The 279,352-nt window shown below is 39.8% G+C and overlaps 6 protein-coding genes across 10 annotated transcripts; 3 read left to right on the forward strand and 3 right to left on the reverse strand.

The window, feature by feature from the left end:
- The first annotated feature begins 10,364 nt into the window (after nucleotides 1-10,364).
- On the forward strand, nucleotides 10,365-36,679 carry slc8b1 (solute carrier family 8 member B1). Its single transcript, XM_072587357.1, has 16 exons — nucleotides 10,365-10,382; nucleotides 10,690-10,915; nucleotides 15,868-16,020; nucleotides 17,731-17,783; nucleotides 18,638-18,695; nucleotides 21,111-21,216; nucleotides 22,048-22,215; nucleotides 22,356-22,466; nucleotides 23,346-23,402; nucleotides 23,722-23,858; nucleotides 24,409-24,550; nucleotides 26,756-26,877; nucleotides 31,125-31,278; nucleotides 33,013-33,093; nucleotides 33,190-33,254; nucleotides 35,764-36,679. The coding sequence occupies exons 2-16, from the start codon at nucleotides 10,706-10,708 to the stop codon at nucleotides 35,950-35,952; spliced, it is 1,806 nt and encodes a 601-aa protein (XP_072443458.1). The 5' UTR covers nucleotides 10,365-10,382; nucleotides 10,690-10,705; the 3' UTR covers nucleotides 35,953-36,679.
- Nucleotides 36,680-39,100: 2,421 nt separating this feature from the next.
- tpcn1 (two pore segment channel 1) lies at nucleotides 39,101-150,257 on the reverse strand. Of its 2 annotated transcripts, none has more exons than XM_072587359.1 (27): nucleotides 150,122-150,257; nucleotides 107,437-107,567; nucleotides 105,124-105,300; nucleotides 98,286-98,399; nucleotides 96,729-96,859; nucleotides 94,821-94,909; nucleotides 92,344-92,378; nucleotides 90,349-90,407; nucleotides 89,249-89,348; nucleotides 88,989-89,105; nucleotides 87,524-87,648; nucleotides 87,315-87,363; nucleotides 86,319-86,382; nucleotides 85,507-85,551; nucleotides 77,086-77,142; nucleotides 76,212-76,265; nucleotides 74,800-74,872; nucleotides 68,590-68,697; nucleotides 65,335-65,406; nucleotides 65,168-65,257; nucleotides 60,018-60,130; nucleotides 59,888-59,934; nucleotides 59,707-59,775; nucleotides 54,180-54,264; nucleotides 53,820-53,959; nucleotides 48,389-48,466; nucleotides 39,101-47,955 (listed from the first exon to the last, which is right to left on the reverse strand). In XM_072587359.1, the coding sequence occupies exons 1-27, from the start codon at nucleotides 150,225-150,227 to the stop codon at nucleotides 47,830-47,832; spliced, it is 2,454 nt and encodes an 817-aa protein (XP_072443460.1). In that variant the 5' UTR covers nucleotides 150,228-150,257; the 3' UTR covers nucleotides 39,101-47,829. The 2 variants fall into 2 exon arrangements, with proteins under 2 accessions (XP_072443460.1, XP_072443459.1); XM_072587358.1 differs by having other exon boundaries at nucleotides 48,389-48,469.
- A 126-nt stretch (nucleotides 150,258-150,383) lies between these two features.
- iqcd (IQ motif containing D) lies at nucleotides 150,384-166,953 on the forward strand. 2 transcript variants are annotated; one of them, XM_072587360.1, is made up of 5 exons: nucleotides 150,384-150,518; nucleotides 155,148-155,932; nucleotides 163,561-163,794; nucleotides 165,589-165,660; nucleotides 166,467-166,953. In XM_072587360.1, exons 2-5 carry the CDS (start codon nucleotides 155,204-155,206, stop codon nucleotides 166,737-166,739), a joined length of 1,308 nt encoding a protein of 435 aa, XP_072443461.1. In that variant the 5' UTR covers nucleotides 150,384-150,518; nucleotides 155,148-155,203; the 3' UTR covers nucleotides 166,740-166,953. The 2 variants fall into 2 exon arrangements, with proteins under 2 accessions (XP_072443461.1, XP_072443462.1); XM_072587361.1 differs by lacking the exon at nucleotides 163,561-163,794.
- Nucleotides 166,954-167,579: 626 nt separating this feature from the next.
- Nucleotides 167,580-190,012, reverse strand: LOC140487927 (RBPJ-interacting and tubulin-associated protein 1-like). 2 transcript variants are annotated; one of them, XM_072587363.1, is made up of 3 exons: nucleotides 189,954-190,012; nucleotides 179,152-179,516; nucleotides 167,580-174,441 (listed from the first exon to the last, which is right to left on the reverse strand). In XM_072587363.1, exons 2-3 carry the CDS (start codon nucleotides 179,454-179,456, stop codon nucleotides 173,862-173,864), a joined length of 885 nt encoding a protein of 294 aa, XP_072443464.1. In that variant the 5' UTR covers nucleotides 179,457-179,516; nucleotides 189,954-190,012; the 3' UTR covers nucleotides 167,580-173,861. The 2 variants fall into 2 exon arrangements, with proteins under 2 accessions (XP_072443464.1, XP_072443463.1); XM_072587362.1 differs by lacking the exon at nucleotides 189,954-190,012 and adding an exon at nucleotides 183,815-183,892.
- Nucleotides 190,013-190,255: 243 nt separating this feature from the next.
- On the forward strand, nucleotides 190,256-241,418 carry ddx54 (DEAD (Asp-Glu-Ala-Asp) box polypeptide 54). Of its 2 annotated transcripts, none has more exons than XM_072587364.1 (20): nucleotides 190,256-190,461; nucleotides 200,545-200,668; nucleotides 203,054-203,124; nucleotides 206,203-206,391; nucleotides 207,269-207,318; nucleotides 207,422-207,463; nucleotides 208,775-208,870; nucleotides 214,825-214,946; nucleotides 215,533-215,594; nucleotides 219,244-219,375; nucleotides 220,855-221,065; nucleotides 225,312-225,446; nucleotides 226,165-226,386; nucleotides 226,818-226,891; nucleotides 226,984-227,166; nucleotides 228,220-228,359; nucleotides 233,567-233,680; nucleotides 236,413-236,514; nucleotides 239,102-239,199; nucleotides 240,901-241,418. In XM_072587364.1, the coding sequence occupies exons 1-20, from the start codon at nucleotides 190,318-190,320 to the stop codon at nucleotides 241,131-241,133; spliced, it is 2,544 nt and encodes an 847-aa protein (XP_072443465.1). In that variant the 5' UTR covers nucleotides 190,256-190,317; the 3' UTR covers nucleotides 241,134-241,418. The 2 variants fall into 2 exon arrangements, with proteins under 2 accessions (XP_072443465.1, XP_072443466.1); XM_072587365.1 differs by having other exon boundaries at nucleotides 226,168-226,386.
- Nucleotides 241,419-244,256: 2,838 nt separating this feature from the next.
- Nucleotides 244,257-272,762, reverse strand: cfap73 (cilia and flagella associated protein 73). Its single transcript, XM_072587366.1, has 7 exons — nucleotides 272,589-272,762; nucleotides 263,315-263,420; nucleotides 259,257-259,361; nucleotides 253,595-253,795; nucleotides 250,501-250,722; nucleotides 249,397-249,552; nucleotides 244,257-247,226 (listed from the first exon to the last, which is right to left on the reverse strand). Exons 1-7 carry the CDS (start codon nucleotides 272,639-272,641, stop codon nucleotides 247,158-247,160), a joined length of 912 nt encoding a protein of 303 aa, XP_072443467.1. The 5' UTR covers nucleotides 272,642-272,762; the 3' UTR covers nucleotides 244,257-247,157.
- Nucleotides 272,763-279,352: the final 6,590 nt, after the last annotated feature.

Consider the following 279,352-nt stretch of genomic DNA (forward strand, 5'->3'; position numbering starts at 1 on the left):
CCCCATCCACTTCCCCGAACCCCCAACATCCCCCTCCACTTGCCCTAACCCCAATATCCCCTCCACTTCCCCTACCTCCCGACATGCCCCTCCACTTCCCCCAACCCCCAACATCCCTGTCCACTTCCCCTAAACCCCAACATCTCCCTCCACTTCCCCTACCCACAATGTCCTCCTCCACTTTCCCTAACCCCCAATGTACTCCTCCACTTCCCCTAACCCCCAACATCCCCTTCCACTTCCCAAACCCCCCAGCATCCCCCTCCACTGCCCCTCACCCCCAACATCTACCTCCACTTCCCAGACCCCCCAACATCCCCCTCCAATTTCCCTAACCCCCAACTACCTCCTCCACTTCCCCTACCCCCCCAACATGCTCCTTCCCCTAACCCCCAATATCCTCCTTCACTTCCCCTCCCATCCAACATCCCCCTCCACTTCCCTTAACCCCCAACATCTCCCTCCACTTCCCCTACCCCCCAAAATACTCCTCCATTTCCCCTACCCCCCAAAATACTCCTCCATTTCCCAAACCTCCCAACATCTGCCTCCACCACCCCCAAAATACCACTCAACTTCCCCTACCCCCCAACATCCCCCTCCACTTCCCCTACCCCCCAACATTCCCCTCCACCTCCCCAACCCCCAACATCCCCCTCCACTTCCCCAAACCCCAACATCCCTCTCCACTTCCCATACCTCCCAACGTCCTCCACCACTTCCCCTACCCCCCCAATATCCCCTCCACTTCCCCTACCCCCCAACATTCCCCTCCACCTCCCCAACCCCCAACATCCCCCTCCACTTCCCCAAACCCCAACATCCCTCTCCACTTCCCATACCTCCCAACATCCCCCTCCACTTCCCCTACCCCGCAATGCCCTCCTCCACTTCCTGTAACCCCCCAACAACCCCCTCCACTTCCCCTACCCCCAATGCCCTCCTCCACTTCCCGTAACCCCCCAACATCCCCCTCCACTTCCTCAACGCCCCAACATTCCCCTCCACTTCCCGTACCCCCCAACATCCCCTCCCCCTAACCTGCAACATCCTCCTTCACTTCCCGTACCCCCCAACATCCCCCTCCCCTTCCCTACCGCCCAACTTCCCCTTCCACTTCTCGTACCCCCCAAAATCCCCCTCCACTTCCCCAGTGCCCCAACATCCCCCTCCACTTCCCCTAACCCACATCGTCCCTCCCCACTTCCCCTAACCCCCTAACATCCCCCTCCACTTCCCCTAACCCACATCATCCCTCCCCACTTCCGCTAACCCCCCAACATCCCCCTCCACTTCCCCAATGCCCAAACCTCCCAACATTCTCCTAACCCCCAACATCCCCCTCCACTTCCCCTAACCCCCAACATCGCCCTCCACTTACCCTACCCCACAACATCCTCCTCCACTTCCCCTCAATCCCAACATCCCTCTCCACTCCCCTAATCCCCACCATCCATCTCCAGATCCCCTAGCCCCCACAACATCCTCCCTCACTTCCCCTAACCCCCCAACATCACCCTCCACTTCCTCTACCCCCCAAAGACCTGCTCCACTTTCCCTACCCCCAACATCCCCCACCTCTTCCACGAACATCCCAACATCCCCCTCCACTTTTCCTACCCCCAACATCCCCCTCCACTTGCCCTAACCCCCAACATACCCTCCACATCCCATACCCCCCAACATCCCCCTCCACTTCCCCAACCCAACATCCTCCTCCACTTCCCCTAACATCCAACTTCCCCTCCACTTCCCCTAACCCCAACATCCCCCTACACTTCCCCTAACCCCCAACATCACCCTCCACTTCCCCTCAACCCCAACATCCCCCCCACATTCCCTACCCCCCAACGTCACCCTCCACTTGCCCTATCCCCCAACGTTCTGCTCCACTTCCCTACCCCCTAACATCCCCCTCCACTTGCTCTACCCCCAACATATGCTCCACTTCCCTTACCACCCCAACATCCCCCTGCACCTCCCCTAACCCCCCAACATCACCCTCCACTTCCCCTAACCCCCAACATCCTCCTCCACTTCCCCAAACCCCCAAAATCCCTCTCCACTTCCCCTAACCCCCCAACATCCCCCTCCACTTCCCCAATGCCCCAACATTCTCCCTCACTTCCCCTATCCCCAACAACACCCTCCACTTCCCATAACCCCCAAAATCCCTCTCCACTTCCACTACCACCCAACATCCCCATCCACTTCCCGTACCCCTCAACGTCCCTCTCCACTTCCCCTTCCTCCCAACATCCCCCTCCACTTCCCCTAGCCCCAATGTCCTCCTCCATGTCCCCTACTCCCAACATCCCCTACCCCCAACGTCCCCCTCCGCTCCCCTAATTCCCAACATCCCCCTCCAATTCCCCTAACCCCCCCAACATCCTCTCCCACTTCCCCATACCCCCCAACATCCTCCTCCACTTCCCCTACCCCACGACATCCCTCCCCACTTCCCCAACGCCCCAACACCCCCCCACTTCCCCTACCGCCCAACATTCTCCTAACACCCCAACATCCTCCTCCACTTCCCCTACCCCCAACATCCCCCTCCACTTCCCCTATCTTCACAACGTCCTCCACCACTTCCCCTAACGCCCAACATCCCCTCCACTTCCCCTAAACCCCAACATCGCATTCCACCTCCCCTAACCCCCCAACATTCCCCTCCATTGTGCCTAAACCCCAACATCTCCCTCCACTTCCCCTACCCGACATCATCCCACTCCATATCCCCGAACCCCCAACATCCCCCTCCAGTTCCCCTAACCCCTCAAAATCCTCCCCCACTTCCCCAAACCCCCAACATACTCCTCCATTTCCCCTAATCCACAACATCCCCCTCCACTTCCCCTACCCACCAACATCCTCCTCCACTTCCCCTAACGCCCAACTACCCCCTCCACTTTCCCTAAATGCCAACATCCCCCTCACTTCCCCTACCCCTGAAAATCCTACCCCACTTCCCCTAACCCCCCAGCATCCCCCTCCACTGCCCCTCACCCCCAACATCCACCTCCACTTCCCCTATCCCCCAACATCCTCCTCCACTTTGGCTATCCCCCAACATTCCCCTTCCCTTCCCCTAACCACCAATATCCTCCTCCACTTCCCCTACCACCAACATCCCCCTCCACCTCCCCTAACCCCCAACATCCTCCTACCCCCCAGCATCTCCCTCCACTTCCCCTAACCCCCCAACATTCCCCTTTACTTACACTAACTCCCCAATATCCCCCTTCACTTCCCCTACACCTCAACATCCCCCTCCACTTCCCCAACCCCATCAACGTCCTGCTCCATCTCCCTACCCCACAACATCCCCCTCCACTTCCTCTACCCCCCAACGTCCGCCTCCACTTCCTCTACCCCCTAACATCCCCCTCGACCTCCCCTACCCCCAACATCCCCCTCCAGTTCCCCAACCCCCAACATACTCCCCCACTTCCCCAACTCCCCAACATACTCCTCCATTTCCCCTAATCCACAACATACCCCTCCACTTCACGTACCCCCAAAATCCCCCTCCACTTCCCATATCCCCCAACATTCCTCTCCATTAACCCAAACCCCTCAACATCCCCCTCCACTTCCCCTACCTCCCCAATGTCCTCCTCCACTTCCCCTACCCCCCAACATCCCCCTCCACTTCCCCGAGCCCCCAACATCCCCCTCCACTTCCCTTACCCCCCAAAATACTCCTCCATTTCCCCTAATCCACAACATCCTTCTCCTCTTCCCGTACCCCCCAAAATCCCCCTCCACTTCCCCAAACCTCCCAACATCTGCCTCCACTACCCCCAAAATACCCCTCAACTTCCCCTACCCCCCAATATCCCCCTCCACTTCCCCTAACCCCCAGCATCGCCCTACACTCCCCTATTCCCCAACATCCCCTCCACTTCCCCTAACCCCCAACATCCCCTCCACTTCCCCTACCCCACAACATCCCCTTCACTTCCCCAAACCCCAACATCCCTCTCCACTTCCCATACCTCCCAACATCCCCCTCCACTTCCCATAACCCCTAACATCCCCATCCACTTCCCCTACCCCGCAATGCCCTCCTCCACTTCCCATAACCCCCCAACATCCCCCTCCACTTCCCCAACGCCCCAACATCCCCCTCAATTTCCCTTACCCCACAACATCCTCCTACACTTCTCCTACTCCCCAACATCCCCCCCACTTTCCCTAACCCCCAACATTCCCCTCCGCTTCCCCTACCCCAAACATCCCCTCCCCCAACTCGCAACATCCTCCTCCACTTCCCCAAACCCCCCCCAACATCCCCCTCCCCTTTCCCTACCGCCCAACATCCTCCTCCACTTCCCCAAACCCCCAACATCCCCGTCCCCTTTCCCTACCGCCCAACATCCACCTCCACTTCCCTTGCCCCATCATCCCCCTCCACTTCCCCTAACCCACATCGTCACTCCCCACTTCCCCTAACCCCCCAACATCCCCCTCCACTTCCCCTAACCCACATCATCCCTCCCCATTTCCCCTAACCCCCCGACATCCCCCTTCACTTCCCCAATGCCCCAACATCCCCCTCTACTTACCCAGATCTCCCAACATTCTCCTAACCCCCAACATCCCCATCCACTTCCCCTACCCACCAACATCCTCCTCCACTTCCCCCAACGCCCAACTACCCCCTCCACTTCCCCTAACCTCCAACATCCCCCTTACTTCCCCACCCCCGAAAATCTTCCCCTAACCCCCCAGCATCCCCCTCCACTGCCCCTCACCCCCAACATCCCCCTCCACCTCCCCTAACCCCCAACATCCTCCACCACCTCCCCTAACCCCCAACATCCCCCACCACTTCCCCAACACCCCAACATCCCCCTCCACTTCCCCTACCCCCCAACACCCTCCCTCACTTCCCCTACCCCCCAACAACACCCTCCACTTCCCCTAACCCCCAACATCCACCTCCACTTCCCCTACCCCACAACATCCTCCTACTCTTCCCCTAACCCCCAACATCCCCCTCCACTCCCCTAGTCCCCAACATTCCCCTCCAGTTCCCCTAACCCCCCCAACATCCTTCCCCACTTTCCCATAGCCCCCAATATCCTCTTCCACTTCCCCAACCCACAACATCCCTCCCCACTTCCCCTAACCCCCCAACATCCGCCTCCACTTCCCCAATGCCCCAACATTCTCCCTCACTTTCCCTACCCACAACAACAACCTCCACTTCCCATAACCCCCAAAATCCCTCTCCACTTCCCCTAACCCTCCAACATCCCCCTCTACTTCCCTAACGCCCCAACATTCTCCCTCACTTCCCCTACCCCCCAACAACACCCTCCAATTCCCATAACCCCCAAAATCCCTCTCCACTTCCACTACCCCCCAACATCCCCATCCACCGTCCCCTACCCCCCAACATCCTCGTCCACTTCCCATACCTCCCAACATCCCCCTCCACTTCCCCTACCTCCAATGTCCTCCTCCACTTCCCCTACTCCCAACATCCGCCTCCACTCCCCTAATCCCAACATCCCCCTCCAGTTCCCCTAACCACCCAACATTCTCCCCCACTTCCCCATACCTCCCAACATCCTCCCCCACTTCCCCTACCCCACGACATCCCTCCCCACTTCCCCTAACCCCCCAACATACCCCTCCACTTCCCCTACCGCCCAACATTCTCCTAACACCCCAACATCCTCCTCCACTTCCTCTAACCCCCAAAGTCATCCTCCACTTCCACAACCCGCCAACATTCCCCTCCACTTCCCCTACCCCCAACATCGCCCTCCACTTCCCCTATCTTCACAACGTCCTCCACCACTTCCCCTAACGCTCAATATCCCCTCCACTTCCCCTAAGCCCCAACATCCCATTCCACTTCCCCTAACCCCCCAACATTCCCCTCCACTTCCCCGAACCCCCAACATACTCCTCCATTTCCCCTAATCCACAACATCCCCCTCCACTTCCCGTAACCCCCCAAATCCCCCTCCACTTCCCCTACCCCTAACGTCCTCCTCCACTTCCCATACCCCCAACTTCCCCTTCCACTTCCCCTACCCCCCCAAGACCCCCTCCACTTCCCCTATCCGCCAACGTTCTGCTCCACCTCCCTACCCCCTAACATCCCCCTCCACTTCCCCTTCCCGCAACGTCCTCCTCCACTTCCCATACACCCCCAACATCCCCCTTCACTTCCCCTACCCACCAACATCCTCCTCCACTTCCCCTAATGCCCAACTACCCCCTCCACTTTCCCTAACCCCCAACATCCCCCTCACTTCCCCTACCCCTGAAAATCCTCCCCCACTTCCCCTACCCCCCAACATCCTCCTCCCCCTACCCCCCAACATCCTCCCTCACTTCCCCTACCCCCCAACAACACCCTCCACTTCCCCTAACCCCCAACATCCCCCTCCACTTCCCCTAACCCCCAACATCCCCCTCCACTTCCCCTCCCATCCAACATCCCCCTCCACTTCCCCTACCATCCAATATCCCCCTCCACTTCCCTTAACCCCCAACATCCCCCTCCACTTCCCCTAGCCCCAACATCCCCTTCCATTTCCCCTACCCCCAACACCCTCCTCCACTTCCCCTAACACCACAACATCCCTCTCCACTTCCCCTAATGCCCAACATCCCCCTCCACTTCCCCTAACCCCAACATCCCCCTCCACTTCCCCTACCCACCAACATCCTCCTCCATTTCCCTAATCCACAACATCCCCCTCCACTTCCCGTACCCCCCAAAATCCCCCTCCACTTCCCCTATCCCTCAACATTCCTCTCCATTTACCCAAACCCCTCAACATCCCCCTCCACTTCACCTACCCCCCAACGTCCCCCTCCACTTCACCTACCCCCCAACATCCCCCTCCACTTCCCCGAGCCCCCGACATTCCCCTCCACTTCCCCTACCCCCCAAAATACTCCTCTATTTCCCCTAATCCACAACATCCTTCTCCACTTCCCGTACCCCCCAAAATCCCCCTCCACTTCCCCAAACCTCTCAACATCTGCCTCCACTACCCCCAAAATACCCCTCTACTTCCCCTACCCCCAACATCCCCCTCTACTTCCCCTACCCCCCAACATCCCTCTCCACTTCCCCTACTCCCCAACATCCCCCTCCACTTCCCCTAACCCACAACAACCCCCTCCACTTCCCCAACCCACACCATCCCTCTCCACTTCCCCAACCCACAACATCCCCCTCCACTACCCCTACCCCCCAACAATCCTCTTCACTTCCCCTACCCCCCAAATCCCCCTCCAGTTCCCCTACCCCCCAACATCCCCCTCCAGTTCCCCTACCACCCAAAATACTCCTCCAGTTCCCCTAATCCACAACATCCTTCTCCACTTCCCATACCCCCCAAAATCCCCCTCCACTTCCCCAAACCTCCCAACATCTGCCTCCACTACCCCTAACATCCCCCTCCACTTCCCCTACCCCCCAACATCCCCCTCCACTTCCCCTATCCCCCAACATCCCTCTCCACTTCGCCTAACCAAAAACATCCCCCTCCACTTCCCCTACCCCCCCAACATCCCCCTCCAGTTCCCCTAACCCACAACATCCCCCCTCCACTTCCCCAACCCTCAACATCCCTCTCCACTTCCCCTAACCCACAACATCCCCCTCCACTTCCCCAACCCCCCAATATCCCCCTCCACTTCCCCAACCCCCCAATATCCCCCTCCACTTCCCCAACCCCCCAATATCCCCCTCCACTTCCCCAACCCCCCAATATCCCCCTCCACTTCCCCAAACCCCCAATATCCCCCTCCACTTCCCCACCACCTAACGTCCCCCTCCATGTCCCCTACCCCCAACATCCTCCTCCACTTCCCCTATCCCCCAACATCCCCCTCCACTTCCCCAACCCCCAACATCCTCCCCCAGTTCCCCTACCCCCAACATCATCTCCCACTTCCCCTACCCTCCACAACATCCTCCCTCACTTCCTCTGCCCTCCTACATCCTCCCCCACTTCCCATTCCTGACCAGTCCCCCTTCCCCCATTCATCTCCCCATTGCTGAACAGATTCTCTCCCTCCCCACAGTGTGGCCAGCTATTGGCCTCTTCCCCCATACTGCCCATACTGGAAGAGCGCCTCATCTTCCGCCTGGGAACCCTCCAACCACAAGGGATGAACTCAGATTTCTCCAGTTTCCTCATTTCCCCTCCCCCCACCTTGTCTCAGTCAAATCCCTCGAACTCAGCACCGCCTTCCTAACCTGCAATCTTCTTCCTGACCTCTCCGCCCCCACCCCCACTCCGGCCTATCACCCTCACCTTGACCTCCCTCCACCTATCGCATTTCCAACGCCCTTCCCCCAAGTCCCTCCTCCCTACCATTTATCTTAGCCTGCTGGACACACTTTCCTCATTCCTGAAGAAGGGCTGATGCCCGAAACGTCGATTCTCCTGCTCCTTGGATGCTGCCTGACCTGCTACGCTTTTCCAGCAACACATTTTCAATACTGTACTGCCCACAACCCTCCCAGACACTGACTGGCCCGTCCCCAAATTGTGGCTGAATACTGACCTTCCTTGTCTTCCTGGACACTGACTACTCAATGAGATTGTGGCTGATGTGAAAATCTTCAACTCCACTTTCCTGTCTTTTTCCCATAACCCTTGACTTTGTTAATGGTTAAAAATATCTATCTTAGCCTTGAATATACTTCACAAGCCAGTCTCCACAGCTCTCTGGGGGAAAGAAGTCCACAGATCACTGCCCTCTGTAAGAAAAAAAATCCTACTCGACTCTGTCTTAAATCAGCAATCCCTCACTCTGAGACTATGCCCTCTGGATCTAGATTTTTCAACAACAGGAAACAACCTTTCTGCATCTACCCTAAGAATTTTGTGTGATTCAATAAATGTCACCTCTCATTTTTCTAAAATCCAACGAGGAAAGATACAACCTACTGAACTCGCCTGATGTGAAACTTCCCCCACACCTGTGATCAACCTGTGATCAACCTCGTGCCTATTCTCTGGACTGCCTCCAATACCAGTATGAACAGTTTTGGTCCCTTTATTTAATAACTTTCCTTTAACAAAGGGACCAAACCTGTTCATGGTTCTAAGTGTCGTCTGACCATAGAACATTGGTTTAGGAAACTGTCCCATATACTTTCTAAGATATCTTTCTCATGTCTCCAGTTTGATTTCCCAACTTATATTAAAAGTCACCTAAGGTTAATACACTGTCGTTTTGTATGCCCTCATTATCTGCTAATTTATTCTCTGCCCTAGAGTGTGGTCACTATTAGAGGACTTACAGACTTCTTTCCCATGTTATTACTCAAGTCCACCCATATGGATTCTACATTTTCCAATCCAACATCATTTTTGCGAGCATACTTATTCCACCTTGTATTAATAAAACTACCCCACAACCATTTCCTTCCTGTCTGTCCTCCCAAAATGTCATATACTCCTGCATGCTTAGATCCTCGCTTTGATGTCCTTGTAACCGTGTCTCTGTAATGACTACAAGATCATGCTTTTATTCATGCAATTATTTTGTAACAAATACTGCATGTATTTAAGCAAAGAGCCATTAACTTTGCTTCTTTTCTTTACCATTTTCTGCCTTTGACCTATTTGTACACTGTTCCTCCCTGTCACATTTTGAGTATCATCTAAGTAGCTGGCCTGTATTGTTGCCATATCCTTTAGCTTTGTAAGCCTACGTACTCCTTCACTGGAATGCTCCCCCACAGCTCTATTTAGTTTAAAGCCCATAGGTCCTTGGACACTGAGCACTGACCATCATCCCTGAGGACACTGAGCACACAGTATCGGTCACCTGAACACAGAAAACTGGTCATTATCATCACCACATCCTGGACACTGAGGTCTGACCATTCTCCTTCCAAGCACCATCCTCCCAGACTCTGAGCACTGATGATCAGCATCCTGGGAACTAACCATCAGATCCTGGCCAGCTGGACACTGACCACTTGACCATTAGTCCCCCATTGCCTTGACACTGCATGACCATCCAGTCTCAGTGTAATTAAATCAACTTGCTGGTTTGCACTATTTTGTATTTATATTTTGAACGTGATGTCTGAAGCATGTGTTTTCATTGCCCCAAAAGTAACGAGAAAATCCAGTGAATTGGGAATTAGCTGGCAGACTACCTCTAAGTCTGAGTCTGTTCAGTGATTGCAAGTTGATAAAATGACACCTTAATGTGTATATATATTTTTCTCCATGTTTAGCACGGCTCTAAACATAGATAAGAGAGATTGAACCGGTCCCTGCCCCGAGTTGGGTATGATAATTGGTGCACGACGTCTTTAAATAGGGGGAGGGAGCAGAAGCGATGATGTAGTTTGGAGCTGAGCTGGAAGCAGATAGGCGGTCAGTTTTGTATGAGGTTCAAGCCTGTATCGCTGACGGCTCTTGTCGGCGTTTTTCATAAGGAGGACGATTAGATTTACACGTTTTGCAAATGCACTAGGAATGGGAAGTGGTTCTGATTTTTGAAATGCGCCTCAGCTTGTTTATGGAGTAATATTATGAGGTGGATTTCCCCAGGACTTTTAGCAGCGTATATGCTTCCTGGTGTGCTCACCTGAGATTTGAACGAGAGTGTGGACGCCGGGATTGTATTTTGTGGTTTCGTTCTCTACCTGAATTCGAGTTATTTTGAACCCCCCTTCTCTAGATATCGATCTCCAGTAATGACAGCCGGCAATGCGGCCGTGGCTTGTTGCTCCCCCTTGGTCTGGGCCATCGCGTGTATTGTAGCTGCGCCCCAGCTGACGGCTGAATCATATTATGTTGGAACCGCTGGAGGAAAAAGTGAACCTCGCTCTTCCAAGAGCGGTCTTAACGGCAATGAAAGTGCATTTAATCTCCTGCTTATAGGAGGGACCAGTGCTGCTGTGGAGGTACTTTGTAACATATAATACAGAAAACCTAATACAATATACAGAATGTGAAGCTACTTTTTTTGATTCTGAACATACAGAAAAAAGCTTTTTGTGCTTAAGTTTATTGCAACTAAGTAGGGTATTTTTATGATATATGGGTATCTCTAATTAGCTTTTTGTCACAATTGCTGCTGAAGTGAACCTAATTCAAGTTGCACAGGACTTCCGTTGTGGTTAGTGTGATGTATGCAGTTTGCCAAGTCCAGGGAACCACTGATCCCTTGTTTCGATCTTGGCCAAGGATCTCCCGCGGTATTTAAAAAATTTCTTGGAGTGTCTGTTCGTACTTCAGTGGAGTCGCATGTAGACAGGATGGTGAAGGTGTTTGGTATTCTTGCCTTTTTATTGGTCAGTGCATTGAGTAAAGGAACTGGCAGGTGATGTTGGGGCTGTGCAGGATATTTGGTTAGGCCGCTTTTGGAATACTGCGTGCAGTTCTGGTCCCTTTCTGCTATAGGCAAGATGTTCTGAAACTTGAAAGGGTTAAAAAAAATAAGGATGTTGCTGGGGTTTGAGTGATAGAGAGGCTGAATATGCTGGGGCTATTTTTCCTGGAGTGTTGTAGGCTGAGGGGTGACTTTTTAAAAATAAAATCATGAGGGGTAAGGTAAATAGATACCAAAAGTGTTTACCCTGGGGTGGGGGTGTCCAAAACTAAAGGTATATATTTAAAAGGGACCTAAAGAGCAGCAACTCCTGAGGGTGGTGCATGTGTGAAATGAGCTGCTGTGGAAGTGGGTACAACTACAACATTAGAAGGCATCTAGATGGGTACATGAATATGAAGGATTAGTGGGAGACGGGACTGGAGTAATCTTAAAATATCTGGTCGGCATGGATGAGTTGGACCAGACGGTCTGTTTCTGTGCTGTACAAATCTGACTATCCTGATTTCCCCTTTCCCTTGGCTTCCCTTCTCTCTTTCCTCCTTCCCCACCCCCTGTAAAATAGATCCTTGGCTTGACATCTATATGTTGCCTCATGAGAATGTGATTGGAAGAAGTATTATGGTTTCTGACTTGGTGCAGAAATAATTTGGTTAAATTTTTATTTTCATCCAGTCCATAACTGGTTTGAGGCATTTTGCAGTAATTGCATAATACCTGCAATTAAACCTAGGTTTAAAAAGTTCAGTACTTGGGGCCACTGCCAAAGAATTAGTGAAAGCAAACTTGTATTATTTAGATGGTGGCTCATCAGACTTTTAAACTGTTTCCTAACTTGCATGATTTTTTTTTGGCTCCAGCTTAATCTAATGTTCACATTATAATACAGTTTATTGAATATAAATTGATTTGCTTTTTATATTCAATAAGCAAATGAATAATGACTTATTCTAAGTTGACTGATTTCAGTTTTAGGTAGGAATACTACATTTGAATCTCTAGTTGATTGGTATTTGCAAATGGTTTAATTATATCTTGGTTCTCTCCATCCTCATTTAAGGGTAGCAATTTTTTTTTTGAGCCCCAGATTGCTGAGTGCTAAAGGTGTTTCAGTTATACAACTTTCGTAACCTTCAGGATGACTTAAAGTGTTTTAGTTAAAAGTCACACAACGCCAGGTTATAGTCCAACAGGTTTATTTGAAAGTACAAGCTTTGAGTGCTGCTCCTTCAGGTAGTTAGCAGCACCCTGAAAGCTTGTACTTTCAAAAACCTGTTGAACTATAACCTGGTGTTGTGATTTTTATTTTAAACTTCATCCACCCCAGTCCAACACTGGTGCTTCCATATCATTAACACTTTTAGGCTGACATGGTGGTACGGTGATTAGCACTGCCTCTTCACAGCACCAGGGACTTGGGTTTGATTCCAGTCTTCTATACAGTTCACACAGTTGTTATTCTCCCCTGCATGGGATTCTTCCTGCCTGCACAGAGGTGGGCAGGCTAAGAGGATTGGCCATGTATTGCTCTAGTGTCTAAGGATGTGTAGGCTGTGGATTAGCCATGGTTTTATTTTAAAACAGGATAGGGTTAGGGGATGGATCCAGGTGGGATTCTTTTCAGAGGGTCGGACCAGATTGAGTGAGCTGAATGGCCTCTTTCCAAGCTGTAGGGATTCTGAGCCAAAGTACTTTCATAATTGAAATGTATGACCACTCATGTAAAGCAGGAAGTGCAGCCACAAATAGCCTGCATGTAGCAGTCGGTCATGTGGTTTCAAGCTAGTCCTTGGCTTATTAGCATATTCTGCTCCTGAAGCAACACTGTTCTTGAAGGAATAAAACAATTAGAATTGCTCCTATTTGGCCAAAATGCTGTTTTAATAGTGTTGCCTTAATTGCCATCTGGATTATGTACATATTGCTTTTGGAGTGGAACATGAAACAATGTTCGGACTTGGATGAGAAAGTTATTACTGAGCTAAGACTGACCGTTTTAAGGTTTTACAAACCTCCAACCTTAGTAGAACACTGCAAGTACTTGCCCTTAATGTCACTTTTTAAAAATGCATAATTGTTTTAATGGCTTTGCCACTAGATGTTTGTCCTATCATTTTTTAGGAATGAATCTTTTGCTGACATCCAAGCAGGATGTCAATTAAAAATCATGTGAATTAAAGCATGAATGGAAAATACAGCCAATACTAAAATGCTGGGCAATATAAGGAAAGTTAACTTAACTTGTTACTCTGTCCCCTTTTCAGAATAACAAGAGAATTAGAAATTTTAAGTGGAAGGGGTGGGGAAGTGTGAATTTTTTTTTCACAAAAAGCAGAAGTGATTGGATAGAAGATGGGAGATTACATGACTGGTTGCTGGCTAAGGGAGTAGTACTGAGATGAGAAAAGAACCCAGAGTTAAGGATGTGAGAATGGCAAATGATGAACAGCTATTACCCAGAGCAAAAGAGTATCGAGACAGGGGTTACAAGGAGTCTGGAAGTTTGTGAAGTGTCTCACCGATAAAGGATTGTGGTTCCTCGAGCTTACACTTTAGTCTTTGGAACAATGTAAGAGGCCGGCAGTAGGATCTCTGCATCAGATCAAAGTGAAACATCAAAATAACCAGCTTAGGCAATGAAATGTATAACCACTAGGTTCTGCTATTTAACAATTGTGGCTGATTGTCCAACTCAGTACCCTGTTCTCACTTTCTCTGTGCTAAAAAGCTCAAAGGATTATGTTTAACTTTTTTTGAGTAATCATTATTTTGACTTTTAACAGCTTTCCCATTCAGCTGGGAGAAGAAATGAAATGTCTCCCCATTTGTTCTCAAATGACCTACCTACCACCACCCCCCCACCCCCCCCCAAACCAGTTCTAGACTCCATGGTCATGAATATTCTTCCTGTGAATTTCATAGGTTTCTGAATTTCTCCAACCACATACTTTCACCCTTCTTTTCCACCCCCCCCACCACTCCAGTGAATATAATCTTAACCAAGCTGTTCATTCTTTTTTTTTCAAAAAAAAAATCCCTGCCATACCATGAATCTTTCTGGTAAATGATTGTTGTACTATGAGAAAGTGAGGACTGCAGATGCTGGAGTACCATAGTTGAAAAATGTGGTGCTGGAAAAACACAGCAGGCCAGGCAGCATCTGAGGAGCAGGAGAATCGACGTTTCGGGCATAAGCCCTTCAGGATTGTTGTACTATCTCAACCTGAACATCTGTCGTCAGAAAATGAAACTCTCTGCGTGATACTCCCAGATATGGTTTCATTAAGGCCCTGTACAGTTGCAGCGTAACATCCCTCTGCAGACAGCAGATGATATGTTCCATTGGAAATGGAGCAAGTATGGTGTGGGCAATCTTTTTTTTTTAAACAGTGATTGATCAGAAACACTAGTATATTAAACATTCAGATGTTCTCAACAGAAAGTAAGGGTTGAGGAGTGCAATGAAGGAAGATGTGGGAAGCACTAAGCTTCTATTGAATATATGGTTGTTTGACCAATCCCCAGAAATGAATATTTTGAAGGCAGTCAGTTATGACATGAAGGGTAGAGATTGAAGGAAAGGTAATCTACACTTTCGGGCAAGTGTAGAGAATGACACTGAACCATCAACTGGAAAGTGAGTTATGGGAGGGGTCATCTCTTCCAAATGTACCCTGCCTGCTTTTGTGGTAGATTATTATAATAACATTTATTGAACTTCTTTTAATGAGAACTATTCAATTTCCACTTAATGAAGCAATGACCAGCGATGGTGGAATTAGTGTAGAAACTGGAGACCATCCAAGTAATGGGGAACATTGCAAAAGTCAAGTACTTAAAGCAACTGATGGGTGTGCTGTTTAAACTGGAAGTGACTAGTTGCTCCTAGCAGAACTCTAAAGCTGTAAATTGTCATTACTCTGCTTCTTGCTCTAAAGTCCTGTTTCAAAATGTTTGTAATCAAAAATCAGTTTTAAATAAGTTGATCAAATGTTAACTGGCTATTTTCCAGAAGTTGTATAGTCTGAATCAGTAGTGATTGCTATTTAAGATGGAGCTGACTTCTTTAGTGGCTGAAACTGACCAGCAACATTTTCTTAAAGAACTGCAGATGCTGGAAGTCTGAAACACAAGCAGAAGTTGCTAGAGAGACTCTACTGGGCTGGCAGCATCTGTGGAGTGAAAGCAGAATGTGTTTTTGATCCAGGGGTCAAAACATTAATTCTGCTTTCTCTCCACAGTTGCTGTTAGACCTAAAGATTTATTGGCAACATTTTAAAACTACCTTTTTTTGCCATTGATCTATTATAACCTGCAAAAATCTTAACTGAAATCTGCTTTCTTACCTTGGCCATTAATGTTACGACTAACATCTAATTGCTTTATTGACACTAACAGTAATCAGACCTGAAAGATTACTATGGGGGGAAAACAAATACTGGAATGGGTCTTGTTATATTGTAAACCAAGTGAATGTGAACCAAGCAATTTTTTTTTTCTTTCCTTTCCTTTCTCACTTTCTAGTGTCACAGTGTGGTGCAGCTGAATGGATCCCAGTGGTGTTCGTTTGTGAAAACAACAGAAGACTGCAAACTGGACAGTGGCTTTATTGACTACCTCCAGGGGGCCATCTGTGGGTTTTGCCACAACCTGCTACCATTTGCTGTTTTTTTGTATGTAAGTTTTCTTAAACCACTAAAAAATTCTGCATCTATCGTCATGCTAAATCTAAAGCCAGAAAAGGGCACCAAGAGCTGTGTATTTACAACAAACATAATGCAGCTGAAAACCAGGTGAACTATTACTGCCTGCTTTAAAGTCATGTGGTTCTGACCATTTGATCATCAGGAAACTAAATCAGTAACTTAGTCTGACAGTTGCTAATATCTGGTACATTGGCCTTCACATTTAAAAGTGAATTTTATATTAAATATTAAAGTCTGTTAGAGATTTGATTTTCTGGCAACTTGAGTTACAATCCTGTTTATCATCTTGCCCTGTTTTGAGAACCAGTAGTGCATAATTTAATGACCTAATTATTGCTACCACTTTGGTTAGATCAGAGACAGCCAAGTAGCTTGAAGAAATGTTGTAATTGCCTCTAGATGTTTCATCTGATCTCAGTGTAACCATCACTACTTTTTTTTTTCTCTGGAGCGTAAGGGACTCCACCACTGATAGACTCCCTTCTTCTCTTTCTTTCCCCTTCCCCTCCCCTCCCTCTTTCCTTCTCCCCCCCCCCCCCCCCCCAAAAAGTGTTTTCCACTAGATTCAGATTCATTGTTTTCCTGCATATAATATTATCGATTTATTCAAAGCTGAGTCAGAGATATATAGCATGGAAGCAGACCCATCAGTCCAACCTATCCACGCTGACCAGATATCCCAACCCAATCTAGTCCCACCTGGCCCATATACCTCAACCTTTCCAGGTGAGAACGAACCCTGGATGAAAGTTAGATACAAAAGTGAGTTTAGATGGAATAAAGCAGTAGGAATTTGTTTTTTTTTCTGCAGATGCCACTTCATATTAGGTGAATTGTGTACAACAGACTTTCCTCTGGTGCCATTACACTCTGTAGATAAGCTGGCGCTATTCAGTATATTTTCAAGTACGTCTTTGTAAGGAGTGTTTGCTGCTGATTGAATTTCTATGTACAGTCCATTAAAATCTACATTTTGTTCCAGTTTTCTTGAGCTTACGGTGGAAGAAGTGCTTTTGTAGGAATTGTACCTCTCTGGCTGTGTTATTGCTCAGTACAACTCCATTCTCTGACTTAGCCTCAGTAGTCTCTCTCTTTTTTTTGTTTTTTTTTATTTCCTTTTTTTTTTTGAGACAAGAATGTATCTACTTTGAGCTCTTAAATGTTTAATGAACCTCCTTTCCTCCACTCTGAGGAAGTGCAAAGACATTTGACGCTTCATTCTCCTCATTTCCATCGTTCATTCATTCAAAGACCTTTTGTTTGTTTTTTTTATTTTGAAAGTTTGACGCTCAATTTTAGTCTTTTCCACAATTGGAAATGTCCCTTCAACATTCACCCTGTTCAGTCACTCAGCATCTTGTTTCAATGATATTATCTCTCATTCTTAACTCCTAGATACAGCTCTGAAATTTCTGATTCCAAAGATGACCTCTTTTGGAATCAATAAAGTGTTTAATCAAATTTGTTGATCTACTATAAAGTGAGGGAAGAGATGATAATGGGGGAGAGGAAAAATGTAAGAAATCTGTAGAATGAATTGTTTTGGGGCATGGATTTAAGTTTCTGGAAAACTGACGTCAGATTATCAGCTTTTAAATGGTGAATGCGTTTCATCGGAGGGAGGGGAAAAATTACTCAATTGAAGTATTGTACCAATTGACCAAAAATGTTGCTTTTACAGGCTATTTGGTTGTTCTACCTATTTGCATTTCTTGGGACAACAGCTGAATTATTGTAAGTATATTTTTGCTTTCATGTTCCAATTGTAACTCTCAATAGTTATAAAGTCTTTACTCTTGTCGCTGGGGTTTTCAAAACAACGAAGGATTAGTTTTGTCATGATTTGCAGAAAGTGTAAAAATCTAACTGGATCTTAGTGCAACAGCATTCCTCCACATGTTTATGAGAAATACAGCATTTCAAATTCTCTTAGTAATTGTGTACTCAGAAGTTGGTAAATATTGCTGCCTCAAGTGTGAATATTTGGTCTGCCACCCTGGACCTGGGGTGAAGTTAGTGTTGGACAATAATTTCTTGTGCTCCATTGTTAAACTGTAGGATAGAAACCTCTGCTGCAATGATATCTTCTAAGGATACAGCAAGTGTTCATGTTTACCTTCAAAATTCTCTTCCTCACTTTGGTACATTTCTGTGACAGTGTGCCATGCTGTTATGATTGTCTACATGGTGTCTGGTACTTCTATTTTCCACAAACCATTTTATCTCCCCTCTGTTTTTGGAATGTCATGTATGTCAGTCAAACCTGTGAAGGACTGCACTTGTAGCAATCTCATTGTACTGTTCGAGAACCGGCACGTGGACCAATCACCTGCTTCTCTTCCATACCCTTGTTTAAGTCTTTACAATGAAAAATAACACCAAAAAGTATTTAAACAATTGGGAGTCTGTCCATATACAGTCAACTTCACTCAAGGTGTTCTTTAAGTAATCAATCTGTATTTCAGATGGTGGTAAATGTGAATTAATACAATAGATGGTTACTGATTTTTGAATTAGTGTGAACTAACTTTCAATATTCTCAAAATATTACTGCTGTTAATTAATTAAATGTTGTCTTAAATTTTTAGTTTTTGTCCTAATCTGGCAGCCATTGCTGCAAGTTTAAAACTATCGCATAATGTGGCAGTATCCTTTTTCTAACATCTGTAAGTACTTGGATACATTCACCAATTTAACTAAATGGTAACTTCTGAACACTGCTATTTTATTAATGTTTTGTCCTAGTATGTTCAAATGATCACATTTGGCAAACTTCAAAGAATTTATTCAAAGTTGTCCTTGCACTTTAGAATTGTGGCTCTAAAGATGAAGTAATTTTAATATTTGCTATTGAGGATAGCAAATGTGCTTTACTTAAAAAGCATTCTTGTAAAATCATCTGTTTTGTTTTTCTATGTTGAAAAAGATTGTGCTTGCAAGGCCATTTAGAGTTGAGATGTATCTGTCCTTGTATGCTGCTAGTTCACTTCTGATTTTAGATTTGAAGCAGCTATTTCCTAATGGGTGTCTCACTCTCTTAGCTTCTAGTAATTATATTGTAAGTTTTTAATGAAACTTGCATAATTGAATATTAGAATGCATTGACCAGTTTAGTCTCATGTCACAGTAACTGTCGAGTTCAAGCTCTGGATTAATGTTGTCGTCTTGAACCCCTGTACCACTCTACAGGAAGATCATCTTGTTTTATTAACATTAAGCATATTTTGTGTTTGAACACTTGCTGATCAGCTTTTGAACATCTGTGTTCATGATCAAGGGTTTATAATGCTAACTTGTATCCAACATGGTTATTTAGAAACTGAAAGAACTGCCGATGCTGTAAACCTGTGACAAAAATGTAAGTTGTCTGAAAAATTGCACAGTTCTGGTGGCATCTGTGAAGAGCAATCAAAGATAATGCTTCTGGTCCAGTGGCACTGAGCATAGCGATGTTTCTGGTCTCGTCACCAAAGTAAAACGTAAATTAGCAGTTTCCTGCACACCAATAAAACTTAGGTCTATTGTTTATTTACTTAAAGCTGTGGCTAAGTGGGAGTTTTTCCTTTCAATCTACAATAATGAGGAAATCAAAATGTTCGTTCAGTAGCAAACTGCATCACTAGCCCCTGCCATGACTGCTTGACTGAAATGAACCACTAACTTGCTGACTCTGTTCGGCTCCAGAATGTGTGCATTCCATATATGACCAAGTTTATTTTTTTCTATTTTTATTTTAGTTTTCCATCTGCATGATCAACTTATTTGCTTTACATTCTAGTTGCTACCATTATCTGATATTTGCTTGTACAGTAGCACCTCCACATGCAAACAACCCCATTCACGAACAAATCCGTTTACCAACAGGATTGTATGTAAAATTTTGCTTCAACATGCGTATTAAATTCAAGGTATGAATGAAGTTACAAATGTAAAAAGCCCATATGCGACCATCTGGTTTCGTTGTTCTGCTTTGCTACGCGTTTGTTGAACGCAAAAGCTCTTGGGCCGGGGGGGAGCATGGCGCGTGATCTCATTCAGTTCGTCCTCGGCATGTGCACTGTGAACAGCCGTCCAAGCATTCTTATGCTATCCGAACAATGGGAAAAATTGATTCAGTTCGTGAACCAAGTCCCAGAATGGATTAAGTTCATAAGTCAAAGTGCTACTGTATTAGTCCTTTTGAGGTGATCTTACTTTTGACCAGTGAAAGCTTCATTCTATTCTAGGCCTTTTTTTTTCATTTTCCTTAAAAAAAAAAAACACATCTACTGTAGCTAAAAACATTTGAACTTGCCATTTAAGCATCAAATATCTGGGATTGTTTTTTGAAATTTTCCTTCTCAACAGATTTGAGGAAAGCTAATGGAACAATGGATGTTCTTTGCTTCATGGCAATCCCATTTCTGTGTGTTGGCCTGGATACAGAATGCAACACAGAATAGGGAAGATTTATCTTTTGGCTGAATTGCTACCAGTTTTTTGTACCTGACCTCTTTGAAACATATGTGAATTGGGAGCACATGTTCCTCTTAAATTCACTAGGATGTGAGTGTCCCTGGATGGAATATCATTTGTCAGTCCAGTTGTCCTTGGTGGTGAGCTGCCACTTTCCACACTGCAATCCATCTCCTGTAGGTAGACCCCTTGCACGATAAGGGAGTGTGTTCCAGGAGTTTGATACAAGTAAACCAATGGCACGTCAAGCTTGCTTCACCATTCAGTGAACTCATTTGTTCTATTTTATATTGAGTTCCACATTCCCATCTATCCTTTTTTAAGTCTTGGTTCCTTTTTTAGGAAAAGAAACCAAAGTGTGCCTATAAATGGTCAATTTTCTCATCCATCCCAACTTCTGAAGCACTCTCTCATTTTTTTTTTTCTGTTGCATTTGCATTTTTTTTTGTACATACAGAACAAAGTTCTTATTTTTGCATTTTGAGTTCTGTATTAAATGACCATATAAATGTCTTTTTAAAATTGTGTACATAGTGTGGGGACGTGGGGGATTGTCTATTGCAATTGATTCTGTTTCACTTCTTTCCTTGATTGGATTTTATTCATGGTGTGACTTTTCTTGCTCTGGGTAATGGAGCCCCTGATGTATTCAGTGCAATAGCAGCCTTCTCTGATCCAAGAACAGCAAACATGGCAATTGGAGCTTTGTTTGGTAAGTTGTTTTTAAATAATCTTGTAGTAATTTTAATTTAGTGCTGAATCGTTTAAGTCCTAAAGGTGATGGTGCTTGATAACTGACTTATGTAGTGGTATAATTGGTTTGGCTTCCCTTTTTTTATTTTAAAAGTGCGCCACATGGGCACCTGGCACACTTGCATGTAACCCTCCGACTGGCAGTATTTAAAGCTTGAGCCTCTACTAAAAGTTTGGAAACACCAATTTAATGGCCCTGCTAGATTCTTCAATTTCTTGCTGTAGACTTCAAGATTCCATTATTTGTGCTAATGGGTTTTAATACTAATGGTTTTGCATCATGATCAACGGTGATCATGTAGCCACCCTCTCAAACCTATGAGGTTCACTAATGTCCCTTGGGGAAGGAACTCTGCCTGGTCTGGTTGACTTGATTCTAGATCAAACAATATGCTTGACTCATGTCCTCTAGACTAGATATGCTGTCCTAGTCAATTTAGTCAAATGTAATGACCCTTGCCTGTGGTTTTGATCTCATGTTCTTGAATCTCCATGATTACATGAAATGCAATGGTACAGCAGCAGCATGTTATTGGCATCTTGAGCCCAATTTAAGATTTTTATTAGTCCAATTTTATTACCTGATTGGTCAGGGAAATGGAATAGGAACTATTTCTATGTAATAGATATTGATTGATTGGAGATTAAATCATCACCTGGTTACCATTGAACTCCAGTTTCTTTTTGAAGTACCTGGAGATAGTTTAAACTATGTTCTTGCTTTTCAGATTGAGTTAAGGTGGCCCAGGTCACCTAAAATGAAGTTCTGTAAATCTACTTTTTTTTTCAGGTGCTGGCATTTTTGTGACCACTATTGTTGCTGGTGGTGTTGCCCTTGCAAGTCCATTTATAGTTGCATCAAGGCCCTTTCTTCGAGATGTGATATTCTACATGGCTGCAGTCTTCTGGACCTTTCTAATCCTCTATTTTGGGAGCATTGATTTGGGACAAGCACTTGGTGAGGAAGATTTTGGTGGAGGGTAAATTCTACCAAATTTAGTTTGACTACTTGATTGATCAAATTATTGCAAGACCTGTTTTGAATTGAATGTAAACTTGCTGGACTGTCATGAAACTAATTTCTAACTTTTTCTCTAGGTTACTTGGCACTGTATGCAGTATATGTATTAACAGTAATCATAAGCAGCCTAATTTATCGAAAGTGCAAAAACCAGGAACATGCTTCCCTTTATACATGTCAGTCTGAATGTAAGTGAACTGAATTGTTTAACCAGCTAATTGATAACATTGTTCAAAGATTTGAATCATTGCAGTTGATGGTCCAATGCAACAGTTTATGTTGCATCATTGAAATGAGCCTTTTTTTTCCCTTCCCACATTAAGTTTAGAGTATTCGTATTCCCTCTTCTGATGAACACTACATTGCGCTCTCTCACTCGACCCCACTGGTGTACTATAGGCAGATTTGGGCACTACACCTTTTTATGACTTGTATGTTGGCCTTTGCAGGGATAGTGTAAGTTTGTAAGAATGATACTGGGCTTCAAAGGTTAAGTTTGAGGTGAGATTCAACAAACTAGGCATGTTGAGGTTAAGCAGTGATCTGATTTGAAATATTCGGGGTAATAACAGGAAAACACCTGGGAGCTATAGTTATTGTTTCTACTAGCTGGGGATTGTAGAACTAAAAGGCCTACCCTAAGAATTTAGGCCAGATTCAACATGTGATGTTAGGAAGCCTTTCTATACAAAGTAGTAGATATTTGGAACTCACTCCAAATGACTGGATGCAGGATCAGTTTCTAAACTGGTCTATCTCTGCTTTTAATTTTTAGGCAATAGTATTATGGATATGGGCCAAAGGCAGATAATTGGCATCAGGCCGCAGATCAGTCATGCTTATCCCATCATTCGGTGATATCTTGCTCAATGTTGTTGTTCACTTAACTGCTGACATTTTTGGGGTTTGGTTTTGTAACTTCATGCCATGCATTTTTAAAAAAGTTTAAATTTTCTGCTTTACTAATTGCATTTTTGAGGCCATCACAACACCCCTATTTTGAGGTAGGGTGAAGGGAATTTGACCTTCGTAACTCTGTTTAATCACTCTGTATGATTTTATTTTAGACTGTGACGTAGAGGATACAAATCCATCCTGCATCAGGACACGTTACTATGAAGATGGTAAACATTTCTTTTATTGTAACAATGTAATGTTCATGATGTGTGGAAGTACTTCACAGCTTCTAACTGTCCATCCTGTTGGAAATTTGCTTTCAAGTTGGCAATTAATTTACCACTAGGTTGAGGATTCTCATTACTAATCCACTAACTTAAACCCTTCACCTAATGCACTTCAAGGTTAGTTGTTCATTGATTAAAATTACAGTAGTTATATCCAAACTTGTGATATTTCATGCAACCTGTTTTTAGAGGTTTAAAATTCATGTTAATTCCTCAATTGATCTCCTTGAAGTGTAAGACTTTATCTTTTTTTTTAAAGCAAGTGAGTATCAACCTTTGATTAGAACGGAAGAATCAAAATCTACAAAATCCATTTTGTTGGACTCTCTCAACCCCATTGACTTTCAAGAATGGAGAAGAAAACGCTTGCCCTGGAAGATCTTCAAATGTTTGCTGGTGATTCTAATTTTTTTATTTAAAAACTCCATATAGGAAGAAATGGCAGGTTAATGCATTTTTTTTTTTCTTTGGCCAGTCCCAAGAAAATAATTGGAAGTGGACTTGTTCATAACTCATTTTAGATGCAGGTGAAATTCTTTTGGCGTTTAACCCTCTAAATGTTTGTTTTTTTTTCTCTGCGGTACTTGTGGTGTCATGTTAAGAGTTGTCTTATTGTACACTGCCTGGAAGACTAGTAAAATGTTCAGGTCCTGCATTAGAAACTGCCTGGTTATTTTCACTTCTTTCCACTCACACACTCATTCATGTGCACATAATGATGAATCTTCCAGAACTGGTCTGAGTCATCCTGTTTTCCATTAGTGGCGTGTTTCAAAATTTTGACTCTATTTTTCCATTTTTGTCTACTTTTTTTTAGGATTCATGTGGTTAAGCTTTTTGTCTTTATCCAGGCAGATTGCCAAGTTTAAGTAAATGCAAAAATTAAGCAACTAATCAGCACTTAATTATGCTTTCACTGAACCACTTTGTTTTTGCTCTTTTTTAGCTGCCAATTGAGTTTTTCCTTCTCATTTGCATACCTGTGGTGGATTTCGACCAGGAAGGCCATAACTGGAAACGACCTTTGAACTGTTTACAAGTTGTTACTGGCTCACTTGTCTGCATCCTGGCATTTAAATCTGGCTATTGTAAGAATTTTTTTCTTTGATTCTGTTTTTCATCTGAAATGTCCAGCTTTCTAAGTAGTCCTAGATGGGATTTGCCTTTTGGAATGAGGATTATTTTCAGGCTATCTGATCAACAGCAATTGGGCTGTTTTAACCCACTGCATATCCAAGAAACAAAGTCGCATCTCGCTGAAATGACGGTATGTTTAATCAGGCAGAGGGCACTAGCCTGAGCTAGCACTAAAGTGGTTGGGTTGCTGGTGAGATGATCTCAAAGACCAGGACAACTGGGACATTTCCTTGTGGGGTAAAGATTTAGTTCAGCTTTCGTGTTGGAAAGCTTTTCTACTTGTTCTAGTAGAGCTTTCCTACCTGCTGACTTGCTTCAGCTTGGCAGAGTATAATGCAGGTGACCTTTTTTTTTTCTTATTGCTTTAAGTAACTTTCCATTTCTACCCTTTTTTTTTTTTTTTGAAAAAGACAAGATGCCAAATTGCACGAATGTGAATTTTTTTTTGTGCAATGTATCTTTCATCAGCCTGAGAAAAACCTTTGCCAAGTTAATAAAATGTCTAGAAAGTTAAACTCTCACTCAATGTCCTAGCTCTCCCTTGGCCTATTTCTTGTAGTGTAATCATCCTGCCTGGCCATTTAGAATTCTCCCTAAATTTGAATTACAAGTCACTTTTTAAAAAAAAATCTAAAATCTACCCTATTGATCAATTGGATAACATTGGGTTTTTGCTACCTGTAGACTTAACCTTTTGGAATAAAAATGATCTATCGCTTCAGATGAGAAGCCAGGAATAATCTGCAATGAACATCCATGGAGATTGCCTAACTTTAATTTGACCATGGGCTTAACTGTTTTATGAACAAATCTTGTCATGAGATTTGGGCAAATGAAGAAAACTGACAAATTGGCTACTTTTTTGTTTAGTGTTCCATATGGTTGGTTTTTAAGGTAAAGGAAAATATTCTTGATGTACAAAGTCAATTTAAAACAGATGTGCCCATCATGAAACTTTGTTCCTTGCCAGTAAAGGTTTTTTGTTTTAGCAATGCATTAGAGGTCAGCCATCCAATCGTGCATCAAGCTATATACTTAGAATTGTAATTACTAGAGTCTAGTCAATGTACTTTAACAGTCTTTGTAAACAACAGCAGCTGTGGTACAATTGCAGCTCTAAACTGCCAGTTTGTGATTAGAGGTCTGTAGCACCAACAAATTCAAGATGCCCTGTGATTCTTGAATCTGTAAATGGTAACGACTTAAATAGAGGGACATAGAGAAAAGATGGTTAGTAGGAAAAGGCTGGAATTGGCTTCAAAAGCCGTTGATAGTGATTTAAGTTTGAATACTTTTGTCTGCTTGAGGCTTTTTAAGGTAGGATCAGTTAGTGTTTGAAGTAAAACATTGCATTATTTGGAAGAAGTCCTGGAAAGAATGCAAACTGATAATGGACTAAGTTTATTTTTACTGTTCAGATTTGCTTAAAATTAACCTATTTATATACGGAGATAAATTTAACTTTTAAAGTGGAAAATGAAGTCTCTTGATCAGGAAAGGAGTAGCTAATCTTAATTTTCCCCTTGGTCTAACTTAAGCCAAAATTATTTGTTTGTTTTTGGGCACATTACTGAAGGCTCAGTTTCCAAGCAAACAGTGGTGGGGCTCACATTTTTGGATTATCCTTGAGAATTAGCCAAAGCTTGGCAGATCATTCAAAACTTATGAATGTACAGTCCTCTTCAATGGACTTGGTCACTGAACTAGACTTCATTTTGCATCGGTCCAATTTCTGTTGGGTGTGTAAATTTTTTTTTTCTTTCCAGGTCAATGCCACCATTGACCTTGACCCTCCAATCTGTACTCTTGTTCCCCCTCCCTCCTCTGGTATTCATGTCTTCAGCTGCTGTGGCCCAAAACCCCTAATTATATTTTTATCATGTGGCTTTGTTCCCTTTTTATTCCTGTAATGGGATTTTAAAAAAAATCGATTAAAGCAATGTTTCTAAACCTCCTGCCAGGAAAGTTGTCAGTTTTTTTTCTAAGCCCCCAGCTATATGCAGGGCTGCAGTTAGTGTGGACTAAATTTTGTATCTCTGGCAATTTCATGGCTGTTCTAATCTTGAACATCTCGTTTTGAATTGGTGTATGCATTTAAAGCTGTTTTTAGTCTTGTGACTTAACTGAAGCATTTATTGTTTGTTTTTTTTTTGCAGATGGTTTACTGTGCATCGGTGATCAATTTCCTGTCTGGGTTCTTGTTTTGCTGATTTCGTTAATTATAGCTGCATTGATTTTCTTCACCACAAAGAATGAGGAACCACCAAAATATCACTGCGTAAGTGATTTCCTTTTTTCTTTTTCCTCAACTTTTTTTAAACCTGGAGTTGTATTACTCACTTGATAGGTCAGTCCTTCATTTTAAATTTTTCTTCTATTCAAAACCAAGAACGGATGCTAGACATCAGAAACATAAACAATTAGTAAACTTCAGCAGGTCCGGCAGCCTCTGGACAGAAAGTAGAGTTAATGTGACCAGATTCAACTTTAACTATGCTTTCTTCCTGTAGATGCTACCAGACTTGCTGAATTTCAATTTTTTTTTTTTTTTTTTTTGTTTGAGATGTCCTGAATAGTTCGTTAGTTTCTGAAAGAGCCCCTGCAATTTGACTTATCCAACTTGTTACAACATGGTGGTAAATCCTTTTTTGCAGCGGGAGCTGGGTGGAAGTTCAGGCCGAGTGCAAAGCCAGTCGGGAAGGTAAGTGATTAGAAGACACAAGCAATCTCCCTGAGGTAATAGTGGCTGAAGGACCTGAACTTAAGGGAATTTATATTTGCCAGGATTTGGTGTTGGAGAGACTGTTAGGTCTGAAGGTTGATAAGCCCCTGGGGCCTGATGGTCCATATCCCAGGGTACTGAAGGAGGTGGCTCGGGAAATCGTGGACGCGTTGGTGATTATTTTCCAGAGTTCGATAGATTCGGGGTCGGTTCCTGAGGATTGGAGGGTGGCTAATGTTGTACCACTTTTTAAGAAAGGTGGGAGAGAGAAAGCAGGAAATTATAGACCAGCTGGTCTGACCTCCGTGGTGGGAAAGATGCTGGAGTCTATTATAAAGGATGAAATTACGGCACATCTGGATAGCAGTAACAGGATAGGACAGAGTCAGCTTGGATTATGAAGGGTAAATCATGCTTGACTAATCTTCTGGAATTTTTTTGAGGATGTAACTCTGAAGATGGACAAGGGAGATCCAGTAGATGTAGTGTACCTGGACTTTCAGAAAGCTTTTGATAAAGTCCCACACAGGAGGTTAGTGAGTAAAATTAGGGCGCATGGTATTGGGGGCAAAGTACTAAATTGGATTGAAAATTGGTTGGCTGATAAGAAACCAAGGGTAGTGATAAACGGCTCCATTTCGGAATGGCAGGCAGTGACCAGTGGGGTACCGCAGGGATCCGTGCTGGGACCGCAGCTTTTTACAATATATTTAATGATCTAGAAGATGGTATCAGCAATAACATTAGCAAATTTGCTGATGATACAAAGCTAGGTGGCAGGGTGAAATGTGAGGAGGATGTTAGGAGATTACAGGGTGACCTGGACAAGTTAGGTGAGTGGGCAGATGCATGGCAGATGCAGTTTAATGTGGATAAATGTATGGTTATCCACTTTGGCAAGAACAGGAAGGCAGATTACTACCTAAATGGAATCAATTTAAATAAAGGGGCGGTACAAAGAGATCTGGGTGTTCTTGTACACCAGTCAATGAAGGCAAGCATGCAGGTACAGCAGGTAGTGAAGAAGGCTAATAGCATGCTGGCCTTCATAACAAGAGGAATTGAGTATAGAAGCAAAGATGTTCTTCTGCAGCTGTACAGGGCCCTGGTGAGACCACACCTGGAGTACTGTGTGCAGTTCTGGTCTCCAAATTTGAGGAAAGACATTCTGGCTATTGAGGGAGTGCAGCATAGGTTCATGAGGTCAATTCCTGGAATGGCGGGATTACCTTACACTGAGAGACTGGAGCGACTGGGCTTGTATACCCTTGAGTTTAGAAGACTGAGGGGATCTGATTGAGACTTATAAGATTATGAAAGGATTGGACACTCTCTCTGGCAGCAGGAAACATGTTTCCACTGATGGGGGAGTGCCGAACCAGAGGACACAGCTTAAAAATACGGGGTAGACCATTTAGGACAGATGAGGAGAAACTTCTTCACCCAGCGAGTGGTGGCTGTGTGGAATGCTCTGCCCCAGAGGGCAGTGGAGGCCCAGTCTCTGGATTCATTTAAGAAAGAGTTGGATAGAGCTCTCAAGGGTTATGGAGATAAGGCAGGAAGAGGATACTGATTAGGAATTATCAGCCATGATCATATTGAATGGCGGTGCAAGCTAGAAGGGCTGAATGGCCTACTCCTGCATCTATTGTCTATTGCTAATTTGAACCAAACGCACACAAGCTCACCTCACTTTGTAATCTGCTAAAGTACTGAACTACCCAAATTCCACTATTTAACAAAAGTATCCACTTTATTCTTTAATGCTAAAAGTGAACATAAACAACAATTTACAACTCTAAGCCTCTTCCTAAGATTTGCCTCCCACTCTATAACAATATACTGATCCAATAAAGCTCCTATAAATTTACAACAATTTAACTTTCAAAGCCAGACAGTGGCTGTCTCTGGTGTATATCTTCCTCTGTAGATCTCCCTGGTTTGTCTTCAGCCTTCTGCTGCAAAGATGTTTCATGTGGAAAAAGGTACTTTTTTGACAGAGGTGTAAAGCAGTCTTTTAGTGGCAGTTGGTGGTCTTTCTGGCTAGCTGTCCAAAATGCCTGTTTGTTTTTGTATATATTGCAAACATTGGATTGTTTTGTTGGTTTGATGCTCAAATTCTATTGGGTTGTAGTATCTTGGGACATAATTTAAACCTGGTTAAATTTGAACTGCTCTGAAAACAACTGAGGTATCGAGGTTACAGCCAAATGTTACAAATTTCAATTTTCCAGCACACTGCTAGTCAGTCACATGACAGGTGCGTGCCAGCTTTCAGCTTTCGGCTTTGAAGGTACAGTATATGCCTTCAATGTAAACTCAACAATACAGCATTTAACTGGGCAAACTGGTCACTGGATGAGTTGTACTTCTCCACAGGAGACTGGCAGAACCCCAGCTGGAAGAAAACTAACTTAAGTATAAACCAATAAAGAGCCTCATCATTCAATTGGAGGACACTTTGTGGAATGGTCTGCACAGTGCACTATGGGGTCTAGATGTTTAATCTTGTTTGCCAACTTGAAGCTAATGGGTCAAGACTAGCATGAATACCAATTGCCTAAAAGGATAAAGATTTGTAGCAAGTAACTGGCTGTCTCCTTGCTAGAGGAAGTAGTATATTTTCTCGGTTCAGAGCTGGAACCATTGCTTCTGAGAGATGTATTAATTTGGACCAGAGGTCACAAATTTGCAAATTAAACTGATTTTTGGATGTTTACTATAACACCTGAGGAAGCTGGTGAAACTGGCTGAATCCCTTGACATTGTATATGCTTCAAATGTTTTAGTGAGAAAATTTATAATGGTATGTTCCTCAAGATGAGGTAAGAACAGAGACTGCATATCCACATCTCTGAATAAGCTAATAAAATAGATGAATGTTGGATTTCAAATAGAAGTCCAGGAAGTTGGACTCATTTTTAATTCTTAGCAACCTAGCTAAAAGACTTCCTTCTTAGAATTGCACTTTGATGTAACTGTACTGGAGAGGGTTCATTTTATTCCCTCATGCTCTGACCAAAGGTGGGTTCTTGGCATGTCATCTGCTTTATTCTGCACTTTTTTTTTCTTGACCATTTTCCATCAAGACTATATTAATCCCATTTTTAAGCTCGCCCAAATAACCATTTTAACTGAAATTGTTGGAGAAATTCAGCATGTAGAAAGAGAGCTGACATTTGAGTCCAATGTCCTTTCTTCACAAATGCTGCCAGACTTAATTTCTCCAGCAATTTTTCTGTTAATCATTTTTTTTAAACTGTTCTAAACATCAGTTAAATCTTGAGCTTGCTTGTTGAAGACTTGACTGCTAACCTGGAGTTTCTTTTTCATTTAAAAAAAAAAAAATCTTTTGTGGCCACAATAATTTAAAATCTTTGATTTTATTTCTGTTAAACTTTTTAATGGCTAGAATTTTGTATCCAGTATTGTATCTATAGCTCAAATTAGCAATTTCCATTGAGTAGACCAGATACCTCCTTTTTGATGCTTGTATTACTACTAAAATAGTAAAACCCTATTTACTCTTGGTTTGCTTCTGAGCAGCTGTTTTACTGGGATATTGCAATACTGTTAATCTGCATTAAGCTGTTTGTTTCTTAGTCTCTCTTTGTTTCCAGTGAAACAATTTGTTTTTGCTAGTTTCTTTGACACTGACTTCGCTTGGTCTTTATTGGGTTAGTTCTGCAAGACTTAAATGTATCTGGAGGTGTAAATTGCAACTTGGATGATAATACACTGATATTAAATTTAATTGCTTGAAACTTGTAATCTAAGTGTCTGATATTTGCTTTCTTTTTCAGGTATTTTCTTTTATTGGGTTTCTCTTCAGTACCATCCTGATTAACACTGTAGCCACAGAGGTTGTGAATCTTTTGCGTGCCATTGGAATAATTTTTAACCTGAGTAATACTGTTCTGGGACTGACACTGTTAGCCTGGGGAAACAGTGTTGGAGGTACAGTATTTCCTTTTTAGCTTCTGATAGGATCACTTTTTTGAAAGTCAGTTGAGCAGCGTGTCAAGAGCATTGATTAGCTTACTGGTTGCAATAAAGATTCTTTGCACTCGGAATGGATTTATTTTAACAAATTAAAAATGTCAGTGGATTAGTTGGAAGTGTCACAACAGGCATTGGAATATGTAGTCTCATTCAGGCTTGTAAGCATCTCGTGATTTGAGAGATATAGACTAGTTCTCAATAGCACTGCATCTTTCCAGCATAATATAAAAATATAACTGAGCTAACAACTCATTGGAAGCAGCAAATGGGAAAACTAAGTTTGTACCAGAGTTAAATAAAGCTCCAATGTAACAGTCTTTAATTCAGACATACTACCTTGACCACCTTTTTTTTGATTTAATTGCTCTCTGATATTAAATATCTAACCCTGTCATGGTCCGTGTTCCATATAACTTTTTTTCTTTCTGGTGTGCAGAGTTCCATGCATGGCAGTGACTTCTGGAACCTTTTGAGCTGCTGTGTGGCTTGGAGGGAATATTGGTCACAGCCATCAGAGAATTTATCCTTTCCTGTCCTTGCACAGCACCTAATTTGCACAAAATCAAATAAGCTACCTGAACCTTTTTAAGGATAAATATACTTCATAGGGGAAGAACATTACTTCAAAAGATTCTAAGTGCTGGGTAAAGAATTTACAGTACTGCATTTTTTTTCCTGATGAGACTTGAGCACATAATCTGCATTGTGTTTCAGTGCAGTAACATGGGAGTGCTGTTTTGTTGGATGGCATCTTTGAGGTAATCCCAAGAACATATTTTGCATTTTGGGTGTTCTCCTAAAAAAAACACAAAACTAACTAACTGAATAAATGTGATTCTGGTGTACAGTATAATATTTTTATTCAAATTATACCTTGTCATTTGAATATTTTAGTCAATAAATGAGATTTTTCTATCTTTGCTTCACAGCCAAGGTAAGAATTCACTTTGGAACACTGACATCATGGAAAGCTTGTATTAAGGCATGTTTGATTTTCTGCCTGGATGGATAGAAATATGAATTGGGAGAAAGCCACTTAATCCCTTGAGCTGGCTTTACCACACAACATACCTGCTCAATTGCACATTCCTGCCTGCCCAATTATCTTTGACCTTGTTTGTTTTTACTTATGAAATACCCATCTACTTATAGCTTTTTAAAGACATTCCGACTGCACATCACCTACACTTTTTTGAGTTTCAAAGATGTCACTCCATTTGTCTTCAAATGGGCACTTTTTTTTTGTTTGAAACACTGACCTTTAGTGCCAGGAATGAGCAAGAGGCTGTCTATGTTGGAAATGTGGCACTTTCTTTTGATGCCACTAACTTTTTTTGGGTGTTACTGTTCTGGGACTGACACTGTTAGTGTGCTGACATTTTGTTATTGATCATTGACATGACATGTTACTCTTTGGGCTTTACTATAGACATGCAGACTATGCCATTTAAAGCAAACAAAAGCTTTAATGCTGAATTAAAACTTTTTAATAGATAATGGCTTTATTTTAATTTCTTTAGTCTAACAAATTTTGGTGTACGAAACTTCAGGTGTTTCAAGTAGACCCCCAAAATTGCACTTGATGGAGTGTTTAAATCTTGAATTTAGTTAATGGATTTCTAATTGTGCTGTATTTGACACTTTTTGATGCTAAAAGAAACTTGTTCCTTTCACATTTTGAACTTTCAGATTTATTCTCTGACATCACACTAGCTCGACAGGGGTACCAACGTATGGCTATTGCTGCATGTTTTGGTGGAATAATATTTAGTATCCTTTGCATTTGTTTTAAAGTTTCTGCTGATATTCAAATACAATTTGCAGTTGCCATTTAGAATTTGTATCCTTCCTTAACTTTTATTGTAGATATGCTATTTGGCATCGGCCTAAGTTCCTTAATTCAAATGCCCTACAATAATTATGTCCTTGAGGTATGTGCCAATTCTTTTCACTTGAACTCCCTTTTTTTTTTGACTATTTTTCAGTGTATAAATAAAGATCCATATAGTCTACCTCTGATTTTTTTTAAAAAAAATCATTCATCTGAAGTGATGTGCCATATGGCAAACTAGTGTTTTATCAAATCCGATTTGTAAAAACAAATGTGGAAGTGAAAATTTGCCTTTAATCTTTCAAGATGCATAGTTTCTTTGGAAGCCCCTCCCAAAAACCCAGTTGAAGGGAACCCTGGTGGGAGGGTTGAGGTGCATGAGACCTCCCAAACTTTGAATACAATGTTGAAGCACTGGACTGATTCCAGACTGAGGATGAATATTTGGGAATTTGGCACTCTGACCACTTGAACAGTGCTGACAAGTGAAACCAATCTTTGGGTGGAGGAAATTTTTCAAATGGAAATGAAGGATTCAGGTGGACAGACACTAGTCCTTCAAATCTAGATGTAACAAAATGATTTCGGGACAATCGAACAGATGTTCACTATTGCCTTTTTTCTTTGGGATACTCCAGTATCCAGAACAACACATTTTGATTTTTTTTTTAATATCAGTAAAGAGGAATCCTTGTTTTAAGTTAGCTTTTTTCTTGGTGAACATATGTAAGAGATTAAGGTAATTTTGTGGTGTGAAATTGACTGGAAAATGTATTTTGTGGTGGAGACAACTTTTTTCAAATGTTAAGGTTGGACTTTGTACAAGCGGTTTGACAATAGATGGTAGACCTTGGTGTTAACTATACCTAGAAAGCTGGTCTTCAACTTTTCTTCCTTTGGCTTTGTCAATGATAAATTACCAACTTTGTATCCATCCCATGAATAATGTAGAATTAAAGGCTATTGCTAAAAGTTTGCAAATGACACCAAAATTGGAGATGTAGTGGACAGCAAAGAGTTACCTCCAGATTACAACAGGATCTGGACCAGATGGGCCAATGGGCTGAGAAATGGCAGATGGCGTTTATTTCAGATAAATGCAAGGTGCTGCATTGTGGGAAAGCAAATCTTAGCAGGACGTATACACTTAATGGTAAGGTCCTAGGGAGTGTTGCTGAACAAAGAGACCTTGGAGTGCAGGTTCATAGCTCCTTGAAAGTGGAGTCGCAGGTAGATAGGATAGTGAAGAAGGCGTTTGGTATGCTTCCTTTTATTGGTCAGAGTATTGAGCACAGGAGTTGGGAGATCATATTGTGGCTATACAGGACATTGGTTAGGCCACTGTTGGAATATTGCGTGCAATTCTGGTCTCCTTCTTATTGGAAAGATGTTGTGAAACTTGAAAGGGTTCAGAAAAGATTTACAAGGATGTTGCCAGGGTCGGAGGATCTGAGCTACAGGGAGAGGCTGAACAAGCTGGGGCTGTTTCCCTGGAGTGTCAGAGGTTGAGGGGTGACCTTAGAGGTTTTCAAAATTGAGGGGCATGGATAGGATAAATAAGCAAGGTCTTTTCCCTGGGGTCGGGGAGTCTAGAACTAGAGAGCATAGGTTTAGGGTGAGAGGGGAAAGATATAAGAGACCCAAGGGGCAACTTTCTTGTGCAGAGGGTACATGTATGGAATGAGCTGCCAGAGGATGTGGTAGAGGCTGGTACAGTGGCAACATTTAAGAGGCATTTGGATGGGTATATGAACAGGAAGGGTTTGGAGGGATATGGGTTGGGTGCTTGCAGGTGGGACTAGATTGGGTTGGGATATCTGGTTGGCATGGATGGGTTGGACCGAAGGGTCTGTTTCCATGCTGTACATCTGATGCTAAAAGAACACATGATCATGGAGGGGGTTCGAGGAGGAGAGAAACCAGAGGTATGGAGGGATATGACTGAAGACTATGCAGGTAATGCAATACATTTATCAACCTGTGGCCTTCCTGGGTGTAATGTATCACTTATTCCTGTCTCTCTTGTTGAATTAGCAGATTGATATGCCTGTATTCTTTCAGACTATATAAATGTACACCATCTGATTTTCATTTTACAATACAAAATGCACAACACATTTTCAATCATATGTAGATCATTACACATGCATCAAACTAGTTTGTATAAATTTGTAGGGCCACCTGATGGTTTGTTTTAAGCAGTTCAAGATACCAATAAGTGTATGAAATCTGTTTGTTTGACTAGCTCTGTTTGTGGTTTAAATTGTCCTTGTGCATAACAGCTCACTGCTGGAAGAAATGACTTTCATCTGTCATTTCAGAAGCCAACATTATGACTCATATAGATTAAACATCTGGTAGAGTTCTCTTGCATAAGATGACCTTTTGATTCGTTAATCATTCATTCCACTCTGAACTCTAAGCTCGAGTTCCACTTCAAAAATTATCTAGCTGTTTTAATTGCTATAATCCAACTCATTACATAGAATTGGTACATCTAAAGCCAGGTAACTTTAAGATTGTTAAATGATTATCAAACCTCTTACTAAACCACACTGGCTTTAATACAACTGTACTTTAGTTATTAATTCAGATTTACTTTCTCCCAGATAAAGTGCGATGGCCTCTTGGATTGGATTCTGGTCGGATCATTAGGCTTGAGTCTTGTCATGTCATTTATATTGATCCCAGTTCAACGGTTTAAACTTGGAAAAGTATATGGTGGTATTCTGGTCTCTTTCTATGTCTTATTTATTGTAGTAGCATTACTAACTGAAGCTGGCATTATACATGTTTAAAATACAGCATCTCTGTTATATGGATTTGAAAACTTAACTTCATGCACTCCATCTAAGAATGTGTTCTTAACTACAGGTTGTTAGGTGCTGGAAACCAACTTTTTGTTATACTGAATATACTATGCACATTGATTTTTGATTTCACAAGTATATTATTAAACTCCTATTTAATTCTTCTCTTCCTAATATCCACTTCTGAAGATGGGAATAAAGAGGATGAATGGAAAAATATGAACAGTCCAGTATATAAACTTGATTTATGGCTTTTTTTAACAAAGTGGAAGGTGGACTGAGTATGAAACCATTTTGTTGTAACAAACTTCAGGAATTCAAAATTCCTGTCTTTGTATCACTGAGCGCACATGCCATGGCTTCAGTCCACAATGCTTCACTTATGAACCTGATCTCTGATTTTCAAAAGGTGGGGTTCACTTTTTTTTTCTTTTTCCTCCATCCCTCCATCTTGACATACTACTGATCTAAGCTTTGTATAGTACCTTTTAAAGTTTAGTATTGTTTGGATAAGCAGACACATTGCACTGTTGTATAAGACTGATCTCTCTCTTTTTTTTTATTTAAATAAGTTACCTCATCTGGCAGTCTATACACTATTAATGAAGGGATATTTTGTCAGTGTAAACAGCATGTGCAGGCCATTTATGACTCGAGATGCATACTGTATTCAGCATTCAGTGACTATTGTACAGCAAATATTTTATTTGTGCAATAAATTTTAACTTTTAAAAATTTGCTTTGTGTTCACTTATCTATTGTCTCCAAATGTTTAGGATATGTGAACTTTTTTCATCAAATTAAACCATAGCAACTTTGATTTTGGTATCACCTTTGAACACTAAATGGTGCCAGACTTGGGACAATGTTGTCTTTTTACACTTTCAACTGTAACTGAATTTTCAGAGGTTTGTGCAAAATGCAGATTTTTAACTGTACAATTCATTTTTTTCCCTCCAGCTTGAGTCAAATGCTGTTGTCTTTCATGTATCCAAACCCCTGTCTGAAATGAGTCCATGACCATCCATAAACAGACAGCCAAAACTAACATTGTACCTTTTTTTCTAAGAGCTGCATCATTTAAAAAAATCTTAATTTAAATCAAATGTCAGAGTATAGTAGGCTATGAACCATGTAATGGGATTAGTGTAGTTTAGTGTTTGGTCAGCATAGACATGGTGGGCTGATGGGCCTGGCTGTGTGGCTCTTATTCACTGTGTACCTGACACATTAGATATTTTCTTTACAAACTTTTTCCAGTGTACATTTTCTCCCCCCCCCCCCCCCACCACCCCAATCAACCTGTTTGTGGTGTTGTTACTCCTCTCAGACAAGTGAGACTTAAACCTGGGTCTCCTGTCTCCGAGGCAGGGGTGTTACTACTCTACAGTACCAAACACTTCTACACTCACTTTTCATGGGATTATATTGCAACTAGATTGAGATGTGAACTCTTTAACAATAGTCAGGAAAAGTGTAAATCTGTTGACCAAGTTTTAATCTGTTCTGTTTTATGCCTAAACACATTGTGGGTGATGCTGTTCGTGTTTTATTTTAAAAAGTTATTTTCCCTTTTTTCACTGGTCCACAAAAGTTCACGGAACAGAATTATTCCCATTTGAATTCCACTGCTTAAAATAGTGCCTTTCTGTAATTGGATCGTCCATTTAAAATCTTTGCTGGGTCCTCTTGATTCATTTGAGGTAATTTGTCAAGGCACTCCTTTTTTTTAAAAAAAAAAGGAACAAAACACTACATTTTTATGATCCATAAACTGACACTTGGAGCCAAATTTTGCAAAATGACAATTGATGGTTCTTTTAAACTTTTGGTTTTAGATTCCGAAGGAATCACTGCTGTCATTTTATTCTCACAACATGTCTGCTTCTAAAGTTTTCCATCTCTTGCAGTATATTATCACCAGATAAGTGCCACTGGCTAGGTTTGCATTTATTACTTATCCCTAATTTCAGAGTGTAGTTGAGTCAACTGCCTTTAAGAGTCTGGTGTCTTATCTAGACCAGAGCAGGTAAGGGTGCCATTTCCATGAGTGAACCAGGTAGGGTTTTACTGACCACTAATTTCTAGTTATCAGCAGACTAATTCCAAATTTTTAGTTGATTCAACAACCCACCATCTGTGATGGGAGAATTCAAACTGTGTCCCCAGGACATCACCTGGGTTAAGCTATAAATCTCCAATCTACTGCAGCAAAGATCTAGGAAATTTTTAACCTGATGAGTCAACTGGTCACAACAGTGTGACATAGATAACCAGTGAAAGTATGAAATGAACAAGAGTTTTTTTTAAAAAACTAACATGCACTCTTGCTTTATTGAGTCTTCACACCATTTCAGATTGGACTTCAGAATCTCTACAATGCAGAAGCAGGCCATTCATCCCATTGAATCTGCACTGACCCTCTGAGCATCCTGCCTTGACCCATCTACCCCCTAACCTTAATTCCTGTTAGACAGTGTTTCCTATGATTAATCCATCTAACTTATACATTACTGGGCACTAAGGGCAATTTAGAATGGCTAATTCAGCAAACTTGCACATCTTTGGACTGTGGGAGGAAACTAAAGCACCCAGAGGGGAAACGGGCAAACATGATGTGCAAACTTCAGAGGCAGTTGCCAGAGGATGAAATTGAACTGGGTCTCTGGTACTGAGGCAGCATTGCTAGCCACTGTGCTGCCCTAAATCCAGTCGTATGATCAGTTAGGAAAATAAACCTGAGAGCCTTGCCAGTGCTTGCTTTAGTCCACAAACATAGCACATTCTATATTGGAGATGGCCACACCTCAGATCAGCATGAGGTGGCATTATTCAATGTATCTCACATGTTGGGTCGGTAAAATAAGTAATCTTACCACAGATGGGGCTAACTTCAAGACTGACTGCATAGCTCATGATCTTGTAACTAAGTTGAATAGAATACACACCCACCCAGGGAAACCATCTCACATTGACTCCAACTCTTCAATCTGGATGAAAGTGTGAAGATCCAATAAACCTAGATGGATTGTTCACAAATGCAGGCAAGGCATAGATTTCAAATACATTTTTGAAGCATTTTTTTATTTCTAATTAGTTTGCCAACTAAATTACAAATTTTTAAAACTGCAGCAAAATACAGTATATTCAAATTTTATTTCAACAAAGTGACAATAGTATATAAATAAATGGAAAAATAGGCAGCATATTTTAACTACTCTCCTTTAGAATCCTAAAATAAAACCAAAGGTAATGTTAAAAGGTATATTTTCAATAAGGTTCACAACAAATGCAGTACCTTTTTATAAAGGAACAAATATTTTGTGCACCCAATGGGAACAGAAGCTTCTATAGCTGCACCTATCAGTTGACTGACTTTTCCACTTGTGCAGTGCTATTTAAAATTATTATAAATGCATACACAAAGTATGCTTACATTTCACTATGACTACTGCTGGCGCTAGAAAATCTGGTTTTGCGACACAAATACGCTTAAACTTTATGTTTATCCAAGAAGCAGAAGTTTATTGCAGTAAAGCCCAATTAACAGCCAAACTGGATGCCACTACAGAGTTGCAAATGAACCTGGGATCTGACAGCACTAGAGTACAGTAGTAAGAGTTTGTATTTATATAGCACCTGTAACCTCAAGGCGCTTCATTCAGGAGTTGATAGTGTCACAAAAGATGATATTAGGACAGATGACCAAATAAGTAAACTTTAACAAGCCTCCTAAAGAAGGAAAGGAAAATACAGTCAGAGAGGTTGAGGAAAGAAAGATACAGTCAGAGGTTAAGGAAAGGAATTGCAGAGCTGAGAGCCAAGCAGAAGAAGAACGACAGGATCTGTAAAATCAGGATGTCTAAGGGGCTAAAATTAGAGTGCAGATATTTCAGAGAATTTTGGGACTGGAAGAGATTACAAAGGAAGGGAGAGGCTAGGTCATAAATTGATTTGAAAATGAGAATTAATATTTTAAAAATAGGTATTTCTTAACATGGAATCAATTGCAAGGGGATGATGGGTGAACAAGATTTGGTAAGAGTTGCGATATGGCTATAATTCTTAAATTAGCTTCAATTTAATAGTGGGTAACATATGCCAGGACAGCCAAAAGTGAGTCTGAGTTTACAGATACCAAAAGCATGGATAAAGTTTTCAGCCACAAATGAACTGAGGTAGAAGTAGATTTGGGCAATGTTTTAAAGCTAGAAGTTAAGGGGTGTCAGTGATGAAGCTAGTTTTTTTTGAAGGAGTGGCCAAGAAAGTAGATTAGGGCAGTGCAGTAGACATTGTCTACATGGACTTTAGAAAGGGCTTTCACAAGGTACCATATGGTAGGTTGTTGAGTAAGGTTAAATCTCACAGGATCCAGGGACAGCTAGCCAATTAGATACAAAATTGCCTTGACGGTAGAAGACCATGGTAGAGGGTTGTTTCTCAGAATGGAGGCCTGTGACCAGTGGTGTACTACAGGTATCAGAGGGCTCAGCATCGATATTCATCATTTATATAAATGATGTGGATGTGAACATAAGAAGTATGGTTTGGAAGTTTGCGGATGACACTAAAATTGGTGGTTATCTGGGATTGCAGTGAGATCTTGATCAACTGGGTAAGTGGGCTGAGAATTGGCAGATTGGGTTTAATTTAGATAGCTGCATTTTGGTAAGGCAAACCGTAACAGGACTTACACAGTAATGCTAGGGCCCTGGGGAGTGTTATAGAAACGAAGAGATTTAGGGGTACAGGTTCATATCTCCTTGAAAATGGAGTCACAGGTAGACAGGATGGTGAAGTAGCATACTTGCTTTCATTGGTCAGAGCACTGAGTATAGGAATTGGGATGTCTTGCTGTAGCTGTACAAGACACTGGTGAGGCAACATGTATAGTGCTGTGTGCAGTTCTGGTCAGCCTACTATAGAAAGAATATCATTAAACTAAAAAGAGTGCAGAAAAGATAGATTAGAATGCTACCTGGACTGGAAGGTTTGAGTTATAAGGAGAGGTAAAATAAGTTGGGACTTCTTTCGCTGGAGCATAAGAAACTGAGGGGTGACCTTATAGAGATCTATAAAACACAAGAGGCGTAGATAAAATAGATAACCAATAGCATTTCCCATGGAAAAGTCTAAAACTAGAGAGGGTAAACGTTTAAGATGAGAGGAGAGAGATACAAATGGGTCCAGAGGAGCAATTGTTTTCACACAGAAGATAGTGAGTGTCCAGAATGGGCTGCCAGAGGTAGTGGTGGAAGTGAGGACTTTTATTTCAGTTAAGAAACAGACAGGTATGTGGATGGGATAGGTGCGGAGGGAATGAACCAAATGCAGGCAAATTGGACTAGTTTAAATTGTGAAAACTGAGTGGAATGAGCAAATTGGGCTGAAGGGATCCATGCCGTGGATCTTTATGACTTAGATATATGAGTAAAAACTCACCTGATATTTAAATATTACACTATAGTTGAAAACTGTCTGGACTTGTAGGCTAACATTTGGTGATCTTTTTTTGAAAGGTTAGTGAACTCGTCAAATAATTTGGCATTGTCACTGCCTTAGAAGCAATCTCTGTCTACATTGGTGAAAACAATTGTTGCAGTGTTACTTGGAAAATTATGCCCAAAATGAGAACAAAATACTGAAGCAAGGTCAGTTGTTTTATGCAGGGTTTACAAAACTCAGATTAGGATGACTGTACCAGAGGACATAGAGAACAAGGATGAACAGAGTGAAATGGTACATAGAAAACAATTTAAGTCAGATTCTCCTTTTACCACTACAACTGAACAATTCCTTGCTGCCCTTGCAGGTGTTAATGTTGAGAAGTCAGAATATAATTACATATGGCCCACTAATAAGATGTTAAATCTATACAATCATATATGAATTGACTTGGAATCCAATTTGACAGCTTATATAGATTAGAGAAGCTGGACCTTACAAAAATAAACTATTTCAAAATGCTCTATGCACATACAATTGGTACATTCAATCCCTCTATTTTACTATAATTTACCTAATCTATTAGATAGTCTAAACAGATTATTTCTTGTATTTAAATAATGCCCAAAACGACATAGTTCTCAAAGGTAGATGCTACTTTCACTATACCTGCTGAAACACTACATTCAAAGTGATTTCCTCACACTGCTGTGCACGAAGTGCAATAACATTACTTAAAGCAACGTGCTTACAATTCAACATACATTTATTTTAAATTTTATGTGGAAGACAAAGTAAATTATTGCTCAGTTATCCAGATAAAATAGCGGAATCTTATGACCCAAACACTAAATACAATATGCTTAAGCCAAGCTTTAAAACAAAAATTTAGGAATGTGTTTAGATATGGTGATTTTTGATGGAGGGTTATTTTTATTTTATAATTGCCCGTGTAATGGCAAGTTTATAGAGTTATAAATTCAAACAAAGGAATTAACTCCTCAAATGAGAAATGCTTTCAGTACAATTAAATTATACAATCAAAGACACAAGTATTTAACTGCTTGATACTAGCATACATATGAACTAAGCAATGCTAAAAATCAAAATACTATACCTGCAAGGAAAATATAGCAAAATATTTTTAGTTTTATGCAGGGTTAATCATACACTTCAAATACAACTGTACATGTAAATCTGATCTTGAGGGGGCATACTTCCTTGCAAGACATACAGAGAGAGGAAGCCATTTTTAGCATTATGTAGACTCTGGAAGAGTTCCAATAGACTGGACAGCAGCTAATACAACCCGACTCTTTAAAAACAAAGATGGGAGAGAGAAAATGGGGAACTCTCGGCAAGTTAGCCTGACACTGGTGGTGGAGAAAATGCTGGGATCAATTATTAAGGATGTAATAACTGAGCATTTGGAAAGTGACAGAATCGGTCTTAGTCAGCCTGGATTCACTAAAGGGAAATGGCTCTTGACCAATCTTGTGGAATTTTGTTTTGAAGGATGTGACCAGTAGAGTGGACAGGGGTGACTCAGTAAATGTTGTGGGTCTAGATTTTCATGAGGCTTTTGACAAGTTTCCACACGAAAGATTAGTAATGAAAATTAAAACTCGTGTTATCAGAGGCATTGTATTGATGTGAATAGAGAACTGGTTGGCAGACAGGAAGCAGAGGGTTGGAATAAATGGGTCCTTTGCAGAGTGGCAAGCAGTGATGAGTGAGGTGCTAGGACCCTGGCTGTTCACAATATACATTAATGGTTTGGACGAAGGAATTGAATACAATATTTCCAAATGTGTAGATGACACTTAGCTGGGTGGCAGTGTATACTGTGAGGAGAATGCTAAGGGGCTGCAGAGTGACTTGGACAGATTGGCTGAGTGGGCAAATATTTGACATATGCAATATAGTGTGGATAAATGTGAGGTTATCCACTTTGGTCACAAAAACAGGAAGGCAGATTATTACCTAAATGGTGGCTGTTTAGGAAAAAAGTGAGGTACAATGAGACCCGGGTTAGTGGTGGAACAATCATTGGAATGTAGGTGCAGCAGGCATTGAGGAAAACTAATGGCGTGCTGGCTTCATAGCAAGAGGATTTGAGTACTGGAGTAAGGAAGTCTTGCTGCAGTTATGCAGGGCCTTGGTGAGGCCACACCTTGAGTACTGTATGCAGTTTTGGTCTCCTAGTCTGAGGAAGGACATTCTAGCTATTGAGGAAACCAGACTGATTCCTGGGATGGCAGGACTGACATATGAAGAAAGACTGGATCGACTGGGCTTGTATTCATTGGAAGTTAGCAGAATGAGGGGAAATCTCAGAGAAACATAAATTCCTAATGGGACTGGACAGGTTAGATGTGGGAAGAATTTTTCTGGTGTTGGGAAAGCCCAGAACTAGGGAGTCACAGTCTACGAACAAGGGGTAAACCATATAGGATTGAGATGAAGAAGAATTTCTTCACTCAGAGTTGTGAACCTATGGAATTGTCTCCCACAAGAAGCTGTTGGGGCCAGTTCATTAGATATATTCAAGAGGGAGATGGGTGTGGTCCTTGCAGCTAAAGGGATCAAGAGATATGGGGATAGAGTAGGAATGGGATTCTGAGATTGCATGATCGGTCATGATTGTATTGAATGGTGCTGCCGGCTCGAAGGGCTGAATGGCCTACTCTTATACCCATTTTCTAAGTTTACTTAAACAACTTGCAAATTTGAGACAGGATTTTTCTTGATATGCATGAAAATCCCCTTCAAATGAGAATGAGATGACAATTTAAAAAAAAACTTATTCATTCATGGGATGAGAACATTGCTGCCCAACCCATCATTTATTGCCCATCCCTAACCGCCTACAGGGCAGTTAAGAGTCAACCCAATTGCTGTGGGTCTGGAGTCACTTGTAGGCCAGGTAAACATGGCAGTTTCTTGCCCTGAAGGACATTCGTGAACTAGATGAGTTTTTTCCAACAATCAGCAATTGATTCATGGTCATCATTAGATCCTTAATTCCAGATTTTTATTGAACTCATCTGCCGTGGCAGGATTAAATTATTAATAAAAATGATAAAACATAGAATATTCACACCTAAACTGTGTATGCTATTCTTGGAAGACAACAATCTGTCTTAGTTAATGTATGGCATCAATGTAATTGGAAAGAGCAGTAATGCATTTGTCCACTATTAGACAAGATATAGTTTATTTGTAGGAAATTAAAAAACTTGAAAAAAATTCTGCAATTCTAATTTAGCCTTATTGTTAAATATTTTTCATTTGAAAGCTCTCATCTAAAACATCAAAAAGGTTTAACTTAACAGACTGACAAATAGGGGTGAATTAAAATTCCAGAGATGAAAGCAGCATTCTAAAGCACCAGTGAACGGCACTAGTTTTTATAACTGTGAAATTAGCATTACTTTGTTTCAGTTAGTTTGTATCCTGGTAAATAATTCCAAATCAGAATAAGTGGCAGCATATATTCAATTTCTTATCTTATGTTTTAGTATCTATATTTTGCATTAAATATTATGTTGATCCTCATCACACATAATTCTCTTTGTTGACAGCTTCCAAGTACGTCAAATTGAGTTAAAATATTCTTGTTTATTCTATTAGCTTTCCAATAACTTTTCAACAAGCAAATCTTCAATTTCGTAACCAACACAATTACTACAGTAAAACTGCTTGAGCATGATCACTATGCAAAAACCATTTCTTTATCATGTCTTATTAATTCAAAGCAAAGTAGTTACTAAATCCCAAGATTACAAGAAGGGAATGGGAAATTACATTACGTTTAGTCTGTAGAGTGACCAGGCTTAATCTGTAAAGTCAAGAACATCCAGAAACTGGGGTGAAAATTCCATGCACAAACATTTTTAATCCCTAAATCAAATCAAAACTTCAAAATGTTATTCCATTTCCAAAAAGGCACTATTAGCCTACTTTTGACCAAAAGATACATTCTATCACTCAGATGCTGCTGGATTGGACTGAGGAGGATTTGATCTTAGTTTATAATTTTGATGTCTATATAACGTACAAAACATTTACAATAGTAGTAAGAAATGCCTTGGGCAGGATTTTCATGATTTTATCAGTATAGTCATTGAGGTGGGTGAGCCTTCAAAATGGTGGGCAGGACCCAATTCCAGGATTCCTATCCACTTATCCATTGCCAATAATTTTACTGGCATGTGATGACAGTATGGGTAGCAATCTGGTGGCTTCAAGTTGGGCATTTTGGACTATTCATAACTCGTATAGATTTCTAAAGGCAACATGGTTCACAACAGTTTAGAAGAGTCATGAACCATGAGAAATCCACAGCCTGGAGTCAGGAACCTCTTGACAGATAAGTTCAAAATGTTGTGGCAACTTCACATGGCATAATGCAATACTAGAAGTTTAATATATTTTAAAAGCTAAGTGACCATTAAATTGTCCAATGCTGTGAAAGTAGAAAAGTCCTCAGATGCATTAGAGTCCATTATGTTGTGGATACAGTGGTGTTTTTTATTTAGTAATACTGACAATCAGATCTGACTGTGCCAATGGTCTATTGTGATTCAATTATTTAACCAACTAAAAGTAGAGACATCTGTCCCCATGCTTTTAAGGTTGAGCAAATGCTTGGGCACTTTGATCATTAGTATATCAGCTCCTCTGCTTTAAGCATGCACGGAAGCACAAGCTTTCTGGTTGAAAGCTTGGACATCTGTTCCTCAGCTTCAAAGGTCAAACAGATGATTGAGCTCTTTCAATAACTTTAACATGTTCAACTTTAGAATTTTTTTAAATAGCAGATTTCAATGGCATCTCATAATGAATACTTGGCTGAGCTCCAAACCACTTTAATAGTTTCAGCTCAGTAGGGTTGTTGTCACAGCTGTCAAGCAGACTGAGATTTTTATAAGCACTACAAATACTTCCCAAAGTTATTAAAGGGCTCAAGAGTTCTGTATATAGTGAATACTGGGTGAGTGGGTTTGGAGATTATGAACAGGGCAGAGATGGTGGGGGTATACAGGGGTGGATGCATGGACATAGAGGGTATGGAAGGGAGGTAGGAAGTGAGTACGAGGGACCTCACATCTACTGAATTGGACTGATGTCCTCAAGAAACTGCAAGTGAGTCTTCTAAACTTCTTGCCTCAGCATCTGTTTGTTTTTAAGGTGGCAATCGGTAACTTAGGAAACAAGTGGAATAGGGAAGTTAGGGAATGATCTGACTTATGATTTACATCTTGAAGGTGAAGATTCAGGTCCTTGTGTCAGAGCACTCAAATACTAGGTAACTAATACAGATTTACAAGTTATCGCTCACTCACTTTGAAAACTGGAAATGGCACTCTGTTCATAAAAACATTACATCAGTAGCACCTACAGTTTCACTAGCAAACAACATGTTTAAGAAAAACACAACTTCTGATTTTTGCAAAATAAGAATCTTGGGGTGATAGATATGTAAAAGGTAAAGTCGGCAAAGTCCCAGAGGATAATAGGGCTGCTCTCTCTTTAGAAAGAGATGACTGGTAATGGCTCACCCCAAGGATCACTTTGCCTCAGTCTCAACTTATGTCAAACCTCTATGAAGAAACAAATATTAAGTTTTGTACTGCTCAGAATTCAGCAAATAACATGGTCTACTCCAAATCAGTGAAGCATCATAATTTGAGGACATATTTTAAATGTGTACATACCCTAAGCAAGGCATGGATTTTGGAGATGCCTGCAGTAGTCAAAAGTAAACTTAACATTAATACCATTAAGTTTCCAGTTTAAATACAGGAATTGAATTATAAGTTGAATTTCCCAAGTGTCGTGGCAACTATATCTGAAATCATTACATTACTATGCTAATGTCCCATTAATACTGTCACTTGTCTCCCTGCATTTAACACTATGGCTTACAAATGGAAATAACCTTGGGAATTAGATTTTGTAAAGTGGGAGACAGTACTTCTTACAAGAACATTACATTTTATGAACAAACTTGAACAATGAGAACTGACTTACCACAAATAATTAAAGTGACAATTGGACAGATATTAAATTAAAATTTTGAGAGTAGCTATCCAGACAGCACTTGTGCAAGTCAGGTACCAAATGAAAGTGCTGTAAAAGGGCTAAGAACAAAATAATTCTAAAATAATTGACATATTTCGCAAATACAATTAAAAGACTTACTACGTTACAGATAACTTACCACAGATAAAAGTTATCAGATAAAATTTCTCAATAAAATGGCCACTATTTCTCACTATTCCAGCTCTTGCCAGGATTCTGCCGACACAGTAGCTTTTACAACTGGTGAAACATCCCCCAAGTGCATATGTGCAAATCACAATATATATAGTAATACTGAGTAATTATTGCATAGTGGAACTTTAGGTTATATTCCTAAATTACAGTCTGAGATCGCTGTCGTAATTCTGAAGAAGGCTGGTGAGTGCTTGAGTTCAAGATACATTCAAGTGGTTGATCATGCTGCATTTGGTTTACCCGGGCATGCTCTGCAAACCATTCCTGTTGGAAGGGGAGACATTTTTATTGCTGAACAATATGAGAAACAGTTATTAGTAAACAAAAAGAAAAATCAGCGTCCAACCAAAGTACTAATATTTTGTTAATGTTTTCAGATGTACAGCATAATTAATAATTCACACCCTTTAACATCTACAAACAAATCCTAAGAACTTAACTCACCTAAGTCTCTTTTGTTGATAATATACCTAGTGACATTTGTCCAACTGCTCCTCCGAACAGTAGTTTCCATTTATAAAAGGATTGGTATTGCTATCCTTGACCTGGCCACCATGATATTTTACCTTCCCTTTATAAAGGAGTTCTTTTTTTTACAAGAATATGTTTGACTCTAAGTATATTCTAAGAAGTTATCTAAGTGGGTTTGTCTATTTGGCAAACATAAGAAGGTACACCATTCGAAAGGTTTTCATACCTGAATTTCCTCTTCATACATTTTAATGCTCAGATCACTTTTAGTTCTTAATCTTCTGCCAATAAAAACCATTTTAATCTGCTGTAATAAAACAAGAAACAGTTTTCATGTCATAAAGCTGAAGATAGTCTTAAAAGTCCTCTTGAAAAAGACATTGCTTATGATCTAAAATATACAGGTTACAATATTAGCTCAGAGACAGACAGGAAGCGGAGATGGCGGGTGGGAAGAGTATAATGAGTTTGAAAAATACGTAAGAATACGTTTCACTCAGATCTCAACAATTCTAACTGAAGGAATTGGTTAATAATTTCTGCCTCAGTTTTCTGGTCATCATGAAAAAGTGAACGAGGCTTTTAACACAGATCATGGCTGCAATCAGAGAGGAGGACAGGATTTATCAAAGATCTTGGGATGCTGGGGTTGGAAGAAGGATATATGTGGAACAGTTTCTGGATCAGAGGTCATAGGGGATTACAAATGTTGGTGATGGAGTAGATCGGAGACTTTGGGGAATATGCAGAAAGCAGGACCCTTGTGGGTTGGTTAAGTAGGGAGGTTTTGGATTGGTTGAAAGGCTTGGTGGTTGGGGAGATTAGTGGCTAAAGCTTTAAAGAGGAAATTAGAAGGGGAAAAAGTCTAAGGTCTTTGATGGGAGGACCAGAACAATTAGTTGTGGAGGAAATCTGCATCCTTGGGGAAGAGGGTTCATGTAGATAGAAATAGTCTTAGGAGACTGGAAGAACAGTGGATATGAACAGAGGCCTTGCAGACAGGTAGGTGGTGCAAGATCAGAAGGATTGGTGATGGTAGAAGTCTGCCTCACATTTGGGGTTGGTTGTTTGTGATGTTTGATTGGCTGGGTCATCTAGTTTCAGTACGTAAGTGAATCTTATATGAAACAAAGAACTGTGTATACTGCTGATGTGAAACAAACAAAATCAAATAGGTGGAACAACTAAGCAGGCCTAGCAGCATCTGTGTAGAGAAAGCAGAATTAACATTTTGAGTTCAGTGACCCTTCAGTTCTAGTTCCGAAGAAGGGTCAATGGACTTGAAAATTAACTCTGCTTTGTCTCCACAGATGCTGCCAGACCTGCTGAGTTTCTCTAGCAATTTCTGTTTGTGGTAAGCAAATGTTCCTGGGTGAAGCTGTACTCAGGTTTCATTAGACTTTGGGTGGTTCAAAGACCAGGAAACTTAGCCAACAAATGGTTAATTCTGAGGTATACAGCTTGTTACACAACCCAACTCCTACATTACTGTAATATTGGAAGTACAATAAGGCATTTGAGCTCAAGTTACAGATATTTTTCATTTTTATATACTACTTAAATTAAAGCTACTATTTTTAGTGGTTTAAAAGTTCCCTTCTGTAAGAAGTTGCATAGTTACATCCTTATGCTGCTTAGTATTCATAGTAGTTATTTGTCTCCTTCGCCTTCCCTTTGGAAGTATCTAATATTGAAAGGTAAAGATGCTATAGTTGTACCAGACTATAAGCTTCCCTCATTAAAGAGTGATAATTTAACTATGGGTTACCACACCTCAGGTGAGGGGAGAGTTTGAGAAGGTGTGTTCTTCATGGTTACTTTAGCCAATGCAGAAATTGAGCCCACACTGTTGGCATCAGACTGCATTGCAAAACAGGCATTTATGCAACTGAGCTAACTGACTCCCATACACCTAATATTATCAGCAAACACATAAGTGACCAACTGGTTTTACGTCAGCTCCTATAAATACCATTCTATGGGGCATAGTAAGTTCTTTATGAGTAGCCCAATAAAACATTCCTTGGCCTTCAATCTGCCCCTTTTTTTATTAATTTGTGGAATGTGTCTTCGCTGGTTGGACAGGATTAGATTAAATTCCCTACAGTGTGGAAAAAGGCCGTTTGGCACAACAAGTCCACACCGACCCTCCGAAGAGTAATCAACCCAGACCTATTTCCCTCTGACTAATGCACCTAACACTATGGACAATTTAGCATGGCCAATTCACCTGACCTGCACACCTTACCATTTATTGCCCATCCCTTATTGGGTAATGGCTTAATTCCAGTGCTCACTTCAGATTTCTATAGAGTCAAACTGATGTCTTAGGTAGGTAGAATGGGATGAGAAAAGGCTGTATGGGCCATTCATATCTTTTCCCTCAGAGCCTGCATAGAATGTTTGTAAGAGGAGCAATCAACAACACAACTATTATGCATATCAGATATAATCACGTTTAATTTTCTTTGAATTCTATATCTGATAGGACTAAGATTGAGATTTTGAATACACAACATTTGTACACTCCTCAAGAATTTTAACTCTTTTCCCCAAATTTCTCCCCTTCCTTTGCTCCATCTTCTACCGAAAATTTCTACACTTCCAAGAATACTTCTCACCTTCCATTGCCTCAAACGTAACCAGTATTCATGAGTTAGCCAAGACAGTGAGCAGAAGCAAACTATTTGACCATAAGCAAATAGGGTATAATACATCTTTTACTGACTGTGCCAGCCTAATAATTTGCAGCAGAAACCACCAGATAACCCTCACATGCAGAAACTCTATTTTGATTCCTCTATTCCATGACCTGTTGAAGTGCTGTAGTGCCTCTGCTATAATTGGGTAAATGATCAGTAACAAAGGATTGAATTTGAGACTGTCTGCAGAACTGTGTGTCATGGAGTCATAGAGCACAGAAGCAGACTCTTCGGTCCAACTTGTCCATGCCGACATGTCTCCCAAACTAAACTAGTCCCAAAGTCACTGATACAGTACAGAAAGTTGAAAATAATTCTTGTAATAGTTAATTATGAAAGCTGGTCATGATGACAGCATGTGTCAAAGTGAATATGGAACATGTGCTAAAACTGCCACCTGGTGGTGAACATGTAAGTGTGCAACAATATACTTGGGCAGAAAAAACAAGGCAAGGGAACACATGATGAACGGTAAGACTCTGGTAAGCAATGAGGATTGCAGGGATGTCGATTAGTGTATACACTGGTCCCTTGAAGTATTATGACAGGTTGATAACGTGGTTAAGGCAGCATATGGCATACATGTCTTTATTGGCTGAGATACAGAGTTTAAGAGCAGGGAGATAATGCTGGAACCGTATGAAATGTAGGTTAGGCCACATCTAGAGTACTGTGAGCAGTTTTAGAATCCACATTTTGGGAGTGAAGTGATTGCACTGGAGAGAGTGCAGAGGAGATTTGTCATCGTGTTGCCTCGGCTGGAGAATTTTAGTTAAGGAGAGAGATTGGATAGACTGGGCTGATATTTTGAGCCCAGTGATCCTCCTTTAGCACAGATAGTAACTTGGAAAAAGTGGTATAAATGCTGAAGATGACAGGTTGAGGGCAAAGGAGTACAGGGTAGGTAGAGATAGTGCCCAGAGGGATAGAAAGACAGTTAAGCAGACAAAGGAATGGATAATGGTAAGCCATAATAATAATGGGACCATAAGTAGATGAAAATAAGTTAGATGTATTGAAAACAGCCCACGTCATTACAGGGCTAGGAGTGTGGGGGTCACTAAAGGACATTCAGGTAGGTGTACAGGCCCTAAAATTATTGAACTCGATACGGAGACCTGAAGGCTGCAGGGTCCCCAAGCTGAAACTGATATGCTGTTTATCCAGCTGGCACTGGACTCACTGGAACACTGTAGCAGACCAGAGACAAATATATTGGCCAAGGAATACTGGTGCGTTGAAGTGGCAGGCAACTGGAAGCTCAGGGTCATTTTTTTCATTTTTGCACACAGAATATAGTTCTGCATTGCAGCAGTCCAATATGTGTTTCGTCTCGTAGAGGAGACCACATTGTCAGTTGACTAGATTGGGTGAAGTATAGGTTATTGACTGCTTTGTCTGGAAGGTGTGACTGGAGCCTTGGATAGTGAAGAGGGAGGAAGTAAATGGATAAGTGTTGAACCTTCTGTGATTGCATGGAAAGGCATCATGGTGTTTCGGGGAGGTTTTGAGATTGGTCCACACCACCTCCACCATCCAAGGCTCCAGACGCACCTTCTAGTCAAACAGCAATTTACCTGCACTTCCGTCTAGTATTGTAGAACATCTACGTTCTGTCCAAAACGTGACCCGAGCTTCCAGTTGCCTGGCACTTCAACACATCACTATGTTCCCAGGCCAACATCTCTGTCTTGGGCTTGCTGCAGAGTTCCAGCAAAGTTGGAAAAAACATCTCATTTTCCATTTGGGAACCCTGCAGTCTTCACTAGTCAATACTGAGTTCACCGTCCTCTCTGTCCTTTATCCACTACCATATTCCAGGCCTGTAATGACATAAGCTGCTTTCAACACCCCCAACCCATTTTCATCTGATTATGATCCCCATTTTAGCTTTTCTCTTTCTCCCTGGCTGATCATCATCTATCCCTTTGTCTGCCTAACTGTCTTACTGTCTCTCTGAGCTTTGTCTCCACCAACCCATTCACTCCCACACTTGCAACTGTATGTCTTCAGTATAAATACGACCTGCTTGTAGCTACTATTAATATTGAAAATGGGTTACTGGACAAAATGTTAACTTGGCTTTCTCTGCACAGATGCTGTTTCTGTTTCAGATTTAGAGCATCCGCAGTTCTTTGTTTATTTTGGATAGACATGGGTTGTTTTCCTTGAAGTGGAGGAGAGTGAGGAGGGAGATGATTGAGACATATAAACTTATGAGGGCCATAGACGGGAGGCAAGAAGAAACATTTCTCCCTGGTGAGTGATTAATGTCTGGGGCATAGTTTTAAGTTAAGTAGCATGAGATTTAAAGACCATGTGTTAAAAACTATTTTTCCCAGAGGGTGGTAGGAATCTGGAACTTAAGGTTGGTAGAGGCAAAACCCTCAATATTTAAGTTGTATTTAGATGTACACTTGCGATGCTGAGATATACACTACGGGCCCAGTATTGGAAAATAGAATTTGAATAGTTAGGTTGTTGTTTTGCCCAGCGCATAGTCAATAGGCTGAAGGACTTCTAATTTCAGTGCACTAGACCACCATGGCACTATAGCTGTTCACATCCTTAATTTCATTTGTATTCAAACTGTGATAGCTCTTAATTATTTCAAAGTTAGCATGATGTAAAATATGAAGCTCCACACATATCAGGTGAACAAGACAGTACACAGGCTGAAAATAATATAGTTTTTTTTAGGTTGTTTGATTGTCTTACAATGACAAAGACATGAAATAATATCAGAATAAGAGACACTCCATGCCCTACACCACAGACACACAAAGAAACCAAAAAATCTGTGGATGCCTAAATAATACCTGTAGTCATCCTGGATATGGTGGTTTAGAAATGGCAATATTACCCACATTTAATAATTAAAGAATAATAACAAAAATGTTAAAACTCCAATTAAACAGAATACGAAGAGAAACTGGTATACGTATAACCACTTACATCATTGCTTGCCATTCTGGATGACAATTTAAGGAGTCCAGAGATCTCAGAAGATGGAGAACCATTCTGTCTGTTGAACTCAAGAAGTCGATCAACTTCATCTTTGTCTACTTCAGTCTCAAAAACAATTCCATTTTCATCTGTTATCAGTGACAGATCAGAATACAGAATACATAAAAACACTGTCCAAAAATGACAAAATTAGAACATGATTCATAATTCCAATCTTTGGTAATAACTGATCACTATTAAAAAAAAACAAAAACTGGTCAAAGAAATATTAAACTAAAATATAAAACATTGAGGCACAGAGCAAGAAGCAAACTATCGTTGATGGAAATTTATATGGATGACACGTACCTCCCTCATCTTTACTTTTTCTACTGTAGTTCATGCGGAATAGAAATGCATCCAAAATAAAGGCAACAATAATAGTAAGTACAACCTAAACAAGATAAAAAAAATTGGTAAGTTACAACTGTATGCTATGCTAAATAAATCTTGTTTAGATCCATCAAGAAATCCTTACATAAAGCCATTAGGACTGCCCATTGAAAATAAGGAAGGGTAGGCAAGTTATGACAATCCGTGCATCATGCTGATTTGATGACATTTTCAATTTCAATGCTCTAGCCTTTGCCAACGCTAAACATGCATTCAGCAGCAGGAAGGAAAATCTCAGCAGCATTGCTTACAGGGAGAAAGAGGATGACCAATGTGTCATCACCAGCTCAGCATGCAGGGCACCACGAATTACATACACATTGTACAATGAGCCCCACATGTAGATTCAGAAATGTGCAACAATTAGAAGACTTCCACTCCCTCAATACTCAGTGTACTATATTTAGGTCAATGCCTGCTACCCTGAAAGTGGTCATGGTACCTGAAATAACCCCCGCTCAGGGGCCGGTGTCCTGTCACCAAGTCACCCTTTATTTGCTTGTGCACTGTACACTGGCTGTCGTCAGCCAGCTCGGAGTCAATGCCCTGAACTGAGGAGACTCTAAACTCTTGGTTATACTTTTTATTAGAAAAGGTGAGTAAATAACAAGCAAACATGTTTATAACTGAATTAACTGCACAGAGGCTGGTATCCCATCACCATGCCACCCTTTATTTACTAGTGCACAGTATACTGGCCGGAGCTAGCCAGCTCGGAGTCAATCCTCTAAATGGAGAAGTTAATAATATCCTGGTCATGTTGGTCATACAGTCATAGAGACGTACAGCATGGAAACAAACCCTTCAGTCCATGCTGACCAGATATCCCAACCCAATCTAGTCCCACCTGCCAGCACCCAGTCCATATCCCTCCAAACCCTTCCTATTCATATACCCATCCAGATGCCTCTTAAATGTTGCAATTGTACCAGCCTCCACCACATCCTTTGGCAGCTCATTCCATACACGTACCACCCTCTGCATGAAAAAGTTGCCCCTTAGGTCTCTTTTATATCTTTCCCCTCTCACCCTAAACCTATGCCCTCTAGTTCTGGACTCCCCGACCCCAGGGAAAAGACTTTGTCTATTTACCCTATCCATGCCCCTCATAATTTTGTAAACCTCTATAAGGTCACCCCTCAGCTTCTGACGCTCCAGGGAAAACAGCCCCATCCTGTTCAGCCTCTCCCTGTAGCTCAGATCCTCCGACCCTGGCAACATCCTTGTAAATCTTTTCTGAACCCTTTCAAGTTTCACAACATCTTTCCAATAAGAAGGAGACCAGAACTGCACGCAATATTCCAACAGTGGCCTAACCAATATCCTGTACAGCCTCAACATGACTTCCCAACTCCTGTACTCAATACTCTGACGAATAAAGGAAAGCATACCAAACGCCTTCTTCACTATCCTATCTACCTGCGACTCCACTTTCAAGGAGCTATGAACCTGCACTGCAAGGTCTCTTTGTTCAGCAACACTCCCTAGGACCTTACCATTAAGTGTATAAGTCCTGCTAAGATTTACTTTCCCAAAATGCAACACCTCGCATTTATCTAAATTAAACTCCATCTGCCACTTCTCAGCCCATTGGCCCATCTGGTCCAGATCCTGTTGGAATCGGAGGTAACTCTCTTTGCTGTCCACTACACCTCCAATTTTGGTGTCATCTGCAAACTTACTAACTGTGCCTCTTATACTCGCATCCAAATCATTTATGTAAATGACAAAATGTAGAGGACCCAGCACTGATCCTTGTGGCACTCCACTGGTCACAGGCCTCCAGTCTGAAAAACAACTCTCCACCACCACCTTCTGTCTTCTACTTTTGAGCCAGTTCTGTATCCAAATGGCTAGTTCTCCCTGTATTCCATGAGATCTAACCTTGCTAATCAGTCTCCCATGAGGAACCTTGTCGAATGCCTTACTGAAGTCCATATAGATCACATCTACTGCTCTGCCCTCATTGACCCTCTTTGTTACTTTTTCAAAAAACTCAATCAAGTTTATGAGACATGATTTCCCACGCACAAAGCCATGTTGACTATCCCGAATCAGTCCTTGCATTTCCAAATACATGTACATCTTGTCCCTCAGGATTCTCTCCAACAACTTGCCCACCACTGAGGTCAGGCTCACTGGCCTATAGTTCCCTGGATTGTCTTTACTGCCTTTCTTAAACTGTGGCACCACTGTTTGCTAACCTCCAGTCTCCCGGCACCTCATATGTGACTATTGATGATACAAATATTTCAGCAAGAGGCCCAGCAAGCACTTGTCTGGCTTCCCACAGAGTTCTCGGGTACACCTGATCAGGTCCTAGGGATTTATCCACCTTTAACCGTTTCAAGACATCCAGCACTTCCTCCTCTGTAATCTGGACATTTTGCAAGATGTCACCATCTATTTCCCTACAGTCTATATCTTCCATATCCTTTTCCACAGTAAATACTGATGCAAAATATTCATTTAGTATCTCCCCCATTTTCTGTGGCTCCACACAAAGGCCGCCTTGCTGATCTTTGAGGGACCCTATTCTCTCCCTCGTTACCCTTTTGTCCTTAATATATTTGTAAAAACCTTTTGGATTCTCCTTAATTCTATTTGCCAAAGCTATCAGTAGTACAAGAAGTTTATCAACATAGCAACCTTACAGACCAGGATCTTTCATAACTTCCACAGATTTCTGCTATCAAAGGCACGGTTGCAGCTTGACAAAGGCAGCGCTGCACTGTTGACCATGTGCTGAACCTTTTCATTGATAGTAGCTCCTCAGGAGAGGATGTATTGCACAAACTTCATAGCCAGCCTATCACCATAGATGATGGTGTGCTCAACTGATCCAGTGAAAATCTTTGTCCTGTCCTGTGCAGAATGACCATTATACAGCAGTCAACTGCAAACTCAAGGCCATGAATGCCCACATTGGTGAGTTCTGTTTTCACCCAGGACCAACCAAAGTTGATACCGGATGCTGACAGCAGGTGGTAAGACTTCTTGGATGAATTGGATAAGGATACTCAGGTAGGTGCTGACTAAGGTGGGGGCAATCATACAATGTGGTTTGATCCTAGTCTGGATGTAAAAGGGCTCAGTTTCAAACCCTCTACAGTGGCACATACACTGTTACACAGCAATGTCAGGATGGTGACAAACTTCAAAGGGCAAAGCAGAGGATCCATAGAGTTTCACTGTTTGGAGAATCAAACAACTTGGTCTGGTCAAAGAAGTGGAACAACAATTCTTGACGTTGCTCTTGACATTTTTTCTGGATCTGCCTAGCCACGAAAACCAAGTCTGCAGTGTCTCAGGATAGTCAAAAGCCACGCCGGGTTTCCGAGAGGAACCTCTCAGTGACACGGTGATGAAAAAGTTGTAAAGCTCTAAACTGTGAGGATAGAGTACATTACCTTGGCTTGTTTTCTTTAGCAGGTGAAAGAATAATCTAATTGGCATGATTGAAGTTGTAAAGTGAGAGAAATCATCTCCTGTGGTGTGGGGGTGAAGAGAGAGTGAGAGCAAGAGAACAAAAGAGCAAGAGAAATACACAAAGAAAAGGAAAAGCAACTGACAGAAACAGAGAGAGTTCAGAACAGGGTGAAAGTAACTTAAAATTAGAACCAGTCCATTCAAGGATGTCAGGAAGCACTTCTTCAGTCAAAGTGCAGTGGGGGTGACACAGTGGCTTAGTGGTTAGCACTGCTGTCAAGGATCCAGGCTCAATTCCACTCTCGGACAACTATCTGTAAGGAGTCCACACATTTTCCCCATATCTGCGTGGGTATCAGACCATGCACATAATATCCCAAACAGTCTCACCATTGTGAGGGCACAGCTCTTGTGTACAGACAGCACCAAAAGGAGGAGGGAGAGAACATACAAAAGAACATAAGAACTAGGAGCAGGAATAGGCCACATGGCCCTTCGAGCCTGCTCCGCCATTTTATAAGATCATAGCTGACCTTTTTGTTGACTCAGATCCACTTACCAATGCTCTCACCATATCCCTTATTTCCTTTATTGTTCACAAAAATATTTACCTTAGTTTTAAAAATGTTTACTGAAGTAGCATCAACTACTTCAATTCCATAGATTAACAACCCTCTGGATGAAGACATTCCTTCTCAATTTAGTTGTAAATCATCTCCCCCTAATCTTGAGGCTATGCCTATCTTGAGGAAGGAGGCTGTCAAAGCATCAACATTTGGTTTACTTGACCATAAGATCAGTGCACAATGGCACTTCTCTCATTCATTCAGGATACTGGGCAGCTGGAAAGGGTTCTCTCAACCCCATCTCACCTAGCTAATGAATTAAAGTAATCATGGCTTGAGTAATGGAACAAAGGTCCAAGCAAATATCCATCAAATGCTGACTATTGTACTGGACTTAGTTCGCCACAATGATCACTAGCTGGTCCATGGGAGGCAGGCATGTGCTTATATGTTGAAGCCACAAATCCAGACAGAACTTGAACAGATTTGTTGTCCCTATGCTCCAGTCTGTGAATGGATCTCTCACACCCTTGTCTGCTTCCTCGTACAACTCTGTCAGCTCCTCTACAATGAGGAGTCAAAACATGGACTTGGTGACTGCTTTGCAGTACACTTTTGTTCAGATCACAAGAATGTCCTCAAGCTTCCAGATACCTACCATTTTCATTCTCCACCTTACTCCTGCTCTGTACTTTGTCCTTGGCCTGCTCTATACTTCAATATCTCCCAGGACATTACTGCAGTCGTTCCTCAAAATAGTGATACTAATGAGCTAGTCTTGGTGATGAATATTGAAATACATTCTGAGTCCTCGCCTCCTTCAGTGTTCCTTCCAGCAAGAGTTCAATATGGAAGAGTATTGATTTATTAATGAGGGGGACAGGAAGTGGTAATCAACAGGAGGTTTCCTTGCCAATGTTTCACCTGATGCCATGAAATTCCAATGTTAAGGACTACCAGGGCAACTCCTGTATATTACAGCATTCTCACCTCTGGTGGATCTGTCCTGCTGTGAGAAATGGCATAACCAGGGATATAGGCATCACTTACAAGGGTGTCCTTAAGTGTACTTGAATGGCTTATTAGGCTAATTCCAAGGACAGTTCAGAGTCAACTACATTACAGTCTGGAGTCAGATAGAGGCCAGACCAGATAAGAATGGCAGATTTCTTTCAGATTTTATTAGTGAACTAGATGGGATTTTAAAACAATTGATGACAATTTCAGTTACCATTTACTGAGACTAGCTTCACTGAATTTAAATTCGATCAGTTTCTGCTGGGGATTGTAACCACAGCCTAAGCCTCTAGATTAACAGGGCAATGACAATTCCACTACACTACTGTATCTTCTTGTTCATTAACAAACAGCATTAAAATTATAAATTTTAATTACTGTACAGCTAAATACTATGGAAGATTGAAACAACAGTACGCGCCTTTACTTACCATAGTTACAATATAGAAAGTCATAAAGTAAATGCGACTCCAGCTTGTAGTCTGAGATACCACGCCTTCCTGTGGAAAGAGAGCTGCAGCTAAATTCTGTTACATACATTTGCAATTAAGCAGTAATTCAGTGGAATGGGCCTTATCTTTGGAGAAGATACTTAATCTCAAGAAAACTCACCATAGTTATATACCAATTGTTTACAACAGTCAACTCAAACAATGTTACTGTAAAAAAGGGAAAAAAAGGACATGATTATTTTTATGACCTTTCTGCCTGCTTAACTAAATTACACCTCAATGTTACTCACCAAAACTGTTAAGGATGTTATTGAAGTTATTGAGAGAGTAGTATCCCTGTATCACAGTTCTGTCACCAATGGTCTGATTTTTCCAGCGATAGAAATCTGCTACCATGCTGTTACTATAAACATAGAAGTGGGTTATAAGCTGGTAGGTCAGAAAAACAAAATAACTTGAATATAAAGTGAAGTACTCCAAAAATCACTTTGATATTACTGTATGTCGTAAGTGGTTAAGGTGATTAAGGTAATAGCAATTCCTCAAATGTACAAGTTACAGTCAATAGCAACTTGCCAATAAGAACCATTTGAATGCAAAAGAAAAATACTGTAGATTCTGAAAATCTGAAATAAGATAAATTTCTGGCCATTTCTACGAAGCTATAGTTTGGTTTATAAAATAAAGGAAACGATAGTTTTCCTAACGACATAAAAAGAGTTATGAAGTAATTTTATTCTGAATGTCAATTTATGTTTCCCTGTTTAATTGCTGTTTATTTCCCACTGTTACTTAGGTGCAGGGTACCCTGCACAGGCACCAATTTACTTTTGATCTTTCTCTGCACCTTCTCTGTAGCTGCAACAATATATTCTGTATTCTATTCTATTACCATGATATATTTATGTAAAATATGATTTGCCTGGATAGCATGCAAAACAATACTTGTCACTCTATCTCGGTACGTGACAATAATAAATCAAATCAAACAAACTATAATATTTTGGAGTAAAATATATAATATATAGGCAAAATATAATAATTTCCTTTCTCAATGAAAATAATGGCCTGGAGTTTGTAGTAAGCAGTGAAGTGACTGTTCTCATTGACAGGCTTGGAAAAAAACATGTATAAAGATCTTGCAATTTCTGTGGCATCCATCTTAGCATTAATTTACATCTGGCACCAAATCAAGAGGATCTCCAGGTATCCAGCAACAGTAATGTTATCAATTTGCATATTCAGCCAATCATACTGAAGAATTCTCATTGATGGCAAACCAGGATGCAAGTAGCATTGATAATCTTTCATTTTTTATATTTTTCTCTGTAAATGTATATTAGATGCTAACACATCATAAAATGAAAACATTGTATAAAATGCTGGAATTGTTATCATACTGGAAAATGTTAACATTGCTGCAACATAAAAATTAGGCTCCTGTGGTAAAGCACCATTTAGCTGCAGTATTTATGATTTAGTACATCATTAAAATACAGATTCCATGAACCTTTTGGGGTTAGGAGAGGAGGTTGAAACTGCATTAGCAGCAATATTACAATGTAAATGGATAGTTCTTGCAATTTCAGTGATTTCTAATGGATCAAAGTGTCTGATGTAATAGAGTATCTTTATGAACTCAATGAAAATATATTCCTTATATATGGGCATTTTAACAGAGCTCAATTTCAATGTTTCTCAGCCTTTACATGCCTGCATGCTTGATTTTTCTTGTCTAATTATTGAAAGTGCTACACAATAAACGAAGTACTTTTGAACTAATATTGCCCTAATGTAAGGAAACTCAGTGGTTAATATGCACGATAACAATAAACTAAACAAAGTATGTAATCTGCGCAATGTTGGTTGAAAGACAAAAAATGGCCAGAATACCTGGAGAGATTCCGATCACTTTTTTACCTGTACTGTAATGTGTCCAACTGAGACAGTAGATGATATCTTACTTCAACATATTGCCTGAAAGTCAGCACCTCTAATTTCATAGCACCCTCGCTCAGCACTATCAGCTTCTATCACATGATTAAAATGAAATTTATATTTCCTGTTTGTTACATCATGTTTAGTAGTCTGTGACTCAGTGAAGGCGAACTGATTGATTAAAAATTCTTCCTGGTGCTTCCTCAGTTCACAGATGCTACAAGGTGGCACCCTATGGCAAGAAGGCTCAACTCACAAGCCTACAAAGTCTAAGGGCAACTTACAGACCCCCTCAGATAGATTTGGAAGTTTTGGCAGCCCTCCTTGTCAGGAGGTATTAAGTAAAGTGCTCAATGTCAAGATGTTTCATTGTCTACAAACATCAAGTAAGACCATGGGAAATCAAAGAAAAAGTTTCATTTTGTCTGCCAGGGTATAGTGGAGAGTTAGGAGATGTACAATAATAATAAACACTGAAATGAAATTTTAATTACAGAAAGCAGATTTGCTCTCTGCTAACAAAAGGCAATGGAAGAAATGGACAAACAAATCAGCTCTTTAAGTGAGCTAACTGTACTGCCAACAAATATATGCAATTGCATTTGACAGGGTGCTCAAATATGCATTTCCTACAGTGTTTTAACTATAGGTCCTAACTGAATCAATGTACTTGGAACAACTAAAACTTGAAATAATGCCTTCTCAAAGTGTGTAATATTTGTAAAAGACTCCAATTTGCCTTTGTCTGCTCCATTCCTAGATTCTGTGCTATGCACCCAACTCACCTCATTTTATGCTTTATCCACCATCTCCTCAGCTGTCCAACTGCTACTGAGTTTGCTCACTGACTGTTTCCTGAATCTCAGAATGAACACTATTCTTTTATATCAAATCTTTACAGGAAACATCTACTGCAGTGTTTAGATTAGATTAGATTAGATTAGATTACTTACAGTGTGGAAACAGGCCCTTCGGCCCAACAAGTCCACACCGCCCCGCCGAAGCGCAACCCACCCATACCCCTACATTTACTCCTTACCTAACACTACGGGCAATTTAGCATGGCCAATTTACCTGACCTGCACATTTTTGGACTGTGGGAGGAAACCGGAGCACCCGGAGGAAACCCATGCAGACACGGGGAGAACGTGCAAACGTTCATGAAGGTGGCCCACCAGCACCTCCTCAGGCTACTTGGGACTGGCAATAAATGTCAATCTTGCAAGCAATGGCTCAGCCTGAGAATATATTTTAACCAACAGGTTGTGCAACACCACAGAGAAGGAGAGTAATTGGGGGTGGGGGGGGTGGGATGCTGTTATCTTTAGTGAATAAATCTTTCACTTTTGCTATGATAGTTCATTTTCTAAATAAACTCGTAATGTTTTCAGCACTAGAACAAAAAAGAATATCCTATCAACATCAGCAAGTTGCAGAATAAGAAACTGCAGGGACATGGAACAGACTAGACAGACAGACTGTAACAAATTAGTGGAGTAAGCTGATCACAAGCAGTTGAGAGTTCCATTCATGAAACACTTAAGTCGTTTGTTGTAGGTATGCCACAATGTCATTAGCAATGGAGTTCCAGGAATTTTACCCAGCGATACTGAAGAAATAGTGACTATTTCCAAGTCTGGATGGTGAGTGAATTGGAAGGGAACTTGTAGGTTCTGTTGTTCCAGTATCTCTGCCCTTATCCTTCCAAATGGTGGTGATTATGAGTTTGGAAGATGCTAAAGAGCCTTGATGAATTTCTGCATTGCATCTTATAGGTGCGACAAATTGGTGCTGCTCAGCAGTAGTGTGGAGGGTGTGAATGTTTGTTGATGTGGTGCCAATTAAGCAGGACGCATGGTCAATGAGTATTGACAAGCTTCTTGAATATTGTTGGAGCTGCACATATCCAAGCAGTTGTGGAGTATTCCATCACTCTTCTAACTTTCTTTTACATTTAGAAAGCCAGGAGGTGAGTTACTTGCTGCAAAATTCCTAGCCTCTGACCTAATTTTGTAGCCACAGTATTTATATAGCTAGTCCCATTCCATTTCTGGTTAATTATCCCCCACAGGATGATGACAGTTTGCATTGGTAATGCTTCTGTCAAGGGGCTATGGTTAGATCTTCTCTTATTAGAAATGGTCATTGCCTCACACCTGTGTGTTACAAATGTTACTTTTCACGTGTTAGCCCAAATCTGGATATTGTCCAGGTCATACTGCTTTTGGACATGGACTGCTTCAGACTCTGAGGAGTTGTAAATGATGCTTAATATTGTGCAATCATCTCCACTTTTGACATTATCATAGAGACAAATTAATTGATTAAGCAGCTGAAGATGATTGTGCACTCAGACATTACCCTGAGGGGCACTTGCAGAGAGGTCCTGGAACCTTCTACTTTGAGGAACAAAACCCATGTTTTCTTTTGGGAAGGCCCTTTATGTCCAAGGTGAAACCAAGATATATCCGGTCACGTGACTTTATGGCTCTGAGAAGTACTCATGTGATCTTGGTTGCTGTAGAACTAAATCATAGGATAAATAGACATTCCAAATACAGAAAATTCTGGAGAAACTCAGTAGCTGGAAGCAAAAAGAAAAAAATGCTGGAAAATCTCAGCAGTCTGGCAACATCTTTAAGGAGAGAAAAGAGCTGACGTCTCGAGTCTAACTGATCCTTTGTCAGTAGCTGGAAGTATTTGTGGACAGAAGAACAGAGTTCCACTATGACTTTTTCAGAACTGAAATGCTGCCACACCTGATGATCTTTTCCAGTATTCTCTGTGTTTGTTTCGGATTTCCAGCATCTGCAGTAAATTGCTTTTATTTTAGTAAACAGTTAATTAGGACATTGAATTATAGCTTGAATTCAACAGATGGAGTGCAGGAAACAAAGAGATCCCGGTGAAGAAACAGGGAGAAGTTGTTCAGGATAGAACAAAAACTGGATGTTGTAGATGTAAGGCAGCTGAAGCTGTGGCAAGGAGATCCAAAAGCTGGGTTCTGAGAGCTGAATGTAAGGATTGGAAAGATATGCCTTTTGGGTGTCTGTGGAAATTATAAGTGGTGAGATCTAAAGGAACTTTGGGCTTACCTGATTGAGTAAAGGAACTTATTTTCCATCTCGGTAATAGAGGGCTGTGAGATTGTGTAGCAAGTTTTTTGCCATTTATGCTGAAGAAGGATTACTCACAGTTTTGTATGATGTACCTTAGTTTTATTCACCATTTAAAGTAAAATTTACCTCATTATTTGACATATCCTTTACCTGTTAATTAAATTAATTATGTTGATTTTGGTGTTGTTAATGTACAAGTTCTAAAAAATGAAATTTTACCCATCAGTCTTCTTTGTGTTTAGGTTATGTTCCTTTCTTTTAAAGGAGTTATTCATTTCTACGGGGATTGTAACAAGAGGAATCAAAGAGTTTTAATTTTTGAGTTGCTCAGAAAATCTATATAGGTTACAGTTAAGTATTTTTATTCCCAAGGATGGACTTACTTGCAGCAGTTAGGATAGAGAACATCACCGAAGAACTCCATTCCCACAATTGCAAACGAGTAGTAGAAGATCATGAGTGTTAACCCTAAACTGGGAAGCATAGGGAAAACATTACACTTTGTAGTAAAGTACTTAAATTAAAAATTACATAAAGACATGTGCCATACCTTGCCATTCTGGGAAGTAATTCAAACATTGTGTCCAGAACATCTCTGTATCTCCGTTTAATCTTAAATAATCTGCAAAATAAAGTTAATTTAGCAACTTAGACTCTTAATATGTCAAGGTGATATATTAAATAAAACTTTTTAATTATTTCAGGTAAAATAACCTAATTCACAATTTCCTCAGTTAATTGCCAGTTGAGCATTAAATTGGGGGTAAATATATTGTGGAGACAAAGAAGAATTAACATTTCATTTCCAGTGATCCTTCTTCAGAACTGCTTCACTCAACCCGAAATGGTAATTCTGCTTTCTCTGCGCAGCTGCTGCCAGACCTACTGAGTTTTTCCAGCAATTTCTGACAATATCCCACGGACCCAATTTGGAATCTCACAATGGCACATGGTGGAAACTGAATTTAATTAAATCTGGAATTAAAGGCTAATAATGACTGTAAAGCTATTGTCATAAAATCCCATCGGTTCATTAATGTCCCTCAGTGAAGGAGAACTGCTGCTTTTACCTGGCCTGGCCTACATGTGACTCCAGACTCTCAGAAATGCAGCTGATTCCAAAATGGTCTGTGAGTTATACCAATCTCTAAAAGTTCTCAAAAAATAAGAATGAAACCAGGTGGAAGAGCTGACATCAACTAAAATACTAGATGAAAATGGCAAACTTAGATCTGTCAAACTTGTAAAGTCCTCTTTACCAACATCTGTGGCCTAGTCTTAAAATTGGGAAAGCTTTCTTCCAGACGAGCCAAGCAAAACTGACAAAGTCATGCTCATGGAAGCATATCTTAAACACAACGTCCCAGAGAGAAAAAAAATCATCATCCCTGAGTATGTCCTGTCCTGCATTGTCCTGGCAGTCCTCAACATTGACTTTGGACCCCCTTAAGGGTCATGGCTAAGGCTAAACATAGTCCAGGAAACCTCATTTTGATTACCATTCAACACCCATTTTGCTGTTGAACATCACATTGGAGGAAACACTGAGGGTGCAAAGGCACAGCATGTATGTTGGTGGGGGGATCTTCAATGCGATCACTAAATATGGCTTGGCAGACCAGACCATTACTGAGTGAGCTTATAATGTCCCATTTCACATAAAAGCTAAATTGACTCTAAAGGCAGGTGGTGAGGGAACCAACAAGGGGTAAAAACATACTTGACCACATCCTCACCAATCTGCCTTCTGCAGATGCATCTGTCCATGACAGTATGTAAGGGTGACTACCGTTAGGTCCTTAAGCAGATGAAGTCCCATCTTCATATTAAGGGCACCCATCACGTGTCATGTGGCACTATCACTGTACTAAATGGAATAGATGTCGAATAGAGCTTACAACACAAGATTAGGTATCCATGATGTGCTGTTAAACATCAACAGCAGGAGAGCTGTACTCAAACACAACCTATAACGCATACATCCCCTCCACCATTAACATCATGTTAGACGATCAACCGTGCCTCAATGAAAGATGCAGGAAGATAACCCAAGAGCACCACCAGGCACACCTAAAAATGAGGCAACAATCTGGTTGAGCTATAAAGCAGGACTAGTTACATGCTAAACAGCATAAGCATCAAATAATAAGCAAAGATAAGCAATCCACAACCAATGGATCAGGTCTATGTTCTACAGTCTTGTCATGAGTGAGGTAGAAAATAAACACCTCCGTGAAGGAGGAGACTCCACAAACATCCCCATCCTCAGCCATGTGGGAGCCCAACATGTCCGTGCCAAAGACAAGGCTGAAGCATTTTGCAACAACCTTCAGCCAGATGTACCATGTAAATGATCCATAACAGATGCCAGTCTGGAATCAATTTGATTCACTCCACATGATGTCAAAGTTGGAGGCATTGATACTGCAAAGAAATGTGGGACCTGACAGCAACAGCACTGAATACATGCTCCAGAACTTGCTACACCCCTAGCCAAGCCTTTTCAGTACAGATACAACACTTGCATGTATCTAACATTGTAAAAAAAAAATCCAAATTAGGCCTGATACACAAAAATTGAGCCAAATACAAACTGGTCAATTGACCCCTTGGCAATTCTACTCCCAATCCGAAATTAACAGAAGATGTCATCAACATTGTTATCAAGCACAACTTGTTCAGCAATAATCTATTCATTGATGCTAAGTTTGAGGTCTGCTCTGTCCACACAGTTCCTTATCTCATTATAGCCTTGGTTTAAATATGGATAAAAGAGATGAACTCTGGATGTGAATTGAGTGATAGCACTTGACATCAGATCCACATTTTAATGAGAGTGGGAGTAAGGAATTCTATCAAAATTAGAGTCAATGGAAATCCAGGAGAAAATCCTCTACTGGTTGAAATCATACTTGGCACAAGGAAAACAGTACCACTTGTTACAGATCAGTTATCTGAGCCACAGGATAATTTTGCAGGAGCTCCTCAGGGTGATGTCCTGGATCTAACCACCATCAGCTGCATCAGTGATCTTTCTGCTATCATTCAAACAATGTTTGCTGATGATTGCACATTGTTCAGCATTATTTATGACTCCTCAGATACTGAAGCAATCCATGTCCAATTGCAACAAGACCTAGACAATATCCAGGTTTGGGCTGACAAGTGGAAAGTTTTATTCATGCAGCTCCAACAACACTCAAGAAGCTTGACACTATCTAGGCTAAAGTAGCCTGTTCAAGTAGCACCAAATCATATAAACATTCATTTCCTCCACTACCGACGCTCAATATTAGCTATGTGTGTTATTTATAATATGTGCTGCAGAAATTCAAAAGGTGTCTTAGCCAGCACTTTCCAGATCCACCACCAATATAACGGGCTGATCTACAACCCCAGTTTGCGTTCACAGCAATTTAAAAATTCAGCCCAGTAATTCAAAAGGAGACAATACTGAATCTTTCTACCATTTAATCATAGAAAATCTTAATTTTTTTGTACAAAACAATCTGAAAAAAAATGAGTTTATCACTTTGATTGAAGATTGATATTTTTTGGTGTTTCTTTTTAGTTGTTAAAATTGCTCCCATTTTTAACTGGGAAGGTTTGTCTACTTGCCCAGAAAATAACTATTCAAAACAAGGTCTTAAGAAAAAGAATGTTAAATGACAATATTAGAAGCAAAAACTGAGCATATTTGCTTCAAATTGAAGTCGATTTTCAAAAAGTTGATATTTTATACATTAAAAAAGCAGAATCACTTATCTGAAAGTAATACATGCGGAGTCAAGAGTTGGTTACTAACCTTAGCAGCTGAAGTGGCCTCAAGATGACGATGAAATAGAATGGTTCCATATCAAAAGCTAAGACCACTATTCCAACAAATGCAAATACGGTGACCAAGAAATCAAACCTAAAGTAAAAAAAAGTATTTTATGTTTCTTTGCAGTATAAATGATAGCAAAGACCACCCAGACTATATTTTGTTTGTCAAACATATAGACACACATACACACAAAAGTTTATAATGCGATAGTTATAACAGCAAACTTGATCAAAACGCAAAATTAAAATTTTCTGTCCTTTCTGATTTTAAATGTATTACCATTATATACTCTAAATGATTAATGTTACTGACAGTTTTGTATGTGAAGATTGTATGATTTAAGATGTTTTGAAATATGTTTTCTTCTAAACGTTGCCTGTATCCAATGGAAATGCAGGTTTTAGCTTGTTGGAATATGCCAAAAAAAAAGGAATCATGAGAAGATAGACGATAGAAATCAGATGATAGAAATTTGCGGCAATGTCATATAGATTATTCAACAAGCACGGGCCTATTTTTGAACCAAAATGTATCAGACCAGAATAGCAGAGCAGAGTTCGTTCCTGCACACAAGCTCATCACAGTTTATCTTACATTGTAACTCACAAACCTAAATATTTGACAAAAATGTACTTTTATGTCGTAACTTCACAGGTGTCATTAGGACAAAGAAAAAATGAAAACCTAAGTCTTAAGGAGAATCTTAAAGGAAGAAAAAGAAAGTCAAACAGCTCACAGAATTATCATGGTGGCAAAATGATTGAGTTTGATTTTCAGGTTCAAACAATTTTTTTTTTGCATTTCAGGAACTTGTATTTAAACAATTACTTTTCCATAGAAAAACTTCTCGGGGCATTTCAAGGAATTGTATTTGGAAGTAACAATACCAAAGCAATGAAGGAAATATTAGGAGTGACAACCAAAAGCTTAGTCAAAGGTGGATTTTAATGATGATCTGAAAGAACAAAAGAGATGCAGCTATGGAGAGGTTTAAGAAGGGGATTCCATAACATACAACATTCAGAGTTCAAGATAATTGTTAAGGTGTTTGTAAAATTTACAAAGTTATGATCTATAGAGACAAATGGCCAGAGACGACCAACAGTTTCAGTTCAGATGAAAAGATTCATTCCAGGTAAAGGATATTTTTAAGTTTGTGGAAGAGTCAAAGTATTAAGCTGTTTTAACAGTCCAATCAGAGCTGGGCTATCTTTAGAATTCAGAAAGAAAAGTAGGTCAATTAATCTGTGTTTTGCAGGTCTCAGGAATGGACAAACAACATGGCATCTGGTAAAAATAGAGGATGTCACCAAAATAAAATATTTAGCCATCAAGAGAGTTGAGCTAGACACTTTACAGTGAAGAAAGGACTGAAATTTCAGTAGGCTTGAGCATTTGTAGAGGATATTGCTGTTTATGATAAGATCTTTCAAATTTGCGATATAATATAACTGTTTTATTTCATTTCTTGCGTTAATAATTTATGTTCTTTTGTTAAAGTACATTCACATATTTGTGTGAAAATGTCCAGTGACTGACCACCATGGTAACCAAATTGCAAGTACTATCTATCATGTCAGATTTCACTCTGAAATCTGACATGATAGATAGTACATGCAATTTGGAAATCTGACTTGCCCATTAATACAATCTAATGGGGAAAGGGAGGGCTTTGCACAGGAGTCTGGAGTTGCAAAAACCTAGGCTGAATCTTACCATATTTTGACTAAGTGTTATTCTCATCAGATTTCATTACCTCCTTAACGCCTAGCAAACTCTTGGCTAGGGATGAAAGCCCATTAATTAACTCTCACATCCTTATGGTTCCCCCAATACTAGTCTGATTCTCCCACTCCCCACAGCTGGAGGTACTCATCATTGCCGAATACTCCGGCATATACTGGCATCCTGGTGCCAATGAAGTATTGAAGAGGCTGTTGAACACCCAGTTAAGTGCTGGCAGTCTGGAGCTGCCCTGTACATTTCATACATGCACCCAGGGTACTGCAGTCTTCAGGGTGCAGAGAAATGCCCAACAGTGCAGGAAGAAAGTGAATGACCTTCTTGCTTCCACCAGCTTAAGTGCCACCGTTTTATCTTTCCTACTGCACCTCCCACCAAGGCTCATGCATTACCACTCACAATACTGAATGCAACACCTTCCCTCACTTACTCACACACCCCAACAACACCTCAACCTACTAATCTTGCAATCCATCTGCACTGCCTCCTCATTCACAAGACACCTTGCTATCTTTTCAGTAACTACACCAGCAGTAACAGCTATGTCAGCCCTTTTGGTCTCACTCGATCCTTCTTTCCTTCATTGAAGGAAATAGCCGAGAAGAAGGTTGAAAGGGACAGGGTATCTAATATTTGGCTCCTTATGAGGAGAGGAACTTGGCACTGGCCAGTGGAAACCAGGATGCCTCCTGTGGGGATGTGTAAACCTCATATCCCAGTGACCAAGAAGGACACATAGTCCATTGTTGTGCTCCTCTCCCATTACCTCCACTGTGCACTTCATGTTAACATGTCACAAATTCTACCTCTTTGTCGCAGGACTTTTTTTGCCTCCTGCAGGTATCAAAAGGATGCCCAGAGTGGGCAGTCAAAAGTGCTGCCTTGCAAGATAGCTCCCTCTGCCACCTCTGAGCACAGGTGCCTCAGAAGAAGCACTGACAAGGCTACCTCCTGCACCTTCAGGTGAAGACCTCATGTGGTCAGCAATTAACAACTTGGTAGAAATGCCCAAGCAGATACAGAAGCAGCAAGCAGGTTTGTCAGTGGCACTGGGCAACCTAACCCAATGCTTCAGGACTGTATCAACTTGTTGAGACCCTGCTACCTCAGGCATGCAAGCATCTGATTGTCTCCATGAAGAGACTGGCAGTTGACATGGAGAGCAAGGTTCAGCAGTCTCAGGATCTGCAGGATATGTGTGGCCCTGCACTCCATTGCTTTAGCCATTGATGCTCAACACCAATGGTAAAGCGATAGGGGGAAGAAGACTTCCATTTCTCCCCAGGTGCACTTGCCTCACAGAAAAGGATGCTGCCTGGTGGCACAAAGGTGGAGGAGGAAACATACCCAGGCTTCCTAGAACTGTCCTTTGAGGACATTCCAGAGGTGGCCAGGCCAATGCTCTCCACACTTAGCCTATGGAAGGTCAAGCTGAAGTACATTTACCTCTGGACATGGCACACTCAGCAGGTTTAGGCCCTGTAAGCAATATTACTGGGGTCAGCTGATCATACCTCCAAGGACAATAGGTTCAGTGTAGTGCAAGCTCTTCCCCCCAGCTATGAACCCCAGAAATGTATTGAGAAAGAAGACTTTCTGAAGACATAGTTGACTTGTCACTGGAAATTGGCTCTAACATTTGTAAATATATGTTCTCTTTTCACCATCAACTGTATGCGGCAGACCCTGTCTAGCCACATTGCATCATGGAAAGTTCAGAATGCATTCATCGTTAGTGTTACGCAACTCTCAATGATCTACGATGTGAAGTGAGCAGCTCCTGTACCATGTGGAGGCGATGGATAAATTATAGCTGACTGCTCCTTTGGCATGTAGGCTCCATCTCTCTAAATGGACAAACATTACTACTGCATCACAGATGTTAGTGGCATTTATTTGTTATCTTCCATGATCTAATCAGGAGTGCTGACATAAAATAAATTGGATTGCACACAGTGGGCTCGTGCCTAATGTTCACAAGAAACGTATAGCTTGCAGCGAGTTTCAGTTTTAATGTACTGTTAGTTCTGCTATAACTCATCTTTCGTTAACATGAAATGGCTGGAACATGATTGGGTGAATAGGCAACACTGTTTCTAAAACACAAATTTTTAAAGTGTGTGTTGGCCATTATGTGATTACATCACGTACACTAAGTGTACTTGTATTGTGCGATTTTTGTACAGCATGGGGTCACACAGGAACACTATTATCACACTCTGGAAGAAATGGTTGTATGTTATTTGTATTATACTGTTATCCTTTGAAATTCCTCGCAATTAAAACCTCCTCCCTCATACAATGAAGCACTTACCCTGCACAATATGGGTGCAGTTACAGCTATTTTAATCTCTATTGTGCACATGTTATTTACAGGATGATGGAAAGGCAAAAGCAGTCACTCATTGGACAGCAATTTCTAACTTCACTTTGCCATGTCACAATGTAGGTGAATCCCCAAACATAAACTTCTCCTTTCTGCTATTCCTCCCATCAACCCCACAGACTTTCCCACCCACCTTATCTAACTGAGTTTCATATCCCAGCTTTATACACCCCTCCACCCCATAACCCCTGACATAGCAAGTCAGATGTTAGGTCTTCCAGATGCTCGGTAGAAGCCAGCATACTGTTACTATCTATGACTTCCCCCAAGCTCTCACACGACCGCAATCACTTCCTCACCCCTTCACCTCCCCCATCTTACATATTGAATTGCCCACTTTCAGTACTGTTATGCCCTCTGCATCCCAGGATTCTGCCTGAAATTCCCATGGTTAAGTTCTCCAGTCTCTCCATTTCACACCAGTGCCCCCCTGATAACCCTCTAGTGTTCTAGTACAACAACGCTCTTGACAGACTGTAGCATCCCTCCATTTTGAGAGACTGAGCTGAAAAGCTCCAAAAAGATGAACTGCCACACTCCTGACTGGTATCTGTGCAGCTCCTTGATTTGTGGTCTTGCAACTCCCTGGACCAATTGCATTGAATCTATGGGGCTGACCAGAACCCACTCCATGGGCTGGAGAGCTACCAATCTCCTGACCATGTCCAAGTTCCTGGATTGATATTGGAGGCTGTCCCTGCTTTATTGTGCTTTGAACACTTAATTCCTGTACATCACTCAGGATTCCTCCCCTTATACTTGGAAATATGGTCATTTGCTTGCAGCATGTGCAATGTATTTACCACTGAAGCTGCTGGCATATGCTGCGGGTGTGAGATTGGTGTCACAAGTTGCCATTCAGGCAAATCTTTGACAGATGACTGCTGACCGGAATGACAAGCAGGGACTCTGTGAGCAGGTAGGCACTATAAGTGAGCACTAAGACAGAAGTGAACAGCCTGAAATTCAGCTTGGTCCAGTGTGTGAGCTGGATGCCTGTCCCTGCACACAAAGTCTCCTTGCAGCAGGATTGCAATGAGAGGTGCTAGTGCACACCAAAGTGCAGCATTAAAATGCAGAAGCATGTTGTAAATGGACTGGCAATGTACAATGGCATTTGTCAAATGCATGTGTCTGTGGATGTGGGGTGCATGCAGTCACTATCCATGGTGCATTGGTGAGATGATAGTACCAGATTTTCAAGATGGAGTTCCAGAGGACCAAGCAATAAGCTGGAGTCATCAAGTACCTGCTCTGATTTCCATCTTGGAAATTTTCAGCATCTGACAGATGAATAGAATGGCAACCTGCATATTAACGGCTCAAGATTAGGTGTTACTGTATAATAATCCCTGTTAATACTGATCTTTCTGCTTACTGGCAAGAATCTCATCTCAATATCCAGAGCTGAGTTGGAAAATGTAGGTTGTTGGTCCTGATGTAGGTAAAGAATTGTTCAACCTCTCACATGATTCTCCCAAACTTCATGCCAAAGCCCATGCCATTCAGGTTCTGAGAAGATTTCATACTAGTGTTTCTGGATGATTGTAAGGCTGGAGTAATTACAGAAATAGAGTTGAGAAATATAGAAGATGAAAAATTTAAATCTGAGTCATAGGAGATCCATGAGCAAAAATAGGTTGCTAAGAACAGGCACGATGAAATGAATGGGATTTGGCATAGTATGATAAAGATAACAAAATTTTGTATGAATTGTAGGATAAAGTGTGAGATGTTGTCCAGGTCAGCTTTTGAAAATGGAGTCTGATGGACTTCCCATCAAATAGAAGGTAAGAGTTGTGGTAATAGCTTCATAGCTGGGACAGCCAAAAAATGATCCAAGTGAGGAATTATAGAGATTCATCCTCTAACTGCATTAATTCAAATTTCCTGTATTGCCTCAAGAGTAATAATAGCGTAATGATTCCAAGGGCAGTTCCACTGTATAAATGCAGCAAATTCATCAGTGCATTGGTTTGGATTATAATATGCACTTGCTACAAATCCAACATTATGAATTATTTATTCTGTCCACTATTTTGAAGTTGTTCCATACTCACAGATTCCAGCCAGATGTGAAGTATTCAGATGGTCCCAGCCCAGTGATTTTCAGTAACATTTCTACCCCGTAAACTACACAGAACAGAAGTATCTTTGTCAATGGGTAAACATTCATTGAAATACTTACAATACGTGATTTGAAGTATAGGAAAGATTATTAAATCAAAAGTATGCTTTTTTCTCATTTTGGCACTGATCAAACAGCAAGTATGACAGTTTTAACATTACCTTCACTTCTACTCAAAAACTAAATTACTTTACTCTTCCTAGTACTTTAACAAATTCAGATAAGCTTGTCAATTTTCAATTGTTTTAATAAAGAATAAAAAAATCCTTTTTATGGCTATGAAGTACATCTTGCTGCCTGTACCTCTGGAAGAAGACTGAAATCTCAATTTGTATTTATGCACTTCCACAGATGCAAGCATGGCATGTTTCCTAGATCATTATGAACACACAATGCCAATACTTAAATCTGCTATAAAAACCTGAACATTCTAAGCATAAGATGTATTTAAAAGGAAGTCCTGATATAGCAAACTAAGTTCCATATAATTCAGCAAAAATGTTTAAGCTCAAATAATTTACATGACCTGGATCTAGAGCCATTTAGATCAATTCCAAAGACATATCAGATTCCTGAAGGAAAGTATTTGTAGCCGAAATTTGGGACAAACTTCAAGAAATGTTAACATTCCCGAGAATATGGGATCTTTACAGTGAAATATCTTTCTCCCAAATTTCCAGAGACTGATTATGTGAATATTTGATATAAATTTTGCATCAAAAGACGTGGCTGCACACATAAATCACCTTCAACCCTTAAATCAATATCATGAGGGAATAAGTGGGAATAAATAACAAATAATAATGTCAGTGGCATCACAAAATGTAAAACAGATCTGAGGGACCTGAAGTAAAACTTAGTTTCAAGTCCAAAAAATAAGCACAAATGTAGCATCGTTGTTACTAACAACATAAAATTCAGCCTCCATCTCTTAATCATGGTTAGGTTGCAATGGTACGATGAAGAAAATCACTCTCTAGAGATCCCCCATCCCGCATTTGAAGAATGGTGTGACGGTAAAGCATTCAATTAAGAGTTTTAATGGAACAAAAAAAACTTTACATTCAGTAATTTTTTTTCCCTATTCTTCTCTTGTAAGAGAATGTTCCTACACTCTATTCTTTCTCTGTATGGGTGACGGATCAAGAACTTCCTTCTCTCCCCATACCCAGATTTCACAATCAGTCATCTTTCTTAGAGGTTAAAAATTTTCACCCTTTACAAACATCAGTCCTTTATATTGAATAAACAATACCACAAAACATTTCTTATTTAACCCAATTACATGGCCAGATACTATACAGAAATTAGAAGATGAATCAATAATAAAATACTAGCACTTACTTGTGAGAAATACAATGTAACTCCAGGGCACAATCCGGAGAAAAAAGGCACCATCTACAGAAGAGATAATGAATCATCCCAAAAAAGAAATAAAATTTCAAACCCAGGGTCATATACAGAAGATGCATGTTCTAGACGTGCAGTTCTAGACAGAACTGTTGGGTTAGATATTTACTTTACCTCCTGACTATAAAGGTGATGTAACCAATCTGCTGTCAGTCACAGGAATCACATAATTTACATTTCCATTCAAGTCTGTATGCAAGTTTTATGCAAGTTAAAAATCGTCCCCAATACCTCTGATAATAGAAGTTAGATGTACAATCTGATTTGTTTTTCCCATAGAAGAGTTTATCTAAAAATCCTGCAGGGTCGGAAAAATTCACGATTTGATTCCCCTAGCCAGTGAGCATCATTAAGTTCCTAGGTAACTGGATTATGGAGCAGAAAGTCACTTGACGTTCTCAGTCCTAAATACTGCTCAATAAAACTTGCTGATTTACATGACCTGGATCTAGAGCCGTGCTACTTTGCCTTCAATCAACATGCAACAAAGCATGCACATAAAGAATAGCCACTCAAACAAGGTACAAATTGTCCCCAATGACTCCAGAATCTTGGAGGCAACAGCTTCAGAAAATGAGAGGCGAGAGGAAAGCTGGCAGAGGAATTGGACCCACAAACAATTTTCATGTTCAATTTATACAACAAGTGTGTTGGGATATCTTGATCAATTTCATATTATTTCTCATTGACATTTGGGTCACGTGTTTAAATATAATCTAACTATGTAAAGAACATCTACTAAATTCAACACTTTATCTAAAACAATTTAACTGATTTACAAAAATGGATTTGTAGATTGTTTTGACACCTTTGATCATGAGCGTGTCAGCCAGTATCCAAATTCCATTTACAGCAATAACAACATCTGAAACAGAAAGATATATGTATATCAGATAGTTGTTCAAGTCGACATTTTTTTTTCAGAAGTTACACATTGAATTGCAAGTTCACAACCAAATTCAGTGATTATCCAAAACTCACGATTCACTTATAGGTTGGTTTTATTTTGTCATTTGATGCATTGGACATTTCCACCTTATCTTCCCTTCTGATTCTTTTTCCATGTTTTAACAAACTTCATAGAAGTACAGAAAATAGGAGCGGGAATAGGCTAATCAACCCTTCATGGCTGATCATCCAACTCAGTACACTTTTCTCACTTTTTGTCCCCACATCCTTTAATCTCTTTATGAAGTTAACTTATAGAAAAATGGCTAATCAAAACTGTATATTTTAACAGGTTTTACATCCCAAAGGAAAGGGACGGTTATGCTTACAGGGCAATAATACATCACCTTCATAAAATGAAATGTTATGATTTACATTCCTCTCTTTATTCCTAACAATATTGTGGGTCTGTTCAAACTACCTCTGATTTCATTGGTTCAATGATACATACCAATATAGTGGTCAATAAAATGACACTCATCCAAGAGAAGAAAGTTAATTGTGTAAAGTGAAACAATAAATCAATACCTCAAATTTATACCTTCTAATTATGGCAAAAGTCCCATTTTAAATGTTATTTTAGCACTGAGACTGCAACCAATCTGCACACCCTGTAATGATTAATCAATAACTTAAGCAACATATGCAGAGTTCTTCTCAAATAATGCATATTGAGGAAACAAATGTAACTTAATCCCATAAGACAAAATTACCACTACTTTGGAATCATTCTGTGTGAGTACTTGAAACCTGGGACTTAAAATGAAACTGGTGACAAGGCAATTTTATCAAATTTAGTCTACAAATAAATTTAGTATATATTAACTAAAATGAGACCATAGTTTTATGTAAAATCCAACAGGATAGCAGACATTATAGACAACCTTACTCCATCCTTACCATTCTCCATTATTTCAATTCAAAATAGCAACACATTTTACTTCAACTCAGTTGTCTTAAATTTACTTGTGCTTTTTTCAAAATTGGGATAACACAAAAAAGGCAGATAAAGGTATTTAACTTTATGATTGCCAAGATTCTGATTAACGATTTAAGTTCATTGGTCTGAAATGTTAGGCTTTATTCAAGCAGCTGACTAGGACCGAATCCACCAAGCGAGCAGTTGGTGAGAGTCTTGACGTAACTACTTTAATGAGATCAGCCAAGTCAAGACTTCAGAATATGAGTTCTCTAACGAGGGCTATTAGTCTGGTCCAATCAGAGAGCCCTGGCTGACAAATAATAACAGGAGTGTTTCCCCGTCCAACTCTATTTTGATTTAGTCCCTACCCTCCCCTTCACTGTTTTGATCACACAGCATTGCCCTTTTGATGTGAAGGGCAGTGCTTGTCACTGGCCACTCGGGTGTTTTTCCTATCTTCCTGGTGGTGGAAATCGAATAAAGATTTATGCACTTTGTGTCTTTTCACTGTGTCTCACACCTGCACACACACACCATGGGTGCAGGGGATAAAAATAAGCACTACCGCACTTAGGTGGTAGTGTGGGGGTTAAGGGAAAAAAAATATATAAACAGAGGATTTTAAAAAAAAAATTAACAGGAGATTCCTCATCTCCCTGTAAACTGGAAAAAAAAATAACAGGAGTGTTTCCCCGTCCAACTCTATTTTGATTTAGTCCTTACCCTCCCCTTCACTGTTTTGATCACACAGCATTGCCCTTTGATGTGTAGGGCAGTGCTTGTCACTGGCCACTCGGGTGTTGTTCATATCTTCCTGGTGGTGGAAATTGAATAAAGATTGGTGCACTTTGTGTCTCTCACTGTGTCTCACATCTACACACACACACACACCATGGGTGCTGGGGAAAAAAATAAGCACTACCGCACTTAGGCGGTAGTGTGGGGGTAAAAAAAAACAGAAAAAAAAAATGTAATCAGGGGATTTTGTTTTGAAGGGCAGTGCTTGTCACTGGCCACTCGGGTGTTTTTCATATCTTCCTGGTGGTGGAAATTGAATAAAAAAAAATAACAGGAGTGTTTCCCCGTCCAACTCTATTTTGATTTAGTCCTTACCCTCCCCTTCACTGTTTTGATCACACAGCATTGCCCTTTGATGTGTAGGGCAGTGCTTGTCACTGGCCACTCGGGTGTTTTTCCTATTTTCCTGGTGGTGGAAATTGAATAAAGATTCGTGCCCCTTGTGTCTTTCACTGTGTCTCGCACCTGCACACACACACCATGGGTGCTGGGGAAAAAAATAAGCACTACCGCACTTAGGCGGTAGTGTGGGGGAAAAGAAAAAAAAGAAAAAATAAATAAATAAACAGGAGTGGGCGGGTTCGAGAAAAAGAAAAAAAAAATACCAGGAGTGTTTTTCCCTGTCCAACTCTATTTTGATTTAGTCCTTACCCTCCCCTTCACTGTTTTGATCACACAGCATTGCCCTTTGGTTTGAAGGGCAGTGCTTGTCACTGGCCACTTGGGTGTTTTTCATATCTTCCTGGTGGTGGAAATTGAATAAAGATTTGTGCACTTTGTGTCCTTCACTGTGTTTTACACCTGCACACACACACACCATGGGTGCTGGGGAATAAAAATAAGCACTACCGCACTTAGGCGGTAGTGTGGGGGTTAAAGGAAAAAAAAGAAAAAAAAAGAAAAAAAAATTAGCTCATGAAATTGCCCTTTGATGTGAAGGGCAGTGCTTGTCACTGGCCACTTGGGTGTTAAAAAAGAAAAAAAAAAGAAAAAAAAAAAGAACAGGAGTGTTTTGAAGGGCAGTGCTTGTCACTGGCCACTCAGGTGTTTTTCATATCTTCCTGGTGGTGGCAATTGAATAAAGATTCGTGCACCTTGTGTCTTTCACTGTGTCTCACACCTGCACACACACACCATGGGTGCTGGGGAAAAATAAGCACTACTGCAGTTAGGCGGTAGTGTGGGGGTTAAAAAAAAAGAAAAAGAGGAAAAAAAAAAGAAAAGAAGAAAAAAAAAGAAACAAGGGATTCCCTGCCCTCCCAAAAAAAAAGAACAGGAGTGTTTTGCCCTTTGATGTGAAGGGCAGTACTTGTAACTGGCCACTCGGGTGTTTTCCTATCTTCCTGGTGGTGGAAATTGAATAAAGATTCGTGCACTTTGTGTCTCGCACTGTGTCTCACACCTACACACACACACATACCATGGGTGCTGGGGAAAAAATAAGCACTACCGCCGTGGGGGAAAAAAAAGAAAAAAAATAAACAGAGCATTAAAAGGAAAAAAAAGATAAACAGGAGTTTTCATTGCCCAAAAAAAAGAAAAAAAAAACAGATTTCAAGCAGCATTGCCCTTTGATGTGAAGGGCAGTGCTTGTCACTGGCCACCCGGGTGTTTTCCTATCTTCCTGGTGGTGGAAATTGAATAAAGATTCGTGCACCTTGTGTCTTCCACTGTGTCTCACACCTGCACACACACACCATGGGTGCTGGGAAAAATATAAGTACTACCGCAGTTAGGCGGTAGTGTGTGGGGGGGGGGGGGGGGGGGTAAGAAAAAAAAAGAAAAAAAAGGAAAAAAAAATAAACGGAGAGAAGGGCATTGCTTGTAAAAAAAAAAGAACAGGAGTGTTCCTCTCCCTTGTAAAATTGCTGTCTCTTGTGTACAGCTGTAAATGTTTTTAGTAAACTGTTTTGTAATGTGTTTAATAAAGAAAAATAAACAGGAGATTGAGTCTCCTCAGTTTAAAAAAAAGAACAGGACTGTTGCACTGCTTGTCACAGGCCTCTCGGGTGTTTCCTTTCTTCCTGGTGGTGGAAATTGAATAAAGATTAGTGCACCTTGTGTCTCTCACTGTGTCTCACACCTGCACACACACATGGGTGCTGGGGAAAAAATAAGCACTTCCACAGTTAGGCGGTAGTGTGGGGGTTATACAAAAAATAAACACGAGTGTCTGGCATCCTGTTCACTCTGAGAGCTGGCTCTTGAGGGAGCTGGATTAGGGGTGTGTGTGTGTGTGTGTGTGTGCGCATGTGTGTATGTGTACACACAAGGACTCTCCTTAAAAAAAAGAACAGGATTGTCAGACATCCTGCTCGCTCTGAAAACAGGCTCGAGGGGAGCTGGATCAGTGTCAAGGAGTCTCCATGTGCAAACAAAGGGTGACTTGGTGATGGAATGCCATTGTCTATTGAGCTATTTTGTGGCAATGTGAGAAAAGCACGCCCCTGAAGAATTTGCTCACAATAGACATTGTTGAGTTGAAGATAGCATTTCTAGCATTACGCTGTTTTGTGGGAAGCTTGACAGTTCGAACCTGTCTTTGAAGTATGTGGAAAGAATGCATCTTTTTTCTGGGCAAATGATATTGGGGCAGATGAAAAGCAATGAGTAATTCTCAAGACAGGTTGTGGACCCACAGCTTTTTTCGTATTGGCAACCTAACCTTTCCTCAGGCACCAGATGCTAAAATCTTCCAATAGTTTATGGATTTATTTAAGGAATATTACAACCCCAAGCCTCCTCAAATTCTGAGGATGTTTTACTCAGCAATTTGAGAACCAGGAGAATCCATATTGGGAATTTTGACTAAGTTAAGATGATCGGCAGAGGCATGTGACTTTGGTTTAACCCTTAATGTGGTGCTGAGAGACCATTTGTATGTGGGACTAATGATGTAAACATGTAAAAGTGTTCACTTGCTGAAGCCCTACTAGACTTCAAACAACTGTCTTTATCATTAGAAAATGCGGCAAGTGGAATATGAGATGTAAAGGAGATGTAGAGTATTCTGATGAAAGTGGACATCCTCACCAGTCTGTCTGAGCTTGGGGAATACCACTTAACTGAAGGCAATAGCAATAGCCTCACTCAGGACATCTCCTGAAAAGAGGAACCCTTGGTCAGCCCACAGAAAAACCCCAAAACAAGCCAATCCTCGGTCAAACGGTTAAAATTTTCTTCAGGATTGAAGGCTCATGCATGCTCCCCACATCAGTTCCAATTATGTCTGGTGGGAGGCTCATGGACATTCCCACCAAACTACCAATCGGTAGTTTGTAGCTGCTGCTAGTATGTGGACTTCAGACAGCAAAAAAAGTCCCACTAGACCTAAATTGAGTGAGAGAACACATAAGTGTACTAGCAATTGTGGTTAGATTAAGATTCCTAGAAGTATTCTCACATACCAATATACAAGAGTGCCATTTGCTCAGATGGCAGTTAAGAGTCAACCAAATTCCTGTTCATCTGGAGTCACATTTTGGCCAGACCAGATAAAGATGGCAGATTTCCTTCCCTCCAGGATATTAGTGAATCAGATGGTCTTTGTCCGACAATAGACTATGGATTCACAGTCATTACTTACATTGTTAATTCCAGATTTTTTTTATTAAATTCAAATTTAATTACCTGCCATGGCAAGATTCAAACCCAGGTCCCCAGAACATTAGCTGGGTCTCTGCATTAACAATCCAGTGACAATACCACTAGGCTATTGCCTCCCCTTCTTTTCTGCTCTTTGTTTCTCTTTCCTCATAAAGCAATTTGTTCATTCCGGGTATTAGTCTAGTAGACCTTCATTGAATTCTCCCAACACATTAACATCCTACATTAATGTACAATGCCTTTAAATTGTCGAGTTGAGCCCCCAACACTGAGCCCTATGGCACACCACTCATGACATCCTGCCAGCCTGAAAAAAACCAATTCATTCCTACTCTCTGCTTTCTGATGGCCAGCCAATCTTCTATCCATGTCGAGAGTGTGGTGCTGGAAAAGCACAGCTGGTCAGGCAGCATCCAAGGAGCAGGGGAATTGATGTTTCAGGCATAAGCTTTTCATCAGGAAAGGGCTTCTATACATGCCATATGTTGCCCTCTACAACATGAGCCTTTATTTCCCCAATATTGTTTGATGTGGCACCTTACCAAATGCCTTCAGGAAATTGAAAAGTCATACATCCACTGATTCCCATTTACTTATAGCACAGCATACTTTTTTAAAGAACTCCAACAATTTACATGATTTTCCTTTGACAAACCCATGTTGGCTCTGCCTGACTACCTTGAAAATATTCAAATGTCTGTTATAATGCCTTCAGTAACATCTTCCAATATTTTTCTTATGACAGATGTTAAGCTAACTGTCCTGCAGTTTCTTGTATTCTATTCCCCTTCCTTTTTGAATAAAGCAGTTACATTAGCTATTTTCGCATCTAAAGGAACATTCCTCAAATAAGTTTTGAAAATTAAAACGTATCAACTCTCTCATTGGCTACTCCTTTGGTTTGCATGGAATCTTTTCTTCCCAAGTCAGATCCCTCAATCAGGCATTAACTGCCTTTGAGGGATAACCCCATGAGATACAAACAACATGGTTGTTTTTAGGCTTCGTGTTTGGAGGGCCCCCGATTGGTAGTTTGGTGGGAATTTCCATAAGCCTCCCACCAGACATAATTGGAACTGATGTGGGGAGCATGCATGAGCCTTGCCCCCAAGTAAATGACCCGACTCCTATCTCCAAACATTCCTCATGGACAGCATTAAATTCTGCTCGTCAATTCTGTTTTTCTCTCTGGTAGTATTTTCTGCTAGAGTCAGGCAGGCGGGTGGCAGGTGAGGGATTCTGAATTCTTCTCAATTAGCTCTGTGGCATGAATGCCTGTAGACAACCCCCCAGACCTTCGTCCCCCAAAAGGAACTCCTTAAGTTGGTAATTAATGCTCCCTTAAGAATTTCATCCTGTTGTGGCTGGTATTAATCTACTTTTCAGGGCTGTTTGCACACTCCCAGATGGTTGAGAAGAGTCCCTTCGTTAGGGATACTCAGTGACTGATCAGAAGATCCGACACAAAGAAGGGGAATGTGCTAAGGCCATGTGTGAGTCCTAACTCCCCACAACACCCCCCCCTCCTTGACCAGCTCCCCATGATTCCAGTCATAATCTTGGGCCTCAGGTGGGTAAAGATTTGGAAGCAGTTCCCATTGGGTAGGACCTCCAACCTCAGGTATCTGGTCTGTCAAATGCTTGAGTACCAAATGATGCACTGTGCCAACATAGAAAGAGGTTACATTTGGATCTCTTCAAATCAAGCCAAAGGCTGACACCACTCTGCCATCTTGAGACTTTGGCTGCAGATAGTTCCAGCATTTTGATTTTTTTTTAAATTGAAACAAAGAAATGTGGATCCTTTTTAAAGGCCCAGATTTCTTGGTCAGTGGCAAAGTGATAGTGTTCACTGTTGCTTTCAAAGAGGGCTGTTCAGATTGACCTAGCAATCGGAGTAGCATGGATTACTATCTCCTCAACATCAGTTTGAAACTGGCACCAAGTCAAGAAATTCTGTAGAAGTTTAGCAACAGTAGCAGGATGAGTGAAAACCTGGAAGTAAAATTCAACTGATTGTCCTTAAGTTTTTAAATATTATTTTAAGATGGTTAGCATATCCATGCGGTAATACAGGAGCTGAAATATCATAAACATATTTTATCTTAAAGAAATAAGACGTGTATACTTCTTTTTTCTTCAAATCATAAATGGAGAAATTTGATATTCTACACACATAAGATTAGACTTCAAGATCAGAGATTTTCAATGGTAAGCATGAATACACCATCAAAAACTGAATTACACTTGAATCAACATGTAACTTTGAAGGATTTGTTATGGCAAGATGCATTGTGTAAAAAAGGGTTCACTGGTTTCTACTGGAGTGTGATGGGCAGGGTGAGGTAGAGCGAGTGGCAGAGGGTGTGCTTCAATATTTCTATGCCTGATTGCACATGTGCAGACTCTAAACATCACTGACTCTTATACCACTTTTATGACTGAAAAGTCCAGCCCCATGTGTTGGCCAAAGTTAATAGTGGTCAGGGAATTTTCAATATTGATTCAATATACATAAAATTATTTGTTTAATAGTTTGTAGATTCATGTTGTGATTATACAACTACCAGATTATACAACTGGAAAACAAGTACATTTTTGCCACCAACAATTAGATTTTGATCTATTCATGTAAGCAAATAAAATGAGATTTGTTCGTGTGAACAGCTTTAAACCAAAAATTTTCTTAATAGCTGTATGGCTGTTAAACAAATGTGATATGAAATGGTTACAAAATGTTAAGGCCATGCATTTAAGTGGGGTCAAATATTTTTCTACATACTACGCAAGACCGACTGCACTCATGGCTATAGAGGGAACATCACTAAACCAAAACTTTATCACAGCAAAGCTTTTTTGTAACCCAAGTTAATGAGTTGGCTCTTTTCAGCATATTAGAATTTGTAGCACATTTAAGTAAGAAAATTTGATTAGGAAATCATCTACTGTACTCACACATGGCGTACTGGAATGCTTTGGACTTCACAAGGATATTAATTCCTACAAAAGTAGAAAATAATTAGAAGATTTATAACTCAGTAAATTACAAACACTTGCTCAGCATTTCAAAGTTTCAATTTATGAAAACAACATCTTTTCTTTGATCTGAAATTTGAGTGTTTAGAAAAATTTCATTATATTAGAAATTATAACCCGACAAATGCACTGTTGGATACTAAGAAGATGCATAAGAATACCATCTACTCCAAATCCCATTTATACTGCAAACTATCCTGATTTGGATATGCGCCACATTCCTTCATCATTGCTAGATTATAATCCTGTAACTTCTTTCCTGTCAACATTGTGAGTCCAATTTTGTCACAGGTTTTGTCACAGATCAAGTTGAAAGCCCATCACTGGTTCTCAGGGTAACAAAGGATGGGTGATAATTGCTACTCTTGCCAGAGTGTATATCCAGAAGATGAATTTATACAAAAATGTAAAACAAAACAAATTTTGTTTTCATTCTTGGGGCTCATCTAATGTCATTAGCCATAAAACTAAAATTATCAGCGTTTACCCAAGCTCTGAGATCAAACTAAGCTTTATAACTAATTTTGATTTACTACACATACAATTTATATAGATTCATCCAATAAAAGCAATCAAAATAGTTAATTAAAGTTTAATTGGCAAGTTTAATTAACCAGATTAATTGTAAGTCCTCAAAGACTAATATAATAAATGTAATGAAACTAAAATAGATTTGTGCATTAATCTGCAAGAGCTTGGTTGTTTCAATAGGTAATCCACAGTAATACTACCTTTAAATATAAGAAATGGAGTATGTGGAAGATCATAAAACCAATAGTCTCCACTTCTTTTTGCCTAGAGGAGAAAAACACACCACTTAAATGTAATTAATTGTATTAGATGTTGTTTCTACTTTTTTCAAAATAAATGCTAACATGTTAAGTAAAGGAATCAATACAATGAATAACCAACAAGATAAGTTCACTATGGGGAGTTGCACATAAAAACATGCACATTTCGAAGAACTGGTGTTGTAGCTTCATCTCTGACTTGCATTCTTTTTCAACTACAGAGGACACAGTTTAAAAATATGGGGTAGGTCATTTAGAACAGAGTTGAGAAGAAACTTCTTCACCCAGAGAGTGGTGGGTGTATGGAATGCTCTGCCCCAGAAGGCTGTGGAGGCCAAGTCTCTGGATCCTTTCAAGAAAGAGTTGGATAGAGCTCTTAAGGATAGGGGAATCAACGGTTATGGGGATAAGCAGGAACAGGATACTGATTGAGGATGATCAGCCATGATCATAATGGATGGCGGTGCTGGTTCGAAGGGCAAAATGGCCTACTCCTTCACCTATTGTCAATTGTCTATACAGCATTGGGCAATTTATTGTACTAAGAAAATCCACAGAATTAAATTACCTTAAATTTTTTTCTGGTTCACTTATGCAAGGCTTTTTATGCTTTACCTTTCTTCCAAATTAGGTAGTGATTAAATGTCACAGATCTTTGCCATAATCTTCTTTATGTCTTGAATATATTTTACTTTTGAATTGACCCACAATCCATTTTGGGAAAACATTGAGATAGCAGCTCACTACAAGTTCTGTACCATTTATTTTACCCTAGATTTATATACCAAATTTGAACTTTGAATATGTAGATACGCAGCATAGATCATTGTATAAAGTAGGTAGATTACACTATCCAATGCTTAGCATTTACCAAAACCTGATTAGCATTCAGTTTACAGAAACAGAAAACAAATGTAAAACTTCCACATTACTTACTTTCCATTTTAATCCAGCAACTTCATAGAAGTTGTAAAAATCTTCTATTCTGTGGGACAGATATTCATTTTAAGTACATACATTATTCACACATACATAACCCTAGCAGTTATAGTGCATGCAAAAAATAATCTAGAAAGAATTAATTGTAAATGAAAGTATTTTTTAAAACAACTGATAACTAGGATGAAACATCTCAATATCCTTACCCAAGAAACTCTGCATCGTCTTTCTTCAGTGCTTTGAAGATAAGATATTTATTTCTTGCATTCATTCTTGGAGAGTAGAACCTCATTAAGCCCTCAAACTGTTTGAAGGAAACCCCATTAGGCCTCTGCAATAAACCACAAAGATACCAATTAGACAGTTAAACAATCTGTGAAATATTGATTGCTTGTGGAAATTTCTCTGCAAGAACTTGAGCCTCACTGATCAGGAGAGTACCATGTTAAAGGCTGATCTATATGCTGAATGAGTTCTCAGTGTGGGCAGCAATGGGCACTTACAAATGGCTTCAGTTTCTTTAAATTTTTATGAAAAGGTAAGTAGCTCCTGATTGGAATCCATAAACTCTGATTTTAAAGCAATTATTTTAAATATAATTTTTAAGGGAGTAAGCAAGATTTGGTCAAGGCTTGCCTAAAATGAAGCTGTAACCCAGGAAGAATTTCATATCCTGAGGACAGTGTAAAACTGATTACTCCAAACAAAATATACACTTAAAATACACACAGAGGAAATCTTACTAGAACCTTTTGTTTCTAACCAATGAAATGCATTTTTCTTAAAATTTTGTCAAGCTGAAAACGAAAAGATCACAAGGACTTGCACTAACTTTTTATTAACTCTATTCTCTGTGTTTAGCCTGTGACATGGCACAAATGCTGGTATGGATTAATGTCTCAGAAAGCAGACTGTAAATGTTGGAAGTATTTTCTCTGGAGAAGACTGGGCAGAGATTTGATAGAGGTTTTCAGTGTCATGAAGGGTCTGGACAGAGTAGATGGGGGAAATTATTCCAACTGTGAAATGATTGAGAACAAGAAGACACAGATTTAAAGTAGATGGCAAATATAATGTGAGATGAAGCATTTTCATGCAGAGAGTAGTTACGATCTGGAATACACAGCTTGAGAGTGTAAGAGAAGGAGATTCAATTGCATTTGAAAGATGATTAGACTGTTATTTGAAAATGGACTGGGGAGAAGGCAGGAGAATGGTATGAAGCAAAGTGCTCATTTGGACAGTTTCTACAGACACAGTGGTCCAAATGACCTTTGTCTTTGCTGTAATGATTCTGTGATTTGGTGATCAGTTAATCAATCTAAATAAATGCAATGGCTCTTATGGTGCAGTGGTAGTGTTCCCACTTCTGAACTCCCCAGGTAGGCCTGAGTTCAAATCCTCCCTGCTCTGGTGTTGTGCATTAGCTCCTCTAAACAATCTGATTTTAAAAATAACCTCCATAATACAATGATTCCCATAGGACACAATGTTAACTGCTTAAATCAGAATCCTATCACTTTCATAGAAAATTTAATGACTAATCCTTAATTTTTAGCAGAATAAAGTATACAACAAATCTCAGACTACAGATTATCATTAAATCACAATTTTTTAACCTAAAACTCCACTACTTAACAAAGCCTATAGAAGCTTTTGCATAGTACTCACCCTTTTACTGACCAGAAGACGGAAGGCATGTTCTATTGCTAATCGTTTGTGCAAAAGGAGTGATTTAAACTTCTTCTTTTCAACATCATTAAATGTATCAAATACCACAGCAAGAAGCTGGAAAATTGTGAACAAAATACTTGTTAAAAATTCTCAATGAGGCAAACATGTAAATTAAGTTCACAATGTATTAAATTATAAAATTTTAAACTGGGTAAATATTGTTCTCAGTTTTTGATTAATGTTATTCAAAAACTTACCAGATTCATGATGAAGTAGAGCTCAATGGATAAATACACAATGAAGAATACACAAGACCAACGATTTTTGGAGTAAGCTGGCATCATCACATCTGGAAAACTACAGAATTATCTATTTTAAGAAAAGAAAAATGGAAATCCCTATTTCAATTTTACCCCTACCCCTATCCTCATCACAGTTTGCTCTTTTTCTCTTCCCTCATTTGCAATCAGTGGCTCATGTTAGAGTTCAATTCTAAGGGAACAAACAGTCAGCCCTCAGGGATACTAAGAACCCATTTTGATGTGTGATCTGGACTGCTGGACTACTATTCCACTGTAGAGTGCATCACAACCATGTCTGATTCCCCTGATTAAATAATTTCCATCAAAAATTTCCAAGTTATAAAAAAGCAGAACTCTAGCATTTTCTTTCTCAATCTAACTGCAGCACTCCCAGCAACTTGCAAATGGAGGTTAGCTTAATCAGCAGAAATCAGTGATCAAACCTGAGGCCTTTCCATAGAACTGTTCTGAAGAAGGGCGACTGGACTTGAAACGTTAGCTCTCCACAGATGCTGCAAGACCTGCTGATTTCTTCAGCAATTTCTGCTTTTGTTTCAAAATTTCCAGTATTCGCGGTTCTTTGTTTTTTTATAGTGAGGCCTGTCTAGTTTAGCTTGCTTTTGCAAGACTATGCATTTAGCCAATGAACTAAATAAGCATAGCAATTTTCTTAAACCAAACATGGATTATAGAAATGTTTGGAAACCTGTTCATACGATTTCTTTCTTTTTATATGAAATGCTGATATATCACTTTGACAGTACCGATTCACCAGTTTATAAATCACATCCTACTTTGCCTCCTTCCCTGCCAAACCCAATGGTAAAGGCTATTGGTATCTCAGCATACTATGTTATTGTACTAAATATCAGAATGCTGTAATGTCATTTTCCCACATGCAACATAAGCACATGTTATCCTATCAATTACTGACAATTAGCAAAAAAAAAACAATTTCATTTTTTTTAAGAGGCTCTTTCCCTGAAAGTTACCATTGCTTCAAAGAGAAGGACTGTTCAGTTGCATCTTTGAACTAGACTGTTGTGCACACTTACTTAGCTGTAGTTAGGAGAACAAACAAACTGACAAGACTGTCTTCTGGAGTGCTAAAATACTGCAAATAGAAAATAAAATTATTGTCAAAAAAACCAACCTTGTAATCACTTATCATGAAATTTTAAAAAATTATATTATGCACTATATTTTTCTTACAATTTATGCATTTTATGAAATTGATAAATTAATAAGAATTTACAGTTAAGGGTGATAGTACTTTGAAATTTTTCAGCTAATCATAAGAATCAAAGCAGTAGGAGCAGGAGTTGCCATTCAGGCCTTCAAGCCCACTCCGCCATTCAATGAGATCACGGTTGATCTTCTACTCAACACCATTTTTCTGCACTGTTCCCATTTCCCACAATGTTTTTAATATATAGAAGTCTATCCATTTCAGTATTGAACAAACTCAACATTTGAGTCTCCACAGTGCTTTACAGCAAAGAATTCCTAAGATTCACCACTATCTGAGTGAAGACATTCCTCATCATCTCACATCTAAATGCCTTTCCACTTAATCAAAGACTGTGCTACCTGGTTCTAGACCTTGCAGTCATAGGAAACAACCTTTCTTCAAGCTCAATAAGAATTTTATATGTGTGAAATTGCCTCATATTCTTCTAAATAATAAAAGTAAAATCTATTTAATATTTTTTCATTAGTCAATCTCTCTACCTCCGTAATTGGCTAGGCGGATGTTTGTTGTATTCCAATTGTGGCATTTAAATTTTCCCACGTATAAGGAGACTAAAATTGCACATAATACTCCACCAAGACTCTACATAATTTCAGTAAAACATCTTTACCCCATGCTCCAAATTATTTTGTAATGAAGGCTAATATACCACTTACCTTCTTGCTTAATTATAATTAGAATCCCTACAGTATGGAAACAGTCTCTTCGGCCCAACAAGTCCATACCGACCCTCCAAAGAGTAGCCCACTCAGACCCATTCCCCTACCCTATTATCCTATATGTACTCCTGACTAATGCACCTAACCTACACATCCCTGAACACTGTGGGCAATTTAGCATGGCAAATTCACCTAACATGCACATCTTTGGATTGTGGGTGGAAACCGGAGCACTCAGAAGAAACCCATGCAGACATGGGGAGAACCTGCAAACTCCACACAGAGAGTCGTCAGAGGCTGGAATCGACCCTGGGTCCCTGGCACTACGAGGCAGCACTACTAACCACTGAGCCACCATGCCGCCACGCTATGCTCACATATTAATTTTCAATGTCTCAATTACAGCAACATCCCTTATAAGTTCAACACTTCCCATCCTTTTACCAGTTAAGAAATATTTTCCTAACAATTATTTTCCTAAGAAAATGGAAAACCTCACATTCCTCCACAATTTATTCCATTTGCTATACTTGGCTCACTTGCAGCATCTCCAAATCCTTTTGTGCACCCTTCATACGAAGGCAGGGCTTTTTGATGTAGATAAATTCTGATTGGTTGTTAAAATGATCAAAAATTAATTGACTAAATTAGCTGACTACCTCTGTTACTGCTAGGAATATTCCAAGTGGCAGAAAAAGTTTGGCTTCTCTCTCAGTGTTTTCAACATTATCTTATCAGCCCTACCACTTGCTAGCCCATCCTCAAAGGGCTGGTAAAATTCCCAGGGACTAGTGGAAATGTGCAGGTATTCTATTTAGCATGACATGACAAGTGATGTCTCTCATGAAGCAATGGGATCATCTGCTCCTGAAGCAATGCAACCTGCAATGGACCAGGTGCTCGAAAGTGGGATTAAAACGGCTAGTTAGTTTAGTTACTGCAGACATGATGGGCTGAAGGGCTTCTTTCGTCCCATACCATTTTATAGCTCTGAAACATTACTATGCATTAATAAGCAGAAATTTCTACTGGAATATTCACTTGACATTCACTTACGTACAATGTACAATTAAAAAAAAATAAAGGCATGAAAACATATGACCAAAAAACATGTTTAAATAAAGATTGTGAATACTTACAGGGTCCAACGGATTGGCAGAAAACAAATAAAATCCTAGAAAAATAATGTACAAAAAAATCCCATATTAGAAGACTGCAAATCCACAGCTTTAGAAGCACTCTCAGAAAAGAACATATAAACACTGTATGTTTACTTCAACTTCCGAAAACATAATACTTCCCACATTACTGTTTTTTTTCCCCAGCTCTGCATTCTAACTGCAGCTGCACACAGACTTCAACTTCATTGTTCTAGAATGGATTACTTGCAACATACAAGTGGCACAGCTACTTTTGCTCTTCAATCTATGTTACCCAGTGTCCTCTTTCCTCCATGCATCTTGAAATGACACTTCAAGGGTTGCATCATTGGGCTCCATTTTGCTGGTGGTTCAGTCAGGGGGTTGATTAACTCAATTGGTTGGATGCCTGGTCTGTGATAAAGAGAGTTCAATTTCTGAACTAGCTGAGGCTACCATGAAGACCTCTCCTCCCACCTAAGGCATAGTGACATTTAGGTTAAACCACACCAGTCATCTCTCTTTAATGAGACAGAGGCCTTTATGTTTCTCTGCAAATGTGGCAACTTTACACACTTTACCCTTAGTTCTGCCACCACAGAAGCTGGCAGGCCCTACACTATGTTGTAAAGGACAATAGTTTGGGCACCCCGTGCATGCACTGGAAGTATATGGATTCTGACATTATAATGTAATGTTGAGTGATGTTTAAACTCTTCAGGAAGCATATCTCCTCTCTGTACCTAAGCCTGGAAATGGATTCAACTACTGTGCTCCACTATGAAAGTTGTCATGGAATTATGGCCCCCTCCCTGACTATGACCTATTGCCTCAAATCAGTAATAGAATGGCACTATCAGTGGCCATCAAGATGACTATGATCCTCAATTTCCACCAGCAGATCCTTCTGGCCTGGAGCAGGTGACATTGCCAACGTATTCCAGTTCAGCCAACACTGTCGCATCCAGGAGGTCCTATATATCAGGAATGGGGACTAATATTACTGAATTCTCTTTAAGCAGAAAGGTACATGCTCTATGAGGATGGCAAGCATTCACATGGTGCAGGAACCTACCAATTGCATTCATTCACCAATCATGTTGGAGAATTCATGCTAGCCTGGCACCAGTAACTATGCTCTCACTTTGAATCAATCAATCCTTCTGTCTTTGGGCCACCAAGTTAAATTAGACAGTGACTGCATAGCAAAAAGAGTCATCCACTATACATATGGCTAATGACTCACCTCTGAAGCCCTACCACACATTATCAGTATTCCTACAATATAAGCACTGCTGTAACTGGACAATGTTGTGAAGCAGATTATTAACATCCTGGAAATCTTAGGGTAAGGGGTCCTTCCTGTACAGCCAGAGAGCATCCATGATTAGTGCTGCACCAGTGACAACCTGGCCACTCCGAGAATGTTATACTGTTCACCAGGTCATTGACAACCATCTCAAGAAAAAGAAGTAAACTAGGAAGCTGGTACATCTAGTTTTGAAGAAATGTCTGCAATCACTTAATCAGCTTTTGATTTCAATGAATAAATCCTTAAAACCCAGCTGTTTAACACTTCCTCATCTTACCATCCATCTGTGATAGGGCATCACACTTTCTCCTAGGCACAATATGGGAATAAAATACATCACAAAGCAAATGTCGCAAATCAGTTTATCAAGCAACACTGATTTCCAATGGGCTTTATATTGCCACTTCTGCTGAGGTGGTGCAATGGTCTGGGCTGGCTGACACGAATAGCAGGGACACTGACATCACACTAATGATAACAATACAAATACTGTCATACTGGACTGCAGATTCCTATGCCATGGGAACACTGGCACTATAGCTGAGCATATTCTGGAGCTATACAAATGGCTATACTGTTGCTACCCAGTCCTTCAAACATTGGCATCTCCAACCATGGTGGCAGCAATGCAAATCTGTAATGCACCAAGATGAGCTTGCATGGCAACTTGTAGAAATCAAATGATTTCAGTTTGAGCATTTAGTGTGGCACTCAGAGACGCAGCTTCTGTCTGTGCTACAACGGAAGCCAAGACACTGAGCATCAGATGTTGCATCAAAGTTGGGTCTGGACATATTCTCCTAGATTTAGCCATCAACTCCACGAGGGGTAGGACAGGTTCCAACACTGCGCTGTACTGAGTTTGAGCCAGACGTCTTCTTGTTCTATGATAGGCTCATTGGAAGGCCTATCAATGCACCAAACATGTATGTGCGTGCTCATCAGCCCTTTTCCTGTATTCATCCCTTTGAAGACCTCATAGGAGTTCTTTGCAGCAGGATTAAGCTGCAGTCATGTTCTCCAGGGAGCATGATATGCATTATCTTTTCCCTTTGTCCTGGTTGCAGCCCACTTGCCCGTATTCAACATTTTAATACACATACAGAATATATTTAGATCGGGTCCATGTAAAGACAAACCATTAACTAAGTAGGTGAGAGCTTACCCAAGATGGCAAAAATGACCATGAAGAAAAGTAGTAATGATAAAATGTCAATAAAAGGAGGGAGAGACTGGAAAATCTGACGCAAATTTCTGGGAATTCAAAACAAAACATAATTAGAATTAACATTTTGCACTTTCTAGTAATTATGTATTAATATTAAATGAAGATTTTCTTAAGAACCAATGGAGGGTTCAACTAATTTTAAAAAAGGGTTTAATTTGGCCTTACAGTGTTTTTATTTATAACATATTGAACATTTTTATTTATGACATAAAATATTGTTGTGGTGAGAATTCCAATATTTAGAAAACATTATTCTGTCCATTTAAAACTTTCCCTTCTGCCTCAGCCAATCATTTCACAGTTACTAATTTAACAAAACCTAGATTTTCAATCCAATTAAGAAGAGGGAAAGTATTTTCATGATTTCCTGTGAGTCAAACAATACTTTCACTGATGAAGTTTGCCATTTAAACAAACAGAAATTAATTAGAATTCTAGTCAATGGACAATAAATAATTCTGTATATTTGGAACTTAAGCAATATATAAATTACTGATGTCAAAACTATATTGTACAAAACAATTAGGGTTCACACTAGATCAAAGCTGCTTACTTGTTATGTTTATTAAGTTTTAGTAACGTAATGGAAAGATGGTTTACTTCAGATAACTCTAACATTATTAAATAGATCCATTTGCCATTTCTTGAATTTATTCCAACATTAATAATTGAAAATAACTAAAATTACAATCTACAGCTGCAACTCAAAATGGAAGCATGAATGGAAATTTCACCTCACTGAAGGTGCCAAAAAAAGAGAAATAATTGGTGTGCTATTGTGGGTACAGAAGTGACCTTCAAAAGCTAATGCTTTTCCCTTGTCTTAAACTCCATCGCCCACTAACCCCATGAAGCGAAAAGATGATAATACACACTTACCTTCTCGTTGCTGCATTTCCCAAGAGGTAGACCTAACTCAACATTATTTTTGACCCAGAAGCTGCCAGTCTGATTGGCTTGCAGCTTCTGGTGACCTCATAAGTGCCAAGGCCTGTGAGAAACTGTGGTCAGAAGCTACAACTTGAGGCTGAGACACTCACCTATGATCTACCTATCAGCTTTCAACAAGTTATTTAGTGGCAATAGGTTGAGTTCTTTCAGTTAGCTGCCTCTTAAAATGCCTGTCCAAAGCTTTGACTAAATGAAACAAAATATATGAATTTATTTGGTTCACTAACCCCAGCTGCATAGAAATTCACTGAAGTCCTTTGATCTGTAAAGATTTAATATATATAAAAACATCCTATTTGCATGTATTTACTGTCACCTGCTTTCATCACAAATTCATTTGTGCATAAATAAAAATCACTATTCCAAGCTGTAATTATATCCTGCAGTTTTGTCAGTATATAGATAAGAACAGATGTACGAACTTAAAACGAGAACTCAATTATATCTGTGTGTTATGGTCCATCTATCCCTTATTCTCTAATCCCATTTCATCTAAAGGTTGACTCATACAAGTTATGCTCATTTGAATGTAGACACAATAAAAGGAATGGCACTGGAATAAAACACATTCAGGATCACTGGCATTCTCATAATTTTGCTCTTAGTAACTACAATGGCATAAAGACACTGGTTTCTTCTAAATATTTAAAAATACTATCTCCAGGTGAAAACAAGTGATTACTTTTATTTCATTTAAAACCAATTATTCAAAAGAAACAGAACTCTTCACAGTAAGAATTTTTAGTAAGTGTTGATACAAAACTCTGATTAGAAATCATGTACTCAAACTATCAGTTTAAGGAACTGCATCAATTTGCTGATCAATTTTTTTTGTCATGCCTGCTATTTATGGAATTCTTGACAAAAAAAAGAACATAATTACTGTAAATTTACCTTCTCACCGCTCCACAATATCTGCAGTCTACCAGAAAGATTGGCCGCAATGCTCGAGTTATCCGGACATGTGAAGTTTGCCTGATTAATACCACAATGACTTCTATAAACTGTACAAACAAAACCACACTCTGGAGAAATACCAGAAAGGGAACAGGTTAAAAATTCTGTGTATTAAAAGTACTTAATAAATAACAACTTCTAAAATTGAATAAATGATGTATTAACAAAACAAGTTCCATTCACCAGAGTTCATATATAATGACATGCATGATGAAGTATACATTTCGAACTGAATTTTTTGAAGAAAGTCTTTCTGTTCAAATATTGCCATCCACACTACTTCTCATATTGGAAAGCAATTATTTTCAGGACAAAAGTTGATTTGACATTCAAATAATAGTTACTCATTCAAATACAAATTAGATTTATTTCAGAATGTAACATTTTAGGAAATAGTATATGAATCATCTAATGAGCATTTTTAGGGGTAACAAAGTTACTTATAATTTATTCACCAAGTTATGTAACACAGAATACTGTGGCTCTAAGTTTCTCAGGATAGTCTATTGTTTAAAATTGCCAGAAGGTATGAAAAATCTATTAAAATATTTTATCAGACAAAGCTGTGTTTTATTTTTGGATAGAGATATTAAATGATATGGTATTTAGTTAACTACACCCACAAATACAGCTTATTTCCCCCCTCCAAGCTAAGACGCAGCAAAATTGCTTTCTAGTCAACCTTGTTAACTGAATCCCACAATTATTATGCAATGGTTAGGATCTCCAATCTGAAGGTATAATGGGACAGATTCAATAATGGCTTTAGAAAGAGTTATTTATAATTACACGGAGAGAAAAAGTTTGAAAGGCTACAAGGAAAAGGTGAGAAACATGGGAATAGCTGAGGTGCTTTTGCAGAGGGCTGTACATCACATTGGGCTGAATGGTTTGCTTCTCTGCTGTTTCCATTCTATGATTTCTAAATTGTATTAGGTTTTAGAACAATTCCAGGGATTGGAAGATTGAAAATGTAACCCCAATTTCAAGAGAGTGACAACTGAACTACATGCCAGGCTGATCCTTAAACATACACTCTAAGGAGAAGAGATAAAGTGGACAAAATGAATCAATTAGCAGAAAAAAAAAATCAGTAACTGATGGCATAGATTTAAAGTAATTGGTAGAATGATCGGGGGACTTCAGGAGGATTTTCTTTTTTCCCCACACTGACAGCATGGGGTTCAGAATTCACTTCTTGAGTGGTTTGTTGAAGCAGAAACCATCTTTGCATTTTAAAAAATAGCCTGACATGCACTTGAGGTGCATTAGCCTGACAGGGCTATGGACCATGTGCCAGAAAGTGAGATTAGACTTGACAGCTTTTTTTTTTGGCCTGCACTAGAGGCCTTCTTCTGTGCTTTAGTTTTTCCTTTGCTTCTACTGCAAAGGAGTTTCAGTACAATTGTATAGAGGTCTTAATACAATCATATAGGGATACACATGTAACATTGTCCTTATTTCTCAGACACAATACATTAAAAAATAACTTACTTTCAACATCGTTCTTTTGTGTCTAATAAATGTGTGAAAGCCCAACCATCTCATCTTCATACCAAGTTCAAACACCACTGTGACAAGTGCAAACAATTCCAGTGTAGCATGCACCTAAACAAATTTAAAATTAAATAATTTTAAACAAGAAACTGAAACATAATCAGTTAAAAAAATTAAGTAGCAATTTCTTAACAGAGCGTAGTGGGGAGACTTCAAGTTGATAGTCACAGAGCACATTGGTGTTGTCATAACTATGCAGTTTGATGTGCCTTCGTGTTGTACAATATGGAACTGGATTCCCATTTCCCTTTGCAGCAAATTCTCATGCTGAACACGATGTTATGCGCAGGACACCAACAGCAACCATTCCAAAATACAGGAAGTATTTTCCTATCATTGCAAACACCAGAGAACGCTGCTAAGACTAAACATGGGACAACATGACTATTACAGCAACTGAATAGGAAAGAGTCGAGAAATCATTTTATAAGATCCCTCAAATGATATAAAGTAAATATGAAAGAGCAAAAAGATACAGGATACCTTGTGGCATGAATCATTTGTTTGACACAATACCGAAAATAGGAGAGTATTCAAATGAGTCAGGACCGGTGCAATATTTGATTACTTGGATAAAGAAGGACATATTGGACACAACCAACATGATTTCAGAAAAAGATCATGCTTTACAAATCTAACTTTATTTTGTAAAGAACTTCCAAAGTTCAAGGATGATGAAAGCTCAACAGAAAATGATTCACATCTTCCAGCCAGTGGTAAGGGGACAGCTCCTCATATAGTAGGTTCTAGAGGGTAATGTCATTCAGCAACTATGAAGTCATAAAACAGGATGATCAGCAGATTAAGTAACTCTCAAACAGCAAACCAAGTAGTACAAAGCATGGGTTACATTTAAAATTTATATTTTAATCCTTTTACAGAAAGTTAATGTAATTAAGGTAGAAGCTGAAAAAAAATACATTTTTTAAAAATTAAAAATCATGATTTTTAAAAACAAGGAAATTACACTCTTTCACATAAACTTTTCACATCAACTTTTCAGAATGAGAGGTCATTTAATCATAATTATGATTTAGTAATGATTACATGTCATTCAACAAAACTTAATGTTTTTGCAGTGAAAACAGTCCATAGAAAACTTCATTTCACATCAAACCACAAATTCTGTGTTGATTGCATCTGCAAAGACTGCAACAGTGAACTCTGTGAACGGTCAGGGTATGACTGCCAATTTTGAATTTTTGCGTTTAACTGGGCATATGCACGTGCAAAAAGTTGCTATGAGTTTTACATATTAATTGTTAATTGTGATTAATTGGATGATGGACATTTGAGCCTCCTATAAATAGGCACAGACTATAATTGCCTTCTATCCTTTACCACCCAGCTTTCTGGAATGAAACAGTGGATACTGACAGTTTTGCTGTTATTATAACCACCAATTATGGGCCATTACCTACTTAGAGTTCCAAAATGTTTTTCATAAAGTTTTGTACCAGGCTTCCCAAAGAGGCTGGTGTCTATAACATTAGTGGTAATACACTAATCTGGATTAACAATCGACTGGCAGGGCATTGATAAAATGTACTTCCAGATGAATGGATTGGTTCATGATTTGAATGGGTCTGGAAGTGTTGGGGATTGAGGCTAGTGGTGCTACAGAAAATCAGTGTTGGGACAGTTATTCATTATTTCTATTGGTCATCTGAATATTGCATTTCTGCAGATCTTATTAAATTCTGAGTGTTAACACTGTAGACAATACTTGTCTGCTTGCATGTGTTGGGAGGTCGAGCTGTGTCAGACAAGTGATATCTAAAGTAGACAAGGACAATGTTACACCTGGGCAAAATTCTTAAACCCTCATGTATCCTTCAAGAAAAGAAGCATTCTGTGTACAGTTCTGGTTGCCCTGTTATAGAAAAGATACTATTAGGTACAGGAAATATTTACAAGGACTGGAGAGTTTGAGTTAAAAGGAGAGACTGGATAGGTTGAGGCATTTTTCCCTGGGGCATTAGAGGTTGATGGATGACCTGAAAGGTTTATAAAATCAAGAGGGGCATTGATAAAGTGAATAGCAAAGGTCTTTTCCATAGGGTAGGGAAGTTCAAAATTAGAGGGCATAATTTTAAGGTAAGAAGGGAAAGATTTAAAAGAGACCTAAAGGGCAACTTTTTGACACACACTGGTGTGTATATGGAATGAACTGCCACAGGAAGTGGTATACACAGGTAGTTACAACATTTAAACAGGTACATGAATAGGAAAGATTTGAAGGGAACTGGGCCAAACACAGGCAAATGGGACTAAGTAAGTTTGGGAAAACTGGTTGGCATGCCCGGGTTGCATCGAAGGGTCTGCTTCTGTGCTATATGACTCTGAAATCGGAGGGAGAAAAAAAATCTGTGTATTCTCTTCCATGTATTTCTAAAGATATGTTTTTAAAGCAATGCTGTAAAGTGATACTTAGAGAAATAGGACGTTGGAGAACACTCGAAAAACAGTTCAGTACAAGACATGGCACAAGAACCTGATCGGGCCTTACTTGAAATACTGTATTCAGTTTTGGCCTTTCTCACAAAGTGAGTGAAACTGAGGATTTAGAAAGGTTGCAAATGAAGGCTAATATGAATTTCCAGTGCCAAGTCCTCAAGTAAGAATTGGGACTCAACATATAGACTTATGGGTAGTTTGACTGAGCTATAAATGATGATCAGAGGAATACATTTGTATAGATCTTCTAGTTTCTGAATACACTGTCAAATGTGTGATAAGTCCCAAAGCAATAATACATGGGAATTGCCCAGGAACTTTAAGGTTCTGATGGGAAATTGCGTCGCATTTAGGGCACTCTGGAAAGGTCCCCAACTCTGCATTAACTTCAGAGACTTTTTCGGGGTTCTGATTCATTAGCTCAGTTGTTAGGCAGGGAAGGTTAGGAGAATTAAAATCTGTTCTAATTGCTAGCTAACGATAAACCTCACTCCCCAACCACTCACACTGATCCATCCCCCAAACACCTGAATTTTATATCCAGCTTTGTAGAGTTCATAGAGGTAGAAGGCATAGTAGATTATGTAGATGGGAACAAGATATTGCAAAAGCAGACACAACCATGTGAAAATAAAGACTATAAAAAACTGACAAATTTTCAATATGGCAAAGTGTGAAATCTTCCATTTTTCAGTCAATGCAAGTGATTAGAATATTTTCTTCATGTAGACACTAGAAATGGTGGACAAGTAAGCAGATTTAGGTGTATACTTACAAAAAGTAATCAAAATGGCTTTAATTTTTAAAAATTCTTAAAATACCCAGGCAAGTTATTCCTTGTGTTTCATTCTTATGTTCTATAGCTGGCACTCCTTTCTAGCTATTATTTCCTTAAAACTTTACCCTTTTCTCTTTCTTCTGTTTCTTCCTGTAATCTCACTTGCTTCCTCTTTCTATATATATATATACACACACACACACACCTATGTTTTTTGAATAAAGTGGCTTGAGGTACATTCACGCACATGATACTTAAGTATATTTCATATTTAGCTACATTGTTTTTTGTTATAACAATATAATTCGCTATACTGATTATCAGATCATAGCAAGGTCAGGTTCTCATTAGTTCACTTAAAAAGTGCAGCAGCAAGAAATTTGGCTCAATCATCATATTACAGCATAATCCACAGTTTTATACACACTGAGAATCAAATTTGTTTGCATAAATCAACAAACATTAACCAGAGCATGACAGACTTCATAGGAGCATAAAAACCAAGAGCAGGTTCAGCCCTTCAAGGCTGCCCTGCTCTTCTACAAGATCTTTGCTGGTCTACCCAGACTTCAACTCCTCCTTCATACCAATTCCTTATAGCTTTGAAGTTCTTGATATTTTAAAAATCTATCAACCTCCTTTTTACATACTTTCAGTGATCTAGCTTCCACAAGTCTCCAGGGTAGAGAACTCCAGACATTCACTACCCTCAGAAGAAATTATTTTGTGTCTCAGTATAAACGAGGATCCCCTTATTTTGTAATTGACTCCGAGTTTGAGATCCCTCCCGAGTCGTGAAAACATCTTCTCAACATCTACCTCGTCAAACCTCCTCAGTATCGTGTATGTTTCAATAAGATCAAATCCTCCCCACCCCCATTCTTCAAAACTCTAAAGAATAAATAACTAACCAACTTAACAGTTTTTAATAAGTCAACCCCTTCATCCAAGGGATCAGTCTCGGATAAAGAACCTCTTTTGAACTGCCTCTGATGCCTGCAGACCCTTTCTAAGTTACAAAGATCAAAATTGTAGACAGCATTCGAAGTGCGGCCTCACCCCTAGCCTTATACAGTTGTAACAAACCTTCTCTACTTTTGAATTCAAATTTTGTAGCAATGATGCTTGAAATTCTATTTGCCTTCTTAATTACTTGATATACATACAGGTTAACATTTTGTGTTTCATGCACTAGAACACTCAGATCCCATTATGGTGCATTTAAATATTAGTCTGCCTTGTGATTCTTCCTTACACTTTCCAATATTAAATTCCAGCTGTCAAGTTTTTGCCTCCTCACTCAACCTTTTTGCATCCCCTTACAGATTTCTTAAGTCTTTATCGCATCATGTCCCGCCACTGTTTTCGTATCGTCAGTAAATTTGGATTACTACACTCAGCATCTTTTTCCAAATCATGGATATAGATAGTAAATAATCATGTTCCCAGGGTTCCACTATTTATGTTTGTCAACATGTAAAAGACCCATTAATCCTGATTCGCTAGCTTCTGTATGTTAATTGTTCCTCAATCCATGATAATGCATTTCCCCTAATACCATGAGCTCCAATCTGGTGCAATAACCTTTTTTCTGTGGCAGCTTACTGAATGCCTTATATAAATCAAATTGCACTATATCTATTAGTTCCCTTTATTAAAGAACTCGAGTTAATTTCTCAAAAATGACTTCCCTTTCGCAACTATGTTGATTCAGTTTGATCGAGTTAAACGTTTCCAAATGTCCTGCAATTTCCTCTTTAATAACTGACTCTAGCATTTTCCCATTCACAGATGTTAACCTTACTGGCATATAGATTACTGCTTTCTTTCTTCCTCCCTTCTTCAACAGGGGTATCACTTTATTAGTTTTCAAACCTGCTGGAACCCTTCCAGAATTTACTGAGTTCTGGAACATTTTCCTCCAGTGTCTCTGCAACCACTTCCTTTAAAGCTCTTGAGTATAGGCTTTAAGGTCTTCACACCTTGTCAGGCTTTAGTCCCATTAGTTTGTCAAATACTTTAGTCACCATAACTCAGATTTTCAAACGTTCTTTCCTTCTATGAGCATCTTTATTCTCTGATATCTTTGGGATGTTTACAGTGCCCTTCATAGTTAAGACTGATGCAAACATATTGGTTTAAATAATCTGTTATTTCTCAGTTATCAATTCACAAATCCTCCAAGGATCCCACATTCACTTAGCTTCTCTCTTTTAATATGTCCGTAGAATCTCTTGGGTGTTTATTTTATTTTCTTGCCAATTTACTTTCATCATCAATTTCCTCCTGTTTTGTTAGCTACAGTCATCTGCTGCTGATTCCTAAGAAATCCTCAATCATTTTGCCTACCATAGTTTTGGCCATTTTTTATGCCTTAGTTTTTCATTAGATATCCTCCTTGACACCTGCCTTAACCATGTGGTTATTCCTTCTCGTCCAAGTCCTTCTTTCAACTGGAATTAATTTTTGCTGAGTGTTATGAAGTATCTGCTTAAATGTCCGCCACTGCTCATCAACTCAGCTTCCCCTTAACTCTTCCTTCATACTTCTGTAACTGCCTCTATTTAGGTTGTGTTCACTGGTGTGAGACTCCAGTTGCTTGATCTCAAACTGAATTTGTAATTCTACCATTTTATGATCTCGACCCCCTAGAGGATCCTAAACTATGAGATCTCTTATTAATCCTACCTCATTACACATTACTAGGTTCAAAGATAGACTGTTCCCAGGTGGGTTGTATAATATACTGCTCTAAGAAACAAGCTCTGAGCATTCTACAAGTTCATCTTCCATTCTACCCTTGCCCATCTAATTTATTTAGTCAATAAGCAGATTAAAATAACCCATGACAATTGCAGTCCCCTTCTAACATTCCCCCAATATTTCCTGATTTATACTTTGTCTTACAGTGAAGCAACTCTCTGGAAGCCTATTGCCCTCTACCACTTGAGACTTCTTTCAATTGCTATTCCTGATTTCTACTCAAACTGATTCCATATTGCAATCTATAGCACATGTATCACTACACAGCACCACATTGCTAGCTTCCTTTATTAACAATGATGTCCATTTCATTTTCCTCTTTGCATATATTTCTGGAATATAAAACACCTTTCAATATTGAGGTTTTAAATTCTAGTCACCCTGCAACCACGTCTCTGCAAAATCTACCAAGGCATATGCATCTATTTGTGCTAAAAACTCACCTATTACAAATGCTATATGCATTCAGATAAAGCTTTGACATTTTCCTATTATTACATATTCAGGATTTAATTACTGCTTTACTCTTCTGTTTATACATTCTATCTCTTCCCCTAACACTGATGATTGTTTACCTCTTCACCACCAGGCACCTCTGTTCTCTCATTTCTTTCTAATCTTGCCTTCAACTAAACCCTCGTTACCAGTAATGAGTTAAAAGTCCTATCTACAAACTTAGTTGTACAAGGATGAATTTAGGCATGACACATTAACAAATACTTGAAATACAGACATTCTGAGCTAAGGATTGTCAAAAGTTGTGAAGATATAACATACATAAATGTCGAGACGGAGCGAGGGAACTGCTGGAGCTTCACATAAGGAGAGTATCAGCAGCAGCACTCCAGAAATCAGCTCCATGACATAGAATACGTGATTGTGCACAAAGAGGTAGGCTGCAAGGGCTCTTTGATCTTTTGGATGAGTGAAGAACTTGTCATTATTTTCTCCCTCCTGCAAGTGAAAAAATGAAAAGACAGCTATGAACAATTTATTATTTTTACTGCTGAGTTATCTAGAATTGGACTGGATCACTTTAAGTATAATTTAGGAGAAACATATCACTTAAAATTTATACAGAAGACTACTAAACATTTGCCAATTATATTGAAAATACACAGATTCACTTTAAGAATGCACTTTCTATCTAGAGCACAACAACAAAAAGAAATGTGTCCATCAAAACTGTAACCTTTAAATAGTAACCAAAATATAAAGTTACATTTCTGACTCCTTTCTAGCAACATCATCATAATCAAATGTGTCCTTTATTATTTTGGTGCTAAGTAAATTCAACAAATCAAGATCTGTAGAAAAAGGATTAAATGCATTCGTTAAATAATTTTGACCTTTATTGTTAAAAAGCCCTGCAGTGTCTTTAATGTTATTTAGTCACTTTTACAGGAAAGGGACTGAATTTCACAAATAATGATGATATAACAAATTCTGTCCACCTTTGGAATCTTCATTTTCTTGGCATTGTAACTGTATAATACAAACTTGTACAGGAAACCTGGCTTCATAGGCATTTTTAAACAAAACACTTATACATTCTTCTAACATTTGCTAATATTTTATTTGCACCTTGTGCACAGCTTCATGTATTGTATTGAATATTTGACACATTAGCACATCATCTTGCTGTAATTAAGTCATCTTGAAATCAATAACTGAAATAAAAGTGAAAAGGTTAATGGACCAGCATGTCATTCTATACATAACAAAAGTATTGAATGTTAATAATGACGAATACTTTTTTTTTATAAACAGCAAATTGTTTTATTTGAAAAAATAGAAGTCCGTTTAAACAGTGAACAGAACTATTCAATACAATCAAATTTTTAAAAATATGGAATGTTATTGAATGCATTATAACTGATAACTGACATAGCATGAAGATATTGGACTGGATCACTTTAAGTATAATTTAGGAGAAACGTATCACTTAAAATTTATACGGAAGACTACTAAACATTTGCCAATTATATTGAAAATACACAGATTCACTTTAAGATAAATGGTATACATTTTTTTCATAAACAAATTGTAACTTGTTCATCATCTGTAGGTTCTGATTTAATCAGTACTTCTCCAGAAAAAAATAATTGCCTACTTAGGTGCATTCTTTTAGTGCTACTTATGTCATGGTTGTAACCGGGACTTCCTCAGAAGTGCTTTCCTGTTAACATCAACAACATCAGGAATGCTGTTAATCCTGTTAAATTACGAGTTTACATTTCATCACAATATAAGGTTGATTATCGGAGATAGAAAAGTTTTTTTTTAATTTGTAAACTAAACTACCCAAGTTTGTTAAAAAGACGCAAAGAAGAAACAAACTGCGTTGATAGTGTGGATTACAACATCTTTTTACCTCTGGGATTTGATTTTGAATTTAGCCCCAAGATTAAAGCCTCATTCTCTGTATTTGTGAAGGTTCCAAATAAAGTGCACTTGGACAGTCACCCCCAGTTTGTAGTAACAATGTGTTAGCAATGAGATAGTATCAAGATATCATTAATATGGAGCAAGCTGCTGAACCCCTCCTGAGACAAACCAAAAGGTTGATTCATATTTAAAGTTAAACTTTTGCAATTTGGAATTCTCATGCTGATAGAGAAAAAAAAGTGGAAGCCTCACTCTACATCTGTTTTGTCTTTTAACTGCCTTGCAGTGATCAGAAATGCAACCAGAAGTACTGCAAGTTAAAAAAGAAACATGTTTAAAATTCCATTCTTCAGGACTTATATCACTTACCTTGACAAGTACAATATATATGTAATACCAGCTTCATCAAACTAAACCAATATTAGTTTGATGAGATTATGAACTAGATTAACAAGCTTACAGTCAAAATACAAGGTCAGGGATCAGTTAGGACCAGAACAGATGTAAGAACATTATGGCCAGATTATCTGTAATTAAAGCTCAACAGTTTTGCTTTTATTAAATAAAAGCTATAGTATCAATTTCACAACAACAACAATACCAAGTTACCTTGCTTATACATACTTCTTTCAAACTGATATACTCTTCATTTTTAATAGCTTAACTGGAGCAGGATCAGCAGTTGTAAAAAAGGTTCCACACCTGTAAGTAGATTGCTGCTTCCTGATAATTCATCTCCCAGACTTGTTTCAGAGAACCATAGCTCGCTCTGTACTCTCGAATGTCTGGTGTTGCAATCACTTCAGTGTTGATAATGTCATATCCTCCTCCATCTGTTAAGAGGGTGAAAGTGGATGGTTCAAAATAGCAACAGGCCAGGCAGGTCAGGCATTTTCCTTCAACTGCTACTTAAATTTCATTCATAATGCACTTATAAAGGGGAATGTTATTACTTTGTCTTAGAAGAACTAGAAGCAGCTAATTAACACAAAATGTGAATGCCTTTGGAATTGGGAATGAAGAGGAAGATTAAAAAAAGGAAAATGTGTCACACTGATAAAATTGAGCACTTCAAATAAGAACTCATCACTCAGGGGATTTTAGCATCTGAATGATTAATTTTATAAGACCATTATTCTTATGCTTTCATCAAAACAAAGCTTGGTTTTGTTAATAATAAAAGTTAATTTCAATCTTAGTGTTCTCCTTCATTTTAATCATTGGCAATATCACGCTGTATTTATATCGAAGTGTTAATGTTATAACACATCCCAGCATGCTTCACAGTACAGCCATTCAAATATCAATATGTCACCAGCATTTATTAGGAGGTTACGTAAACTTTAGTCAGAAGTTCATTTTAAGGAGGACCTTAAAGGAAAAGGGAGTACAAGAAACAAAGGTTTGGAAGGGAATTAGAAAGCATAATCAGGTGAATGAAGGCATGGCCACCAGAAGTACAGCAAAAAGGATCGGTGAAGTGAGAATATTGCACTGTGACAAGGCTGACTCTCCTCGTCTGCAGGGACTTTTCTCATCTTTATTTTTCATCAAGGTCAGATGTACTTATTGCCGATAGAATAATGAAACTATCAGGCAAACATTACGTCACAAGGCCAGAAAGACCACATAAGAGTTACAGAATAAATGAACATTTAATTTTAACTCATGATTGGGTGGCTGTCATTAAAGAAATGATGGCTGGAAAGAGCTGAGCATGAATCTCTGGTTTGGTGCTGATCTCAGCAGGGACCATAATCCTCTGGACTTCCCAATAAAAATAATTTGCTTCTGATTCATTAATTAATCCCTGCTGGAAATACACAAGTGAACTCCTGTCAGGAGGAAGTCCTGTGTGCAATGGGTAGCATCCCTCTCTCTAAGCCACAAGTTCTGAGGTCAAGTGCAGACCCCAGAATTGACGGCTAAAGAAGGTGCATTGTAACACGGGCAAACAGGTAGAGTGTTCAACTGCAAGTAAAAGTGGAAGAGTTCATGCTCAGCCATATGCTTGGAAGAACATCTGACCCTCTACCATTATTACCATACACCACACTACAACATGCATATAAAAGCACAGCAACTTGGGCTCAGAGTGAATACCACCACACTGTCAGAATTACCCATGCATAAAAGCCACATTGGCAAGAATACAGAGAACAATAAATCACTTCAGACCCATCTTTTAGCGGTGTCAAAATGAAAAGGGAGAGGGGAGAAGAAATTTGAAAACAAAAAGAGAAAAAAGCACCACTTCAGCTATCATTCAACATGATCTCAGTCAGCCAAGAAGCAGTCATTACTCTCCTCAATCATTTGACCTAAAGCATGCAACACAACTGGAGAAGCTTCCCTAAAATATCACAATCAAGCTCATGAGAAGAATCCATTGTAATCAATGGTCAAACATTCTGGTCTTACTTTAACTACCTACACTAACTTTTATGCACAATTATATCATAATCTGGTGACAAAATTCACAAGGGGTTTGCTGACCATTGTTTGCAGAAGGGTCTTTCAGAAAAAGGGTCACTGGACTGGGACTGAAGAGTTTGAGTTGTGAGGAGAGGCTGGATAGGGTGGGATTTTATTTTCTATAGTGTGGGAGATTGCAGGTTTACCTTGTACAGGTTTAAAAGCTCATGAGGGATATTGAGAAGGTGAATGGCAAAGGAAGGGTCTTCAAAACTGGAGTACATAGGTTTAAGGAGAGAGGGGAAGGATTTAAAAAGGACTTGAGGATCAACTTTTTCAAAGAGTTGCATTTGTGGAGTGAGCTGCCGGGAGTGGTGGTGAAGACAGGTACAGTTGCAACACTTAGAAGATTTTTGGACAGGTACATGAGTAGAAAAAATTTATAGAGGGCCAAATGCAGGCAAATGTTCAGCTTAGTTCAGTTTAGAAAACCTTTTCAGCATGGATCGGTTGGGCCTGTTTGTGCTATATGACTCGAAAACTCGATGACTCTGTGACCTGGAACATTAACTCTGCTTTCCCTCCACAGAAGCTGCCAGACCTGTTGAGTTTCCAGCAATTTCTGTTTTTGTTTCAGATTTCCAGCATCCACAATTTTTTGGGGTATTTTTTGCTGAACCAAGGATTCTTTCCCTCCTCAAATGAGCAATGTTTCAATCCTGAAAGTGATGATGCATAACAGAATATGGTTTCCAGGTGAAACAGCAGCTGCCCTTTATGTGGGACACAGGATGAGCACAACATTTTATTTTATAGACCCACAAGTTATTAGAGTATAAAGAAGGAAGCCATTCAGCCTGTCATTTCTATACCAGCTCTCCCTATTGTAATTTATCAAGTATCATTCTCTTGCCCTTAGCCTGAAAATGTGCAGACTGTCACTTTACCAGTAACATTCCAATTGCCTTTTGATTTCCTCAAATTGAACTTCCCTTCACCATGTGTTCAGACACTGTATTCCAGAACCTAACTACTCAGTGCTCAAAAACAACTTCCCTCATGTGTTTCTTTTGCCCATTATTTTAAAACGGTGTCTTTTTGCTCTCAATCTATCCAACAATAGGAAGTTTGTTTTCTATCTAATTCATTCAAACCTATGATTTTAAGTCCTTCAATCAATCTCCTCTTCGTCTTCTCTTTTCCAAGGAAAGCAGTTCCACTCTTCCAATCTATCATGTTGGAAATCATGTCTCACTAACTTGATTGAGCTTTTGAAGAAGTAACAAAGGACACTGATGAGGCCAAAGTGGTGGACATGATCTATATGGACTTCAGTAAAGTATTCCACAAGGTTCCTCATGATAGACTGGTTAGCAAGGTTAGGTCACATGGAATATAGGGACAACTAGCCATTTGGATACAGAACTGGCTTGAAGGCAGAAGACAGAGGGTAGTGGTGGAGGGTTGCCTTTCAGTCTGGAGGACAGTGACCAGTGGTGTGCCACAAGTCTCGGTGCTGGGTCTGCTATTTTTTGCCATTAATATGAATGAATTGGATGTGAATATAGGAGGTATAGTTAGTAAGTTTGCAGATGACATCAAAAGTGGAGATATAGTGGACAGTGAAGAAGGTTACCTCAGCACAATGGTCCATCTGATCAAGATCCGGTTGGACTGAGGAGTGGCAGATGGAGTTTAATTTAGATAAATGTTAGGTGCTGCATTTTGGAAAGGCAAATCAGGGCAGGACTTACACACTTAATGATAAGGACTTGGGGAGTGTTGTTGAACAAAGAGACCATGGAGTGAAGGTTCATACTTCTTGAAAGTAGAGTCACAGGTAGATAGGATAGTGAATAAGGCTTTTGGTATGCTTCCCTTTATTGGTCAGAGCAATGAGTAAAGGAGTTGGGACATCGTGTTGTGGCTGTACAGGACATTGGTTAAGCCACTTTTGGGATATTGTGTGCAATACTGGTCTCCCCCCTATCAGAAGGATATTGTGAAACTTGATCAGATTCAGAAAAGATTTATAAGGATGTTGCCAGTGTTGGAGGGTTTGAGCTATCAGAAAAGCCTTTTCAAATCACACAATTACAGTTTGAACTACAGAAAGAGGCTGAATAGGCAGGGGCTGATTTCCCTGGAGCATCGGAGGCTGAGGGGTGACCTTACAGAGGTTTATAAAATCATGAGGGATATGGATAGGGTAAATACACAATGTCTTTTCCCTGGGGTGGGGGAGTCCAGAACTAGATAGTATAGGTTTAGGGTGAGGGAAAAAAACAGGCAACTTTTTCACACAGAAGGTGGTGCCTGTATGGACTGAGCTGTCAGAGAAAGTGGTGGAAGCTGATACAGTTACAACAGATACAGTTACAACATTTACATCTGGATGGGTATCAGATTAGGAAGGGTTTAGAGGGATATGGGCCAAGTGCTGGTAAATGGGACTAGATTAATTTAGGATATCTGGTTGGCATGGATGAGTTGGACTGAAGGATCTGCTTTTGAATTGTACATCTCTATTTCCCTATCTATATAAACAAAGTCTCTTGTTTCTAGGACCATTATCATTTTCTGTACACGCTCTACTGCCTTTAAGAAAAATCTGAACATGTAGAGGGTGGAACAATACACAATATTCCAATTAATCCTGAGTACTGTCTGTTTCAGTTAATATCACTATTATCCCTATTCTCACAGTTTCCAAAGATGCATTCTACCTAATATGACAGCTGTATGGGGTTCAGGTACCATCAGTAGTTAGAAACTCTGATTAAACGACACCATGTCTCTCACTCCATCTTAGATTCTAGAAACACTTAGATCAACAGAACACCTTTGCTGCGGCCCACAGTGAAGTCAGCTAATTCTACATTTTGAAAGCATCAAACTGCAAAATTCCAGGCCAATTCGGATCAAAGCCAAGCCAGCTGGTGTGTGAGTAAGCATAAGGAAGCTTTGAAGAAGATTTCCTCTGTGGGGTTAAGTACAATACATGAAATATAGGTAGATTTAAAATATGTCCACAAAATTTATTAAAGCAGAGTTTCCCAAAGTAGAGGGCAGGACCTCAAGTGAGATCAAGAAGGGGATGCCCTGCTCTAAAATCTCTTCTGCTCCCTCACTTCTTCCTGAGGGGTTGCAACAGTTTTCAAGCCTCAAAATGGGGTCACAAGGCAAAAAAGTTGTGAAGTACTGCTTTAGAGGTTTGGTGTTTCTCTCAAATGAACTGTATCAACCCTAGGTTTTATATGAAAGTTCACTTTCTTGTATGGCTCACATGCTTTTGTTATAGGAAAATTCTAGGTTTATATGTGTATTTCTGTTATCTGGACAACACAAAGGATAGAGAGAGATGTTTTTATTTACATGATGAAAAGATACAAAAGTGAGCAACTTATGCTTTAGTTGGTCAGATATTTAGCTTTGGTTACCATCTCAGGAAAGAATGACTGATTTTGGGGGCATAAAAGCACAGAGTCACTGAAGGAATACTCGGGGTTAAAAGCTTGAAGTACAGTGCATAATTGTGCCCTGTATTTCCCTGAGTTTAGAAGATTGTGAGTTAATCTAAACAAGATTTTTAATTCATAAAGGAATTTCGCTTGCTGAGAAATCAAAAGCAAGAGAGTATGGTTGTAAATGGAGTACAGAGATTTAAAGAGAAATCAGGACATTTATTCTTCTATAAAAAGGATAGCAGCAACCTGGGTCTCACTTCCCCAAAAGAACATGAATTTAATTTTTTAAAAATGGGCTGTCAGCATTGGTGGTAACACCACAATTTACTTCACATTTAAAAATGCCCTTGAGAAGGTGTGAGGGAGTCACTTCCCTGAATGTAAATAAGCAGCTGCTGAGCCGTTAAAGCACCAGGTTAAGCATAAACCACATTGCTATGGGTCTGAAGTCTCATATATAAGACCAGACAGGTTAAACTTGACTTTTTTCCCCTAAAGAGTGTTAGTGAACGAGATGGGCTTTCCTATTATTTTTAATAAAAAGTTTATCAATAAAATATTGTTTTTAATTAATAAAGCTAAATTCCTCCACTACTATGGTGAATTTCCAATTTGGGATATGAATGAATTTAAATTAAGACTGAGATTGTTTTGGTTTGTTAAAGATATGGAGAAAAGGCAAGTAACTGGAACTGTACAGATCAGTCTTGAATTATTTGAATAAGTCAAATGGGCTGAATGCCCGAGTTCTAGTTCTCTATATCTTAACCAAGCTCGATAGAGTCTGTTGATCTTAACAATCATTTGAATTGGCGTCTTCTGATGTAGTTGGCTGGTAATCTGCATTAGTGAAGTTCAGATATTCTATGTCCTAGACAATAAAATAAATTACCAGAAAGGAAGAGAATGTTCACTTATCTATTACTCACGCCTGGCATATTTGATAATGTGAACATAATCCACCTTCTTTTTAGTTGTTATCTTTCCTAATATTTTATATGATATGGTCATTAATATTTTAGAACTATATTAACCTTTTGAAATTCTAAGTAACCCTTTCTCCTGAGTCTTAACTCAATGACTTTCCTCATTCCTGAAGAAGGGCTCATGCCCGAAACGTCGATTCTCCTGCTCCTTGGATGCTGCCTGACCTGCTGCACTTTTCCAGCACACATTTTCAGTTCTTAACTCAATAATATCCACATTTACCAATCATAAAGAATGGAATCAAGTTGATTGTTTCCAACACCAGGTTAACAGCTATGGACATTAATTCAGGACATTACAAAGCGGCACGGGGCGGCACAGTGACACAGTGGTTAGCACTGCTGCCTCACAGCGCCAGAGACCCGGGTTCATTTTCCCGCCTCAGGCGACTCTCTGTGTGGAATTTGCACATTCTCCCCATGTCTGCGTGGGTTTCCTCCGGGTGCTCCGGTTTCCTCCCACAATCCAAAAATGTGCAGGTTAGGTGAATTGACCATGCTAAATAATCCGTAGTGTTAGGTGTAGGGGTAAATGTAGGAGTATGGGTCTGGGTGGTATACGCTTCGGCGGGGCGGTGTGGACTTGTTGGCCCGAAGGGCCTGTTTCCACACTGTAAGTAATCTAATCTAATCTAAAAGCAGATTGAATTTATTTTTACAATATAAAATGTAACTCCTCTGAATTCAATGCTGATTAAGTCAAATTTCCTGATATGTTAGTTTCCACTAAATTCTAACTCTGCTGTGTTGTGATTATTTCACTGAATTCAGATTGATAATTCACATTTTAGTAGAATAATTAATTTATTTTATTCACTTTAGAGACACAGACGTTGCTGGCTAGCCAGAATTTATTGTCTGTCCCTAGTTACCCTTAAGAATGTGATGATGAGCTGCCTCCTTGAACTGCCAAAATTTGTGTGTTGTAGGTAGAATTCCCTTAGGGAGGGAATTCCAGAATTTTGATCCAGTGTCAGTGAAGGAACATTGCCAAGTGAGGATGATGACCGGCTTAGAGGGGAACTTGCAAGTGGTGGTATTCCCATTTCTGTTGTCCTTCTAGATGGAATGATCTTAGGTTTGGAAGTTGCTGTCTAAGGATATTTCATGAATTTCTGTAGCACATCTTGTAGACAGCACAGAGTGAGCATCAGTGGTGGAGGGAGTAAGTGCTTGTGGATGTGGTGCTAATCAAGTGGGCTGCTTTGCTCTGGATGTGTCAAGTTTTTTTGTTGGAGTGAGTGTTGTTGGAGCTGCACCCATCCAGGCAACTGTGGAGTATTCCACACTCCTGACTTATGCCTTGTTGACAGGATTTAGTGAGTCAGGAGGTAAGTTACTCGCCACAGTATTCCCCTGACCTGCTGTTGTAGCCACTGTATTTATATGAATCAATAAGGGCGGCACTGTGGCTCAGTGGTTAGTACTGCTACTTCAGAGCACCAGGGTCCCGGGTTTGATTCCACCCTTGGGTGACTGTCTGTGTGGAGTTTGCATATTCACCCTGTATCTGCATGGGTTTCCTCTCACAGTCCAAAGATGTGCAAGTTAGGTGGACCGGCAATGCTAATTTGCCCATAGTGTCCAGGGATGTGCAGATAAGGTGAAATAGCCATGGGAAATGCAGGGTTACAGGGTCAAGGTACAGGGTGGATAGATGGGATACTCAAATGGCCTGCTCCCACACTAAAACTTCTATGAATAACAGTCATAGTTTGATCCTGTTTAAGTCTTTATCTCCTTCAAACAGTTCAAATCAGTATCATTTATTGCACTAAACACAAATGCAAAAAACTGCCTTAATCAGGATTGAAAATTCACTACACCTTTTTTCAAATACTATTATTAAAAAATCAAATCCTAGTTTTGTAATTTTTTATAATCTACAAGACTTCAGAAAACTCTAATATTGCGCACCCTTGCATTAACACATAAAATGCTTCACTAAAAGCGAAATAAAAATAATCCAATCATGACCAGAACTAAGTGCAAATGTAACACATACCATTAGTCTCAAGTTGCCAAATGAATGAAGATCTTTGGAAAGGAGTGTCATTAAATTCATCTGAGTAGGCACACGTTATGTCTGTATGTTGCATTTTCACAGAAGTGAAAACAAGGTAGCATGCACTTCTTTTTTAAGAAGAATCACTGTTTATGATTGTAACCCTCGTCATCTGATTCCACAATGAACGTACAGGAATCATGTGATCACACTAAGGAAGAAAACATTCCTTACTCACTGATCTGTACATGCAGTTAACTTGCCTACTTGAATGAAAACTCTTTTAATCTGATAAATGGTTAAGACCATCCACACAGCCACCTCCACCACAGTAGTATAGTAATATGGAAAGATCAATACTAAGTGCTTTCAGCTGTAACATTCGAAGTGAAAACTCAGCTGGTACAGTTTACATGAATTCCGAAAAGCATGTTCAAATCAAAGGGTGTGAGATTGTGACTTTTACACATGCTAATAACTGACAAAATGCTACTTCTGTGTGGTAAGCAATTTGTTTCATATGTTGAGTATGGGTTAATTAAATGAAAAAGTACATCAATATCACAAATAGAAAATGAAAATGTGTGTTAGCATGTATAACATAGTATTTTTTATTTTTTTTGGTATTTTAGATCAAAAGCTGAATCATAGATTACAGCTGCCCAGACATTCAACAGAAAAGCTTTTAACCTGACTAGTGAAAAGGCAGTTCTGCACCTCTTTATTTTTCAACATTCATTAATTGTCAACCCATCACAGATGCCATTGACAAGAAAAGGTGCAACAAGTAAGATGAAGTGTCACTTAAAAAGACTGAAATGTGCAAACTTCAAATTTCTCTTTGGAAAGGAAACACGACTTATCTACTATTGGTATCTACAAAATGGGAACCACATTAGACTCATGATTTTGCAGGAAGACAAATTAAGCTCAAAGACCAAACAGTGGAGTCAGAGAGTCACACAGCATGGAAAAAGACCCTTTGGTCCAACTAGTCAACACCAACCATATTCCCAAACTAGAATAGTTCCATTTACCTGCATTTGGCCCATATCCTCCAGACCTCTGTTATTCATTCAAATACCTTTTAAATGCTGTAACTGTACATGCATCCACCACTTTCTGTGGCAGTTCATTCCACACACAAATTACTCGGTGTAAAAATTTGCCCTCATGTCCACTTTAAATCTTTTTCCTCTCACCTTCGAAATATGCCCCTAGTTTTGAACTTCCCTACCTTAAGGAAAGGATCCTTGTCATTCACCTTATCTATGCTACTCATGATTTTATAAACCTCAATAAGTTCACCCCTCAACCTCCTACGCTGCAGTGAAAAAAGACCCAGCATATCCAGTCTATCTTTATAACTCAAACCCTGTGTTCCTGGTAACATTCTAGTAAATCTTTTCTGAACCCTCTCCAGTTTAATAATATCCTTCCTATAATAGGGCAACCAGAACTGCACACAGTATACGAATATGGGCCTCATCAACATCCTGTACAACCCCAATATGATTCTCCAACTCCTATATTCAAAAGTCTGAGCAATGAAGGCAAGCATGCTAAATGCCTTCTTAGCCACCCGTCTACCTGTAACTCAACTTTCAAAGAATTATGCATCTAAACTTCTAGGTCTCCCTTTTCTACAACATTACCGAGGGGTACTAGAATTAATTGTATATGTTCTTCCCTTACTTGTTTTACCAAAATGCAACACCTCACATTTATCTATATTCAACTTCATCTGCCACTTCTCAGCCCATTGACCCAATTGATCAAGATCTCTTTGTAATCTTAGTTATCCTTCTTCAATTTCCACAAAATTACCAACTTTGGTGTCATCCATAAACTTATTAACCATGCCTCCTATATTCTCATCCAATTTGTTTATCTAAATGACAAACAAAAGTGGACCCAGTATCAATCCCTGTGGAACACAGCTAGCTAGTCACAAGCCTCCAGTCCAGAAAAAACCCTTAAGTGAGGATCTAAAATCTGGATTTGGGCTGTTGTCAGGAGCAACCATTTAATACATGTCCGCACTAACAACAAAATGGCTTCTTAATGCAAGTAACATAATGTAACATAACAAAATGGCTGCAAATTGACAATTCTGTTTAAAATGGCTTTTAAACCCTGCTAAAATTTGCATTCCTGAACTAACTGAACCAAAGATTAGCAGACAATGCTTCCTTCACAGTATGGAATTAACTAAACTAGATAGGACATTACTAACCATCCTAGCTAACCTTTGATACGCAGGTGCCGAGAGATAAAAATGTGCAAAACAAAGTTAGTTCCCAGGAAATATCATTGGCTTAACCTTATGTCTATAATGTCATTTTATTACATTTTATTGGATTTGCTCTGGAATTAAGGCTGTACTATTCCTTAAAACCATATAAAAATTGTCTTTGTTTTAGCCATTTGCGCAGTTTCTCCATGAGACACAGAAATGTTTAACCTCTGTGTTGCTGGACAACCTGTGCCCGGCCATGATAATAAACCTGTGACATCTTGTTGAATCAGACCAAACTGCTAGTGTTTATTTGACCGATCGCGGAACCGAGGGACCCCTCCCGTGGGTCCGGATCTTCATCACCATCTACCTGTGTCTCCTACCATAAAGCCAATTTTGTATCCAATTAACAAGCTCACTCTGAACTTCACGTGATCTAACCTTACTAATTAGACTACCATGCAGAACCTTGTCAAAGACTTTAATAAAAATCCATGTAAACAATATTTACCGCTCTGCCCTCATCTTTTTGTTACTTCCTCATAAACTCGATCAAGTTTGTGAGACACAATTTCCCTTGCACAAAATCACACTGACTCTCCCTAATTAGGCCTTGCCTTTCCAAATGCATGTAAATCATATCTTTCAGAATCACCTCCAAACCTTTCCTACTACCAATGACAGGCTCACAGGCTTATAGTTACCAGACTTCTCCTCACAGCCTTTCTTAAATAAAGGTACAACATTAGCCACCCTCTAGTCTTCCAGCACCTTATCCATGGTCATAGATGATACAAATACTTCTGCTACAGGCCCCACAATTTCCTCCCTAACTTCTCACATCCTCCTGGGATACACTTGATCAGACCCTGGAGATTTGAAGGCCTTTATATTTTCTAATACCTCCAGCACTTCTTTTTCTGTAATGTGAACTGATTTCAAAACATCAATATTTGTTTCACCGAGTTCTATAGCCTCTATTTCTTTCTCCACAGTAAAAACTGAAGTGAACTATTCATTTAGTACCTCTTCCAACTTCTGAGGTTGATCTTTAAGGGGCCTTTTTTTGTAGAACCTCCTTGGATTATTCTTAGCCTGATCTACCAAGAATAACTCATATGTAAGAGGGAAATCAGGAAGGCAAAGAAGGGATATATCTGAGATCTCTCTACATACTTGCTCCACAATTTACCTCTGACTATTGAGGGTAATTGTAGAGTTGTAGCATTTCAGATTGTGAGTAAATAAGAACAGCCAGAACGTAGTTGCAAATAATGAAGAAAGCACAGTGGTTCCAATATGACAACAACATCCAATTAAACAAATACTTGGCAACTTACATGCTCAAACAATAGCCTGGCCGTCACTGATTTAAGAAGAAAATGAATTTCACAATGTGTACTCTTTCGAGTTACTTATACCAAACCCATGTGACCTTGCTCACTACAAGGGACAAAGAAATCCCAAAACATTCTTGATAGCTGCCCAGTCTTGCTTGTTCTTGATATATAAGTTATAGTCCTCTGACAAATTTTAACTTGCATATTTTACTAATTGATGTTACAATTATTTCAGGTGATAGCTAATGTTTTTATTCATTGTGAATGTAATCCTTTCCTGCTTTCACTAGCTCATTGTTGTTGGCTTCTCCTAAAAATGTGTAGACTTCCAAATAGCTCGGATACAAATCCAAATGCATTCATTAACAAAAAGAGAATACTATCCCTAAAAGACACTGGGCTGGGCTACATTCATAACAGTAAAAGACTGTCACCAACTGTTCAATGCACTTACCTAGCAATGGAATTTGCTGTACTAAATGGCCAAAACACTTCACCTCTGCAGGGGATCTGGGACATGGGTCAACTAAACAGGTTAGCAATGTATCTTTTTAAACAATAAGGTTGAAGAATTGAAGCATACAGTGCAGAATCTGAATCAACTGAAATACAAAAAGCAAAATAAATATATGAAAGGATGGAAATACAGTATATAAAAAAGAAAAAGATGGAGTAAGTGAAATCTAAAACAACAATTAAAATTTGAAAGAATGTGGCTTCAAGCTTCTGAACTTAATTTCATTACAGAGAAGTTGTTTAGAAATTAACATTATACTGCCATTAAAAAAAACTTACATTGGGATGGACAAATCTGAACTTTTTCTCCTGGATTTAGTGGGTATTTATCATGAAAGTACAGTAACTCCATAGTGTTCCCTGCGTTTCAATGTTGTGCCTTTTCTGACAATTGTAACAGCACATAGGAGAACATTCAAACCATTGTCATCACCAATTGTCCAAATGAGGAATTGAATTGGAGCCATCTTTCGTCTCCTGTCTGCAACATTTCAAATTCTTCCTTTTCAGATAACGGTCTCATTGACTTTTGAATGTTTCAATTGAATCTGCCTCCACCACACTCTCAGACAGTACATTCTAGACCTTCAAAGTAAAGTTGTCATCGTCCAGACCATAGGGCTACTCTCACATTAGACAGAGACAACGGCTGGTGGTTGAACGTAAAGATCACCCTGCTTCAGATGAGAGAGGTTGAGGAGAATCTGTAGGGAATGTAATGAGGTCAGCCAGGTGGACCTCATAGAATGACTTCCCAGATTGGGGCAGTTAATCTGGTCCAATCAAGAAAACTTGAGTGACAAGTGAAAACAGGAATGTTAGACTTCCTATATAATCTAGGACCTGGCTCTGAAGGAGCTGGATCAGTGTAAAGGACATCTCTTTATGTAAGTAAAGGGTGACTTGGTGATGGGATACTGGCCTCCGTGGAGTCTGTTCAGTGCAGATGAGAGAAAAGCACATTCCTGAAAAAATTTGCAACAGTTATCTTTGATTTGGGACAAGCATTTCTGGTATCATGCCATTATTTGCAAAGCTTGACTCAATCAATCTTGCTGTCAAAGACTGGGTCCAGAATGTGGAAAGAATGTGTTATTTTGTTTGGACAAATGACATTGGGGCAGATAAAAAGCAACAAATAATTCTCTTGACAGCTTGTGGACCTACAGCTTTTTTGGTTATTAGGTGCCTAACATTCCCTGAGGCACCAGATATTAAAACTTTTCAAGAGTTGATAGATTTAGTTAAGGACTATAATGATCTCATGCCTTCTCAAATGCTGAGATTCTTATCAGTTTATCTGTTAATTTGAGAACAGAGGAATCTATAATGGGATTTTTGACTTGGTAAGATGACTGGTAGAGGGCATGTGACTTTGGTTTAACCCTTAATGAGATGCAGAGAGTCCATCTGGTATCTGACCTTAATGATGTAACCATGCAAAAGCACCTTGTAGATGAAACCCAACTGGACTTCAAACCGGCAATACAATTGGCTTTATCATTGGAAAATGTGTCAAGTGCAGCATATGAGTTGCAGGGTATTTTCAGTCTGACTGAGCTTGGGGAATATCACTTGAGTGAATGCAATTGTATAGTCTTGCGCAGGACATGTACTGAACACAGGAGTGCTAGGTCAGCCTACGGCTAAACCACAAAACAAAGTCAAGCCTCTATTTGGATGTGAACAAAGGGGTATGGTTAGTGAGTTTGCAGATGACACCAAAATTGGAGGTGTAGTGGACAGTGAAGAAGGTTACCTCAGAGTACAAGTGGATATTGATCAGGTGGGCCAAAAGACTAAGGAGTGGTAGATGGAGTTTAATTTAGATAAATGTGAGGTGCTGCACTTGGAAAAGCAAATCAGAGCAGGACTTATACACTTAATGGTAAGGTCTTGGGGAGTGTTGCTGAACAAAGACCTTGGAGTGCAGGTTCATAGTTTATTGAAAGTGGAGTCGCAGGTAGATAGGATAGTGAAGAAGGTGGATGGTATGCTTTCCTTCATTGGTCAGAGCAATGAGTATAGGACTTGGGAGGTCATGTTGCAGCTGTGTAGGACATTGGTTGGGCCACTGTTGGATTATTGAGTGTAATTCTGGTCTCCTTCCAATCTGAAGGATGTTGTGAAACCTAAAAGGGTCCAGAAAAGATTTACAAGGATGTTGTCAGGGTTGGAGGATTTGAGCTATAGGGAAAGGCTGATTAGGCTGGGGCTGTTTTCCCTGGAGTGTCAGAGGCTGAGGGGTGATGTTATAGAGGTTTATAAAATCATGAGGGGGCATGAATAAGATAAGTAGACAAGGTCTTTTCGCTGGGGTGGAGGAGTCCAGAACTAGGGTGTATAGGTTTAGGGTGAGCTGGGAAAGATGTAAAAAGGATCTAAGGGGTATTGTTTTCATGCAGAGAGTGGGACATGTGTGGAATGAGTTGCCAGAGTAAGTAATGGAGACTGGTATATATAGCATTTAAAAGCCATCTGGGTGGGAATATGAATAAGAAGGATTTAGAGGGATATGGACCAAGTGCTGGCAAATGGGGCTAGATTAGGTTATGATATCTGGCCAGCATGGACTAGTTGGACCGAAGAGTCTGTTTCCATGCTGTACATTTCTATGACTGCCAAATTCTACTGGAGGGTGATACTAGTGTAGCTGTTTCAGTGATTGCAGAACCATGCCTTCAACAAAATTTATGCCAGATTCCAACCCTTAAGGTTGCTCAGGACTTTGGCTAAACTGAAAACCAATACCAGAGACCCTTTACAGAGTAAAAGGCACAACTTTGCTTCCAGTCCCTCATGGGAAGCAGTCAATTCAGTTACTGCTGATTGTAATGAAAGGCTGAAGCCCAAACCTGTTGGGGTGAAATTGGCTGAGAACGATTCACCTAGTTTGGCTCAATATTTTTGTAAGAAAATGGCTGCTTGAGTGAAGTCCCAATTAAATATCTGGAAGCTTTTCAAGAAGTCTAGGGACTATCAAAGGAGGCAAGGCCACCTTTCATGTTCGACCAGGGAGCAAATCCACTATTTATGAGGCCTGTCCAGGGCCATTTGCCTTATAGGCGAAAGTAGAGACAAATATCAAAAGGCTGGAAAGTGGAGGAATCACCCAAAGCAGTCCAATTTGCAGAATGGGTAGCACCGGCCCTACCGATTGTGAAGCCTGACTGGTTGGTTCATTTATGTAGAGATTTTAAATGAATAGAGCTTAAAAATGTGTTGCTGGAAAAGCGCAGCAGGTCAGGCAGCATCAAAGGAGAAGGAGAATCGATGTTTCGGGCATAAGCCCTTCTTCAGGAATGAGGAGGGTGTGCCAAGCAGGCTAAGATAAAAGGTAGGGAGGAGGGACCTAGGGGAGGGGCGTTGGGAATGCGATAGGTGGAAGGAGGTTAAGGTGAGGGTGTTAAGCCGGAGAGGGGGTGGGGGCGGAGAGGTTGGGAAGAAGATTGCAGGTCAAGAAGGCAGTGCTGAGTCTGAGAGCTAGGACTGAGAAAAGGTGGGGGGAGGGGAAATGAGGAAGCTGGAGAAATCCGCATTCGTCCCCTGTGGCTGGAGGGTTCCTAGGCGGAAGATGAGTCGCTCTTCCTCCAGGCGTCGTGTTGCCTTGGTCTGGCGATGGAGGAGGCCAAGGACCTGCATATCCTTGGGGGAGTGGGAGTGGGAGGGGGAGTTAAAGTGTTCAGCCACAGGGCGGTTGGGTTGGTTGGTCCGGGTGTCCCAGAGGTGTTCTCTGCAAGTAGGCGGCCTGTCTCCCCAATGTATACGAGGCCACATCGGGTGCAGCGGATGCAGTAAATGATGTGTGTGGAGGTGCAGGTGAATTTCTGATGGATATTGAAGGATCCCTTGAGCCTTGGAGGGAAGTGAGGGGGGAGGTGTGGGCGCAAGTTTTGCAGTTTTTGCGGTTGCAGGGGAAGGTGCCGGGAGTGGAGGTTTGGTTAGTGGGGGGTGTGGATCTGCAAAGGGAGTCGCGGAGGGAGTGGTTTTTCCGGAATGCTGATAGGGGTGGGGAGGGAAATATATCCTTGTTGGTGGGATCCGTTTGGAGGTGGCGGAAATGACGATGGATGATACAATGTATCTCGAGGTTGGTGGAGTGGTTGGTGAGGACGAGCGGGGTTCTGTCCTGGTGGCGATTGGAGGGGCGGGGGTTCAAAGGCGAAGGAGTGGGAGGTGGAGGAGATGCTCCTCCTCCTCATTCCTGAAGAAGGGCTTATGCCTGAAACGTCACTTCTCCTTCCCCTCAGACGTGGTTGACGATGCTCTCCACTTCCTACTCCTTCACCCTTGAACCCCGCCCCTCCAATCGCCACCAGGACAGAACCCCACTGGTCCTCACCTACCACCCCACCAACCTCCAGATACATCGGATCATCCTTCGTCATTTCCGCCACCTCCAAACGGACCCCACCACCAAGGATATATTTCCCTCCCCACCCCTATCAATGTTGCAGAAAGACCACTCCCTCCATGACACCCTTGTCAGATCCACACCCCACACCAACCCAACCTCCACTCCAGGCACCTTCCCCTGCAACCTTCCATGCAAAACTTGCGCCCATACCTCCCCCCTCACTTCCCTCCAAGACCCAAAGGGATCCTTCAATATCCATCAGAAATTCACCTGCACCTCCACACACATCATTTGCTGCACCCGATATGGCCTCGTATACATTGGGGAGATAGGCCGCCTACTTGCGGAACGTTTTAGAGAACACCTCTGGGACACCCGGACCAACCAACCCAACCGCCCTGTGGCTGAACACTTTAACTCCCCCTCTCACTCCCCCACGGATATGCAGGTCCTTGGCCTCCTCCATCGCCAGACCAAGGCAACACGACACCTGGAGGAAGAGCGACTCACCTTCCGCCTAGGAACCCTCCAGCCACAGGGGATGAATGCTGATTTCTCCAGCTTCCTCATTTCCCCTCCCTCCCACCTTTTCTCAGTCCTAACCCTCAGACTCAGCACCGCCTTCTTGACCTGCAATCTTCTTCCCGACCTCTCCGCCCCATCACCCTCACCTTAATCTCCTTCCACCTATCGCATTCCCAACGCCCCTCCCCCAAGTCCCTCCTCCCTACCTTTTATCTTAGCCTGCTTGCCACACCCTCCTCATTCCTGAAGAAGGGCTTATGCCCGAAACGTCGATTCTCCTTCTCCTTTGATGCTGCCTGACCTGCTGCGCTTTTCCAGCAACACATTTTTAAGCTCTGATCTCCATCATCTGCAGTCCTCACTTTCTCCCATTTTAACTGAACAGTCAAGGTAATCTCCATGTACACAAAGGGGCTACTGGCCTCGGAGTTATTTCAGAATTCTTCACGATCTCAGTTGGTATGGAAATTGAACCCACACTGTTGGCCTCCCTCTGCATGCAAACCAGGCAAATAAGGTAAATTAATCCCTGCACACCATACCCCTCCCCACCCCACAAAAAAAATTTACCCCCATAATGAGTGAAACTATTTTTCTCAGTCACTTTTTTGCTTCTTTTACTGATGGCTTTCTTTTTAACATTAAATCTGCGTCCCCACAAGTGGGAGCTTCACCATCTGCTCTGTCCAATCCTTCATGATTTTGAATTGTTCCTTTCAGCCTTCTCCATCAATCCATAATTTAAACAAGGGTGAAAAAAGTGCAGGTATCTGCATTTCTTTAGTGAATACACCTGTAAGTGGTAAAACAATATTAATTTTAATAGTAGAAACATAATTTTTAAAAAATGATATTTATATACTCCTCTACCAAGAGGGAAGACTGCCACCTATCGTAAACACTGAGCGTTACTTCTACAACAAAATCATACTATTGCCATAGTCACAGAGATGCACAGCACGGAAGCAAACTCTTTGGTCCAACCCTTACTGAATATAGTTTACACTGACAAACCAATAACACACTTATTTTATTGCCCCTTCGTAGTTTTTAAGAAAATTTCAGAAAGCATTGAAGAAAGTAAAGGAATACAGAAGGACTATTGAAGATTTCCCTGACCTGATATGAAGATAAAGCCTCCTGGGCATGTAAACATTTTGGAAGTATTATCCCACTTCTGCTGTTTCTTGTTTCATTTTAATATTGCCAACCCAGTTCATAAACACCAACTTTCCTTCAATTTACAACCCCCAAGCCAGTTTATTTTATGAATAATAGCTATCCAAAAAAAATTACTGTCTTATAAAAGGTGCAGGCCTTTAATAACTCTTCACTGAAGCTTCTGTTAAACATAAACCCTTCACATTTAACTGAACGTGCTCACTGTATTATTACTTTTGGTATGCAAAAATTCATTGGTTCAGAGCTTTTCTTTTTAACTATAATTATGAGACACTGTAATTATGCCTAAATCCTTGCCCTTCAGCTTAGGTCTGACTTAAAACTTTGCTCCAGGTTTTTCTTTTCTATTTCACATGATAAAAAAAATTCTGAAAAGGTACCTCCATTAATTTTCAAGGTTTACTCATCTTGACTTGAGCTTACCTTCATAATTCAATGCTCTGATAATAAGCCTCACAGATATTCTCTGGATTTATCTAGGGGCTTTTAAATTTCTTGTTTGTCTTGCTAGCTGAAATCAAAAGCACAAAGCAATTGACCAGAGAAACTATGCTGATTCAATAGGATGCTTAGTCAGAACTTACTGATTTGACAATGTATTTCACTATTTTAAATTTAGTCTGCAAAAATTCTGCCCAGTTGCTATTAGTATATTACAACATAAACTAGTAACAGGGGAAACTTGATAATCTAGAGAGGACGTAATGGTCCTACAGCATAGGAACCTGTTCAAAGTCAACCCATACTGACAAAATAAAAACCATGTGTCAGCAGTAACGTTCATGTGCAAAATAAATCTGATTAGTTTTCAACCAGTTGCTAGAAGGGAAGAGTTAAAGCTGAAATCAATTTTCAATTTCCGTTAGGGAGGCACAGTTTGGTTGGCAGCTTGGAAACAAAATGTGCTTTCCAAGGTTGGGTTTAAGTACAGGAAGCTTTTCTGTATCAAATTATGCCATAACTGACATTGAAATTCTTGCAAACAATAAACTCGCATGAAAGTAAATAAAACTTGGGGTGACCTACATGCTTTGGAAGAATTACTATTTTAATAAAATACTTACATGCCAGTACCAGATTTTTTTTGGAAGCAAAGCAGGTTTATACACAGTTGAGAATAGTTTTAAGAGTTTAACATCATGATTTTAAGTTGCAATGAAAAAAATTTGTAAATTTACAATCCACCTCCAGTTTACTAGCAAGTAAAACTTCTTTATGGATATTCGATAAAATAATCACATAATTACCTGCTTTCACATACACACTCAAATTTTAGAGTAACTATCTTGTTTTAATAATTGAATCTGTCAGAATTCATGACTTATTCAGTAACATGCAAATTGAACAGTATGTGCTATAACAAATATACTTCAGAGACTTAAACCAAGTTAATTTGAACTATGAAGAAATGGGGAAAGAAATGGGCACATATTTTAAGAAATGACTGAAATTCATAATTTTATTCAAGGATTACACATGATTGTTATCATGTTTGGATAGTAGCTTCCATTATCCACACTGACCAAAATATGGTTAGTTATGACCACCATGCACATGCAAATTTTAAACATTACCTGTTGTGCTAAATACTTTTAACCATCCAGTCTAAGGCGCATTTTACTCTGCCAAGTTTTCAAATTTATTGAATATAAATGGCATTCATGATCAATTTCATGGCCACCAATTCAATCCTCTTCTCTTCCACATGCTTTTTAAAAATTGCAGTATAAAGAGAATGTAGAGATTGGAATTTGGTGAAAATGGGAATTCTATGGAAGATAATCTGTATAAGATCAAAATGAAATTTTAGATTGGATTGAGATTAGAATTTCAAAAGTTGAAAAACAAACTTGCAAATTGGTTAACAGAAACTTCCCATTAGTGGCAGTACACACATACTGTTAATGAGCTGTCAGTGCTTACCTGAATAAGTGCTAATTATTCAGTAGGAAACTTGGTCATGGCTCATATAGGTTCATAACAGTAAACAGTATTTGATGGAGAATGTTTGCAAAACAGGCTGTGTATAACCAGTGGAATCGACGTTTCGGGCAAAAGCCCTTCATCAGGAATACCTGTATTCCTGATGAAGGGTTTTTGCCCGAAACGTCAAGTTTACTACTCCTCGGATGCTGTGCTTTTCCAGCAATACTCTAACCTAGACTCTGGTTTCCAGCATCTGCAGTCATTGTTTTTACCAAGAAGTAGCTGCATTTAGCTTCCAATATGTGCTGTCATTTGAAATTTTAAAATTGCTGTTTAATGTTGCAATACTTAATGTGTAAATGAGTAGAAAAATAAAAACTTAAACTAAAATGTAAACATGAATAGTTCAGAGATCCAAATCAGAACCAATCAAAATAAATGTCTCGTTAAATGGTCACCCAGCTCTAATGGAGGTCGATACCAGCAGCTATTTCAGTGATCACAGAACCATTGTTTAACAAAATTAGTACTGGACTCCAATCCTTAAGTTTGTGCAAAACCTCAGCTAGACTGAGAACATATACAGGGGAACCTTAACAGATTAAAGCACAACTTCAGTTCTAGTTCTTATGAGAAGCAGTTGGTTCAGTTACCACTGATTGCAGTAAAAGGCTCGGGCCCAAGCTCCATGGGGCAAAATTGGTCGAGAAAGGTTCTGCTCAAGTGGCTCATGACTTTTTTTGATCTAAAAAATGGCTGGCTGAGTGAAGTCCTAATTAAATACCAGACGTCTTCCAGAAAGGTCTGGGGCCATCAAAGGAGCCAAGGCCAACTTTTACGTTGACGAGGAAGCAATTCCACAATCCTACAAGGCCCACCTAGGGTCATTTACCTTAAACGCAAAAGTAATGGCAGAAATCAGAAGACTGGGAAATGAAGGAATCACCAAAGTTTGTGGAATGGATAGTACCAGTTATACTGATTGTGAAGCCCAATGGGTCATTTTGCCTTTTGTGGGGATTTTAAACAAATGGTAAACTGTTTTCACAGCTGGATAAATACCCAATCCTTTGCAGAGAGGATTTATACACACAGCTGGCAGGGAGCTGCCCTTCACTGAGCTGGACATGAACCATTTGTACTTCGAATTGTGGTTAGATGAGGATTCCCAGAAGTATGCTACAATTAATACCCACCACCATCTGGGAGGGCAAGTAGCAAGTGCATTGAGCTGCCTCCTACTGGCAGATGCATCACCAGTGGTACTGTCACTGGAAGAGTCTGTAATGGTTTTACATTTTCAGGACATGTTTCCAGTCACAGCTGACAATTTCAGACTTTAGACACAGAAAGATCTGGTCCTGGCAAAACTGAAACTAGTGATGGGTGAAACTAAAGATCGGTCAGAACAAGAAATGAATCCCTTTTGGACCTGGAGAGACCAGATCACAGAGGATAACATAATTACAGGGAGCAAGAGTGTTTGTCCCAGCAAAGGTTGCTGCCAGATACTGGCTGAACACCACCAGGGTCATCCCTGGGGGGCTTCCAAATGAAGATGTTAGTGAGAGGTTATGTCTAGTGGCCAGGATTAGATGCAAACATAGCTGCAATGGTGGGGCAGTGCCAACAAGGCTGAAAATTACATGCTGCCCTATATTTGTGGAACTAGCCAAGGTAAACCCTGGACTCGTTTTGACGTCAACTGTGCAGGCCCATTCATTGACTCAGTATCCTTAGTCATTGTGGATGCCCACACTTAAGTGGTTCTGGGTAATCCAAGATGGAGGATGGGGAAAAAATTCTGGCTGGAACAGCTACTCTTTTTTTTGAGATATTTTTGGTGTTGGAAGTGATTTCCTCGAAGTCCAGGAACAGCCTGTTTTATATGCTGTTGACTTTTTTTTCTCCAAAGTTCCAAAACAACATCAAAACAATATCACTTTTAAATGTGAGAGGAACAGAAAAATGAAGGACATGGTGAGGTCAGTGCAGGAGAGAGAGAGAGAGAAAGAAACCCACATTGCTAACTGACACAGCACCGAACCTGCGCAGTTATTGCCTTTGCTGTTTAAATTAATGTGTCACTGGGCATCGGAGTGCATCTGGGAAAATTAACAAACAGTGAAATTCACAACTAATCTTGGAGGAACCTGTTTGGGAGAGGTCACAGCACAGAAACATAAGTGGATATTTTAAGCGTGGCCTTACAGAAAGTCTGCAGTAGAGCAGTAGAAAGTGGGTTCTTTCTGGATTATGTTTTATTGAGATGTCTCTTGATTAAGCTTAAAATACAGGCCATAAGTATTAATTTAATCTGGAGCACTTTTTTTTGTAGAGGAATACGATAGTGTTATTTTGTGGGTCTATAGATTCAAAGAAGCAAAAATGGCCTTTAATAAAGTGATATGCTCTTCTTGTCGGATGTGGGAGTTTAGGGAGAGTTTACAGGTTACTGAGGATTATATCTGAAATAAATGCCATTGGTTGTGAATCCTATCAGATCAAATGGATCGGTTGGAGAGACAATTAGAGACAATAAGGAATTTACAAGAGCAAGGGGGATTTGTGATGGATGGCAGTTACAGGAAGGGGGGCAAGTGGCAGATACAGTCACAAAGGTGGGTTAATTCCAGGAGAGGTAGGCAGTTAGTGCAAGAGTCTTCTGTGGCTATTCCCATTTCAAACAAGCATGCTATTTTTGGAAAATGTAGGGTGGGATGGATTTTCAGGAGAACGTAGCACTAACAGCCCGGTTTCTGGTATTGCATGACAGCCCTCATTGAGACTGGCTATGTCAGCTTCCAAAAGATCAATTGCGTTAGGGGACTCTCTAGTCCGAGGTACAGACAGATTTTTTTTGTGGCCAGCAGTGATAAATCAGAATGGTGTGTTGCTTCCCTGGTGCCAGGATCAAGGATGTCTCAGAGAGGGTGCATAATGTTCTCAAGGGGGAGAGGGGCCAGCAGGAGGTCATCATCCACATTGGAATCAACGAGATAGGAAGGGAAAAGGTTGAGATTCTGAAGGGAGATTAGGGAGTTAGGCAGGAATTTAGAAAGGAGGTCCTCGAGAGTAATATCTGGATTACTCCTAGTGCTACGAGCTAGTGAGGGCAGGAATAGGAGGATAGAGCAGATGAATGCATGGCTGAGGAGCTGGTGTATGGGAGAAGGATTCACATTTTTGGATCATTGGAATCTCTTTTGGGGTAGAAGTGACCTGTACAAGAAGGACGGATTGCACCTAAATTGGAAGAGGATGAATATACTAGTAGGGAGATTTGCTGGAGCTACTTGGACTGGCACAATTGAGAACAAAGGCAAATCAAACAGTCAGGGCAGGCAGGGACAAAGTGGGATTGATAAATCAAACAGCATTTAAAAGGCATCTGGATGGGTATATGAATAGGAAGGGTTTGGAGGGATATGGGCCAGGTGCTGGCAGGTGGGACGAGATTGGGTTGGGAATATCTGGTCGGTATGGATGAGTTGGACCAAAGAGTCTGTTTCCATGCTGCACATCTCTATGACTCAATAACTATGTATTTCAATGCAAGAGGCCTAACAGGGAAGGCAGATGAACTCATGGCATGGTTAGGAACATGGAACTGGGATATCATAGCAATCACAGAAACATGGCTCAGGGATGACAGGACGGTAGCTTAATGTTCCAGGATACAAATGCTACAGGAAGGATAGAAAGGGGTGCAAGAGAGCAGGGGGAGTGGCGTTTTTGATAAGGGATAGCATTACAGCTGTATTTGGGGAGGATATTCCTGAGAACACATCCAGGGAAGTTATTTGGGTGGAATGGAGAAATAAGAAAAGGATGATCACCTTACTGGGATTGTATTATACACCACCTAATAGTCAGCAGGAAATTTGAGAAACAAATTTGTAAGGACATCTCAATTATCTGTAAGAATAATAGGGTGGTTATGGTAGGGGTTTTAACTTTCCAAACATAGACTGGGACTATCATAGTGTTAAGGGTTTGGATAGAGAGGAATTTGTGTGTACAAAAAATTTTCTGATTCAGTATGTGGATGTACCTACTGGAGAAGGTGCAAAACTTGACCTACTCTTGGGGAATAAGGCAGGGCAGGTAACTGAGGGGTCAGTGGGGGAGTATTTTGGGGCCAGAGACCATAATTCTATGTGTTTTAAAATAGTGATGGAAAAGGATAGACCAGATTTAAAAGTTGAAGTTCTAAATTGGAGAAAGGCCAATTTTGATGGTATTAGGCAAGAACTTGCAAAAGCTGACTGGGGGCAGATGTTTGCAGGTAAAGGGACGGCTGGAAAATGGGAAGCCTTCAGAAATGAGATAATGAGAATCCAGAGACAGTATATTTCTGTTAGTGTGAAAGAAAAGGCTGGTAGGTATAGGGAATGCTGGATGACGAAAGAATTTGCAGGTTTGGTTTAAAAAAAAGGAAGCATATGTCAGGTATCGACAAGATAAAGCGAGTGAATCCTTAAAGTATAAAGGCAGTCGGAGTATAATTGAGAGAAATCAGGGAGGGCATAAATGAGACACAAGATAGCTTTGGCAAATAGAGTTAAGGAGAATCCAAAGGGTTTTTACAAATAAGGACAAAATGGTAACTAGGGAGAGAATAGGACCCCTTAAAGATCGGCAAGGCAGCCGATGTGCGGAACTGCAGGAGATGGGGCGATTCTAAACGAATATTTTGCATCAGTATTTACTGTGGAAAAGGACATGGAAGACATAGAATGTAGGGAAATAGATGGTGACATCTTAATGTCCATATTACAGAGGAGGAAGTGCTGGATGTCTTTAAACACATAAAAGTGGATAAATCCCCAGGACCTGATCAGGTGTACTAGAACTCTGTGGGAAGCTAGGGAAGTGATTGCTGAGCCTCTTACTGAGATATTTGGATCATCAATACCTCACAGGTGAGATGCCGGAAGACTGAGGTAGACTAATGTGGTGCCACTGTTTACGAAAGTTGGTAAGGACAAGCTAGGGAGCTATAGACCAGCAAGCCTGACATCTGTGGTGGGCAAGCTGTGGAGGAAATGTTGAGGGACAGAATGTACATGTATTTGGAAAGGCAAGGACTGATCAGGGATAGTCAACATGGCTTTGTGCATGGGAAATCATGTCTCACAAACTTGATTGAGTTTTTTGAAGAAGAAACAAAGAGGATTGAGGGCAGAGCGGTAGATGTGATCTATATGGACTTCAGTAAGATGTTCGACAAGGCTCCCCATGGGAGATTGGTTAGCAAGGTTTGATCTCATGGAATACAGGGAGACCTAGCCATTTGGATACGGAACTGGCTTAAAGGTAGAAGATAGAGGGTGGTGGTGGAGGGCTGTTTTTTATACTGGAGGCTTGTGACCAGTGGAGTACCATAAGGATAGGTGTTGAGTCCACTAATTTTCATCATTTACATAAATGATTTGGATGAAGGGCTTTTGCCCGAAACGTCGATTTCGCTGCTCCTTGGATGCTGCCTGAACTGCTGTGCTCTTCCAGCACCACTAATCCAGTAAATGATTTGGATGTCAGCATAAGATGTATAGTTAGTAGGTTTGCAGATGACACCAAAATTGGCGGTGTAGTGGACAGCGAAGGTTACCTCAGATTACAACAGGATCTTGATCAGATGGGCCAATGGTGGAGTTTAATTCAGAAGTGGCAGGTGGAGTTTAATTCAGAAAATGCGAGGTGCTGCATTTTGGGAAAGCAAATCAGCAGGACTTATACACTTAATGGTAAGGTCCTGGACAGTGTTGCTGAACAAAAAGACCTTGGAGTGCAGGTTCGTAGCTCCTTAAAAGTGGAGTCGCAGGTAGATAGAATGGTGAAGAAGGCATTTGGTATGCTTTCCTTTATTGGTCAGAGTATTGCGTACAGGAGTTGGGAGCTCATGTTGCGGCTGTACAGGACATTCGTTTGGCCATTGTTGAAGTATTGCCTGTAATTCTGGTCTCCTTCCTATCGGAAGGATGTTGTGAAACTTGAAAGGGTTCAGAAAAGATTTACAAGGATGTTGCTAGGGTTGGAGAATTTGAGCTATAGGGAGAGATTGATTAGGCTAGGGCTATTTTCCCTGGAGCGTCGGAGGCTGATGGGTAACCTTGTAGAGGTTTATAAAATCATGAGGGGCCATGGATAGGACAAATAGACTCCTTGGGGTGGGGGAGTCCAGAACTGGAGGGCATAGGTTTAGGATGAGAGGGGAAAGATATAAAGGAGACCTAAGGGGCAATGTTTTCACGCAGAGGGTTGTACATGTATGGAATGAGCTGCCAGAGGAAGTGGTGGAGGCTAGTACAATTGCAACATTTTAAAAGACATCTGGATGGATATATAAATAGGAAGGGTTTGGAAGGATATGGGTTGGCAGATGGGACTAGATTGGGTTGGGATATCTGGTCGGCATGGACAAGTTGGACCGAAGGGTCTGTTTCAGTGCTGTACATCTCTGACTCTGTGTGCATGGAATTCATTCGTCAAACACAGGGATGACAATAGGAAAACAGCATCCTTTGCAATACACGGACTCCCGGAAGTGTTGGTCACAGATAACAACAGGCCATCGTTTACCAGCGGGGAATTTGAGTATTTCCAAAAGTAGAATTGTATTCATCATTATATAGACATCCATCATCCAATACTCTGGTAGAAAAATCAATGCGAACTTTGAAGGCAGGCTTAAAGAAATGGCTTATAACTTCACTGGAAACCAAACTGATCAGTTTTTATTTGATTATAGGACAACCCCTCATGCAACCACAGGGATAGCTCCAGAGTTGCCAATAGGGAGAAGACTCAACAACAGCTTAATGCATTCCTGGAAGATCACCAATGCTGGGCACAAGACTCCGCATTTAGTGGAGGAACCACATCAGGAAATGGCCCTGGATGGCTAAAGAGGCATGATTGACATGAGGTCAGGTCTAGTAATATATGAAAGTTTGGGTAGGTGTGATAGGCATGAACAAGCATGTGGACCAGATGAATGTTGCAAACTCTCAAACTGTATGGGAGCAAAACATGCCCAGCTCCTCAGCAGACCATGGGTTCTGCCTTTCCAAGCATTGAAGGTACTTCTGAATCTGAAATGGACATTGATGGGCGTTGCCATCTCAATGCTGTTCCTCCCTGAAGAGGAGAATGAATTTCTTCCCAAGAAACTCCAGGCACAAAAGGTGAGCTGCTGTGCTTTACATGCCACCTTTATCACAGGCAGAAGTGAAGGTACCTGACCGGGTGCTAAAACAACCCAGGAGTGGCTACAAAGGATAAACAACCAGCTTATGTCCTCTGACTCAAGGAGGAATGTAGTGATTTGTAACAAGTCAGGTTAGCCTCCCAGAAATTAGTTTGCTGACTAACTGGACCAGACCAGATTAACAACCCCAATCAACCAGGGATCCCTGGCTGACAGATAAGAACAGGAATGTCTGCAGGGAGTGGAGTGTATTATTTTTTCCCCCTCCAACTCTATTTTGATTTAATCCCTGCCCTCCCCTTCACTGTTTGATCACGCAGCATTGCCTTCTGAGAAGGGCATTGCTTGTCACTGGCCACTCAGGTATTTAACATAAAGATTTACACACTTGTTTTTTGCTGTGTCCAACACCTGCACACATGTGACATGAGTGTTTGGGAAAAATAAGCACTACCGCTGTCAGGTGGTGGTGTGGAGGGAAGAAGAAGGAAAAAAACACAGGAATGTCAGACATCCTGTGTCGCTAACACTTAGCGTCTAAAAGTATGTCTTGGTAACTGGATATCAGTCTCTGAAGTTATTTCACTCTCTCTTGCATATAACTAAAACAATCATTTCTCACTTTAAGTAGTTGTTGCATTTCTAAACATTATGACTAAAAGTGAAAGAATTTTTAGTGAATCAGGTTCTTATGAGAACCTATGTTCAAACTAGAACTAGGTTTCTTTGGACATTTCTCTCCAGATAAAGCAGGCTAAAGTTGAAATGTTGAACCTTACATGTACAACACTGCGCACTCTTTGCTGAAATAATTTGCAAAGCAAAATGCACTTATAATTATAGCAAATGTAATATTTGTAAAAATACACTGGATGTGGTACTAGTAGATTAACCAACTCCTATCTCGTGGCAGACAGTGGACAGTGCAGGCAGCAACAGGTGTCCCTGGACAACTTGCGCTGATCAACTTCTGCCATTATTTGGAAACCATGAGTTCAGTTCAGGGGAGAGGAGCCCAAAACGTGAGGGAAGTATAGACCCTAAGGAATAAGGTAACAGTGAGAGGTGAAGCTTCAAAGGGAGGCAACACCAAAGAGACTTGAGTGAATAGGAGGCCAAACAAAAGGGGGGGAGGGAGACAATGACAAGAGAGAAGTAAAATCAGGAGACAAAGCTGGGGTGAGGTATTAACAGCGCTGGTGAAAGTGGCATTAGAAAGGTAATGTGTGTAGTCAGGCCACAGAATGGGAAATCTGTGCCAAGCAATATTAATGTAACTGGCATCAGTGAATAGACATATTGGCATTACTTTCATAATACGTACAATGAAGCAACATTAGTGAATCAATGTTAAGCAGACCTTAATGTAGCCTTAATGAGGAAGAAGACAATGTAGGGTTGACAGGAAGAGATGAGGCGCGGGTATGCATGTTGTCAAGAAGTAAATGACTAGAATGGCAAATAACACTTTTTTAAGAATCAAGAGGTTTGATAGTATGTTTCCAACAGGTTCCAGGTGAGCATTATGTCAAACTGACTTGAAAAACTTATTGCATATGGAATGGGTGGATTGTTTTGATCCATTTTTGGATATGGTCAGCTCATCATGGCATCCATTTAGCAACCAACTAGAAAAAGACTAAAATATTCTAGGGTCTCTTCAGCTTTAATTGAGCTACATTAGGAAAACCAAACAGCACAACTGTTAGGAAATAATTAGAGCTCAAATTAAAAAGACCTTTTTTTACTGACGTTTAATGGCAGATGGATCTGGACACAGGAAGTCCCACCCTTATGACAAATTAATTTTCTCTGGTAGAGGAAAGTCTAATTATTCTTAGTTGTCACAAATGTTAAACATTTAAAGAAATTACACAAAGATTCCATAAATTACTTGTTTTCTGGACCCAGGTTCACAAAATACAGATCAGACTAAGCCTGTATTTATTATAAGTAATTATTCTCTAGCTACAGGTAAACACTTTTTTGAACTTTTGCATAAGTCTAGTTAAAATTCTAATCCCCTATAAACTCCCCTTTACACACACACTCAGGGCAAAATGGGTATCATTAACAGGGCACACTGGGAAAGCAGTTCAATGATCATTGTTCACAGGGTGACTGAGATGATATTTATGATTTTTGCACTGCTCTGAATGCTGCTTCTCAGCCATCTCTATTCTGGATGCTTCTGCTGGATTGTGAAACACACAAGTAATTTGTTTACTGATGAAAGATTTGTGACTTATCAATTAAAACAACTGCTAAAGGAGCGAATCTGCTTTTCTTCAGGATTAAAATGGTTTATTGAACAGAATAAAGCATGTAAGCTGCTGGTGGTTTGAAGGTTTCTCTATGTTGATCACAGCCCTATGTTGTTCAATTGCCTGAGACCAACCACATAGTTGTTGATTTGCAGAAGAACTTTGGTCACTCGTCCATGGACCAGATATCAATAACAATCAATAACTTCTTGTTGCCAACCAAAGCTCTCTGTGTATACAACCCATTGGCTCCAGCTCATTTACAAGTTACACTTCAATTAGATTTTACTTTGCTCAAAATGAATTCATGTAAAGCTCTAAAACTATACAGAGGGTTTGTCAGCCTGATATATCATTCGGATACAGGCAGACTTCACACCTATTGTTTAAAAAGCTGAGCTATCTTGAGAATGTAATATAAAAGTTTTAATCTAAGATTGTTTGTTTATTGTATCACATCTCCATGACACTGGACTCCTTTGGCTATAAATTCTGTGAGCATGATCTTAACCTCCACAACCACCTGATGAAGGAGCTCCAAAAGCTCGTGCTTCCAAATAGTGGACTATAACCTAGTGCTGTGATTTTTAACTTGGTTCACAACTGTATACGTTATGCTTGCAATGAATGTCAGGTTGCCTGCTTTCAAACATTCAGTAATTCTCTACCCATCCTTAGTTCTTAAAACAGTTCTTTTCTCATCTCCGTCCACAATTTAAAAATACAGAAAAAAAGTGGCATTTACAAGATATGACTTTGTGACCTCTACTCGAAGGTAGTTAGAATGAGAAATTATCTTGAAAAACATACAAGATCCTCAGGGGATGTGAATGTTTCCTGATATAGAGAAGACTGGAATGATGGGACACAGCTTAAGTGGTCACCTTTTGGAGATGACGAGATTTTATCCTCCCTCAAAAGACAGATAATCTGGGGAATTCCCTTCTACAGAAATGAGTGGAGGTTGGGTATTAAGAGTTTAATTTACACAAACACCTCTGTCGTTGACAGCCTCTCTGGCCACTTTAGCCCTGTTACCTGGGATGGCGGTTTTAATTCTATCCTGCATTTGTCCTCCTAAAAAGAAGATTGCACCATTCTGAGAAATGTCCCAACTTCAGCTACCTACCTCAAGAGAGGAAATTTTGGGCCTGAGTGACAAATATTTTGGCAGCTTCCTGAATGAGCTAGGAACAAGATGAAAAGAGAATGAGAGGAAGATTGAAAGGAGAACATAGTTATAAAAGGGATTAAGAAGAAAATCTATTATGGCATTAGTAAACACAAGTGTCAGTAAGCTGCTTTTCATGGTATGCAAAGACATATTAGACGTGTAATTATTCTCTCCCACAATTTCTTGCAGCAGATTGAGGTCAACTGCCAACTGTTTTGACCTCACCATTGTATTGCTAAGTAATAACATTGTAATCAATATACTTTACAACATCAGCATGTCCTTGTTTAGAAGATATCAAACATTCTGAGCGATACAGGATTTGGGAGGGCGAGTGCTACATAAATGTTCGTCAGCTGTGACAACATGTGTAATAGCTTTCACTTATGTGAAGGATATTCAGGGATTCCATTAGCAAAGTTAACCACATAGCTCAAACAGGAAAAAAAAGTGTGATGGTTATAAAACAGGACTAATAACGTGCGGTTTTGCACAATATGCTACAGGAAGGACATTGAAGCAATACTGAATGAACACTGGAGTGTTGCTGAAATTAGTATACCTGGGATATTGTGTACAGTATTGAGTGGGTTGGATGGGTTATCTGATAAGGAAAGCTCAGACAGGCTAGGCTCATGTCTCAAGGCATTTAGGTGGTAAGAGGTGACTTAACTGAAAAATACAAGATATTGAGGGGTCTCGATAAGGTGAATGTAGAAAGGATGTTCTAGTTGTAGAATTATTGAGAACTAGGGATCACTGTCAAAACAAAAGGTTGCCTTTTTATTTAAGGGGATATTTTTTCATAAGTAGTTGGCACTTGCTTACTCAAATCACAGTAGGAACAGTCTCTGAATATTTTTACAAGTAGAGATAGATTCTTGATTATCCAGGGAAGAAAGTTTAATTGGGGGGGGGTTTGCAGGAATGTGGGACTAGTCAGATCCAGATCCACCATAACTTTACCAAATGGGTGTGCAGGCTTAAGTGGTTACCCCTGCTCCTAATTTGAACATTGCTATGTTTTGAGAAGCAGTATAAATATGGCAGAAAATATCTAAAACATTGTGGCTGCAATTGCTAAAACTATTGCTATTGGTTTGTTTGATAGATGTGTTTGAAAAGAAACTACATCCAGCAATCCATATAAATGATATGTAGGGCAACAGCAAAAGAAACAATTCCACACACAGGCCTCTGAGGCAATAGAATACACGACCAGAGTTCTAGATTAACTGTAAGAGGGTGAAACTCTGTCAGCATTTCAGATGTTGGCTACTTGAAAACAAGGAATACTTGCCTTCATTCCAACATGGACTGGTTGGATTAAATCAAAAGATCTGCTTCCATGGTATAATTTCTTCAGAAATGCTATGAGATGGCAGTATCAAAGTACTCTCGGCCTATGATTTAGCAAGCAAACTTCAAAGACAGAATGATTAAAAAGTTTGCTGCAGGGTAATTCTCCAGTTGAATAACAAGGAATTTGCACAATAAGCACAAAATGGATTCACATAGCATGATTACAGATTGAAACAAATATTTTGGTTAACTGAAGATTCTTAGCCACAAAACTCAGTTTTGCTCAGAAAAATAAATGTAGTGAAGTTATTTAAGGTCAAAAGACATTTACTAAGCTATCTAGCTGAACTTGAACAATATCAAACACAAGGTAAGGCTTAACGCATATTTCAAAATAAAATTCAAATTCCAATTACTTTGGATAGATACAACTGTCTAGCTATTGATCGCTGCCTTTTTTTACATTTTAAATCTACTAAAGAGGTTGAAAGTTGTGGAATAAGAAAAAACTGCCATTGAGTAGTTATCATTTGCCTCTAAATGGGCATTTTTAACTCCTTTGGCAAAACTTGGCAGCAGGACAACCACATGCAGTTTTGAACAAGATTGCCATTTAACAGAATAGATGAAAGGTTTAACAGCTGTTAAAATTTTAAAAATGCACTAAATCAAGATAACCACATCAAACTTGACCAAGTTAGTGTTGAAAATACAGTAAAGCACTATTAAGAGTCAAATTTAATAGACAAAAGCAGGAAAAGTTTACTGGGGTTTGGAGAGGATTGGCGAAGATGGTGCATTTGCTCCCAGGCAATCTTTGAACAAAACCATGACAGGGAGTTGACTGTACACTACACATCTTCCCTGATGGAATGTGACACAGTAGATTCACTACGCATATAGTCTTTAGAAAGGATGTGGCAAAAGATCTTAGTTGCAGATCTTAAATAGAGGGACATCTGTAATTTAATCTAAGGTCTACGGAGACAAAATTACATAGTGCAGACTCCTTGATGCTATATTTTTGTTTTTACAGAAACATAATATAGGTCTAAAAACAATGACAGAGATTTATGACACCTCTTTTAATGCCATAAAATTCCCCAAAGTTCCTCATTGTAGGAGTAGCATTAACTTTGCCATTGAGTCCAAAGAAGACAAGTCGAGGGTGGATGACCAAAACATTTTGTCGAAAAAGGCAGGTTTCAAGGAACATTTGAGAGAATGTAGAATGATCTCATTGAAGCACATAGGATTCTTAAGGGGTTTGACAGCACAAAATGGTGAGAGGATGTTTGCCCTTGTGGGAGAGCCTAGCATCACAGGGCACAGTTTCAGAAAGAGGGCTTAAACTGACATGAAGTGGAATCTCTTCTCTCAAAGAAGGCAGTTTTTAGAACAGAGTTGTGTGGTGGAGTCCTTGTACATATTTAAAGCTGTTTTAGAAATTTGTGATCAGTAGGGAATAAAGGGTTATGGGGAATGTGCAGGGAAGCGGACATGAGGAATATCGGATCAGCAATGCTCCGATATTCACTAGGAACAGGCTACTCCTCCTTATTTCTTATGGTCTTAAGGTAAGTTTTTAGAAATGGAATTCCTGGGCAGCTGAAGACACATCAGTATTGCATGTCAGACAAGCTGTCTAATAATTTAGGCTTGAGCAGTTGAGAGGTGGTGGTGAGGTAGAGAAGAATATTTTCAGTATAAATGTAAAAACTGACCAAGCAGCAATATACATTGAGAAATGGGCGAAGACCAAAGAGAAGTTCTTAGATACCAAAAAAACTCATGATAACAGGTAGAGGAAACTGTTGCGGCTGAAAGTCTAGCTGTAATAGTTTTTCTTTCTATATCCAGAAGGACTCTTACACACAGCAAAATGTTTTATTTTCTCATCATCAAATCAGCCTTTTATCTATTAAACACTACCGTAAATCACCAGTGTTTCCAATTAAGTAACGTACATGCAACACCTGTTTTAAAGGTAATGCAAACTATCATAGCGGAGGAGGCTAAATCAAAATGGAGTTAGAAGAGGAGATAAAGTCTACCCTTGAGCCAATAAAGGCATTGAGAATATTGGTGGATACCATGTGCTCCCTCACCAAGGACATCGAAGAAAAGCAGACAGCCCACTGCCTCGACCTAGTCAACTTGACCAGGTCCTGGGATAGACCCATGACTCTTGACACTGGATGCCCAAAGATGGGATGCATATGGCTGAAGTGCAATCACAAGCACAACAAAAGATTTTTCAAATAATTGAAAAAGGGGGTGCCTTCACCCACAACCCATAAATTCTTTTAAATAGAGAAGAATGGGATTCGGGTTAGTGAAGCTCCACCCAGATAGAAGATGGTGGCGAGGCATTGGAGGAGAATGGGGTGTTGCCAAAGGCTGCAGAAATATTGAGGGATTTGGAGGGAGCATTAACATATGTCATGATTGCATGGAAAATCATGAAGTACAGTGTGTGATATTATGAAGTTTAGTTGTTTGATTCAGACAGCATGAAAACAGACCCTTTGGTCCAACTCCTCCACACCAACCAGACAACCCAATTTGACCTTGTCTCTTTGCCAGCATTTGTCCAAATCATATTGATCTGTTCATATCATCTGGGTTTTGATTGATTTGATTTTGTAGCAAAACAAAAGGAAGGCAGATAATCTCAATGACAGTAAATTGGAAACAGTAAGGTGCAACAAGATCTAGTGTCCTTGTACACCAGTAACTGAAAGAAAGCATGCAGATACAGCAGGCAGTGAGGAAGGTAAATGATGTGTTGGCCTTCATGGCGAAAGGGTTTGAGTACAAAAGCAAGAATGCCTTGCTGCAATTATACAGGGCCTTGGTGAGACCACAGCTGAAGTACAATGTGCAGTTTTCATCTCTTTCTGAGACAGGATGTTTTGTCTAAGGAGGGAGTGTAACAAAGATTTACCAAACTGACTTCTGAAAATAACAGCACAGATGTATTAAGACAGACAGGGTTAGTTAGGACTATATTCACTGGAGTTTAGAAGAACTGGGGGAGGGGGGGGGGGATTTCACAGGAACCTTTGTAATTCTAATAGGACTAGATAGAGTAAACATCGAAGATGTTTCCAATGATTGGGGAGTCCAGAACCAAGGGTCATAGATTGAGGATACTGGGTAGGTAATTTTAGGACTGTGATAAGGAAACATTTCTTCACCCGGAGTGGTGAGCCTGTGGCATTATCTACCATAGAAAGCAGTTAGACCAAAACATTGAATGCTTTAAAGAAGGAGTTTGATATAGTTCTTAGGGATGAAGCCCATGAAGATATGGGGAGAAAGTGGGAACAGGGTACTGAGCTGGACGATTAGCCATGATGATTACTGTATTTCTGGTGTGATTTTGACATGGTTTCAAGATTGAAGCACAGGAGGAATCCTGGTTTGAACAGTCAAATATGAAATGCTGGGAAAAAAGGGCAGATTTGGGAAGTGACAACAACTTCAAGAAAATTTAACACACATATATGCAAACTACTAAAGAAACAAGTTGAAAAAATAATAAAGTTTCATAAATAGTAATTTTGAAAAGTGCAATCGATATCCATAAGCAGTTTCTAATAAGTATTGATGAGTCACAACTTCCTATAACTGAAATAAGTCCATGATCTAATTACAACTAAATTATACCATTCATTTACATATCAACAGATGAGCAAATACTATGATTGTGCCATTTAGCCAAATTCTGAACTCTTAATGCCCCTCTTAACAAACTATCAGTTTATCAGTAAGCTTCACATGGTCAGGAAGGACATATCACATCAGGAGTCAGACACAGCCTGTATATACAGTATCTTGGGAACTTTGAAGGCAGTATTAGAATCCAATGCAAAGGGGACGAGGTGCTTTTTTGCTTGCTTTTTTTGGCTCATAATTTGCAAGCTATTAACAGGATAAGTTGAAATCCAGGGTTGGGAGTTCAGCAGAAAATAAAGTGACATCACTGAAAAATTATAGGTTTGTTGGTTGTTAATAACTACTAATTTCAATATCTACTGTAGGTTACTTTCAGGTTGAAAGTAAATCAAAAGTAAAGTTTACAAGTTAGAAACTAAAAGAACAGTAGATTTTTTTAAAAATTAAGAACTAAGTAAATAAAAGAAATGCTGGACCAGGTGATGTGTTGTACCTGCATGGTGTGGGAGCTGCTGGACTTCATCATGACTACAGCTGCAGTAAATGTTGGTTTCTTGAGGAACTCCAGCTGAGAGTTCATGAGTTGGAGTTTAAGCTCCGAACACATCAAGGAGGGGGCAGATACCTAGACACTGTTTTTCAGGAGGTAGTCACACCTATTAGATTAACCACCTCAAATTCAGGGGAGTGGTCAGGGACGGGAGGATGTGACTATGAACAAGGCAGGCAGAGGGATCCAGGAGGTAGTGCTGAAGGAGGATGAAAGTGGGGGCTGTATAGAAGATGCGCAATCTAACCATAGCACCGGGAGCCATTCAAGAGGGGGAAGAAAAGAGAAATGTTGTAATAAGCAGGGATAATATAGTCAGAGGAATAGACACTGTTCTCTGAGGCCAGGATCAAAAATCCCAAAGGCTCTATTGCTTGTCTGGTTTCAGGATATCTCACTTCTCAGAACTTGGAGTGAAAGGGGAAAGATCCAGTTTTCATGGTCCACATAGAGACCAATGATATAGGGTAGAAAAAGGTAGGAGGTTCTGCTGAGGAAATATGAGCAACTTGGGGATAAATTGAAAAGCAGAACCAAAAAGTGGTAATCTTCAAATTACTATCTGAGTTGTGAGTTAATTGGTACAGGGCCAACAAAATTCAAAAGGTATATGTGTGATTCAAAGAAGCTAGTTTGAATTTATGGGACATTGGTACCAGGAAAGAGCCATTCTGATGGACTGTGCTTCACCTGAATCTTGGTGGGACCATAGTCCTGACATTTTGCATAACTAGGGCTATGGGTAGGGTTTTAAACTAAATAGTGGGGTGATAAGTTCAGCTGCATGAAAAACTGTAAAATGAAAGGAAATAATGTGTGAATGTCATATTGTACCAAAGAATCATAAGTGTAGGGAAACTTGATAACAGAACAAACCTAAAAGCTTTGTATTACAACATACAAAGTATTTGGAATAAGGTGGATGAATTTATGGTACAAACCAAGGTAAATTGAGGTCACGTGGACTTTACTAACCTTTGCTGAGCCCTCCCCCTTAACTTTTTAAAGTTTCCAGAACAAGTAATAGGACGGAAAATGGAAAGGGTCAGGAATCTAACTTCAGGCACAACAGATAAGGGGACAACTATGAGAAGGCAATGCGATCAACACAGGACTGAGAGTATTGCACGTAAATGGATGTAGCATATGAAACAAGGTAAATGAGATATGTAGTGTGGATTGAAACCGGCAGATATGATGTGGGCATCACAAAGATGTGGCTGCAAGAGGATCAGGTTGGAAACTAAATATAAAAGGATACATTTCCTATTAAAAGGACAAGCAGATGGGTTGGGGTGGGGCATTGATGCGTTAGTAAGAAATGACATTAAATGAATAGCAAGATTATAGGATTGAAAGGTGCAGAATCTCTGAGTGTAGTTCAGGAACTGCAAAGGAAAAAGGACCCTGATGGGAGTTATAGACAGGTTTCCAACCGGTAGCCAGGATTTGGGGCAGAAAATAAATCAGGAGATAGAAAAGGCATGTAAGAAAGGCACTGTTACAGTAATCGCAGGGAAGACCTTAAATATGCAGTTAGACTAGGAAAATCAGGTTGGTAGTGGATACCAAGAAAACAAATCCATGGAATATCTAAGAGATATTTATTTGGAGCATCTTGTGGTAAAGCCCAATGGAAACAGGTAACTCTGGATTTGGTGACTGTGTGTAATAGGCAGACTTGATTAGGGAACTTAATGTGAAAGAACCCCAAGGGGCGGTGACCATAATATAAAGAATTCCTACCTATTTGTCATTCCCTAAACTCCAATGAGACTACTAACTTAGTTCAGATGCACGATACTCAAGATAACCATAAGATCATAAAACAGAGGAGCAGAGGTAGGCCTATTGAGTCCACTCTACCATTCAATGTGATAATGGCTTATCTGATAGCCCTCAATTCCACTTTTCTGCCTTATCCCCAGAAACCTAGATTCGCTTAGTGGTTAGTGTATTTCAGTCTTGTATATACTTAACAACCAAACCTCTAATTCCAGATTCCATACTTTCTACAAAAAAAACCATTTGTTTATCCTTGATTCCTCTGTGATGAAGATGCAAGAAGATCGCCAGAAAATAGCAATACAGTCATATGATTACAAGATTTATGTTGCTTTGTTTAAGGTAATTATAGAAATCTTCCTTTTATATCAAACAAAAATTGATATTTTAGCTGGGAAAAAGGCTGCGTAACTTTGTTAAATATGAGTTCACTTTCAGCTAGTCATCTCTCCCTATTCAATCTTGGGATTGTAATATATCTATCTTTTTATCATACTGACTAAACTACCTGTTTTGTAATTTTTATTATTTAAGCATTTCTTTAATCTCTGTATATTTGGTGATTTATGCTCCATTTCCTGCAAAATGTAACACCCTTCATAATTATATCAAGATTGACTAAAAGGACAATATGGTAATACAATGTAGTTCTAAAGAAAAGTATTTAAAGAGACCGCTTTACGAAATTCAATCAATTTTATTATTTGCCTTTTAGTCTATCACCCAAGTACAAGATCTGCATTTTAAAACTATTCTTTCTAGTGTCAATTCCTGCCTTCACAGCCTCCAATTCATGGATGAAAGCAGGAGTTCAGTTGTGGAGAAGGGAAGTACAGTAGATTTATTGACACAAACTTGCTTCCAAATTAATAACATGTTTAATGCACAGTATGTTATTATTGGGTAAATTGTCCAGCAGCTGACAGCCATAAAGACATACATTGAATTTTAAGACATCATAATTTTCTGAAAGATTAATCTCAAAAATCTGAAAACTTGACAAATTGTGGTGTTTTACTTTAATTGCCAACAAAATTTGCTGCAAGCTGTTAGGTTGGTAAATAATGGAACATTTAGTTTTTTTTAAATGCTGAAACTTATGATCCTGCATTGACCTCTGACGTGCAGACTGAGAAAACTAAACTGTGGAGTTTCTCTTTTGCAGATAGTAAAATATTTCTAAAGATTTCTAAAAGTTTAAATTTTAAAAAATCTAACTCTTTCTTTCTGCTTCTTTTCAATCCTCTCTTTATTTCTATATCTAATGTGAATTCACAATACTTTCTTCTCTTTAAATGCTGTTTCTTTCTCAAACCTTAAATCTTATTGTTTATGGAAAGAGACTTTTGGTTTCATTGTTAACTTAATGACACTATATTTTCTTTGTCACTCCACTGTCAGCTCACACCTTCAGAAATTTATAACAAACTATTTCTCAAAATTAAAAGTCTGGGAAAATGTCTAACCAATGAAGGCCTGCTATTAGATGTCTCACTCTGGAAAATTGTGAGTCATTAAATATGTTGGATCAACTTGCTTTACCAAAATGATGGAACTGAGGACAACTTCATCACAGGGACACATGCAACAGAAAGGAAAAGCAAAACTCAAAATGGATAAGACATCCAGATCAAACGGTATTCACCCTAGACTACTGCAAGTGGTCTAAGCAAAATTAATAGGCTATAATTATATCTTTTCGATCTTCTTAAAAGACAAATTCTGCTATGGAAGAGAAAACTTGGTTCAAGAAAGAAGAAAAAGAAAACTACAATTCAGAAGCATAAAGGACAACATTGTCTGAATCTATAATTTGAAATAAATCTACTGATCATTAAAAACAAATTGACAGCAAACAATCTTTTGACAAATTTACATCAGTTTTTTTTCCAAAGAAGTTGCAGAATAGATAGGAAAAGGGAATGCCATAGATGTATAAATATGAAATATCAGAAGTTTCACAAAAGAATTCCAGAAAGATTCAGTAGTAATCTTGTCACTTGTAACAAGATTATTACTGCTCACGGCAAGAACCTCATCATAAACTCTTTTAACATGGGGAAACATTTGCATTGGAGCTACCTCACAATTTTTGCTGACTATAAAACTCTCCCATTCTAATTATGTGCCAGAGCATATCAAAAGGGTTTACAGATTAATGATCTACCTGTTTGACCTTTGTTATGACATTACTTCATCTAATCTGGAAGTGGTCTGGCACTGGAGATTCTGGCACAGAATAGAGACACTTCCACTGTGTGCAAGACCTGCCAGGTATATGGTTTAAAAAGTGCAGTGACTTGAACAGAATGGTGCATAAAGGACAAAAAATAATGAAGTAGAGATATTGGTTGCTGCTTGAATAGAATGATTGGAAGTGGTGTGCCTGAAGTATATGTTGGGTCTGCTTTTGTTCTCAGGACATATTAGTTATTTAGACTTGGCAAAAGAAAGGTTTGACATCTGCATATTTGGAAACAAAGATGAAATTTAGCAAGAAGATCTACAAGTATTCTTCCCATATTCTAGCTTGCACCAAACCCCCAATCACATACTAGCCCTGTGGTCTCTTACTTATGTTGGCTCCTGGTCCCTCAAATGCTTCACATTGAAAATTCTTAGCCTTGTGGTCAAATCCTTTCATGACTATTTTCCCTACTTCTCTCGCCTCTTGCGATCATAAAGCCCTCTAAGAGTTCTGCATTTCTTCACCTCAACATTCTTCAGGAAACTGAAATTCCTTAGCCCCAACATTGGTAACTGCACCTTCTGTTGTCTAAGCCCTTGCCATGGTACTAAATTCCTAAATGTATCAGCTCCTCCTCCAAAATTAAGATACCCATTTGACCACGCAATTTGATAACACAGCCTTTGATTTAGTGTCAGTTTTTGACTTATCATCTTTCATGAACAGTCTTGTGATATTCTTTAGATAAAGAATACAATGAAATTGTGAAATGCTGTTGTTCAGAAAGACAAAAAAGCTGATTTATGGAATAGGCAAGTAGTTGGTACATGTGAATTAGACTAAATGTAAAGCAGTACATATTTAGATGGAAACCGAAGTTCAGAGTTTACATTTAATGTTAAGATACTTAGGATATTGATGACCAGAGAATAAACTTCTCCAGGATGAATCTGGAGGATAAAATGTATAATTTCTCCTACGTAGTGCCTGGAGAGGATTTTTGTGTTAATGTTGCAAAATTTCTGACTTGGACCTAGATCAACATTTGTTCACGGTGACTGTGTCAAAATCCTGCGTTGTGACTGTACCCACAACACATGGAGTGCAGCACATCAAGAAGGCAGCTCACCACCTTTGCAAGGATAATTAGGGATAGGCAATAACTACTGTCCTAGCTAGCAATGTCCTTATGTCATGAAATAATTTTTTAAAGTTGTTCTTGCAATTCCTTTATTTACCTGCATTTGAGAATTTTGTACTTTTCTCCTATTTATAAAATGTTATAAGCTTACACAAAACATGGTACTCTAACAATGCTTTAAAACAACCTTGGTTCTCATAGAAAGGACAGTCAAGTCACAGCTATGCGAAGGAAATTGTGACAGCAAGAATATATCCAGTGAAGCTTTTCTAGGTATACACTAAGTAAGAAATAAAACTTCTTGGGGAAAAATGCAATTTGCCTTTAAGTGACAGGATAGTTAATGATTGATAGCAATTGGTTTTACATAGGTGAAAGTATAGAGATAACAAATAAGCATTGGAAGATCAAAGCTACAGTCTGCCCTTATTCCTGAAGAGGGGAGAGTTGTCCTCTCTACCCTGTTAAACCACAAAGCTAAATAACACAAATCTTCAGCTACAGGATGCTGAAATAGCTGCAAAGTAACTGCAACTGCAGTAATCTCATTTTTATTGTTAAATTCAGTATTGAAGACAGTAACAATCCAAAAACAAAGTTACGATCTGGAATGCACTGCAGGCTAGTGGAAGCAGATTTAATGATTTCAGAATGGAAGGGCCTGACTTTGCTAATCGGTCAAAGAGCCAACACAAGCGGGATAGACCAAAAGGACTTCCTCCATATAATCAGGTAATTCAATGGCAAAGAATGGTAAAAACTTTGCTGAGGTAATTATCTCCCTTCAACATTAGCTCTGAAGAAATCTTATAGTCCAGAAAGGGTAACCCTTGCACCGCAGATGCTGCCTGCACTGTCAAGTGCAACCAGAAGGATGTTTTTAATTTGCTGTTTGACAACTAAGCCCGTCGGCTGCCGATGCGATAAAGCGGATTCCGGTCAGTTTTCGCCCTCTTTGAGGTGATCACGCAAACACTACACGGAGCAGTGCCTCCGACAACTTGGTCTGAGGAATCGGACGAGACAAAACAAAACAAGATGCGGATCTTGGAGCAAACGGCCACCGGGGGCCAAGAAAGTTGCATCCCGAAAGCTCTGACACGGAAAAGTGTAACTGATCGTATTGCCTACTTTCATTGGGGATTTCCTCTCTGTCTGGGTCGGCGCTGATCCCCGTGCTGTCGTCTGTCAAGATTAAAGGGACATCATCATCGACAGGCAGCGTCACCGCCATCATCCAGTCTATCCCCACACCTCAAACTGTCGCCGCCGCGGAGGAGGGAGGGGGATGACGAGGGCAGGGGGCGGGTCCCTTACTCCTGACTGGTCGGTGATTGGTCCATATCGACGGCCGGACGGGCGGGCGGCCTCCAGAGCGAACGTCATTCAAAGGCGCAACGTCCAACAGGTTCGCACGAAACCCGCCTCCTCCCACGTGAGACGGCGCGGCCACCGGGTCACAGGGAAAAGGTCGCCCGTCTCTTAGCAACGGAATAACTGTCGCCGGCAAACAGAAGGGCGGTGATGGGTGAGTACGTCCGCTCGCGGCTGAGGCAGGCTTCGTATCGGGCTGGGGTGGGGGCTTACCATCCCGTTACAGCGAGCTGATGAGCGGTTTCTAGGGTCGCAGCTGAATATTCTTAGGCAGAATGTCTGAGAGATCAGAAAGTATCTGGAGCTCGCTACCTGAAAGGTTTCTAGAGTTGGGAAACAGAGTCATAGAGATGTACAGCAAGGAGACAGACCCTTCGGTCCAACCCGTCCATGCCGACCAAATATCCCATCCCAATCTGGTCCCACCTGCCAGCACCCGGCCCATATCCCTCCAAACCCTTCCTATTCATATACCCATTCAAATGCCTCTTAAATGTTGCAATTGTACCAGCCTCCACCACATCCTCTGGCAGCTCATTCCATACACGTACCACCCTCTGCGTGAAAAAGTTGCCCCTGAGGTCTCTTTTATATCTTTCCCCTCTCACCCTAAACCTATGCCCTCTAGTTCTGGATGCCCCGACCCCAGGGAAAAGACTTTGCCTATTTATCCTATCCTTCCCCTCATAATTTTGTAAACCTCTATAAGGTCACCCCTCAGCCTCCGATGCTCCAGGGAAAACAGCCCCAGCCTGTTCAGCCTCTCCCTGTAGCTCAGATCCTCCAACCCTGGCAACATCCTTGTAAATCTTTTCTGAACCCTTTCAAGTTTCACAACATCTTTCTGATAGGAAGGAGATCAGAATTGCACGCAATATTTCAACAGTGGCCAAACCAATGTCCTATACAGCCGCAACATGACCTCTCAACTCCTGTACTCAATACTCTGACCAATAAAGGAAAGCATACCAAATGCCTCCTTCACTATCCTATCTACCTGGGACTCCATTTTCAAGGAGCTATGAACCTGCACTCCAAGGTCTCTTATGCTCCCTAGGACTTTACCATTAAATGTATAAGTCCTGCCTAAGATTTGCTTTCCCAAAATGCAGCACCTCGCATTTATCTGAATTAAACTCCATCTGCCACTTCTCAGCCCATTGGCCCATCTAGTCCAGATCCTGTTGTAATCTGAGGTAACTCTCTTCGCTGTCCACTACACTGCCAATTTTGGTGTCGCCTGCAAACTTACTAACTATACCTCTTATGCTCTCATCCAAATCATTTATGTTAATGACAAAAAGTAGAGGACCCAGCACCGATCCTTGTGGCACTCCACTGGTCACAGGCCTCCAGTCTGAAAAACAACCCTCCTCCAACACCCCCTGTCTTCTACCTTTGAGACAGTTCTGTATCCAAATGGCTAGTTCTCCCTGTATTCTATGAGGTCTAACCTTGCTAATCAGTCTCCCTTGTTAAACGCCTCACTGAAGTCCATGTAGATCACATCTACTCCTCTGCCCTCATCAATCTTCTTTGTTACTTCTTCAAAAAACTCAATCAAGTTTGTGAGACATGATTTCCCACGCACAAAGCCATGTTGACTATCCCGAATCCAACAACTTGCCCACCACCGAGGTCAGGCTCACTGGTCTATAGTTCCCTGGCTTGTCTTTACTGCCCTTCTTAAACAGTGGCACCACGTTTTCCAACCTCTAGTCTTCTGCCACCTCACCTGTGACTATCGATGATACAAATATCTCAGGAAGAGGCCCAGCAATCACTTCTCTAGCTTCCCACAGAGTTCTGGGGTACACTTGATCAGGTCCTGGGGATTTATTCACCTTTAACCGTTTCAAGACATCCAGCACTTCCTCCTCTGTAATCTGGACATTTTTCAAGATGTCACTATCTATTTCCCTACAGTCTATATCTTCCATATCCTTTTCCACTGATGCAAAATAGTCATTTTGTATCTCCCCCATTTTCTGTGGCTCCACACAAAGGCCACCTTGCTGATCTTTGAGGGGTCCTATTCTCTCCCTAGTTACCCTTTTGTCCTTAATATATTTGTAAAAACTCTTTGGAGTCTCCTTAATTCTATTTGCAAAAACTATCTCATGTCCCTGTTTTGCCCTCCTGATTTCCCTCTTAAGTACACTCCTACTGCCTTTATACTCTTCTAAGGATTCACTTAATCTATCCTGTCTATACCTTACATATGATTCCTTCTTTTTCTTAACCAAACCCTCAATTTCTTTAGTCATCCAGCATTCCCTATACCTACCAGCCTTCCCTTTCACCCTGACAGGAATATACTTTCTCTGGATTCTTGTTATCTCATTTCTGAAGGCTTCCCATTTTCCAGCCGGCCCTTTACCTGCGAACATCTGCCTCCAATCAGCTTTCGAAAGTTCTTGCCAATACTGTAAAAAGTGGCCTTTCTCCAATTTGGAACTTCAACTTTTAGATCTGGTCTATCCTTTTCCATCACTATTTTAAAACAAATAGAATTATGGTCGCTGGCCCCAAAGTGCTCCCCCATTGACACCTCAGTCACTTGCCCTGCCTTATTTCCCAAGAGTAGGTCAAGTTTTGCACCTTCTATAGTAGATTAATCCACATATTGAATCAGAAAATTGTCTTGTACACACTTAAGAAATTCCCCTCCATCTAAACCTTTAACACTATGGCAGTCCCAGTCGATGTTTCGAAAGTTAAAATCCTCTACCATAACTACCCTAGTATTCTTAGATAGCTGAGATCTCCTTACAAGTTTGTTTCTCAATTTCCCTCTGACTATTGGGGGATCTATAATACAATCCCAATAAGGTGATCATCCCTTTATTTCTCAGTTCCACCCAAATAATTTCCCTGGATGTATTTCCGGGAATATCCTCCCTCAGCACAGCTGTAATGCTATTCCTGATCAAAAATGCAACTCCCCCCTCCTCTCTTGTCTCCCTTTCTATCCTTCCTGTAGCAATTGTATCCTGGAACATTAAGTTGCCAGTCCTGCCCATCCCTGAGTCATGTTTCCATAATTGCTATGATATCCCAGTCCCATGTTCCTAACCATGCCCTGACTTCATCTGCCTTCCCTGTTAGGCCCCTTGCGTTGAAATAAATGCAGTTTAATTTATTATTTATAATTGTTAAGACTTTTGAGTATGAACACTTGAAATGCCATTGCATACCAAGCTACTGGCCAAGTGGTGGAAAATGGGATCCGAATAGATAGATGTTTAATGTCTGGCACAGATAAGAAGGGGCCGAAGAGCCCTTTTCATGCTATTAAAATTTTTATCATTCTGACTTCAAGGAAGTGGATGAGAGTGTGGTGCTGGAAAAGCACAGCAGGTCAGGCACCATCCGAGAAGCAGGAGAATCGACATTTCGGGCATAAGCCCTTCATCAGGAATCACTTTCTTCAAGGAAGTGGTGATGAGCTTGCCTTCTTGAACAGCTGCAATCCATGTGCTGTAGGAAGAAAATTGAAAATAACATTTGATCTAGAAATCAAAACTAAATATTACACCTAAGTATTAAAAGCCATGCACCTACCTGATTTTTTTTTTGTCTTTTTGACAATTCTTCACATAGCAACTATGACCACTGGGCAAATATGTGTATCCTTTATTTTGACCATTCAAACTTAGGGGTGTTTATTGCCCTTCAGTGGGAGTTGTTTCTTTAAGAGCAAACATTTTGAAAAAATCTATAATTTACATTTATATATGATGGTACACTAAGTGGATATGTCACAGACAATTTGAAAAATAATAAAATAAGTTAAAACAAAAGGTGCAGGTGCTGTAAATGTGAAATAAAAACAAAAAGCTTCCAAGCCAAGCAGTATATGTTCTGAAGAGAGATGGTGGATTTTTTTATTTCAAAAATTTTATTCATAATGTGGAACTTATGTACATATAGTCCAACGCAATTCAGTTCTATACAGTAGCATATCAAGGAAACAACCAAACATTGGAATTTAGTTCTATCCAACAAACAAACCAAAGGCACCTTGTACTTGAACAAACTATTTTCCATGCACTTGAGGCACCAGAAGGGCCAGATAACTGAAGGGACCCCAATTTAACTTCAGCAGATGGATCTCAGACGGTGGTCTTTCCCCACTGCAGCTGCACCAAGCTTTAGTGTGTCCTTCAGCATGTAGTCCTGGACCTTGAAATGTACAAATCTGTAACACCCAGTCTTTGTTCTGGAAGACCAACAGTTTTGAGCAGACCAAAGAGCATCTTTCACTGATATGATGTTCTTCCAAGCACAGCCAATGTTTGTCTTGGTGTGTGTCTTTGAGAACAGACCATAGAGCATAGAGTCCTGCATCATGGAGCTGCTCAGGATGAACCATGACTAAAAGCACTGCATCTTTCTCCAGACTTTGGTCTCAGAACTATAGGCTACTTGTCGATAGTGTTCTGATAGGTGATCCTTGCCTGAAGCACCTCCTATACTGTACTCCCTTTACTTAGTGAGACTCTTTATAGTTAGCCAATATTACCAGCATTTGCTGTCTTAAGAAAAAATGGTGTTTAATGGCTAAAGCTTTTAAAAAGGTAAAAGAAAAGTTTGATTTTTGCTTCTCTTGAACATATGATATAAGGAAATAACACACTGAGTTTAGTTTTTGATTAGCAGATCGTACAGACATTATAGTTGATTTGTCTCCCTCTGTCCAGTATATATATGATTCCATAAAGAAATACTTTGAAAAGAGCATTGCTACACACATTAGAAAAGATATTGTTTTATGTTTCAGCAATACAGCCCACTGCAGATTTAAAGATATAAGAAAAATCTACAAAGAGTAAAACAATGGCAACTGAAATCATTGTACAGCATCAACAATTAGAATCCAATGCTGAAGAGAACATCAGTAAATCCTCAAATAATTATGATGTATCTGTGCAAAATACAGCGCCCAACATGGATGCACTACGAATCTTGGAACCAGTTAGAAAAAAACTTGCATCAATTGAAGCAGAGCGGATTATTTCTGTAATTGAAAAGACTACTGATAAAATACAAATAGTTACTTTAATTCCCTACATAATAGCCAATCATGACAGGTTCAGTGTTGCTCTGGGTTTAGAGTTGATGTGTGCTCTAAGAGAACATGGCAGACTAGAGAAACATCTGGATTTTGCTTTTGGCAAGCTGTTCAATGTAGGGTATCCTGAACAAGCAAATGAGAATTCAATAGACAAAGTAGAAATGAAAAAGAAAGAGGAAGATATTCAAATCCTTCAAAAGGCCTTTGGAACTTCAGTTAAAAACATCCTTCGGCTCTTTAAGAGGAATCCCTCAGCCTGTCAGATAATCCAATCAGGATGTCATGCTCGAAGTCGCATCTGTGTAGACCTCACCCTGGTGCTAATGGAACTAAGAGACTTTGTGTTTGAGAGACTTCTGATAACTCCCAGTGAGGATAAAGAAAAGTTTGAATATGTGCAAAAAATCATTAAACGAGATAAGCAAAACACAGAAATTATAGCCACTTTGGAGGTTGAACTGACAGCAGCTATCCAAAACAAAGAAAATGAGGTAAACTTCTACATATGCTGTGAATCAGTTGTCTCATGTTGCTCGAGAAATAGATGCCATAAGTTGTATAAATCACACCCTAAGTTTATAATACATTAAACTATACATAAAATTATATATTATGTTTTAATATTGTGATTAGAGCCTTATACTGACATGTACAACATTACCAAAAGTCAACAAAATGTGGTACATTTTAGCTAAGATGCTGTAGATTCCAGTGCATGTGTGAAAATAGTTAGACTTGCTTAACATACTGTATTTTGTATACAGATTGTAGTGTCAACTTTCATTTAATCTATATTGTTTTTACCATTTCGCAATAGTTATAAAGACATATAATGATAAACAGGGCACATCTGATCCTTGGAGTTGGAAGGTACTGAAGGCACATTTTATCAGTCTGATGAAATGTTTCAGTAAGAATGCAAGTTGTTAATAGGAAGGGGTGGGAGATGTATAATTATACAATCACAGCAGTCTACTGCACAGGAAAAGGCCCTTAGGCCCATTAAGTCTGCACTTCCTTACGTGATCTCATTTCATGCTTATAGAACATAGAACAATACAGCACAGAACAGGCCCTTCAGCCCACGATGTTGTGCCGAACATTTGTCCTAGCTTAAGCACCTATCCATGTACCTATCCAATTGTCGCTTAAAGGTCACCAATGATTCTGACTCTGCCACTCCCACAGGCAGAGCATTCCATGCCCCCACCACTCTCTGGGTAAAGAACCTACCCCTGACATCCCCCCTATACCTTCCACCCTTCACCTTAAATTTATGTCCCCTTGTAGAAATTGAGTTCCAGTTTATTGTATTGTCCAATACAGAATAGAGATCCATGAGTACAGCAGTGAAACTCTTTTGTGGTCTGAACCGCCTCTTAAGCATATGTGTTCTTCATCTTTCTTAAGAATGACCACTTTACTGAAAGCAATATAGCCTGCTTTAACCCCATGTAAGACTGACAACAAAGTCTGCAGATACAATTGTCAATTCCTCTAAGAAATCTCCTATGATCACTGTATTTCTACACTTCACTCAGCCCTTTATCAAGATGCTTGCTTTATGCTGTTGTGAATGTGCTCTAATCTGCATGTTCTCCTCTGAGAGGTGTTATGCTCTTCACAGATAATCAACATTGAAAATTAGTTTGAATGCACCTTACTTCCAGAGGATTCCTGCATTACCTGTCTATTTCTGATGACTATCCACTTATTGTTCTCCTGGACGGTGGCTTTGGTGAACTTTGGAATTTACACATAAAGAAATTCCCAACTTCCTTTTTGTTCTGTAGTGCCTTGAGCTACCAGTCAAGCTCAAAGTATTTATTGAGGACACATGAAGAGTTTTAGAGTTCCCACAAGGCATTGGAATTGCAGGAAATGAGTCTATCATTTCATTATTTTGTTTAAAAATCTCTGTACTATAATGTGTTTTAAGCTGAAATGTTCATCCTTGACTAATTATCTGCAGATGCTTCATCTTGAGCATTTTCTTGGCAGTTTTTTTCGTAATGGTGATTTGCCATTGTCTTCCACTCTTAGGGACAGCTTACCCTTGTCTGCCACTCACAGGGCAGAGCAAAGAGGCAGGTTCCAAATATACCTCAGCTGGGCAATGGCCATTATTCTTACACATGAGCTAGCTATTGAGCTAACAGGGCAAACCAGGGTCTCATCTGTGCTATGTGTTTTCTAATCAATCTGTCCATTGATTTTTTTTATTACACACCTCTGAGCAGGTGGAAGTTTAACCCAACCTGCTGGCTGAGCGGTAGGGATGCTAACATTGCATCACGGAAGTAGTTCTCCCACTCTGGCGGCTATATATAAATGCAATTTGGTATCTTATCAGTACTTTTAATATATAAGGTTCTTGTTTAATACAATGCAAATCCTATTAATGTTGGTATCCTTTACTTAAGTAATTTTAATCCTTTCAATCCAATTACCTTAGTTAAATTACTTAAAACCTCCTTCCACTCTGCACCAAATTTCCATTGTCACTCCATATATTAAGTCATTACATGTCACAGATTCATCAAATGTTGTGCTTTAGCAACAATTCATTTAATGTACACATTCAAGGTTTGCATAAAGATTCGTAGCTGAAGTTCCAGTTATGTACGTAGACAGCCAGACTTCTCCTACCACTGGGATTCATGACAGCTCATAAATTGACAGCTAGACTCAGACAATGTCTGACCAGGACAAAAGACCCTCTCCTCATCATGTGCAAGACAAACATAATTTACAAGATTCCATGCAAAGACTGCACGAAACACTATATAGGACAAACAAGGAGACAACTAGCAATCTGCATCCATGAACACGAACAAGCCACTAAACACCACGACCAACTCTCCCTAGTAGCCACACACAGATAACAACACAACAATCATAGGACAAGCCAAACAGAGGACAGCCAGAGGATATCTCGATGGATGGTACTCATCCATGGACTCTAACCAGCAAGCATCCAATATACCAGCCATTACAACAAACAACCGGAACCGGCAACCCAAATTAGCAAGAATGGAACCAAATAAATTCCAGAAAACACAGTACAGCAGCACTTCACAGGAAGCTCCAAAGCACCACCTAGACAGGAGTGAAACGTTTGCAAATCAGCTCCCCCGCTCGTTGAACGTACCCACAACAATGACAATGTACATATCTCTTAGAATCACACGGGTCAGTCAAATGTCAGCCTCAATTAATTACATCTAGTGAGGAATCCTCTGACAGATAATTTATTATTAATCACTACTGATTTGCAATAATAAACTAATGTATAAAAAAACTAGATTAAATTTAGGGTATAGGTTTGCTCACTGAGCTGTAGGTTTGATATCCAGACGTTTCATTACCTGGCTAGGTAATATCAGCAGTGGCGACTTCCAAGTGAAGCGAAGCTGTTGCCTCCTGCTTTCGATTTATATGTTTGCCCTGGATGGCGTTCCTGGGTTTGTGGTGATGTCATTTCCTGTTTGTTTTCGGAGGGGTTGATAGATGGTATCAAGATCTATGTGTTTGTTTATGGTGTTGTGGTTGGAGTGCCAGGCCTCTAGGAATTCTCTGGCATGTCTTTGCTTAGCCTGTCCCAGGATAGATGTGTTGTCCCAGTCGAAAGCACAACATTTGATGAATCTGTGACATGTAATGACTTAATACATTGAGTGACAATGGAAATTTGGTGCAGAGTGGAAGGAGGTTTTAAGTAATTTAACTAAGGTAATTGGATTGAAAGGATTAAAATTACTTAAGTAAAGGATACCAACATTAATAGGATTTGCATTGTATTAAACAAGAACCTTATATATTGCATTTTTCCCTCCGTGTGTAGGGCTACGAGGGAGAGAGGGTCGTGTCTTTTTGTGGCTAGCTGGTGTTCGTGTATCCTGGTGGCTAACTTTGTTCCTGTTTGTCCTCCGTAGTGTTTCTGGCAGTCCTTGCATGGAATTTTGTAGATGACGTTGGTTTTGTCCATGGGATGTACTGGGTCTTTTAAGTTTGTTAGTTTTTGTTTGAGAGTGTTGGTGGGTTTGTGTGCTTCTAGGATTCCGAGTGGTCTTAGTAGTCTGGCTGTCATTTCTGAAACTTCTTTGATGTATGGTAAGGTGGTTAGGGTTTCTGGCTATGTTTGGTCTGCTTGTCGTGGTTTGTTCTTGAGGAATCTGCGGACGTTATTTTTTGAGTATCCGTTCTTCTTGAATACATTGTATTGGTGGTTCTCCTCTGTTTTCCGAAGTTCGTCTGTGCTGCAGTGTGATGTGGCTCGTTGGAATAGTGTTCTGATACAGCTTCGTTTGTGTGTGTTGGGATGGTTGCTGGTGTAGTTAAGTATTTGGTCAGCGTTTGTTGTTTTTCTGTATACGCAGGTTTGTAGTTCTCTGTTATCCGTTCTTTCGACTGTGACGTCCAGGAATGCGAGTTTGTTGTCAGTTTCTTCCTCCTTGGTGAACTTTATGCCTGTGAGGATGTTGTTGATGATGCTAAATGTCTCATTTTGTGATGACAAAGGTGTCATCTACGTAGCGGATACAGATTTTTGGTTTGATGGTTGATAGGGCTGTCTGTTCTCGTCTTTGCATTACCGCTTCTGCTATGAATCCTGATAGTGGAGATCCCATGGGTGTGCCATTGGTTTGTTTGTAGATTATGTTGCTGAAGGTGAAGTGGGTGGTGAGGCACAGGTCCACCAGCTTCATGATGTTTTCGTTGGTAATGTGATTGATGGTGGTTGGGGTGTGTGTGATGGTCTCTTCTAAAAGTGTGGTAAGTGTTTCCTTTGCCAGGTCAATGTTGATAGAGGTGAACAGTGCTGTTGCGTCGAATGAGATCATTGTTTCGTCTTCCTCTATTTTGGTGTTTTTGATGATTTTTAGGAATTCCTGGGTGGAGTGGATGGAGTGCTGGGACTCTTCTACTAGGTATTTCTGTCTTGCGTGGAGTTCTTTTACTGTAGCACTGTTCACCTCCATCAACATCGACCTGGCAAAGGAAACACTTACCACACTTTTAGAAGAGACCATCACACACACCCCAACCACCATCAATCACATTACCAATGAAAACATCATGAAGCTGGTGGACCTGTGCCTCACCACCCACTTCACCTTCAGCAACATAATCTACAAACAAACCAATGGCACACCCATGGGATCTCCACTATCAGGATTCATAGCAGAAGCGGTAATGCAAAGACGAGAACAGACAGCCCTACCAACCATCAAACCAAAAATCTGGGTCCGCTACGTAGATGACACCTTTGTCATCACAAAATGAAACAAGATAGAAGAGACATTTAACATCATCAACAACACCCTCACAGGCATAAAGTTCACCAAGGAGGAAGAACTGACAACAAACTCGCATTCCTGGACGTCACAGTTGAAAGAACGGATAACAGAGAACTACAAACCTGCGTATACAGAAAAACGACAAACACTGACCAAATACTTAACTACACCAGCAACCATCCCAACACACACAAACGAAGCTGTATCAGAACACTATTCCAACGAGCCACATCACACTGCAGCACAGACGAACTTCAGAAAACAGAGGAGAACCACCTATACAATGTATTCAAGAAGAACGGATACTCAAAAAATACAGTCCACAGATTCCACAAGAACAAACCACGACAAGCAGACCAAACTCAGCCAGAAACCCTAACCACCTTACCATACATCAAAGAAGTTTCAGAAATGACAGCCAGACTACTAAGACCACTCGGAATCCTAAAAGCACACAAACCCACCAACACTCTCAAACAAAAACTAACAAACTTAAAAGACCCAGTGCATCCCATGGACAAAACCAACGTCATCTACAAAATTCCATGCAAGGACTGCCAGAAACAATACGGAGGACAAACAGGAACAAAGTTAGCCACCAGGATACACGAACACCAGCTAGCCACAAAAAGACACGACCCTCTCTCCCTCGTAGCCCTACACACGGAGGGAAAAAAACACCATTTCGACTGGGACAACACATCTATCCTGGGACAGGCTAAGCAAAGACATGCCAGAGAATTCCTAGAGGCTTGGCACTCCAACCACAACGCCATAAGCAAACGCATAGATCTAGATACCATCTATCGACCCCTCCGAAAACAAACAGGAAATGACATCACCACAAACCCCATGAACCCCATCCAGGACAAACATATAAATAGAAAGCAGGAGATAACAGCTTCGCTTCACTTGGAGGTCACCACTGATGATGTTACCTAGCCAGGTAATGAAACGTCTGGATATCAAACCTACAGCTCAGTGAGCAAACTTACACCCTAAACCTCAACCTGAGCTACAAACCTTCACAAACCTTGCACTAGATTTAATGTAGGTTTCATAACAATACATTATTTAAGATACTCATTCACCAATTGTCAGTGAATTCTCACTTTCACCGAATTCCTGCCCCCACTCTCTTTAGTGCATTAATCTATAAATAACCTGAACAATTCAAGCAAAATCTTATTTAATTTGGATTTTTATTTTGCCTATTGTGCCTTTTTTTTATTTTAACATTTTTATTTGTTCCATTAATCTCTGCTTTATTCGCAACTGCCTTAGTCACAGTACAGATTATGTGCAGAATAATGCATAGTTCATAAATTGCACCAAAAGTGCACATTTGCCTTAACTAACGTTCTTGTGTGATGCAAGTCATCTTTATGATCAAAGTAAGGCTGTCAATTAATGGCCAAATGAAGCAGCCTTGAGGATGAATGAATCCTTTTGCAAAGTTTAAATCTCCAGTAGCACATGCTAGTTCCACATTCTCCATGATTCATTTGAGAGCCACTTGAGCATCTCCTTCCATTTACCAAGATTGGAGACTGTGCATTTAGTCTCTTAGGACATATTCTCTCATTAATACGTTCTCTCATTTTCTTTTTCCTCCTTTACTATCCTTAAAACCCACCCCTGTGACTGAGCAATTGGTAATTTAAAGCCCTGCCTCCCTGATATCTTTTTCTTTGACTGAGTCTCCATTTTTTCCCCCCATAATGCTCCTTAAATGTCTTAGGACATCTTTCCACATTGAAGAAGAGTTGAAAGTGCAAGTTCCTGTTATCCTTAAAAATATTCAAAGACTCCTATCATTTTTGAGGAAAAGAGTTCGAAATACTCATGACTCAGTCTGAGAAATAATTTTTGTTTATCCCTGCTTTAAATGGGCAATCATGGATATTTAAACAGTGACCACTAGTTCTAGTTCTCTCAAAACAGGAAACATTCTTCTACATACAACCTGTTAGGACAGCTCAGGAACTTGTATATTTCAACTAGTAACCTCTTATTTTTTCATATTCCAGCACAGCCTAGGCTGTCGTCTTAAAACAACTTACTCATTCCAGGTATTGTTCTAAGAAACATTCTCTGAGCTGCTTCCAAAGCATTTACAAGAATAACAAACACTGTACTCAGCACTTCAGATGTGGTCTTATCAATGCCTTATCTAACTGAAGCACAATGTCCCCAACAATAACACTCTTCAGTTGCCTAAGTACTTGCCGTACCTGCATACTAACTTTTTGCACTAGGACACTCAGATCCTTCTGCATTTCTGAGCTGTGAAATCTCTGTCCATTTAGATAATATGTTTTTGTTATTCTTCCCACCAAAATCGATAACTTCACAATTTTCCATATTATACTCCATTTGCTAAATCTTAGCCTATTTACTTAAGCTATTTATAGAATTTCATAGCATCCTTATGTCCTCTTCATAACTTATTTTGTGTCATCAGCAAATTTGGCAACTGTACCTATGTCCCGTCATCCAAGTATTTATATAAATTGTAAACGGTTGAGGACCCAGCACCAATTCCTGTGGCACACCACTTGTTATATCTTGCTAACTAGAAAATTGACCCATTTTTACCGACTCAGTTTTCTGCATGTATGTACTGCAGCCATATCAACAGATGTATGTTTGTATGTCAGAGAGAAATTAGAGCACTACATATCATCAAGGGAATAAAACATTAGATCCTGTGACTATATTTATTCAGCTTTTTAAAAATATTTCTGTTTTAATGCAATAAAATATTTTTTAAATAATTCCAACTTTAACCTCATGTATACTTTAAATTCTATGACCAGATGTTGAAGAAAAATGAGATAATTCGTAAACTCAAAAACAACTTACTTCAACTTGACTTGTTCTCGCAAGATTACATTCGTCAAATTAAACAAGATGCAGAGAAACAACAGTTAAATGATCAGAAAGATTCAGAAGGGAAAATTGCCAAATACCATGAAGAAATAGGTCAGCTTCGAACTCAGTTGAACAACATGATAACAGAACACAGAGCATCTGAAGTAGCTTTAAGAAAGGTACAGTGTCATGCTGTAATAGCACCATTATCAATACAACCACATAATGTGAGTTACAATTTTTGTGGAAATATATAATTATTTCTGGTGGCCAGGTGATTACTTATCTTTTAAACAAAAATTCATTTATGGGAACTGGAGTAGATAATTTAATACCTGAAGTCAGTTTAATCGTGTATTAAGATCGTGGCTGATTGAACTCTATTTATTACCTACCTTTTTCAATACTTCGTGAGTTTTTTTATTCATGCATTCGATGTGCATATTACTGGCAAGACTAGAATTTTTTTTCCATCTCTAATTGCCCCAAGAATGTGATCGTGAACTACCTTTTAGAACTGTTGCAATCCATGGAATGTAGGGGCACATACAGCGCTGTTAAAAGGTTTGAGGATTTTGACTTAGCAGTGGTGAAGGAATGCCAGTATCGATCCAAGTCAGAATGGTGTTTGCTTCCAAGCATTTGGTGCCCTTGATCTTCTTAGTGGGAGAGGTTTTGGATTAGGACGGTGCTTTTGAAGGAGCCTTGCTGGCATGCTGCAGTGCATGTTGTAGCTGGTACACATTTCTGCCAATGATGTGCTGGTGGTGGAGGGAGTGAATGTTTAGGCTAGCAAATGTTGTGATCATCAAGCATGCTGCTTTGTCCTGAAAGGTGTTGAGCTTCTTGATTGTTGTTAGAGCTGCACTCATCCAAGTGGAAAGTAATCTATCACACCCCTGAATTGAGCCTTGCAAAAAGTGGGTAGGTACTGGGAATTAGATGGTGAGTTATTTTTCGCAGAATTCCTTGTATCTGCTCTATATCCACAGTACTTGAATGGTTGGTCCAGTCGGTTTCTGGTCAATGATAATCTCCTGGATGTTGATAATGTTAATGCCATTGAAAGTCAAGGGAAGATGGTTAGATTCTTTCTTTTTGGAGATGGCCATTGGCTGGTACTTGTATGGCATAAGTGTTTTACATACATATTTTAGCATTATATATATATGCATTTCATTAGCCTTCTTGTTTTTTTTATACTTGCTCACGATATCTTTATGGTCCATGTGCCTGGACTCCAGTTCACTTTCGACCTCCATTGTTTCTAGCTTTACATCATTTAGAAAGTACTCTTTTCTGTCCTTTTAGGTCCAAAGTGGATGACCTTACATTTGCCTACGTTAAAATCCATTTCCACAGTATTGCACATTCGTTTAACCTATAACAATTTTTGTAATTTTATATTTCCATCTACACCTTTTATAAATGCTTCCATTGTTGATTAATTTGTATATATGTGGCTTTCTATCCCAATGAAAAATTATCAAAATATCAAATGTCTTTTGGAGGTACATGTAAATAATGGTCCATAGCCTACCCCTTATTTTAGATAGGTCAGGAAGCATCCAATGAGCAGGAGATTTGACGTTTTGGGCATAAGCCCTTCATCTTGATCTCCAGCATCTGCAGTCTTCACTTTCCTCCATTTTAGATACTTTTAATCACACATCTCTGAACAAGCGGCTTTCGAACGCACGTTTTCTGGACCAGAAATAAGGACAGCACCACTATCTTATTGTAGTCTCAGCCATCTTCAATTGTTTCATCTACTAGCTTCCTTCCAATATAAGGTCAGCAGCTGAATGTTTCCTGATAATTGCAGATTCATTAAAGATTACAACTTCTCAAATGCCCAAAGGCAGCAAAACTAGAACAGAGTTCAGAAGATGATTAAGGGATGATTTTCTTGTTATCTGGATGAATATTTTTGTTGCCTGAATTTGACATCACATATTTATGACTTATTTTAGCGAAAATACAAAATTGAAACAGAGATTGAAAACTGGATCCAGAAGTATGATGCTGATCTACAAGAAAAACAGGTATGTTTGTTGTAAAGAGTCATGAGCTCTCAAAGGATGTTCTCTATTCATTTTTTAATACAATAACCATTCAGTTATTTTTCTTTATTGTTCTTGGTAGTAAGATGCAACATGTGACAATAAGGCATTAATTATAGAGGTTATATTAAAAATCTAATTGATACTTTGATGAATATATCTCAATAGATAATACTGGCATCAAACAGAAAACAGGGTGACACAGCATAATAAGAATTATTTTCTGAATTGTTTGTATGAATATTTTCCTGAGAAACATTTGATCTTGCAAGAGCTTGTGGTGTAATAGAAACCAGGCACGTTTTCACTGTAAAAATGTATCAGCAAATTTTCGATAATCAGCTAAATTTTATCTCTGAAACATAAATAAAAAGATGCTAATGCTGATAACGTTCTTCACTAGCAAAACCCAGAACAATCCAAGGTCTCTTACAATCTGATTGTTCTGCCTAGCAAAAGGATTGGCAAAACAACTGTCCAATCTAATAAAAATGAATCAAGAGAACTACAATTGAAGACTAAACACAAAATCATCTAGCATCAAAAATATTGAACTATAGTCACACATGATGATATGTTTTTCATTCTTGTTTGAAATACGTTGTCATGGAAAAAATATCACCATGTCAATTTAATATGAAGTTTAAAAGAATCCATTTGTCACTGGATTTGCTTTAACATCCATTAAAACTGGTTCAGTTGGATAGTTTTCATAATTGTTGAATAGTTTTCATAATTGTTAAGTGCCAACGAATTACTAAAATGTAATAAAAATTGTTTTCTACTAGGATGAATATGAACAGCTCCTTAAAATACACAAAGATGAACTGATCCTGCTACGTGAGTTAGAACAGAAGATTGGCATGCTTGAACCAGAATATACTCAGATTGTGGAAGAAAGAAAAATCAAGGAAGAGAAGAAAAAGGCCAAAGAACATCAAGCATTCCTAATGGGAAAAGCAGCTATCACAATACAGTCTTTCTGGAAAGGTTACAAAGTCCGCCAATTAATGAAAGCATTGAAGAAAAAGAAAAAAGGAAAAGGCAAAAAGAAAAAATGAAGATAGTGAGGAGATTCAAGAGTAGATTGAGACAAAGATACAAGAAAAATAAAAGTGCATATCCTCCCTATATTTTTGTATGCTATTGAAATATCTTATTTCTATTACTGCAACCTGTAGCCTCCAAAATGAATTATTCATTCTTCTTGTGTGTGTAGCAGCAAATCTGATACCTACCTTAGTCATTGATTAAATTGTGTACCTTTCTTTCAAATTTTTTACTTTCCATTATTTACTCGCACATTGGAGAAAATACATTCTCCTTAACTACCACCTCAAGAGCAGTAAAAGATTGGCAATAAATGCTGGAACAGCCAGCAAAGCTCACATCCCATGAATGAATTTAAAAAATAAAATTGTGGCAAAAATTATTTTCCAAGATTGAATGATTATGCCATATGTTTTAATATAGTTGTGTTACTCTGAATGTTATTTGTTTCTAAGTTGGTAGAGTGAGAAATAAAATGGGAAAATTACTTGCAACTCTCACTTAGAAAAGCCAAGACTCAGAAAGCCTAAAACTTCAATCTTCACTCTGTGGCCAGCTGGCCTTAACCCTTACCCCTAAGTTTAAACTTTAAATTTTTACTCTGATGTGGTAATGAGCCTATCTTAGATCTGTTTGACAATCACCCACCTCACTCGTACCAAGCTTTGGTCTCACACCCATTCCAGACCGTTCTGCATAGCTGACTTCCTCAGCCTGCTGTGGGAGAATAACTAGTATATTTGGAAATGTGATAAAATGTCCGATCTTGTACATGCACCAAATCTTTCATCTGATATCATGCAATATACCACTTATAAAAATAATGCGCAAGAGAAATTGAGTCACTGGAATTTAGTTTATTTAGTTTTAATAACAATCTATTAGAATATATATTTGTGCCAATAATTCAAACATGATTTACACTATCATTTCTAAATGTACACTTACTGGGCATTACAAAAAGGAGAGAGAATTCAAACTACTAGATATAGTGCAACGAAAAAATCAGCCTCTGTACAGAAAACTTGTAAATTATAGTATTACTATTTAACATGGACAAAAGGAAAAGACAGATTTTGCATTTCTATGGCATCTTTCATACGTCAGGATGCCTCAAGTGATTTATAGACAATGAATTTTGGCAAATTTGGCAGGTAATAAGCACACTGCACAAGACACAAACAGTTATGGTGAGCTAAATATTTCTACTTCTGGAAATCAGCTGTCCACCAATATCCACCACAACTCCACTGATTCTCAGTTACCTTGACTACACCTTCTCACACCCTTCTTTTTGCCAGGATTCCAATACATTCTCCCAGTTACTCCATTTCCATTATATTTATTCTAATGATGCCACCTTCCACTGGGGTGCCTCCAATATGACTTTCTTTATTCTGAACAAAGGACGTCTGGTTCCCCCCTCAACCCGTGACAAGATCTTCATGTTTCAGACCCATCTCCTGCACTTCTGCCCTTACTCCTTCCCCTCTTTCCTAGGATGCCACCTCCCCTTGTCCTTACTTCCTCGTTTCAAGTCCACTACTCTCTGCATTCTAAGGATTACGCTTTGCCATTTCTGCCATCTCCAGCAAGACATTACCACCAAACATAAATTTCCCTCCCCTCCATTGTCAGCATTCTGTAAGGACCATTCCCTCTGTGACATCCTGGTCCACTTCTCCATCACTTCTAATACTTCCTCACTTCCGTATGGCACCTACGCATGCAATTGCAGAAGATGTAATACTTGCCCATTCATTATCTCCCTCCTCACTGTCAAAGGCGCCAAACACACTTTCAAGGTGAAGCAGCTTTTCACTTGCACTTTTTTCAATTTAGTCTCCCGTATTCACTGCTCACAATGCAGTCTCCTTCACACTGACAAGACCAAACACAGATTGTTTTGAGGAGCACCTCCACACTGTCTGTAGGAATGACCCTGAACTTCCAGTTGCTTGGCATTTCAATAAACATCTTGCTCTTATGCTAATATTTCTTTCTTGGGCCTGCTGCAATTGTCCAACAAAGCACAATACAAGCTCGAGGAACAACACCTCATTTTCTGCTTAAACACCTTACAACCTAAAGTTCTGAATATTGGATTCCCAAATTTCAGAAACTGACTGCATGATATCTGTTCTCCATTTTTCTTACATTGTCTCCAACCAGCTCCAGAGCCTTATCTTGATTATGTTTTGTTTCTTTTGTTCAGTAGACTGGACCGGTTCTTTCCTTTTCAAATGTTAATTTACTCCTAATGATGCAGGAAGGCTAGTGATGCGAGATAAGGAAATAGCTGAAGAATTTAATAAGTACTTTGTGTCAGTTTTCACTGTGGAAGATATGAGTAATATCCCAACAATTAAGGAGAATTAGGGGGACATTACAAAAGAGAAAGTACTAGAAAAGCTAAAAGATCTAAAAATTGTTAAACCTCCTGGCTCCGATGGGCTACAACCTAGAGTTTTGAGGGAGGTGACTGAGGAAATAGCAGAGGCATTGGTTGTAATCTTTCAAAAGTCACTGGAGTCAGGGAAAGTCCAAGATGATAGGAAAATCATTGTTGTAACCCCCTTGTTCAAGAAAGGATCAAGACAAAAGATGGAAAATTATTGGCTGATTAACCTAACATCAGTTGTAGATAAAATTCTAAAATCCATTGTTAAGGATGAGATTTCTAAATTTGCGTAAGTGCAGGATCGGATTAGAACAAGTCAACATGGATTTAGTAAGGGGAGGTTGTGCCTGACCAAACTGTTAGACTTCTTTGAAGAGGTAACAAGTAGGTTAGACCAGGGAAACCCAGTGGATGTTATCTATCTAGACTTCCAAAAGGCCTTTGATAAGGTGCCTCACAGGAGGCTGCTGAGTAAGGTGAGCTACTGGCATAGATGGAGGTTTGGCTGACTGACAGAAGACAAAGAGTTGGGATAAAAAGTTCTTTTTCAGAATGGCAGCTGGTGACAAATGGTGTCCCACAGGGTTCAGTGTTGTGGCCACAGTTGTTCACTTTATATATTAATGATCCGAATTAAGGGACTGGGGGCATTTTGGTGAAGTTCGTTGATGATACGAAGTTGGGCGGCCAGGCAGGTAGTATTGAGGAGGTGGGGAGGCTGCAGAAAGATTTAGACAGTTTAAGAGAGTGGTCCAGGAAATGGCTGATGAAATTCAACGTGAGCAAATGAGAGGTCTGGCACTTGGAAAAAAGAATACAGGCATGGACTATTTTCTGAATGGTGAGAAAATTCATAAAGCCAAAGTACAAAGGAATCTGGGAGTGCTAGTCCAGGATTCTCTAAATGTTTACTTGCAGGTTGAGTCCGTGGTTAATAAAGCAAATGTAATGTTGTCATTTATCCCAAGAGGGTTGGAATATAAAAACAGCGATGTGCTTCTGAGACTTTATAAAGCTCTAGTTAGGCCCCATTTAGAATACGGTGTCCAATTTTGGGCCCCACGCCTCAAGAAGGACATACTGGCACTGGAGCATGTCCAGTGGAGATTCACACAGATGATCCCTGGAATGGTAAGACTAACATAGGATGAACGGCTCAGGATCCTGGGATTGTTTTAATTAGAGTTAAAAAGGTTGAGGGGAGATCTTATACAATCTTACAAGATAATGCATGGCTTAGATTAGATTAGATTAGATTACTTACAGTATGGAAACAGGCCCTTCGGCCCAACAAGTCCACACCGCCCCGCCGAAGCGTAACCCACCCATACCCCTACATCTACATATACATCTACATCTACCCCTTACCTAACACTACGGGCAATTTAGCATGGCCAATTCACTTGACCTGCACATCTTTGGACTGTGGGAGGAAACCAGAGCACCCGGAGGAAACCCACGCAGACACGGGCAGAACGTGCAAACTCCACACAGTCAGTCGCCTGAGGCGGGAATTGAACCCGGGTCTCTGGCGCTGTGAGGCAGCAGTGCTAACCACTGTGCCACCGTGCCGCCCACTTTTTTTTTTTTTTTTTAAAGGCCAGATTGGCTTCCTGCAACTTCCTGTTATTCATTGCTTGGACATCACTGTCTGTGCCTGAATGGTACCCTCTGGAAGTCACTCTGTAAAGATCTCCACCCCTCTCCCTTGGAGTCTCAGGATCTCAAGGTGTTCCTCTCTTTGGCCAAGGTTTCGGTCCATGTGTAATGGTTTCCTGAATGTGGTTCCTGTGAAGTGCCTTCTGCCATGAAAAGGGATCCCTACATGCAGGCGGTAGTTGGGTTGAAGTGTTTAGATTAGTGGGGTGGACGCTGGGAATTTGTTTCCATGAGGCAGGGAGACTAGGACCAAGCCTTAGAATTAGAGGGGATCAATTTAGAACAAAAATAAGGAGACATTTCTTCAGCCAGAGAATGGTGGGCCTGTGGAATTCATTGCCATGGAGTGGAGTGGAGACCGGGACGTTACATGTCTTCAAGGCAGAGATTGATAAATTCTTAATCTCACAAGGAATTAAGGGCTACGGGGAGAGTGCAGGTAAGTGGAGTTGAAATGCCCATCAGCCATGATTAAATGGCGGAGTGGACCCGATGAGCCAAATGGCCTTACTTCCACTCCTATGTCTTAACGTCTTACGGATGAAATTGCGGCAATAACCTTGAGGCTGGGCAGTATGGATCACAGCCCATTAGCCCTGACAAAACCTCAGAGGGAAAGAACAGTTTTATTTTGCTTTTAAGAGTTCTACTTATACATAACACTTTCTGAAAACATGGGGCATGCTTTGGTATCGTACTGTGTTCTTCCCTTTAGAAGCCCTATGTTCTGTTGCATGAAGACAAAAGCAGTGTGAGGAATCCAAGTTCAATTCCAACTTTAGGTGACTGTGTTGAGTTCGATTTATAAAAATGAGGGGCATAGCCAAAGTCATTTTCCAAAACTAGATGGCATAGGTTTAAAGTAAGAGGAGAAAGATTTAAAAAGGATCTGAGCGGCAACTTTTTTTTTAACATAGAGGGTGCAGTGTTTATGGAATGAGCTGCCAGAGGAAATGGTAGAAGAGCGTATAATTACCATATTTAAAAGATATGTGGACAGGTACATGGATAGGAAATATTTACAGGGCCAAATGCAGGCAAATGGGAATAGTTCCGTTTGAGAAACTTGGTTGGCAGGAACAAGTTGGGCCGAAGTGCCCATTTGTGTGCTGTATACCTCTATGACTCTTAATTGGGCATGCAGGAACTGGAGTACGCCATTCAGCCCTTGAGCCTGCTCCACCATTCAATAAGATCATGGCCAATTTATGGCTTAACTCCATATGCCTATCTGGGGTCCATATCCATTGTTACCATTGCTTAAAAAAACACTATCTCAGATTTAAATTGCACAATTAAATTAGCATTGACTGCAATTTGAGGAAGACAGTTCCAAACCTCCTCTACTTTTTGTGTGTAGAAAGTGTTTTCTAAAATCTCTCCTGAATGGTCTGGCCCCAGTGTTTACTCCAAGACCCCTGGTTTTAGAATCTTCAACCAGTCTTTCTATATTCATATCCTGAAGATCTCGAATAGATCACTCCTTAACCTTTTAAATTATTTCTAAAATGCATTTAGAATAAAGGCCTAATTTGTCTAATCTCTGTCATAATTTGATGCCTGATGTCCAGACATTATCCTTGTAAACCTGTTCTGAACTCCTTCTAGGGCCAAAATATTCTTCCTAAGGTGCAGTGCCTACAGCTGCTGACAGTATTCTTAATGGGGAATAACAAGGGTTTTGTATAACTGCAGCATAACATCTGCATCCCTAAACTCCAGCGCTTTAGATAGTAAACCTCTAAGGTAAATATTATAGCGCTGAAACTGTATTATTACCAACAACAATGAATATCTGGTTCCCCAAATGCAGAGCCCAGAACTTAAATGAAGTACTTTGGGTAAGATCTCTGACCAAAGTTGAAAATAACTGAGTAAAGCTTTCTTTTTTATTTCAGCCCCTCTATCATGAGGCTTAGAATTCTATTTCCCATTCTGACTATTTTTTCCTATCATTTTGCATTAAATTATTTGCAGACATGTGCATCTGAATCTTGTTGCCCCCTTCTACAGTCCTAGTTTTTCACAATTAAGAAAATGTTCCAATTTATCTTTCTTGAAACCAAAATGGATAACCTCACATTTCTAAAAACTGACCTTAGTTTGCCAGTTTTATCTATTTACTGAAGCAAACATGATCTAATAGGATTTTAAACAATTCACCATCAAACATGAGGGGCATGGATAAGGTGAATAGCCAAGGTCTTTTTTCCCAGGTTTGGGGAGTCCAAAACTAGAAGGCATAAGTGAGAGGGGAAAGACTTAAAAGGGACTTAGAGGTCAAGCTTTTCATGCAGAGGGTTGTGTGTGTATGGAATGAGCTGCCAGAGGTGGTAGTGGTGGTAGCTGGTACAATTATAACATTTAAAAGGCATCTGATTAGATTAGATTACTAACAGTGTGGAAACAAGCCCTTCAGCCCAACAAGTCCACACCGACCCGCCGCAGCGCAGACCCATTCCCCTACATTTACCCCTTCATCTAACACTACGGGCAATTTAGCATGGCCAATTCACCTAACATGCATATTTTTGGATTGTGGGAGGAAACCGGAGCACCTGGAGGAAACCCACGCAGACACGGGGAGAATGTGCAAACTCCACACAGAGTCGCCTGAGGCGGGAATTGAATCTGGGTCTCTGACGCTGTGAGGCAGCAGTGCTAACCACTGTGCCGCCCACATCTGGTTCGGTATGTGAATAGGAAGGGTTTGGAGGGATATGGGCCAAATGCTGTCAAGTAGGACTAGATTAATTTAGGCTATCTTGTCGATATGGATAAGTTGGACCGAAGGTTCTGATTCTGTGCTGTACATCTCTATGACTCTAAAAGATCATTGTTGTTCTTCGAGAGCCATCTTGAAGGATCTGAATTTGGCTGGTTCCACATAATCACCAGGTTCAACATCTTCTCAGTGACATTCACCTCATTTCCCACAGTTCTCTCATTTGTTGAACTTAACTGTTTTTTTAAATAAGATCATTGTTGTTTCATGATAAGTGAAAATATAGCTACATCCCTTTTACAAACCGGTTTTAAAAATAACTCAGTCTCCGTTATACCCAAATCAGCTCTAGTATTTCCAGGGAGGACCTAACATCACAGAATCTGTTACCTTGGGTTGGCTATATGAAACATAATCTGACAGTTTACCAGCTTTCTGTTTATTGCAATGCTTTGGTCCTGAGAATCCAGTAAAAGGTGAAATTGGTCTACACTGCAATTGCTCTGTGTTCCTTGTAGTATTCAGTTTTGCTTTCACAAAATCTGTTTTCACAATTCTTTTCCAAGGACTGGATTTCCTCACTAAAGACTTTGATTGTTCGAGAATAGGGGTGCTATTAGTAGAGTGTTCATCACTCTTTGGCTGCTTCCAATAATCTGATTTACCTCTGTTTTCAGCAATAGCATCAGTAGAAGATTCTCTTGTGACTAAATAAAGTGGTTTCACTGGATTTCCTTTGGCAGATGAGAACTGAGAGCTACACGAACAGAATGCATTTGAGCTAACGTTATGGACTGAGGGACTCCACAGGAGCGGACGAATCTTTATTTTATCTTCTTGTGCAGTCCATGGGGCCTCCCAGTTTGGATCCTCTTGCTTTGGGCCAAATAGTGACTCGTCACAGTAGCTAGGCACATGGCCTTTTAACCTTGATTAAGAAAAAAAACCCAACATTAATATTCAATAAATGCACAAGATGGCAATTACTTTTTTTTAACATTCTGGATTAAGTAGCTCTACTTGGGCTCTTTTTATTAAGGTGGCTTGGACATCTCCAATTTTGTAACTGCCATCGAATTTCTTAGTCAATATTCCAGTTGGTCAAGAAAAACCAAAGAACCATGGATGCTGGAGATCAGAAGCATAAGCAGAAATTGCTGGAAATAAAGGCCAGTGGACCAGAAATGTTAACTCAGTTTTCTCTCCACGGATGCTATAGGGTCTTCTGAGGTTTTCCAGTAATTTCTGTTTGTGATTCCAGTTGATAATCCTCACATGATACAGAATTTCTGGGTGAAACAGATTTCCTGAAAATTTTCCTTCAGATCATCCAAAATTTGTTAGCACACTTAAGATGGTAAAGTAACAAACCACACAACTTAGCAAGATTTTTCAAAGTAAACTAGCCTTCAAATAATTACATGTTATGAATCATTTTATTGCTGCAGTACAGTCAATAAAGATGTCTCTTTAAGCTGGAAGTCACTACACGATGCAGAAGTCATCATAGAATGTGGCAAAACTACTTCATCTTGGCTTTTACTATTTTTAATCAAAAGCATCCGATAAATTAAACTTGGTACAAATTATTTATCAAATTGGCTTGACAAAAATTTGTAAAAACAAAGAATATATTCAAATTCTGAAGAAAGTAGAGATACAAGTATAAGGATATGACTTGAACCTTGGCACAGGAGTGATGGTATATAGCAAATTTTATTGAATGATGGCACTATCTGTTTTGTTCATTGTGAAATAACTCCAAAGAGGCTGGTACTCCATCACTTTATTTACACATGGAGAGTCCTTGACACTGATCCAGCTCACAGGTGAATAAGATATCTGACACCATCTTAATTGTGCCAGCAAATTTTGGATGATCTGAAGGAAAATTCTGAATGCACACCTAAAACGCACATCAGTCTTTAGAAGGCCAATTTCTCCTCTAGAAAGTAATTTCTCAACATAACAAAGAGAGGAAATGTTTAAAAGCAAACACTATAAACAGTTTTACAATCTGGCTACAATTCAAACAAACTTTAGTTTCATATCTAATTTTTATGTGCAATTTGCTGTCCGAAATCAAAAATGGTTTTTAACAATAAAAGTTAAGTCTCAATGTGTAGAAAGGCAAAGCCACACAGGATTGGGCTAGTGACATTCGGAGTCACAAACTCAAATTTGTGACCTATCAGTTGATAACACAACTCTCTCAGAAATTTACTTGAACACATATATATGAATTTAAAGCACATGTAGACCACTCTGCAGATCGAGTCTTATATACCATTCAGTAAGTTCCTGGCTGATCTCCACACTCCTGGCTCCCTCAAAACCTTAGGCACCCTTATTCATTTAGAATCTATCCACATCCGTCTTAACAATATACAAAGATACTGCTTCCACTATCTTTTGAGGTACAGGTAGTTCTTCTAGAATGTGACAGTAGTGTTCTCAAGCAACCCCATGGTATAGAAAAATCATGCTTTAGAAATAGTGCTTAAAGTGTTGCGATGTAATTGCGTTACAGCCAACACGTTTTAAAGGTTTGCGCTTTAGAAAGTGTTCCTAATTCATCAATCACATTACAGTGAATTCACATTAATAAAAAGCGCATTACAGTTTAACCACCTGTAGTGAGTTCCAAAAAACTAATGAAAATGTTTTCTTCTCAAAGAAATAGATAATGCTTCATTTTGAAATGATGACCCCTGGTAATAAAAGCACAATACTGCAGATGTTGGCAACCTGAAAGAAACACAGAAAATGCTGGAGAAACTCAGGTCTGGCAGCATCTGTGGTGTTGCCTAGTTTTAGATTCTTCCACAGGAGGAAGCATCTATCCAAACGCAAATGCAAGTATAAACCTAAGATAATTGATAAACAAAGCAGAGCTGACATAAATGTATTTTATGATCCAAAACTCAATGCCTGAATTGGGGGTGGAAGTATGAACATTGAAAATAGAAGCACAAGTCGCCCATTTGCTCCAATAACTCTGCTCTGCCATTCAGTTAGACCATAACCGATCATTTACCTCAACACCATTTTTTCAGACCAGTCCCATATCTCCCAATATTTTTAATACCTAGCAATCTGTTGCTTTCCTTCTTGAACATATTCAATGTCCATAGGGGTAGAAAATTCCAAACATTCAATACTCTGTGTGAAAAGGAATTCCTTCTCCCAGTCCTAAATGGCTTGCATCTTGTTCTGAGAACCACATTTTCTAGTTCCACACCCCAATGGTAGAAGCAACATCCTTACTCCATCTGCCTTGTTCAGCCCTGTCAGAATTTTATATGCTTCAGCGAGATTACCTCTCAGCCTTCTAAACTCTAGGTAATATAGGTCTGCTTTACTCACAGATCATTCTTATCATCCAAAAATCAGTCCGGCTCATACACTGATTCATTCTGAATCAATCATTGTTGCACTCAGTCTATGGCAAGGAGAAGGTAAAGAGACTAAAATCGTACACTAATACCTCAGGTTCAATCTTATCAAGGAACAATGTAATTGCAGCGAGACATCTTTTTTCACAAAACAAGTCGTCTTGCAATAAAGGTCAACATACTATTTGCCTTGGTGCACCAGTATGTTAGTTACAGTGACTCATGAACTCAAATCCCTTTGAACATCAACACTTCCCAATCTCTCACCATGTACAAACTATTCCAACTTTCTGATATCTTTGCTAATAAATGGTAACTTCACATTTTTCCACATTATATCCTAATATATTGAAGGAATGCCAATAATAGCGTTCATAAGGGTATTCGATTAGAACTTGAAAAAAATGTGTTAGCTTGTGGGAAAACAAGAGATGAAACCTATTGGACAGTTAATTTAATCAATTAGTACAGGCACAATAGGCTGAATGAGTTCCTTCTGTGCTGTAGCATTCTATTTACCTGTCAAATTACAAAACAAACAATAACAGACTTTCAAAAGCTTCAAGTCTTCATGATGATGGCCAGCCCTTAGCCTCCTTGGCATAGGATGGATTGTTTGAAAGAGTGCTACCAAGATTTGTTGAGTCAGAAGAAAGTTAAACAGCAAATTATTTCCAACATACTATCACATGTATTTGTTTTGCCAAAATTGTTTGAAACAACAAGCTGAAAGTAAGGTACACTGAGCCAATATCTTCAGATTTTTTTAAATATCTAGAAATCTATTGATCTCATATTCAATGACTTGAGTCCCCATGCCCTCAGTGGTAATGAATTCCAAAAACTTACCAGCCCAAAATGAAGAAATTTATCCTCTATTCAGTCCTAATTTGCTTCTTATTCTGAGACTGTGTCCCTGGTTCTAGATGCCCTAGCCATTCTTCCTGCAACTGTCCCATCATCCATTATGGTAAAAGGTGAAAGAATACTGTTTGGTTGTAAGAATAATGAACTGATATACATAACAATCCATAAGATTTTAAATGAGTAGAAAATTAGTACTGCGCTGTATGCTTAATTTACAAAAGCATGCATTACTAAAGGTGGCAATGCAAACAGGTTAAGCAAAAGTTTCCTAATTTTGTATTGAAATAGGAGAAAGTGAGGACTGTAGATGCTGGAGATCAGAGCTGAAAAATGTGTTGCTGGAAAAGCGCTGAAGAAGGGCTTATGCCCGAAATGTTGATTCTCCTGGTCCTTGGATGCTGCCTGACCTGCTGCGCTTTTCCAGCAACACATTTTTCAGCTTTGTATCTAAATACACAATACAAACATAAGGAAGTAACTCTGAACAATACAAGATATTGATTCAGCTATAAATGGCAGAAGTGTATGTAATTTAGGGTATATAACTCAAGGAAACATGAAAGGAATGACAAAGTGTAATGTAGGTAAAGATGCGGTTATATGCGACTTGCATTAACTGGTTATTTTTTCATTAAAGATACGATTTAAATCTTCAAGGTCCTTTTTCTCAAGTTCTCTGCTTGAAAACAGGTTGCCGATTTTTTGCTGAACCAGTCTTAATTAATTGTGCTTTTTTAAACTACAGATAGGGTAAAGACATAGGCTCTGAACCTACTCCAGCCACAGCAAAGATTGAACCCCTTACGTTTGCTACTAATTTGATCTACATGCTAGCTGTATATCAGTTGAATTAACCAGGCCTACATTTCAAGATGACCATAAAGTTTGGTAATGTATGATTACTTCCACAGGTCAATAAATAAAGAAATCAGAACTCCAAGATCACCAAAAGAATTGAAGAGTTTAGCAGAAATGTATTTACTCAAAGTGCCCAGAATGTGGAATTGTCTGCCACAAAACAGTGTTCAACTAGACTATACAAAGCCTTCTGTTAACAAAAATAATTATGGAACACTAGCAAGGTGGGACTTGTTTAATCCCTCATGCTAGAAAACAAAGCTTTAGACTTCATGGTTCAGGTGACATGTGAACAAAACTCCGCAATTCAGTTCTATCATCTGCAATAACCGACCCCAATCCAGAAAGCACCGAGTTGGGTTTGCTGCAGGCATCACCTGCTTTCTCTGTCTGTGTTATTCAGCCCAACATTTTTAATTTTCATGTCCAGAAAATTTACTTCATATTCTCACATTTACCATTATGGCACCTTAAGTGTCACACCGATATTGAAACATTTAACTATTGCCTGTCATTACCTGTATTTGTTCTTTTTTATCGGTGTACCACCACATTTACGTGGGTTTGGAACCAGTCCAACTTCTCCATGAGCACTAGGTTTTATTTGGGAACTTGAACTCCACAATGATGGTTGCTGAGCACCAGTTTGGGATGTGGAATGCCATGGTGATTCAAGTTCAGCCACTGGACTCCGAAGCCCATAAGATTTTCCAAACAAGGTTTCATCCACATAGGAAGTCTTTGCTATAACTCTATAATGATTGAATCCTTTATGACGTACGTGACTATGTTGAACAGCATTGATTGCTTTGTCAGCTGACATGCCTACTCCTGGAGATGGATTCTGGCAGTCTGATTTGGACTTTTCAAATATGAAGTCAATCTAAAGATGAGAAAAATGAAGAGAATTTTATATCTTCAGTAACTGCATACATTAGTTCATTACGATATTCTGAAAATGAAAACATATCATTATTTCAAGTTATAACTCCTGTACTAACACCAATGCTGAGATCAGTTCCTTCAGCAGGGACAAACAATCAACACCTAGGGACCTATTAATTCTTAGAATCATAGAATCCCCACATTGTGGAAACAGGCTCTTCAGCCCAACAAGTCCACACCGACCCTCTGAAAAGTAACCCAGCCAGACCGATTCCCTTACCCTGACTAATGCATCTCATCAGCACATCTCTGAACACTATGGGCAATTTAGCATGGCCAATTCACCTAACTTGCACATTTTTGGACTGTGGGAGGAAACTGGAGCACCCAGAGGAAACCCACACAGACACAGGAAGAATGTGCAAACTCCACAGAGACAGTCACCCAAAGTTGGAATTGCACCCAGGTCCCTGGCATGGTAAGGCAGCAGTGCTAACCACTGAGCCACCGTGCCACCTCCATAGGGTAGAATTTACTGATTCAACATCGTAAGCCACTGGGTAAACCTCAACTATTTTTGATATATAAATAAGAAAAAAAAAATCACCATGTACCAATCATGAAAATAGTGAAGTCTCAGCAGCTAAAGATGACATACTGGATACTGTAGATTATGCTGTCAGGATAATACTTCCATATAAGGTTCAAAATAACTGAGGTACCATGTAACATTACCCAAGGTAGCTCAAATAACACTTACGCATTCAACCTCCCACCAAATAAAACACTATATGTGATATTAAAGGAAGCAACATTTCAACACAGAGTCCACTCTATCACTCTCCAACATTTGTTGTTCTTTCCTCACGCATCTTCCTGTGCAATTGCAGGAGATATAACACTGGCTCCTTTGGAGGATATTCGTGGGAATATGTCCAGGGAAGATATTTGAGTGGAACTGAGAAATAAGAAAGGGATTATCACCTTATTGGGATTGTATTATAGACCCCCTATAGTCAGTGGGAAATTGAGAAACAAATTTGTAAGGAGATTTCAGTTATGTGCAAGAATAATAAGATGGTTATGGTTGGGAATTTTAATTTTCTAAACATAGACTGGAACTGCCATAGTGTTAAGTGTTTAGATGGAGAGGAATTTGTTATGTGTGTACAGAAAATTTTCTGATTCAGTATGTGGATGTAACAACTAGAGAAGGTGCAAAACTTGACCTACTATTGGGAAATAAGGCAGGGCAGGTGACTGAGATGTCAGTGGTGGAGCACTATGGGGCCAGTGACCATAATTCTATTAGTTTTAAAATAGTGATGGAAAAGGATAGACCGGATCTAAAAGTTGAAGTTCTAAATTGGAGGAAGGCTAATTTTGACGGAATTATGCAAGAATTTTCAAAATCTAATTGGGGGCAGATGTCCACAGGTAAAGGGATAGTTGGAAAATGGGAAACCTTCAAAAATGAGATAACGAGAGTCGAGAGACAGTACATTCCTGTTAGGGTGAAACGAAAGGCTGGTAGGTATAGGGAATGCTGGATGACGAAAGAAATTGAGGGTTTGGTTAAGAAAAAGAAGAAAGCATATATCAATTATAGACAGGAGAGATTAAATGAATCCTTAGAAGAGTATAAAGGCAGTAGGAGCATACTTAAGAGGGAAATCAGGAGACCAAAAAGGCAATATGAGATAGCTTTGGCAAATAGGATTAGGAGAATACAAAGGGATTTCATAAATACATTCAGGACAAAACGGTAACTAGGGAGAGAACAGGGCCCCTCAAAGGTCAGCAAGGCAACCGATGTGTAGAACCACAGGAGATTGGGGAAATACCAAATCGTGTTTTGTGACAGTGTTTACTGTTGAGAAGGACATGGAAGATAAAGAATGTGGGGAAACAGATGGTGACATCTTGAAAAATGTCCATATTACAGAGGTGCTGGTGCCGGATGTCATGAAATGCATAAAAGTGGATAAATCCCCAGGATCTGATTAGGTGTACCCTAGAACTCTGTGGGAAGCCAGGGAAGTGATTGCTGGGCCCCTTGCTGAGATATTTGTATCATCAGTCACAGGCGAGGTGCCAGAAGACTGAAGGTTAGCTAACGTGGTGCCACTATTTAACAAAGGTGGCATGGAAAAACCAGGGAACTATAGATCGGTGAGCCTGACATTGGTGGTGGGCAAGTTGTTGCAGGGAATCGTGAAGGACAGGATTTACATGTATTTGGAAAGACAAGGACTGATTAAGAATAGTCAGCATGGCTTTGTGTGTGGGAAATCATGTTTCATGAACTTGATTGAGTTTTTTGAAGAAGTAACAGAGGATTGATGAGGGCAGAGTGGTACACGTGATCTACATGGACTTCAGTAGGGTGTTCGACAAGATTCCCCATGGGAGACTGGTTAGCAAGGTTAGATCTTATGGGATATAGGGAGAACTTGCCATTTTGATACAGAATTGACTTGACGGTAGAAGACAGAACGTGGTGGTGGAGGATTGCTTTTCAGACTGGAGGCCTGTGAGCAGTGGCATGCCTCAAGGATTGGTGCTGGGCCCACTACTTTTTGTCATGTATATAAATGATTTGGATGCGAACATAGGAGGTATCGTTAGTAAGTTTGCTGATGACACCAAAATTGGAGGCATTGTGGACAGTAAAGAAGGTTACATCAGAGTACAACTGGATCTTGATCAGATGGGCCAATAGGCTGAGAAATGGCAGATGGAGTTTAATTTAGATAAATGTGAGGTGCTGCAATTTAGAAAAGCAAATCAGAGCAGGACTTATACACTTAATGGTAAAGTCCTGGGAAGTGTTGCTGAACAAAGAGACCTTGGAATGCAGGTACATAGTTCCTTGAAAGTAGAGTCGCAGGTAGATAGGATGGTGAAGAAGGCATTTGGTATACTTTCCTTTATTGGTCACAGCACTGAGTCCAGGAGTTGGGAGGTTATATTGTGGCTGTATAAGACATTGGTTAGGACACTTTTGGAATATTGCATGCAATTCTGGTCTCCTTCCTATTGGAAAGATGTTGTGAAACTTGAAAGGGTTCAGAAAAGATTCACAAGGATGATACCAGGTTTGGAGGATTTGAGCTATAGGGAGAGGCTGAATAAGCTGGGGCTGTTTTCCCTGGAACATTGGAGACTGATGGGTGACATTACAGAGATTTATAAAATCATGAAGAGCATGAATAGGGTAAAGAGACAAGGCCTTTTCCTGGGGTGTTGGGAGTCCAGAATTAGAGAGCATAGGTTTAGGGTGAGAGGGGAAAGATATAAAAGGGACCTGAGGGGCAACTTTTTCATGCAGAGGGTAGTATGTGTATGGAATGAGCTGCTATTGGAAGTGTTAGAGGCTGGTACTATTACAACATTTAAAAGGCATCTGGATAGAAATATGAATAGAAAGGGTTTAGAGGGATATGGGCCAAGTGCTGGCAAATGGGACTAGATTAGGTTAGGATATCTGGTCGATATGGATGGATTGGACTGAAGGTTCTGTTTCTGTGCTGTACATCTCTAAGACTCTATAACTCCTCTCTTTCCTCACCACACAAACCCTCCTGTCATATGAAGTAGGATTAACCTGTACTTCTTCCAACTTCATATAATGTAGTCGTTGCAGTACACTGGAGTGACTACTTGTATCTTCACTCACTCTGCAAGCCTGACCCCCACATTTCAGTTGCTTGCCATTTTAATTCACCACATGGCCGTCATACTTATACTTCTGTCCTCACCTGCTGCAATGTTCCAGGGAAGACCAAGGCAAGCTTGAGGAACAGCACCTCATCTTATATCTGTGTTCAGCATTGAATTCAATCACCTTTAAAACATGAACCTAGTCGTCCATTTTGATTTTGTTTTGCCAATTGTTAGTCTGTGTCTTGTTTTCAGTTTTCTCTCAAAGCTATCCTTTCTTCTGCAATTCACACTTACTCTAGCTCAATGCTATTCTTTGCTACAACTATTATTTTTGTTATTTTTCCATGACATATTTTCTTCATTTCTCTCACCCGTCAACCAATTCCCTAACTTTCCCTTGTGACTACTTAACACTGCCCCCCACCCCCACCCCCACCCCCACCTTTACCAATGGCATAAAACTCATTACATTTCTACCTCTCATCGGTTATGAAGACGTCACTTTGGATTTGAAATGTTAACTGTTTGACTCCCCACAGATGCTGCCAAACCTGCTGAGTTTTTCAAGCACTGGTTTATATTTAAATTTATGTGTTAAGAGAGTCTTAAAACTAAAATATGCAGACTTACCTCCCAACATAACTGAAGCAAATCATGTAAAGACAACCATACGAGAGGTGCCTGAAAAATCATAGAGCAAAGCAAAATAGTTGAAAAAGAATTTTTAAATTGTATTTTCATTAACTATGATAGGCTTGAGAACTAGGGGCTGAAGAGAGCACTTTGCATCCGATGGTCTCTCCCGGAATAGTATCCTCTGGAAGACGAAAAACTGAATACTCAAAATCAAGCATTTTGCACCTCCTGCAATTCTATCAAAATTTCTTTCAGCACATACCCAAACTCTGAGAAACACCAAACTAAAACTCTAGCAATATCCTGAACAGAACCCAAGCAGTGCTTCTATTGAGTGTTACATGACCTCTCCTAACCCCTCAGTATTTAGTACCTCAGCTATTCCTACCACCATTTTCCAAATAGATCACCATATCTACCACTGCCAACCTCCTTCCCTCATCAGTAATACAGCCAAATTCTATTCCTCATTGGCAGACCCCACAAAATAAGTACACCTTAGAATTCATAAACACTTCCAACTAAGTCCTTTAACCATACTTCCCATGTTCCCCAATTCCTGAGGAGCATGTCAGCTCCAGAAACCCATGATACAGCATTTGGTCTGATATTTTAGTTTTCACAGTTGTTAGTTCAACATAACCTCTGTTACTTAGACCAACCTCATGAAGAGCTTAAACATTGACTCTCCTGCTCCTCGGATGCTGCCTGACCGGCTGTCCTTTTCCAGCACCATACTTTTTGACTCTAGCCCAACTAGCAGTTTGGCATGTGAAACAGTACCCTTTTTCTTCACACTATTTAAGCAAATATTCCCAATTCCCTCCTCCTGAACCTTTTCTCTCATGTATTTCCCCTACTTTGACTCCATCCCTCCCCTTGTCCCTAAATCCCTTCCACCTTTCAGCTGCAATTATTTTCCCAAATCTCTAATTCTGATTTTAAAACTTCAGTTGATCTTGACTTCCCTGTTTTTTTAAAAATGATTCATAATAAAAACATATATAAAATTATTTTTTGCTGAATATCATGATGTCAAACAATCTCAACATTTTCAGGTAACTCAGTAGCTTGAACATTGCGCTATTTCATAGAAGAAGCATTCAGCTACAATCTGCAGCTTGATAATGGAAACATTTCTATCATGGCTCCACCTGCACCAGATGTATATCAGTGATACTCAAAGAGTGAGATATACAGACCAAAAATATAATTATGACCAAGAGCAGACTAAGGTAGAAAGTATGATTAGAGACCTTAAATCCTTTAAAAAGTATCTGAAAACTCTGTTAGATTTATTATTAATTGTTAATAACAAAACAAATAGAGCAGTGATTTAAAGAAATTAAAATTGATTGTTTGTCTAAAATGTAACTTCACTTGCTAAACCACAGCTCCAATACTTAAATCCTGTGTAAGTTGTAGGAGGGAGAAATTTTAAATTTACAAATAGACATTTGGTAGCAGGTTCATGTCTCATCAGTTTAGATAACAAATGATGCGCAGAGTTATAAGCAGAGGCCATTAGTTAGTCAATTATATTTCAGATTAATCTAAAAGCAAGAATGGAATTTTTCTTAAATTTTTAAATTCAATTTTTCCATAAGTGTTAGGATAAAACACTAAAGAGGACTTGAAATTGAGGACATTTAAGGTCAAGTACATGATAGATAGCTCCAAGAAGCAGCAAACAGTGTTTCCAAACTAAGCTTTAAAGTCACATTTACCTTAAGCCTATTGAGATATTCAGTAAAGAATTTGCTCTGGTATCAATACTGTAAAAGGGGATTTGTGTATAAGGGACATTTTTCAGAACTTGTAAAGGAGTGTTTTGGGATTAGTGGAAATATATTTTTACTATGTTTAAAACTCTTTCAATTGTGTTATAAGTTAATGGTTTATTCTTTTTATTTTTTGTTTAATAATCTTCTGTTTTATTGTTAAAACAAAACATGCAACATGTGTGCTTATGTTCCAGTGAGAAAACATCTCATTAAAATCAAAACAAAATAAAAAATATGACCTATCAAGTCAGATTTCAGTCTAGGATCCAATTTCACATTTCTGGTCTTCAGCTAGGATATAACAATAAATCTAAATCCATGCTCACAGTCAGCACTCCATACCTGAAATGTTACACACATGACCAGAATAATGGACATTCCTTGAAGCTGGTCATCTTTTAGGCATACTTCACCAAATCACAAAATGTATAGATGGAACCCATGTTAACTTTTTTCGCAATTGCAGATTTTGAATTATATCATTGGCCACAAAGATATGTGAACACATTTTCATCATAATTTTGTATGAGTGGAATATTTTAATATCAATCATATCACACTGTATTTTCTTAATGATTGTCGTGGCAATTATAGCCTAAGCAAGAGTGCTACTCAACACTTTAGTTTCCTGAAACTCTGCTACACAGATGGTCACACGAGTCACCAGAATCTTCTTAACTTCTTCACTCCAACAAAACATTCACCTAGATACTGAATTTTCAGTTTGTTAATCTTGGCCTTTGAAATCAGCGCAGCTTCAATTGTTGTCAACTTCTCTGAAAGTAGTAACATCAGATCAGTCTGAACCTATTGAATTGTGTAGTAAGCTTGAGGATCGAACAACATACTTCTGTGCCAATTTCTTATGGTCTAATTTGTACAGTGATGCCAGTTCATATAGAACATCATTTTAAAGCTGTCAATGTGATCCAATGTTGTGGCTTTGTGAGCATTTTCATGCAATATTTGTTTATTATATAATTGCAATTACTTCTTGCTCTCTGCAGTAATTAATTAAGACATTGTGGTATTGCATTGGTACACTTACTTGCAAAGTGTCTCTACAGCCATGTCACTTCATTCTGAGACTGATATGTCACTGCATCATACTTTGTGACTTTGGCAAATTCTTTGAAGTATCCTTTCTTCATCGTTGACTGTTGAACATTGTACGCCGTTATATACTTCTTAGAAACGTTTCAATATCATGCATAATTGAGACCTGTTTCCAAGCATTATCTATTGCATGATCTTTTCTGTGAGCAACATTACGCTGTTCCAAAAATTTGTTTTCAATGCAGTTTGATACAATACTGAGCTACTCCATTCTTTTAAGCACAAGAGCTGCTGCACCTGGAGTAAACATCATCTTCTGCTCACAGAAAATTACTTGATTGGTGTTACAATGAAGAAAATGTCACAAGCAGTAAGTTACACAATTCCTGCAAAGACAGTCTTATAAACAACTTCAGATTCTGGTCAAACCTGATAGACAAAATCCACATTTTTTCGTACAATTAGATCTGTACTTTTATTCACTATCAACGAATAAAAACACGATCTCCACAACTCATCCAAAGACTGCAACTGTGTATCAAAGTTAATATACTCCACAAATTCAAAGACATAATTCTTGCTGTGCCAGTAATTACTGTATAATTTGTTTATTTCAGCATTTGATCATCAATGTCTTGAATAGAAAGCATGGACACATACATCTTTATTGCAAACATGACAGACTTGTAACTTTCATCATGTTGCCATTCGTCTTTTTGTGCATTGTACGCTCTAGCTACATTTCACTATTTCCTGATGTTTCAGAAAGTATTTCAAACATTCTACCTCAGTTGTGCTTTTGTAAACTAATTAAGGAATCTATGTTCAGCCTTTGATTCATATACCACCTTGGATCTCCAATTTCTATTCTCATCACTTTTTTCCAGTGCTGAACTCACCTCCAGCATTTGTTTCGGAGCAAATAGTGTATATGATATTGTCAGTTTCACGATAAGCGAAAATCTTCCATTCTTACCTCCTGTTTGTGTGTTAAATATATCATTATGGTTTTAATGATCTTGGAAATGTTTGAATTGCAGTGAGTGTAAGCTTGAGTGAGAGTATCAACCAATGGTTCAGAAATGAAAACAACAAATGCCGCAGATCACAGCAGTTCAGGGAGCATCCATGGGGAGAGAGAGCAAGCTAACATTTTGAGTCTAGATGACTCTAGCTCAGAGCTGAAGTAAAGTGTGGAGGGAATAGCACTTATGCTATAGTTGGGAGTGGGGGGTGCGCTGAAGGTAGTAGGCATAGGGTGCTGGTGAAGAAATGATATTCATAATTCCAATTAAATGACTGGAATGTGAGAATGGCAGAACAATGGTGTGTGTCCTGCCAGAGTTGACCCCCTGTGACAGCCCATCTCCTTCAAACTATAGCATAAATGCTGTCTGCTCCACACTTCAGTTCTAACAAAGAGTCATCCAGACTCAAAACTTCGCTTGTTCTCTCTCCATGGATGCTGTCTGACCTACTGTGATCTTCCAGTATCTGTAGTAGTTTGCTCCTACAATGATTCAGAAATGTTGGGCTTTGTGGATTATAAGAAAGATCATCTTATGTGCACAGGATATTTTTTCTGATTTGTGATATTTGCACAATGTACAGAGAATATTGCCTGGTGTCCCAACCTCTCATTTATCTTAGTAACTTGCCCGTATACATGAGCTGTTGAAGTTACTGCCGGAGATGCTAGACCTTTAAATCACAGAATATGGTAACTGACTGCTATGATAAAGGAGGCGCAATTTGGTTTTCCCTAACTATCCTGCACTGAGAGGTCTGTCAGATTTAAAGTACAACACTACACTTCTAAAGGACCCCTGATTGGAATCTTTTGTCGGAAATGCAGAACTTTTCTTGCAATTGAAAAAGTGGAGTGGAAACTTTAATGTGATTATCATATCTGAGAAAATTTGGCCAAAATACTGTGGGCTACAATGTACCCACTAGTGAAGCTGGTGGAACTAGATTGGGGAAAAAGAAGCATGGATCATCTCCTTGTAGACTTAAGGAACAGGGGAATTTTTGAGGTGATTTAAGGACTTATTTTCCCCACCCTGAAGGTGGTAGGCATATGGAAGTCTCTTCCTGGAAGATTGGTAGAGGCAAGAACCATTGAAACATTTAAGGAATATTTTGATTAACACTTGAAGCACCACAGTGAACAAAACTATAAGAAGCTCTTGTAGTGTATCCCTATGACTGAGCAAGGAGATCTGGGCTAAAGTCCAGCTACCCAGATGTATGTTAATAACATGTGAACACATTGACTAAAAGTAACTAGAAGACTATAGGCCAAGTGCTGGAAAGTAGGACTAGAGTAGGGAGGTGCTTCATTACTGGCATAGACACAATGGTCCAAAAAGCCTCTTTCCTTCTTGTAAACCTGTATGTACCTAACCCTCTCATCCCAGAATCAATCTAATGAACCTTTGCATTTTCTTCCAAGGTAAATATATCCTTCTTTAAATGAGGTGCACAGCATGAAGTACAATATTTCAGTGTGGTCTTATCGCCTCTATACGACTTTATTCTTAAATAAAAAGTGCGGATGCTGAATGCCTGAAACAAACAAAAAACAGAAATTGCTGGACAAACTCAGCAGGTTTGGCAGCATCCTTGGTAAGGAAACAGAGTTAACACTTCGACTCCAGCAACTCTTCTCTTCTAACCTTACGTTCCAACCCCTTTGTAATGAAAAAGCAAAAGTACAGTCCTAAAGTTACAAATCACACAACACCAGGTTTATAGTCCAACAGGTTTAAATGGAAGCACTAGCTTTCGAAGCGCCGCTCCTTCATCAAGTGGTGTCACTATAACCTGGTGTTGTGTGATTTGTAACTTTGTACACCCCAGTCCAACACCGGCATCTCCAAATCATGACTGCAATCCTAAAGGCTTGCAAGCAGCATTTTAATCAGCCGTGCTTTGGGCACAAGGATGCTCGAGTCCCCCGGACATAACCAACATTCACGAGCTTTTCGCCTTTGAAAAATATTGAATCTACTTTTCCGTTCTCCTTACAAATGGTATAATTTCAGATTTCCTTGTAGTACGCTCCACTCACTGTCGTAAGTCTCCCAAAACAAATCACACAGGTAACAAATCCAGTGACGCGCACAGATTTTGTTCGGGGGGGGGGGGAAGAAACCTGCCACGCAAGCAACGGCCACCCCAACAAATAAGTATTCGTTCCAGTGACTTGGTGCACCGAGTCTGTAATAGAGTCAGTGGATTGTCTGCTCAAAGTGAATCGTTAACAGTCAGGGGAGCACCCGCCATCTCACCTTTACCTGCAGCTGCTCCACACGTTGCGATAGCAGCAAACACCCAGGTTTCAGAGCGACCCCACTCTACACACAATAGGGGAGACACACAATTACAGTGCACATGCAGTAGGACAAATTACCAGAAACTATTAGAGGTACGTTAGATATATTTTTTCAACTATGGAGAAGTTTCAGAAAAAATACATATCTGTGAGTGTTGTGCCAAACTAATTAAATTGCACACCTGCAACCCCCCCCGTTGTCAGCAGCGAGTGGACGTTCCCATTGATCTCTGACCTTGCTGGGAGCCTGCGCAGTTCGCATGAGGGGGAGCGCGTGTGTTTGGCTGGACGGTTGAACGGTTTGAATATCGCCAGGAGACATGGCGCTGAAGAAGAAGCGGCCGAACAGAGGCTGGAAACGGCGGGCCCACAGTCAGCCCCACCATCGAGATGTAGATGTGGAGAGTGACGGCGGGGAGTTCCAGTTGGCTCCTTTATCCGAGGAGGACGACAGCGTGGGCAAGGTTGGTGGCCGCGGCCCGTGAATGAGCGGCCCGCTCTCTGCCGCCGGTGTGAAGTCGGCGAGAGGCCGATGGGTCGGTCAGTGATGCAGCATGCTGGAAATAATCAGTAAATCGGGCATTCTCCACAGGAAGAATGAATGTGGTGGTGAAGGAGGGAGACACCGCAGTTAAAGAAATCCAGGATCATTCTTGTTAACCTCCTCTGGATCCCCCCTAGCCAGCATGTCTTTCCTTATGTATAGGGCCTAAAACTGCTCTCAATATTCCAAATGTGGTGTGTCCAGAGCCTGAGAAGAAAGTGAGGACTGCAGATGCTAACGATCAGAGTCAAAAAGCATGGCACTGGAAAAGCGCAGCTGGTCAGTCAGCATCCGAAAAACAGGAGAGGTGATGTTTCGAGCATAAACTCTTCACATTCCTGATGAAGAGCTTATGGTTGAAACGTCAACTCTCCTGCTCCTCTGAAGCTGCCTGACCAGCTGTGCTTTTCCACAGCCACATTTTTTTTTTCAGAGCCTTATACAGCTTTGGCAATATATCCCATTCTCGCCCTCTTGAAACGCATGTTAATATTGCCTTCCAAACTGCCAACTGAACCTGCACATTAACAGTAAGAGAATTTTGAAATAGGACTAACAAAGTTCCTTTATGCTTCAGATTTCCTAAGCTTTTCTCGAATTTAGCGAAGAATCTACCTCTCTTTTGTTACTACCAAAGTGTAAATCTCACTTTTCTTCATCATATTCCATTCGCCACTTCTTTCACCTAGCCAACCCAAGTCCTTCTGCAGCCTACTCGCTTCCTCAACACTACCTGTCCGTCTAACTATCTTTATGTCACCTGCAAACTTAGCAACAGTGCCCTCAGTTCCTTTGTCCAGATCATTAATGTGTAACATGGATAGTTGTGTTACCAACACTGACCTGCGAACACCAGCAGTCACTGGATGCAATCCTAAAAAAGACTCCTTTAACCTTCTGCAAGTTAGCCAATTCTCTATTCATGTCAGTACCTGGCCCTTAATGCCATTGGCTCATCTTATTTAAGAGATTCCTATGTGTCACCTTGTCACAGGCCTTCTGGAAATCAAAATAGTTTATGTTCACTGGCTCTCTGTTGTCTAACTTGCTCGTTACCTCCTTAAAGAATTCTAAGAGATTTGACAGGCCTAACCTCCCCTTGATGATGCTGGCTCTGCCTTATTTTACCATGTACTTCTAAGTACTCTGCAATCTCATCCTTAATAATAGACTCTAAAATCTGACAGTGGTCAGGCTAGCCAGCCTATAATTTCCTGTCTTCTGCCTGCCTCCCTACTTAAATAGGCGTGCTACATTTGCATTTTCGACCCTCCTTAGCTCCAGTGATTCCTGAAAGATCAGCATCAATACCTCAACAATCTCCTTGGCTATCACCTTCAGAACTCTGGGATGTAGTCTATTCAGTTTGGGTGATTTATCCACCTGCAGATCTGTCAGCTTTCCTAGCACCTTCTCCTAGGTGATGGCTGCTACGCTCATCTCTCCCCCTGATTCTCTTGAAGTTCTGGTATGCTGCTGGTGTCTTCCACTGTGAAGACTGATGCAAAATAGCAATTCATTTCCTCCACTATCTTTGTTCCCCATTACTTCTTCTCCAGCCGTATTCTCCATCAGTTCAAAGTGCGTTCTTGCCTTTCTCTTTATATATCTCAAAACACTCTTTTGCAATTTTCGTTCATTTTATTAGCTGGCTTACCCTCCCATTTCATGTTTCCCTGCACCACCACCACCCCCCCCCCCTTACCATTTTTTTTATTTCTCCTTTGCAGGTTTTTAAAGGTTTCCCAATCCTCTGGCTTCCTGCTAATCTTGACCAAATCGTATACTTTTGCTTTTTATTTTATGCTGTAACTGATTTCCATTGTCAGCCACAGTTGCCTCATCCTCCAGTTAGCATTTTTCCTTGTCCTAGGGGTGAATGTTTGCAAAGTATCCTGAATCACCCCGAGAACCTCCTGCCTTTGTTGCTCACTGTCCTCTTGCTAGGCTCCCCCTCCAATCAATTCTGGCCAGCTCCTCAAACACACCTTCAAATCAATTTATTTTCATTTATTACTAATAAAACAACCCTGTCCCTTCTGCCCATCTTCCAGTCCTTTTGGTAGGATACGTATCCTTGGATATTTGGTTCCCAGCCCTGATGCCCATGCAGCCCATCTTTGTGATACCCACAACGTCATACCCTCCAATTTCAATCTGTGCTACACATCTGATGCTTTGTATACTGTGTGTATTGAATTATAATACCCCCAGTCCTGTGTTGACTGCTCCCGTTCTCATAGATGTCCCTTTTTCTGCTGTGCCTGAAGTTAAATCACTGAGCCTTTCCTTACAAGCTGACCTAAGACTTGTTCTGGTAATTTTAATAATTTCTGTCGAGCCCCCCCCCCCCCAAACACAATTTAATTTAAAACCCAATTCACAGCCCCAGATATGATTTGCCAGGATTCTGGTTCCAGCATGATGAAGGTGGAGCCCACCCCATTGGTACAGCTCCCTCCTTCACCAATACTGATGCCAATGTCCCATGAGTTCAAACCTGTTTCTCCCACACCAGTCTTTGAACCTTGTTGACCCTGTACCAATTAGCTAATGGCTCATGTAGTAATCTGAAGATAATTACCTTTTTGATTCTGCTTTTTTTTTAAATTTAGCCCCTAGCTGCTCTTATACCCTCAGCAGAATATCTTCCTTGTATATTGTTGGTACCTACTTGGATCATGACAATTGAATTTTTTTTTTTCCCCTCTCACAAGTTCCTCTGCTGCCAGGATGAGAGATCCTGAACTGGGAATCAGGCATGCAGCACTGCTTTTGGGAGTCTCGATCCTGGCCACAGACAGCAGTGTCCATTCCCCTGTCTGTGCTATTCCCGATTTATAATTACATTTCTCTTTTCTCCCACCTCTTGAATGGCTCACTGTATGCACCACAGTGCTATGGTCAATTTATTCATCTTTCTTGTAGACCTGGCGTTCGTTCACACGAGAGCAAAAATCTCAAACCTGTTAGACAAGCTCAAGGGCTTCTTTAGCACTCCCTCCTGGATCCCTCTACTTGTTTCACTCATAGTTGCACCTTCTTGTCCCATGGACCCAACTTGAGATAGTCTTTTAGATTAGATTAGATTCCCTACAGCGTGGAAACAGGCACTTTGGCCCAACTAGTCCACACTGACCCTTCGAAGAGTAACCCACCCAGACCCATTTCCTTCCGACTAATGTATCTAACACTATGGGCAATTTAGCATGGCCAATTCACCTGACCCACATATTTTTGGTCTCTGGGAGGAAACCCACACAGATACTGGGAGAATGTGCAAACTCCACACATACAGATCACGAGGCTGGAGCTGAACCTGGAACCCTAGTGCTGTGAGGCAGCAGTGCTAACCACTGAGCCACCGTAATCTAAGAGTTGGGACTGCTTCCTGAAACCAAAACGAGGTCAACACACACCCTCCCTAGTGAGTTGTTGTGTTCAAAGTTCTGACTCCAGCTAATCAACTCTGAGCTGGAATTTCTGAAGCAACTTATACTTGCTACACTGTAAGCCACAAAGGGGTCCACCGTCTCTCACATCATGTAGTTACAACACATTGCCTGCCCTGCATCTCTATTTTATTTACTTAGTTTTTAATTTGATTTTTTTTAAAGTTTACTGGTCTTTTAGTTAGTAACCTGTAAAATTTTCCACTATTTTCCTTCAATCTGAAAGTATCCTATAATAGTCAAATTATCAGCCATTCCCAACCAATGAACTTGTGATTTTCATATGATGCCACTCTTTCTTTTGCACTGAGCTCTTGGTCATGGGCTTCGATTATCTTTTTTAAAACAGCAATGAAAGCAAGCAAAAAACACCACCTCCCCTCTGCACTGAATTCCCACACTGCCTCCCAATTTCCCAAATTCTATACTTGCTCAGGCTGTCTCTCACTCTGGATATGATTTCTCCTTCTGGACCATGTGTAGCTTATGGTCAGAGGATATAGATGCATTTGAAACCGTTTAGGGTAGCTTCGTCTGACTAGCATCTCGATAGGAGTGGGGTGGGGATTATCTTACGATTGAGCCTATGTCCGTTGGAATTTAGAAGAATGGGAAGCAACTTTAAAGAAACATCTAAGATCTTTGGGGTGACTGGATAGGATGGATGTTAAAAAGGTGTTTTCTCTTGTTGGGTTGGGGAAGTATTCAAGAACTAGGGGACATAGTTTAAAAATTTGGAATTTCCAGCTCAATGAGCAAACTTTTTTGTATCCAGAACCTCAACCTGAGCTACAAGTCTTCTCAAAACTTGCTAAGGTACATTTAAGACAGATTAGGTGTTTTTATATCAAAAGGTGGATCTCTAGAACGCTCTTCCTTACAGAAGGATGGAGCAAGGCCACAACTATTTTGAGATGCACTGATTCTTAGTAAACAAGGAAGTCAAATTTTATCAGGATAAATCATAATTGTGGAATTGTGGCCACACTTGGATCCGCCATGATTCTGTTGAATTCACGAGTAGGTTTGAGAAATGGCCTTCTCCTGTTTGACCCGTGTGTTGTAACTCTACTCACTCATGCAGGTTTCCTTGCTTTGAGCTTCCTTTTGCTTCGCTTAACTTCTGACCCTATCAGCATGTCCTATTTTCCTTCCTTTCATGCACTTACTTAGCTTCCCCTTAAATGCATTAACCCATTTGTCATGATTATTCCTTACTCTTAATACTTGGGAATATTGCATTTATTAGAGACTTTCTTAGTGGCCATTAGTTTTGGCCTTCTCTACATCATCCTATCAATTTGTCTCTCAGACCTAAATACCTATCTTGGGTAGCTCTTCAGTCTTTTCAAAGTAAAGTACCCCAGCTGTTGAAGATCACTTTCATGGTTTCTTGGATCAAGCTTAAAAAGTGACAAAAATTTAATTTTAAACCCTTTGTTTGAAAAACTCTAAGTTTCTTTGCAATAGTATTTATAATTTTGATGGACGCCTTTTAACCCCTGTTCCTATGTAGGGCTTTCCCCCTTTTTTCAAAATCTGAAAATCAAAATCTTGAGTGTATTTCATGATTCTGTTGAGTCAGTGGCTGTTTCTCTTCAATGAACCGACTCCACTGTATCACTTAGTCAAATTTTATTTTTAATGCAGAGCTTGCCCTTCAGGAGTCATCTCCATGGTTAGATTTGAAACACATGTTTTTGTGATAAAGTTATCTGTTACCTCTGGTCAAAACTAGTGTCACTCTGTCCAATATAGACGTGTCAAGTAAAAAGAAAGCAACAACAAAATCAGCTGTGAGGATTTGCACAAAAAGATTTTTGGTTTTGGCTTGTATGTTCACTATGAGTCATAGAGATGTACAGCACGGAAACAGAACATTCGGTCCAACTCATCCATGCCGACCAGATACCCTAACCTAATCTAGTTCCACTTGCCAGCACATATCTCTTTAAACCCATCGTATTTGTATACTCATTCAGATGCCTTTTAAATGATGCAGTTGTACCAGCCTGCACCACTTCCTCTGGCAGCTCATTCCATTTGTGCACCACCCTCTGCGTGGAAAAAGATGCCCAGTAGGTCTTTTTTATATTTTTCCCCTCTCACCCTAAACCTATGCCCTCTAGTTGTGGACTCCCCCACCCCAGAGAAAATACTTTGTCTATTTTTCCTATCTGTGCCCCTCATGATTTGATAAACCTCTATAAGGTCACCCCTCAGCCTCTGAGGGTCCAGGGAAAACAGCCCTAGCCTACGCATCTTCTCCCTATAGCTCAAGTCCTCCAACCTTGGCAAGACCCTTGTAAATCTTTTCTGAACCCTTTTAAGTTTCGCAACATTTTTTCCAATCGGAAGGAGACCAGAAATGCACGCAATATTCTAACAGTGGCCTAACCAACATCCTGTACAGCTGCAGCATGACTACCCAACTCCGATATTCAATACTCTGATCAATAAAGGAAAGCATACCAAATGCTGCCTTCACCATCCTATCTACCTGCGACTCTACTTTCAAGGAACAATAGACCTGCACTCCAAGTACAGGTTATTCAGCAACACTCCTTAGGATCTTACCATAAAGTGTACAAGTCCTGCTCTGATTTGCATTTCCAAAATGCAGTACTTAGCATTTATCAGCTAGCATTTACCTAGCACTTCTCAGCTCAAGGCCCATCTGATCAAGATCTCTTTGTAATCTAAGGTAACCTTTTTTGCTGTCCACTACACTTCCAATTTTGGTGTCAGCTGCAAAGTTACTAACTATACCTCTTAAGCCCATGTCCAAATCGTTTATATAAATGGCGATAAGTGGTAGACCCAACATCAATCCTTGAGGCACGCCACTGGTCACAGGCTTCCAGTCTGAATAGCAACCTTCTCCACCACCCTTTGTCTTCTACCTTTGAGCCAGTTCTGTATTGAAAGGTTAGTTCTCCCTGTATTCCATGAGATCTAATCTTGCTAACCAGTTTCCCATGGGGAACCTTGTCAAATGTCTTACTGAAGTCCATAGAGATCACATTCACCACTCTGCCCTCATCACTCATCTTTTGTTACTTCTTCAGAAAACTCTCTATAACTTAAGACATGATTTCCCATGCACAAAGCCAAGCTGATTATCCTTAATCAGTCTTCGTCCAAATACATGTAAATCCTGTCCCTCACAATTCCCTCCAACAATTTGCCCACCGCTGACGTCAGGCTCATCAGTCTGTAGTTCCCTGACTTTTCCTTACCACCTTTCTTAAATAGTGGTAGCACGTTAGCCACCCTCCAGTCTTCCGACACCTCACCTGTGATTATTGATGGTACATCTATCTCAGCAAGGGGCCTAGCAATCACTTCCCTAGCTTCCCACAACGTTCTAGGGTACACCTGATCAGGTCCTCAGGATTTATCCACTTTTTTGCATTTCAACACATCCACCACCATCTCCTCTGTAATATAGACATTTTTCAAGATGTCACCATCTGTTTCTCCATATACTATATCTTTCATGTCCTTCTCCATGGTAAAAACTGATGCAAAATACTTGTTTAGTATTCCCCCCATCTCCTGTGGCTCTACACAAAGGCTGTCTTGCTGATCTCTGAGGGACCCTATTCTCTCCCTAGTTACCATTTTGGCCTTAATTTATTTACAAAATCCCTTTGGATTCTCCTTAACCTGTTTCCTAAAGCTATCTCGTCCTCTTTTTGCCCTCCTGATTTCCCTTTTAAATATACTCCTACTGCCTTTTATATTTGTCTAAGGATTCATTTGATCTCTCCTGTCTATACCGGATATATGCTTCCTTCTTTTTCTGAACCAAAACCTCAATTTCTCTAGTCATCCAGCATTCCCTACATCTACAAGCCTTTCCTTTCACCTTGACAGGAATATACCTTCTCTGGATTCTCGTTATCTCATTTCTGAAAGCTTTCCATTTTCCTGCCGTTCTGTTACCTGCGACTATCTGCCCCCAATCAGCTTTTGAAAGTTCTTCCGTAATACCATCAAAATTAGCCTTCCTCCAGTTTAGAATTCAACTTTTAGATCCGGTCCATCCTTTTCCATCATTACTTTAAAACTTTTAGAATTATGGTCGCTGGCCCCAAAGTGCTCCCCCACACTTCAGTCACCTGCCCTAGCTTATTTCCCAAGAGTAGTTCAAGTTTTGCACCTTCTGTTGTAGGTACATTGATATAATGAATCAGGAAATTTTCTTGTACCCACATATCAAATTCCTCTCCTTCTAAACCCTTTACACTATGGCAGTCCCAGTCTATGTTTGGAAAGTTAAAATCCCCAACTATAACCATGCTAATATTCTTTCAGTAACTGAGATCTCCTTACATGTTTGTTTCTCAATTTCCTTCTGACTATTAGGAGGTCTATAATACAATCCCAATAAGGTGATAATCCTTTTCTTATTTCTCAGTTCCACCCAAATATCTTCCCTGGATGTATTCCCAGGAATATCCTCCCTAAGTACAGTTGTAATGCTATCCCTTTTCAAAAACGCCACTCTCCTTTCTCTCTTTCATTCCTTTTTATCCTTCCTGTGGCATTTGTATCCTGGAACATTAAATTGCCAGTTCTGTCCATCCCTGAGCCATGTTTCTGAAATTGCTTTGATATCCCAGTCCCATGTTCCTAACCATGCCCTGAATCTGCCTTCCCTGTTAGGCCTCTTGCATTGAAGTAAATGCAGAATAATATATCAGGCCTTCTTTGTTCCTGCCAGCTGTGGTTGTTTGTTTGACTTGCTTCTTTGCCCAACTGTACTAGTTTCAAATAGAGCTTTCCTCACTATCTCCCTTGGTCCCACCCACCCCCTTTACTAATTCCTGAGCAGCTCTAGCAAATCTCCCTGCTGGTATATTAGCCCCCTTCCAATTCAGGTGCAATCCATTCTTCTTGTACAAGTCACCGTCCTTCTTGTGCGGGTCACTTTTACCCCAGAAGTCATTCCAATGATCCAAAAATGTGAACCCTTCTCCCATACACCAGCTCCTCAGCCAGACATTCATCTGCTCTATTGTCTATTCCTATCCTTATTAGCTAGTAGCACCAGGAATAATCCAGATATTACTACCTTCGAGGACTTCCTTTTTAAATTCCTGCCTAACTTTCTATATTCTCCCTTCAGAATCTCAGTCTTTTCCCTTCGTATGTTATTGATTCCAGTGTGTACAATGACCTCCTGCTGGTCCCTCTCCCCTTTGAGAATATTTTGTACTCTTTGAGACATCGTTGTTCCTGGCACCAGGGAGGCAACACACCATTCTGAATTTTCACTGCTTGCCGCAGAAACGTCTGTGTGTGCCTCTGATTAGAGAGTCCCCTATCACAATCGATCGCTTGGAACCTGACATACCCCTCATTACATTAGAGCCTGTTTTGATAGCAGAAACTTTGGCTGTTTGTGCTACGTTCCTCAGAGTCCATCAATCCCCTACATTTTTCAAAGCAGCGTACTTGTTTGAAATAGGGATAGCCACAGAAGACTGCACCACCTGCTTTCCTCTCCTACCTTTTCTGGAGTTAACCCATCTATCTGACTGTGTATTTGCAGCTTTTCTCCCTATATCTACCATCCATCACATCCCATTGCTGTTGTAAATTCCTCATTGCCTCCAACTGTTGCTCCATCCAATCCATTTGATCTGATAGGATTCGCAACCAAAGACATTTCCTGCAGAGACAATCCTCAGTAACCTGTAAACTCTCCATACATTCCCATATCCAACAAAAAAGAGCTATCACTCTATTAAAGGCCATCTTTGCTTCTCCACAATCTACAGACCCAAAAAGTAGCACTGTCTTATTGCATTTTAAAAAAAAACTACCCCAAAGTAATCTAATACATATGGTTTATATTTTAAAAATTTAGTCGAGAGACAGATCTCAATAAAATATATAATCAAGAAATAACCCACTGTCATCACTGTTGTAGATTTACAGCAAGGCTACACTTAAAATCTATGCACTTATCTATTCCTGTGCTGTGAGCTCTGCCACAAGGTTCCTCCAGAATCAGTTGTGAATTTCACTGTTGGTTAAGTTTTCCTTGACGTACTCCGATGTCCAGAGAAACATGAATTCAAACAGCAAAGGCAATAACTGTGCAGATTCACTGATGTGTCAGTTAGCAGTGTGGGTTTCTTTCTCTCTCTCCTTCAGTGACCATGTGCTGCCTATTGTCTTTCCTTCTCTCTTTCAAAAGTGCCATTTTTTTGACTTTTTCCTGCAAAGTTCCAAAACAATGCAACAGCATGTAAAACAATAATTGCTGCTCCTGGAACTTGAGGAAATCACCTCCAACACCTAAAATGCCTCAAAAAAGGAGCAGCTCTTCCAGCCACAATTTTTTCCTGTTCTTCATCTTTGATTACCCAAAATACTTTTTTGTAGATTTTATCAGGATTTAATTAGTTGTAAGTTTAAGTTACTTTAGAGATAACTCCCTGTCCCAAAAGAATATTATGTATAATTTATTGGTATCACAGAAAAATATGTTTATTTATATTCAAATAATAATGATATGGTTTTAATTACTTTTGCAGCACAACAATAGATGTTTACAAAGCTTTCCTTCAGGTGATTGTCCATCAGATGTAGAACCAGACACGAGAGAAATGGTCCGGCAACAGAATAGAAAGAAGAAGTCGGGAGGCTTTCAGTCCATGGGTATGCCCAACAATTTTCAATAATTGAATAACTTTTTGTTATTTAAGGCATGACCATAACAGGAATTTGTTTCATGTGACCCTTGATAATCTAGTTACAATTCAAGTGCAGTTTGTTTCTAAAGTTTACACACCTGAACCTCTGCTCTTTTCTCTTTGAACTATATTTTGCACACTGTAGAATACTATTCTCAGTTTATGTAGAGTACTTATTAAAAGTAGTGCTGAGATTTTATATCTAGACTTCCCACCATAAACACATCTTGAGGTTTTCTCTACTAAAGTATGGATATCATCATAGAGTCATAGAAATGTACAGTGTGGAAACAAACCCTTCGGTCAAACTCATCTATGTCAACCAGATATCCTAAATTAATCTAGTCCCATTTGCCAGCTCTTGGCCCATACCTCTCAACCCTTTCTATTCATATACCCATCCAGATATCTTTTAAATGCTGTAATTGTACCAGCCTCCACCACCACCTCTGGCAGCTCATTCCATACACGTACCACCCTCTGTGTGAAAAAGTTGCCCCTTAGGTCCCTTTTAAATCTTTCCCCTCTAACCCTAAACCTATGCTCACTAGTTCTGGACTCGCCCACCCAAGGAAAAATACCTTGTCTATTTAGGAGAAAGTGAGGACTGCACATGCTGGAGATCAGAGTCGAAAAGTGAGCTGCTGGAAAAGCACAACAGGTCAGGCAGCATCCAACAAGCAGGAGAATCGACGTTTCTGGCATAAGTCCTTCATCAGGAACGATGCCTGAAACGTCGACTCTCCTGTTCCTCAGATGCTGCCTGACCCGCTGCGTTTTTCCAGCACCTCACTTTTTGAAGTGGTTTATTTATCCTGTCCATGCCCCTCATGATTTTATAAACATCTATAAGGTCACCCCTCAGCCTCTGATGCTCCAGGTAAAACAGCACCAGCCTATTCAACCTCTCACTGTATGAACAGAAAATGATATTTTTTCTAATAAAAGCAGTCTCTTTATTTCAAGTCATTGCAGTGTCTTGATTTATCCTGCATGTTCTGTCTCCTTGGTTTAAAGCCAAGTGCATTTTCAACTAATTTACAATTGGATGTAACATAGGGAGCTGTTCTGGATTTAAAATTAAAACAAAGTTGTTACTAATTGTTGAAGTCTTTGCAGAAGTGCAGAAATTAAATGGTTTTATCAAGTGGGGAATATTTAGACTTAAGGTGTGCACATGTAATTCAGTTTCGGTTTTAAAATCATACATTTTCTCTTAATTTTATGCAGTGCTTTAATGTTGCAACTTTTTCACACAGTGGGTGGTACGTGTATGGAATGAGCTGCCAGAGGTGGTGGTGGAGGCTGGTACAATTACAACATTTAAAAGGCATCTGGATGGGTATATGAATAGGAAGGGTTTAATGTTGTGCTATTAGTGAAAAATAATTGGGTTTGTAACAAGTTTTGAGAAATAAGGAATTAAGGTAGTTTAGAATTGTCATCGTTTAACGTTACAAACCATCAGGAGACTCCAGTATAGGTTAGAACAGTTTATTCAAATAAATGCAATAATTGTCCTCCTTAACACCCTAACACTAAACACTGCAAAGAGCCACAAGTTTCCAGCTTTTATACACTGTTATATACTCAATTTTTAATGTCATCAATTTATAATCTTATGTTGAACAGATGTCACTTATTTCCCTTATATGTATCTCAGGTATTGCTTCTATTAATCCAAGCCTTCCTTACCTTTTCTGATTATGTGGCCTTGCTGTCACTGTCCTTATCCTGTTTATGGACATCTGTGATCATTCAGTTCTGACTTTTTACCAACAGCGTTTCTAACTAGAACTGCTTGTCTCTATTTAACCCTTAACTAACTGAAGTTACTTAAACTCTTATTCATACCTTTCCCAACATATAGGTTTCTGCACCACTAAAACTGAAGTTAGAAATGGGCAATAATAGACTGATAGTTGGGTGTAATTACAGAATTATGATTTTATTTTGGTTTCCATTTTGAATGTAAAGCTATGATAATAGAAGTAATATCCAATGGACAGGAATTGCATTTGTATTCTCAAAACCTGAATATGTACATGTGGCAGGAAGTTAGGCTTAATTTGCTTAATCTGATTACTTGAATTACATATCCTTCTGTTTGCTCTTCAGTGTAATACACTTGATTGTTTGCACTCTGGAATGTACCATTTGTGTGTTTACTTTTTAAAAAAACTATGTCTTAGACGTTCTCATCTGGCATGTTCTCATCCTATTATGGTGATGCAGAGATTTTCTTGGACCTGAATTTGTGACTACCAGTACTGAATAAAGACATAATGCAGAAATTATATGTTGACTTTTAACATTAGTGCTCAATTGTTATTTCCCGTTTTTTCCACAGGTTTGAGCTTTCCTGTTTTTAAAGGTATTATGAAGAAAGGATACAAAGTACCAACGCCAATTCAGAGAAAGGTAACTTGTTGCCATGCTAATATTGAGACAAGTCATTGCAACATTGATTTTCATTATAAATAGTACATGTGAAAGAACCTTTATCATAAGCGGAAGAAATGCATTTATGCTGTCCCATTAGCATAAATATGTAATAATCATTCCATCATCATCAAAATGAAAGGTTGTCATAAAAAAGATACTAGAAAAATTAGTACGTTTAATAATTTTTCATTTACAGAATATTGAGTGTTCTCAAATAAAAATGAAATAAGAAAATGGGGAACGCTAATATAATAGTCATGTTACTAGGTAGTAATCAGAGGCCTAGACTAAAGCTTCACAGGAACAGTTGTTCAAATCCCACCATGGCAACTGGGGGTCTTTAGACCATAAGATATATGACTGGAAGTAGGCCATTCAACAGAATTGTGGTTAATCTAATAATCCTTAACTCAACTTTCCTGCCTTTTTACTCCATAATCCCTGATTCCCGCACTGATTTAAAATTTATCTGTCTTAGCCTAAAGTGTATATATTCAATGACTTAGCTCCATAGTCGTTCATGGTAAAGCATTCGTCGATTCGTTACTCTTGAGAGAAGAATTACCTCCTCATCTCTGTCTTAACTGGGCGAGCTCTTTCTCTGAGATTATGCCATCTGTTTCTCGTCTCTTCCACAAGGAAAAATATCTACCCTATTAAGCCCCTGAGGAATCTTATATGTTTCAACAAGAGCTCCACTCATTTTTCTAAACTCTAATGAGTGCAAACCCAACCTCTACAATCTCCGAAGAAAATCCTTGCATGTTTGGATTCAGCCTCGTGCACTTTCTCAGCACTGCCTCTAATACCAGGGCATCTTTCTTTGAGATAAAGAGACCAGAATGTTTCATAGCATTCCAGGTGTGGTCTGACTAATACCTTGTATAATTTTAGGAAGACTTACCTATTTTTGTACTCCATTCCCTATGAAATAAGGGCTACCATTGTATTGACTTTCCTTGTTGTCCTCCGAACCCGTTTGCTAGCTTTATGTAATTCATCTTCTAGGACCCTCAAATCCCTCTTTTGCTGCAACTTGCTGCTGTCTGTCATCTTTGAAATAATATTCTGTGCTTTAAATTCAACTAATGAATAAATCTCATTAGCAATAGTCATGAATCTACTGGATTGTGGTGAAAACTGAGTGAAATAAACTTGCTATTTTTAACTGGTCTGACCAAATGAAACTCAATGTGGGAGACTCTTAAATGCTTTTTGAAATAGTCTATTCTAGTTGTATTAAGCCATTATAGAAAAGTCAAATATTGGTGTGCTACACCTTCCCCAATTATCTTTGAGAAGTTGGAAACGAATGTTGATGTTGCCAGTGACATTTACATGCACAAAGTGAATAAAGAAAAATATTGTCAACATCTTAAGAGTATCTATTAACATACATTTGTGACTTTAAACCTATGTAGAAAATTTCAGCACTTGCCAATTTTATTTCTAAGTATAACCTCAGTTTCTCAGTCAAATCTTGAGAGTGTCAGTCAGATTAGTTATAGAGTTGTAGAGATGTACAGCACGGAAACACACACCACTCTGTGGTGAAAATGTTGCCCCTTAGGTTTCTTTTATATCTTTCCCCTCTCACCCTCAACCTATTCCCTCTTGTTCTGGACTACCCCACCCAAGGGAAAAGACTTTGTCAATTTATCCTATCTGTGCCCCTCGTGATTTTGTAAACCTCAATAAGTTCACCCCTCAGCCTCTGACGCTCCAGAGAAAACAGCCCTAGCTTACTCAAACTATCCCCACCGCTCGAATCCTCCAACCCTGGCAACATCCTTGTAAATCTTTTCTGAACTCTTTCAAGTTTCACAACGTCCTATTGACATGACAGAGACCAGAATTGCAAAAATTCTAAAAGTGGCCAAACCAATGGCCTGTACAGCCACAACATGACCTCCCAACTCCGATACTCAATACTCTGACCAATAAAGGAAAGCATACCAAGCGCGACCTTCACTATATCTACCTGTGACTCTACTTTCAAGGAGCTACGAACCTGCACTCCAAGGTCGCTTTGTTCAGCAACACACCCGCAGACCTTACCATTAAGTGTATAAGTCCTGCTAAGATTTCCTTTACCAAAATGCAGCACCTCACATTTATCTTAATTAAACTTCACCTGCAACTCCTCAGCCCATTGGCTCATCTGATCAAGATCCTGTTGTAATCTGAGATAACCTTTTTCACTGTCCACTACACCTCCAATTTTGGTGTCAGCTGCAAACTTATTAACTCTACCTTTTATGTTCATATCTAAGTCATTTGCATAAATGGTGAAATGTAGTGGACTCAGCACCAATTCATCTGTATTCAAATAGCTAGTTTCCCCTGTATTCTATGAGATCTAACCTTATTAACCAGTCTCCCATGGGGAACCTTGTCGAACGCCTTACTGAAGTCCATATAGATCATGTCCACCGCTCTGCCCTCACCAATCCTCTTTGTTACTTCTTCAAAAAACTCAATCAAGTTTATGAGATGTGATTTCCTATGCACAAAACCATGATGTCTAACCCTAATCAGTCCTTGCCTTTCCACATACATGTACATCCTTTGAATTCCCTTCACCAACTTGCCCACCACTGACGTCAGGCTCGCTGGTCTATAATTCCCTGGCGTGTCCTTATCATCTTTCTTAAATAGATTAATAAAGGTATAAATTTTTACCTCGCATATTTCTTTGCCATCAGCAGAGATAGCAAGCAACAGGCTTGCCCTCAGACCTCTGTTGTTGCTGATCTCGAACTGAGCATAAATGGATGCATAATAGTAGTCATGTTCAAATCCTTTTATAATTTTCAATACACTTTAAAAACTTTGGTACAACATATATTTATTGAAACTGCATCCTCACGGACAGCACAGCTATAATTAACAGCTAAATTTACAGGTTCAGTTTGAGAAACTTGAGCAGCTTAATTTCAATCAAAGAAGTTTTCAGTAGTAGATAAACATGTTTTATATAATGGAAGGGACCCATTCATTATCATACCTTAAACGTTTACTTTGAGGAATTAAAAAACCTGTTCTCTGTTTTAGACTATCCCCGTGATATTGGATGGCAAGGATGTCGTTGCAATGGCACGGACAGGTAGCGGTAAGACTGCAGCATTTCTTATTCCGTTGTTTGAACGACTGAAGGTGCACAATGCTCAGTCAGGAGCAAGAGCTTTAATCCTTACTCCAACCAGAGAACTGGCGTTACAAACCATGAAGTTCACTAAAGAGGTAAAATGCTAACTTATGGTTTATGTATTCAAGAAATATAGATTCAGTTTAAAATAAAGCAAGCATGGAACCAGCCTAATTGGTTCCAAAATAATTTGTTGCCTTCTTATAATAATAGACAATAGGAATTGTTTAGTGTTTTTAGGAACAATTTTGAAATCCTTTCGTTCCAGTATGATTTATATTCTTACTAGCACTGTGCAATTATATTTGGGTAAATAATGGACGTGTGCTTTATCTTTTAGCATTCTTATGGTTATTCTCTGTTTAAGCTTCATGATACAAGGCAAGCCAATAAGACATTGAGCATTAGGAAAAGCATGCTAATAATGGTGTTTAACAAAATAAATTATGAACTTCTCAAACATGTTAATTCACATAAGAGAAAAGCGGACTTGCATTTAAGTTCACTGTGTTACCTCAAAGTGCTTTAAAGCCAAAGGTATTACTGTTGTAATTCAGGAAATGTAATTTGTCAAAAAATAAAAGAATAACTGTTTATACCACATCTTACCACAAGTCTCAACTATTCCAAACTGATTCACAATCAGTTGATTGTATACTTTTGAATTACAATCACTGTTTCAAATATCATAAAATATAACTAGACAAGACTTGGATGGAGTTATACTACTGAACTCCACCATGTCCTATTCCTGGTTCCTCACTTCAGGACAGTTTACCTTGATACATTATGATAGCTGTTACATTTTAATGTTATTTTTAACTGATAATTCTGAAGAATAAGTTTGTATATGCACTGATTCAATTAATACTCAATTTTATTTTTCAAAGTAACATTACTCTAAACTTGAACAGAAAAAAACATGCATAACTGTACACCAATGATTTTCTGTTCTGTTGTCTTGATTTGCAGCTGGGAAAGTTTTCTGGCTTCAAAACAGCTTTAATCTTGGGTGGAGACAAGTGAGTACATTTTTGTGTGATAATTTGTGGTCTTTATAGTGTAGCTCTTTTGAACCAAGAAAAGCCAAGAATGTAATGGGATGTGTGGTACTATTTCTTTCAGAATGGAGGATCAGTTTGAAGCACTGCACGAAAACCCTGACATGTAAGTTAACACTTTACTTAAAACTTATTTGATAATGCTGAACCACTTGAGAATGATTCCTTGAATTTGGTTAATTTTTAAATTTGTTCAAAACTGTGTCATACAAAATGTGATGCAATATTGCTTTGTTTGGTGTATTATGAACATGTTGAGCTGCTTGAAATTCAATTTAAAATATCTCCCACAAAGCGGTTGGGATCAGTTTAAAATTCTGTAACCATCTTTCATAGAAATATACTCTCCTCAAGAAAAAAAAACAGTTTAACATTTGTTGGAATAGGATAATAGGCCAGTAGAAATACTGAGTTATTAATGCTGTCCCTTTGGTTCCTTTTGGGTGGGTGGAGGAGAGCAATAATGGAATTTGTCATTTTTTGGTAACTCAAGACAGCTTAATGATGCTGTGTGTTGGAGCTTGTGAACTCAGGCTTACTTCATGTCTGTTCCTCATAGTTAGCTAGGTAGAGACTTTATTTTTTCCATTTGTGGAGAAAAATTATGCATGGTGGTCTCTAGTCCTCCTGTGACGTTCTTATCTTTTGCAACCAAAGTAATTTTGTAACAGTACTTCGAAAATTAGGAATTACCTAAGCATAATGATGGAAAGTAATTCTTAAGATCTATTTCTAGGTTTTCTAAATTATTTCTATCCTATGATTGGTAAATATAGGCCACTACAAAGTCATGTCACTTGTTTCAGTAGCAAGTCATATAAACCTCCATTTATAATGTTATTTTGAAAGCAACTAGTGTGGTTTGATGTACTTGATACATGACCCTTGCATTTTTAAAGCACACTAGTACTTTTTGAAGTGTAGCCACTATTGCGTGTAGGAAACACAGCAACTATCTTTCCTGTAGCAAGCTGTCAGAAATGGTGATATGACAAAGACCAGATAATCTGTTTTTGATATGATGGAAAAGTGATGTTGATTTGAGGAATGGATATTTGACGGTGTTCCAAGAAATACCTTCCTGGTCATTTCAAGTAATGCTGTGGATTTTTATTTACACCTGTTTGAGGGGTAGCCATGTCACTTTTTAAAAAAAAAGTCTCCCTAGTTTTTGAATGCAGGGATGGGACAGTAAAATCATTTCATATACTGAAACATGCAAGTACCTATATCACAGCCTGGTTATGTGAATACTAGACTAATTACCACTAGGACTCTTTGCTGAGAGTTTAATCATTACCAGTGAATGCCAAATATGCAAACATTGAATGAACAACTGCCATACTGAATTATGTGTATCAAAAATGTTTTGATAAAGATTTATAACCTGTTTTTGACCTGTTTGTTCATCTTGCAGAATAATTGGTACACCAGGTCGTTTAATGCATATAGTTGTGGAAATGAACTTAAAGCTGCAGAACGTTGAATATGTGGTCTTTGATGAAGCAGACAGGTAAGTTGGTACCAGTAGCACTTCCCATTATTATTGTTTAGTAATATTGCAGATATTTGTCAATATAGTGTCTATTTCTTTTTAATCCCTTGTGGGATGTGAACATCACTAACTAGGCCAGCATTTATTATCAATTCTTGATTGCGTTCAAGAAAGCAGTGGTGATCTTCCTTTTGAATCACTGCAGTTGTTGGGTTATTGGTACACCCACAGTCAGGTTAGGAAGGAGATCTTGCATCACTGAAGGTGTGGTAATATAGTTTCAGTTCAGAGTAGTGTATAGCTTGAAGGGGGACTTGGAGATGGGGCACATTGCAATTTATCTGCTGCCCTGACTATCTGAGTAGGAGAGGATGCAGGTTTGGAAGGTGCAATCGGAGGACACTGGATGACTTGCTGTAGTACAGTCTATTGATGGTATGCTGCTGCCAGAGTGGTGAAAGGAGTGAATGTTAAGTGATACTGGGGTGTCAAACATGCAAGCTGCTTTGTTCTGAACGATGTTGGGCATCTTTATTACTGCTGGAGCTGCTCCCATTCGGACAAGTGGAGAGTATTCTCTCAAACTCCTGATGTCTGCTTTACTTAAAAGGAAATAGCTCATTACATATAATGTTTTTCGTGGCATCAGAACACCCTAAGACCATTACAATGAATACTTCTGAAATGTAGTCATTGCTGTAATACAGGATCTATGACACACAATTTACATGATGCAATGTCCCACATACAGCAATAAGATAAGCAATAAACCCATCTGGTAAGTGTTGGTTGTGTGATAGCTATAGATAGGATACAAAATTCATTCTGCTTTCCTTGCAGTGATATCATAAAATCATTTTGTTCTGCCTTGAGAAGACAGATTTGGGTTAAGTTTAACATTTCAATAGAAAGATGAGATTTCAACAGTGGAACATTCCATAGCACTGAATTGAAATGTCAGTCCAAAGATTATGGGATTAAGTGGGGTTCTGATCTCAAAGGTAAATTTAGACTGAGCCATTTGAAATTGGTATATTTTGTGAAGCGTGATAACATTTTCAGCTTGAACGACTCTGTTATTTTTACTTAATGTAGCCCACATCCTGAAGGATGATACAATCTTATTATAATTTTTTTATTGATTGTTTAGTTTGTTTTAAATCAAAATTTTCATGTATGAAAGTTCGGTATATATTTGACTTACGTGGTCAAGAAAACTGTAGAAGTTTGGGTTAAAAAAAACAGAAATTTGATCTCAGTATTGATTTGGACAGCTAATCTATCACATCATATATAAGCACATAAGATTGCATCAGGATTGACAACAATATAATAAACATAAGAATGTATTGATCAGAGCCTCGAGTATAGGATTTGGGAGGTCATGTTGCAACTGTATTGGTTAGGCCAGTTTTGGAGTATTGTGTGCAATTCTGGCCTCCCTCCTATTGGAAGGATGTTGTGAAAATCGAAAGGGTTCCGAAGAAATTTACAGGGAACCTCGATTATTCGAACTTAACTGGCAGGCACTATTTCGTTCAGAATATCGATTATTTCGTTAATTGATTAAATGCCTTTACTCTGGGGCTCAGAGTTTTTAAAGTCTGCTCCTTGTCCAAGAGACTGCTGCAGCAGCAACACAGCGTGGGAGGCCCCCAACCCCTTGTCCAACACCGCCCCATCCAACGCTGCCCCCTGCCCTGAATCCCTGCTCACGAACCCATGCAACACAGCCTCCCGCCCCTCAACCCCGTCCAATACAGCCCCCCTGCTCGCGATCCATTGCAACACTGCCCCCACCCCATAACCCTGTCCAACACCGTACACACCCACTCCCTCTCCGGGGCAGCCGGACTGGACACCAATAACAAGACTGCTGCTACTACTACTATCTTTGTGGGTAAGTCTCCAAATAGAGTGTGCTCACACGCGCGCGCATGCACAACATTTTCCTGCAATATTTTGACAAGTTCCACCTTTGCCCTGTACAGGACAATGTTGGTCAGATTATCTGGGGTGCAGGAGTCCAGAACTAGAGGACATAGGGTGTGAGGGGAAAGATTTAAAAGGGACCTAAAGGGCAACTTTTTCACACACAGGTTGGTGCATGTATGGAATGAGCTGCCAGAGGAAGTGGTGGAGGCTAGTACAATTACAACATTTTAAGAGGCATCTAGTTGGGTATATGAATACGGGCCAAGTGCTGGCAAATAGGACTAGATTAATTTAGGATATCTGGTTGTTAAGTTCTTTTTCCTGAGATTCATACACACTTGATGCAACTGCAATATGCCAACAACAACCAAACAGTGTTTAAGCAAATACAGTACAAGCTGTGGAGAAACTCTTAACATTCTTCGCCATGCTTACGAAGCATGTCGAGGGGTCTCCCTGAACAAAGGAAACAGTTCTTCCTTTATATGCAATCTTTACATCACAGTCAGTAATGCCCACAAGACAACCCCCAGTCACTCCCTCACAGCCACATGCCCAAGACACAATGCAGTGACCTAATCATCTCCAGAAACAATATAATGTCAATCGTCCCTTAATGGTCAAATCCTTTGCAAATCATTTTTATTAACTACAGGGAGTAGTCAAAATTCCAATTGTAATATTTTTATTGATTTTGAATAGGGTGATGATGCAAACCTAAATTATTTCTGAATAATAGGAGATGGCTGTGTAAATGGTTCTGAATGGCAAATGTTGAGAATGTAAATTCACTTATCTGTAGATCAGAGATATCCCACTCTGCCCCCAGGGCATTCAATTTCTTGCAGGTCACCAGAGCAAATTAACTCTTTAATATCACATGGTCAGCATAGATGAGTTGAACTGAAGGGTCTGTTTCTGTGTTGTACATTTCTATGACTATGACGATAAGAAGCCACATTCATATACCACATTCTAGCATTTTAGGTCACCCCAAACACATGTAAAATGCTAGTGGTTTAAACTATCTTTGAGTCAGATTGTATTTCTTAATGTGGTAAATGAAAACAAATAAATGGTCTTCAAGTTTGTGAGAAGATTTGTAGCTCGGGTGCTCGTTGTTATGGTTCTGTTCGCCGTGCTGGGAATTTGTGTTGCAGACGATTCGTCCCCTGTCTCGGTGACATCCTCAGTGCTTGGGAGCCTCCTTTGAAGCGCTTCTGTGATCTTTCCTCTGGCATTTGTAGTGGTTTGAATCTGCCACTTCCGGTTGTCAGTTCCAGCTGTCCGTTGCAGTGGCCGCTATATTGGGTCCAGATCAATGTGCTTATTGAATGAATCTGTGGATGAGTGCCATGCCTCTAGGAATTCCCTGGCTGTTCTCTGTTTGGCTTGTCCTATAATAGTGGTGTTGTCCCAGTCGAATTCATGTTGCTTGTCATCTGTGTGTGTGGCTACTAAGGATAGCTGGTCGTGTCGTTTCGTGGCTAGTTGGTGTTCATGGATGCGGATCATTAACTGTCTTCCTGTTTGTCCGATGTAGTGTTTTGTGCAGTCCTTGCATGAGATTTTGTACACTACATTGGTTTTGCTCATGCTGGGTATCGGGTCCTTCGTTCTGGTGAGTTGTTGTCTGAGCGTGGCTGTTGGTTTGTGTGCTGTTGATCCTAGTGGTCGCAGTAGTCTGGCTGTCAGTTTGGAAATGCTCCTGATGTATGATAGTGTGGCTAGTCCTTTGGGTTGTGGCATGTCTTCGTTCCGTTGTTTTTCCCTTAGGCATCTGTTGATGAAATTGCGTGGGTATCCGTTTTTGGTGAATACATTGTATAGGTGTTCTTCTTCCTCTTTTTGCAGTTCTGGTGTATTGCAGTGTGTTGTGGCTCTTTTGAATAGTATCTTGATGCAACTTCTTTTGTGTGTGTTGGGGTGGTTGCTTTCGTAGTTCAGGACTTGGTCTGTGTGAGTGGCTTTCCTGTGGGACTCCTCCACAGATTCAATCAATAAGCACATCGATCTGGACCCAATATACCAGCCACTGCAACGGACAGCTGGAACTGACAACCGGAAGCAGCAGATTCAAACCACTACAAATGCCGGAGGAAAGATCACAGAAGCGCTTCATAGGAGGCTCCCAAGCACTAAGGATGTCACCGAGACAGGGGACGAATCGTCTGCAACACAAATTCCCAGCCCGGCGAACAGAACCACAACAAATAAATGGTCTTTTGTTTGTTGCTTGTGTTTTGGAGTTTATTTCACAGATACATAATGACGTTCAGTCCAATTTTCGTATTATGCACTTATTAACTGATTTTGATTTTTGAGATGGAATTGTTATAATGAGCCAATGCCTTATGCAAGTGGATATGCATTTTGAAATTGATTAGATTTGATGAATTTTTGAATCCATCCTAGGGCATGGATATCACTGGAAAGTCCTGCATTTGTTGAGGTGATTGCTTTCCCATATAGATGCCACGTTTATCCACCTAGAGACTGGAGGGTGCAGTGTTGTGAAGTGCTTCTGAAGCATTTCTGACCATTTATTGGGTTGCACTCTGCAGGTAATGTACTGTATAGACGTTGCACATCAATGTGTACAATGAGGGTATGGTAAGTTAAATTAGTGAATGTGCTGTAGATCAAGTGGGGTGTTTATCCTGGATAGCATTGAGATACTTCAAGTTCAGCAAGAATAAATCATGAGTACTATAGTCGTGCAACATAGTCTGGTACAGCAAGAAAAGAAGAGCATACAAGAATGCCAGTCATGTCTTAGTGGCATGTTGGAGACGAGTACTATTATACACATATGCAGGTCCTTGGCCTCCTCCATCGCCAGACCCTGGCCACATGACGCCTGGAGGAAGAGCACCTCATCTTCTGCCTAGGAACTCTCCAACCACACAGGATGAATGTAGATTTCTCCAGCTTCCTCACCCCCCCCCCCCCCCCCACCTTATCTCAGTCCCAACCCCCGGATTCAGCACCGCCCTCTTGACCTGCAATCTTCTTCCCGACCTCTCTGCCCCACCCCCCTCTCCGGCCTATCATCCTCACCTCCTTCCACCTATCGTATTCCCAGTGCCTCTCCCCCCCCCAAATTCCCTCCCCATCTTTTATCTCAGCCCGCTTGGCACACCAGCCTCATTCCTGAAGAAGGGCTTATGCCCGAAACGTCGATTCTCCTGCTCCTCAGATGCTGCCTGGCCTGCTGCGCCTTTCCAGCAACACACTTTTCAACTTCATTATATTTTGTAAGGATCACTGAAGCACAATGATTTGAGCATTTTTTGATAGATAAGTGCTGCCACATTGATTAAGTTGAACAGAGAGACTGTTCAGTCATGCAAGCATTTACGAGTGACCCCTTTTGTAAATGTCCAACAATCCACTTCTTTTGCAAAGAAGTCTTGCTTCACTTGTATGGAATATTGGTGTGACTGTGCTTGAGTGTTGTGGATCATTCTGATCCCCTTGGCTCATGGAGGATATGCTTGCCTTTAAGGGAATGAAGTACAGGTTCACTAAATTGATTCCTGGAGTGGTAGGACAGTTCTGAGGCTGGAAGTATTCTCTGGAGCTTCAAAGAATGAGAAGTGATCTTGTAGAAACTTAGAAAATATTAAAGGGATAGACAGAGTGGCTGTAGAAATGGTATTTCCTCTGGCTCTGAGGTCGAGAACCAAGTTGAAACAGTTTAAATCAACAGCAAGCCATTGGACAGAAATGAGGAAGAACCTCTTAACTCAGATGGTGGTGAATTATTAGAATTCTGTAACCCAGAACACTATGAAATCTCAGTCATTAAGTAAGTTCAAGACAAATTGGTCGAGTTCTAGTTAATGATATCAAGGGATAGGCAGATTGTATGGGAATATGGTGTTGAGTAAATGATCGGTCATGATTCCAGAGTGATGGTGCAGGCTCATGTGGCTGAATAGCCAATTGATTCTCCTTTTGTTCCTATCTATTAGTAGAAATGTTTCCTGACGAAGCACCACTGAATTCTGCTCTGCATTTTTCTTCTGTGCTAGATTATTTGAGATGGGATTTGCTGAGCACTTGCAAGAGATTATCCGAAGGCTGCCTGACTCAAGACAGACTTTGCTGTTTTCAGCTACACTACCGAAGCAGCTGGTGGAGTTTGCACGTGCTGGTAAAGATTTTAGTCTTGTTTTAAAATTGGAGTAGCTTATTTCAGAATTTTCTAAGTACTCTGTTAATGTCCTTCCTGCGAGTTCAATGGTTTACTGATAAAACAGGAATATATTTGAAACAAAAGAACAGTTTGTTGATTGCAGACTAATCTCTGGTTCAGGTAGATAGGACATTGGATAACTAATATGTGAAAGAACAGAAAAATGCTGGTTTCAATGCCCAATCAGCATATACAACACTAGTATATGTTAGGTTAGGAAGTTGAGATTCCACAGGCATTTTTCTGATTTCTGTGTTTGAAAATATACAGGGGAACCTCGATTATCCGAATGAGATGGGCGGGCACTATTTCGTTTGGATAATTGATTATTCAGTTAATCGATTAAATGCCTTTCCCCTGGGGCTCGGAGTTTTTAAAGTCTGCTCCCCATTCAGGAGACAGCAGCAGCAGCACAGCCGGCAAGCCCCCGCCCACAGACACGTTTTGATGATTGATGAGTATGTCCGATTCAGAGATGATGTATTTTCTTTTCAAGTTTAAAAAGTTAATTGATAAAATTAATAGTTTTCTAAAAATCTTGCAGGTTTGACAGAGCCAGTTCTAATCAGACTGGATGTGGATACTAAGCTGAATGATCAGTTGCAGGTAAAAAAAAATTTTTTGTGTGCAAAATAAAAAAATGAACGTCTGCTTAATGTTGTATGTTGTACATCTTTATATTGTGGACAATTGCAGTAAGTACATCTGTGTTGGGCCAGGTCTTCCAAGGAGCATCAAACATCATCTGCTTGCTGCTCCACTGAAAAATTCCCCCAAGTCTCAAAATGTTCCACGTTTCTTCCAGGATCTTCTAAGCTTGGCTTTACCAGAAATGCATAGTGCAGTATCCTTTGAGGAAGTCTGTCAAAATAGAGGTTGAGTTGGGAGGAAAGGGTCTGTATTACCTCCTTTGTGTGTAAACAATATTAGCTAACAAATGGTGCTTTAAATGACCATTTAGATGTTTGTGAATGAATGAGTGGGTGAAAGAGTGAATAAAAGCAGTAGGTATAGGATAAACAGATGTGAGGAAGGTGGGATAGGACTACTAAGTGGAGACTATGAATGATTTAATGAGGTAGGGTAGGTATAGTGGATGAGAAATTAGACTGAAAACACCCAATTCTTCTTCCCAAATTGGTAAATCAGGGTTTTCTAATTTTGATAAGGTTGAAATATGTTCCTAACCCAAACCATCACCACCTCCCTACAAAAACCCATTTTGTGAAGTCAGGTTTTTCTAAAGTCACCAACTGCATTTTTCATGGATTTTTAAACATGTCGGGTAGTTTTAGCATCTTTTTTAAAATTTGAATCACGTTGAAATTGGTGGAGTAAATTTTGCAGTGAGGGCCAGTTCGTTATCTTATCAAAATTGTCACTTTAATTGCTGTTAGAGCCTTTGTGGCAAGAATCATGTATAATTTGTACCCCATCTTACCAGGAACATTTTACTGGAACAATTTGCCACTCTGTAGAGATCCCAGAACTGGCTGACATTCTGGACATCATCATCATATCTCAAAGGCTGGTGTGCATCTGGTCAAGCATTGTCAGTTTGAGCTGTCCTGAAAGGTTCCAGATATTTGCTCTGGACATTATTGCACCTGCCTCCTACCAAGGCTACTGCTCTACCAACCTCAGTAATGCACACATCTTCTCCACTCCACCTCATCCACCCCAAACTGCATTATCTGTCACCATCTGCGCTGCCTACTCAGTTGCTTGGAAAACCTCTATACACGTGCCAACAAGAAATATCAGTGCCACCAATTCTCCTCTTTCATAACATCAGCTTTTCTCTCAGTCCTCGAGGAAAAAAGCCCACAGCAAAACAGAGTCAAGACAGATGTTTTGTTGCTCATCAGTTGTCCCTTGCCTTATGAGCAGATGATTCTTGACTGCTGAAGCAGGCCTTCAATTCAAATCTAAATCAGATCAGAGGCTGCACTTGACCTACTGTGCTGGGATCCCCTGGGTGAAGGTGATCCCCATGATTGGACTAAGGCCTGCTGACAACTGTGTGGCAAGCTTCCTGGCTCTGTCATGGCAAAACCATAGTAATGTGAGCCAGAGGGCAGGAATACTGGAAACGTCATGTAGCCACAGAGTGAGTGATCAGTGTTACAGTCAGCGAAGAACCCAGCGATGTAGACTAATGTAGTCCATCAGCTGGGTGCGTGTCCCTGAGATAAAGCATCTTTATTGCAATATTGCAATCAGAGTAGTAGGTACAGCCTGAAGTGAGGCATTAAAGTGCAGAAGTGTCTTTTAAGTGGATTGGAGATGTACCATGAAGTTTCATAGAGACTGGCATGTGTCAGATGCTAGTGTCTAGACATGAGATGCTGTGGCCATTGGTCATGAGTGTGTGCCCCTGTAATGTTGGTGCCCGGTGTCTAACATGGAAGTCTATTGAAGCAAGCAGTGAGTTGAACTCACTCTGGTTTCTAGGTAAAGTTTTTATGACAGCTGGTTTGTGTGGTGAGTTTAAGATCACCACCGATAATGAGTTGCACTGTTAACAAGCATTTAGCTAGCAACAAAGAGTATCAGTCAGGACCTTGCCATTCCTTGGCAAGAATTTTGCTGTGCTGCTTGAGCAAAGAGGGGAAGTTGTGGTGAGATGGTCTTGATATTGAGATGATCGTCTTTCCCAATTCTAATGCTCATTTTGCCATAGCCCATGTCACTGAGAGCCTGGTAAGATTCTTGCACACTTTTTTTTTCCCCAGAAAGGTTGATAACTACTTCACAAAAATATCACAGGAAAATAAAATATACTTTTATAAATAGACCAAACGGAATGGTTACTTTTCATGTATTGTATGAGTTAAGTGAGAGCGATCCAGAAATGGTCATACAGCTGAAGACAAGATTTTGTGGAGATGTTTTTGGAAGAATACTGGATTAGTGGTGCTGGAAGAGCACAGCAGTTCAGGCAGCATCCAACGAGCAGCGAAAATCGACGTTTCGGGCAAAAGCTTTGTCCTGATGAAGGGCTTTTGCCCGAAACGTCGATTTTCGCTGCTCGTTGGATGCTGTCTGAACTGCTGTGCTCTTCCAGCACCACTAATCCAGTATTCTTCAGTGTATGTATAGTGTCCTATAGTCTAAAGATGAGAAGATTCCAGCTAGAATGTCATTTACTTGTCAAAAAAAATACTGTAAATGTCTACAGCATGGAGGGATTTGGGAGTCATCCTGTTTTCAAAAAAAAATACAAGTTCAGGTAATAGGGAAGGCAAATGGAATGTTAGCTTTTATTTCAGAGGCAATGGCGTATCAAAATAGGGACGTCTTGCTAAAACTATACAAGCTACTAGATGAATCACATCTAGAATACTATGAATAGTTTGGTTCCCTTGTCTAAAAAAGATATACTGGCACTGGAAGAAGTCCAGAGAAGGTTCATGAGGTTGTTCCTGTGTATGGAAGGATTTTCTCATGAGAAGTTGATTGTATTGGCCTGTACTCTGAGGCATCTAGGAAAATAAAAAGTGATCTTGTTGAAAGATATGATCTTAGATGCAGAGAGGTTGTTTTTCCTTCTGCAAGAGTCTAGGACCAGAGGGTGTAGTCTCAAGGGTAAAGGATTGCTAATTTAAGATTGATACAAAAGGAATTTCTTCTGTGAGGATAGTGAATCTGTGGAATCTTTTTTACTACGGAGAACTTTCAAGGCTGTATCTTTCGGAATATTCAAGGCTGAGCTGGAGAGATTTTTAATCAATAAGAGGATCAAAGGTTATGGAGAAAAGACGGTAAAGGAGGTTTGAGGATTATCAAATCAACCTTGACCTCATTGAATGGCAGAGCTCACTCGCTGAACCAAATGGCTTGCTTTTGCTTCTACGTGTTATGATTACCTGCTTCTATTTGGCTTCAGTTTATGATTGTGCTAAAGGTGAAATTGTAAACCATTTCTGATAAATTAAGTATCTAGCTAGTCTGAAGTGTTTGGAAATGCAAGATTGTTACAGCTATAGCTTGCTTTTAAAGATTCTGTTTCTTCAAATCTGTGTGGAATTTGCACGAGTGAAAGCTCGATTTGTCATGGGAGGTAGATGATTAAGAAGTATTGATAAACAGGTGTAAGTTGATCATGGTGTTTCTATTCAATGATGTTAAGAATTAACACTTGATTCATAAACCACTCCTGCTTTTAAGGTCTAGTACTTGATAATTATTTTGGAATAACATGCAGTTAATGCACAAAGATCTGTACTAAAACATTGTATCTGCTATTTTACAGATGGCATTTTTCCATGTCCGGTCTGATGATAAGGCTGCTGTTCTACTTCACTTGATGAGAAATATCATAAAACCTCAAGAGCAGACTGTCATTTTTGTTGCTACCAAACATCATGTGGAATACTTAAAAGAGGTTTGTGTGAAATGGAAAGTGCATAAAACTGTTCAAATAAAATGTTAGCATTGTCAAAAGAACAAAACCATTTCATCATTTCTTAAGGATCCCCATTCATACTAACTTGACAGTATTTAACTTCTGAGCAGAAATTTTGAGTACTGAAACAGTGTTAAGTTTCCAAACATACAACTTAACTCACATCTCTTTCCTCAATACATAACCAGAATAGATGAGTTAATAACTGGGGATATAGTGATGTTGATTATATGAATAATACAATTAATGTCTGATATCATTCTGTGACTTCAAATACTTCCTGTATAATTACTCTGCACAGTTGTTTGGTTTTCCTTCATTGGTACCAGTTATTATTATATTTTCTTAGAACAAAACCACTTGACTTAACGCTATACCCATAGTGATTTATGTTTATAATGGTATCAGAGCATTAATATACTTTTATTTTGAGCTAGTATTCACCAGAATCACAGAATTTTTATATTGCAGGAAGAGTTTATTTGGCTTGTTGCGTCTGTACAATTTTTACAATTGACAAGGTCACTTAGGGCCTCCCTTGCTTGCCTAATTCTGCACACTATTTCATTTTAAATACTGCCTAATTCGCTTTTGAAATCCTTGATTCAATCTGCCTCACTCACACTGTCCCCCTCTAACCACTCATTGGGAAACCTGCTTTTGCAGTTGATTAGTTATGTACCTTGAGTTTTAGGCTACATTTGTAGAATATTGAATCCACAATCACTACCATCTAGAAGGAAAAGGGCAGCAGATAGATGGGAATACCACCTCCTCCAAGCCACTCACCATCCAGACTTGGAAACTTACAACCATTCCTTCAGTGTTGCTGGGTCAAAATCAAGAAACTCCTTTCCCCCTGCTATAATATATAGTTGTACCTGTAACAAGTGCACTTGTAATGCTTTGAGAAGGCAGCTCAGCCACCACCTTCTCAAAAGCAACTAGCCTTGGACAATAAATGTTGGCCCAACCAGCAGCGTCCATATCTTGTGTCTGAATTTTTTAAAAAAAGGTTTGACCAATTTGAGGTGGTGGCAGCATAATGTGAAGTGTGCTGATAATATTATGATTTTATCTGAGCTTGTCCCTGGCTGCAATTCAGACATATAAATTTCCAAATGCTGTGAGATGACTCCTGCATGTTGCTTTTGTCACTTGGTTTTTGTTTGTTTGGCTGTCTTATGGGATCTTTCACCTGAATTATATTATAACTTTATGTTAACACAAAAGTCTCAGTGGTATATTTATAGTGAAAATTGGAAAGCCTACTTTCATCCATCAGCTGTGGTGAAGAGTCATCAGACTTGAAATGGTAATGTTTTCTTTCCCCTTAGATGCTGAAAGACCTTTATTTTGATTTGTTTATTTCCAGTATGTAATTTGTTTTGTAGGTATGCGTTATCGTATTTTCATGACTATTGTGACTGTTTATTTACAATTTTTTGTTTCTCCCAGCTCTTAACCAGACAGGGTATTGACTGTTCATACAGCTACAGTGCTCTTGACCAAACAGCAAGAAAAATCAACATTGGGAAATTTGTCCACAGAAAGTGTATGGTGATGATCGTCACTGACATTGCAGCTCGTGGTATTGATATTCCCATGCTAGATAATGTAATAAACTACAACTTTCCATCCAAAGCAAAACTTTTCTTACATAGAGTTGGTAAGCAAATTTAAAGTTTCTAAATCTGAGAGAATTGGCTTTAAAATTTACTGGTGTGATGGGAAGACAAAGTTGGGATTCATGCAATGAGTTATTTGCACCCTGCAAATTAGGACCAATTTGAGGGCCCACGTGTTCTATTTCTATTGATTTTCAAAAAAATAATCTTTTGTGCTGATTAAAGCTGGGAAAAAACTGTCTGGATATTAGTTCACATTAAGAGGCAGGACACTTCATAACAGCCAGAAATTATGTTGAATATTTTAAGAAAGCTGCCTCAAATGTGCAGATGTTTTATAATTTGAATCCATTTTACCTTTGATTTTTATCTTGGATTTTATGGACTATTAAGTAATCTTGCCCACAATGTTTCAGATGTTCGTTGGTTTTAAACTTTAAGTAATGATTGTCTCTGTAAGTTGCAGCAACTGTGCATGCTGCAGAGCCTTTATAAAACAAATTAAAGCCAAGAATGTTGTGGTTCTGTTCGCCGAGCTGGGAATTTGTCTTGCAAAAGTTTTGTCCCCTGTCTAGGTGACATTCTCAGTGCTTGGGAGCCTCCTGTGAAGCGCTTCTGTGCTGTTTTCTCCGGTATTTATAGTGGCCTGTCTCTGCTGCTTCCAGTTGTCAGTTCGAGCTGTCCACTGCAGTGGCCGGTATATTGGGTCCAGGTCGATGTGTTTGTTGATAGAGTCTGTGGACGAGTGCCATGCCTCTAGGAATTCCCTGGCTGTTCTCTTTTTGGCTTGCCCTATAATGGTAGTGTTGTCCCAGTCGAATTCATGTTGCTTGTCGTCTGTGTGTGTGGCTACTAAGGATAGCTGGTTGTGTCGTTTCATGGCTAGTTGGTGTTCGTGTACACGGATCGTTGACTATCTTCCTGTTTGTCCGATGTAGTGTTTTGTGCAGTCCTTGCATGAGATTTTGTACACTACATTAGTTTTGCTTATGTTGGGTATCGGGTCCTTTGTTCTGGTGAGTTGTTGTCTGAGCGTGGCTGTTGGTTTGTGTGCTGTTATGAGTCCTAGTGGTTGCAGTAGTCTGGCTGTCAGTTCAGAAATGCTCCTGATGTATGGTAGTGTGGCTAGTTCTTTGGGTTGCGGCATGTCCTCATTCCGTTGTCTCTCCCTTAGGCATCTGTTGATGAAATTGCGAGGGTATCCATTTTTGGCGAATACTTTGTTTCGGTGTTCCTCTTCCTCTTTTTGTGCTGCAGTGTGTTGTGGCCCTTTTGAATAGTGTCCTGATGCAACTTCGTTTGTGTGTGTTGGGGTGGTTGCTTTCATAGTTTAGGATTTGGTCTGTGTGTGTGGCTTTCCTGTAAACCTTTGTGGTGAATTCTCCGTTCGGTGTTCTCTGTACCATCACGTCTAGGAATGGGAGTTGGTTGTCCTTTTCTTCCTCTCTAGTGAATCGGATTCCTGTGAGTGTGATATTGATGATCTGGTGTGTGTTCTCTATTTCTGTGTTTTTAATTATTACAAAGGTGTCATCCACGTATCTGACCCAAAGTTTGGGTTGAAGTTGTAGTAAGACGGTTTGTTCTAACCTTTGCACTACTGCTTCTGCTATGAGTCCAGAGATCGGTGAGCCCATGGGTGTTCCGTTGATTTGTTCGTATATTTGGTTATTGAATGTGAAGTGTGTTGTGAGGCACAAGGCAGGAATCAGGAATGGACCCGGACCATAGAACAGGCCATCACCATAGGACAGAACAGGACCACATACCGCAAAAAAAAACGGCACTAAAAGAAAAAATGGCCAAACTAACACACAAAGAAGAGGACACCACAACACACACCTAGGTTAAAAACCTCTCCCACAGACAGCTCACAGACACGGAAAGAACAATACTGGCCAAGGGACTCAACTACAACCACAGGGACGCCAAGACAGCAGACTTCCTAGCAGCACTAGAATGCACACTCAGGAACAATGGACTGACAGAAGAGACACAACGAACTGTGAGACAAAGTATCATACCGCTGATAACAAGAAAAAAACAACACATAACCTCAACACCAAGGAGAGGGAAGCACTAAAATCACTAAGAAACGATAAGAACATAATTATACTACCAGCAGACAAAGGCAGAATGACGGTCATCTTGGACAAAGCAGAGTACATGCAAAAAGCACCACAACTACTTGCAGATACCAACACCTACCAAAAGAGGGAGTTTGACCCCACCCCACAGCTCACCAATAGGATAAACAACACACTGAGGAATCTACAAAAAAAACGGACAGATAACCAGGTCTGACCTACAAAGAATGAAACCTGAAAGCAACAACACCCCCAGATTCTATGGACTACACAAAGTGCACAAACCAGACATCCCACTCAGACCCATAGTATCACTACCAGGGACACCATCACACAAACTGGCCAAAGAACTACAGCAGAAACTGAAACACCTGATTAGCGGATCCAGACAATCTATACAATCGACACAGGAATTCTTGGACATCATCAGAAATATACACATAGACAAGGAAGAAACTATGATCTCATTCGATGTAACGGCACTGTTCACCTCCATCGACAAAACACTAGCCAAAGAAACAATAGCCAACCTGCTGGATAGACATAACAGACAACAGGACGTTGAACCTATCAACAAAGACGGCATACTTAAACTACTGGACTTGTGCCTCACAACACACTTCACATTCAATAACCAAATATACGAACAAATCAACGGAACACCCATGGGCTCACCGATCTCTGGACTCATAGCAGAAGCAGTAATGCAAAGGTTAGAACAAACCGTCTTACTACAACTTCAACCCAAACTTTGGGTCAGATACGTGGATGACACCTTTGTAATAATTAAAAACACAGAAATAGAGAACACACACCAGATCATCAATATCACACTCACAGGAATCCGATTCACTAGAGAGGAAGAAAAGGACCACCAACACCCATTCCTAGACGTGATGGTATAGAGAACACCGAACGGAGAATTCACCACAAAGGTTTACAGGAAAGCCACACACACAGACCAAGTCCTAAACTATGAAAGCAACCACCCCAACACACACAAACGAAGTTGCATCAGGACACTATTCAAAAGGGCCACAACACACTGCAGCACAGCAGAACTACAAAAAGAGGAAGAGGAACACCGAAACAAAGTATTCGCCAAAAATGGATACCCTCGCAATTTCATCAACAGATGCCTAAGGGAGAGACAACGGAACGAGGACATGCCGCAACCCAAAGGACTAGCCACACTACCATACATCAGGAGCATTTCTGAACTGACAGCCAGACTACTGCGACCACTAGGACTCATAACAGCACACAAACCAACAGCCACGCTCAGACAACAACTCACCAGAACAAAGGACCCGATACCCAACATGAGCAAAACTAATGTAGTGTACAAAATCTCATGCAAGGACTGCACAAAACACTACATCGGACAAACAGGAAGATAGTTAACGATCCGTATACACGAACACCAACTAGCCACGAAACGACACGACCAGCTATCCTTAGTAGCCACACACACAGACGACAAGCAACATGAATTCGACTGGGACAACACTACCATTATAGGGCAAGCCAAACAGAGAACAGCCAGGGAATTCCTAGAGGCATGGCACTCGTCCACAGACTCTATCAACAAACACATCGACCTGGACCCAATATACCGGCCACTGCAGTGGACAGCTCGAACTGACAACCGGAAGCAGCAGAGACAGGCCACTATAAATACCGGAGAAAACAGCACAGAAGCGCTTCACAGGAGGCTCTCAAGCACTGAGGATGTCACCTAGACAGGGGACGAAACGTTTGCAAGACCAATTCCCAGCTCGGCGAACAGAACCACAACAACGAGCACCCGAGCTACAAATCTTCTACCAAACTTTTAAAGCCAAGAATATTGTGAATATTTTAAATACATATTTTGTGTTAGTTTATCGTAAACAGTACTTATATGTTTGTTAAATACTAGGGCAAAAAAAGCATGTATAATTGTGATGGAATTAGAATGTTTAATTTATATATACCTCATTTAAGTTGTAGTGTGAAGAAGTTTCTCAATGTGAAGGATTCAACATACTGTAGTATCAATAATCATTGATAAATATACTGGTTTTTATGTATGTAGATTATTCTAGTTCTTTATTGTGGACTAAATTTTCTATTTGTTGGAACATACTTTAAGATGACGACATAGTTTATAAACAATATTGCTAACAGCAGATGTATAAAATTGTGAATTGTGGATCAGGTCGAGTAGCCAGAGCTGGGAGAAGTGGTACGGCTTACTCGTTGGTAGCCCTGGATGAAATTCCATATGTTTACGATTTACATTTGTTTCTCGGAAGACCTCTCAAATTTGCAAGCCAAGCTGAGAATTCTGAAGGTAATCTGTGTTTTAGATATCTACGTTGTTTAGGCATTGTGGTTAAATGCGTTATGTTTTATTAAATTCTACTCTAGTGAACCTATAGTGCATGGCTTTTAAACTAAACTTTAGACTTACTTATTCTACTGTTATTTCAACTGCAATTTAGAAAGGTGGCAATAAGTAATTTTATTTGCTTTGGAAAATGCACATTTAGTCTTTCAGGTACTGATTTGGCTAAACTAATTTTGGTTAAAAAAAATCTCAACTGTCTTCTGTAAAATATGGGCCATGTGACATTGAGACATTGATCTTACAGCATTCTCCAAAACACTATCTAGAACTTACAAGAAATGTTACATTAATAACAAATTTGAACTTGAAGCTAAACAAATTGGACCAGTAATTCCAATTTCATAAAAGCTATGATATTTTCTTTCAAAGTCAAAGCATTTCTTTAATGATTGTAGTGAGGTTAACCAGCTGGAACTCAGAATATGGGTTCTGACTGGACTGTTAACCTGGTCCAGTCAGGGAGCCCTCTCTGACATAAAGAGATTGAGTATCAGAGTTACTAACACTCTGGTGCCTGGCTCTGTTGGATGGAGTACTGTAGTCAGTGGAAGAAAGGAGCTATGATGATATTTTTGCAGCAATGGTCACTGTGAACAGCCACTGAGCTTTGTGACTTATTCTGCCATAGAATAAATTTTTGAATCTCTCCCTATGTATTCAGAAGCAAGTGGAATATATGGCAAGGTACCCCAGAATACCATAGATGATGAGGAATCACTACTTATAGCAGACCATAAGGCTTCGCTGGATCTTCAGAACCTGAAAAGAGTGTCTGAGAATGCTTACAGGCAGTACCTGAAGTCAAGACCAAATCCTTCTCCAGAATCAATAAAAAGGGTTAGAGAAATGGACTTATCAACACTAGGGATTCATCCTTTATTTGGTAAGTTAAGTATATTTAAAAATGCTATATAGTCAATTTGTGGGAATAATTGTCATATTGATGGACTGCTACTGTCACATGACTTGTTCTTTTTACATTTATAACACTTTTATTCCAAAAAAAAGGGCAAGAAACACATTTCAAACTGTTGCTATAAAGATCAAAAATTAGGGAACATTTTTAGGTCTTCTCCTCCTGGTTATCAAACATGTAAAAGAGAAAAATAATTGTGGTCCCTCCTAAACAAATGCATATGGCTGTAGTACTATGTCTCCTATGCTTGTGAGCTTACCCACAACAGATTCCTTGAGGACAGGACTGTAACATTTCATTATTTTACAGTTTTGTCAATATTGGTGCTTTAGGTAAATTCACACACTGAAATTTTGACTTAATAAAACTTGAAGCTTGAATGTTTTCTTATTTTTAAGGTGTGAACATAAAAGATGCAGAACTTCAAAGACTAAAGATTATTGACAGTATCAAAAACTATAAAGCAAAATCTGTAAGTGAATACTTTTGTGTATTATTGTTTTTAGTCCATCTCATGGCAATGATTATAAGCCAAGAACTATAGTTTCTTTATAAATTTTACAGACCATTTTTGAAGTCAATTCTACGAATAAGACCTCTGCAAGTGAGATCATGAGGGTGACACGAAATAAACAGATCTTGGTTATAAACAAGTTTCAAAAATTGAAGGAAGAAAAGAAAACAGCTCCATTTAAGAACATGCCAACTCCGATGGAAGCAGATCTCCCTGATGAAGATAACATTGAGGTTTAGTAGTTTTCTTAATGCATGTAGTGAACTGAAAGGTTATTCATTTCAATTTTAAGAGATGGACAGCAGTCGAGAAAAGGCTTGTTCATAATAGGGACCATCGCAGTCTAGCTTCACTTTTGTTCTCATTTATGTGCTTTAACAGGGAATATTCTGGGCACAGGGTAGAAGAATGGGGCGGGGGGGGGGGGGTGGGGGGGGAGAGGGGAGGAGGAGGAGAGTGTGTGGTTAGTTAACTTATGATTGCCTTAGTTATGGTTAGACTTAACTGGTACGGTCAAGAACTTGCGCTTACCCATGGCTTAGTTTTTGGATCTTTAGATTTTAACATCTCAAAATATCACCTTTACCATTGTATTTACAGACAAATTGAAACCAAATATATTTTCCTGATATGGATTAGAGTGCTATTTTTCATTTGACCTGAAAAGACCAAAGCTATTTTACTGTCTGCCCTAGAGAATATTAGAATATATTCATTAAAATGAGCTGCAGTGCCACCTTTCAATTCACATTTAGAATTGAAGCCTAACTTAGAAGATAGAACATTACAGCGCAGTACAGGTCCTTTGGCCCTCGATGTTGCATTGACCTGTGGAACCAATCTGAAGCCCATCTAACCTACACTCTTCCATTCTCGTCCATATGCCTATCCAATGACCATTTAAATGCCCAAATTTATGCAAATAGATAAGATATAGACTTTTTAAAATGATTTCATCCTTCACTCTCTATGAAATGTTTAGATATAAAGAATGGCAGTTCAAAATATATATTTTCTAATATTTGTATGTGTGTCTTTGGTCACTGTATTCTCAAGGGCTGTTAAAACTAATGACCTACTCTCTTGAACCTTGCAGTCTGTGTGGTTCTGTCAATTCATAGCTCTAGGTAGTGTTGGCAGTTGTATTAAAGGTGAAGCTTATTACCTTTTTTGTATCAGAGAAAGTATGCATTGTCTATTTTGTAGAGTAATCGACAAACCTTTCTTCTCCCATAAGGAATATATTATTCTTCACTGTCATTATCAATTGTATTTTTTATTGATAGACTGTCTTCTCTGAAGTTATGGGGAGGAAAAGGAAAAGTAAACAACCAACAGAACATTTTCCTAAAAACAAGAAAGAATGTGAGCAGGATGAGGAATTTTATATCCCCCACCAACCTAAAGACTTCAATTCCGAAAGAGGGTAACTAGTTAAGCCTCTTTACTATTCAACTCCAGAAAGTTTACTAGCTGGAATGCACTACTGAATGTATGAATTGTCAATTTAATGTGTCTTGTATGTGTCTAATTCTGATGCTGATACAAAAACAGATGTTATAGCCAATTTTTCTATATCAGCAAGGGCAGAGATTATACCAAAGATGCTTGGGGTATTCATAGAGTCATAGAGATGTACAGCATGGAAACAGACCCTTTGGTCCAATTCATCCATGCCGACCAGATATCCTAACCTAATTTAGTTCCATTTGCCAGCACTTGGCCCATATCCATCTAAACCCTTTCTATTCATATACCCATCCAGATGTCTTTCAAATGTTGTAATTATACCAGCCTCCACCACTTCCTCTGGGCAGCTCATTCCATACACCTACCACCCTCTGCGTGAAGAAGTTGCCCCTTAGGCCCCTTTTAAGCTTTTCCCCTCTCACCCCAAACCTATGCCTACTAGTTCTGGACTCACCCACTCCAGTGAAATCACCTTGTCTGTTTACCCTATCCGTGCCTCTCGTGATTTTATAAACATCTAAGATCACCCCTCAGCCAATGACACTGCAGGGAAAACTGCCCCAGCCTGTTCAGCCTCTCCCTATGGCTCAAATCCTCTAATCCTGGCAATATCCTTATAAATATTTTCTGAATCCTTTCAAGTTTCACTACATCCTTCCGATAGGAGGGAGATCAGATATTCCAAAAGTGGTCTAACTAATGACCTGCACAGATCCAATATGCCCTCTGAACTCCTCTACTCAGTGCTCTGAGCAATAAAGGAAAGCATTCCAAATGCCGCCTTCACTATCCTATCTAACTGTGACTCCACTTTCAAGGAGCTATGAGCCTGCATTCCAAGGTCTCTGTTCAGCAACACTCCCTAGGACTTTACCATTAAGTGTATAAGTCCTGCTCTGATTTGCCTTTCTAAAATGTAGCACCTCAAATGTATCTAAATTAAAATCCATCTACCACTCTTCAGCCCATTGGTCCATCTGATCAACATAAACCTTCCTTCAGCCACCAGCCACTGCTGTTTGTTTTCAATCACCCAACCAATTTTGTATCCATGTTGCTACCGTCCCTTTTCCATTAACCCCTATCTTTACACAAATGCCTGTTTTGTAGCCTTCTCTATCATATGCCTTTTGGAAAGTCAGCACATCAACTGCATTACCCTCATCGATGCTTTCTGTTAACTCATTTAAAAAAAAACTCAAGTTAAGCACAATTTACCCGTATCAAATCTGTACTGGCTTTCCTTCATTAACCTCTATTTACTGAAGTGAGTTGTAATTTTGTACTCCATTTTATAATTTTTTGAAACTTTCCAACGACCTTAAATCTGACTGGTCTACGGTTATTGGGTTTATCTTTTCACACAGTTTTGATCAAGGGTGTAACATTTGCAGTTCTCGTAGTTCTCTGGCATCAGCCCTAGGTATATAAAAAATTGGAAAATTTCAGTCAGTGCCTCTACAACTTTTACTCTCACTTGCTTCAGGGTTCTTGGAAGCAATCTTACCTGGTCCTAGCATTTTATGTTCTTCAAATCAAGACTGTCTATCTAATAACACCTCCTTGAAGTGCCTGAATCACCTCCTCTTTCACCATGACACATGCAACATCTAGTATTAGTTTTCTAGTGCATTATCAACCTGACCAGATCCCCTCAGAATATTTAAGAAGGTAGCCTAGCCCTTAACTTTTGCTTATTTAAGTGTAGATGTGAAGTGCCATGTTCCAGGTGCAATTTGACGATAAGCAAAACACAATTTATTTAAACACTACAGTACCCATTACTAATTAACTGTTCCAATTTCATTCCCTAAACACACCCTTTTGCAAAAAGGCAAATTCAGACACCGATTCCCCCATACGGTTTTAGGAGGAAAAAAATGGAGAAAATTCAGAAAAAGTAGTAGCTAGGAGACATTCACTGAAGCTGCTAACTCTTTTGAAACACCAAAGGCGTCTGCTCAAAACTGAACCTAAAAACTAGAAAGCCTGGTCTGAGAGAGTTGACCATACCCAGCCTACTTCCCTTGTTCCAACTTTTTAAAAGAACCCAAAGCTTCTCAAATTGTTTACTTGTGCACCTTTGCCTTACAGCGTCTCTTCAAAAAAGGACATAATTACCTCTTAAAGTGACAGCATCATCACAAGTAATAGTGATGGTGATAGTAGTTAATTCCTCCCCATATTCTTCAATATAAATGGAATGTTTGAAGTATCGTCCAATGTCACATTTGATAGAGGATATTTGTTTGACTCCTCCACCATTTCCTTGTTCCCTATAACTGTATTCCTAGATTAATTTTCTAAAGATGACTTTATTGTCAGTTTTCATATTTCTCACTAGTTTGCCCTCAAGATTTGTTCTCTTGTCTTTTTTACCTTTTATAGTCCTCATTTTCTGGATTATGCATATATCCCAGTCTTTGGTGCTGTAGCTGACTTTGCCGCCTTGTATGCTTTTTCTTTCAAGTTGGTACTCTCCTTAACTTCTTTGGTTAGCGGTGGATGGTTCCTCCAGCTCTTAGAATCTTTCTTCTTTACTGGGATGTATTTTTGCTGAGAGTCTTGAATTATTCCTTAAACATTTGTCACTGCTTGCTTACTGTCATTCCTGCTTATCTATCCACACTGTTCACTCCAGCTAACTGTAATTGTAACTCCATAACACACTGTCTAAATTTAATGTCGTAGCCACCCTTTCCAATTTGATTCACCCAATCAACATGAAGATAGATCATCCGTAGTTATTGCTCTATTCATTTTACATGCTCTCACTATTTGTTGATTGATATCCTTTCCGACAAGGTAGCTACTGTTTGGGGGCTTTGTACACTACTCCTACCAATAACTTCTTTCACTTGGTTTAAATTCATGTGATGTCATAGGAAATTCATAGGTTTCTTTTTAACCTCCACCCAAGTTCATCTCTCATTAAGTGTTACTGTGCCACATTTTCCATCCATCCTTGTCTTTCCAAAAGGTTAAATACACCTGAATGTTTAACTTCCCAATTTTAATTATTTTGTAACTGTGTTTTTGTAATCACTATGAAATAATATTCATCTTCCTTGATTTGCGCTGTCAGTTCATCTACGTTATTCTGAATTGCTTGTTCATTAAGGTACAACACCTTAAATCTCTTGTATGATTGAATTTCCCTAAATTTTTATTCTTGGATGTACCACCACCCCCTGAGAAAAAGAACAGGAAATGACATCGCCACAGGAAATGACATCACCAACCCAAGGAAACCCAAACAAATAAATAGAAAGTGGGCTATACCACCAGTGCTTCATCCGGAGGCTCACTGAAGATGTTTACCTGGTATGATGTCGAAACTTCTGAAAACGATCCTTCCAGCTTAGCGAGCAAACCTACATCCAGAACCCTAACCTGAGCTACACATCTTCTTAAAACTCGTTGATGTTTCTTCTTCCTTGGTGCAACGCAACACAAATTCTGGCCCTTTTAATTTTTGGTAACAACCTGTCACTTCACTAATCTGCAATCCTACCTTGTCCTTTTATCTTTGATTTTATTATTTTTCATGCAACTGAACCATCTCCCTCCATTTAGTTTAAACCCCTGTTCACAACTTTAGTCTTGCGATTCACCAGGACTCTGATCCCAGCATGGTTCAGGTGGAGCCTGTTCCATCGAAAAAGCTCCCTCATTCCCAGTACTGCTGCTGTAAACTAATTTCTGCCAATCTTTGAGCTACACATTTTTCCTCTTGCTGACTCTATACCAATTAACTGATGGCTCGGATAGCAATCTGGATAAATTTTGTTTTACTTTTTTTGGTTCTTCTTTTTAAATCTGCCCCAGGCTGCTCAGACTCCCCCCCCCTCCCCCCCCCCCCCCCCTCAGCAGAACCTCGTTCCATTGTCTACCTATGTCGCTGATACCTACATGGTCCATGACAACTGGATCATTCCCCTCCTACGCCAAGTCCATCTGCAGTCCAGATGACATATCCTGAACTGGGGCATAAACAGGCAACACAACTTTGTGTTATTCCCCTGATAATACTATTCCTGTGCACAATTACATTTCTCTATCCTCCACCCTGTTAAATGGTTCCCTGCATCATGAGTGCTATGATCAATTGTTCATCATCCCTACAGCCCTACTCTCAACGAAGCAGGACATGAGAATCTCAAACCTCTTAGACAAGCTGAAGGGCTGAGGCTTCAGCAGTATGACCTTCTGGAATCCTTTTCCTGCTTTGCTTGTAGTGACACCTCTCTGTCCCTGACCACTGACTGAAGTAGTTAAACTAAAGGGTGTGACATCTTCTGAAACACAGCATCCAAGTAACTACCCCACACCCCGGCACCCCCGAAGTATCAAGTGTTCAAAGCTCAGCCTGCAGCTCATCACATCTGAACCAGAGTTTCTCAAGCAACCAACACTTGCTACAGATGAGGACACTGAGCTACAATGGAGCCCACCAGTTCCCATTATCATCGAGGCAAAACACATTGCCTGGCCCTGCATCTCTATCTTATTTACTTAGTTATTAATTTATTTATTTCAAACTTCTGATTGGTCTCAGATTGTTTGTTAAATATTTTACATAAGTTACGATTGAATGAAAAATTACCTAACAGTCAAATTATCAGGTATTGTGAACCAATGAATTTATGGTTTTCCTGTGACATCAGTCTCTTACTATTAGGCTGAGCCAATGATCCTGGGCTTCAGTTTATCCTGTTATAAGACCTTCCAAACCATCAAACAAAGCTGCAAGCAAAAAAACCTCCTCTCTGCACCAAATTCTCATGCAAAATTCCAGAAATATGAGAGCCTGTGCTGTGCCTCACTCTGGATGTTATTTCTTCTTCCTGTGTGAAGCTTACTGATCTGCGAGAACATCAAAGTTGTATATAAATGATAGTATGGATCAGTTAGGAGAAATTACTTATTTTTTGTGCAGTGCATTTTTATTTCATATTTCTGGTGCAATAATCCATTGTTTAAATGATTGTGTGTCAGTTTAACCTGAGCGTGTGTATAATAGTTGTTTATCTGGAAATGAAATCCACAATAGGAATGACCCTTTAATTACTCTGCTACTCAAACCAATGATCTCAGTTGTATAGTTCAATGAAGTTTTACAGTTTTGTTTTAAACTCATACTTTTACATTTTTTGAACCTAGATTAAGTTTAAGTGGGGAAGGTACATCCTTTGAACAGCAGGCATCTGGAGCTGTTTTAGATTTAATGGGTGATGAAACACAAGATCTGCAAAAGAGAAAACAAATGCTAAAGTGGTATGTATTATTCATAAAATGCTTTTATTTCTTAACTATTAGGAGTTTATTTGATATCTGTTACTAGATATCTTCAGTGTTGATCTTGAATTAATAGAATTTAACTGCATACATATAAAAAGTTAGAAACTTGGAACTGGAGGAGGCCATTTGGCCTTTTGAGCTTGTTTCACCATTCAATATGATCATAGCTTATTCTACCAGTGCCATATTCTTTCTTGATCCTTGTATCATCCCTTGATGCCTTTAATATCTAAACATTTATAAGTCTCATTGTTGAATATATTTGGTGACTTGACCTCCACAGTTTCATTGCTGATTGGGTGCCAAAATGTTTTTTCCTCTGTCAAAATGGCCTGTCTTGTATCCTGAAACTGAAACTTGTACCCTGATTCTAGGCTCCCCAAACAGAAAACATCATCCCTGATTCTAACATGTCCAGCTCTGTTTGAATTTCATACATTTCAGTTAGATTCTGTCTGTCTTCTAAATGCTAGTGAATACAGGCCCAGTTGAGCTAATGTCTCCTCATAGTATTGTCCTACAACATTGGTATCAACCTGGTGAACTTCTGCTGCACTCCCTGTATGACAAGAGTATCCTTCTTTGTGCGCAATTTTGGTCTTTCTACATAATGTTCCAGGCATGGTCTCACCATGGTCCTTGTGTAACTGCAGTAAGATATCCTTGTCTCTGAACTCAAATAATCTTGCAGTTAAGACAAATATACAATTTGCCTTCCTAATGACTTGCTGCACCTGCCTATTTACTGCCATAGACTGGTGTAGAAGGACACGGAGATCCCTTTTTACTTCCACATTTCACAATATATCACTACTTAAATAATACTCTCTCCCTTTTTCTTTCTGTTGAACTACCGGAACCTTCTGCGAATGGGAATATGCTATACCATATTATGTGTGTAGTGTACACCATGGAAATCACAAAGCCCTATACTGCTGAGGAGATGCGCGTAGTGAGAGGCTTACCATGAGTGTTTTAATCTCTATATTCTTGCCATTTTTGTGTGTGAACAGAAACGTCGAGCAAAAAATGTTCTGATGCATTGACCATTGCATTTGATGCCACATCCATGGGGATGTAAAGCCTCTGAAATTTCCATCCATACTTTGGATAAATTGCCTGTGAATATCTTTGATTTTCTTCTAAAATGAAGCAAAGAACTGTGAATGCTAGAAATCTGAAATAATTGCAGAAATATCTGGAAAAGCTCAGCTGCTCTGGCAGCTTCTGTGGACAGAAAGCAGAGTTAATGTTTCCAGTCTAGTTACTCATCTGCAGAACTGATGAAAACTAGGAAAATGTGGTGTATATATACTGAAAAAGTTGGGGGAAGGGGCTGGTGATGTGGGGAAAGGAAGAAGAGTGAGTGGATGGGCTGAAGTGGAGCCCACAGACTGAAAATGACATTAAGTAGACAAGGGGATATATGCCAGGGAGAAAGAACATCTGATAATGGGAATCACGCATGTAAGTGAAAGTGGGTTGGCAGTGGAAAGCAGCTCATATCATGATAGAGGTGTAGGGTTAGGTAAAGGGCATAGAAGGTGTTGAGGTTCTAAAATTATTGAACTTGGCATTGAGCCCTGAAGGCTGCCAGTCCCCAGGTGAAAAATGAGATGCTGTTCTTCCAGCTGGCACTGAGCCTCGCTGGAGCACTGTAGCTAGCCTGAGACCAAAACGAAGAGTGAGAGAATATGGCCTGGAGAGCAATTGGAGAACAACAGGGGAGTAACCAGTCAAAGGATAGACACTATGGAAAGCAAGTGAGCAAGAAGCTCAGCGCGTTGACGACGTGATGTGCTGGAGGGTTGAAAAAATGGGAGAGACAAGAGGCAGTTTTCTCTTGTAATAAGTGACTGCTTAGTAACTGCTTTAAAGTGAAACTGATGGAAAATGCTATTGAGGACATTGTTAATTTACCAGTCCTACTGTTAGGACGTACTTTAAATGGGAAATGCTAGTATCTAACTTTGTCTACCGACAATCTAACTTACAGTTTCTGAAGAAAGGTCACAGGACATAATTCTGCTTTCTCTCCACAGGTGCAGCCAGACCTGCTGAATTTCTCAGCAAATTGTTTTTATGTCAGATTTTCAGTATCCGCAGGTCTTTTGTTGTACTTTATTGAATAGTTTATACTTTCACAAATCTATTGAAACCATTTCTGACATTTTATTAAAAATACATGTGCTGCAAATCCGTAGAAACTTCCCAATCCCTTTCCCATTGTGCTAATTATGTTGTGTCACCATAGTCTTCCCAGACCATAGGGGCTGCTAACTCATGAAAGAGAGAAGCGATTGGTAGTGATTTAACCGGAGGGCTGTCAGACTTCCGGTGAGGGAAGAGGTTGAGAAGAAGAGTCCTTCATAGTAACCTCAAACCAGTGATGGGAAATGAATCCACACTGATGGCATCTCACTGCTCTATAAACCAGCAATCCAGCCAACCAAGCTAAACCAATTCCCCATTAATTATGTCTTTGTAATCTTTGTTTTTAATCATACACAACTTTGGAATAAGATGTTTTCCCATTTACAATATTTACAAGAAAATGTTGTAAATGAGAAAAGTTATTCCAAACATCCTTTAAACCAAAATGAATTTTTAGTTATGTTTTTAATGTTTTAATTTATATACGTTTAACTTCGTTATTTTTAAACATTTGGTAGGTGATAATATTAAAAAATTATTGAAATTTTGTACAGGGACCGTAAAAAGAAGCGATTTATCAGAGACACCAATCAGGAAAATAAGAAAATAAAGACTGAAAGTGGGCGATATATCAGTGCTTCATACAAGAAAAATATGTATCCTTTTTATTGTGTTTCATTTTACTTATTGTTGCATTTATTGTTTTTTGTCAGGTCTTATTTTAACCTAAAAATGAAAGAGATCAAATAATTTTGCTGTGCGTTACATTGAGATTCTTATTTAGGAGAAGTGCACTCGTACAATTCTTTGATCAAAAAGTGACTTAGTCAGATCCGATTTGGAACACTGAATTCAGTGTGGGGTATCAAACCTCAGAAAATATATCTTTGACTTCCGAAGTAATACCGGAAAAATTCACTGCAATGGTAGCAAAACGAAAGTGCTTAAATTGAGGGTAGTTGACAAGACTTGGCTTGTGTTCCCATGAGTTTTAGAAAGTGAGGGATGATTTAATCTAAGTATGTAATACAGTAAAGAAATGAATTAGAGTAGATACGGACATATTAATCTCGAACAAGGGGATATGTTAAACTCACTCTGGGTTAAGCATTTAAGAATGGAATCAGAACCACCTTTCACAAAATGGCAAATTTGTGAAATTTGGAACTTGGTTATTGAGAGATGGGAGAAGCTTGAATGACTTGACATTAAAATAGAGGTGATTTTATACAAGTATACAAGCTAGTGAATAGTATGCAAATGACTCAAGTGAAAGTTACCTTTTAAAAAAAAATAGAATAAGGCATGTTTTCATAACTAAATGGCAAATTTACTGAAACCAAAACTTCTTTCCTTTACAAAAACATTAATCAATACATAGGATATTTTCCAAATTACTTGGTAGTGCCATAAGTCCTGGAATGATTTTGGAAACATTGTATGTTGTAATGTGGGGAGGATTGTTGGTGTAGCTTTGAATGGAGGAACGAAAACAGGTCTTCCTTAAATAATGGTCTTGAATTATCTAGGTTGCAAGCAAAACAATCTGAATTTCCTTTGACTTTGTTTTATGGTCTTGAGCATTCCTAAGTTGGAAGGGCAGGTTAATGTGCCGCATTGAAAGGTCTGCAATTGTACAGAAAGCACACATCCTTAGCACTTGCCTTCCCCTCCCTGATTCTACACTGCAGGTCCTGCTTCGTGATCATCCATTTTTACTTCTAAAGAATTGAATTTAAATTTTAAATTTGCTGTGTGATAGAATCATCTTATTATCTAGTCCACGGCAACTAAATACTTTGGACTCAGACTGAAAATAACCTAAATATAACCTATTATAATGGACAAAAATTCTGATCTAAGCTAATTTGAAAATAGATCTGGGGAATATGTACACAAATCTTTGAATGTTGCAGCCTATTTGCAAAGTTTGGTCAGAAAGCATAAGAGTTCCTGGATTTTATTAATGGAAGAATAGAGCGTAAAACTAAGGGAGCTATGCTAAATCTTCGCAAAGCACTGGCCACAACTGGAGTGTTCTGTTCAATCTAGATGTCATACTTTGAAAAGGTTGTTTAAATACAAGGTGTACAAAAGAAATGTACTGGAATCCTACCAGGGCAGACAGAATTCAGATCTTTGAAAATTTGGAGAAACTTAAGTTGTTCTCCTTTTAAGCAAAGAATACTGTGGAGGTTTAATTGAGATTAGATTAGATTAGATTACTTACAGTGTGGAAACAGGCCCTTCGGCCCAACAGGTCCACACCGCCCCGCCGAAGCGCAACCCACCCATACCCCTACATTTACCCCTTACCTAACACTACGGGCAATTTAGCATGGCCAATTTACCTGACCTGCACCTCTTTGGACTGTGGGAGGAAACCGGAGCACCCGGAGGAAACCCACGCAGACACGGGAAGAATGTGCAAACTCCACACAGACAGTCGCCTGAGGTGGGAATTGAACCCAGGTCTCTGGCGCTGTGAGGCAGCAGTGCTAACCACTGTGCCACCGTGCCGCCCTTTAAGATGTTCACAGTCTTAAAGGGGTTTGATAAAGCAAGGAGATAATGTGTCCAGTGATAGAAGGTTTGATAACCAGCTAACACAAATTTAACTTGATTAGTTAAAGAAACTGAGGCAATATAAAGGAAAGGGATTTTGACAATGCAAGTTGTTGTTATCCAGAATGTACTGCTTGAAAAGTTAATGAAAGTAGTAATATTCCAAAGAGGATTGTACAAATTTATGAAGGGAGGAAATTACGTGGTTCATAGAGGAGTATGATTAACTGGATAACTGTACCAAAGATTGGACATGAGCACAATGATCTGAAATGGCTTCTTCTATTCTGTATCTTTCTATCGGGCTCAAATATATTTGTTTCAGCCACTGATTACATGTACCATTCTGTGCATTGACAGTCAAATATGATTATAACTGCAGAAAAACAAATTGATAACTTTTTAAAAGGTAGTTAAGGCAGAAAATGGTAGAACATTGACATTGACAAGTGCTACACACACGTTTTTCTATAATCTTGAATTCAGTTGAATGTCCTGGAGCTTCAGACATTATTTGAACTCAACTGAACAGCATAACCACCTCACTATAGTCGTGATCTTTTTTCTTTAAAAATTTCACTCTTTTTGTACTGGTATATATTTGGGATTTTAGTCTCACGATTAAAAGCAAAAAAGAAAATCCAACGTGCTTCAATTTCCATGACCAGCAATATTTAGCTATGAGGAATGGAAGAAGAAGTACAAAATCGATGACAGAGTATCCGATGATGAAGCTGAAAATGAGCGAAGAAATCCAAGGAAGAAAGGTGGCCGTGGTAAGACTATTTACAAAGGCTTATTTTAGTGAAGGTTGCACAAAGGTGCACAATATTGCAGTGAACAAACCAATTAACTATTGTTATCTTTATACTAAAGTATTGATCAAAAGCTAAACACGTTTAGTAAATTATTAATACAATGTATTTTATGAAATTTTTCAATGAACATGTGAAAGCAGGTGTGTTGCTGTTGAATATTTGTTTCTTTCTTCAAAATTTGCAATAATCCATTAATTTGAAACTCTGTGATCATACTTAATTTCAAATTGGTGCTCCACTTCAGCAGTTCAATATTTTTGTTAAAGTTTTATTTTGTGTAATTTTCTTTTTTAGTTGTTATCATGCTGAATTTCTGAAATGCATTTCTAAAATTTTGGGTGGAAATAATATCTGAAAACAAATAGAAATGCTAAATCAGGTTTGAATGCTAGAGTGTTCCAAACTCTAGAAGTGGGGGCCTAGACATACTTGAGTAGACACACAAATGACTAATGTGTGGAGAGGAATGAACTTGCCAAAAAAAAAAGTGGAGGACAGTAGTGATAAAATTTGATATGCAATTAGATATTTGATGACATAAGTGATCCGCGAGACCTATTGTACTAGTCAGATAGATTACTTAATCTATCATTTGCTTTCTTCTATTCCTGCACTACAGAAATAAAATGTTTGGGAAGGAGAGTTGGGAGAAAAATGTACATTTTAACTATACCTTTAGTGGATTAAGTACATAAGTACTTATGTACATAATTAAGTACATATGAAGTCTGCATTGTTCAGCAATATTTTCATATCATGTATGATATGTTTTTATTACAGTAAATATATTTCGTAGCCCATCTCCCATTGCACTTCTCATGGACAGGCTAGGTTCTATTATACTGTTTACAGCATTGAATTTTGGCTGGAGAAGGGCACACAACAGGGACAAATTAGAAAGATAGTATGCAGAAAAGAACAGTAAGTGCTGAAGAGAAAATTGCAGCAGTTCAGGTTAGAATGAGGAGAGATGTGTAAGGAAAGTAGAGGTAGTATGGTCATAACAGCAGCACATGAGATGAGATTTGAAAAATGTAGCATTAAAGATGTTGTAGGAATTCCTGAAGAAGGGCTCATGCCCGAAACGTCGATTCTCCTGCTCCTTGGATGCTGCCTGACCTGCTGCGCTTTTCCAGCAATACATTTTCAGCTCTGATTTCCAGCATCTGCAGTCCTCACTTTCTCCTAATAGTGAAATTTGCTGAGAACTCAAAATTATAGGATTCTGCATTTTGAGATGATACAGGAAGTTGTATCCTAGCAAGGATGAGGAGTGTCATATAAGAAGATTTTTTCCCTCCCGCAATGAGTATGGAAAGTCATGGTGGTAGTTAAGGTTTTAAAGTATGTAAATGTGAATAGTTACTCAGTTTGGGTAGTTTTATTGTTTTGATGGCTGATGCAATAATTAAATCATCATAAAGTGGAAATAGAAAAGTAAGTTAAAATTCTGAGTTTTGCAAAGATTATTTTGAAAGCGTTAAATAAATTGTTGAGAGAAATACCTATTGAAGTGTATGGGTACTAAGTGGAAGTGGATTTAGAGTTGGTGGCTCCTCCAGAAAGGTACCAGCAAAACGTGGTAGGACAAACTGCCTCTTACTGTAATTAACCTCCTGATTGTATCATGATAAAGAAATGACATGTATAACATTACAGGTGGACGAGGAAATTCTCATTCCTTCCCAAGAAAACAAGGGCAACAGCGTGGAGTGCGTTCAGAGCTGAAGACCAAAGCTGAAATCCTCAAAAATAGAAAGAGAAAAGAAAAATTGCAGTTCCTACATCGGGGAGGAATGAAAAAACTGAAGCAGAAGACTCGCCAACGTGTAAGAGAAATGAAAAGCATGGCCTTTGGTAGAGGCAAAGGGAAAATGCGGAAAAAAATGTAATTCATAATGCCAAATCATCACCTGCAGCATTTGACTATACAGTGATATGCTGCAGATTAATGTTAGCTAATGATACTTTGCATTTGTTGTTACTTATGCAGATTATTGAATGAACGTTTATTCAGGAGGAAAGGGGACTTTCATTGGATTGCCTGTGCTAGAACATTAAGGTGCATTTGTAATTAAATTTATTTTGTATAATAGTGTCTTGAAGATCACTGTCATAACTGAAATTTCCAGCTAAAATTGAGGAAATTAATTAAAAAAGGTATTTTTTTATACTGAGCTCAGCGTAGTATTTTTAATCTATTTATAAAGTTTATAACTTCTGTCAATACTATATAATCTTTCGAACAAGGAGTGACTTTATTTTAAATATTTTTATCACTAAAATTAAAATGGTCTTATTTGGATAGTGAACATTCCAAATACTATCGTAAAAAAAACTGAAAAATAAATTGCTGCTGTGTAGTGCTAAATATTTTATTAAAATTTTGTAACTGTGCAATTGTAATTTGAAATATCCTGGCACAGTGACGAGCACTGAAAACAGAATAATATGTAGAATTGACGTAGATGGATCATTTATTATGAGCAATATCCAATTACATAATTAACAGTACAATAACGTAGCTGAGAGGTAATTGATGCAGCGTGGTACAAGTAAATTAGTTACTATCCAAAAAGTCTAGTCATTTGATCAAGTTATTGCACATGTCTATCAACTTTCAGTGTAAATATGTGTTTTTTTTTCTTACATCAGTGATTTATTTATTTTCTAAACAGTAGATGATCTAAATATTTATTCTCTTCCTGAACTAAATTGGCTTTGGTTTTTATTCGTGATCTCAAGTCATGATGTCCCTGGAGTGACATTTCTAAGTTATGGATTTTGTAAATTGAGATTTTCTTTTAAATTAATTGGACATTAGTTTTAAATCTCTTCTCTACAGTTACCAAACATGTAACAATTCTTTTTAAAACACTGATGTGTATTTTAGTGTTCAGCAAGTTCTAAATGGTAGTGAGCCATTAAAGCCTACTTCTATTTAAAGCTATTGTTCTGGCAAAAGATTTTAAAATTACATCGGTGAACTGTTGCATTTACAGTATATAACCATTTATTACATCTTAAAGCTTTTCATGTATTTAGTTGCATTTTAAGGATTGCCACTGCTGTGCTGGTAATTATAGCAGGAAATTGGAATAATAGGTAAAGTTGATGATTGGGATCCTTTAAGATCTTTTACATCGATCTGACCAGTCAGTTAAGAGTTTCGTTTACCTCATCTAAACACTAGCACCTTGCAGTAATGTAGTGCTCCCACTATTGCTTCAGTGCACTGCTGTCAAATTTTTTTTTATAGCTTCTTTTTTGATATTGGATTTTAAACTCATTATATTTGACTGAACTGATATTGATAGTTATATTAGGTGAATAATACTTCACTTAATTTCAGTGATTAGATTTCATTGGGATTCGGATAACTTTTCCCACCTAATCTCTGTATCCAGTAATATGAAAATCAGGTATGCAATAAATTTGGATTAATGTACTCTATGCAACAAATTTGGGTTAACGTAGAAAGGAGGAGTAGTTCAGGAGGGATCTGCAGCTGACAAGGCTCTGTAGGCCTGATGGTACAACCTTGAAGGTGAAGCAATAAAAATAGGGATTTGTTGTTAAATGAACCACAACACACTGCAACATCCAGGAACTATGAGATGCCGAAGAAAAACAACAATGCAACGTATTCAGGAACAACAGATACCCAATAAGCTCAATCTGCCAACTCTTACAGAACAGACCTAAACAAGAAGAGACAGCAAACTCAGAGACTGTAGCCACCCTGCCATATATTAAACACATCTGAGATGGCAACCAGACTATTCTGGCCCCTAGGCGTCATGGTAGCCCACAAACCTACCACCTCACTGAAACAGCTCCTAATGAATTTAAAGGACCCCATATCAACAGCCAGCAGAACGGACGTCATATACAAAATACTCTGCAAGGACTGCAACAAACATTACATAGGACAGACGTCAGGAAACTAGCCACCAGATACCTGAGTACCAACCAGCCACCAAAAGACATGACCAACTATCACTTCTATCTATACACACTGACGAAGAGGAACACTGGTTTGACTGGAACAGGCTAAACAAAGACATACATGGGAATTCCATAGAGGCCTGGCATTCAAACTGGAACTCCATTAACAAATATATCGATTTGGACCTCATTTACCAACCTTTGAGAAAAAGAGTGGAAGTAATATCACCCACCACAACAGACCAAAATAGCAAGTGGGACAGAATACCAACGCTTCATTGGAGGATCTTGAAGATTTCAACCCTACTGCTTCATATTTTTTCAGAAGGAAACTTGGCATCCTTGCATGGTTGGACTTGTAGAAGTGGGGCTCATGTCAAATGCAGTTCACTTTATGTTGGCCTGTAATTGCTCTCGCTGTGATATTTAGAACAATTAAAGTGAACACAATGCACAAAAATCTTTATTGATGGTTAGTTCATTCTCCTGTTCAGCTTAGTAACTCAGTTGTGATGAATCTCATTTGTTTTTGGTGCCAGTTCAAACTAAGTGGAAAGGCTTCCATTTAATGTTTTATTGTACGGGGCAACCCCAGTATCCATGGAATCATTTTCCGCAGTTTGTTACCCATGGTTTACAGCGGCCCAGGAAAGTATTTAAATGAATGGGTTTGTTCCTATTCATGGTTTTGGGTTCCACAGTAGATCCGGGAATGTATCCCCCATGGGATTTGAAATGTTGAAAACTGCTTCACAGATATAAATTCATTTGTGGTATCTGAGCTACTGGAGAACATGGCATGAAAACGTAATTTTCAAACAACTGAAATAATTTGTATAGGAAAGGTTTGGAGGGATATGGGCCAAGTGCTGGCAGATGGGACTAGATTGGTTGGGAATCTGGTTAGCATGGACAAGTTGGACTGAAGGGTCTGTTTCCATGCTGTACATCTCAATGACTATGACTCTATTTGCATTAAGTAAAATTACACACCATACAAAAATAAAATTTTAAAATTACATAATACAAGGAATTCAATTTACAAAGAATTCAGTTTATTCCCAAACGATTCATCCAACATTAAACTTTGGATTTTATTACAATACTGAAATTGGTTTCTTTATAAAACATACTTTATTTTTGTGGCTTTTAAAACTTTAATTTTTCGACAGATTGTGTGATGCTTTTAACTTGTACATACATCATCTTTGTGTAACATTAACCAAGCAGTATTAACGCCCTATGCAGTGTTTAAAGTAATTACAGCAAAGTACTACATAGAAATGCAGATCCTGAAGATATGAAACAAACAAGAACAAAAATTTTTGGAGAAACCCAGCAGGTCTGGCATCATCAGTAGAGAGAAAAGAGAGTTAACATTGTGTCCAGTAATCCTGTTCTGCATGCTCTGAAGAAGGATCACAAGACTCAAAATGTTAACTCTGTTTTCTTTTCACAGATGTTGCCAGATGTTCCAAATTTCTCCAGCAATTTCCATTTTAATTACAGTAAAATCCCTGCTGTTTGCAAAGGTTTCATTCTTCAAATGGTAAATTTCCCAATATTGAACATGATAGTCTGTGCAGTATACATTTCTACTGCAGGAATTAAGTTTTCTTTTATTTTTTTTCACTTCAAAAATTGGACTCTCAGTGGGTGAAAAAATGTGCAATAAGTTTTGGTAAGCAATTTGAAAAATGGCAAATGCTCAGAACAGCTAAGGCTTTTACTGTACCTGGAATGTTAACAGGTGATAAACAGTGAACAAACTGCATATTAAATTCACATCAAACAAATTACTTCAGTAACAATGTAACATAATGGCCCAGATTTTGCCGTTAATGATGAAACAATTGTGCTTAACACCGATCTTGAAGGAAGCTGTCCATAAAAGTATAGTAATTTTGTGGCATAGATTTTACCTTTCCTGATGTTAATTTTGGTCTGTTTTATTGAAAAATAGTGATTGTAAAGTAAATAGCCAATCATATTGAAGAAATCTCTCAAACTGCAAATCAATAGTAAAAATGTTTAATGATTTCTAACTGATTGCAACCTGTAAGAAGTTGAGCGGTTTACCTTATGATGAAACACAGCAACTTGGAGTTTTCCACTTTAAAATGTGTGTATGGAGACTCGAAGTTGCTAGCAGTTTCAGAGAAGTAATGGCAATGAACACTTAATTTCATTATCAATACTATTGGAAAATCCAGGCCATTTTGACAAAAACAATATCAGGTCCAGAAATTTAAGAGCAGCTATTTTGGATTTATGAAAAAGGCAAAATACATTTACTATATCAGAATGGAGAGGCTTCAGTAGCCCTCAGCCTTGGATATTATTAACTTGAATACATGCTGTGGGTGTAGCAAAATTATCCTGCTGTGGTGAAAAGCTCAGGCCTTGCAAGGGACATTAAATCCAAACCAACACAATGATGAGCATGTGCCTTGTCTTGGTGTGATGGTTTGATGACGTGGGAGAAGTATTATTGTTCCTCCCAGCTTCACATTCAGGTAAACATGGAACTCTTTTTGCCTGTTTGCCCCAATTTTACAAATGGCAAGTGAAGCACTGGTGCATTTGGAAATTTGAAATAAATCTATAGAAGCGTAGGGCTCTAAATCCTTGAATTCAAGACTCATGTTCTACTTGGAAACTGAACAGGAATACTTTATCATTCACTATTTTTACATTTATACATTTGAATTCCACGACCAGATAAACATTAATCAATGATACAAATTTGGACTAGCTGGATAACGCAGTTAATCCCTAGTTCTATCACTGGTTATTGTTTAAGCTGATCGTCATACTACATAAATATTAGTTTCATATTGTGAGTAAATTGCAATTAAGACAAGAAACAATTATATATAATAGAAAGTCAACCATTTTCTTTACAATTTTTATAGAAGGTTCCAACATCAAAAATATGTATAAAAACAAAATATTGTGACTGCTGTTAAGCTAAAAACAATAGTGCTGGAAACATTTTAGCAGGTCTAGCAGAATTAGTGTAATGATGAATTAACATTTGAGGTCATTGACCTTTCTTCAGAAGTTGACTTTGTGACGTGTTTGAGTTCTAATGGAAGGGCATTGACCTGAAATGTTAATTATACTTTTCTCTTTCGACAAATGCAGCCTGATTTGCCGAGTATTTCCAGCATTTTGCTGTAGTATTAACAATATGTAACACATTTTAAGAGGACCAAGCAAAATCAAGCCAGGTGAACTGAACTGCTTTCTGTTCCTCTAAAGCTGTTGTCAGGTAGCTTCCCCCTGCTCCCCATCACCATATCCTTGTGCTTAACTGGCAGATTCACTCTATGGAAAAACTGCAGCCTAACTGAATTTGTGTCCACCCAATTAATGACATGATATGTGATGCTTAAGAGCTTACTGGTTACTTCACTAGCAGTCAAGGGAGCACTGAAAGTTGAGCGATACAAATGCAGAAGCCTCTTCTTTACAATACATGTATGACTCTCTCAGAACCAGGAAATATTTTACACTTTGGGTTTCAATTTGATGGGAAATGAAGGCTCAGAGGTCAATATTGAATGGTTAGCATCAATAACTGAGCCATATTCTTAGTGGAATTCAAAACATCTGCGTCAAATCCTCAATGTCTAAGTCTAACGTTTTTTCTTTATTAGTGTTTTCCAATGAAACCTAGCACACCTATAGTCAGTGCATATGCTATTCCCTCTTCTGCAAGCAGTTCAGGACATCCCCAAACGTAATTTTTGCACAGGTAGTGGATCTTCTGTAGAATTGAATTTCAGAAGTACATTCAACAATGTTTTGACTTGTACCTATATGCCATATACATAGACATGCATACATTTATTATCATAATAGAACAAGTGTAAAACTTCTCATTAATTCTGTAGTATTTCTATACTAAACAATAACCATAAAATGTAACATTCCACTATTATGTTTTTACAAGTGAAGATTAGTTAACTAATCTCTACACTTTTCTTGAGATCATGTACAATATCACGCAATTCCAGGATGTTTTCTTGAACCTGTAAGAGAGTAAATGTCTTCCAGTCATTTTAAAATGATTTTAATGGACAATTCAAAATATGAAAAATCACAATTGATCAAATTGACATGTAATTAAACTATCACCAGTTACACATTAGTACTAGATTATTACCCCATTACTAGCTCTACCTTTTACTTATATTTCCACCCAAAACATTCCTGACAAACATGCATATTTTAGCATAGCACATTGGTTAATGAGAGAAAATCCTGGTTGCCAATTAACTGTGCAACATACCAGATGTCATTAAAAACTGATCTAAATAGATTCTTTGGCATTTTGCAAGGGTGATTAAAGTTTGCAGCCAGTGCAATTGAAACAGCAGAATAGAGAAGTGCTGGAGAATTGAAAAATCTGCAATTCTGTGCAAGAGTTTTTTTTCTTTAAAAAGAGTAGTTAACATTTTTACCGAAGTGGGATTTACTCAGCAGATTCATTCCCACAGTTCCAAAAACATTACACATCCCTGCTCAGAATTTAACCAGTGTGCCAACTCCTAGGTGATTTCTAATTGTCACATTCCTGAACCATCTGATGCATTTTCACTCTGCTGATCCCTTCAAATTCTGATCTAATTTGGACCTTTGCATCCAAGTGGAAGTGACCTTAAATTAGCACTCATACCCCTTGGTAAGGATGCAATGGGGGGGAAAGTCAGTATCAATTGGTCACTGTGCAAAATCATAATATTAAAACAAATCCAGTATTATTTAAGGATGATCTTGCTCTCTTCCATTCCTTTATCCCTTTTTTTTGTAATGGTGGGACCTCAAACATTTACTTTTATCCTCCTTTTACTCTGTGTAGAGTTGTACTAACTCTGACCTAAAATGATATTACTGTAAGAGTGATATTATGATTTGGTAGCCTGATGTTTGAGGCTGACCAACAAATAATTGTGTACAACAAGCCATTGGTTCCAGTATTGGGAGAAGTGGATGCATATTTGGTTATTGTTTAATCAGTTAAATAATTTTTCTGCTCAAGAAGAAAACATTTACTTAAATTCTGGAAAACGTTTTAAATTTACAATGTGTTTGTATTTTTTTTAAAATGTGTAACTATAGGAGTTAACCTTTTTTAAGAATCCTTATGGAATGTAATCTCCACAGCCCCAAATGCACATTCAGATGGACCTCAACTCTGATGCGAGAGACAAAAAACCTCCCCTTCTCTCAAATCATTTTTAAGCATCCAGAGGCACCTCTGTTTTGAGATGCCTTTTGAGGTCTCCTACCTGCTTCAGCAGTGCCTGCCGGATCTGTCAAGGTGGCATAAGTATTGGGCCAGAAACATCAAGAATTTGCCAAGTGTGGAGATGGTCCATCTGGAAGCTACATCCTTGATTACCACTCCACTGCTCTGACTCCTAACAAGTGTGGGCTTGGTAAACCCACATGGTTACATCTGACTTGAACCCAGGCCTCTTGGATCAGAGGTAGGGACACTACATGTTGTCAAGTGTGCTTTTTTTTCCCCTTTCTAGTTATTTTAGTTAACCTGTTTGGGGTGTTTTGTTGACGTAACACCAGGGCAGGTGAGACTTGAATTTGAACCTTCTGACCCAGATGCACCACAAACTACCACTGCACCACAAACCATTGTCAAGTGTCAACTTGGTGATGGTGTTGTTGGGTTCAGGTGTGATGTTCTAAGAGGTAAATATAACCTTTATATTTATGTTTGGGACTTGCCCCAACAAGTCCATACCAACCCTCCGGGGAGTAACCCTCCCATATTCACCCCTGCCTATGGGCAATTTAGCATGACCAATTCACCTAACCTGCACATCTTTGGATTGTGGGAGGAAACCCACACAGACACTGAGAGTCAATTACCTAAGGCAGGAATTGAACCTGGGTCCCTGGCACTGTGAGGCAGCAGTGCTAACCATTGAGCCACTGTGCTGCCCCAGTTGAGACTCCGAGGACTGTGACACAAAGGATATTTATTAAATAATCAAGGTACCACCATATTGACACTAAGGATTGAAGTATACAAAAGCACCAGTCAACATCTCATGAAAGAGGGCAAACAAAAAACTGGAAGAGGAAAAAGTATCTCTCAAAACATTATGGAGAAAAGTTTGAAACTATTTATTTATTCTAAGTGTGTGTATATATGTGTGTAAAACTAGCAAAACTTACCACCTGAAGCTGAATATCTGTATCCTCTGCTAAGGTGCCAAGTTTAATTTCTGCTTTTCTTACATACATATAAAGGTTAAAAATCGCCATCTTTATCATACCCAAGACAAGAGTCCTTTTGGCTGCTGTGTTTTGAATATGTGCCCATATGGATTCCTGTAAAATTAGATAATACAGTTACAGAATTACTTCTTAAATCACAGTGCGGGTTAATTATGATCCAAACAAAGAACAAGTTCTTGGTTATTTGAAGTTTTATTCTGACTAAATACCTTTTGAAATAACATTGATCCAAATTGTGCAGTGATCTGCAAATAAATATTACTTGCCATTCGTTATTCTTAAATTTACCCACAGATAATATGTGAACTTTTACACCTGGAGTATTATGTCAAAATTTTGTCTTACCTAATAAAAGATATACTTGCATTGAAGAAGTGCAGTGAAGGTTCACTGGACCAATTCCTTGATGGTAGGTTTTAATGCTGAGGAGAGATTTGGTCAACTGGGCCTATACTCACTGGTGATTAGAATGACAGGAATCCCATTAAAATGTGAAGAACTCCTGATGAGGGCTGGATAGATAATGCAGGGATAATGCTTCCTAGGTTTGTGATGGGGCTGTAAAACAAGGGATCACAGTCTCCAGATACATGGTAGGCCATTTTGGACTAAGATGAGAAATTACTTAATGCAAAGTGTGGTGAACCTTGTGAACTCTGCCATAAAAGTCTGTGGCAGCAAGTTACTGAATATATTCAAGAAATAAATTGATGTATGTGGATGAAAGGTGCCAAGGGAGTCGAGGTGTTGAGATATAGAATTAGACATGACTATATTGAATGGCAGAACCAAATAGATAGTCCAATTAGGTTTACTCCCACTCCTATTTTCTGTTGCTGTGCTAATTAGAATGAAAACAATGCTGCCTCTTCTACAAGAGACTGAAGACTTGCGTAAACCTGTGTTAACTAATCAGGTTGACGAAATCTTATTGAGCCAAGTTGTCAAACCAGAGAACCAGTTAGAAAATTAAATCATATATAAAAGGCTGAGATCTGGGGAATTGGCTCTTGCCAGCTTAATTCCTAAAAAAAAACCTACCCCTTTTATTGTTTTGGCTTTGGCTGCTTCCAATCGATGTGTTATTGCTGCTATAGCATTATGATACATCATAATTTCATTGTCCTTTTCCTTCATCATGTTATTAAAATTTGATTTAAGTGTCTTCATAATTTCTTGATCTTCATGATACTTTGAAAGTAGAAGATTATGTGTAATAAACAAGGTTTCAAAACGAATGTTCACCATTCTGATATCCTGAAACTTAAATAGGAACATAGATAATCAGAAACAATTGGTTCAACTACAACAGTTTGAGAAAATTTAATGAAATTAATGAAAGTTGTATCGATTTTAAACAGGGTCCTCTACTAACTTCTCACCATTACCAAGACAGCTTATTTCTATCTCTGTAACATCACATCTTCTTCTCCACCATTGTGGCTGAAAGGCCATTTCCACATTTGATTACAGGGGATCTCTGACTTACAAATATCCAACTTAACAAACACTCATATTTATGAATGTGATCCCATCGAGGGTTTAATTTTAAAGACCCAAAATACTTTCCTGTCCTTACAAACAGCTGCTTACATTGTTCTGAATTGTGTACAAATCGACTTGTGAATGGGACTCCGGAATAGAACCTGTTAGCAACCCAGGGACTGTCTGATTTCCAAGCTCTGTTTGCAGGTGTTCCTGTTGCTAGTCTTCACAGAATGTAACTCATGCAAAACTTTGTGGCCTCCACTGTGACCTAAGAACTTAATGCCTCTCCCATTGCTCAAATTGTTACAGAAGGGAGACGACTGGTGAGGAGAAATGGGAGTAACAATCAGTGCCATGGTAGGGATGCCATACCTGCTCTTTGCCCATCCTTGCTGGTCACAGTGCAGCGGCTAAAGCAGACGCTAAGTATCCAGGCTGCCACATGAAGTTTGTCAGCCTTGTTGCCAGGCAGGGTAGAAGAGGTGGTGCCTCATGTTCTGCCTCCTCGTGCCAGAGACACAAGCCACAGTATGCCTCTGTCCCCTATGCCTTGTTTGATTCCAGTCCAACATGACCCCTTGCCAGAGCCTGACAACCAGGCCCCAGTGAAACCCCAAATATACCTCAGCATTTGGAGTCCATCAACTGGGGGCTACAGTTCCACTGGTTACTGAGGAGGTTTGTAGAATCCCTACAGTATGTGGAAGCAGACCCTTCGGCCCAACAAATCTACACCAACCCTGTGAAGAGTAACCCACTCAGACCCATTCCCCTACCCTATTACCCAGTATTTACCCCTGACTAATGCACCTAACCTTCACATCCCTAAACACTATGGGCAATCTAGCATGGCTAATTCACCTAACCTGCAAATCTTTGGATTGTGTGAGGAAACCAGAGCACCCAAAGCAAACCCACGCAGACACATGGAGAATGTGCAAACTGTACACAGATAGTCGCCCGAAGTTAGAATTGAACCTGGATCCCTGGCGCTGTGAAGCAGTAGTGCTAATCATTGAGCCACCGTGCTGCCAACACTGTGGCACAGGTGGTCGTATAGTGGTAATGTCCCTAGCTAAGTAATCTAGAACCCCTGGCCAGCAGCTGGGGACATGGGTTTGAATCCCACCATGGCAGGTGGTGAAATTTGGAATTCAACAAAAATCTGGAATGGAGAGCTAACCTAATGGCAAGCATGTAACCATTACTTACCATAATAAAACCATCTGGGTGACTAATGTCACTTAGGGAAGGGAATCTCCAAAACCCTCACCTGGTCTGGCTTGCATGTGACTCCAGACCATGGAAATGTGGGTGATGCTAATGCATTCTGGTGAAATCAGCCACACCCACATCCTCTGCACGAATGATAAGAATAATGCTGTACCCAGTGGGACTGCTAGGACAAGAGAGCTGCTTGCCAGCTTATTGGTGAGGGCAGAAAGATTGCCTTGAGCAAAGTAGAGCTCTTCTGAATGCCTCTGATTAGATGCAGGGCATCTTGGTCATGTGCAGGTGGTCTTGCCCCGAGTTTCACACAGACCAAGGCCACCACCTGTACATAAGATTCAACCCTAAGTAAAACTTCCTTATCACCCCATTTTTGCTAACTTTCAAGGTTTTCCATCAAGTTACACATTAACTTCAAACTCTTTGCAGTCATCGATCAGTCTCTCTAAGACCTTGCTCATCTCTCCCTGCTGTAGACTATTATCCTATTATACACTCCATGATCATCCAACTCTGCTCTGTTTACAACTCTATCTCATTCTACTCCAAATACGGCCAAAAAAATCATTCAGCCAGCTTATCCCATATTCAGAAATGGTCTCTCTTTATTATCTCTCCGTATCAATTCATTGGCCGTGCTAAAAGCTGCCACTTTAATACCTACTCCCAAAAATTACTTGATATATGATTGGTTTTGCTTCTGTGAAGCATTTTGGATGTTTTAATTCATTAGCTGTGCGGAAAAAAGTGCAAGTTGTTGTCATTTTTGGTTCCTTACAGTTTGCTTGTACCATACATGTTGTGGCTGTACAGGACATTGGGTGGGCCACTTTTGGAATATTGTGTTCAATTCTGGTCTCCCTGCTATAGGAAGGATGTTGAGAAACTTCAAAAGATTTCAGAAAAGATTTACAAGGACGTTGTCAAGGTTGGAAGATTTGAGCTATAGGGAGAAGCTGAATAGGCTGGGGCTGTTTTCCCTGGAGTGTCAGTAGCTGAGGGGTGACTTCATAGAGTTTTACAAAATCATGACGGGCATGGATAGGGTAAATAGACAAGCTCTTTTCCCTGGGATGGGGGAGTCCAGAACTAGAGGGCATAGGTTTAGGGTGAGAGGGGAGATATAAAAGAGACCTCGGGGCAGAGGGTGGTACGTGAATGGAATGAGCTGCCAGAGGAAGTTGTAGAGGCTGTTACAATTATAACATTTAAAAGGGATCTGGTCAGTTATATGAATAGGAAAGGTTTGGAGGGCTATGGGCCAAGTGCTGGAAAATGGGACTAGATTTATTTAGGATATCTGGTTGGCATGGATGAGTTGAACTGAAGGGTCGGTATCCTTGCTGTACATCTCTATGACTCTATATATGCATTTAAGTAAGCAAAGGTTAAACCAACATATACTTTTCACAATTACCTCCTTTGACATTTTGATTACTTTCTCCAAGAATTTTGGATAAATGGTATAGGACTTCACTTTCTTTTTCAGTTCATCCCTCTTAATGATCAGGGCACTTAGTTCTTTCTTTATTCGAATAATCTCCTTCTCTTTCTGCTTTATTAGTTCAGTTTCAATACTTATCTTGCTCTTTGCTCTGCTTTGCTTGGCATCATTTTCCTTCGGAGGAAGCAGAGAAGAAAAAAAAATGAGTACTACACAAATTAATGCGGAAATAACTCCAGAGAGGCCGGTATCCCATCATCACGTCAACCTTTATCTATAATTGGAGAGTACTTGACACTGATCCAGTTCCTCAGAGCCAGCTCTCAGAGTGAGCAGACTCTTTGACACTTTTTCTTTCTGTTGTTTATCTTTTTACCACCACACTACTGCCTAACTGTGGTTGTACTTATATTTTCCCCAGCACCCATGTTGTGTGTGTGCAGGTGTGAGACACAGTGAAAGACAACAGGTGTACAAATCTTTATTCAACTTCCACCACCAGAAAGAAAGGAAACAGTGGAGGAGCCAGTGACAAGCACTGCCCTTCACATCAAAGGGCAATGTTGCGTGATCAAAAAAGGGGAGGCAAGGATTAAATCAAAATAGAGTTGGAGGGGGAAATAAAACACTCCACTCCCTATAGTGCCCACCTCTCCCTGAACAGCTCAAGGGGATTGGTAGACACTACATGCTTCTTCTCCACAGGCCTGGGCTCAGACGTAGCCACGGAAGAGGGGCAGGCAATCTGCCATAACGACCCCTGCTACAGCCCGCTACCTCGAGACATTCTTGTTTATTTTTTTTTCTTTTTTTAGACCCATAACACTCCTGTTTATTTTTTTATATAACCCCCACACTACCGCCTAACTGCGGTAGTGCTTAATAGTGTTATTTTTTTTCCCCAGCATCCATGGTGTGTGTGTGCAGGTGTGAGACGCAGTGAGACACACAAGGTGCATGAATCTTTATTCAATTTCCACCACCAGGAAGACAGGAAAAAACCCGAGTGGCCAGTGACAAGCAGTGCCCTTCACATCAAAGGGCAATGCTGTGTGATCAAAACAGTGAAGGGGAGGGTAGGGACTAAATCAAAATAGAGTTGGAGGGGAAATAATGCACTCCACTCCCTGACATTCTTGTTTATTTTTTTTTTCTTTTTTTTTCAAGTCACCCTGTAATTACACATGCACATTACATGATTCTGTCTCAGCTATCTTAGAGCTGGATCCTAGAGTAAGCAGAACCTCTGACACTGCTACTTTTTTTTTTATAGAAATGATGCACTCCACTCCCTGCGGCGCCCACCTCTCCCTGAACGACTCCAGGGTGTTGGTGGACACCGCGTGCTCCTTCTCCAAGGACACCCGGGCTGGACACTGCTACTTTTATTTTTTTTTTAAGCTGGTTTAACAGTTAACATTAGACATGTTTGAGGGAAAAAAAATGTCAATAATTCTACTTCACAAGTGATAAAGAAGCATATGCTGTTTTAAGTTGTGTTTCTCACTGGAATGAACTCTAATTTCATTTTATTAACTGTTTGCAATGTATGTGCACAATATTGTGTTTTAATGTGAATCCCCTGTTTATATTTTTTTTTACAACTCCAGGGTGTCGGTGGACACCGCGTGCTCCTTCTCCAAGGACACCCGGGCAGGACACTGCTACTTTTTTTTTCTTTTTCTTTTTTTTTCTTTTTTTTCTTTTCTTTTTTTTTTAATTTAACCCCCACACTACCACCTAAGTGCAGTAGTGCTTATTTTTATTTTCTTTTGGAAGGAAACACTCGAGTGGCCAGTCACAACTCCAGGGTGTCGGTGGACACCGCGTGCTCCTTCTCCAAGGACACCCGGGCTGGACACTGCTACTTTTTTTTTCTTTTTCTTTTTTTTTTTCTTTTTTTTCTTTTCTTCTTTTTTTTAATTTAACCCCCACACTACCACCTAAGTGCAGTAGTGCTTATTTTTATCCCCTGCACCCATGGTGTGTGTGTGCAGGTGTGAGACACAGTGAAAAGACACAAAGTGCACGAATCTTTATTCAATTTCCACCACCAGGAAGATAGGAAAGACACCCGAGTGGCCAGTGACAAGCACTGCCCACAGGGCAATGCTGTGTGAGCAAAACAGTGAAGGGGAGGGTAGGGACTAAATCAAAATAGAGTTGGAGGGGGAAATAATGCACTCCACTCCCTGACATTCTTGTTTATCTCTGTCAGCCAGGGCTCCCTGATTGGACCAGATTAACAACCCACCTGGCTAACTTCATTACAATCACTGCATTTATTTTGAATAGCTCATCTTTTCCTGCAAGCTCTTTAAATTACATTTCTAATTCAAGTCTAATGAATGGTCCAAGTTTGGAATTGAACAATGCTCTAAATACTCAGAGGCTGCAGGTGGATCCGCTACCAAAAGTATCCAAATCACCCACAAAAATACACTGACAGAGACCACAATTTAAGGAAACTCACTGTCTTGTACTAAATTGGAGAATATGCAAGACCTTGCTCCTCCAATCACAAACTGGTTCTGTCTCTTGCTTGCTCCTGATAGGTTCATTGGTGAACCCATCAGCAACAAACCTGAGTGAGAACCTGTGATTGGAGGAGTAGTGAGCTGTTAGGCATATCAGTGCTAGCTTTGAGGAGTCACTGGGGAAGGCATCCCTGGAAGCCAACAGCCAAGGTCCGGGCGTGAGCGGTCTAGGTCTGGGGCTTTGGGTGAGGACTGAGTCCAGGAGCAGGGGAGCTGCCTTTGGCTGAGATGTATGACATGTTGCCAGATTTTGGTGAGGGGGGGGGGGGTGGTAAGAGCTGTAGAGGGACATGTGAGGAGAAGGAGGCTGCAAGAGGGTACGCAGTGGTGGGTGAAGAGTGAGTTTGTGGGTAATGTCCAAGCTTAATGGGGAGTTGATAATTGAGGATATCAATGAATTATTCTAATTCTGTAAATGTCAATGCACATTCATAAATTAATTTTATTATGTGACAGCTTCAACTAATTAGTTGGTTAACTAGCTAGTGCTGATGAAGAAGTAGCCCCCAAAATCAAAAGTACATCTCAAATCAAAAGATAGGCCTTGAGAAAATTGCAAGAGGAGCCATTGAGAAAGAAAAACAATTTTGACTCTTCGTCTTAACCTGTGCTTGAAACATTCCTACATTATTCCTTCAATTAAAATGAAAAAATGTTTCTTTTAATCCCTTTGACAGTCTAATTGCATGTTCCCAGACACTATTTTATCAGAGTGACATATTCCTTCCAAAGTGAAAGTAGATACATGAAAATTAAGACTGCCAAGTTCACAAATGCAGTCAGACTCTTGACTCAGATATGTCTCATGTGAGTCTGACCAAAAACAGGTATTGTATAGTCTTTGAAACTCAAAACTTCTGTCATAGAGCTTGGGAGGCCTTTTATGATAGACTAACCTTCCTTTGTTCTTCACAGGTTATTGACCTTGCCCTTAAATGCATCTGTATTCTCCACCTCCATGACTCTGGGGAGTAGCAAGTTCTACATTCTGAGCGAAGTTTCTTTTGAGTTTTTTTTTGGGATGCTATTACTAGTGATGCTTTTGGTTTTAGATTCTATAGAAAGTGGAAAGATATTCTGCATCCACATTTAATAAACCCTTCATAATTATAAAGACAACTGTTATTCTCAAGCTTCAACTTCTCTAGAGGTAGAGCCATGGATTATTCAGTTCTTCCTGACAGTTATAGTCTCTTGGTTCTGGTCAATATTATTATAGTTTGCACTTTTATCCATGTTTGTATATCCTTTTTGAAATAGGTAGACCAACACTATGCATAGTTTTCAAGTCATCTCAATATTGGTCCATACAGTTTACATTTTTTAAATATCTTTACCTTGTATTGCTAATTTTAATGATTTGTTCATCAGTATCCCTGGATCGCTTTGCTTTCATGGTATATGTTGCTTCCCTTTTCTCTTTCCAAGAGGTGCCATCTCACATTTATTTACATGAAAATTCATGTTCTAATTCTGTAAAGTTTTACACTGATTCTGTAAAATTTAGTATTATTTGCATTCTGACACAATCTTTCTTGGTATTAACAATATCCCCAAATTTGACATCATAGCACATTTTGAAAGCTGAATTTCTGAATTTCTGTCTAAGTTATTTCCAGAAGTATTGAAAAAAGCTCAGAATGTTAGTTGATCCACATGGAACACTCCTTTCTACTTTCTATCAGTCTATGAAGCATCTTAATCACGGCTCTGTGTTTTCAGTTTTATGGATAGTTTATAAAGGATTCTGCTCCTTATCATGGACTCCATATGATCTGACCATCATGAGATCTACTCATGTTGCCTATTGGAAGACTCTTAGAAAATCCAAATGCATTACATTACACTAAATGTATATGCTATTTCTTCAAAGAATTCCACAACGATAATTAAACATGATCATCCCTTTAGAAATCAGTACTATTCTTAATATTTTTCGTTTCCAGGTATTTTTGTATTACATCTTTGAGTTTAAACTCCAGTACCCTTTCTGCCACCAATGGTGAGCTAACTGCTCTATGCTTCCTGGACATGCATCATTTTCCTTTTTAAATACAAGAATAGCTAACTATCTACGTATCCTCTAAACCTTTTCATTCTGTAATGGAAGTTTTGTAAATACTTAATAGTGTATGTGCTGTCTCCTCCCTTACTTCTTTTAACGTGCTTGGTTGGATAAGGAATTTAATCCTACCCAAGTTTGACTAATCTATAAACTATCACCTCTTTCTACCTTAAGTATTTTAAAATCTATTTTTCTAATATTGTAACCACGTGTCTCGCCAGTAAATGCATAGGTAAAGTAATTATTGAATATTTATGTCATTTCATGGTTTATTACTTTTAAAATTATCTATTTCACTCCATGTGACACTCCCCTTCCTGATAGTAATTTCTCTGCCAATCAGCAAATGATTGAAGTAGTAATCCAGAGATACCATCCATGGGAATCTACTTTGCTATTTTGTACCTGCTCATATTCCTTTACTAGTGCCTCCTTCTTGTTCTTTTCTATGTCATTGGTCTTAACATATACCCATGATAACTGAATCACCCACCATTCCTCTCTTCCCACTTCTTTTCCAAATTGTTTTCAGTTGCTGTGAGATACCCTGTACCATTGCTCCAAGTGGACATTAAAACTTTCTGCAACTCTGCAGACGTTGCCACTCATCCTTTTAATGGTCAAATCCCCTCTGTCTACAATCTTTTTACTCTGTCACTCCCTCTCTTTAGGCTGTTTCCTGCATCTTGGTGTTCTGCTTAGCATTCGTGCCATCAATTTTGTAGCCTTTATTCTTAACCCCATAAGTATAGAGTCATTGTAGCTGCTGGATAAAGACCAGTGACTGCAGGGTACCTCTTCAACATCCCATTGACTGCAACATATGCAGCATGGACACCACATAATTTCTAATTCGTGGTGCTATTCTTGGAACAGGCCAGTCCCCTGAACAAGATAGCGAAAGAGTTAAGCCTGAATAAGTAAGAAGAGCTACAGAATAAGAATTATTCAACATATGGACATTTTTCCATTTGATGTTCAAAATTAGCTAACGTGATCAAGTTAGTCTGGCTAGTCCATGTTTCATGTTTACCCTCAAGAACTTATCAAATTTTGCAAATGATTTTTTCAGTTCTTCTTCCTTTTTGTTTAATTCCTCTCTTCTCTGCTGCAGCAGTTTCATTTTCGCCTTGAATTCCTGCCAAAAGAGAAATATTATCTTAAAAATAACATGCAGAAGTTTCTTACAGATCATCAGATCTTACTGAAAGCTGTAACTAGTTAAGTTCCAATTACGTCAGTAATTATGATTATTGGGAGAAATTACAAATCTCCCTTTTTATCAAGCTATTCATTGCCCTTTCTATGAGCTATATTCCAACTACATTGCGACTGCATGGTGCAAGTAATTCACTGAACAAATGATAGAAAGTATGTTCACTGACAGCCTCACTTCAATTTTCCCTTATGCAATAAAGAATTATGCAATAATCCAGCTGCTATCCTTTTCAGTGACATAATAAATTAACTATCTGGCTACTGCAACTTTGCAACAGTTTAAGCTGATGTAATAGGAGAGTAGGGAGTTCTACAAGATTCAACATTTCTCTCCCAACCAACACTACTAAACCAAAAGAAAAAAAAATACAAGTGATTTAAGGACCTTCAGTCACTTTTGTTAAGAAAGAATGATTTTGGAGAAAGGGGGGAAATGGTTAAGCTTTAAAAACAAAATCATCTGATTTGAACCATGTTAGAATCCTCTTAGATCATGTTTTACCTAATCAACATTGCAAAGTCTTCCTCATGAACATCTGGGCAGGTTAAACAAATGGTGACAGTTGTTCCACAAGCAACACTCTGATAATGTCATGCTCACTGAATTAATTAATTGGGCTGCAATGGTTCAAGAAGGCAAATTACCATTACCTTCTCAAGGAGAATCGGGATAAATATTGGTCTTGTTAGTAATGCTCACATCACAAGAACAATTTCAAAAGTCCAATAATTACATTTCTTTTTCAACAGATGCTACAAATGTTATTCTGCCCCTTAAGTTTGCCATTTAACTTCAAGACAATTGCTTCTGTTCTGTCCAATAGTTCCTTGCACCACCTTTTTGATATATCCATAAATCTAAAGCTATAATCTTGGAAGTGTATTCTTGTCTAAATTATATTATTTTAACTCCAATTTCTAAACACTCATGTTCTTTGACTTGGGTTGAATAGTGTTGATTCTAGATAAAACAACAAGAGAAATCTGTACAGATATGATTGAAATTAGACTATAATGCACAGAAGCAGAAATAGATCATTCAGCCGACTGGGTCTATTCTGCTATTCAATGTGATTATGTTTAATCTGATAATCTATATGCTTGTAGAATAAAAGAGAATAATTTTAAAGTCAGAAAATCACTCAATGTCAGAATTGAAAAGAAAGCCATTGCAAAATATTGAAAAAATAACCATTCACGAATTAATATTTCACAATCTACTGGTGGAAATTAAACTATTTTATTCTAAGTGCAAAGGTTAATCCTAAACTCTAACTGTTAAAAAGTTTAATTTCTAAGTGGAGTACTGATTGGCAGATAACCTCTAACAGTGGAAATGACAATGCTGTTGAGTGAAGTATGCTGTATTAAAGTAGAGTAGGCTTCAGATTGCAAATACTAGATAAATAACTACATGTCATAGAGTCATAGAGATGTACAGCATGGAAACAGATCTTTCGGTCCAACCCGTCCATGCCGACCAGATATCCCAACCCAATCTAGTCACTCCTGCTGGCACCCACCCCATATCCCTCCAAACCTTTCCTATTCATATACCCATCCAAATGCCTCTTAAATGTTTCCACTGTACCAGCCTCCACCACATCCTCTGGCAGCTCATTCCATACACGTACCAACCTCTGCGTGAAAAAGTTGTCCCTTAGGTCACTTTTATATTTTTCCCCTGTCACCCTAAACCTATGCCCTCTAGTTCTGGACTCCGCGACCCAGGGAAAAGACTTTGTCTATTTATCCTATCCATGTCCCTCATAATTTTGTAAGCCTCTATAAGGTCACCCCTCAGCCTGCGACGCTCCAGGGAAAACAGCCCCAGTCTGTTCAACCTCTCCCTGTAGCTCAGATCCTCCAACCCTGGCAACATCCTTGTAAATCTTTTCTGAACCCTTTCAAGTTTCACAACATCTTTCCAATAGGAAGGAGACCAGAATTGCACGCAATATTCCAACAGTGGCCTAACCAATATCCTGTACAGCCGCAACATGACCTCCCAACTCCTGTACTCAATACTCTGACCATTAATGGAAAGCATTCCAAACGCCTTCTTCACTGTCGTATCTACTTGCGACTCCACTTTCAAGGAGCTATGAACCTGCACTCCAAGGTCTCTTTGTTCAGCAACACTCCCTAGGACCTTACCATTAAGTGTATAAGTCCTGTGAAGATTTGCTTTCCCAAAATGCAGCACCTCACATTTATCTGAATTAAACTCCATCTGCCACTTCTCAGCCCATTGGCCCATTTGGTCCAGATCCTATTGTAATCTGAGGTAACCCTCTTCGCTGTCCACTACACCTCCAATTTTGGTGTCATCTGCAAACTTACTAACTGTACCTCTTATGCTCGCATCCAAATCATTTATGTAAATGACAAAAAGTAGAGGGCCCAGCACCGATCCTTGTGGCACTCTGCTGGTCACATGCCTCCAGTCTGAAAAACAACCCTCCACCACCACCCTCTGTCTTCTACCTTTGAGCCAGTTCTGTATCCAAATGGCTAGTTCTCCCTGTATTCCATGAGATCTAACCTTGCTAATCAGTCTCCCATGGGGAACCTTGTCAAACGCCTTACTGAAGTCCACATAGATCACATCTACTGCTCTGCCCTCATCAATCTTCTATGTTACTTCTTCATAAAACTCAATCAAGATTGTGAGACATGATTTCCCATGCACAAGGCCATGTTGACTATACTGAATCAGTCCTTGCCTTTCCAAATACCTGTACATCCTGTCCCTCAGGATTCCCTCCAACAACCTGCCCATCACCGAGGTCAGGCTCACCGGTCTATAGTTCCCTGGCTTGTCTTTACCGCCCTTCTTAAACAGTGGCACCACATTTGCCAACCTCCAGTCTTCCGGCACCTCACCTGTGACTATCGATGATACAAATATCTCAGCAAGAGGCCCAGCAATCACTTCTCTAGCTTCCTACAGAGTTCTCGGGTACACCTGATCAGGTCCTGGGGATTTATCCACTTTTAACCATTTCAAGACATCCAGCACTTCCTCCTCTGTAATCTGGACATTTTGCAAGATGTCACCGTCTATTTCCCTACAGTCTGTATCTTCTATATCCTTTTCCACAGTAAATACTGATGCAAAATATTAATTTAGTACCTCCTCCATTTTCTGTGGCTCCACACAAAGGCCGCCTTGCTGACCTTTGAGGGGCCCTATTCTCTCCCTAGTTACCCTTTTGTCCTTAATATATCTGTAAAAACGCTTTGGATTCTCCTTAATTCTATTTGCCAAAGCTATCTCATGTCCCCGTTTTGCCCTCCTGATTTCCCTCTTCAGTATACTACTTCCTTTACACTCTTCTAAGGATTCACTCGATCTATCCTGTCTATACCTGACATATGCTTCCTTCTTTTTCTTAACCAAACCCTCAAATTCTTGAGTCATCCAGCATTCCCTATACCTACCAGCCTTCCCTTTCACCCTGACAGGAATATACTTTCTCTGGATTCTTGTTATCTCATTTCTGAAGGCTTCCCATTTTTCAGCCGTCCCTTTACCTGTGAACACCTGCCTCCAATCAGCTTTCGAAAGTTCTTGTCTAATACCATCAAAATTGGCCTTTCTCCAATTTAAAACTTCAACTTTTAGATCTTGTCTATCCTTTTCCAGCACTATTTTAAAACAAATAAAATTATGGACGCTGGCTCCAAAGTGCTCCCCCACTGACACCTCAGTCACCTGTGCTGAGCATCATTTGCTAATTTGTAAATAATTTCAATATGAAGAAAGGCAGTTATTTTGGGGGTAAAATCTAAGTGAAAGGAGATTATTAGTAGCATGTCTCTGTATATTATTTTTAAAATTCTAAACACTGGTTTGTCAGTTTCTTTTACCTCCTTTTGAGCAGCAAGAGCTGCTTCCACCTCTGCCAATTCTCGTCTTTTCTCCAGTAACACCATGGTATTATTTAAGGGGATCTCATCATGGATCGGCATTTGGCTTTGATAAAACAAGAGAAAAAAATAACTCAATTCATATTAACTCAGCTTCATTTTACAATATTATATGCAGCATGGAGAAATTTCAAATTAATCAACAGAAGATTTGATTCATTTTGTTACACTAAAACATACCCTTCAGATATGATTTTTACTTGACACCTTGCAATAAGAATATGGAAATTGTACCATGGTTTCCACAAATGACTGAAGCAGCACACGATTATTTTCAAATTTAGCCAATCTCGTACTCACGGAGGCACAATCACATGCCTGTTAAACTATTTTGTACATTTCTCTGTATTCCATTTATTTACTTCCATGTACATTCTTTCTCCAGTGCCTGGTCGAACTATTCTCACCAGCCTGTCAAGGACATATCCATCCCCTTTCTTAAGTTCTTGGTCTAAAATTCACTTTTCTCTGGCATAACAGTTTCTGCGACAATCTCAGAGATTCCTCTGCATTTACTCTCTCCTGAATCCTACTGACTTGGTTACAGAGTCACAGAGGCCACCAATTTGGTCCATCTTGTCCATGCTGGCTCTCTGTGGAGCAATCTTGCTTGTTCCAGTTCTTGATTCTAACCCAATTGCCCCTGCAAATTAATTTCTCTCAAGTGCCCATATAATTTCCTTTTGAAATCACTGATCATCTCTGTTTTCACCACCATCATAGACAGTGAGTTCCAGGTCTTTACCACTCATAGGTTAATTTACTCCTCACATTCCACCTTATCTTTTGCCCACAAATTTAAATCTGTGTTCCCTTATCCTTATACCATAACAACAACTTTTCTTTGTCTACTTCACTGCAAACCTGTATAACCTTGTACATCTCTACCAAATCTCCCTTCAACTTCCTTTGCATTTAGGATACCTGTTGTATTATTCTAGTGAATAAATGTCCTGTATATAATATGTATAATAAGTTCTTTATTAAAATTATTCTTTAATGAATAATACTTGGATTTCTGTGTGGATTCATAAATATTGAATTACTAATTCCAACAACCTTCTGAGGAAACCTGCAAACAGCAAATACAAAAATAAGGATGAGCTGTTTATTTAAAAAGAATTAGAATGACCCCACTACTGCATAATCTTGCTTCACATCTATCAATCTATTAAAAATCAACATGCAGATAGCAAAAAAAGAGATTTACATCACATCAAATCAGACCACATTAAAACTCAAACATAAAGAAGAGCAATGCCATCTTCTGAAACATTAACTTATAATAACCTCATTAAATATTTTGAAATTATCTATAATTGGAGAGTCAGAGGAAAGACAGACCTACTGCCACGGAACTCACCTTGGACTGGTCAAAAGCCTGTTGGATTTACAAAACTAGCATAGGTTCAGCTGTACATAATATTGATACCTTTGAGAGTGCCATGGTATTAATCACTGTTGTGAGCAGTCTGATCTTTTTACTTTTAGTCCATACATATTGTGTTCATTAGTATAATATTGAAACAATAGAGTAACCTGGGGATTTAACTACACTATTCCAATGCAATCAGGATCAGATATTCAGGCATTTTGTGCAGATGTTTCTTCAATCTCTCAAAAATCAGTCAGGATTAACAACAGATGAGGTGAAGTTTCATTCAAATCATGAGTTGCTATATTAAGGTGAAATGCACATAGCAATATGAACTGTCACTTAGTTCAATCAGTGCAACCTATAGTTATGTAACAATACTAAATAAAGAACACGCAATGTTATCCAAACCAGCGGGTAGTCAGATCATATTAAACAGAACAGCGCTCTGTATTCTATCTGACAGTCCAAGGATTAAACCTTCTCCCTTTGAGGATTTTTTCTGCTTGATTGCCTGCCTGTTTCTCAAAATGACACTGCCTTTGTTGGTGTCCATCCTCCACTTTGAAAAGCCTGTCATGTTCTTCCAAAAAGACTACCCTTATGGATTGACAAAGATTTACAACTGCAATGGTAAGTCATTTTTAATATAACCCTGAAGAATCTTAGAGCAGCCATTCTAAGTCATGTGTGGACACGTCTTCCCAAATAGCACATGAATCATTTGTTTGACTCCGACTAACAGTGGAAAACAGTTAAGGCAACCAGATGTGCTATTACCCTAAGCATGTTTAAATACAGATATTTTCAAAATATTTGATGAGGTTATTATAAGTTAATGTTTCAGAAGATGGCATTGCTCTTCTTTATGTTTGAGTTTTAATGTGGTCTGATTTGGTGTGATGTAAATCTCTTTTTTGCTATCTGCATGGTTGCAAGTGAAATCATTGTGAGTACGCTCACCCCAGGTACTAATAAATGCCGAGTCTCAGCACAAGTGTAAATAATTTGTTAGAAATAGCAAACTCAAAAGTTGATTATAGTGGGAATGAAAAGCTCACAACCCAGTCCAAGGTGTAATTGTTGGTCTGAGGCTAAGACAAGTTATCAAAACCATTAACTTCTCTAATTATATAAAAAAGGAAAAGAGAATTTAGTCCTCTTAACAAATGAGGCTGGGAAATAATAATGGGGAACCAGTAAATTGCAGAAGAGTTGAATGAATATTTTGCCTCCCTCCTCATAGTAGAAGACCAGAATAGAATTTGAAAACATATGAAATAGTCAAGGGGCAAAGGGGCAATGAAACAAATACAATAATTATTACTAGAGAAAATCTATGAGAGGGGAGAAAAGGCTAGTAAGTTCCCCAGAACTAATGGGCTCCATCAAATGACATTAAAAGTAGCTACAGAAATAGTTGAGGGACTGGTAATAAATCTTTAGATTCTGGAAATCTTAAATTCTGGTCATAATTGTTGACAAGATACTAATATTAGATGAAGGAAGTGACCATATTATTGTCAAGCTTGCAGATGACAAACAGGTGGAAAGGCAAGTGGCAAGAAGACACAAAGAGAGGCTGATTCTTCTTGTGTAGAACCAGTGGTCATGATCGCAGAGAAAGAAGACACACAGGAGAGAGAAATGTCTTCTCTCAGAGGATTGTGGGCAATAGAGGCTGGGTCATTAAGACAGATTTTAATTGGTAAGGAAATAAAAGGAAATGAGGGAAAAGTGGGAAGATAAAGCTGAGGATTATCAGATCAGCCATGATCTTATTGAATGGTCATGCAGGCTTGATGCACCAAATGGCCTACTTCTGCTCCTTTGCCTGATGGTCTTTTAGATAATATCAGTGGGGCAATATACTGCCTTTGCATTGTGATGACTTGCAAGTTGCATCATTAACATGTTTTTATTTCAACTCATGGATCATGGGCATCACTAGTTGGCCATCATGCATTTCCAATCCCTATTTGCCCTTGAGGAGGTGATGGTGAGCTATCTTCTTGAACTGCTGCACTCCACGTTCTGTAGGTAGATCCACAATGCCACTGGATTTCCAGGATGTTAACCCAGGATGGTGAGTAGCGTGATGGGGAACTTTCAGCTGGTGGTGTTCCCATGTATCTGCTGTCCTTGTTCTTCCGGATGGAAATGGTTATGAGTTTAGAATGTGCTGTCTCAGGATTTTAGGTGAATTTCTGCAGTGCATCTTGTAGATGGTACTGCTACTGAGTGTTGGTGGTGGAGGGTGTGGATGTTTGTGAATGTGATGCCAATCAAGTGGCTTTGTCCTGGATGGTGTCAAGCTTCTTGAGAGTTATTGGAGCTGCGCCCATCCAGGCAAGTGGGAATTTTCCATCCCACTCCTGACTTGTGCCCTATAGATGATGGACAGGCTTTGAAAAGTCAGCAGGTGAGTTACTCACTGCAGTATTCCCAGCCTCTGACTTTCTCTTGTAGCCATTGTGTTTATGTGATGCGACCAGTTCAGGTTCTGGTCAATGGTAACCCCCACGATGTTGACAGCGGGGGATTCAGAGAAGGTGCTCTTCTGTGGACTCTTCAAGGAAGACTTCTCCATAAGTTTGTTGGGAGGCCCTGTGTTGAATGTCAAAGGTCAGTAGTTAGGTTGCCTCTTATTGGAGGCAGTCATTGCCTGGTATTTTTGTGGTGAGAATGTTACTTGCCACTTTTCTGCCCAAACCTGGAAATTGTTCAGATCTTGTTGCATTTGAACATAGACTGCTTCAGCATCTCAGGAGTTGTGAACTGTGCTGAATATTGTCAAATCAGTGAACACTCACACTTCTGACGTTATGATGGAGGGAATGTCATTGATGAAGCAGCTGAAGGTGGTTGGGACTCGGACACTACTCCAAGAACTCCTGCAGAGATACCCTGGAGCTGAAATGACTGACCTCCAACTACCAAGACCATGTGCCAGGTATGACTACAGCCAGCAGAAAATTTGTCCCTCATACCCACTGATTCTAGTTTTGGTCAGGCTCCTTGATGCCACACTCAGTCAACCTTGATGTCAAGGGCTGACGCTCTCACCTCACCTCTGGAATTCAGTTCTTTTAACAATGTTTGAACCAAGGCTGTAATGAAGTCAGGAGCTGAGTGGCCCAGGAACTGGACATCCCTGAGTAGGTTATTGCTGAGTAGGTACTGCTTGGTAGCACTATTGATGACACCTTTTGTCATTTTACTGATAATCGAGAGGAAACTGATGGGTGGTAATTGGCTTGGTTGGATTTGTCCTGCTTTGTGTGTACAGACCATACCAAGGCAGTTTTCCACATTGTTGGGTAGATGCCAATGTTGTAACTGTACTGGAACAGCCTGGCTAGGGGAGTGACATGTTCTGGAGCACTAGTTTTCAGTACTATTGCTGGAATGTTGTCAAGGACCATAGCCTTCACAGTATAAAGTGTCTCCAACTGAACTGAATTGGCTGAAGACTGGTTATCTGTAATGCTGGGGACCACTGGAGGAGACCGAGATGGATCATGCTCTGCGAAAATTGCTGCATGTGCTTCAGCATTGTTTTTTGCACTGATGTTTTGGGCTCTTCCATCATTGAGGGTCGGGATATTTGCGGAGTGTCCTCCTCCAATGTGTTGTTTAATTGTCCATTACCATTCACAACTGGACGTAGCAGCACTGCAGAGCTTAAATCTGATTCTTTGATTATGGGTTGGCTTAGCTCTGTGTATCATAGCTGCTTATGCATATGCAAGTAATTCTGTTTGGTAGCTTTACCAAGTTGACACCTCATTTTTAGGTATGTCCGGTGCTGCTTCAGACATGCCCTCCTGCACTTTCCTTTGAACCAGAGTTGATCCCTGAGACCTGATGGTAATAGTTGAGTGGGAGATATGCTGAGCCATATGCTGGAATACAATTCTGCTGCTGTTGATGGCCTACAGCACCTCATGGATGCAAGTCTTGAGTTGCTAGATCTGTTTGAAGTCTGCACCACTTAGCATGGTGATAGTACCACACAACACAATAAAGGGCTTTGAAGGCGGGACTTTGTCTCCACAAGGACATGTGATGGTCACTCTTACTGATACTGCCATGGATAGATGCATTTGTAACTGGCAAATTGGTAAGGATGAAGTCAAGTATGTTTTTCCTTCTTGTTAGTTCCCTCACTACCAGCTGCAGACTCAGTCGAGCAGCTTTGTCCTTTGGGCCCTGACCAGCTCGATCAGTAATACTGCTGCCAAGCCACTTTTAGTGGTGGACATTGAAATCCTCCACCCAGAGTATGTTTTGAGCCCTTGCTACCCTCAGTGCTTCCCCAAAGTGTCATTCAACATGGAGTAGTACTAATTCATCAGCTGAGGGAGGGTGGTTATAATCAGCAGGAGGTTTCCTTGATTAACCTGAACTCTGTCAGACAGCTCTCTCAGTTTTGGCACTACCCCCCAGATTTAGTGAGGAGGACTTTGCTGGGTCGACAGGGCTGTTTCTGCCATTGTCTTTTCCAGTGCCTGGATCCATGCCAGGAAGTTCATCTGGTTTCATTTCTTTGTTGAGATTTTGTAACAATTGATACAATTGAATTGGCTGGCTAGGCCATTTCAGAGGGCAGTTGAGAGTCAACAATATTGCTGTGGGTCTGGAGTCACATGTAGGCCAGACCAGGTGAGGTTGGCAGATTTCCTTCCATAAAATATATTAGTGTGCCAGAATGGGTTCAAATGAAAAAAAAAATCTTGGTTCAGTATTTCAAATCAGCTAACAAAAAGCAAACTTCAAATACTGATCCCTTGAACTTCAGCTGACCAAGTAGAACTACAAACAGGCAGTTTTGAGAGGAGTCTTTGAAGATTAAATTAAGGATAAGGATGTTGGCTTGTTTCCTGAAGACTTGAAGGCTGGGTCATTGTTATCTACATCTGCTGGAGGGTGCACTTTCAGCAATTAGATAGCCAATATGATGTTGCTATCCTTCCTGTGCTGTTGTTCACCTAGTTGTGGGTTTTACTTGAGTAAAAATTACTGTGGACTTCACCAGTTTCCTCAATTCTCCCCCCCCCCCAACCTTACCTCAGTTCCATCCTTCCAGCTCAGCACCGTCCCCATGACCTGTCCTACCTAACAATCTCCCTTCCTACCTAACCTAACCGCTCCACCCTCCCCTCTGACCTATCATCTCCGTCCCCTCCCCCATTCACCTATTGTACTCTTTGCTACCTTCTCCCACCCTCCTCTCTGACCTATCACCTCCATCCCCTCCCCCATTTACCTACTGTACTCTTTGCTACCTTCCCCCACCCTCCTCTCTGACCTATCACCTCCATCCCCACCCCCATTCACCTATTGTATTCTTGGCTACCTTCTCCCCAGCACCCCCTTCCCTCCCCCCTGCCCCACTCCCTCCCCATTTATCTCTCCACCCTTGGAGGCTTCCTGCCTCTATTCCTCATGAAGGGCTTTTGCCCAAAACATTGATTTTCCTGCTCCTAGGAAGCTGCCTGACTGCTGTGCTTTTCCAACACCACTCTGATCTGAAAACTAAAAATTATTGTGTACACAATCTCTACTTTGTTCTCATAAAGCAACACCGAGTTATGAGTGGAGAGGCTGGTGAGAAAATTACTTTCATTGTTATCCTCTGATGACCACACAGGGGAACAACAAAGAGACACGCAGACCCATTGATACCACATAAATCATAAAGTTATGTCAAACAGGTAAAAGCATTTTTGGGTTTTCTGGAATTCATGATCAACCTTTTGCATGTGTATGTTAATAATATATAATATATATTACTTTTGTTGGTAGTGTTGCCAACAGATTTCTTCAGATAAATTTCACAAATTTCTGGCCAAGAGATGTGTGGATGATTTATGCACCTACAGTACAGCCACCTTGGTGTTCACATCTTATTGCCAATATTATGGCCTGAATTTTCCCAGCCTACTGGAGGTGAGCTGACGGCTGGGAGAAATGGAAGTGTGATGGGGGAATGGGCGCACTGCACACCTGTCTCTACACACACTATGGCCACACTGAAAGGACCTGCCACTGATGGGGAGGCTGGTAGGTAAATAAGGGGGCCTCCCAACAAACCCATGGAGAAGACTTCCTTGAAGAGTCCACAGAAGAGCACCCTCTCTGCATTCCCAATACCACCACTTACTTTTCCAGCCTCAAGCAGCCAATGTGATAATGGCCACCTCCATAACAACATTGATGGCCTGGATTCCCTCAGGCCTAACCTCTCTCTCTTCAATGGCATCTCAGTTTTAGGGCATCCTCAACCTAACATCACAACCTCAGCATTGGTCACTGGTAGCAGTGGGGCTGCGAAGCTACTGGCAATGTTATTGGGCAGACAACTCTTAGAGGTGTCCTTAATTGGTCGAATCTTAATATGTCACCCAGGGTCCTGTCACCCATTTAAGTGAAATCAGCTTCCATTTTCAGCCCTGGATGCAGGACTTGCAGGTAAGAGAAAAGTTCAGTACCATTAACTTCTAAAAAAAAATCACTGGATCAAATCCTGGAACTTCCTTTCTGACAGCACATAAGATACCAGTGGTCCAAGATGGCGGCTCACTACCACCTTCTCAAGGACAGTTAGTAATGGGTGATAAATACCAGCTTTGCCAGTGACACCCACATTCCTTGAATGAATAGTAATAAAACAAAAAGGTACATTCAGTAAAATCTTCTCAATTCAATCCATTAATCAGTAAACAATGTTTCAATGGGTAAATCATTCAAAACATTTACAATTCAGTATAAAAGTGAAGTCACTATAGTCCCTACTAAACCATCAGGTTGCTGTCTCATTGCAGAGATGACTGGTGGTGGTTTATCCTGAGGGTCACTATACCTTTGGTGAAGAGAGAGGTTGAGAAAGAGAGTCCTTCATAGTAACCTCAGTTAGTGTGAGAATTGAACCCACACTGTTGGCATCAACTCAGCATTGCAAACCAGCTGGCCACCCAACTGAGCTAACTAACCTCTAAGATGCAATTCTAAGCTACAGTTTGAACATTGAATCCCAAACTGTACAAATTTATCAAGATTCTTTAAATGACGTTTTATTAAAATTATCATCAGATAGAGGGGAAAGTATAGAAGGTAGAAAATAGATCACAAATCAACCCAAAATCGCTCACAAAGGTTTACAGAAGCATACCAAGATACAATACGGAAGGCCTTTCCACCATCTTCACCATGGCAGCTCAATGTTTAGTCCTGCTACTCTATTCCCTAAAATCCCACACATTTTCACCCCTCAATTATTACTGAATTCCTTTTGGAACTGATTATTTTATCTGCTTCCACCACACTAGGGCAATGCAGTATACAGTATTTCAGATCAGACGTCCCGATTGTTTTACAAAGGAGCTTAAATCCGTCTCCTTTTGCTTACCAATCCTTGAAAACAATTGATCGTTCCTTTATCGAAATCCTTTAGGATTTGGACAACTGTACTAAAAATTCCATCTCTGCACTGAGAGCAACCGCAGTTTTTTTTTCTAGATTTACAACATAACTGAAGTTCTTTCTTCTTAATGAAGAGTACCTGCACTATATACCCAGTTCGCTACGACTTACTGCAATTGATCATTCTAACTGCTTTGTATCAGCGATAGGACAGTACTGGAAATCTCCTGCCATTAAACCAAATATCTGTTGCAATTCACAGACACCTTAATGGGCGAGGATAAATATTATTGCAAATCCAAAATGACGCAGTATTCTATCTCGACTTCTTGTTAATTGTAAAGTCTTCAGCAACCTTACTCCAAAAAAAACAAGTCGCTAAAAGGATTATAGAAAAGTTCCCTTTTGACTTACATCAGTTTGTCTTCGAATATGTTATCATAATAGTTTCCGAAAGAATGTGCCATTTCGTTGACTGGGTTTTTGTAAAGGCGTGAAAGAAGAGTGATTGATATTCTGCAGAGTGGGAAATTAAAGCGCTGGCCCAGATACCGGGAATGTTGTGTCTGTTTCAGCCCGGGACCAGGTAACCATAGGGATGGGAAACCTCGTTACTTGGGCAACATGACCCATTTCCGAAACGCTCTCTCGTGGACAAAGGTATCGCTTAATGCAACTATGCGGTCAACAAGTAAAGTGCTGCTTGCAGTTCAAGACTCACTTGTGTGTTGCGTAACCATTTATCAATCACTGTCTAACTTAAGCAGCTCACTCAATCTTCTCAAAGTGGGCACTGCAGACGTCCCCATGGAACAATCAATCGGGGGTTGGTATAACAGGAACATGGTTTAGACCTTTGGACCTGGAACTTTGCTCCTCCTTGTCTTTCTCCCAGTCGAGAATGGAAAACCACTGCACAGCCGAGGAATGCAGTTTTCAGAATAGTTAAACATTGCGGGGAACCGCAAATTTTACATTAAAAATTAGGAAATGTTGCCAAGAGTCCCAGGGTAGATAGCATCTGATTAGGAACAGAACAGTCACCGTGCAAAAGGAGGCCATCCGGCCCATCGATTTTGTATCTACTCTCCAAATGGACGTCATTACATAACTGCCAATTTCCTGGTTTTGGTCTCTCCACATCCTTATGCATTATCTCTTTCCTGTTGAATGTATCAATTGAATCTGCCTCCACCATACTTTTAGGCAGAGCATTCCACCACCCACCAAAACGCTTTTTCTCACATCACATTTACTCCTTTTGCAAGTCACTTTAAATCTATGCCCTTTGGTTCTTGATACTCTTACTGGAGGGGACAGTTTCGCTCTATTTACTCTATCAAGCGTGAGTGTATGGGTCTGTAGGAGTGTGTGTGTGTGTGAGTGTCTGTGTCTATGTGTGTGTCTATCTGTGAGTGTGCATCTATCTGTGTGAGGGCATCTGTTTGAGTGTATGTGTGTGCAATGGGGTCACCTGTAATGTGACATGAACCCAAGGTTCCAGTTGAGGCCATGCCCATGGGTACCGAACTTGGCTATCGGCCTCTGCTCAGCCACTTTGCACTGTTGCCTGTCCTGATGTCTGCCTTGAAGGACGGTCACCCGAAGGTCCAAGGTCGAATGTCCCGGCCCGCTGAAGTGCTCTCTGACTGGGAGGGAACATTTCTGTCTGTTGATTGTTGTATGGTGTCCATTCATCCGTTGCCATAGCCTCTGCACAGTCTCACCAATGTACCATGCCTCAGGGCAGCCTTGCCTGCAGTGTATGCGATAGACAATATTGGCTGAGTCGCATGAGTACCTGACACGTACATGGTGGGAGGTGTCCCCACACGTAATGATGGTATCCGTGTCGACACTCTGACATGTCTTGCAAGGTTGTATGCTGTTGTCCTGAAAGCTGGGCAGTTTGCAACAAACATAGCCAGAAGGAAGAGAAAAACAACAAAATTTGCAAATACGTATCCTGCTCATCTTACATCCTTCAAAGTGGACCTCCAGTATAACCGGTCCATTCATTTGTATGTAATACTGCATTTTCTTTGCTGGTTTCTGACTCTGGGAGGGGGACTATATTCACAGAAGATAGGATGAATGGCATTCCTGGGAGGAAACACTTTGTGACAATCGAGTAATTTCTGAGATGATCCACAAAATACTGCTCAAATAGAAAGTGAGGACTGCAGATGCTGGAGATCAGAGTCTAGATTAGAGTGGTGCTGGAAAAGCACAGCAGGTCAGGAAGCCTTATTCCTGATGATGGATTTTTGCCTGAAACATCGATTTTCCTGCTCCACGAATGCTGCCTGACCTGCTGTGCTTTTCCAGCACCACTCTGATCTAGACTCTGGTTGCGGAGAGAGTACAATGAAGGCTTACATTGGGGCTGTAGGACTGACATGTGAGGGGACATGGTTAGGATTGTATTTACTGGCATTTATGAGAATGAGGGGGGATCTCATCGAAACATAGGATTTGAACTGGGGAGAAGGGATAAATGCAAGAAGGATGTTCCTGTTGACCCCATAATCTAGAACCAGAGCTCATACTTTAAAGGCATGGGATAGGCCTTCTGGGAGTGAGATAAGGAGAAATCTCTTCACCTAGAGAATGGCGAACCTGTGGAATTCTCTGCCACAAGAAGCAGTTGAGGTCAAAACATTGAATGTTCTCAAGAAAAAGGTAGATATAGTTTTTAGGGAAAGGAGAGAAAGTGGGAACAGGGTACTAAGTTAGCTGATCAGCCATAATCATATTGAATAGTGGAGGGAGCTCATAGGATGTACTCCTGCTCCTGTTTTCTGTGTTTCTGTGTTTCTGTGTATCTCCAATGATCCACCTTTTGGTGTAGCTGCAGTCACTGTCTTGTCAGGAAATTGACAGAGAAGAGTCAAGGTCATCCAGAATTGGAGTCTTAACAAAGTAAATACAACTGCCAGTTTGTAGCCTGCCTGGGAAAGACTGTCCCCTAAGACAGAAATGTGAGGAGGTGCATGCTGGTTCAGTTCTGTCCTCTTTTCCCACCCTGCACTATAGGGGCAGGAAGATTCAGCGAACCAGGTTACATGATGTTGGATGAAGTGCAGGTGGAATTCTCAAATTTTTTTGGCTGAAGAACCTGTTTTCAAATTGATCAGTAATCACACAATCCCTCCATCCAGAAGGAAAGTACCCAGTTAAACTTACAAATGATGCATAACAGTTTAACTTGTATACATCAGAACAGTGCTACAGTATGACCAGTATTCTGATTTTCTAAGTATTACTGTTTTTATACTGGTTTTCACCAAATTCCAACAGTAACATCCTAAATTATTTGTGCATTTATACGTAAGATTTATCAGCCTGTTAAAGTCAGAATCATTTGCTTGAAATGATTCTGATGTACTAGACTTGGCTGTGAGTGTTAATGTGAAACCGTTCACTTTTCCTAAGTAAAAAGTTGAATACTACTCCAACATAAAAAAAAGTCTTGGTCTTTCTAGAATGGGAAGAGTCTTGGTGACTCCCGATTGGAAGATTGATACTGTATTCTGTTGTGACCTGCCTTTGCATCTCACCACCACCTTCTTAAGGGCAACTAGACATTTGTAACAACAAACCCTGTTCCAGCTACAAGTCACTAATCTAGTACTCGGTATGTGGTATTTCTGCCATTGCTACACTGTCCATTACCATGGCAGCGGCTTTAGTCTGGGTCAAGTGACAGTCCCTGCCTTTTTTCATTTATTCACTCATGGGATGTGGGCATCACTGGCTGAGCCAGGGTTTGTTGCAAATGTTTATTTGCCCTTAAGAAGGTAATGGTGAGATGCCTTCTTGGAACTGCTGCAGTCCATGTGCTGTAGGTAAACTCACACTTCCATTTGGGAAGGAATTGCAGGATTTGATGCAATGACCCTGAAGGAACAGCGATATATTTCCAAGACAGGAAATTTGGACTTGCCTCCATTCTCAGTGAAGGAAGCTTGGTTTGATTGTCAAACCCTGGCCCTTGGTCCAGGCTGACTTGGTGATTCCATTTACTGGCCGATACGGCAAGTCCTGAGAGTCCACCTTTGAGATCTTTGTGAATCTATCAGATTCTGTCAGTCTAAGGCTCTTAAGTATTATTATGGGTTTTCTTTTGCCAGATTTTTCCTGATCCAGCAAGAGAAAAACAAAGAAACATGAATAAAAATAAATAACAAAAACATTAAAATCTTAAGGGAAGCATTGTGTCTAAATGCTGAGAGATTGCAGATTATACAAGAAATTGAAAACTGCTGGTTTACAGCAAATAATTAGGAAAACTAATTATTATTAATTATTACAAAGGGAATTGAATACAGAAGTAGGGGTGTTACGCTTTAGTTACACAAGGCACTGCTGAGACGTCATCTGGAATATAGTGCATAGTTAGAGTCATAGAGTCATAGAGATGTACAGCACAGAAACAGACCCTTCAGTCCAACTCATTCATGCCAACCAATATCCTAACCTAAGCTAGTCCCATTTGCCAGCACTTGGCCCATATCCCTCTAAACCCTTCCTATACATATGTCCATGCAGATGCCTTTTAAATGCTGTAATTGTACCAGCCTCCACCACTTCCTCTGGCAGCTCATTCCATACACGCACCATCCTCTGTGTGAAAAAGTTTCCTGTTAGGTCCCTTTTACATCTTTCCCCTCTCACCCTAAACCTACATCCTCTAGTTCTGGCCTCCCCCAACCCTGGGAAAGGACTGTGTCTATTTATCCTATCCATGCCTTTCATGATTTTATAAAGTCACCCCTCAGCCTCTGACTCTGAGGGGAAAACAGCCCCAGCCTATTCAGCCTCTCCCTATAGCTCAAATCCTCCAATCCTGGCATACTTTTAAAGAAAACATGTAAATATGTTGGAAGCAATTCAGAGAAGGATTACCAGACAGTCCCTGGAATGCTTGTTTCATAATAAAGGAGTGGAGAGGCTAAGCTTGTGCCTCTGGAATGTAGCAAAGTAAAAAGTGATTTGATTGAAACAGATAAGATTCTGAAGAGTATTGACAGGGTGAGTATGGCAGGGATCTTTCCTCTTACAGGATGACCTCGAACTATCAGGTCAGTGTTTAAAACCTAGTTCTTGCATTTTTAAAAAAAGAGATTAAGTGTTCTTTTCTCAAAGAAGGTTGTGAGTGTTTGGAACTCTCTTCATGGGAAGGTGGGAGAGACAGAGTTCTTGTTTGTTTTTAATGCAGACACTTGTTAAGCATGGAGGGTGTGCCGTAGATGATATCTACTTAACAGGGGTAGGTAGGAATGCAGGTTTAGACTTACAATCAGATCTGCCAGAATCTTATTACATAGTGGAGCATGCTCAAGGGTGTCACATGGCTTCCTCCTGCTCGTTGTTAATAACTGATTGTTTATTGTGTCCCACCATGCAACTGCACTGGGCTCCTGGGGCTGACACTGAGTCTCACAGTATTTGACGTCTCAGCAGTGTCACTCAAGTGGAAGAAGAAAACAAAAAATAACAGTTAACTGTGTGTGTCCCACCCCCACCATCTCAGCAAGGTACCTTGCTCATATTATCGTGTGGAACCCTGGAAATACTCTACAGATCCCCAAGGATCCTCAGATTCCAGTTTGAGAACCACCGGTCCAACATCTTCCAGTTCTGTCAATAGCAAACTTGAGAACTATTCCATTGTTTGTGCTTCCCATACATCCACATGATGTTAGTGGAAAGCTAATGCAAAACAGTGTCAGATGTTGCTCAGCTGTAAAATCTTTGCAGATTGGAGTGTGAATCTAAGCTAGTCAGCACTACTTAGTCAGGACTTGGCGCTAGATACGTTTTTAAAAGTGAGTTTAACCTGAGAAAGATCCAAGCTCCAGCCTCCAAGATTTACTAATGCATCACTGGAGACCTTCATGTAGGAGGTAAATAGGAGAGAGATCCACTGTCCACAGGGGACCTGGAGATTCTCCAGGCAGATACTGTGAAGTTAGTCAGAGCTGTCAGGACTAATGTCAACAGTGTAGGCACAAGGACTGGGGTTATATTCAATCACTCACACTTATGGTCCATGTCTGTGAATATACTTTCAAATGTCAGTTTACCGCCAAGTGAACTAATCGCCTCAGACATTGCTCAGTTCACCATTCCTCATCCCTCATCACTTGTGAGCTCACAATTCGGAGCTCACATTCATTGTTCACCCTCACATCCATTCACTTGCATTCCCCAAAACATATTGAACCACACTAAGTAACACACTTTGCTGTCTCTTACAGAACCACAAGCAGCAGCAGTTACCAGGCAGGAGACTGGTCTTGCTGCAGGCCCTCACCATAACGGATGAGCCATTGGAATGGGCATGACTGAGGCTGTAACCAGCAGTGGGGCTGACCCTGTGATGGGAACAACACCCTGATACCTACTCCTCACACTACATCTCCCTTATCCCACAATCTTTCCTGATTTACATGCTTCAGGGAATTGTTAGTTTTCTTACCTCTTGCCTTCCTCTCCCAGTTTTCCTGACACCCCAACCTTCGTGCCTTAAACATCTCAGTCAACCAAGAAGTGCAAACAACAAAAACAAGAAAAAGAGGCAATTGATGGTGAAAGACATTGGTTTGCTCTGACATGCTTGAGATACTGACACGGCCCCATTTTCTTTCATGGACAAAGTAGAGCTGATATCTGCACATGATGAAACACATAGGAGTGGGAATAGATAATTCAGCTCAAAGCACCTGCCCTGCTTTTCAAACTGATCATGGTTGGGCATCTACCTATACCCCTGGCACAAGTGGCCTACAGTGGAGGTGGTCACATGAATTCTAATCCAGAGGACTCAGATGGGAACTTTGGGGCAGAGTACAGAAGGCAGCCAATGGGCGTGCATGGAGAAATAGATTGCATTGGCAGGCAAACCTACTTGGCAGTTGAGGGACATGGAGGATTCTGGCACTCAACTTGGCACAGGGCTGTGTGCAGAGCTTGGAGCCCCTCTTTTCGAACATGGAATTTATGCTGAACTCCATTACAACCCTCATGAACCTGACGATCATGCAGTGTCTGATATCACAGTTTCCAGCCAGCATAAGCAGAAGCCAACTTATGTCTGAATGCTGCATTGGAACTCCAGAATTAGGTCATATAGTAGCAGCTTCTTGATGAAGGGCTTATGCCCGAAACATTGA

Source organism: Chiloscyllium punctatum, chromosome 17 (genome assembly GCF_047496795.1).
Source record: "Chiloscyllium punctatum isolate Juve2018m chromosome 17, sChiPun1.3, whole genome shotgun sequence".
In the NCBI taxonomy this organism is placed as follows: Eukaryota; Metazoa; Chordata; class Chondrichthyes; order Orectolobiformes; family Hemiscylliidae; genus Chiloscyllium; species Chiloscyllium punctatum.

What these genes read in the sequence shown, in the direction of transcription:
- slc8b1 (XM_072587357.1), top strand. Translation starts at nt 10,706, where the DNA reads ATGACAGCCGGCAATGCGGCCGTGGCTTGTTGCTCCCCCTTGGTCTGG. An exon ending in GGGACAACAGCTGAATTATT is followed by an intron (nt 17,784 to 18,637) that starts GTAAGTATATTT and finishes TTAAATTTTTAG; the next exon opens with TTTTTGTCCTAATCTGGCAG. An exon ending in AACCACCAAAATATCACTGC is followed by an intron (nt 26,878 to 31,124) that starts GTAAGTGATTTC and finishes TTTCTTTTTCAG; the next exon opens with GTATTTTCTTTTATTGGGTT.
- tpcn1 (XM_072587358.1), bottom strand. Translation starts at nt 150,227, where the DNA reads ATGATGGCGGTGACGCTGCCTGTCGATGATGATGTCCCTTTAATCTTG. An exon ending in AGAGGAAATCCCCAATGAAA is followed by an intron (nt 107,568 to 150,121) that starts GTAGGCAATACG and finishes CCCTCTTAACAG; the next exon opens with ATGGAGGAGGATATGACATT. An exon ending in TAACATCCTTAACAGTTTTG is followed by an intron (nt 59,935 to 60,017) that starts GTGAGTAACATT and finishes CCTTTTTTACAG; the next exon opens with TAACATTGTTTGAGTTGACT.
- iqcd (XM_072587360.1), top strand. Translation starts at nt 155,204, where the DNA reads ATGGCAACTGAAATCATTGTACAGCATCAACAATTAGAATCCAATGCT. An exon ending in TCCAAAACAAAGAAAATGAG is followed by an intron (nt 155,933 to 163,560) that starts GTAAACTTCTAC and finishes TTCTATGACCAG; the next exon opens with ATGTTGAAGAAAAATGAGAT. An exon ending in CTGATCTACAAGAAAAACAG is followed by an intron (nt 165,661 to 166,466) that starts GTATGTTTGTTG and finishes GTTTTCTACTAG; the next exon opens with GATGAATATGAACAGCTCCT.
- LOC140487927 (XM_072587362.1), bottom strand. Translation starts at nt 183,877, where the DNA reads ATGATTTTTCAGGCACCTCTCGTATGGTTGTCTTTACATGATTTGCTT. An exon ending in TGCTTCAGTTATGTTGGGAG is followed by an intron (nt 179,517 to 183,814) that starts GTAAGTCTGCAT and finishes TCTCATCTTTAG; the next exon opens with ATTGACTTCATATTTGAAAA. An exon ending in ATAAAAAAGAACAAATACAG is followed by an intron (nt 174,442 to 179,151) that starts GTAATGACAGGC and finishes TTCTTAATCAAG; the next exon opens with GTTAAAAGGCCATGTGCCTA.
- ddx54 (XM_072587364.1), top strand. Translation starts at nt 190,318, where the DNA reads ATGGCGCTGAAGAAGAAGCGGCCGAACAGAGGCTGGAAACGGCGGGCC. An exon ending in CAACGCCAATTCAGAGAAAG is followed by an intron (nt 203,125 to 206,202) that starts GTAACTTGTTGC and finishes TCTCTGTTTTAG; the next exon opens with ACTATCCCCGTGATATTGGA. An exon ending in AGCTGAATGATCAGTTGCAG is followed by an intron (nt 215,595 to 219,243) that starts GTAAAAAAAAAT and finishes GCTATTTTACAG; the next exon opens with ATGGCATTTTTCCATGTCCG.
- cfap73 (XM_072587366.1), bottom strand. Translation starts at nt 272,641, where the DNA reads ATGGCACATTCTTTCGGAAACTATTATGATAACATATTCGAAGACAAA. An exon ending in CTCTTGCTGCTCAAAAGGAG is followed by an intron (nt 259,362 to 263,314) that starts GTAAAAGAAACT and finishes CTCTTTTGGCAG; the next exon opens with GAATTCAAGGCGAAAATGAA. An exon ending in CAGATATTCAGCTTCAGGTG is followed by an intron (nt 247,227 to 249,396) that starts GTAAGTTTTGCT and finishes ACTCTCTTACAG; the next exon opens with GTTCAAGAAAACATCCTGGA.